Source organism: Panicum virgatum, chromosome 7N (genome assembly GCF_016808335.1).
Source record: "Panicum virgatum strain AP13 chromosome 7N, P.virgatum_v5, whole genome shotgun sequence".
Taxonomy (NCBI): domain Eukaryota; kingdom Viridiplantae; phylum Streptophyta; class Magnoliopsida; order Poales; family Poaceae; genus Panicum; species Panicum virgatum.
The window spans coordinates 40,851,132-41,062,407 of NC_053151.1; the positions used below are offsets into that span (position 1 = coordinate 40,851,132).

At 48.3% G+C, this 211,276-nt stretch overlaps 25 protein-coding genes, 4 long non-coding RNA genes and 1 pseudogene across 54 annotated transcripts; 12 read left to right on the plus strand and 18 right to left on the minus strand.

The window, feature by feature from the left end:
* Positions 1-1,019: 1,019 nt before the first annotated feature.
* LOC120681452 (acyl-coenzyme A thioesterase 8-like) lies at positions 1,020-8,682 on the plus strand. Of its 4 annotated transcripts, none has more exons than XM_039962950.1 (17): positions 1,021-1,234; positions 1,316-1,408; positions 1,895-1,962; positions 2,608-2,689; positions 2,821-2,867; positions 2,986-3,126; positions 5,238-5,315; positions 5,947-6,034; positions 6,325-6,437; positions 7,013-7,075; positions 7,152-7,207; positions 7,482-7,574; positions 7,753-7,809; positions 7,882-7,983; positions 8,087-8,135; positions 8,228-8,296; positions 8,391-8,682. In XM_039962950.1, the coding sequence occupies exons 1-17, from the start codon at positions 1,219-1,221 to the stop codon at positions 8,466-8,468; spliced, it is 1,293 nt and encodes a 430-aa protein (XP_039818884.1). In that variant the 5' UTR covers positions 1,021-1,218; the 3' UTR covers positions 8,469-8,682. The 4 variants fall into 4 exon arrangements, with proteins under 4 accessions (XP_039818881.1, XP_039818884.1, XP_039818885.1 ...); XM_039962951.1 differs by having other exon boundaries at positions 1,022-1,234; positions 3,004-3,126; XM_039962947.1 differs by having other exon boundaries at positions 1,020-1,408.
* Positions 8,683-9,409: 727 nt separating this feature from the next.
* LOC120681453 lies at positions 9,410-11,336 on the minus strand. Its single transcript, XM_039962952.1, has 2 exons — positions 10,968-11,336; positions 9,410-9,955 (listed from the first exon to the last, which is right to left on the minus strand). Exons 1-2 carry the CDS (start codon positions 11,206-11,208, stop codon positions 9,747-9,749), a joined length of 450 nt encoding a protein of 149 aa, XP_039818886.1. The 5' UTR covers positions 11,209-11,336; the 3' UTR covers positions 9,410-9,746.
* Positions 11,337-14,115: 2,779 nt separating this feature from the next.
* On the minus strand, positions 14,116-14,921 carry LOC120683573. Its single transcript, XM_039965662.1, has one exon. It carries the CDS (start codon positions 14,803-14,805, stop codon positions 14,446-14,448), a length of 360 nt encoding a protein of 119 aa, XP_039821596.1. The 5' UTR covers positions 14,806-14,921; the 3' UTR covers positions 14,116-14,445.
* Positions 14,922-21,824: 6,903 nt separating this feature from the next.
* Positions 21,825-24,483, plus strand: LOC120683217 (subtilisin-like protease 1). Its single transcript, XM_039965244.1, has one exon. The coding sequence runs from the start codon at positions 21,882-21,884 to the stop codon at positions 24,234-24,236; it is 2,355 nt and encodes a 784-aa protein (XP_039821178.1). The 5' UTR covers positions 21,825-21,881; the 3' UTR covers positions 24,237-24,483.
* Positions 24,484-25,902: 1,419 nt separating this feature from the next.
* LOC120680762 (subtilisin-like protease 4) lies at positions 25,903-28,116 on the minus strand. The gene has a single exon (XM_039962287.1). The coding sequence runs from the start codon at positions 28,114-28,116 to the stop codon at positions 25,903-25,905; it is 2,214 nt and encodes a 737-aa protein (XP_039818221.1).
* Positions 28,117-35,346: 7,230 nt separating this feature from the next.
* On the minus strand, positions 35,347-36,912 carry LOC120680763. Of its 2 annotated transcripts, XM_039962289.1 has the most exons (3): positions 36,131-36,912; positions 35,852-36,037; positions 35,347-35,731 (listed from the first exon to the last, which is right to left on the minus strand). In XM_039962289.1, exons 1-3 carry the CDS (start codon positions 36,709-36,711, stop codon positions 35,506-35,508), a joined length of 993 nt encoding a protein of 330 aa, XP_039818223.1. In that variant the 5' UTR covers positions 36,712-36,912; the 3' UTR covers positions 35,347-35,505. The 2 variants fall into 2 exon arrangements, with proteins under 2 accessions (XP_039818223.1, XP_039818222.1); XM_039962288.1 differs by having other exon boundaries at positions 35,852-36,912.
* Positions 36,913-44,817: 7,905 nt separating this feature from the next.
* LOC120683909 lies at positions 44,818-49,752 on the minus strand. 2 transcript variants are annotated; one of them, XM_039966010.1, is made up of 3 exons: positions 47,677-49,752; positions 45,736-46,335; positions 44,818-45,591 (listed from the first exon to the last, which is right to left on the minus strand). In XM_039966010.1, exon 1 carries the CDS (start codon positions 49,214-49,216, stop codon positions 48,185-48,187), a length of 1,032 nt encoding a protein of 343 aa, XP_039821944.1. In that variant the 5' UTR covers positions 49,217-49,752; the 3' UTR covers positions 44,818-45,591; positions 45,736-46,335; positions 47,677-48,184. The 2 variants fall into 2 exon arrangements, with proteins under 2 accessions (XP_039821944.1, XP_039821943.1); XM_039966009.1 differs by having other exon boundaries at positions 47,021-49,752.
* Positions 49,753-52,960: 3,208 nt separating this feature from the next.
* LOC120681262 (subtilisin-like protease) lies at positions 52,961-55,258 on the minus strand. Its single transcript, XM_039962774.1, has one exon. It carries the CDS (start codon positions 55,256-55,258, stop codon positions 52,961-52,963), a length of 2,298 nt encoding a protein of 765 aa, XP_039818708.1.
* A 12,266-nt stretch (positions 55,259-67,524) lies between these two features.
* On the plus strand, positions 67,525-69,874 carry LOC120680696 (rop guanine nucleotide exchange factor 3-like). Its single transcript, XM_039962205.1, has 7 exons — positions 67,525-68,090; positions 68,179-68,295; positions 68,396-68,550; positions 68,625-68,699; positions 68,798-69,091; positions 69,171-69,503; positions 69,599-69,874. Exons 1-7 carry the CDS (start codon positions 67,784-67,786, stop codon positions 69,716-69,718), a joined length of 1,401 nt encoding a protein of 466 aa, XP_039818139.1. The 5' UTR covers positions 67,525-67,783; the 3' UTR covers positions 69,719-69,874.
* A 286-nt stretch (positions 69,875-70,160) lies between these two features.
* On the minus strand, positions 70,161-77,430 carry LOC120680695. Its single transcript, XM_039962203.1, has 7 exons — positions 74,695-77,430; positions 73,907-74,090; positions 73,716-73,768; positions 71,671-73,138; positions 71,474-71,568; positions 71,158-71,386; positions 70,161-71,074 (listed from the first exon to the last, which is right to left on the minus strand). The coding sequence occupies exons 2-7, from the start codon at positions 74,040-74,042 to the stop codon at positions 70,497-70,499; spliced, it is 2,559 nt and encodes an 852-aa protein (XP_039818137.1). The 5' UTR covers positions 74,043-74,090; positions 74,695-77,430; the 3' UTR covers positions 70,161-70,496.
* Positions 77,431-77,461: 31 nt separating this feature from the next.
* Positions 77,462-85,273, minus strand: LOC120680697 (branched-chain-amino-acid aminotransferase 5, chloroplastic-like). Of its 3 annotated transcripts, none has more exons than XM_039962206.1 (10): positions 84,830-85,114; positions 84,624-84,721; positions 83,995-84,172; positions 83,705-83,881; positions 83,492-83,623; positions 83,323-83,421; positions 82,679-82,795; positions 82,235-82,330; positions 82,002-82,114; positions 77,462-77,813 (listed from the first exon to the last, which is right to left on the minus strand). In XM_039962206.1, exons 1-10 carry the CDS (start codon positions 85,085-85,087, stop codon positions 77,687-77,689), a joined length of 1,395 nt encoding a protein of 464 aa, XP_039818140.1. In that variant the 5' UTR covers positions 85,088-85,114; the 3' UTR covers positions 77,462-77,686. The 3 variants fall into 3 exon arrangements, with proteins under 3 accessions (XP_039818140.1, XP_039818142.1, XP_039818141.1); XM_039962208.1 differs by lacking the exon at positions 77,462-77,813 and adding an exon at positions 77,821-78,738 and having other exon boundaries at positions 84,830-85,113; XM_039962207.1 differs by lacking the exon at positions 77,462-77,813 and adding an exon at positions 78,777-79,204 and having other exon boundaries at positions 84,830-85,273.
* Positions 85,274-85,519: 246 nt separating this feature from the next.
* On the minus strand, positions 85,520-88,022 carry LOC120682671. The gene is made up of 4 exons (XR_005678526.1): positions 87,730-88,022; positions 87,568-87,643; positions 86,183-86,256; positions 85,520-86,118 (listed from the first exon to the last, which is right to left on the minus strand). It is a non-coding gene; the product is annotated as an uncharacterized LOC120682671 (long non-coding RNA).
* A 6,758-nt stretch (positions 88,023-94,780) lies between these two features.
* Positions 94,781-102,606, plus strand: LOC120681263 (U-box domain-containing protein 70-like). The gene is made up of 3 exons (XM_039962775.1): positions 94,781-95,545; positions 100,998-101,793; positions 102,015-102,606. Exons 1-3 carry the CDS (start codon positions 94,994-94,996, stop codon positions 102,230-102,232), a joined length of 1,566 nt encoding a protein of 521 aa, XP_039818709.1. The 5' UTR covers positions 94,781-94,993; the 3' UTR covers positions 102,233-102,606.
* Positions 102,607-103,573: 967 nt separating this feature from the next.
* On the minus strand, positions 103,574-104,697 carry LOC120682672. Its single transcript, XR_005678528.1, has 2 exons — positions 104,098-104,697; positions 103,574-104,015 (listed from the first exon to the last, which is right to left on the minus strand). It is a non-coding gene; the product is annotated as an uncharacterized LOC120682672 (long non-coding RNA).
* Positions 104,698-108,853: 4,156 nt separating this feature from the next.
* Positions 108,854-109,712, plus strand: LOC120682705. The gene is made up of 2 exons (XR_005678555.1): positions 108,854-108,933; positions 109,257-109,712. It is a non-coding gene; the product is annotated as an uncharacterized LOC120682705 (long non-coding RNA).
* A 44-nt stretch (positions 109,713-109,756) lies between these two features.
* LOC120682704 (protein ALTERED XYLOGLUCAN 4-like) lies at positions 109,757-112,241 on the minus strand. The gene is made up of 3 exons (XM_039964703.1): positions 112,042-112,241; positions 111,201-111,487; positions 109,757-110,562 (listed from the first exon to the last, which is right to left on the minus strand). Exons 1-3 carry the CDS (start codon positions 112,238-112,240, stop codon positions 109,777-109,779), a joined length of 1,272 nt encoding a protein of 423 aa, XP_039820637.1. The 5' UTR covers position 112,241; the 3' UTR covers positions 109,757-109,776.
* A 3,697-nt stretch (positions 112,242-115,938) lies between these two features.
* On the plus strand, positions 115,939-117,928 carry LOC120681943 (aquaporin PIP1-2-like). Its single transcript, XM_039963633.1, has 4 exons — positions 115,939-116,470; positions 116,573-116,868; positions 116,981-117,121; positions 117,571-117,928. The coding sequence occupies exons 1-4, from the start codon at positions 116,137-116,139 to the stop codon at positions 117,664-117,666; spliced, it is 867 nt and encodes a 288-aa protein (XP_039819567.1). The 5' UTR covers positions 115,939-116,136; the 3' UTR covers positions 117,667-117,928.
* A 1,411-nt stretch (positions 117,929-119,339) lies between these two features.
* LOC120681942 (mitogen-activated protein kinase kinase kinase YODA-like) lies at positions 119,340-129,604 on the minus strand. The gene is made up of 13 exons (XM_039963632.1): positions 129,345-129,604; positions 127,462-128,229; positions 126,593-127,336; positions 125,488-125,575; positions 125,312-125,374; positions 124,709-124,869; positions 124,531-124,606; positions 123,534-123,593; positions 123,327-123,434; positions 122,104-122,340; positions 121,287-121,375; positions 120,309-121,018; positions 119,340-119,802 (listed from the first exon to the last, which is right to left on the minus strand). The coding sequence occupies exons 2-12, from the start codon at positions 128,004-128,006 to the stop codon at positions 120,505-120,507; spliced, it is 2,685 nt and encodes an 894-aa protein (XP_039819566.1). The 5' UTR covers positions 128,007-128,229; positions 129,345-129,604; the 3' UTR covers positions 119,340-119,802; positions 120,309-120,504.
* A 2,990-nt stretch (positions 129,605-132,594) lies between these two features.
* LOC120682636 lies at positions 132,595-134,050 on the plus strand. The gene is made up of 2 exons (XR_005678507.1): positions 132,595-132,972; positions 133,082-134,050. It is a non-coding gene; the product is annotated as an uncharacterized LOC120682636 (long non-coding RNA).
* Positions 134,051-135,698: 1,648 nt separating this feature from the next.
* LOC120680709 lies at positions 135,699-137,297 on the minus strand. Of its 2 annotated transcripts, XM_039962225.1 has the most exons (3): positions 137,026-137,297; positions 136,165-136,335; positions 135,699-136,045 (listed from the first exon to the last, which is right to left on the minus strand). In XM_039962225.1, exons 1-3 carry the CDS (start codon positions 137,245-137,247, stop codon positions 135,725-135,727), a joined length of 714 nt encoding a protein of 237 aa, XP_039818159.1. In that variant the 5' UTR covers positions 137,248-137,297; the 3' UTR covers positions 135,699-135,724. The 2 variants fall into 2 exon arrangements, with proteins under 2 accessions (XP_039818159.1, XP_039818160.1); XM_039962226.1 differs by having other exon boundaries at positions 135,846-136,335.
* A 982-nt stretch (positions 137,298-138,279) lies between these two features.
* On the minus strand, positions 138,280-140,456 carry LOC120682543 (cytochrome P450 86A2-like). The gene has a single exon (XM_039964498.1). The coding sequence runs from the start codon at positions 140,338-140,340 to the stop codon at positions 138,724-138,726; it is 1,617 nt and encodes a 538-aa protein (XP_039820432.1). The 5' UTR covers positions 140,341-140,456; the 3' UTR covers positions 138,280-138,723.
* Positions 140,457-149,468: 9,012 nt separating this feature from the next.
* On the plus strand, positions 149,469-151,644 carry LOC120683316 (thioredoxin-like 3-3). Of its 2 annotated transcripts, none has more exons than XM_039965388.1 (4): positions 149,469-149,699; positions 150,302-150,501; positions 150,732-150,757; positions 151,251-151,644. In XM_039965388.1, the coding sequence occupies exons 2-4, from the start codon at positions 150,343-150,345 to the stop codon at positions 151,468-151,470; spliced, it is 405 nt and encodes a 134-aa protein (XP_039821322.1). In that variant the 5' UTR covers positions 149,469-149,699; positions 150,302-150,342; the 3' UTR covers positions 151,471-151,644. The 2 variants fall into 2 exon arrangements, with proteins under 2 accessions (XP_039821322.1, XP_039821323.1); XM_039965389.1 differs by lacking the exon at positions 149,469-149,699 and adding an exon at positions 149,758-150,234.
* Positions 151,645-152,022: 378 nt separating this feature from the next.
* On the minus strand, positions 152,023-159,100 carry LOC120680819 (lysine-specific histone demethylase 1 homolog 3). Of its 3 annotated transcripts, none has more exons than XM_039962373.1 (4): positions 158,451-159,100; positions 157,694-157,927; positions 153,480-156,556; positions 152,023-153,218 (listed from the first exon to the last, which is right to left on the minus strand). In XM_039962373.1, exons 3-4 carry the CDS (start codon positions 155,110-155,112, stop codon positions 152,425-152,427), a joined length of 2,427 nt encoding a protein of 808 aa, XP_039818307.1. In that variant the 5' UTR covers positions 155,113-156,556; positions 157,694-157,927; positions 158,451-159,100; the 3' UTR covers positions 152,023-152,424. The 3 variants fall into 3 exon arrangements, with proteins under 3 accessions (XP_039818307.1, XP_039818308.1, XP_039818309.1); XM_039962374.1 differs by having other exon boundaries at positions 152,069-153,218; positions 157,694-158,383; positions 158,451-159,096; XM_039962375.1 differs by having other exon boundaries at positions 152,084-153,218; positions 153,480-157,927; positions 158,451-159,056.
* LOC120680820 (putative alpha-L-fucosidase 1) lies at positions 152,147-159,086 on the minus strand. Its single transcript, XM_039962376.1, has 4 exons — positions 158,451-159,086; positions 157,694-157,927; positions 153,480-156,556; positions 152,147-153,218 (listed from the first exon to the last, which is right to left on the minus strand). Exons 1-3 carry the CDS (start codon positions 159,065-159,067, stop codon positions 155,791-155,793), a joined length of 1,617 nt encoding a protein of 538 aa, XP_039818310.1. The 5' UTR covers positions 159,068-159,086; the 3' UTR covers positions 152,147-153,218; positions 153,480-155,790.
* Positions 159,101-160,231: 1,131 nt separating the features above from the next.
* Positions 160,232-171,306, plus strand: LOC120680649 (phytoene dehydrogenase-like). 13 transcript variants are annotated; one of them, XM_039962158.1, is made up of 18 exons: positions 160,234-160,494; positions 160,612-160,672; positions 160,775-160,881; positions 161,205-161,273; positions 161,358-161,412; positions 161,488-161,535; positions 161,620-161,777; positions 161,905-162,143; positions 162,321-162,331; positions 167,473-167,552; positions 167,626-167,754; positions 167,843-167,996; positions 168,331-168,425; positions 168,514-168,764; positions 169,642-169,811; positions 170,551-170,631; positions 170,704-170,866; positions 170,945-171,306. In XM_039962158.1, exons 1-14 carry the CDS (start codon positions 160,303-160,305, stop codon positions 168,697-168,699), a joined length of 1,584 nt encoding a protein of 527 aa, XP_039818092.1. In that variant the 5' UTR covers positions 160,234-160,302; the 3' UTR covers positions 168,700-168,764; positions 169,642-169,811; positions 170,551-170,631; positions 170,704-170,866; positions 170,945-171,306. The 13 variants fall into 13 exon arrangements, with proteins under 13 accessions (XP_039818102.1, XP_039818101.1, XP_039818092.1 ...); XM_039962157.1 differs by having other exon boundaries at positions 170,551-170,616; XM_039962161.1 differs by having other exon boundaries at positions 169,642-169,708.
* On the minus strand, positions 169,591-172,473 carry LOC120680648 (calcium-dependent protein kinase 12-like). Of its 3 annotated transcripts, none has more exons than XM_039962153.1 (8): positions 171,474-172,473; positions 171,113-171,256; positions 170,867-171,019; positions 170,647-170,753; positions 170,398-170,565; positions 170,187-170,314; positions 169,835-169,934; positions 169,591-169,764 (listed from the first exon to the last, which is right to left on the minus strand). In XM_039962153.1, exons 1-8 carry the CDS (start codon positions 172,255-172,257, stop codon positions 169,705-169,707), a joined length of 1,644 nt encoding a protein of 547 aa, XP_039818087.1. In that variant the 5' UTR covers positions 172,258-172,473; the 3' UTR covers positions 169,591-169,704. The 3 variants fall into 3 exon arrangements, with proteins under 3 accessions (XP_039818087.1, XP_039818088.1, XP_039818086.1); XM_039962154.1 differs by having other exon boundaries at positions 170,867-171,007; positions 171,080-171,256; positions 171,474-172,405; XM_039962152.1 differs by having other exon boundaries at positions 169,591-169,934; positions 171,474-172,380.
* An 11-nt stretch (positions 172,474-172,484) lies between these two features.
* LOC120680651 lies at positions 172,485-175,311 on the plus strand. The gene is made up of 3 exons (XM_039962169.1): positions 172,485-174,031; positions 174,271-174,404; positions 174,911-175,311. Exons 1-3 carry the CDS (start codon positions 173,897-173,899, stop codon positions 175,071-175,073), a joined length of 432 nt encoding a protein of 143 aa, XP_039818103.1. The 5' UTR covers positions 172,485-173,896; the 3' UTR covers positions 175,074-175,311.
* Positions 175,312-186,956: 11,645 nt separating this feature from the next.
* LOC120681264 (protein IQ-DOMAIN 14-like) lies at positions 186,957-188,310 on the plus strand. Its single transcript, XM_039962777.1, has 3 exons — positions 186,957-187,534; positions 187,635-187,719; positions 188,234-188,310. Exons 1-3 carry the CDS (start codon positions 187,109-187,111, stop codon positions 188,308-188,310), a joined length of 588 nt encoding a protein of 195 aa, XP_039818711.1. The 5' UTR covers positions 186,957-187,108.
* A 473-nt stretch (positions 188,311-188,783) lies between these two features.
* On the minus strand, positions 188,784-192,816 carry LOC120683986 (mechanosensitive ion channel protein 6-like). Its single transcript, XM_039966071.1, has 5 exons — positions 190,448-192,816; positions 190,198-190,321; positions 189,800-190,093; positions 189,502-189,704; positions 188,784-189,363 (listed from the first exon to the last, which is right to left on the minus strand). The coding sequence occupies exons 1-5, from the start codon at positions 192,319-192,321 to the stop codon at positions 189,078-189,080; spliced, it is 2,781 nt and encodes a 926-aa protein (XP_039822005.1). The 5' UTR covers positions 192,322-192,816; the 3' UTR covers positions 188,784-189,077.
* A 4,316-nt stretch (positions 192,817-197,132) lies between these two features.
* LOC120683271 lies at positions 197,133-200,385 on the plus strand (annotated as a pseudogene).
* The last annotated feature ends 10,891 nt before the right edge of the window (positions 200,386-211,276 follow it).

A 211,276-nucleotide genomic window follows, 5' to 3' on the forward strand; every position in this document is an offset into this window, starting at 1 on the left:
TAGTATTACCGAAAGAGAAAAACAAAAAGAACAGTGATCCGACGGCTGTAGAAACACCCGCGGAGATCGAAGGGCTAAGAGAAACTCCAGTGTAGTGACTAAATTTGAGTGACTAAAACTCATTTTAATCACACACTTTCCAAGTTTAGTCACTTAAAATATAGTCTTTACTCCAGCAGCACCGACTAAATAGACTTCTAAATATATTAAAAGGAAAAAAGTGATGGGCTCTACTTTTGGTAGCCTAAGCAGAGGGTGACCAAATTGAGGAGGTAGGAGAGGAAATTTAGTCACCCTCTTATTTTAGTCACCCAAGTAAGAGCTCTGCTAAAGATAGAAATTTGAGCAAAATAATTAAAATATGAATTTAGTCACTCCAATAAAAACACTGCTCGAGTTGCTCGAAAGCTCCGGGATGGACACATGATACACTGCTACACGCTGCCCAGACTCCGGTTTATTTATGCGCGTGGGGCCGCGACCCAACTGTACTAGCACTTGGCTCCACGCGAGGGTGATCCTACACTCTGTCACGTGCAATAATAACATGGGCTGTGTTTAGATTTTTGAATAGTGTTAGAAAAAGTTATATCGGACACTGTAATATATTATAGTATTTTTTGTTTGTTTGTAGTAAATATTGTCCTATCATGATCTAACTAGGCTCAAAAGATTCGTCTCGCAACGTACATCAAAACTATGCAATTAGTTTTTTTATTTAACTACATTTAGTACTACATGCATAAGTCATTTGCTATATTTAATGTTTCGATGTGATTTTGATGTGATGGAAAATTTGGAAAGTTTGAAGATCTAAACACACCCATGATGACTTTACCTCAGAAATCCCACTGACAATACGGTCCATCCGACCATCCCATCCCAGCCCCACTAGTCATCTACGCAGATCCACGAACCAAGGGCCCCAGGTCTCCAACTATCCCAGCCTGACACGCAGGGCCCACACGCCATCGCGTCCACATCGGGCCATCGGCAAACTACCACGCGCACAAATTGGAGTCTCTCCTCATCACTCCTCCCCCGCGTCTCGTCTTCGTCTCCACCTTCCCCACGGGTCGCAGGCCAACCAACCAATCTCCCGTCTCGCTTCGCCGCGCTTTAAAGTCGAGAGATCTTTTTTTTTTGTCCGCGTCCTCCTCCGCCCCTCGATCGCTGCTCCAGTGCTCCCCCTGCCACCGGCCGCTACTGCCGCCAGCGATGGATCGTGAAGAAGGTAAAGCAGCGCCAGCGCAGAGCCCACCGAATTTGGGAGCGATTCTGGCTAACCTGGGGCCTGGTTGCCATTGGTGTGCAGTGACTGAATTCCTGGGGCAGGTGCCCCTCCTGCAGTGCCTCCCGGGCTCCTCCATCCGCAGGATCGCCGAGGTCGTCCAGATCAAGCGCTACGGTACGTACCTTGCGTGGCCGCGACCGCGACCGCTGCTGGTTGTTGGCCTGCTGGATTGATTCATAGTCTATTTTTCATCAAAGGTGAATTGACGGCGGATTTTGTTTCCATTGGGGTTACTTTGTTTGTGTTTTCGAAATTTGATGTGCTCTCCAATTCCGTACCTAATATTCTGCACAGCTCACAGTATTTGCGAATGTTTAATGTTGGGTCTCGTAGACTACCGCCAAACTCAAGTTTCGAAACAAGCGAATACGAACGTAGCTCTGCGAGAAACAGGATAACGGTTTTTTAGTCAAGTGCTAACCAGTAGTCTGTACTCTGTAGTCCATAGTGACCTGATTATGTTTATAACTGGGTTGACCACTTGACCCTTGGCGCCTGTTCAGTCTAGCCCCAATCTAGGAGCCTCTGCTGTTTAAGATTTTGTGGACAATAAATTTGGTTTGGCTTCAAGGTATATTATTTTGGGTTTCTGCCTTGCAGAACCTGGTGACTATGTTGCCCGCGAAGGTGAACCTGTAGATGGCCTTTACATCATATTGGATGGTCAGGTAAAAATTTGTGCAAATTCTTGCTTATGTTGGTTCTATGAGTACACATACAGTTTATATGGTGTATAAACTGTCGATCAGTAAGCTAAAAGGGTATATTCGTGTATGAACTAAATATTTCCGGTAATCCTTAAGCGATTCATGGTTGCCATCCATCTTCAGCATTGATGATTATTTGATTATCATGTAGTATCAGGGAAAAAGGCCCCTACAAGGGGAAATCATATCAGTAGCTTAGTAATCAATTCAAATATGTGGATCATATCATTTTGACCTGAACCATCTTTTCTTTCTAAATTAATTCCTTGTAGATTGTAGAAGAACTATCACTTGTCAATTTTTTATAACATGATAATTTGTACTGTTGTTTGTGCGCAAGACTCACTCAAGTTCCATCATTTCAGAGTATTTTATGGTCCTATTCTTCTGTAGCTTATTTCCTTCCCTAACTGTATTAAACTATCTTGTTGCTGTTTCATGCCTTTCACTCAGTTATTTTTCTTCCATATTTCTTATCTCCAAGAAAGTATGATGGAATGACATGTACATCTGCTATTTACCATAACGGAAGAGGGGGGAAGAGATTGACGCTATTATTAGTGGATTACTTTTTGATACTTGAATGAAACTCTCTTTGTCTTGAAGGCTGAAGTTTCCGCATCTGCGAATGCAGAAGAAGCAAACCGCCCAGACTATGTGTTAAATAAGTATGACTACTTTGGTTACGGTAAGTTCTTTCCTATCATGTTTTTTAAATTTTAATAATCTAGTTCAAATGCATTATGTGTAGAAAAGATATATAGTAGTTATGTTGTACATATGTTATTTCATTCTTTAATTTTTTACATTATTTTGTAGGCACGAATAGTTCCGATCATCAAGTAAATGTTGTTGCACTATCGAAGGTCATTATTTCTAACATTCCCACATTTGATTTTTCATTCTTTTTGCTGTAGGATTCCCTTTTCCCAGTGATACTATGCTGATGGCATTTCCAAATGTGTGTAACAATATCTAGCTTAGTGCTTTCATCCATTGCAGCTGACCTGCTTCATATTGCCCAATCAATATGGACATTTGTTACAACCAAAAACAATTTGGAATGCGGAGGAGACACCTGAACATTCTTTACTGGAACGAATTTTGCATTTAGAACCACTAGAGGTAAGTGTAAGGTGGTGTCTATGATGTTTTTGTTCTGTTATGGGTGTTATGGGTGTATAGTTTGGGTACTGTACTTGAAACATATGTGCTATCAGATGCAACACCTCAATTTTATTTTTGAGTTAAATACACCAATGGTCTTTAAACTTGTCTTGAGATGCCACTTAGGTCCACGAACTTGCAAAATCGAAATCTGGCTCCCTGAACTTGTTAAGTTGTGCCACTTAGGTCCATACCTCTTGAGATGGCGCCACGTGGCATGAATATATGCAAAAAAACCCTCCAAAATTGCTATCTTCTACCTTCACCCCTTCCCTCCCATTCTGTCTCTTTCTCTCTCCCCACACCTCCTCTGCTTCCTCCGCCAGTGGGTGGAGCTCGCCGTCGCCCCCTGCCTCCTCGCCTTCCACTGGAGCTCGCGGCCGCCGCGGCCGCCCCCGCCCCCTGAAGCTTGTGGCTGCCGCCCCTGGAGCTCGCGGATTCCGCGCTCGCCGCCCCCACCTAGAGTTCGCGACCTTCGCGGCACGCCGCCCCTGGCTCGCCGCTCCCTCTGCTCCACCTTGGCCGCCGCGCACGCCGAAGGAAGGAGCTCGCGCCGGGTCGAGGAAGACGAGAGGCGGGACGGCGGCCCGCGCGAGGCTCCGCCGCCGGAGCCAGTGAGGAGGCACGACGGAGGGAGCAGGGCGCTCGAGCAGAGCAGAGCAGCCCCCCCCCCCCCCGCCTCGCGCAGGCCAGCCCCGGCGCTGCCCGCCCGCCGTAGGAAGAGGGAGAGCAGGGGCGGGGGGCGCCACCGCGAGATCCACCGGGGAGGCGCTGACGCCGGGGTGCAGGGGGCGGGGAAGTATGCGCGCGGCCCTGCTCGCCGCCGGAGAGGAGGGAGGCGCTGGCGGAGGAGGCAAGGGGAGGCGCTGGCGTGCGGAGCAAGAGGGCTCGCTGCCGGAGAGGAGGGAGGCGCTGGCAGAGGAGGCAAGGAGAGGCGCTGGCGTGCGGAGCAAGAGGGCGGCGGCCGCGGCGAGGCGAGCTCGAGCCGGAGCAGGGGCGCCGCCGCGGCGGCGAGCCCGTGCGCCACCCACGTCCGCCCGCCCGCTCGGCCCACGCTGCCCACCGCGCCCGCCCGCGCAGACGCCTGTGCGTGCGCCTCCGGCCGCCGCGATCGCTCCTCGGCCCGGCACGCGCAGCCGAAGGCCCGTCGCCATGGCGGGGCCCTGCTCGCCTCATCCCCGTCGTAGCCGAAGGCGCCGCGGCCATGGCAGGGCTCTGCCCGCGACGATGCCCGTCGGCCGCCCCTGCTTCGCGCCTCGCCCCTAAGCGAGTTAGGATGGATGGGGCGGCCGAGGAGGGGCCTGGCCGGAGGAGCTGGCGTGGCAGATCCGGCCGGCGGAGATGCGCACCGCCATGGCCGCCGCTGCGAGGAGGCAAAAGGAGGGCGCCGCCGGCCACCACGGGAGGAGGTGCGCAGGCCGCCGCGGTCTCTGGCGCGCACCAGCCACCGTGCGTCAGCCGTCGCCCGCGCGAGAGGGAAGGGAGAGGGAAGGGAAGGGAGCGGCACGACGATGAGGGGCGGCGCCGGCTGGAGGAGCTTGCCGAGGGACACCTGCATGGCTGTGGACGCGGGGGCCGGAGTGGTCGCCGGCGGTGAGAGAGTTGAAAGAGACAAGGAGGATGTAGATATAGAAGATGATAAAATTTAAGGGTTTTTTTGCATATATTCATACCTCTTGACGGGTTATGGACCTAAATGGCACAACTTTACAAGTTCAGGGTGTCAGATTTTGATTTTGCAAGTTCGTGGACCTAAGTGGCACCTCAGGACAAGTTCGAGGGCCGCTGGTGTATTTAACTCTTTATTTTTTAAAAAAAATCACTCGTTTACCATATCCAGTGTGCACCAAATGGATTTAAGACAGACAGTGGAATTTTTGTGTTCCCATTTGAAGGCTAACGAATTCTTGCCTGAAAGAAACAAAGGATATTCTCTAACAGATTTGAACGGTTGCATTTCCTCATTAAGTTAAAAGTACAAACTTGATAAATGCAGTCTTAATGTGTCATAACATTTTGAAGTGAGGTCCTTTGTCTTGCTTACCACAATGATTATCCCTGTTTCTTAGGTTGATATCTTCCGTGGGTTTACTTTGCCAGAAGCTCCAACTTTTAGGCAAGTTTTTGGAGGACAATTGATTGGACAGGCATGTTTTCTACTGCCCTCTGTTACTTCTGCAATCTAGATCCTTAATACAAAGATACGCAGCTCTCCTGCGTATTCGAGAAAAAAAAGATCTTGTGAATATATTGGACCACTTCCTTTCCCTGGTCTGAATTCTTATTCAACCTTTTATGTTTCGGCGGAAATTTGTGATTCATTAAGTCAATAGCAAAAGGCAAACTTCTTTAGACATGCTTCCTCTACTTCCCATAAACTTGTGGTTTGCATATAAGAACATATCCGTTCTACCTTATTTTGCTAGTCTTTTTTTTTATCATATGATTTTCTTGAATGATATATTCACTTGATAGACATCTCAGTTATCAAAGAAGTAGCTAAGCATCTCTAAGTTATAAATATGTTGCTAAGCACCTCTGGGACACAAAATTGACTGCTTAGATGCCTTTCGAATACCTGCAGCTATTAGTTTGAATTCAGAAAAAGCCCCTTTTGATTCAGTTATGCAGCTCCCTTGCTGCTGACCATTTGTATTCTTTTGGACAAATGTCTTTCTGTCTCCTACTATTAACTCTATGATTCGTTTTAGTAAAAGCTGGGGATCCTTTTAAAAGATTTTAAGCATGTAATAAGCTTTTCTATTTGATCCTGTGCAGGCACTTGCAGCTGCATCCAAGACTGTTGATTGTCTTAAAATGGTTCATAGTTTGCATGCGATTTTTCTTGTTGCTGGAGACAATAACAGTAAGGCTCTCAAAACCTATGTGATCTTTTGCTATTTGGCCGACCTAATATAATCTGAGAACCACTAATATACCAGTTCATAAATACTTATAAGCAGAAGCTTCTAGTTTGGGCTCACCTGGGGCTCCAATTTATTATTCTTATTTATGATCAATAGAATAACAGTCATTAGATTTAACTCTTGCATCTTCTCCATAAGTGGTAGTAAGCTGAGGATCAGGTGTACTTACCTTTAATCCAACAAAGAAATTTGATGCTCATGGCTGTCTTTGATTTGTCCTCTCTGGTAGTGCCAATAATATATCAAGTTCATCGGGCGCGTGATGGATCCAGTTTTGCAACCAGAAAAGTGGAGGCAAAGCAGAAAGGCCTAGTTATATTCACTTTGATTGCTTCTTTCCAGGTGATTATCCTTCTGGGTCTTTTGCCTTTGTAAATGATAATATAGGAAACTTAACTGGGCAGATTAAGTATCTTATCTTATACAACTTGATTGATACAAGTGATGATCATCATTTGTCAATCTATTGCATTCGACTGAGAATCTGTTAGGTGTCAAATGAAGGTTAACCTTATACATTCCAAAACAGCTATTTTAATTAGTACGTCAGTCCAAACTGTTATCAAATTTAACTTGAGATGTAACTGAAAGGAAAATATGAACAGTTGGAAAGAAAAATGGCTCCTTTTAGCACTTGCACACTTTACTAAATTATGTTCTTAAAACCAGTAACTGGTATATCCTCAGCAGTTGCCAATCAAAATCAACCTTATCGCAGTAGCTACCAAACAATATCATTCTTAGTCTCAAATTTGATTAGTAAATTTATTTATGGTCCATAGATAATTTTTTTGCGGTGTAACTGCAAGAAATTTATTCATAGTTTGAGATTTCTGAATAGCAAAGGCCAATCTCCTGAAATCTGTCAGCGTGAATTTGATCTGGCTATTTATTTTATTTAATTGATTCTATTGCAGAAGGAAGAAGTAGGTTTTGACCATCAGGCTGCAATCATGCCTAATGTTCCTCCTCCTGAACAGGCAAGGATTGCTCTCTTTCCTTCCATTTGGTATATGTGGGAGGACAAACAGACAACTAATAAGCAATAAAATGCAGCTCCTTAATCTGGAGGAGATACGAGAAAGACGGCTTACTGACCCGCGCTTCCCAACGTAAGTTTTCTGACTTCCTATCAATATCTTTTGATAGTTTTCTAAATTAACATTGCTCTCAGGTTGTTCATCATTTTAGTCATCAAAACCATAGCCTTCAGTATTTGCTTCTTTGTGCTGTTGAAAATATATGATTGTTGATGAGTGTCATTTTTGTAGTGGACCTACCTTTCTGTCAATACACATTTATAATATTAATATTCTTTCTTAGCGAGTTTCAATATTGTTCATCTGAGCGTCATTTCTGAGTGGATTTTTACTGTGTTGGCTGCAGGCAATATAGGAACTTGGCAGCTAAAAAGAAGTTCACGCCTTGGCCTATAGAAATGAGATTCTGTGAAGATTCAGCATCTCAACATAAACCAAGGTTAGGCCTGCATTTAGGCAAGTTAGGCCTCAAATACCTACGCCGACCTTATTAATTCTGAAATTCAGTATATAGATCCCAGTTTCTGTTGCAACGAGATTTTCCATATTCTTTCAATATAGATCCTTTTATTAGTAGAAATAATTATGATTCAGTATTGCCTCTGATTCTTTTTCAGCTTAAACTATTGGTTTAGAGCTCGAGGAAAGCTTTCAGATGATCAAGCTCTGCATAGGTTTGTAATTTGATCACATACACTTATCATTGTTTATATACTTGTGCATAATGTTATTCTGTGATATTACAGATGTGTCGTAGCATATGCTTCAGATCTACTGTATTCTGGTGTCAGCCTGAATCCTCATCGGGAGAAGGGTTTAAAGACATACTCACTCAGTCTCGACCACTCGTACGTTTTCTATTACATTCGCTATAGTGATTCCAATCATCATTTGTTCATTACTTCAGCAAAATTTTGTTTATTCTTATTGTTGCTTGTCATTGTTCTGCAGGATCTGGTTCCACAAGCCTGTGAAGGCTGATGACTGGTTGCTGTATGTGGTAAGCAATTGTCCATCTCTTCATCTGATACAGATACAAAGTAACATGTCTATGTCAGATACTGAGGTTCATGTTGCTTCCCATGAGAATAGATCGAGAGCCCATCTGCGCATGGTGGCCGGGGTTTCGTCACCGGACGCATGTTCAACAGGCAAGGAGAGGTATGCACTCATTGCTTCAGAGCTCTAGACTCTTGCTTGTGCACACACTGTTGTGACCCAAATAATTAATACTGTTCTCTGCTCGAATGCTCAGCTTATCATGTCGCTGACCCAAGAGGCGCTGATTAGGAGGGAGAAGACACGAGAACCAAACCCGAGGCCAAAGCTTTGAAAGGTGCAGAAGAGTCTGTACTAGGCTCTCTTTTCAATTTGTTTCGCATATGTACGATTCAGCGCAAAAATGTACAGTATCGATATATTGAAGGAAAAGGTGGTATCAATTGTTCTGAGCTGGGTATATTTGTAACTCGAAGTGTGAACAGGGTAATGGAATATGAATGAGAGTTGGGAAAATAAACAGGCAATTGGCATCATTTCAGTCTTAACACATTGTCAATGTCAACATTGGCCGCAGCTTCGGCTGTTCGCGACTATTGGGCTCGTGTTTGCACCAGGAGTCTAATAGTGGTTACATCTGAAACACTAATAAGAAAAAAAAACAGTAACGAAATTTAGTTGTGCAACGCTCAGGAAATGTGCCCCTCCCAATTTTAACTTTTATAAGCTGCCAGTGAACAGAAGTCTCTTTTTGAGCTGCTTTCGGTGAATCACAACGCCAAAAACGTCTCTTTTTAGGCACCCTTCGCTTAAAGACTGTTCTCAGAATTCAAAGCTGGGAGCTTGAAACAAAGAGTCCATTTATGATTTTTCGTTTCTTATTTAACCCAAAACCACCTCAGCAACTTGAATCTGGTATAGAGGTAGTTGTGTGTAACAGATAATGATGTAGTGCAGTCACTGGATTATAAAGATTACACGCTTATCTCCAGAATACAATTCAAAAAAGCTAATTCAACGCTTTGTTAATCATCCTCTCCAAAGCTACAATCCAAAATCAACAAAAACAAACAGGCTTTTAAGAGAGGAATAAACTGATACACACAGTAGGCCTTGAATGAATAGACACCTGTGACAAACCTAATTGTGGTTGTCCTGTCACTCTAATAATCATTCAATCTTAATGTAGGAACACCATTACCGAAAGACCTTTATCCAAAAAAAATACAATGAGGGTCATGTTAAATACTTTGGAAATGATGAGATATTAAGAGATGTTGCTAGGAAATGCTGTTTTATTAATTTCGAAGCTGATAAGGTAAGGAGAAGGTTAATAGAACTGAGAGATCCTCCAATAATACATATGCCACGAGTCTATCCAAATACATCGGCCAAATCCATCTTTCTGTTCTAGTTTCAACTTGCAGGTAGGTTCCGTTCAATGGCACAGTGACATTTCCCACAACAAAATGGTCAGCACCAAAACTACAGATCTTACATCCAACAAAGTTGTGCTTTCTGATCAAATAAACCTACGAAAGAAATGAAATCCAACATCCACTTGTGGCTGTCCTGTCAGTAATCAATCCCTGTTTACTGATATATCAACCAGTCAGGAACTCTTTTTTCTTCGAAAAATAGGATGGATATTCACATTCAAACTCTCCAATTTCTCACACTGGGCAATTGATTCATTCATTCTCTCAAGAACCTTGGGCAATGTAGCGATATTAGCCTCCACTTTTAATTTGAGGAGCTTCAGCTTTTCAAGCTGCTCTTGGTCATCTTCAACATTTGAAGTTTCAGAAACTGTTGGAACTTCTGCAATACCCATGGATATATTACTGTTATTTGTTATTAACTGTTAGGAGAAAATTGTGTAAAAATTGCTATGAAAAATTATTGAGTTTAGCACTTAGTGTGCAAGCTAAGGGAGGCAAGCTATAAAGGGAGGGAACAAGAGACAATCAATTTATTAACTAAAAGCGATGCAAGGCTAGTTAAATATGCAGAAGAAATTGTCGACAAGCAATGTCCACTATAATAGGTTCGACATTACAGAATGAAAGACTTCCGTGGGAGGGGGCATGGAACGGGATAATTCTAACCCTCAATAAGAAACAAAGGAGGGAGCATGTACTAGCTCACCCCCTTATGCCCTAACACTTGCTAAATCTGCACTGAGTTAAAAATATAATGTAACAAATCAAAGCACACCGAGTTTGCTTAAATCGCTTCTGGGAATCATGCAATGATTTGCATGCAACAAGTTTCAAGTTCTGAAATTAACAGCCCCCCTCATACAGCGGATTGTGCAACAACAGATGTAAAATATTATGGGCGTTTGATATACTTGAACTAAGTGACTATAACTCATCATTACATTCAGATCATAAACATCGAAAATAGTTACTATTGTCACCAGGCAGCGGAAATTGGCCATTATCATTTAACAACTGGACCCCTATACAAGCTAAATTGTAAGCATGCATAGATACTGAATATAGGTCATCGATTTGCAGTGAAAAGTAAACAAAATCTCCCCCGCGTTTCCCTTGCTAAAAGCCACAATTTAGAAAAAATATTTTTGTGAATGATCCACGACTTAAATTATTAGCGAGAGAAGGCCTCGACTTTTCCCATCCTTACCCGAATTTAACCACGCCACACTTGGTGGCCTTGCCTATCCACAAGAATCCCCATGTGGGGTCATTTCTACACATATACCATGAGAACGAACCTGCTGACGCACAAATGACATAAACGCCACCCAAGGTGGACCGGACCAGTCAAAACCCTAGGTACTAGAACAAGGCAATAAGAGGGGTGTTACCAATGCGGGCGGAAGGGAGGAGAGCGGCGAGGCGGGAGGCGACCGCGTCGGGAACGCGCTTGGCCGTGCCGCGGAGGTGCTCGAGGACGCGTCGGTCCAGATCGGCTAGCTCGCTCTCCAGCTCCTCCACCTCCCTCTCCAGCTCCTCCGCTTCGTCCTCTGCGGCGGGGGGCGGAGCCTTGCGCTTCCGGGGTTTGAGCACGGCTCCAGCTTGGCCTGGTGCGGGCGCGGCGCCGGCCATGGTGGGCAAGAGCGCGCGGAGCCGAGGCGAGTGGAGAGCAAAGTAACCGCCGGAGAGGGACAGCTAAGCCGACGAGGCGACGAGGGGAGCGGAGCTGTTTCAATTTGGGAGCGGGGTCACGCGTGGGTAACTTGGCTCGGCCGTTGGGTTCCGATCTGGGGTCTGGCTGTCTCTCTGCTCGCGCGGGACCGGCTGGAGGATTTCTTTTTTCCGAGATCGGCTCCGATTTTTCTCCACCACCTAAAATTTCTGGATGTTGAATAATTGAATTGTTGACACCCCCTTAACTTTTCGATATCATTTATTTTTCACATTGAAGTTAAGAAAATGGTTTTAGCACCCGTAGAAGGCACACGTAGTAAATTGTGGATTTTATCAAAACAAAAGCTATGAAATATTCTTCTCAGAAAAAAATTCTAAATCTGGTTTAATCTTAATTAATGCATAAAATTTTGTTAGGGCATCAGGAGTGGTAAGCCGGTGTCGACCTTAGACTGGGACCCATGAGATCTCCTCTCTCATTGTCTCCCGTATTGCTTCCGGGATATTTAACTTTTTATCATATAGTTACAAACTGTATCTTTTAAAAACCATCTTTACGAAAGGTTCTTAAGAAAACTTTCTGCAAATTTTACATTGAAGAGAGTACTTCTTAATCGTGTGTGAAAGGATCATGACATCCTAAGGCGGGATGAATTAGGTGTTAAAAAGCTAAGGCTCCAAACATATACAAAAATCTATCCAAATTCTATCTAGACCTAGACGTGGAATAGGTTTGCCTACGTACTTTTATCTCTACCGCAAAAGAGTTTTGTATCTTTCAATCATATAAACTACACAAGGTAATTTAGGAGAGGCAAATGCGGGAGTAAATGAGGTAGAGAATGTGTGACGACACTATGACTTTTTGCCGAGGTATCGGAAAGATCTTACTTTTCACTAATCCTTGTTGGAGCCTCTCACGAGGGAATGCCCGCGCAAAGGGCCAAGCTTCCAGTCGAGTAACTCCGTGGATAGACAATGGGCCTTCCCCATGCTGCCTTGCCTCTTCCGGATGCTCCTTGCCGTCTTCACTAGGTAGAGCTTCGGCAAATCATTGAGGGTCTCTCCTCCCTCTCACAAGCATCGGCGGCCATTCCACAAACTCGGTTGGAGGATATCTCAAGACTTACAAGCTCCGGATTAACGACTGTTGTTGCACGCAAGCACTGATAGCGAAGAGGTGTGCAAACTTCGTCTAACTCCAGACTAAAACCCAAAGCAATGCACTAAGCGGTCTAAAAAAGCACTATTCAAGCTGCATTGCATGTCAGGAAAGGGGAAAAAACACTTGGTTAATTACTAGATAGCCTTGTATCACGAATTCTAACAATCATTGATGTTCATGGAGTGGCGCTCTATTGCAGGGCAAAGTCATGGAGGATATAACAGTGATATATAACTCCAGTGCCATCTATAATGTAAACACAAACCTGCAAATAGGTAGCTGAAAATATGCCAAAAGAGAGAATTCTACGGTACGTACTTACCAATGAAAAACTTTCTAGATCTGGCATACAGTTCATAGGAGTGATCGAGCAAGTAAGCTTGGGAAGGAAAAATTATTGGGCACGTCAGCATGTTCTTCCGTTCACTTTTTTCTTTAAACGGAACGGCCATTTGCTTTTTATTCACAGATTTATAGAACTTGTTGCAGTTCCTAACTCTAGTACCTGTGACGTAATAGACTCTAGTAGTTGAAGTAAACTACAGTTGAGTTTATTAGGGCTGGAGCCGACCTTACGGACGTTTACTTTCAACCGTGGTTGTCAAAACTCCTTTAAACTCGAGAGACTTTGATATTAATATAGTTCTCCTATTAGTACATATTGACGCAAAGCTTCCGAAATAAGTTTTCGAGGCCCACAAACTAGTAGTAATTCAGTTCAGTAAAATTAACACAAATCTAAGAGAACGACTGGTGTAGGAGTTTTTTTTTTTTTGGAACAAAGACGTACTAGACATAAGTGATGTGCGCAACACAGTGTCGCCGGTCAATTTGTGGCCGGACCACATAAACCACCAGCGAGCTTTTTGTCTGTTTAGTGCCTTCGGCGAGCAAGATATTTTGCTTCCTCAAGTTGTATGTGACGTGCCAGCAGAACTAATCCGGGCTCAGATATAAAGCTATAAACTGCAACCATGGATTTTTGCAAGAATATTCTAACCTGAAGCTAGTATGCTACTCCCTCCGTTTAAAATTATAAGTCATTTTAAGAATTTTGGAGAGTCAAACATCTCAAAATTTGACCAAAATTATATAGAGAAATACAAAAAATTATGAAATCAAATAGGTATATTATGAAAATATAACTAACAAGGAATCTAATGATACCTAATTGGTATCATAATTATTATTATCTTATTATATAAATTTATTCAAATTTGAAAAATTTTGACTTTCCAAGATTTTTGGAATGACTTATAATTTGGAACGGATGGAGTACAATTTGCAGCAAACACTCTGCCCCCAGTAAGTGGGCATATCCCTCTCGATCTGGCTACCTTTGCTTTTGCAAACAGAAGCAGGCACCCAAATCTTAAATTCGCTCTCTAATAATTCGACTAAGACTGGAGAAGAAGTAATCCCATGATAGCACCAGTGGCATAACTTTTCAGGCACCATGCGTGGTGGAGCCGTGGAGGAACTAGCTGCGTATAGTTCCAGCTGCAGACCTGCAGTGTCATCTGCAGAGGCTGCATCACATTTTTCCACCATGCAAAACTGAAGCTCTGGTTTTGTTTTCTATTGTTGAATATGGATGTGATCTGAGAGGAAAATATGAACGAAACGTGAATTCTCTCGACTCCAAGAACGAGTTAGACTTTTCTGAAGAACGATTGCTGTGCCGAAGCTTGGATCTCAAGTGGACATAAACACTAGCAAAAGAAAAACTTCAAGAATCCCTGCAACTTCTGCAAGAACGCTGCAGAACAAGCAAACCGGCAAGAATGCTGCAGAAACCAGCAAATTGGCAAGAGTTTTTTTTTGTCTCTGATGAGATGAGCTCGATTAAAGCTATATCGACTCTACTTACATATTTCATGCGAGCCTGCGACAGACATGTATCATGTACATTCAACTGAAGACGTGTTGGAGGGGCAGTTACCAGCAGTCTGCCACTCTGCGTAGGCGCACGAGGAGTGCTAAAAGCTCCGATCCGTATGCACGGCGGCAAGAGCGGACCCGGGGCGGCGTCAAGCGGCGGCGACGTCCCGATCCGCGCCCACGGTCGGCCTCGGCGAGTGCCGCGCGGGCGCGAACCTGGCGCTGAAGTCCGGCTCCCGCTCCTCGAGGCAGCCGTCGTCGAAGTTCTGCGCGTAGCTGAGCGGGTCGTAGTTGAGGCCGCCGGCGCCGAGGGTGGAGGAGCGGCCGAGCCGCCGCCTGCGCCGCGCCAGGCTGAGGTGCTGCCGCAGCCTGCGCCACAGCGCGGCGACGCCGAAGCGGCCCCAGCAGGAGGCCATCGCGCCGCGCGCCCGGTGGCTGAACGGGTCCGCGTCCTCCTCGTCGCGCTCCTCCATCGTCGGCAGCCTCCCCGGCGAGCCAAGCGCCCACATCGGAGCAGCTCCTCCCTCCCCCCCTCTCTGTACGGTGGGGGAGAGCGAGCGAGCGCCGAGCGAGCAACTAGCTTGGCGAAGCGATGATGCGTGCGTAGCTGGTTGGTTGGTTGGTCGGTCTCGGCAGATGAGGCGGATAGGAGAGCGCGGGGGGGAGGCGGGGGCCGTGGGATGCGAGGCGGACGGCGGAGATGGGAGGGGGCCCTGCGGGCGCTGCGCGTGGATCGTGATGAGGTGTCCCCCGGCCTCGTCGGCACATTCCGTCGTGCCAGCGGGATCTCGGCTGACGTGGGGCTCACCCGGTCCCACAGCGGGGGCACGTCTTTTCAGATCCGGAGTGCAAGCAAAAGAGTGTGGAATGTTGATTGCTTTTGTTGTTGGCGTCTGCATTTCTACGTGGTGTTGGTTTGGGTTTTTAGAGAACTGGAATACAATTTGAATTTTCTGTATTCAAACTGTATTCCAATATTTTTGTTTGGTATGATCTGAGGCTCTGAGCATTGCAGATCACTCCTTGAATTGGTTTAGGTTGGCCGTTTGGTATGATCTGAGGCTCTGAGCATTGCAGATTGCATTGCTATATGCTTCGGTAGGTTAGTTGCAGAAGATCCCCGTTTGGAGTCGGGACAAATGTGACATGCTGGTCCCATTTGGTTGCCAAAATTTGGCTCGGTATCATGTGGCCCGTACAAATTTGAACAGGTTGAGATTGGTTCGTTGTCAGTCGGATCACAGATCTGTTAGTATTGATCTCCACTAGTTGGCCCAACGGCGAACTGGGCCCTTGACTCGCATCCTGATCGGGGACGCCTAGCCCAATAGATGGCTGGTGGGCCCCTGTCGCGCAGTGCTATATATAGAGGGGGTGGGGACTGCGGCACTTGTCACGAGGTTCGCCGCCGCTACAGTTCCCACCGTCCTAAACCCTAACCCGATCTAGAGGCAAGCGCTGCTGCGGCGGGAAGCGCCACAAGCGACGCACCATCGCCGTCGACCATGCCACTGTCCTCGCAGGACGTCACCACCACCAGCACCGGCACTGCAACTTCTACATCGCCCATCGCTGCCTGTGCGCAGCCTCCATCGACGAACGAGGTCGTGCCGGAACCCTCAACGGCAACAACAGTGACAAGGTATGTCTCACAGTATAGAAAAAACCCACTCGATCTGTCACTAGGAGATCCAAAGATCCTAACAATGGTACCAGAGCCGATCTAGTGAGTAGATCGAGATGGGAAAAGAGTCAAAGAAAGGATTCGGTCATGAATCGAAAGAGGAAGAAAGAAATTTCGATCTCGGATCGAAAGAGGAAAAGAATATAGCTCAAATCCTAACCCTAAGAGAAAGGACGGGAGGAGCAAGGATGCACCTGGCTCCATACCGCCGCCGCCGCCGCCGGCGGCCAAAGACGTGCGCGATAGAACTCCCGAGACGCCGGCTTGCCGGCGCTCCACCGCCTCCGTGCGGGAAAGAACGGGCCGACGCCGCGCACACCACTCGGCGCCCCTCTAAGCACGCACGCACAGGCCCCAAAGGACACCACCAAGGTGCCGCTCGACGGCGCCGCGCGCGGCTCCGGCCGCACGCGTGCACCGGCAAAGGGTGCCACAGTGGCGCCGCCGGCCATCTTCCTACGTCGCCTCCGTGCGGTGCTGAGAGAGAATAGAAAGGGGGAGGACCGCGGCCACGTGCGGTCAGGACCGCTCCTCACCGGCTCCGGCGAAAGGGGGGAGGGCCACGGCGATGCGGCGTCCCTCCGGCCGCCATGGCCGCTGCCGCTCGGCGCTGCGAAAAGAAAGGAGGGGAAAGAAGCAAGTGAGGCAAGGGCTCAAGGTCCCGCGGCCATGGCGCGGCGGCCGGACAGGGCGGCGCGGGGGCCGGTGGCCGCCGGCGGCGCCGCCAGACACGAGCTGAGAGAGAGGAGGAGGGAGAATGGAGATAGGGTTACGGGGGAGCGGGCTGCCGCGGTTTTGATCCGCGAAAAGCAAGGCCAGCCGTCGGATTCGATCCGACGGCCCGGGAGCGGCCGAATGCTTTTGGGCCGGGATGCAGCCTGTGAAAGGGGGACGAGCCGCGCCGGGCCGGTTTGGCGGCCCGGTCATCTGCTGTCGGGCCAAAGGCCCAGGCGGGCGTCGCGAGCAGGCCGCGGGCCAAAATCTCAAGCGGGCTGCTTCAACAGAAAAGAAAAATTCAAGTTTCTCGATTTCAGAAGCACTCCTTTGAAATTTTTTGCATAGTTTCGATCTCTATACAAATTTGAACCAATGGGATAATTTGTTTTAGAGAATATTAAAGTTTACAGTACTATTGCTAATGAATAAGTATTTTTGTCATGTTTCCACTGCAAAGTAAAGGTTTCATCCTCTATTTAAATTAGAACCAACGGGACAATTTAAATAGAGAAGTAGAAAGATGTTGCTTTAAAGTTAAATTATGGTATTGTTATTTTCTGACCAACGTTGATGATAGCAATATTATGATTTTATTATGAGTTTAAAGTTCAAGATTAAATCTCTGACAAATTTTGCATCAATGTGATCAATTTTCAGAGAAAAGAGAAAAACAAAGAATTGATTCTGAAAAGAAAGAAAAGTCTTCCGCTGCAATAAAGAAAGATAGACTCAGATGAGTTTTTCCCTGTGGGAAAAAGGAGCCTTTAACTTTAAGGTTAAGAAAAACTTCCGCTATTGTATGTCAAAGAAAGGATGTTTTGGCACTATTTTGCCATTATAAGTGTCAAGTTGAGCGTTAGTTTGCTCTTAAAAGAAAGAAATTTAAAGTTTATTATGATGTTGTCATTTTCTGACCAAAGTTGATGATGACAATATTTTTTTTTTATTCTAGTGATGTGTTCTATTTCTGCCCAACGGTGATATAGAATTGAAAGTAAAGGAAAGTTGTATATTTTAATTTTGACCAACGTTAAATTAAGACATACAATTCTTCCCAAGTAGAGAGAAATTAACAAACAAAAGTTGATTCCGATCAACGTTACAGATAAAGTTTTAAGATTACTCAGCTATATAGTTGAGGTTAAGAAAGAAAAGTGCTTGTTCAATTCTGATTTTTAGTTGATATGGAAAAGAGATGCAACTTATTCGGAAAAGTTTTTGGTTTTTCTCTCACTAAAGTTTTTGTAATATAGAGATTTGTTAAATTTTCTGATTAAATTGGAACCAACAGGAAGATTTAATCAGAAAATAAAGTATATATGCATGTTTTAGTCATTGTGACCAAAGTTTCTTCGTCCTTCAACAACAGTAAAGATAATGGTTGAAATGAGTTTGACGCATGTTCAATTTGATCAACGTTGAATTAAACATGTGTTACCAATGCATTTAAAGTTTATTATCGCAAGTCGGAAAAGTTTTGGCACTTGTGCCATTCATATCCTGCATGACAGGGAAAGTTTTTGTGATGACTCACGTGCGACATGAGTATCACATAAAAGTGAAGAAATCTAAGGGACCTTTTAAAGTTATCCCAACAATTCTCATGCACTACTATAGTGGCATGTTGGATAGTGACTTGAAAAGAATCGAAGGACAAAAAGAAAGTTGTATGCGAACCAAGATTGCAAGCATGACTTGCAAAAGTATAGCAAAATGAATAACTTGATGAGTTCTTGAAAGTGCAACAAATCAAGAACTCTGAGGAGCTCTTGAAAAGGAACGAGGAAATGGTACTCCCATTATTTTGTATGACTCGGTCATATGAATAAAGTTCTAGTAATGAAATGCTCCTCGTTCACAAGTGTTAAAAATAGTTTCGAAATTATGGCAGTAAAGTTTGTGCCATATTTCGAGGGGGAGAAAGATTAGAAAGACAAGAAAAATTAAAATTTAGAGAGAATTTCCCCACAAAGTTAAATGCGATGCATTTTTTAAAAGCAAAGATGATCTATTAAAGTGAATATGACCGACCGAAAAGGGAGTACAACGGTCATAATGTTGATATCCCAACCATAAAAATAAGCAAGATTCTTAGAGTTTTTCAGCTCTAAATAGGAAGAAAAGAAAGTTGAGCCTCAAAACACCCGAAAAAAAGGGTGGTGCTTAAAGCACCCTTTGAGGCTTGTAAAGAACAAACTCAAACAAAAGTTTGAAGATATTCAATCTTTGCAATAGATGGGATAATCTGGGGGAGTAAAGTATGTCGAGAACTAAGGCTTGAAGAGAAGTGGGATTGTATGTTCACTCCTATGATTTAAGCACTGAAATTGTTTTCACGTTGTATGAATGTCATAAATTGAGTTGTCTCATTCATCGACGTGGTGAGAAGCCATGAAAGATATAATGAGACCTAAAAGTTCCAAATTTATTTTGGAACATAGAATAAGTTCCTAATGGAGGCAAGACAGTAGGCTATAATGGGTCTATAAGATTGAAACGAGACTCTGGAGGGAACATGGAAAGTTGCTAAGCGCGACTTGTGGCAAAAGTTTTTATGCAAATAATGAGACATTTTATGCAGTCTCATGAAAGGATTCTTTTAGAATCATAATGACATTGGTGCATACTACTTTTAGGATCGTATTAGATGGATGTTTGAACAATATCTCCTAACAGAGATTTGTGCGAGAAAGTATATACATGACATAACCAAATGGTTTTGTTGTGGAAAGAAAAAAACATTGGAATACCACCTGATGAAATCAGATCACGGAACAGTGGCCTCTAAAGTTTTGTGAGAATAAAATTTTTGAGTTTTAAGTAAAGGTCAAGATGACAAATTGCAAATATGCAAAGTTTAAAGATGGGAAATTCTTTTTTCCCGCAAAGTTCAAAGAAGGTTATTATGACCTCTAGTTTTGATAAGAATAATCTCGGTGAAGAGCCATTCACTCTAGGAAAAGGAAATTCACCGGGATAAAAGAAAAGGGGGTATCAAGACTATCGCAGAAAGCATACTTAGAAAAGAGTTCTAAAGATATATAGTATGCATGCGAGTAAGCCTACGCCTGTCCTATTGTCAAGGGTAATAGTTTTGGAATTTTTCAGAATTCCAGGAACCGTTATATGATCGATCAAAAGAAAAAGGTTCAATGTGCTTCAGCTGTTGGAAGTAAAATTAGTGCTCAAAAGAATTTACCCTGACATAGTGCAAGTATCCGGGACATTTTGGCAGAAGTCCAGTCCAGCAATAGATCACTGGAATGGAGTTATAGAATGTTTTGCAATTTTGCAAAATATTGTCAGCCTCATGCTAAGTAAGAAATGAACATATACTCTCAAAAGGATGTGAGTAAAAGGAATTAAGTTTTGGCGAGATGTTTAGTGAAGCCCACAGTAGTAGCTAACACTCGCGCTTGGAGTTTTATTGTGGAAAAGCTCCAAAGCAAAATAGTTGTGATTCATGGGTTGTGTACCCAAAGTTTGGCATTATATGAGGCTACAGGACAGGCAAAATGGTTAAGAAAACCATTACCCGGAATTGATAATGGTAGACAACAGCAATATACCATTCGAATGTTTTTATTCCTATGGCAACATGTTAAGTGTGCTGCCAAACACATTGACAATGGCTTATATGTTGCAAAGGAGAAAATCCAGAATCATATGAAATCATGGAGCACCAAAGTATCAAAAAAGTGTTTGCGGATCCGCTTACCAAAAGGCCTACCGCCCAAGTCGACATGGGTTTTACGGGAGGCCTATGATTTCTAGATTACTAAAGGGCCCAAAGAAAGGTTAAGGTCTTGTTTCAATACAGAAAGGTGCATTGTGGCTGTTAATCTGATGGTAAGTGATAACTGTCATGACGAAGCACGCCCTATGTATCGATCTGCAATGAGATGAGGACCGAAAGCAAAGCAAGTAAAGAAAAGTAAAGAGTTAAGTTCAAGTTGAGAAGTTTAAAAGAGTAAGGTGAGATCAAGGGGGGACAATGTTAGTATTGATCTCCACCAGTTGGCCCAACGGCGAACTAGGCCCTTGACTCGCGTCCTGATCGGGGACGCCCAGCCCAATAGATGGCTGGTGGGCCCCTGTCGCGCAGTGCTATATATAGAGGGGGTGGGGACTGCGGCACTTGTCACGATGTTCGCCGCCGCTACAGTTCCCACCGTCCTAAACCCTAACCCGATCTAGAGGGAAGCGCTGCTGCGGCGGGAAGCGCCACAAGCGACGCACCATCGCCGTCGACCATGCCACTATCCTCGCAGGACGTCACCACCACCGGCACCGGCACCGGCACTGCAACTTCTACATCGCCCGTCGCTGTCTGTGCGCAGCCTCCATCGACGAACGAGGTCGTGCCGGAACCCTCAACGGCAACAACAGTGACAAGGTATGTCTCACAGTATAGAAAAAACACATTCGATCTGTCACTAGGAGATCCAAAGATCCTAACAAGATCTAATTATGACATTGTAAGTTGTAACATGTTCTGTGCTAGAACGCTTAAGAGTCTACCTGTCCATGCGAGCATACATCCCAACTCTTAGCCTGTTCAACTAAACTTTAGCTAGCTTAATTTTCAAAGCCAAACTTTAGCCAACTAAAAATTCTCTCAGCTAAACTGGGGTGTTTGGATCCTCTAGCTAATAAACCCAGCTAAAATTTAGCTAACTTCAGCTGTCTTGAAATGGCTAAACTTTAGCTAATTTAGCCAGCTAAAATTTAGTTGGTGGATCCAAACAAGAAATCCGTCCGGAAATTAGACAATTCAAACATGCACTTAGTTCTGGGTCATTTTTAATTTTGAAATCCACAACCCACACTATGATTATTTCCCTTTTTTCTTGCACAAGTTTTTTATCCGGGCTTAAATTTGACATGCATATAGATTGCATTCTGTCCTACTACTGTCCTGTTCGACGCATGCAACACAAAAAGGGTAGTAGGCGCCGATCTCTCACCTCCTTCATTTCCTCCACAAGGAAGCCTCGAACGGGAGTCTAGATGAACTTGTGTGGTCACGACCAAGCTTTTGCATCCATTCCCTATTTTAAGCCATCTCAGCATTTGACCACAGAACGCTTAGCCATTTTCAGGTCACAGGAAGAAAAACTAACCTCCCCTACGCATGTAGCGCCACCTCGTGCTACCGTCCCTCATTTCATTCCGGCGTTCCACATGGACAATCCAAAAATCCACAGGAGGTGCACGCTACGGGGTCTCGTCCTCCGCGTCGCCGCGGCCGTCGTCCTCCTCCTGCTGTCTCCGGCGGCGGTCACCCCGGTCGCCAGCCACAATGACCACGGCGTGCACAACAACTACCTCATCCTCGTGCGCAGCGCGTACGAGTACGACAAGAAGCTGCACCAGAACGTGTCGAGCTGGCACGCGTCGCTCCTGGCGTCGGTGTGCGACTCCGCCAAGGAGGCGCTGGAGGCGGACCCGTCCGCCATGACCCGGCTCATCTACTCCTACCGCAACGTCGTCAACGGGTTCGCCGCCCGCATGACGCCGGAGGAGCTGGAGAAGATGTCCAAGATGGAGTGGTTCGACCGCTCCCTCCCCGAGCAGACGTACCACCTCCTGACCACGCACACGCCGGAGATGCTCGGGCTCACGGGCGGCGACCCCCGCCGCGGCGGCCTGTGGAACACCAGCAACATGGGCGAGGGCATCATCATCGGGATCCTCGACGACGGCATCTACGGCGGCCACCCTTCGTTCGACGGGGCCGGGATGAAGCCGCCGCCGCCCAAGTGGAAGGGCCGCTGCGATTTCAACAAGACGGTCTGCAACAACAAGCTCATCGGCGCGCGCTCCTACTTCGAGTCGGCCAAGTGGAAGTGGAAGGGCCTCCAAGACCCGGTGCTCCCCATCAGCGAGGGGCAGCACGGCACGCACACGTCCAGCACGGCGGCCGGCGCGTTCGTGCCCAACGCCAGCGTCTTCGGCAACGGGCTCGGCACGGCCGCCGGCATGGCCCCCCGCGCGCACATCGCCTTCTACCAGGTGTGCTACGAGCAGAAGGGCTGCGACCGGGACGACATCCTGGCGGCGGTGGATGACGCCATCGAGGACGGCGTCGACATCCTCTCCCTCTCGCTCGGCCACGAGGATGCCATCGACTTCTCGGATGACCCCGTCTCGCTCGGCGGGTACACGGCCATCCTGAACGGCGTGTTCATCTGCGCGGCGGCGGGCAACACCGGGCCGAGCCCCGCGACCCTCGTCAACGAGGCGCCGTGGCTGCTCACCGTGGGGGCGAGCACCAGCGACAGGAGATTCGCGGCCTCCGTGAAGCTCGGGGACAAGGTTGAGGTGGAGGGCCAGTCGCTCAACGACCCCAACACCACCGTGGGCGATCCGCGCCCGCTGGTTCACGACGTGGACGGCAAGTGCGCCAGCGAGAGCGTGCTGATGGCGCAAAACATCACCGGCAAGATCATCATCTGCGACGCCGGCGGCGTCGTGAGCACCGAGAAGGCCAAGATGGCGAAGCGCGCCGGCGCGGCCGGGATGATCGTCGTCGTCCCGGAGGTGTTCGGCGCGGTGGTCATGCCGAGGGCGCACGCCATCCCGACGGTGCAGGTCGCCTTCGCGGCGGGGCAGAAGATCAAGGAGTTCATGCAGACCTCGCGGGGCGCGACGGCTGCGTTCGTCTTCAAAGGGTCAGTGTTCAAGACCCCGCAGTCGCCGATGGTGGCACCCTTCTCCTCGCGGGGCCCCAACAGGCGGAGCCGTGGGATCCTGAAGCCCGACCTCATCGGCCCCGGGGTGAACATCCTCGCCGGCGTCCCCTCGATCGAGGACGTGGAGCTGCCGCCCGACGCGGCGGTGCCCAGGTTCGACATCAAGTCTGGGACGTCCATGGCGGCGCCGCACCTGAGCGGGATCGCCGCGCTGATCAAGCACGCGCACCCGAACTGGTCGCCCGCGGCCATCAAGTCGGCGCTGATGACGACGGCGGAGCCCACCGACAACCTCCGGCAGCCGATCGCGGACGTGGACGGCAAGCCGGCGACCTTCCTCGCGTTGGGCGCCGGCCACGTGAACCCTCAGAGGGCCATAGACCCGGGGCTCGTGTACAACATGACGGCCGCGGGCTACGTGCCGTACCTGTGCGGGCTCAACTACACGGACCAGAAGGTGAGCACGATCATCTACCCGGAGCCGGCGGTGTCGTGCGCCAAGCTGTCGCGGCTGGAGCAGGACGACCTCAACTACCCGTCCATCATCGCCATCCTCGACCAGCCGCCGTTCACCGCGACGGCCAACCGCTCCGTGACGAACGTCGGCGCCGCCAGCTCGACGTACGTCGTGGAGGTGGAGGTGCCGGCGTCGGTGAAGGTGGAGGTGAACCCGCCGAAGCTGACGTTCAAGGCGGTGGACGAGGTCCTCAACTACTCGGTCACCATCAAGTCGGCGGACGGCCGGGCGCCGGCAAGCCCGGTCGAGGGGCAGCTCAAGTGGGTCTGCGGCAAGTACGTCGTGCGCAGCCCGCTGCTGGTCGTCGCCGGGGCACGTCAAGCCTAACCCTCGATCGGTAGCAGCTCGTGAGCTTAGCTTTTGATTGAGATCGATGTGATGCGATTAATTCCTTCGCTTTTGATTTGGTAGGCTTACTTAATTAGACGTACAGAGCAAATCCTTCCCTTGGGGAAAGTGAGACTGTGAGAGATAATTTTCTTCCTCTATTTGTTTGTTTATTAAAATTTCTCTAAAAGTTTACTCTCAAGTGTAAATTATATCGGCGACTGATTTTGTAATGGTAATGACTTAATTATGGTCAGCCGTACTTTTATGCTATTGCACGGCAGGCTAAAACTACTATCCACCGCCACGAGCCGTAGCACATGTAACTAATTTTAAAATTTTAAAAAGTTATAATTCTTAAATCATCAATCAGATTCAAATTTCGATTGACACAGTTATATCTCTTTCGAAGAGACCTTCAAAACAAGACCCCACTTGTATATGTTTCGATAATACTTTTCGAAGACACCTAAATTGCTTTATGTATAATAGAAAAATATCATAATAAATTAGATAAAATGCTCAATTAATCTACTAAAGTTGCCTATTATTAATCATGTTATATATCTTAATCTACTACCCAACAAAGTTGTTTACCCACGTGTACTAATAACACCAAACAATATATCTTCACGATATGAACATCAATATCCACTTAATTGAAATAAGATGAGTGAAGCCATTTTTTAAAAACATCATGAGCAACGGTTTTAAAAGTCATGAGCAGATTAGAATATAATAAAAACCATTTTCTTAGCAAAAAATATCACTAAAACATATTGATGTGGGGTCTAGTTTTGAAGCTCTTGTTTGACATGAACGTTATGGTGCAATCAGATTTTGATTTGGACGCTCGATTGTGAGGGCTATGGCTTTTAAAATTTTTAAAATTGCTTACGTGCGCTGATGTCATCCAAAATTCGTTTCTTCCTCTCACATGCCTGTTTTGTTTATTTCTATCCGGTGTCACATGCAAGTGCATCGGAATCCGAGGAAAAACCAATTTCTTTGCTAAGAAAGGAAAAATAGCCCCATAAAACTGGTTCTCTTTCTATGAAGGGTAGGCCGTATAGGTGGACTAAATTACGGCCTGCGGTAAGCTAACTATGTCTTTTTGTAATTACCGGCAAAATTATGTGCTTTCGTCACTCCCACTTTTATCAGACAAACCAAAGTGGAACTTTATTGGGCCCGTGGGCTAGGCCCGAGCTATGTTGAGTAAGCCACCAGATTGGCTTATTGGGCCACAATGACGTATGTTTCTTTTTCCTTGTTTGTGCTGGCCTGGTCTGGCTTTGACTGGTGGGTCAAGAAGGCTCGCTCAGCTGAACAAAACCTCTATCTCAAAAAAAAAAAAACTGAACAAAACCTTTAACCCCTCAAAAAAAAACTGAACAAAACCTTTCAAAAGAAGATCTTGGAGGCTTCAGAAATTCTAGTAATCAATCTCATAAACCAGTTGCAGGATGTCACACACCACGGCTATAATCAAGCAAAAAAGTGTCTGGCCATGGTTTATCAGGAAGTGGTAGCGCGTGTGACTACCATATTTTATCAAGAGATCAACTGAAACATGCAGGATTATTACCAACTAAGAACCCAAATAAACGGTGTGCACGACGAAGGAAAAAATCAAGGAGGAAGACGAACGAGCTGGTCACATCGATCAGGCGAAGGAGATGGAGACGGGGCTCCTCACGGTGTGCCTGTCGGACACCCACTGGAGCGAGCCCTGCACAAACTTGGCGTCCGTGCTCTGCCCCCGCCACACCGACACCGTGAAGTTTAGCACCTGGTTCGCGGCGGTGAACCGCAGCTCGCTCGGCGCGAACTTCACCTGCACGGTGCCCGGCAGGTTCACGCGGGGGTAGTACACCGCCGCCGCCTCGCCGACGTTCTTCACCGCGCGGCTCACCACCACCGGGGTCGTGGGGTTCGTCGTCGCCGGGAGCGTCAGGGAGATGGACGGGTAGTTCAGCATGCGGTCCGGGATCACCGTGGTGCCCGAGCAGTCGACGGAGCGCCGCGCGATCACGGAGACCTCCCGGCTCGTGTACAGGCCGCAGAGGAAGCCGACGTACTCGGCGGGGGCGATGTCGTAGACCAGGCCGGGGTCGATGGCCTTGTCCGGGTTCACCTGCCCGGCGCCTGTGGCGAACAAACTGGCCGGCTCGTGCTGCTCGTCGACTATTGGCTTCCCGGACATGTCGGTGGGGTCGGCGGTGGTCATGATGGCGGACTTGATCGCCGCCGGCGACCAGTCGGGGTGCTTGCTCTTGATCAGCGCCGCGATGCCGCTGAGGTGCGGCGTCGACATGGACGTGCCGGATTCGAAGTTGAAGGTCGGCCGCCGAAACGGCGACGGCAACGACGGAGGGCCGACCTGGAATGGCCACGCCGCGAGCACGCTCACGCCGGGGCCTGTGATGTCGGGCTTCAGGATGCCGGGGTTCTGGACGCTGGGCCCACGCGAGGAGAACGAAGTGATTGCCGGGGCCGGCGACGTGCCAAGGACGGTGCCCCTGAAGATGATCTGCGCCACCGGGCTCGCCGTCGAGTTGATGTACTTCTTGATGTTAACTCCGGCGTCGTAGCTGACGTGCGAGGCTGGGAGGACGTGCGCGTCGGCGATGGTGCTGTACCCGTCGGCGAACTGGTTGGCCAGAATCATGCCGAAGCCACCGGCTCTCTTCACCTCGGCGCCTTTGTCGAGCCTCGCGACGCCGTTGCCACGGTCGCAGAGCACGATCTTGCCCTTGACGTCGAAGCCGTCCAGCGAGCCGTTGCCGCAGAAGTTGGCGTCGGGCGTTGAGCTGGCGCCCGCGTAGACCAACGGGTAGGTGACGGCCGTCGAGATGTTTGGCTGGTAAACGGACTCGCCATCGAACGTGGCGCCGTTCCCGAGGCGCACCTGGGCGACGATCAGGCGGTCCATGGTGCCCGCCGCGACGGTGAGCATCCACGGCGCATCGTTGGACAGCGTGCTGGCACCTGGGCCGTCGTTGCCGGCCGCCATGCTGACGAACACGCCCTTCTCTACGGCGCCGAACGTGCCGATGGCCATGCCGTCGTTGTAGAACGGCACCGTCGGCCCGCCGAGGGACAAGGAGAGAACGTCACAGCCGTCGCCGACGGCCGCGTCGATGCCGGCGAGGATGTCGGCGGTGGTGCACTCGTCACCGCACACCTTATACATGGCGACGTGCGCGCGGGGCGCGATACCTGAGGCGGTGCCGGAGCCCTGGCCAAGAACCTGGGCGCCCGGCACGACCGCTCCCGCCGCGGTGCTCGACGTGTGCGTGCCGTGCCCGTCCTTGTCGAGCGGGGACCGGTCCGACGACTCGAAGGCGCGTGCGCCAATGAGCTTGTTGTTGCACGCCGAGGCGTTGAACTCGCAGCGGCCCTTCCACTTGGCCGGCGGCGGCGGCATGCCATCGCCGCTGAAGGAGGGGTGGAAGGGGTAGACGCCGCTGTCGAGCACGCCGATGATGACGCCCTCGCCGAACCCGGAGGTGTAGTTCCTGCCGCTCTGCGGCAGGTCCAGCCCGAGGAACTGCGGCGTGTGCGTCGTCAGCCGCCTGTACACCTGGTTCGGCACCGCCGCGACGAACCCGGGCATGCCGGACAGCGCGTCCAGCTCCCGCTCCGTCAGCCGAGCGGCGAAGCCGCTCGCGACGTGGTGGTACGAGTGGACGAGCCGCCCCTCCTCCGGGAGGAACGTCCTGTACCACGCCGTCCGGTCGTCGGCCGTGCCGAACACGTGGCTCTCGTGCGGATGCACGTGGACGATGAACGTGCGGAGCTCATCGCCGGCCACCGCCGCCGCGGCGACCGCGACGAGAAGGACGGCCAGCAGCAAGCTTAGCTTGAAGCTTCCCATGGCTGGATTTGCGGCTCTGAGCTAGTGTGCGAGCGTGCATGGCCTTTTAAAAAGACCTAGCTACCTGCCGAAATGCTCCATTGTTGAAAGGTTTCAGGGATTAGATCCGCGTTCCAGTCGCTGTTGGCAAAGCCGCCGCAGAAGGCCGGCATTGTTCTGGCCGTGGCACGGAGCTCTGGAGCCGTGCCAATGTTGGGAGATGTTTGCAAGGACTGGAGGATCGAGTTTACGATGTGGACATGGATCGGGTGCTTGGGAATTGCCGTGTCGTGTTAGGGAGGACGAGGACGCCTGCTCGCGGCTGCCGCCGGGGGTGTCCGTGACAATCACAACCGTACAGAGCTAGATGGCAGCAGGTAAGAGTCCAGGGGTATCATGACTCTTGACCCCGTTCCGCGAGTAAGCATCTAGACCGTATCACAGCTTGTGTCCTGGCATTTCGTCCATTGCAAGGACGAGCGATGGAATCGGTACGGAATTGCATCCGCATTGCAAGACCAAATGGTAGTGTTGTTTTACTGGTTTTGTCGGATAGACCGGTTGGATGGTGGCCGGATCTATGTCTTTGGTACATGTACATATCTTCCAGCTGAAAATTTAGTTTGGTTATTAAATTGGACTGATACCCCTTTCGTATTTTTTTTTGATCTAGATGAATTATTTATGAATTTTGTAGTTTAAATTTGAATATTATTAATTCTCACAAAATACAAAACCATCTTGGAAACCACCCCAAGGTCCAAACTTGCACGGTTTTGACAGTTTGATAGTCTATGTTATCCGGTTTTGTAGTTAAAGGTTGAAATCGGACTTACGCGATAGTTCGAGAGTATAAAGTAGACTTTTCCCTTATATTTATCAAACTCTATCATATCGGTTGTTGCTTAATTTTCCCCAAGTTCTTATATATCTGTTCTCGTTTTTCTTGTGAGGACAATCACCCCCCCCCCCCCCCCCCCCCCCCCCCCCCCCGAGCCTGTTTGGATAGAGGTGGATTAGAGGGGAATGAAGGGGATTGAGTCTAAAATGCACTAATTTCCCCCTTCATTCCCTCCCACTCCACTTCAATCCACTGGTATTCAAACAAGACTTGTGTATATTCTTGCTCTTTAATCGTGTGATTCCTTTTGCTAAAAATAGTGTGTGATATCTTTCGGCCCTAATCGTTTCGTTTGTGTAGAATATCGCTCACTTAATATGGTATGGTAGTAATGTTTTTTAGATTTCTCTTCCAAAAGGACGTGCACACGATCTGTGAATCGGAGTGATTTTCACATAGTATTCATGCACATATGCACAAACAAATTACAACAGCCAGGGTGGACGTGTGGATGAAAATCTACCGGCTCAATATCTTAGAGATATCTATTATCTTATTATTTGGCCAACAAACGGAGCCTCCACGTTTGCTCTCAAGACCTAGAAATTCTCACGTTAATCGGAGAAAAATTAACCTAAAATACCCCTGTGCCTAATTAAAAATCACCCACTAATGCCATTATAAAAAATTAAATATAAAATATCATTTAGCTAAGTATCAGTTTCAAACATATACTATTAATAAAAACTGAAGCTAACAACAATCAATCAAAATAAAACAAAAATAAAAATAAGATTATATGCATAATATTATTAAAGCTCAACAAATGAAATTGTTATTATAGGTAGATCATATTTGAATTGTTTTAACCAACAATAAGACATAATTTACGATAATGAACTTGGTGATGTATGGTAAAAAAATAGTATAATTTTTAAGTAAGGATACAATGACAAGCAATTTTTTTAATTTTCAATACTAGCCGCGCAAATGCGCGGGCTATATGCCTAGTTAATATCCTATAATATTGATGTGAGATTTTCCGTATGTTTTCTATGTTTTTTAAAGGGAAAAGTCTAGTTTACACTATTGAACTATCACAAAAATCTGATTTTTAATCTTAAACTTTAAAATCGGATAAGATAGACCATCCAACTATCGAAACTGGGCAAATTTGACCTTTTAGATGGTTTTGAAGGTGATTTTTCATTTTATGAAAATTAAAAATATTCAAATTTAAACTAAAAATTCATAAGTAATTTATTTTAAATCAAAAAATACGAAATGTGTATCAAAATTTTCCTTAAAATGTAACATATCTATTGGCACTGTACTTGTCATTTATTTGAATCCATTTTTTTATGTTCATAATATTTGATTGCTTGTAGTTATGCCTATTATTTTTAAATAAATGAGATTCAAATAGAGCAATAATAGATAGATTATATATTTTTTTAAAAAAATGATACTAGTTTCATATTTTTCTTTTTTTAAAATGAATTAGTTTTGACTTTTTAGATCTCATTAGATTTTTTAAATTTTTCTTTAAAATACAAAACCATCCTAAGAGCCAAATTTGCCCGGTTTCGATAGTTGAATGGCCTATCTTATCTGATTTTGTAGTTTAAGATTGAAAATTAGACTTTTGCGATAGTTAATGAGTGCAAACCGGACTTTTCCCTTTTTTAAAACAATAGAAATGCACTTGTAGGGTCAGCATTGTGTTTAACTTCTAGCACTCTAGCCAAAATCTACCTGGCCGGCTGGCCGTGTGATCAAGTTTGTCCTTTGTATGACCAAGAGCAAGAAATTGCAGCTCATTTATGCCTTGATTGTGTATTTGCGCAGGAAGTTTGGTACCTGATGCAGGTCTGGTCAAATGGCTTAGTGAAGAAGCCTGTGAGAGGTGTGGACATTGAGACTTGGAGATCAGCAGCGACACGTAGCTGCTCTACTCATTACTCATGTACTCGGCAAGGAACATTGGAAAGAACGGAATAGAAGAGTTTTCAAAGTAAAAACAATGACAGATCCACTTGTTTTCAACTGTATTTTGGAAGAGATGGGTTTGCGGCAAGCAACTTTGAGAGCGCCGAGCACCAGTAGTTCTTATGTTACTCTTGTTTCTCTTTGAGTTTGTGTGCTCCTTGTTTCTCTTTGAGTCTGTCCCCGTTTAGTTAGCAAAATTTTTTGGGCAAAAAAATTTGGCATCTTTTCCAACACTAATCACGAGTATAAAATATAGGTTAATTATAAAACTAATTACACGGATGGACGGAAAATCACGAGGCGAATTTATTAAGCCTAATTAATCATCATTAGAGATTGTTTATTGTAGCACGACATTGTCTAATTATCGCATAACTAGGTTCATTAAATTCGTCTCGCGATTTCACCGGGGGGGTAGAATGGGTTGTTATCTGCATTTAATATTCCTAATTAGTGGTCAAACGTTTGAAGTTACTGTAGCATGTGAAAATTTTGGAAAAGTAACGGGTAGTTTTCTTTTTTTTTAAAACAAACGGGCACGAGATTGTGCATATTTCATTGATAAAGAAGGAGAGTACAGCCGGCTAACCGGAAGTTGTTACATAAGGATTACTCTCTAAGTATGAGTGACTCTAAATCCTTGGCTCCCGCCATAGCCCAAACGGCCGCCTCGTTCTTTATTTTGGAGAGTAGGCCGGGAACTAACGTCTCCTGCTTCCTGAAGACTCTAGCATTTCGCTCACTTGAGATGATGTTAGACCACCATTGCAGAGTGTCCTCACTTGGCCTTCATTGTTGTGGGTGAATGGTGAGTTGTGCTATCCAAGACGTGATTAGGCTCCAGAGTCTTCTAGTGAATCGGCAGTCTACCAGTAGATGAAGTGCGGTTTCCGAGGCGCTCCGGCAGAGAGGGCAGAAGGGGTTGTGCGGCCATCCCCTACGCTGTAGACTGTCTGAAGTCCATACTCGGTTTCGGGTGACCAACCAGGCAAAGAATTTACATTTAGGAGGTGCCCAAGTCTTCCAGAAAGCTTGTGGTTTTTTAACTTTTATATTGCCTAGGAATTGTGTTCTATAAGCAGAGGCCGCTGTGTACATCCCAGTCGACGTGAGTTTCCACTTGATTTGATCCTCCTGGTTTGGAATTAGCTGGGTGTTCCGAAGCATCTCCCAGATCTTGAGCTTGGACATGGCTGAACGTAAGGCCCCCCGCTCGGCGTATGTCACGTATCCAAGTGTTCCGTTCCAGTGCTGCTGCGACAGTTCGATTCTTGGGGCGGCTGATTTTGAAGAGATTTGGCGCTATGTCTTTGGGCATGCGGCCTTGTAGCCATCCTGAGTGCCAGAAGCTCGTCCTCTTGCCATCTCCCAAAGTGATTGTCGTACAAGCAGTGAAGAGAAGGCTGTCGGTGTCATCGCACGGGGTTTTTGTTCCTACCCAAACTTTTCCAAGAGACACCCATTCGTGCCATAGCCACCGCAACCTGAGAGCTCTGGCGAATCTTTCAAAGTTCAGAACACCCAAGCCACCATTTTCTTTGGGCATGGCGCACATTGTCCCGTTGAATTTATATTTTCCTCCTGTGAGTGTGTTGTCGCCTGCCCATAGGAACTTTTTTCTCACTTTGTCGAGATCATCTAGGATTTCCTTGGGCGCTTTCAGGACCGATAGGAGGTATACGGGTAGAGAAGAAAGTACCGATTTTGTCAAGTAGATCCGACCAGCTTGTGTGAGATACCGCCCTTGCCAGCCCGCAAGCTTTGAAGTTGCCTTATCCAGTAGAGGTTGGAAATCCACTTTCCGTAACCTTCTCACCGTGAGAGGAAGCCCCAGATATTTTATGGGGAAGTTGGTGCACTGAACGGGGAAACCGGACAAAGTGTCATCCAAGCTCACAGCCTCGCAACTGATCGGCACAACGCTTGTTTTCAGCAGGTTTGTCGTAAGGCCAGTGACCTCGCCAAAGTTCCTTAGGATAAGCGCCAAATTTGTAATGTCATTGCGGGTTGGTTTAACGAAGATTACCGCATCATCAGCGTACATGGAAATCCTGAAGCGAGCGGTTCTGCCTCTTAACTTGTGTAGCAATTTTAGCTCTGTAGCCTTCATAAGGAGTCGGTGAAGCGGGTCAAAAGCGAGGATGAAGAGTAGTGGGGAGAGAGGGTCCCCCTGTCTCAACCCGCGACCGTGCTGAACTGGTTCGGTTGGCGTTCCGTTGATCAGAATTGTTGAAGTGGAGGTGGAAAGTATTGCAGCGATCCAGTTTGTCCAGCGCTGGGGGAAACCTCTATGCTGCATCAAGGAGAGTAAATAATCCCATCGGACTGAGTCGAAGGCTTTGGAAATGTCGAGCTTCAAAAGCAGCGATGGCGTCCTGTTACGGTGGAAGGTTTGCGCAATGTTCCTGACATAGAGGAAGTTATCATGGATACTTCTTCCTTTGACGAAGGCACTTTGGCACGTGGATATGAGTTCCTGCATTTTCGGTGCGAGTCGGAGGGCAAGGATCTTGCTGACGATTTTCGCGAAGGCATGTATGAGACTGATCGGCCTGAAGTCCGAGGTCGAATCTGCCTCCTTCTTTTTTTGGGATTAGGACGATGTTTGCTTTGTTTAGAAGGTTTAGGTTTGTGCAACGTCCCATGTAGAAGTAATTGATAGCCACTAAAAGGTCATGTTTGATGAGGTTCCAGCACTCTTTAAAGAAACAACCGGTGAACCCATCCGGCCCCGAAACTTTGTCGTGCGGGAGCTGTTTTATAGCCGTCAGAACCTCGTGCTCGGAGAAAGGGTCATCCAGGTCAGCAAGGTTGACCACAGACAGGTCAAGGGCGTCCCAATTGAAGTCTCGTGTACGTGCTGGAGGGTCCGCCATGATAGAGGAGAAGTAGTCATAAATGACCTGTTGTTTCTCTTGGTGTGAAAAAGCCCACCCCTGGCCATTCCGCAGACGTTGGATGAAGTTCTTTTGCCTTCTTGAGTTCTCCTTAAGGTGGAAAATTTTGGTATTTGCATCGCCTTCCCTAAGGTAGGTGACACACGAACTTTGTCGTTTCCTAGCCTTCTCAATTATCGCCCAGCCAAGGATGCGCTTCTTGAGCTTACAACGCAGGCGGTGCTCTGTATCTGTTAACTCTCTAGATTCTTGAGCGATGTCGAGCCTCAGAATGACTTCTTGGCCCATGTGTAGCTTGAGCTTGGCGTCGGAAATTAAAGAATTGCTCCATTTGCGTAGGGCTTTTCCTGTCTCGTGCAGTTTGTGACCGAATCTATGGAATGGCTCCGTATGCGACGTTGGCTGCGCCCAGACACTGGACACGACGTCCTGGAAGCGAGGGAGCTTTGCCCAAAAATTCTCGAACTTGAAAGGTGTTGGCTTGCGGGGACCTTCCTGATGTGCTAAAAGCAAGGGGCAGTGGTCTCAGTGCGACGAGGATAAGGCGTGTAGGGAATGACTCTCAAAAGTTAGGTCCCAGCTCGCATTGCAGAACACCTGGTCTAAGCGGACGAGTGTTGGTCGCCGCCTCTCGTTGCTCCACGTATATTTTCGATTTTGTAGATGTATTTCTTTTAGCTGGCAATGGTTCAACGCAGCCCGGAATCTCCTCATCAGTCGCGGATTGAGATTGTTGTTGTTTTTGTCTCTAGCTCAGAAAATGATGTTGAAATCACCAAGGATGAGCCATTTAGTTCCCGTATGTGGCTTAAGGCGCCTCAAATGCTGCAGGAACGCCTTTTTTGCCGTCGCTCTACATGGACCGTAAACTGTAGAAAACAAGAAGGATTCGGACGCATTTTGCCGCAGTCGTACTATCGCCGACACTGAGAATCGCCCGATAGTGACGTCCGAAAGAGAGACGAACGCGTCACTCCATAGAACTAAAATTCCACCTCTAGTTCCCACCGCCGGCTTGTAGGTGAAGCAATTTTACTTGTAGGCACCTAGGAAGCGTGCGAGGCCGTCATCGATGTGCTGAAGTTTAGTCTCCTGCAAGCAGGCAATATGACAGGTAGTCGCCGCAATTGTCACGTGCACCGCCAAACATCTTGCCGGCATGTTTAGGCCTCGGACATTCCAGCATAATATATCAAAATCATTTTGACTCATGAGGGCCATGAGGAGCTCTTGGGATGTGGTAGTAGGAGCGCAGGGAGCTCAAGTTGGCCCGGGAAAAGAAACTCAACGGTCTCGACAAATAGGTTCTCGCAGCGCAGTGAAGGAACGGTTGTCGGAAGTGCATGAAGTGCAGTACTTTGTTAGTGACCGAAGGTCGCAGCCAGTAGGGCAGTCGTGCAACAGGTACGGGAGGTTCTCTAGTGCCCGAAGATCACAGCCAGCAGGGCACGAAAGCACGAAGTAAAACAAGTTCTTGGACATGATCAACGGCGAAACCAGAAAATATTTGAAGGGGGGGCCAAGAGGCTAAGTCAACATATATTCATTGGATATGGAGAATACAATGATTAGGTGTACTTACAGTTGACACCAAATTTTCATTGTTCATTCATGCAGCCAGGAACCATATTACAAAAGCTAGCTACACTTTACAAAAAGGTGGGTTAGTGAAAACAAACGATTTCATTTTAGTCGAACTTTACGGTTCTTCTTCGCATAGAGATCATCAATAATTGCATTTGTCGTGAACTTAATAGCAATCTCCCTCTCAATATAGATTAACATGCAATCCCTTAGAAATTCATCTTCCATTTTGTTGCGAAGTCTTGTCTTGAGAAGTTTCATTGCTGAAAATGCACGCTCTGTCGTTGCAGTAGAAACAGGTAGAGTAAGAACAAGACGAATCAATCTACAAAAATGACGATGAATGAGAAAGATTAGTACAGATTAGTGCTTCTATTGGATCAAAGGGACCACTGAACTTAAACAAAGTAGAACTGTAGGAGTAGAAATGTAGAATGGATAATACCTATCAATCAAATAATAATCTTCTGCCTTCTTAGTTTCTATAAGTCGCCGACAGAGATCAGATATACTTGTCAAATTCTGAAACTTTGGATTAGTAGGTACATCATGCTCATAATGCCGTAACTGACATCTCAAGGTTCTTCTTTCTTGCTCCGAAAAGTCAGCGGGATAGAGCTTTGAAGCTAGACTGCACACATTATCAATGTTGAATAAACTGAATGAATCCCTAGGATCCAAAGAAGTACACAACATGAGAAGCTCTGTTGCTTGTTCGCTAAACCTGCAATTCAATTCTTGTGCCTGTTGATCAATTACAACTGTAAAAACATCATATCTATAGTGATGCTCAACTGTAGTCTCATTAGCTGCACGAGATCGAATGAAGTCTGCATAGAAGTCTTCCATGTTTGGATAAGCAATTCCATGTTTCATGCAAAAAGATATCACATCACTAATTAGATTGTCCCAACCATGCTCTCTCAAGTTTTGAAGCAACTTCTTTGTGGTGGCGACATCATCCATAGCATTCACAATATCTTGAGACTTGTGCTGTAACTTCTTGCAAAGCAAATCTGTGATTCCCATCAGTTCTTTCATAAGATGCAAAATAAATACAAAGTCAAATGACATCATCAATGTAACAGCACCAGCAGCCTTCCCTCTTACTGTTTGTGAAGTTCCTGGACCTTTAGTATTAGCAATGTCCTTGAGGACCAAGAATGTGGGTTTATACAATTTTATTAGGCTGCACACAGAATCATAATGTGAGCTCCATCTAGTATCACCAGACCGCTTTAAAGTCCCAATTTGATTAGCTCCCCTTCCAGTTTCAAGCTCATTAAGTTCAGCCAAAAGTTCCATTTCAGCTACTTGATTGGCATGAAGGTCATCATTTCTCTTACTAGAAGACACAACAGTATTGACAACAAAAGAAAGATGTTCAAAAAAATTCTGAACCTCAGGTACTTCTTTGGATGCAGCAACCAGAGCCAATTGTAATTGGTGAGCAAAACAATGGACATAGTATGCATAAGGGCAGTCTGCAGCAAATTTTGCTTGTAGTCCATTCCTGTCACACCCTGAAATTTTTGAATTTCAGGATGTGATTAAAATTAAAAATAAAACAACAATTTTCTCAAAATTTTAAAATTTTCTCAACATTTATTTTTCTTCACAGAGAATTTAGTGTAAAAGAAAATAAATATTGGTTGTTTTTCAAATTAAATGATGTTGTTCTTCTGGTGATGCATTCATGTCATATGCATAGTGTTGTTGAGTGTGAAAACCTTTCAAAACGTGTTCTATCATCAAAAAATTCTTCCCGGGAAATTTCCGGATTTTTCTGGATTCTTTTCCCATTTTCCCTAGAGCAAACTCTAATTTTTAGAGGCTCTTCCAAATCTTCTCATGAGCTCCAAATATTTTATTTGAGTTCGTTAGGTCCCAATATATTTCTAGGATTTTTCCTAGAATTTTCGGGCCATTTGGAATATTTTTCGGACTTTAAATATGAATTCTAGATTTTTCTAGAATTGTTTTAATTTCGAAAATAATTAATTCCGAGATTTTAAATGGGCTAAGTCTATCAAAAGTGCATAAATCCCTAATGGACCTCAAGGGCCCATTCATGTGTTCCCTAATGGGCTAAAGGCACGTAAAGCCCATTAGCATGGGAGGGAGGTTTAGTACCACATTGCTAATTGATGTGGGATGGCGAGACTTTTCTCTCTATATATTAAACCAACCTCTCATGGCAACTCCACACAAAAATATAGACTACCCGTAGGGAGGCTCCTTGTTTGGGAATCTCTAAAATAATCTTTTCCCCAGAATCCCACCATCCTCCGCATCCGTGCATCTCCGGTGAAATCCGACGCCACCCCAGTGCTCAGCTCGTTGTCCTCTTCGTCGTGGTGTCTTCCTTCTCGTGAGTCGTCGCCATTTCGCCGTCGACCCCATGCCTTCTTCCTCGACTCCGACGATTTCCTTCTTCTCCGGTGAGCAACTTCCTCCGTCTTTTCTTCCCTCTCTCTCGCTCTGCTCCGCTCGGTCTTGTTCGCCGTCGCCGCCATGCGCCATGCGCCGCCGCGAGCTCCGCTCCGCCCGCTCTAGCTCTGCGCCGCCGCCAGCCCACCCCAATCCACTCCCGCCGTCCGATTTAGATCCAGCAGCCCAGATCTAATATGACCCGAGTCAACTAAACCAAATACCGTTCAACCGTGGTCATTTTTTGCAAATAAACCCCTCCGTTTTTTCAAAATCAACCCTCCGTCCATCGCAGTTCAAAACTATTTCTGTTTTAGTCCAAATCTTTACGGAAAACACCCTGAGCTTTTCCAAAATAGAACCCACCATCCTTAGTGCGTTGTTTTGCAAGCTAGCCCCTGTATCTTAGGTTAAATCTCGTTTTAGTCCCTAGTTTCTTTAGAGCTAGCCCCTGAAAGTTTAAATCTATTGCAAACAAGTCCCTAGAATCTTGTTTTAGCCATATCTTTCACGTTTCAACTCCGTTTTCAGCGATTCTTGCTCTCACGTGATCCTTGTGACGTGTGCAATAGCTTTGTAACCTTTTTATCCTCTGTGAGCACACTTTGTTGTGTCTTACAAATCTTTTCTGTTAGCTCTTAACTCTATAGTTAATCGCGACTAGATCCCTGAAGCATCGTTTATCCCATAGAATCGCCGTTTTAGTTCCGTTTTCCGCGTTTCTTGCGCTCCCATAACCATAGCAGTGAGCCTTATCCTTTAGTACGCTCTTTTAAAGCTTTTCTTTTGTTTTGGTGTATTGTTCTTAGTTGTATCTTGTTGTTTGCTTTGTATGTTTGCCCGATGATTGTTCCGAGTAGAAGGATCGCCGTTCGAAGATTAAAGATCAAGAGTTCCAAGTGAGCAAGAGCTGAAGAACAATAAGAGTAGCTTTTTGTTGGAGAAAGGCAAGTGACCCTAACCATCTTTCTGTCTATGCTTATTTATAAGAGTATTATGATGATTTAATTGGAACATGGAGAACCACCCAAGAAAACAGTACAACCACAATACTATATGGCTCTGGTCTTGGCTGATTAATTAGAGACTCTAGCTTGTGACAATCTTACCGAAAGGGCAAGAGGGGATGCATCGACGGGGTATAGCTCGGTCCTCTTGGGGCAATTGGTATTGTTTAATGGTCTTTTGGCAAGGTACCACCTCATTAGGACAGTGTTATGACCGCTTTGACTTGAAACCTTAGCGGATTGTCATAGGTTAGGGAATTTTTGTAAAGGCCTCGTAGCGTCCCTATGCAATCACACCTCGGAAGTGTGGTATTGTGCCTAGCTAGCACATTGCGTGGTTGGGTTCAAAGTTCTTCAGAACTTTTACGCGAATTGTGGTGAAAGTGTACAACCTCTGCAGAGTTAAAACTAACCGGTTAGCCGTGCTCACGGTCAAGAGCGGATTGGACCCTCACATGATTAATAAATTTAAAGATGGATATAAATCATTTTCTGGTTATTTCTTGTGGCCTTGCTGAGTACCAACCATAAGTGTACTCACCCTTGCATACTTGCTGCTCAGACCGTAATAACAACTGCCCGTAGTTTCCAGAAGACTTCGAGGATTTCTAGGCGTATGTCTCCCAGTCATCTGCCTGTGCTGAAGAAGATTCCGCTGCTACTCTATAGACGTTCATTTATTCGCCTAAGACATTTGGTTTTGTAATAAAGTCTTTAATACTCTCTTTACGCTTGCACTAGTTGTGATATTCACTTTATGTTTAATCATATGTGTGTAAACTGATCCTGGCGCACATATGAGATGCATTCGGTTTTCTTTTAAAAACCGGGTGTGACAGAAGTGGTATCAGAGCTGTATCGACTGTAGGACGTAAGCCTAGGTAGCAATGGTCGTTTTCTAAGGTTTGTTTTGATATAAAATCCATTCATACTTAGTCCTTGACCCCCTCCATTGAATACTCTCACTCCTTAGCTTTTTCTTCTCTCAATCCGCTTTGATAACTAACCTTTCTCGTCTGACCCCTTCTCATTTGCACTTTATTATTTCGCAAATGTTAGACCCTCAATTCTGGTCGGTCTAATTTCCCCTTCTGGATCACTCCTTGATTTTAATTCCTCCTTGATGTATGATTATACAAATTCCATCGTTAAATTTCTTTTAACTTATCTTTCTTGAGCCTATTTTCTTTAATTTTTTTTTACAATGTGCTCAGTTTTCACATTGTGCCTCTTCTTTCCAAAATAATAATAATAACAACAATACCGCTCTGGAATCATCCCTTGATTTTTGATTCCAAAGTATCTTTTCTGATTCAAGAAAAATTAGATGATCCGTGCCATGTATACTAATGCCTGTCCAAGTCATCTGAAGAATAGAGCTGCTAGTTCATCATAAGGAGTCAAGTTGAATTGGAAATAATACCACCTGCTCACCTTCCTGCTCATGTTGAATGGAAAATTCAAAGCACTACCAAAGAATCAAGCTTGAGCCACATGGTGACACTATCACTACTACTGCAATCACGATGGTGAAGCCAACGCTGGACAAGTTGAAGGAGGCACGTGTCATCCATGATGAAGCTGGAAGATATAATCAAGTTTAGGAGTACCCCTTCTAACTCTATTAACAACGTTTAGCATCGTTTTGACTATGTTGACTGGTGGAATTCAGTGTTTGCATGATGATGTTGTCTTTATGACCTTGTCTGTTTCGTTTCTTTGTAATGATTGTCGGTGTATTGTGGGTCTTCTACCTACAATAACATCGGTTGCCTAGATGGGTTCTTATGTACCTCCCACCTCCTTGTTACCTTATATCTTTCTACCTAATCATTTAGAGGATGTCAAGAAAGAAGTTCATGGCAACACTCGTCTACAATGATCAACAAATGAAAGAAACTGAAGACAAGAATGCTCTCTTTCCCTTTTTTGTTACCCCCATGTCTTTCCCCCCTCTACCTTGATTTATTTAAGTTGCGACCACCAAGAGTTGGTGAAAAGGAGGATGATGATCAACCCAAGAACCGAAGCTCCAATAGCCATACACTCGGTTAGACATCATCAGTTGATCCCCTTGCCAAGACGGATGATCAGGATATCTCTGCCAAATGAGAATGTCGTTAGTCTCCAATTCTCATGCCACCACGAGTCGCCAAGATACTAAACCAAGAAAATCATGTTTCTACAACGCAGTGGCTGTCTGAGGATGTATGAAAAGATCTGAACTGTATGGTTGGCTTATCTTCGCCACTTTACTTGAAGGTTATGAGATGTGTTTGTGGACTTGAGAAGTGATACCATATACTCAATGTAATTTTTTTTGAATTTGCAAAGAGGTCCCTGGCCGGGGGATGGGGGGCCTGTCGCCCCCCCGGGCGACAGGGGGTCTCCCACCCTATATAAGCCCTGGCCCCCATTCCGTTCTCATTTGAGTCCAAAAATTGCACAAAAAATTCAGAATAAAAGAGAGGGGTGAGGAGAAGAAAAGCGGCGAAGCTCTGCCGAATTCCGCACTTGTGATCTACCGGTAACTTCCGTATGAATCCGTTGATATTGTATAACAATTTAATTTAATTAGTGGATTAGCTGAATTAGATTTGGTGCTTTAGAACACTCGTTTAGTATTACAATTTTAGTACTATTACAGACTTGTTTTTAAATTAATTATGAATTAGAATAGAATTATGGCAGTACCTTATTGATATTGCAGCATAATGCAATGGCTGCCTCCAATTGTGGCGGATTTTCATGGACCGAAGAAAAATCTAGTATAATACTTGATATCATGACCCATCTTGTTATCAGTAAGAAGTTGGATCTGTTAGCGGATGGTACGATAGAGATGGTGTTGTCCAAAGTAGTAGAGTTTAAAGATTTCACATTATTTCGAGGTATTACAACGCAAGATGTAAAGGGACACCTGCTAGAACGTCGGAAGATATACATGAGAGTATGTGAACTAGGGAATCATCCTAATATTATTGAATTCTTACAAAGTTCTTGTAAGATATGGATGCGGCCAGAGGTGTATGAGATGCACATTAAGGTAACTCTCATTCAGTTCTAATCCTGTCTGTCATTTGGAATCCATATGTTTGAAACAGTAACATTGTTGTTTAATTATATGCTAGGATTACCCCGAGGACACGGAGTTGATTAACAAATCGATACCAAATTTCCGTAAATTAGTATGTATCTTCGGTGGACTTATGCCGCAAACTAGGCGAAGGAGGTGGAGAAGATCTTCGGATGATAGTACTTGGCCTCCACAAGAACAGATGACCGGAGGTTCGTCAAGTCATGCTGCAGTACCTCAAGCACCAAGTTGTGTTAACTTGGATGACGACATGGATGACTTCATGCCCCCCAAACCATGGCCTCCAACACATGATGTTCCTTCCCCTGTACATGAACCTAGATCCAGAAAAGAGAGAAAGGGAAAGGGAAGAGGTTCGTCAAGTCATGCTGCAGCACCTCAAGCACCAACTTGTGTTAACTGGGATGACGACATGGATGACTTTATGCCCCCCAAACCATGGCCTCCAACACATGATGTTCCTCCCCCTGTACATGAACGTAGATCCAGAAAAGAAAGAAAGGGAAAGGCAAAGAGGTTCGTTGAGCCATACTACACCACCTGCAGCACCACCATCTGTCAACTGGGATGACGATCTAGATGATTTCATGCCATGATCTATAACATATGATGTTCATCGGTTCAAGATGTATTCGCATTTAGTATTGTTAATGTTGTATTATGCTTGTATGTATGTCTCGTACCTAACTTGCATTCACTGGACATGTACATAATATCGAGTTTGAATCGTAGTTAGTCCTAATGGAGCATCGAAGCATAAACATACCATCTATCGTATGTAATGGAAAATACGAGTGATCAGAGGCGAACGTTGAAGTGTACAAATAAGCGGTCCACAGCTATCTCATTACAAATAAACATCAGAGATACAAACATCGGATATATCTAACCACCCCTAGGGCGTCGGACCCTCTTAGCCCTCTACTGGGCACATACATGGCCCTCAGAGTAGGTGTGACGATCCGGAGACCTCACCTGTCGCTCAGGACGCAAAAGGGGCTGCAGAGTCTGCTGCTGAGAGATCCCAAATGGTGCTCCTCCTAGCTGTGAATACCCCAAGACATCGGGGTCACCATACGCGCCAGGTGAGTCTGGAGTCAAGCTGTCGAGTTCGTCTAAGGTGAAGCCCTCGTTATCTGGAACGAACGTACTCCTGATTTCGTACGTCTTCTGCGATATGATTGCCAAAATCATGCTCCTTCCACTCTTTTGGCAATGAGTACTGCTCGTCATCAGATGAGCCCTCATATTCTTTCATCTCTATTGTGGTTTAGTCTTCTGCCTCCATCTCGTCCACAATGCTATGTATCCTCTCTCCCTCATCAGCAAGGCCCTGTGGTCCGATGTTTTGGTTCTCTATCTCTTCTGACTCATCTTCTCATCATAGTTGGTCTCTCTTCGAATACTCGGAGTTGCTTGATCTGCACAATGTTGGATTTCATTTTGTGTCTTCTCCCGAATTTGAACAAGAATGGCCAGAGGTCACCCACGCTCTAGAGCTGCTTGCATGTACTTCTGCCAGTCATCAGTGCTGTCTATCATCATCAATTCTCATAAATCACTTTCTACCTCCCAATTAACAAGAGACTGGACGATCATCACATGTGTCAACGGATCAACATGGAACCCACGCTGTAGCCACTTACATATGAAACCAAAACTCCTTTCCAGAGGTTTATCTACCTTATTCAATAATTCGTAAAACTAAGTATGGATTTCAACTACAATATATAAGTATTCATAACTACGTGATGACACTCAAATTCTATACTGCATATGCCAAATTCTATTCTAAATCGTAATTAATTTATAAACACGTCTCTAATAGTACTGCAATTGTAATAATAAACGCGTAGTACTAATTTTCTAAACTAATTTACTACTACGTAACTAAAGTATCATTAAACTCCTACTTAAATGGTTCTACTATAGCACTAATTAAATTAAATTACTCTACAATACCAATGGAAAAATATATAAGTTAAATGTACTAATCTGCAGATCACAAGTGCGAAATCCGGCAGAGCTTCGCCGCTTCCCTTCTCCTCACCCCTCTTTTTTTTTGGATTTTTGGTGGAATTTTTGGGCTCAAATGAGGAGGGAATGAGGGTAGAATGGTTATATAGGAGGGGAAGGGCCGGTCGCCCGAGGGGGGGGGGGCGACAGGCCCCACCTGTCGCCGGAGGGGGGCGACAAGCCCCCTGTCGCGCCTGTGGGTGGGGCCCCCGGTCGCCCGAGGGGGGCGACATGCCCCCCTGTCGCCCGTGGGGGGGCGACAGGCCGCCTTGCACCCACGCGCCCCCGGCCAGGGACCTCGTTGCAAATTTGAAAAAAAAAATTACATTTAGGGCCTGTCGCCCCCATAGGGCGACCGGGGTATATTTTTGAAATTTTTCGAAACGGACATATATTTTTGAAATTTTGATTTTTTTAAATATAAAAAAGAAAAAATCGCCAGATCAGCCAGCCCAGTGTCCAGGGACGGAATTTTTTAAAAATTTTAATCCTTTTTAATCTAAAATTTTAAAAATAACCTAAGTGGATCTAAATTTCCAAGAACTAGCCATTTTGGTCATGCCAAAACTCGTGGCGCGACTCACTGAAGGGTCGCGCTACATGCTTTGGCGCGACCAACCTGCCACGCTGGCAACTCAGCTGACCTAGTAAGGCTGAGTCGCGCCACATGCTTTGGCGTGACTCCTCAGCGAGTTGGGCCATGCGGCGTGGCGTGACTCTTAAAGGAGTCGTGCCATCTGGCGTGGCGCGACTCTTCAGGGAGTCGCGCCGTGTGGCGTGGCGCGACTCATCTTAATAAACCATCACCTCTTCTTCCTCCCTCCCGGCCCTCCCACCCAACTTCTCCATGGCACCGCCCCTCCCCCTCTAAATCTACTCTATCCTCCACCTCCATGGCATGATCATTGGCATCATAAACTTTTCAACATAAAGAAGAATTATGTGCCTTGTTTGGTTTGGGGTGAAAAAATTTCGCGAAAACTTTTTGCACATTTGACCACCAATTTAGAGTATTAAATAAAGTCTAATTACAAAACCGCCTTCAGGACTCCTGGTAAATTCGCGAGACCAATCTAATAAGGCATTTGACCGCACGATTAGAGTATGGTTACTGTAGCATCACTGTAGCAAATCATGAATTAATTACCGTCATTAGATTCATCGCGAATAGTTACACCCTGTCAGACCCGGGACAGTGAAACTGCCCACGGGCACGGAATATTCTAGAGTAGGTAGTAGCACATGGGTATGTCCTACCTTTTTTGTATCTACATGAATAGGAGTAGAACTAGTCGACGTACTCGGAAACTAGCCAAACCCCTCGGACTAGAATCCTAACAGAACTCGACTAGGACTTTCCATGTAACCCTGTTCCCCCGGATTATATAAGGGCGATCAGGGACTCCCTCAAAAGGGGACGAGACACATCGAACAACACCTAAGGAAATACAAATCACCACACACGACATAGGGTATTACGCTCCGGCGGCCTGAACCTGTCTAAATTCTTGTGTTCCTTGCATCATCGCGTTCTGATCTCAGCAAGTCCCTACTCATAATCACTCTCCTCGGGATACCCCTCGGAGAACCTGACGGTAAAACACCGACAGCTGGGCACCAAGGCAGTGTTCGTTGCTGCCAAATGATCAAAGATATTGGAGAATTAGAGACTCAAACTTAGAGCCGCAACAATCACAGGATCTAAAAACTACTGACATATAACAAGCAAGCTCATGATAAATTGATGCGATGCGCAGTGGAGGTCCTGGTCAGGCTTACGTTGAAATCGCATGTGTAGCGGCGCGTAGACCGTAGGTCGTGACCTCTTTTTCTTTCCCTTTCTGCAAACTTCATGTTCATTATCAAATCATAAATTTCTCTGGTAACCAATAGAATCGCCAAAACAAAATTTTATGACCAAAACACACTTGACATGTTAAAGATAATCATGATGCCCAAATTCATTTGGCTAATCACATTGAAGAAAAACTGCTAGTGGCTCTCAGCCTACATGCTGGAAGGGGAAACTAAGAAAAATGATAACTGGCTCTAGTTTTCTATCTATAGCGGACATTTTTGCAAGCATATTAAACCATCACTTTACATAATTTATGGTGAAAAATCTAATTCAACCTGCTCATGAACACCACTTTTTAGAAGAGAAACTTTCTAAGAAAAAAATCATTCAATTGTGTCGAAGTACCACATGAATTTCTGCATTTCTTAAGAACAATTACCTTCATTGTACAGATGGCAAAATATCTTGAAAAATATTGAATGCGTAATATGCTTTTCGCTTATTGGAGATGTCGTAATGTTACATTACCGACTGAGTTAGCAGGCCATCGTGGTCATTTGAACCTTCGCCTCCATTGGTAACTGAGATATGGAGAAAATGTTTGTTGTTAGACGGATTTAAAGATAATTAAAATTTTAAGTCCACATATTTTGTCCACTCGTACTGGCTTCTGTAGAGCAGTTTGCTAACATCTTTACCACTAAATCTATACATGTAATTTGTGCAGATCAAATCATGAACAAAAATTGAATGTACAAAGCAGTTCTCGATGTCAAAGAAATCTACCCTGTGTATGAGACATGAACTAAAATGCACACTAAGCAATACACAGAAATGAAGACGAAATTTGACAAATATTAGAAAATCTCACACTCAAATTGTATACTAGTTATACTTGATCCTCGATTCAAGTATGGATTTGTTGAGTTTCGATTAAACAAGGCTTTTGGAGACATAGCTAGTTTTCATATTGATTAAGTAGGTACAACTATAAGAAGTTTGTACAATGGATACTCATCTCATTTGAAATGGTAGTCTTTTAATTCTTCTACTCAAGAAGGTGAGATTGCAAGTCGACAAAAAGTTCATTCGTATGGCAATATATTCCTGTGTGATAATGATAACTTTGATATGTTACACTTATAGAAGATGCATGCACCAAAATATCCAATTCTAGCTGGTATGACCTGTGATATATTGCCTGTAACAGCATCTAATGTTGCAGCCGAGTCTGCATTCAGTGCGGGTGGGCGAATCGTCACTGACCATTAGTTGAGTCGCGCCACGCCGCACGGCGCGACTCCCTGAAGAGTCGCGCCACGCCAGACGGCACGACTCCTTCAAGAGTCGCGCCACGCCGCATGCCACGACTCGCTGAAGAGTCACTTCAAAGCATGTGGCACGACTCAGCCTTGCCAGGTCCGCGGAGCTGCCAGCGTGGCAGGTTGGTCGCGCCAAAACATGTGGGGCGACCCTTCAGTGAGTTGCGCCACGAGTTTTGGTGTGACCAAAAAGGCTAGTTTTTGAAAATTTAGATCCAGACAGATTATTATTAAAATTTTAGTTTAAAAAAATTAAAATTAAAAAAATCCCCCCTGGGACGACACGCTGCCGCCGCTCACGACTTGAGGAGCGCCAGCGCCGTCAGGGGGTGCGGCCAACCCCTCGCCGTCAGTAATCGCGTGAGATGCCGCTCCGACCGCGGCACCCGTCGCCGCGTCAGAAGGCGGCCGCGCGTCTGCTGCAGTGGCCGCAGCATCCGTCCCCACGGAGCCCGTCGGCGCGCCGGTCACCGCGACGGCGGGCGCAACCGCCAGGGCCGTCATCTTGTCAAGCGCATGCTCAACGTCGGCGACGGATGGGGCAGTTGTTGTCTGAATCCTGTTGCAGACACGAGCAGTAGGAATTAGTTGCTCACTTACTTGCACATTGGACCAGGCTGCATTCCCATTGGCAAGCAGTTGTTGTGCCGGCAGATCGTGGAGGCCAAGCCTGCTGGCGAAGAAGCAGGCTTTGTTGATGTTGTCCATGCCGTTGCGTACCCAGGAAGAGGGGTTGTCGCCAGGTCCCTCCCTGGCCAAGGTCAGCAGTAGCTGGGCTTGCTGCTTGAAAGCCGCCTGCAACTGAGCCGTCGACCTGCTCCTCAAATCTTCAGTGCTCGGCAGCGCCGTGGCAAGAGAGCGCATACAGAAATGCTGTATCGGGCGCCCCTCGTCAGCCCGGCACCGACCTCCCTTGAATTCACTGTCTCGGCGTCGCGGCGACCTGGTACGCTCACGGTGCTCCCCGCGGCCAGAGGGGCGCACCTGGTTCCTGCGGCCGCACTCCATTCCCCGTCCTGGATGTTCGTAGTCGTCGTCGGGGCTAGAGAACCTTGGCCAAGTGAAGCCCTCGTCTCTGCACGTGCATGCCTCCCTGCGGCGCGCGTCGTCAGTTCGGACGTGGTCCGGCCCCGCTCGGTCGTGTTCCTATCGCGCCCATCGTGTTCCGCCGTGTCGCGACCGCGCCCGCCGCATTCCGGAGCAGCAGCCCCCCGCCCGTCACAGTCAACGGCAGTGCGGTCCTGGACATTGCTAGGCTCGGCCCGTTCCCGGGCGCCCTGAGCCAGCTGGTCAGCCCAGGACGCAGGGCGCCCCGCATCGGGGGCGGCCTGATCATGTGGAGGCTTGGGAAGGCGCGCGGCCGCCGGAGCACCATCCATGAAGCCATAGCGCCAGATGTAGGGGCGCTTGGTTGGCTTGAAGGCCGCCGGGTTGGAGGTTGCCCCGTGGAGGTCATGCGCCGCCGCCGTGTAGTCCTCAACAAGCCCACGTGCAGGAAGACTTCGTAGCGGACTCCCTGGAGCCAGCGGTCCGGCTGTTCGCGCAGGACGAGCACCGCCGAGGACCTGTCGCAAGGCCGGTGGGTGAAGACGAGCCACACCCGCTTGGGGATGGCACCCGGGTCCGCAGTCCAGGCCCACAAGTCGACATGCCTCGTGTCCTGCGGCTGCACGAGGTCGGTGTTGATGCACTGCAGGGCGCAACGTCGGCCGATGACGCGCTCCACAATGTCCGGCGTCCAAGCATGGCCGGGAATGCCGTCGAGGTACAGCCTGACGCGGTAGAAGAGCCGAAGTCCCATCGCGTGCGTGAGGCTTCGCCAACGCCGCAGGCAAATGTCGATGCCGCGGCGCTGGAACCTTCCTTGGCTTCTTGCCTTGTCGCAGTCCTCCTTTCGCTCGAACCGGATCAGGAATGGCTCCGGCTGGTGGACCGTGACGTTGAGGTCGCCACGGTGCAGGTTCAGCTCGCCAAGCAGGAGTTCTTCGATGTCGCTTGCCCCAGCACCGCGCGGCAGATGCATCGCCCACGACACCAAGGTGCAGGATTCCCAATCACGGGCATCACGCTCCAAATCGAAAGAATTTGGGACAAAGATTGTCTCCTCGTCAGGGCGAGTGTCAGGGTCTCCGAGCGCCATGGGGACTACTCCGGGGCGCAGGGGAGGAGGTGGTGGAGGGGTGCGCAGCGGTGAAGGTGGTGGCGGCGGTGGTGGCCGGGCGTTGGGTGGGCGATTGTTTTGCTGGCGACACTCGCGCGCTCGGTGCCCCAGCCGGAAGCAGCGGAAGCACCGGAAAGGATCCCTGCAGGCAGCGGCACGGTGGTCTTTTGCCAGGCACTTGAAACACCGGCCAGCCGTACTGCCGTAGCCCGAGTGAAGGCAGCGAATGCACTGGTTGTTGGGCGCCTTGAAGGTTTGCTTGCATCTCCGCGGCGGCTTGAATGGGCGTCGTGTCGTCCGTCACGTCGTCGCGAGCTGGCGGCCCCTCCGCGAGCAGACCTCCGGCGGCCGGTAGCTGTCTCCCACCCGTTGCAGAGGTCAGCGGCATCACTGCGTGGAGACGTGCGGCCGGAGGCCGTCCTTGCGCCGCGACTGGATTGAAAGCGGTCCCGCTGCAGGGGGCGACGCGGCGGAGTAAATGTCTGCTGCCTGTGCAGCCTCGGAGAGGGGGGGGGGGGGGGTGCGCGCCGAAGGGCTGGGCGGGCGAGAGAGGAGTTTTGGACGCGCGGCGCCGGTGAGCCGGATATGTGTACGGACAGGATGGCGTCAAGATTCGTGGGGTGCAGGTACGGGTTGTGTATTCGAAGTGTATTTCGGAACAGTGCTGAACAGCAGGACCATTTAAAAATGAAGAGCGCACTGGCGGCACATGTATCAAGGAGACCGTGGGAGGAGTGTTCCAGAAAAAGAATCTGTAACAGTAGATCTCCGTCGGGGTGCTTCGCCTTCTTTCTGACACATGCGCACCATTCATATATTTGTGTGCTTAGTTATTTTTTTCACCAGAAATGTACAATAGTCTTGCTGGTGGGCATGAAGCACTAATCTTCCTACATCACAAGATTTAAGGCAAAATGTTCATCATCACCAACTCAACATGCCACTGCATAAATTATAAAAAATATTGCCTATGAACAATTGGTTACTCACAAAATTGTGCAAATCACAAATTTCTAAACACAAATATTATAGAAAAATGTAAAAAAAGAATACGAGAAAAAGGTGCAGATATCTTTTTACAACAGGTGCAACTATTTAAATGTAGGTTTGAGGGTGCAAATACTTTTGTACAAATGAAACTAAAAAAGTTCATCGAGGGACAAAAGCACATGATTCGGCCACATGCACATATTCACAAGATTAACTAAACCCATCTGGAGTTGCACAAAAAATTTTGGATGCACATTTCCTGACACATCTTTTGTGCACGGATAGACCGATAGAGTTTCCACTTCCATTTGCAAGGTGATGCAAATAGTTCCACAACAAAAAAAAAGAAAATATTAATATAAAGGTGCACATATTTTGGTGCATGAATAAAATCAGAAATGTTAAATGTAAAGATGCACATAACTTAGTGCATGAAAAAACCGAATTCAAAGTCATGCGCACGATTTTTTCCATTAGGGGGGAAATCATATCAACTAGATTTAAATTCAAAGATGTTAAATCTAGAGCTGCACGTATTTTTGTTCATCAGTAAATTTAAATTCGAAGTCATGCACTAGATTGCACAGAGTCCAGAATGCACATATTTTATCCACAGAAAGAATCAAACTCAAATTGGTGCACACAGTTTTCAATGGAATAAAAAGTTCTTAACGTTCTTTGATTTACAAGATGAACATATTTCAATTTGAAATGGGAAATTCATGCAATACAAGCAACCGGCTCAAATGGACCAATAAATATCAGAAGACACAAATGGATCACTAAACTGCAATTCTCGTATGGCAAAAGACTAGGAAAGAAATCAATCAAGAACAGAAAAAAGATACGTGGCTTGCAAGTGAGGTGGTGGTGTTTAGGCGTAGGACAGAACATGAACGAATCAGTAATTGCAAATGTGTACTAGCACCTGCGGCGGCATGCCTGCATGCCCACCACTTCTCTCCTCGCCTCCACGCCCCGCACCACGGTGACCACCATGGCCTGCACGCCTGCTGGCTGCTGCTGCTCCCGCCTAGCCTCTACCGGAGCCTGCGCTGACACAACCTCAGTTGGGGCCTCCAGCTTGGCGTGCTCGGTGCTCCTCGCCCTCCTCATCAAAAGTCGCCGAGCCTAGCGGAGGGAGGGATTGGAGGCGGAGTCGAGGAGGGGCCCGCGATTCTCCCGACGACTCGGGCGGCGGCGGCGGCGCTCGCTTCTTGGGTGGCGCGGGTGGGCCACGGCGGCGATGGCGGGCCAGCTCGGGACCAGGGGCGGTGATGGTGTGGTCGGCGTCGGAGGCCGTGCCATCGGAGTCGGATTCGGCCACCGTGGAATCCTCGAGGCATGGGGGGACGAGGAGCTTGAGCCAACTCATGGCGAGGAGCCAACGACCTTGAGGTATGGGGCGACGAGGAGCTTCACGATGGGCCGCGATGTCCTCCATGGCTGTTGCCTCCTGGTGCTTGTCCGCGTACGGGCGCACTCTCAGGCGCCGCAGCGCCGGCACCGGCGGCCCCCACCGGGCTGCGCCAAGCGGGCGCCAGCACGGTGGCCGCACGCCGCGGCGCCGGCGGTGTCTCCCTGGAACAGGACCTCCTCCATTGCCAGGGAAGATTGGTCCAAGCGGAGAAGACGAGACGGCTGAAGCACGCGGAGGAGAACACGTGCTTTTCTGAAGATTCCAGAACACCTCTTTCTATATTTACGACTGTGGGTCTGTAAGCGCAGGGTATTATAAATTGTATTTGGACCGTATGACTCTAAAAATGAAAAAACAGCTGGTCGGTTCACGTATCTCGAAGCCTCCGGCCCTCCGCGTTAGCTCATCCACGCCGTTGATATATCCGGCTCACCGGAGCCGGGCGGCCGTTTCGATGAGGATCTGGGCGGAGTGGAGGTTGCGAATCCCGCAGCAGATCCGCCCCGCTTGACCACGTCGGCGTAGGACGGAGACAGATCCGCCGTGGCAGGCTCCGGATCCGGCGTGGCCAGGACCCAATCCACAGCATCAGAGGCAGGACGGCCATGGCGCGGTGGTGGTGGGGGGAGTCACAGAAGGACTTCTCCCAATCGGACAGGGGCTGCGCAGGCTGCTGGGGGAGGGCTTGGGTGGGGGGTTGATGCGGGGGTGGGTCTTGGCAGGTGGAGGCGGCATTGGCCCCGCCGGCGGGGAGCGGCGGCGGAACCGCGGGGTTCGGCGGGAGGAGGGACGGCTTCTTAACGGGTAGTTTTCTGTAAAATTTTGTTTCTTCTTCTTAAATAATTTGACAGTGCTCGTGGCAGTTTGTTCAAAAATTTGTCATTTTATTATAAGTTTATAAAGAATGCAAGGGAACACTCTATTTGCATGGAAAATAAACAAAGACCTTGTTTAGTTGCATCGTGTAAAGTTTTTGAAAGAGAATCTTCCTACATTTGAAGTACTAAATATAGACTAATCATAAAATTAATTACAGAACTCGTCTGTAAATCGCGAGACGAATCTAATGAGCCTAATTAACCCATCATTAGAGATTGTTTACTGTAGCATTACTGTAACAATTTAGCGTCTAATTGCGATCTAATTAGGTTCATTAGATTCGTCTCGCGATTTACAGGCAAACTGTGCAATTTATTTTTTATTTCGTCTAGATTTAAGTCTCTATGCAGGTGTTGGAAAAAAATTGGAATTTTGAATTATGCAACTAAACAAAGGGAAAGAGTACATTTGGCTTGACAGAGCAATATATAGTATCAGGAGAAGGAAATGGAGATGGGGCTCCTGACGGTGTACGTGTCTGACACCCACCGGAGCGAGCCTTCCACCACCGGAGCACCATTCCGCCTCGGCAGCACGATCACTTTGAAGCTCTGCTCCTGGTTCACCTGCGTGAACACCAGTTCCCGCGGATACACGTCGACGGTCACGGCGTCGTCGAATACGTCGACCGCCGCGTGGTACGCCGCCGGCACCTTCCCGACGTTCTTCACCGTGCGCTCGACGACCATAGGCGTGCTCCAGTTCCACGTCCGCTGGAACGCGACCGAGATCGACGGGTAGTTCAGCCTGCTCTCCGGGATCACCGTGATGGCCGAGCAGTCGATCGGCCTCCGCGCGATCACCGAGACGTTCCGGCTGCTGTACAGGCCGCAGAGGTAGCCGATGTAGTCGCTGGCCGCGATGTCGTAGACCAGGCCGGGGTCCATGGCCTTCTCGGGGTTGACATGGCCGGCGCCGGTGGCGAACAGGCCGGCCGGCACGCGCTGCTCGTTGAGGATTGGGTTGCCGGCGCGGTCGGTGGCGTCGGCGGTGGTCATGATCGCCGACTTGATCGCCGCCGGCGACCAGTGAGGGTGCCTGCTCTTGATGAGCGCCGCGACGCCGCTGAGGTGAGGCGCCGACATGGACGTGCCGGAGCGAAAGTTGAAGGTCGGTCCGGGTGGTGGAGATGCTGACGGCGGACCCACCTGGGACGCCCACGCGGCGAGCACGTTCACGCCGGGTCCCGTGACGTCGGGCTTCAGGATGCCGGGGCTCTGGAGGCTAGGCCCACGGGAGGAGAGGGCGGCGATCGACGGAGCCGGCGACGTGCCGAGGATCGTACCGTAGAAGAGGATCTGCGCCGTGGCGTTCGCCGTGGAGCTGACGTAGGACTTGATGGCCGAGGCGGCGGCATAGTCGACGTGCGACGCCGGGAGGACGTGCGCTGCGGCGTTCGTGGTGTAGCCGTGGGGAAATGTGTTCAGCAATACCATGCCGGCGCCGCCGGCGCGCTTTACCACCTTGCCTTTCCCGATCCTCGAGATGCGGAGCTCCGGCTCGTCGCTCCCGACCTCGCAGAGCACTATCTTGCCCCTGACGTCCAGGCCGTCCAGCGAGCCCTTGCCGCAGAGCTCGGCGTACGGCTTCCCGCTTGCGCCAGCGTAGACCAGCGGGTAGAAGGTGGAGGCCGAGACATTGGCAGGCTGGTACGCCGACTCGCCGTGGAAGAAGAGGCCGTTCCCCAACCGGACCGTCGAGCGGATGGACCGGTCCATCGTGCTTGCGGCGACGGTGAGCATCCAGGGCGCCTCGTTGTGGACGGAGGTGACGTTCGGGCCAGAGTTGCCAGCCGACGCGGTGACAAAGACCCCCTTCTCGATCGCGCCGAACGTCGCGATGGCCTTGTTGTCTCGGTAGAACGGCGTCGACGCTCGACCGAGAGACATGGAGATGATGTCGCAGCCGTCGGCCACAGCGGTGTCAACGCCGGCGAGTACGTCAGAGCCGCGGCACTTGCCCTGGCACACCTTGTACATGGCCACATGCGCGCGGGGCGCGATTCCGGTGGCGACACCCCAGCCCTGGCCAAGAACCTGAGCGCCTGGCACGACGGCTCCCGCGGCCGTGCTGGCGGTGTGCGTGCCGTGCCCGGAGCCATCGACCGGCGGCGCCGCCCGCCAGTCGTTGGAGGAGGAGTTGCTCCTGTCCTTGTTGGGACGGGAGATGAAAGAGCGGGCGCCGATGAGCTTGTTGTTGCACACCGGGCGGCCGTTGAAGTCGCAGCGGCCCTTCCACTTGGTCGGCGGTGGCGGCATGCCGTCGCCGCTGAAGGAGGGGTGGGTCGGGAGGATGCCGCTGTCGAGCACGCCGATGATGACCCCAGCGCCGCGTTCTGAGACAGCAGGGTAGGATGACCTGTTGGCGTCCGGGGAGTAGTCCAGCCCGAGGAACCGAGGCGTGTGCGTCGTGTGCAGCTCGTACGTCTGGTCCGGCACCGCGGCCACGAACCCGGGCATCGCGGACAGCGCGTCGAGCTCCCGCCGCGTCAGCCGGGCCGCGAAGCCGCTGGCGACGTGGTGGTACGCGTGGACGAGCCGGCCGTCCTCGGGCAGGAACGACCTGTACCACGCGTTCCGGTCGTCGGCGGTGGCGAGGACGACGTGGCTCTCCTGCGGGTGCACGTGGACGATGAACGTGGCGAGCTCGTCGCCGGTGGCCACGGCAGCGGCCGCGAGGAGGAGGAACGGAACGAGGACGAGCGAGGGGAGCTTCAAGCTTTTGTCCTCCATGGCTCCTTTTCCTGACTTCGCCGTGAGGTTTCCCTGCGTTTCCATGCAATGCATCATCGACTTTTATACATATAGCGAGCGTGCGTCCTTGTCGCCAAATCCAATCGCAAAAATCTACCATCCTAGTGTCTGGTTGCAAAGGGCCATGCCAAACAGAACGCCATAGCTGCTGGGCAGCTGGGAGCAGTTGCAATACGCCAGAAGACCGGCTTTAGCCGGAGAGAGAGGCGGACAAATGGCGGTTGCTTGCGAATTGCTGGACTAGGTTCCAGTTCATTCGGTTATATTTATTTTTCATTATTTATTCTACACAATCATATGTTCACGATGTTTAATTTTTGTTCATTGTACATTATTGTTTGTTCATTATGTCTGATTGTTTTAAATGCTTATTTATTCATATTGTTAAAATATTTATTTACAGTAGATGAAACTAATTATTAGGTATTAAAAATACTTTTTAAAAAATACATACCATGCAAATATAGGCAAATATGATCTTTTTTTGAAGATTTTGTTATAAAAGATAATGTTGCAATTTAAAATTAATTTGAACACACCATTTAAGATCTATAGTTTTTAAAATTCTAAATTTTCTTACATGTGGGATGATATCATCACTTTTGTCTCAGCATGCATGCACTGGCTCTTTACTTTACAGTTGTAGGCGTGGTTTACACAGTTAATTAATTAAACATCCTATGAACCTTAGCTAGTTGGACGGCCCCCGGCCCATCTATTATATTATTAAAAGAGTGTTAAAAGAAGCCACCACATTCGATAAGAGGGTCTAGAAATTCGCACGTTAATTTAAAAAAAATAAGAATTTGCACCGTTAGATTTTATGAAGATCTAATGGTTCAAACTAACTCAAGAGTTCATATAAAATACGATTAATAAATAGCTAATTTCGGATTAAAAAATTTTTGGAAAATTAAGACATGACAAAGAGTCCATGCCGAATACGATTAGTAAATAACTTAATTTGGAATTAAAGAAGTAAGGAAATTAGGACTTAATCAAAGAGTTAATGTTGAATACAATTACTAAATAGGCGAATTCGGAATTATAAAATTAAAAAAAAATTAACATTAGCACTCTACAAAAAAATTAATATTAGCCGAATAGCTAAATTAAAACATTTGTACTACTGAAAGAGATAATTGCTTTCAAAAAATTTCGGAACGCCCTGCACTACGGCACGACCATAGTCTTTGCCCGAGATTCCGAACCATAACTTTTCGAATATCAAGAACGTCCTGTAGTACATGTAGCTGCATGAAGCATACTGGATTCTACTCAAAATCATTACCGAAGTCAATCAATCCATTTCTTCTGGAGCAACCAAACGTCAAGATAGGGATAAAAAAAATAATGACGATGCACAGAGTTTCATATATTGCAATCTATTACAAGACCATCGGCATCATATGATTGTTAGTGTGGGCTAATGAATACGCAGGCCAGTCAATGTGACAGAAATATCCCCTAAAGAACCAAAGGTTTCTCCAAACAAGTATTATCATCATAAATGTTGCATATTCCTGAACAACTTCAGTTATAGAAACTAATCTGATGGTGGTCAACAAAGATTCATGTTTTGTGGGCATACAAATAATTCCATATAAGTAATAATCATTGGGATAAAGAGTAAAGCACTGGAACCTACAAATAAATGTGACTATTATTAACTCAATCTAAATAGATGCATTGGGGAAAAAATCAGGGAATTGATCGTGTGAGGAATCAAATAGCATAAATAATTTTTAACATTACTATCCCTGTCTAATCTTCTATGAAAAAAATAGGCACGGAACACAAATGTGATGTATACCTCTAAAGAAGTATAGAGAAAGAGAAGAGAATAGGATAAAGAAGCAGCAAGGATGAATGGGTAAGGAAAGTAGAAAAAGGATAATAGAAAAAGAAGGAAGAAAAAATGAGAAAATGAGGGCAAAAGAAAATAACAAAACTAAATTTATTGGTTTAGTTTATAAATAATATCATTAGTCACTACTATGTTATTTTATATGAAGTTATGTTCTTACAAAATCATAGATAGATTATGAAAAAAATATTAAATTATAGCCATGGCATGTTGGACATTTGACATCTTCCATATATTTATGAAAAAAAAATGAGAAGCAGTTCTACCGAACGATTTTCAAAATAGCTCTATATCCATCAAAGAAGCCACAATCGGAGTTATTTTAGCCACAACTATAGGCCTGGAGCCCTGCTAATCTATCCCAAAGTTGATTGGCTATAGTACAAAACAAATGAGTCAAACAAATGTAAGTTGTTGTTGCTCCTCTTCGCTAAGAAAAAACAAAAGCCCTGAGGCACAGTACTAAATAAGAAACTTCTCCATTAGATGCATCGGACGCGATACACACTACTCGATTTCAAATACACCGAGGAACAAATGGAAGACATAGAAATCAATAGAAATAGCTAGAGAAAATGAAAGATGAAGAAAAAAGTTAGAAACAACAGCAAAGATATATATGGAACTATCTATCACAGAGATGACAAAACTCTAAAGTAAGCCAATTTATGCAGGCATATGGGCTAAAAACTAATAAAGTGTGCAGTAACCAAAGTATTAAAAATAATAATAGGTTCGGTTAAATAAAAAAATTTAAAACATATATGCATTAATATATCACATATATATTAGTTTTGCATAATATTTATTTAACAAAGTCAGCAGGAGACCCCAACTTATTTTTTAACATAACTATTTTTTGTCTAATCTATGATCATTTTTATTTCACTCCCATGATAAGTCAGATCTAGATCTGCTAGATGCTACTTAAGTGCTCTAACAACTACACTAGCTATATTTTTATTAAATAATAATTAAAATATTACAAGATACAAATCAAACTCCAACATCTAAGTTACATATCGTTGGCAAACATAACTAACACATACATATAAATATATTTCATAACTACTTACAAAAACTTTATATAAATACAAATATGTACAGTAGGCATCTGTATTCAAGGTGACCCAAAACAAAATTGAATCCTTAAATTTATATTTTTTAGGTTAAAATACTAAAATATGCAACTATAATATAGAACAAAGCAACATAAAAATTGACGATTGATATAAACTCCTGTGCATATAAAGCTTGATATAAACTCCTATGCATATAAAACTGCTGGTAGTATTCAACAAGAGCAAACAAAAAGTAAATAAATTACGAAATACATCTCTTTTGTTAATGTAAATTTTTTAAAGAATTAAAAAAAACTAGCTACCCGCGCTGTTAGCGCAGGCCACCTTGCTAGTAAAAATTTTTACATGGATGGGCTGTAAATCGCGAGACGAATCTAATGAGTCTACTTAATCTATGATTTGCAACAATGGTGCTACAGTAACCATCTACTAATTATTGATTAATCATGGATTAATTTGCATCATTAGATTCGTCTCGCGATTTACAATCCATCTGTGCAAAAAGTTTTATAAATAGACTTCATTTAGTACTTCAAATTAGTAAAATTCCAATGCAAAAATTTTTTGCGCCGGAACTAAACACGGCCCTAGTATCATGATGTATCTTATCTGAACCGTTGGTACATGTTTTGAGATCTGAGCCGCAACAGTAGTGGTACATTTTATATTCCATCAATGTATCTATACAGTGGGAACCACAGTACATGTACAGAACCGTGTACATAATAAAAATATGTTCCCTTCTTGAACACACACCCCTCTCATCTCCCATCCGCCCTCCTCTTTCTGCTCCGGCCAAATCCGGCGATGGCCAGCCTAGATCCGGCGGTGGCGGTCTCAAATCCGGCTGTGGCGGGCCCAGATCCGGTGATGGCAGGCCCAGATCTGGCGATTTGCCGGCGGTGCGGAGGCCGGGACACGATGCTGCGGCCCCCGGCGGCGCGGGGGCCGGTGCACGGTGGCACGGCCCCCGGCGGCGCGGGGGCCGGTGCACGGTGGCACGGCCCCCGGCGGCGCGGCGGCCCCAGGGGCGCGCGGTCCGACGACGCCGACGTAAAGGGCGAGCGCGAGCCAGGCGTGCCCGTCGGCAGCGTCGCGGACTTCGGCCCGCGCTGCTCCTCGGCCGGGTGCCGCCATCGCTGCCCCGCGCCGTTCATGCCGAGCACCACGGCCGCGGAAGCCGGAGGCCCTGGCGCCGCCTCCTTCCGCCGTCGCCTCCACCCCTATGAGCCGGTCATCCGCAGCGGCGACGTTGCCGGTGCTTAGGAGAGCAGGACGTGGAGGGAGGCGTTCTTGGTGGTGGCGCAGACGGGGCACGCCGCGGCGGCGGGCTCGCACGCGCGGCATAGGCACAGGTGCCGGCTTGGGAGCAGCAGCACACGCGTCACCGCCGCCGCACGACCTGCAGGGCCGCGCCGGGCCCCGGGACGCCGCGTTGTCCGCGAGCGGGGAGGTCTCGAAGCAACAGGAATGTGCGTCCTCCGCGTCGCCATCGTCTGCGGTGGCGCCGGCCCCGGCGAAGGGGGTGCAGGCGGGCTGCTGGAGGAGCTGGTCCAGCGTGGCACGGAGCTCTGCGGCGACGGCCTCGTGGCTCCGGGCGACGCGGAGCCACGCTCGGCCCTCGGCGGCCAGCTGTTGTAGCCGCGTAGGTGGACGCGAGGCCCGGGGGCTTCTTGAAGCAGAAGAGCTGGAGCAGCTCGGGGGGGGGGGGGGGGTGGGGGGAGGCCGCGTCGGAGACGGCGCCTCCACCGCCCAGCGCACCCCGCCACGAGTGCCGCGGCCACTACCACCAGCACCCACACCGCGGCCGGCATCGGGGTCGACCGCTCAGGCGCCACGCCGCCAGGCACAACACAGTGATGTAGCGTCGCCATATGGTGCTAATGCTCCCCGGCGAGCGCAGCTGGTGCCACGCGAGTCCCGACGCGGCCATGATGTTGATGGTGAGCGCAGCACAGGGAGCAGGTTGTAGGTCTCCGCTCCGCCCCCTGCCCCCCTTCTGTTGTTGCCTTTGCAGCATTCACTCTGTTCGGCAGCTCCAGCAGCCTCCAGCCCAACAGTATTTTTCTTTCACACCGCTCCAGCACCAGCTTCCAGCCACCAGCCAGTCAATATTATTTTTCTCTCACACCACTCCAGCCACCAGCTCCAGCTCCAGCCCAGCGAACAGAGTGATTTTTTTTTGTTTGCTTTTCATTTTGTTTGAAAAAGGTGAGCTGTTCTTGCCAGGGAGGAGAAAATGAGATCCTGGCTTGTTGTACTGCTGCTTGGGCTGTGTTTTTTTTTTGAAACTTTGCTTGAGCTGGCTTGAAACTATAGTTTCTATGTGAGAAAATAGAGAAGCACGAGTAGAGAAGCTTTTGGTGATGAATCTTGAAACTGTAGTTCTTTCTTGTCGATTCTATGTAAAGAACTTCAATTGCCTTTTGCTAACATCATGCACACAATGTATCACAATTCTATTTGTATTCTCATGTAAATTAAAAATATGTACAAATCTAGGTGTACAACGCGAATGAGCTCTTGTGTAGTGTTGACTGCTGAGTAAATTGTGGTACATATATCATGGTACATGGTATAGTTGAGTAGTATCAAGTGGTGATTAATGTGTTTAATATTATATATTTGTGGCAATAAATCCTCATACATAGTTTAGGGTACCATGATGTACATTCAAATAAACAGTGGTACCTTATTTTTCTTTACTAATGTTCAACAAAATTGGGTGATAAATTTTTACAATTGGATGACAATTTTCTTAGAAAAAATCTGCAGATGCAAGCGACACTCTGTTCGCTGGGCTGGAGCTGGAGCTGGTGGCTGGAGTGGTGTGAGAGAAAAATACTGTTGGCTGGCTGGTGGCTGGAAGCTGGTGCTGGAGCTGTGTGAGAGGAAAACATTGTTGGGCTGGAGGCTGCTGGAGCTGCCGAACATAGTGAGTAATATTATCAAGTTTGAGTCTTATTGTACATGAGAGAGAAGATAATTGTATTTTGAAATGTGAATGGGTATACTTGGTTTATCGGTGTGAGCAATCGATGAGTATACTGTAGCACCTATGTTTATGACTTAATTTTAAATTTTTTTAAATTTTATTGTACTGTACAAGAAAGAAAGATGGTTATAGTCTACAAGTAGATATTATTTTAGTGTGTGGCTGTGAAGAACGTAACTTTTTTGAAATTTGAATGAGTGGCTCATGTTGATCGAGCATACAGATGTATCAGCCTTCCCTGTTTGCATGTGCAGCTTTATGTCAGTTCCTTTATACCCTGTACCTGCCATGTTTCAAGAAAAAATCGAATACTATCGGAATACATGTGAATAGGACAAGAATGCACATATCTCGAGACTGCTTCAACGTATGGGATAAGTTCACTCACAGCTGTCGGGTGTACCGACCACTTTCCCGTGGCGATTGGAGAGAGAGGGTGGCGGGCTGTGGCGAGGAGCCGAGGAAGAGGGCACGTGGGGTGGAGGAGGGTGTGAGAGGCTCAGATTGTACGGGATGAAACGAACGCTCGAGATTTGGCCGAGGCTGAACGAAGGGGGACGACGTGGGTTCGCACCCGGCGCACAACGGAAATTTCCATCCCTCTTACTCAATTTTAGTAGTATATATAAGGATAGGGATAGGGATGATTATAGATTTTGTGGGCTCTTGTAAGGCTGTGTTTAGTTCCAAAAAAAAAATTACGCAGTATCCGTCATATTAAATTTTCGGACACATGGATAGGGTATTAAATATAGTTAAAAATAGCTAATTATATAGTCTAACTGATTCTTACGAGATGAATCTAATGATGCTAATTAATCCATAATTAAATATTAATAATTAAATAATAATAAAATGTGCTACAGTAGTCAAATCCAAACTTTTTCACCAACTAAACACCCTCTAACCTAACCGTGCCGATACGCCAGGCCAGGTGATGCTGCCTGACATTTCGACCTTAGAGATGAAGCCATACGGCGTCGTTACAAATTGCGGTCCGCTTTATATTGGGTGGGCCGAAGCCGGACCGCCACCCATTTTTTTGGCCGGCTGGCAAATCAACAGTTCGAATGGGCTTGCTATGTCAAATTCATTTCGACAGAGCTAGTTTCCTGGCTGTGAAGAAATGGGGGGATTTATTACTTCCCCCATTTTCCTGATTTAGGATTGCTATAAAATCTATCTATCCAGTCGAAACTCAGGACGTCAGGTCAGCACAGCTTTAATTTGAACTGTTTTGAGAGGATATACGCCTATACTTGCCGTTCTGATTTCTGAATGTTAACTCTTGCTGTTCTGAATGTTTACTAAGTTGTATGTTTTCAGGGTCTCGAGTGAAACTGTTTCAGGTATGGTCGTATGGATAACGTTTAAAATTTCAAACAACTGCAATGGTCGAGGAAAACAAGATATCTTTAGTGAGTTCCCTTCCTGAAAGAGTTTTCTGAAATTACTGGGCGCTTCCACACTGCCTTCTTTGTCTACTGTTCTTTCCTCAAGCGACTGTACCCTTTACTCACGTGATGATCACAAGCACCGCAAGGGTGAGTGCTGTTCAATTTCTGCTATCTTTCATTAAAAAATATTGTCATGTTTGGCACTTGGGATTTCGGTTGTATCATTTGTTCCTGCGCATGGATCATTATCACTTGTCAGATATCTATGACACTAATCGACAAACGATCATATAATTAGCTAAAGCAGACACTAGAATGATGCCTTACCACCGTTCCGTGCTTGAAGGGGACTGCATTCTTTTGCCAGCTAGCTTCCGAAGAGCATTATACTAATGAGAAATGATTCATCTTCATTGCATGAGAGATTGAACTATTCAAACCGTGTTTAACACAAGCACTAGGAATCACATCCCAGGAATGGATTTTGCCTGAAAAAACTGATGATTTCAGCTGATTCAATAGTATTCTGTGAGAAGGAATAAGCTGGAACAAGCCGAAATAGTGCGAAAGAAGACAGGCTGAAATAAGCGACACATTATAGTAGCAACTGTGCCATCACGGTGTGTAAAGTTGGATTGTTGTGCATTTATCGGTAGGAAGCACATTTTCAAGACTTTGCAGGACTACATTGAAAAGTCATATGTCTTTTATGCGTGCTTCGACTTTCACTACACCACAGCCCCAAAATGACGATGGACAGCTGTGAGTTAGTCGGTATAAACCTATACCGATGGATAGATCCCGTCAGTAAAGTTCACTGAGTCACATGCAAAATAATTTCGATAAATAGGAAAAGATCATTTAAGTTCTAATAAAGAGGTCAATTATTTCATAAAAATTATAATTTTATTATTTCATAAAAAACATACTAAATCAATACTAGATTGAATGTTTGTAAAAGATAAAGTTATTTATTTATTTGTTTATTTATTATTGTCTTGTATCATTGTACTACAGTTGAGACTAGCCTATATGGTTCGATGCTGCAAATATAACTGCCGACAGACCGTTCATCTTTAAACATAAATATCTTTACCGATTGACGGTATCTCTACAAAACAAGAATCGTCGATTGACTGCATGTCGGGATCATTTAGCGACTGATGTCCGTCGCTGAATTGGTGTTGTGGTGTAGTGTTTGTTTTATTTTTCTCATTTTCCATTCTGAGAATTTCTAGCTTTCTTCTCTTTCAAACTGTCCTTGGTTCCGCTTTGTTTCCAGCAAGCTTCATAGTGTGTTTATTTGTACGCGCTAAACATCTGCACGTAACGAGAGGAAAGCGTGGAGACCTTATTAGATTATTAGTAAATATAGGCTTAGAAGGTGGTCATGGCGGCCACACCGGGCTCACTACTCAGGCACACGGTGGCTGCATAGGTGCATAATATCTGGCATGTCAACTACTGCTGATGGAGTGATGGGGCCCGCCCGGGTGCATGGAACTATTTGAGAGCACCCAACCTGATTACAATCTGGAAAGCAGATTCATGGATTGTTTGCACCCAAAAGGCTGTGATGGTACAAGTTGGATGCTTATGCGAATTGCTCTGCTTGGCACATTAAATTTCGAAATTCAGATATTCTACCAATTTTTAAGCTATCTACCTACAGGCAGCACCCAATACAACAATTTTGTTGCTCCATTTGATTCTTCGTCAAATTAACAACAGCTAAAACAATGCAATCCTATCTAATCCAGGATGCTTCCTTTTAAATCCATGAAGCATAAAAGAAAACTGCAAACAAAAGTTCTGCCCCTAATCCGCTGAGTTTTATAAACAGACAGCACTCTTCAGCAAGGAGCCAGGCTAACCCAAACAGTCAGCAGCACACGTTATGAGCACAAAACAGACCTAGCAGGACTAGGCACGTGGCGCTATCTCGTAGGCTATCATGAACCACACAACCCAATCAAAACGAGTTGGCTAAGCGTGCTTAGGATAAACCTTAAGAAATGGGGAAAAAAATTAGATGAGGACGGTCCGCAGGACACCTCCCGTGCGGACCTGTTCCTGATGATCGACGCGTGGCTGGGGATTTAATCTGACGCTCACGACCTGAGGCTCGTTCTCTCCATCGTGTGCTGCTGTTGGCTCGGCTCACGGCGCTCGGCTCCCGCAGCACGCTCCCTCGCGGTGCTTGGCTCGCGTCTGCATCTCAGGATCACAGCCGCCAGGAGCCCTAACGTTTGGCAGCCGCCGCAAGCAAGGCATCACCGCGCAGGAGGAAGAGGTCGTACACCGCGCGGACGAAGCGGGGGCGCACAGTGAGGGCGAGGTCCGAGCAGTGTACGTAGAGGTTGGAGGGGAACGGCAGCGGCGGCGGCCCGGGCACATGGCAAACGTTAGGGCAGGTGACTCCAGCGGCGAAGGCGAGGCTCCACCATCGATGTCGTCAAGCTGGGCTCCTTCGTGCTCAAGTCCGGCATCACCTCCCCATCTACCTCGACCTCCGGATGCTGGTCTCCCACCTGCGAGCCTCTCGATTGATTCCATCCCCAAGCGTCGGCTGAAACGAAGCCTAGTACCCAAGCGCCGCGAGCCGAGCAACACGTGCGAGCTGAGCGGCATGAGAGCCGAGCGAGCAAGGGACGTCGGATCTCTGGAGATGCCACGCGTCACCATCCGGGATGGGTCCTCACCGATATCAATTTGGGGACCGTCCCCACCGAATTTTCTTCCAAGAAATGTCCCGTCAGCTAAGCTCGCCAGGCACGGTTCATTATGGGGCTGTTTAGTTCATTTTGTAAAGGAATCTTGGTCATTTGAAGTACTAAATGAAGTCTATTTGTAAAATTTTTTACATAGATGGGTTGTAAATCGCGAGACGAATCTAATAATGCTAATTAATCCATAATTAATTAATAATTAGTGGATGGTTACTGTAGCATTACTGTTGCAAATCATGAATTAAATAGACTCATTAGAATCGTCTCGCGATTTACAGCCCATCCATATAAAAAATTTTATAAATAGACTTCATTTAGTACTTCAAATTAGCAATATTCCTTTTCACTTTAATGTGTTTACGATTTTTTTGCGTTTACATGTAAAGAACAGGGCCCATACTCATGGTTAACCTTACCGGTGGGAACCGGTCCGGTTTGACCGGTAACCGGTCAAACCGGTCCGGACCGGTTCCGGTTCCGACCGGTTCCCAACCGGTCCAAATTCAAATTTTGAATTTGAATTCAAAAAAATGAAAAATTCTCAAAAAATTCCTAAAAATATTTCAAGGTGTGATGAATCTAATGGTGTCAAATTTTCTCAAAAATTCGTTCATTTAGTATGGTTTGCGGAATTTATAAGTTAAATAAAAAAACGTGCATACGAAAGTATACAAATACAATGTAAAAGTAGTATAAAAAAGAGTTGGAGGGTTCATTTAGACTAAAATATGTTGTACAAACATTTATTTAGTATACTTTGTGGGCATTTGAATTTAAAAAAAAAAGAAAAAAATTTGAATTTGACCTGTACCAGTCAAACCGGCCGGTTACCATCCAAACCGGCCGGTATACCGGCCAAACCGGCCGGTATACCGGTCTAACCGACCGGCATACCGATCGGAACCGGTTGAACGGGGAAGTTTGAATTCAAATTTGAATTCCACTGGTTCCGACCGGTAACCGGCCAAACCGGACCGGTATACCGGAACCGGAGGCCGGCGGTTACCGGTCACCGGTCGGATACGTGAACCCTGCCCATACTACGCAGCCTCTCCTCTGCATGAACTCGCGACGGCGGCTGTGCTCTGCCCGTACGCTGTCACAGCTTGTCAGCTCTCAGCTGCGACTTGCGAGCTGTGTGGAAACCCAAAAATGCCCTGCTTTCTTGTGCTTTTTTAACGCTCGCACCAGACAGAGCGCCTTCGGATTAGGGCTCCTTTTCCTCTTTTCAGAATCAGCCCGGGTCCCTTTTTCGGGCAGAATTAGGAGTATCCGCAAAGGCTAATGAGCAGGGACGCGCCGAGAAAGCAACGTCTCCTTCCGTGCTCCGTCCATGGAGGACGACGAGGGGGAAGAAAGACGGTAGTGATTGCCCCTTTGCGGTGCCAATCCGGGGGTCCCGGCGCACGCAGGCCGCCGGTCATGATCGGGGACGGGGGACCTTTCGCCCTTTGCCGTCCGTAACGTAATGCCGCCATGATTCCGGCGACCGGCATGCTCGGCGACTTTGTGTCAGGGCGACGACACGGGCCCTCGGTGCCACATGGCCATCGGGGCGCTTCGGCGCTTCCTTTTCCTGTAGACTGTAGCTAGGCAGCTAGCTCGCCGGCACAGCGGCAGAGCGTCCGTCCAAGCCCGCCCTGCCGGGCCCGGAATGCCAGCTCGGGCAGCGCGCAGGGGCTATTCTACTGCTGCCGGATGCTGATGGATGATGGCTTTGTGGCTTGTTCACTGACGCGAGTTCGCAGAGATATGACATGATTAGCTCGGTGTGACAGTGCTGATCATGGCAGGCAGCAGCGAGAGCGAGAGCGATGGAGTGTGTCAGTGCGAGCCATTGGATCCTGCAGCCGCGTGCGCTGTTTAAGGAGACAGATGCTGCTGCTGATTAGCCATTAGTGTACTTAATCGCGGCAACGATGCTCATGATCGTATGTCGGCAGAGCGTGAGCGCTGTCGCTTTGCGACTGTTAATGGTGTGTTGGATTTGAGCCTGCCTGCCTCCCCTGCAGGCCTGCTGGTGTTTACTAGTACACATTTCAAAGAAAATTTTGGCGGGTAGACAGAGGTACGGGATGAGCCAGGGCAGGGGGGAGGGGCATCATCGGCATCGAGAAAAGCGAGGGAATCGCACGCTTCCCTTTCCACCGTAAAGTAGGGGCCGGGCGTACCTCATCGCCGTCACCGTGGGCCTCGGCACGGCACGGCGCGGCGACGCCACTGCTATTTCTCTGCCTGCTGCTCATTCCATTCCTCCCGGCCCCCCTCGCCCTGCCTGCCATTCCGGCCGCCTGGCAACAGCGTCCTCGGCGCCCCCTGCCCTGTCCGCCACTGTGCGAGCACAGCCGCGTGCGCCGGCCGCCACCGCGCCCTCGCCGCTCAGCGCGCGCGCGCACCAATTCGACCGACCAGAGCGAGGTGGAGCAGCGGTGGGATGGAGACCCCGTCGTCGACGTACGACGAGGGCTCCGAGCTCGACGCGCGCTCGCAGTCCGACTACGCCGACTTCGACGACCTGGACCGCCCGCCGCGGGGCCACCGCCGGGAGCCGTCCTCCGACGTGTCCTCCGAGTGCAGCGGGGAGCCCGGGAGCCCCTACGGCTCGTCGCCGTACCCGCGGTGGCCGGTGTGCGCGCTCCCCGCGCGGGTGCCGAGGCCGCCGCCACCGCCGCTGCTCAAGAGGCTCAGCACCACGCGGCGCGCCGGCGGCGGCGTGCGTGAGGGAAAGGCCGGCGACGGCGGTAGGTGGCACGCCGGAAGACCTCTCTGTCTCTGCCTTTCGGCAGCTTCTGGACGCTGGATCGCTGATTACTTGCCCTGGATTCGTAGAGCTGCAGCTGATCAAGGAGAGGTTCTCGAAGCTTCTGCTGGGCGAGGACATGTCCGGGAGCGGCAAGGGGGTTTCGACCTCCGTCGCCATCTCCAACGCCATCACCAACCTCTATGGTCAGCAGCACATGCTTATCAAGTCGCTTAGTCCAGCCCCGCGGGTGGTTAGGAATAGGAACAGAGCACGCTAATACTCGTGGCCTCCTGCTGCTCACAGCCACCGTTTTTGGGAGCTGCCACAGGCTGGAGCCCCTGCCGGCGGAGAAGAGGTCCATGTGGCGCCGCGAGATGGACTGCCTGCTCTCCGTCTGCGACTACATCGTCGAGTTCTTCCCTTCCAAGGAGATCCTGCCCGACGGCACCATCCGGGAGGTTAGAACTGAAGCCGCACGTCCTTGAGCGTTGATGCTAGTCTCGAAGACTAAGACGCATTTCGATGTTGTCAGGTGATGGCGACCAGGCCGAGGTCAGACATCTACGTCAACCTCCCCGCCCTCGAGAAACTCGACGACATGTTGCTTGTAAGATCCAAGATTCTTCGTCCTGGGCTACGAGATGGACCTGTTTGTTCAAATTAAGCAAGCGTGGCCTAAATTGTTGTTGTTCACCACTCGTGCAGGAGATTCTAGACAGCTTTCAGAAGACTGAATTCTGGTACGTTAATGACAAGGGGCAGAAAGACAAAGATGATTCCGTCGCGACGCCGTGCCGTCCGGCGAGCCAGCGCGGCGACGGCAAGTGGTGGCTGCCCGTGCCGTGCGTCACCAAGCCCGGGCTGACGGAGACGGCGCGGCGAGACCTCCAGCAGAAGCGGGACTGCGCGAGCCAGATCCACAAGGCTGCCATGGCCATCAACAATGGCGTTCTCGCCGAGATTCGGATCCCGGACCTGTACAAGCAAGCCCTTCCCAAGGTAACTTCAGATCTTCTGATACCAATTACCGAAGGATCGCGATTCATCAGCATCGCTGAATCTGAAATTCCGATTTCAGTGCGGGCGGGCGAGCGTGGGCGACCTGATCTACCGCCACATGTCGTTCCCGGGCAAGTTCTCGCCGGAGTACCTCCTGGACTGCCTGGAGATCTCGTCGGAGCACGAGGCCCTGGAGGCGGCGGACCGCGTGGAGGCGGCGATGCACGTGTGGCGGCGGAAGGCGAGCCAGAGCCACTCGAGGTCCCCCTGGAGCGCGGTCAAGGACCTGATGGAGTCCGACAAGAACGTGATGCTGGCGAGCCGCGCCGACGACGTGCTGCTCTGCCTCAAGCAGCGCTTCCCCGGCCTGTCCCAGACCACGCTCGACGCCAGCAAGATCCAGTACAACAAGGTGAGTGAGCAACTTCAACCACACCTCAATGCAGCAGCAGCAGCATCTGCATCTCAAGTTTCTGACAGAGCTTGTGATGTGAATGGATCTTGCAGGATGTTGGGCAGGCAATCCTGGAGAGCTACTCGAGGGTGCTGGAGAGCCTGGCGTACAACCTCGTAACCTGTATAGATGACGTTCTCTTCGCCGACGAGGCCGCCAGAAAGATAGCATGAGTGATCATTTGTTCATCCTTCCTGCCTGATCCGGGAAACCAAAAATAAGGGGTCCATGTCCCTGATCCATCCACAGAATGTACATTATGCCATAACTTGTAGCAGTAGTACCATCTATCAATGGAAGATAGCACGAGCAGTTAAGCACAGTACTCCGCTCACCTAGTCATAGGTAGCCATGTCTGGGGTTTCATCCCAGTGGTCCCTCAGGGCCTTTGCATCCTCTCTCATCACCATGGATAGATGCCAGATGTCACAGCTGTGGTCTGTGTGATTTGTGAGTCTTTTGATACAGGGCAGCTAGAGCTAGGCATGGGCATGGCCTCGCCACAAGTTCATAGTCGGTATGATTCACCAAAACATTCAAGTCCCTTTTTAATAGAGAAGCAATATAGTTTATCTCACTATCTCATAACAAATGAAGACAGTATTATGCTAAAAATGAAAACAAAGAAATTAACATTTTAAAAGAGGCAAGTTATATACAGCTGCTCTTATATTGATGTTGCCGCACCTCTACAGAGAATAAAATGGGTACATAGAAGTTGAATAATTCTGGTGTCAGGAGCCACATGCAATCAGGATTGTGACTTACAAGTTACAATAAGCACAAATTCATACAGAAATTGGAAACCAGTTATATTGATGAACTGCCTAACTCTACAATTGTTGGCAACCTGCTGAACTCACTTCCCTCTATCCTTTCAAAAAGGTTTCTGTATCCATTAGTTCTGTCAGTACTGATCGAGCATGCCTCCATGTACAAAGCACTACAGTATTAAAGCCACAAATCAAAAATCATTTCCTCCAGTAAGTCATCAAGCAAATCATCCCACAACTCAACTACAACGCTTTCAGAATCGTGTCGAAGATCCAGCCACGACCCACTGTCCAAGTCTTTCATCATCACCTGTTCTAAAGTGTTTGGAAACTCATTACCGACAAGAGAATCGATGCCCTTAGCCACCTCTTGAACAAGATGTCTACCTACTGGAGTCGGTCTCACATTGTGTTTCAGAAAAGCAACCCAAGGGCCGGTACCAAAAAACTTGCCCCTTATCTTGAGAAGAACCTCTTCCACACAATCGAACAGAAGTAATGCATCATCTGTCAGGCAGTACGAGTTTCCTACTTCAGCCAGTGCAGACACGTCAAGCAGTGTTTCTTCTGTATACCATATCTGCGAGTTTTCCTCCGACAACAGTTCTGAAGCTTCTAGCACGGCCTTAATAAAGGAAACCCTTGCATCTTTATCATCCAAAATAGCTACTTCTGGTTCACTCCACAAGGTTGGGGATATTGAAGAAGTGTCAAGCTCTTTGAACAGAACTCTAGAAATAGGCTTGGACAACTCATCTGCAAGCACAAAAGTTTTGTTCTATTACCGATCAGGTTATAAAAAGGTACCAAATGAGAAATTCTTGTTTTGAGTCCAATACCTCGCTTTTGAGTTTGATCTCCAGGACTGGTAAATTCTCCTATGGGAAGATCAAGAACAGATTGGGGACTCAGTTTCTCCTCTTTGTCATCAGTATTTTCCAGGGAGTAAGGAAATGTCAATACAGATGGCTTGACTAATTCAATAACTTCTGATGGACTATGGTTCTCTTGTTCATTAAGGGCCACTTGTGGTAACACATTCATGGATAGTGATTCCTCTGGTGAACACTTCAGCGGAGAAAGGAAAAGGAAAAAAATCGGTGATTAACACAGAAGTTATAAACTTTGTCTAATTTGCAACAAAGTATGTCTTACTTCGTCTGGATGTTTTCCTTCAACACTTTCCTGCAAAATTTCAGTCTTAGCAAAGAGTTGTGGATTCTCCACTGCATCCTGCATGATCTTAACCTCTGCATAAACATTATGAATATATTGGGCAGAACATTAAGCCAGAAAAAAGTGAAGGGCAAATAGAAGCTTATTCTACAGTACAAATATCATGAACAAATTACCTTCGCTGATCAACTCCTGTGAGATAGCGCTGTCATATTGTGGATGGTTTCCATGGTCTGTCTTGAGCTCAACCAAACTTTCCGTACCTAAGTTGCTAGTGTCATCTGATTCTGTCTCCTGGCACAGCCTTGATGGTTGGGGACTTGCTGAGCCATCCTCTTGCTCAATTGTATGCAAGTTCAACGGATTTGTAGCTTCAAGTGATATGCCAATATTCTCCTCTTGAAGGAAACGACTCGAAGAAAATGCAGCATTCTCTGGTAATGAAATTAATCTCTCAAATGATTCAGATTTCTGTGCAATCTCAGACTTGTCTTCTCCTTGATCATTTAGTCTCTCAACTATATGCATCTTAGCTTTTTCATAGGAGAAAGAGCCGACACCATGAGCAACATCATTTCTCGTTCCACTTCCACTATCTACTGGGACTGTTTCCTTGTCAACAATTGATGGTTCCTCAGCTACCTTGCTGTCAGAAGAATCTGTACTTGCCAAACTCTCCGACATACTTGTGACTGGAAGCTGTTTGCTAGAATCAGCTTCAACTTTTTGAAAAGTAATACTCATGGAGTTTAACTGGTGGTCCTTCCGATTTTCGCTAATAGCAATCCTTAGCCTCCTTTTGAGCTCTCTAAGGGAGAATTGGCGATCAGGTTTATCATTGGCTTCCTGAACTTGCAAATTATTATGACTTGATAGTGGTGACGAAGTTGCACTACTTGAGATAAGACTGCTGTGACTTCTAGCAGGACTTGGCTTCAAGATTACTATTCTGCTAAGGCCACGAGAGCTACCATTTAACTTTGGTTGTTTCCTCATTGCCAACTTATCCTCCATCAAGAAAGAATTATGCCTTCTTTGCACCTTACTTGGAGAAGTCACAGACTGCTCTAGATTATTTGTCATACCTTGAAACTCAGTTTCTTCGTCACATTCTTCACATTCTAACTTTGTACTTCCTAGTGACATGTAAAGGTTTTGGAGACATTCTAACAACCTGGAGCTTGGATCTTGCATAAGCATAAGAAACAACTCCTTGTTTGAGCTCAGTAGCTGTAGGGCATCAACAAGTTCTTTGGACCTAGCTTCACCACTGCTGGTTATGTAGTTTTTGTATGCAGATTGATGTCTTATAACTGCTTCGGCAACATCTTCCAGAGCTCTCTGAATACTAGAAGGGATCTGATGGAGCTGAGCAGGAGGATCAGTATTGTCATCTTTGTCAGTTGAAATGGAACTACGATCTGATTCAACAGAATTACTGATTTCTTGGCCTTCAGTATGACTTCTGTAGATTTCCATGAGACTTGCAGCCAAGTTTAGATCAATATCCTCACAACTCATACCAGTTACATTTCTTTGTGCTTGCTTCAAGGGCTCTGTGCTGCTGGCCATCTCTTCTTCCATCAAAGTCTTAATACTTGCCCTACCAGCAAAGATCAATCCAACCCTACGGTCTTTGTTATCCTGAGGAAATGCAATGAATTCGAGTTTAAATGATTGTATCTATCAAAAGTGTGGGAAACTTCTGTTATGCTCCACTCGATACTCAGATAATTATGACATCATTACTTTATAAGTTTCCATTGGAACTTAAAACTTTTAGATTCTGCTTAATTTTTTTCATGGAGATGTGTCTTCAAAAGAAAAGAAAAAAACTCTGAACTTTCATATCTTGTGGCTTGCAGTACTACTCTGTTGCTCACTAGGGGTATTTTTGTTTTGGGAAAGTGCATTGCAAAAATACTTTATAACCGAAGTTAAAAATTTAGACAACACCTAATATTAGTCAACATTATCTAAAAGTATTAAAAGACGAAATTGTGGCGACAGAAGCACATATTATACCATTCTGAATGTGTAGTACAAGCAGCATTGTGATGCTAACTAAACATGTCAAAAAAACCCTAGCAGGTTAGATTTGTAATGAACTTACAATTTATTTTTTTTCCATTTTATTAATTGTACGTTAGGGAGGGCACAAGAATTTCGTAGTTACTAAAAGAAAAACAGGATAAAGTAGTTTTTCATCTTGAAAACTTACGTTAGCAGATATGTTTTCATGGACGTCTTCAAAACCTTCTGGTTCTCTTTTGACTGCATGAAGCACATAAATTACTATTAGAAGAATCATGGATCTCATATTATTTTAGTTAAAATTAGCTCATACTGCTATATTGAAGCTATGGCCTTCATCTCATAATGTCAATACTGAATGTTGCTGAATGCCCTCACCTCTCCCATCTGAAAGAAGTTTTGGACTGCGACGGAAATCGAGCATGCGAATCAGCCCAGACATACAGCCCACCTGGATTTTCTCAGACTTGGAATGTTGTTTGTAACTCTTTTTTGCCATGATAGCTGAGGACATGGTCAGACAACTTTCCTTCTAAGGACTCGCTTTAGATAAGCTTAGAACCTGAACTCAAGAAACACATGCAGTGGCTCAGAATAAAGTCGTACGAATGATACAAAATTAGAAATACAAATGTAAAAAAGCTTCCATTTTTCTACATTTCCAAGTCCCGGCTACCCCTGTTTGCTCTCTTCCAAGTTCCAAGGATGGGTTTCAAGCTCCAGTACAGTTGTCTTTAAAGAAAACAAATACAGAAGAAACAAAAAACCACATTGGACCCCACCTATACATTATGTTGATTTTGATGTGCTCGATGTTGCATGGCTTTCTACCCGGATTATAGAGCCACAAGATTTCAAGGATCATTCATTTGTGTTCTAGTAGTGATACAAAGATGCTATAGGAATTCCAAACATTTTTTGCCTAATATTTTTTAAAACTAACCGTTATCAGATAAATGGAGTATCCAAATGACAAATTTGATGAAAACTAGCACCCCCACCCCCAAAAAAAAATCCTCAGATTAAGGGTCGTGCACTAAACTCTTTTAATACAGTATTAAACATAAACCGAATTATTTGCCTACAGCCCTATATTGGTAAAGTAAATACCAACCATTCAGCTGAATAAAACAACCAAATTGGCTACCTTTGATCAGTGAACTCACCAAGCAATTACAGGCGATGCAGTTCTGCCACGCTTCAAACACAGCACCCAAAACCCAATTCCAGGCCGGGACAGTTTAGGGTGCTTTGATAGCCCTCCGTGAAGGTCCTTGAAACTGCCGTGCTTCCTCGGTTTCCACGAGATGCCGAACCGAGCCCGGAACAGAGAAACTCTGAAGCGGCAGGAAGGGATATCTCAGGAGGATCAGAACACGCAGAAGAAAGGAAGCGGATCCCTTTATTCCAGCTATTAGTCTTCTTCACCAAAACAAGCACAAACATGCAGAGCAAACCAATCCCTCCATCTCCATTCTCAGCAATTGCAGAATCTAACGAGCAAGAACAATCTCAAAAGGCAGAACCAAAAGCCAAAGAAAACCGATGAGGAAGCCACTCTCCCTTCCCTTCCGATTCTCTGGTTCTTCACAGGAACCCCTCAAAACGACCAGCGTCAAGATCGAATTTTCCGCCCTCCAAAACTGAGAATCAACAGCAAATCAACGGATACTCGCAGCCAAAAAAAAAACTGCCCCTTTTACAGAACCCTATGAACGGGCCAGACGAATGCTAGTTTCCTTTTCTGATCCTCCCTTCCTTTTCTGGCTCCGTCTCCGGGCTCCGGCAACAACACATGCACCAGTTCTTGCAGCCGGAGAGAGGTTTCTTGGGGCGCCGGAGGCCTTGCCACTGTGGCCGCGTCAACCTCTGCCGCTACCGCTGCCGCTGCCGCTACCGTGTCTCTCGCATTCCCGCATTCTCCATCCCTTCTAATGGCGGTCGGAGAAGGTAGGATTTGGAGGGTGCTCCTGCTCTGTACTTTTGGCTTTGTAGATTAGTGTGCGGGCAGGGGATTTGGATTTGTCGTTTGTCTCTATTTTGGCCGCCTCCTCTTTTTCTACGTCAACAGGTGTGCGATCAAGATCAAGCTCAGCACGTAGTGGCTCTGCCAAGAAAAAGGGAAGATGAGAACAAGAACGGACACGCTATGTTATTCGCTCGGCAAATACACTTATACAACTTTTTTTTCGCGACCGTGCTTGGGCATGTTTTTTATTAAAAGAGAAGAAAAAGTTTACAACGACCTCTGGGTCGGTTACAGAGAAGAGAACCAACCCCTTATAATACACCCATTAACCATTTTGAAAAGTTTTTCATTATGTCGGCAAATCGACATATACAACCTTGAGTTTTACAACTAATAAATGTTTGTGCCAGCTGGGTGGTCTGAATTGGAAATACAGATTACAGGGAATACTTCGTGTCTTTGTCCTTTTGATCATATATTTTTTATTAAATGCCCCTCTATAAAACAAAATGGGCGCAAAATACTATTCTCTTTCCAAGAATGTAAGTTTGTATATGGACTATCACGTGTTGGCAAGAGTTTGGATATGCGAGATAGATCGAGTATCAAATGCGTTCATATATTTTTGAAGGTATGATATTTTATTAATGTGCCCTTTGATCTTCAGAGAAAGATAAGATTGTTTTAATTTTATATAGTAATATTTCTTCTGTTGAAAGATACTCCTTTGATCAGTTACTAGCGCAATGTCCTCCTAGAATTAAATATGGGTTTACCAAACAAGAATGAACAATCATTAGACAGTATACACTTCTCTTATTTGCATATAGAAATCCATACTGAATTAATTAGGACAAACGTTTCCCTCAATCTTTCTGACTTTTTTTTGAATTGGACAAACTCTAAAAGGCATTTGATAATATATAGGTTTGCTTGAAGTGAAATGGATTGCAAGACATCGATAAGGAAGTCCAAGTATTTTCCTTAGTCCAAATGTTAAGTACATAAATAATACATTTTATGCTAGGATTTCTAATGAAGCTGAAGAATAAGGTGCAAATTACCAAATTGTAATATCCCGCACTGCATACACTCAAAACCTCTCAAACAGCAACAATCCTCGTCCATTTCTTTAATTAAATTTCAGGATGCGACAGAGACAATCCAACTAATAAAAAAGATTCGCCAGAAAGCTGTTGGATTAAGATGCTTAACAAGCGACTAAAAAATTAGAATAGTCTTTCTGCTTTCGTCAAAAAATAATATCTGCAACAGTACCAAAGAATTCTTGAAGATTTCCTGTTACAAGTTGCCACGGCGCTTTGAGATGGTTTATACTCAGCTGTTTTGGAAGGAAGTGCATACGATTGCCTGCGGCAGCGTACACGTACGGACCAACTACGTAGACGCTACTTCCTGCGTACCAAAGACAGATCGCCTACACGTATAATTTTAGTAAAAGTAGAAGCTGAAGCCACAGGTAGGTACACGTGGTCGCTCTTAGAGCCGTCCGATCAGCAATCAAGGGACACGGTGTTCTCCAGGCACTGGCCATCAAGGAGCGGAGGGCGACGTCTCGGCTTGGGCGGCTGTCGGTCGCCGGTCGAAGCGTAAGGGAAAATGGTCGTTCTCGTGTGTGTCGGCTGGTGCTTCTTCTCAAGAGCAGGAGCCTTGTATGCTGGGTATTCTGTGACGGTTCAACCTCCCCTTTCTCAACTGCTTCGTTCGCTTTCATAATTCCGCAACAGATTTTGTCAGCGATGCGCGAGTGGCGCAATACTTTTCACACGAATTTTTATAGAATTGGCCAATTGGGTGATGATTTAATTTGTTTGGTTGTAACCGCAGGCTTTCGTGAAGGGCTACTAATTTCAGGCTTTCAGCTGCTGCAAGTTCAGGGGTCGTATGGACCACATCGTCTTCAGGTTCAGACCTGAATAAAAAACTCAAACAAAAGATGGTAAACAAGGGGAAAAAATGGTAGTGACAGAAGTAGCATGATAAAAGCTACGATATTCTACCGGCCATGATAGGGATACGCCATGAACCGTGAGCAGTGAGCTTCCGGATGAAGTATAGTCTCTCTGTTTATAAAAGAATGCAATTCTCGTTTTTAATAAATTAAACTGTTTGAATTTTCACTAAAACTGTATAAAAATTATAACATTTATGGTACAAAATAAATACCATTAAATTTGTAATAGAATATGTTTTGTGGACGGAGGAAGTAAGAGGAATGGCTGGGCACGCCGTCCACGTACCACGTCAGGTCGCATGTTCCCTCTCGCCGCTGCCTGCAGTCGCCACGCGCACCAACTGCAAATTCGGCCGGCATATGGATTAGATGGCCGCGCCGTCATATGCTGATAGATCGATGTGATGGACGACGCCGACGGCCGCGTCGGTCTAGGTGAGAGATGCACATCGCCCTTTCGCGCGCCCACCAACCACGCAGAAAAATTCCAACGGTTCATCGTCACCGAGATGGTATCTATCCCTTGGTTTGGTTTAGTGCTACTAGTAACCGTGTATTATTACTGGTCACTTCTCTGAACCACCGGCGTTCTTGTTTGGTTGTCAGAAGATTCCTGCGTGCTCCAACGTGCTCTCGAGGATAAAAAAACGGAGGAATCCGCCAGATGTCTGTCTGTCTGGGAGTAGGTTACACTGAAACCTCACCGGCTAGCAGCCACACACAGGACATGGATCGCCAGTTCTTGAGGTGAACACTTCACCGGCCACTACCGGAGAGAGAAAGAACTGTCTCCTTCAGTGCTTGGAAGAGCAAGAACTGGTTGTTAAGATGTTGATGTCGCACTAGTCCAATCTCCATGCAGCTGCCAATAGTCAGGAAATCAGAAGCAGGTAAGCAAAGCTTTGGCTCGTGGCTTGATGCGTCCTCGCGAGCAATCCGATGACAGGTGGTGCTGGTTCATCCGGACTCTCGGAAGCCCTGGAGCAAGATGGAGCTGCTTAAACCTCGTCTCATCCGCTGTTCATGGCCAAATAATGCAGCTGCTGATTTTTTAGGTTTCTGATGAACTGACAGTGCGTCACGGGCTGTAGTGCTGGAAGAGATCAGACGGCCCCAGGTGTACGTGCATCATCAAGTGCAGTCCTCTGTTCTGCCTGCTGTAGCCATTATTTGGCAACATGCTCCCATGTCTGCCCTGTCGTCACCTGACCAAATGTAACCAGGCACGGTCCTGAGGAAATGTAACCTTCCCAGCAGTCTGTCCAACTGTGTCAATAATTTACACCATCAGAGAGCCACATGTGTACAAAATGTTCATGACAAGAAATATGGTTTGGGACACAGGTAAGATCCACTTTATTTACAAAACGGTGTAGCCAATATCTCTGGTCCCAGGGTAATGATGTGTGTGTGCGCGCACGCGCGCGCTGCACGAGAAGTGGCTCTACTCGTCTTGTCAGGTACCATGGTGGACAAAAGTTCTGGGAACTGCAGTACTGCACTGTTGTTGCTGAAAGCAAGCAAGAAGCAACCTGACCGGAAATAAGACCGTTCTGTTTTGTTGATAAAACAGAAATAGGAGTCGTGGAGACCAGTCAGGTGATAAAGCTGCTAATTTAGCTTCAACGTCCATCCCATGCTGTCCTCCACAAGGCCTTTCTGGATAGCTGTGAATGCTGCATAGAGTTGCTGAGACACCACTCCGGCCTCTTGGCTCTTCCCATACTCCACTCTGAAATGGGCAATGGATCAATGAGTTTGATTGTTTCACTGCAAGTACATCGATTATTTGCTGACATTGAAGGGCACTCTTTCTGTTTTTTAGTATTGCACTAGGCTACCAAACTGAGATTTCAGAATACAAATAGATCAAGGATAAATTCATAGTGGGAGGCTACCGGAGCATGAATGTCATGACTAATGATCTACTGAAACTGCATATCCATACTGCTCTTGTGAAATGCTGCTCGTATGCATTTAACCAACTCAGAGTTCTAGTGGAGCGTCAGTCATTCCTCAGTGTAGGAGAGAATAGAGATGCGTAATTGATGGATTGTATTAGTCTGAGCCTTGGGGCTGATGGATTGTACATGACTTGGAGGGCAAGAAGCCTCTCCTACAGATATGGTAGGATATGGATACAATCCTAATCTACCTAATATAGAGATATCCCTAATATACTATAGCATCCCCCCGCAGTCACAGCGGGAGCGCCATAGACGGTGAGACTGGAGAGAAGTCGGTAAACTGACATCCCCCCGCAGTCACAACGGTCAGTGCACCGCAGATGCTGTGGCTGGAGTGGAAACCCACAAGGTTGCTCAAGCAGATGATAGCCCTTTGTGCCGATGTCGAGGTAGCCGAGCTGAGGACGAGTAGCCATGGTCGATGATGCCGTGCGTAGGGTAGCCGTGGTCGACATAGCTATGTCGAGGTTGCCGAAGACAAGGTAGCCGCACATGAAGCCGCGGGCGCACGAGGAGGCGCCATGGTGGTGGCGTAATGGAGAAGACGCGGGACACGAAGATGGCGACGCGTAGAGGGAGCGATGCCGAAGTCGATGCAGTCAGGCCATCGGGCGACACATACCCGAGTTTGCCAGGCTCGGGAACGCATCGGGGACGATGGGCACGCACCGGTGTTGCCAATACCGGACGTGCAAGGGAGGATGCACAACCAGACGCCGTCGCCGGGGGGACCAGCAGAGAAGGCCTCCATGGCGGTCGCAGGCGCAGAAGAAGGCGAGGTAGAAGGTGCCAACGCCTGCTGTTGCTGGAGTAGACGAAATAGTCGGGGACGAGATGGCGATGCTGGCGACGTGGTTGTGCTAGACGAAGCGAGGAGGGGAATCCAGACTTTCCAGCACAAGGCCGAGTGATCTGGATGACGCGGCGGCGGTGCTCGAAGGAGACGGCGAAGAACTCGTACAGCTTGACGAAGACCATGCGTGAAGCGCGCAGCGACGAGTCGACGATGAGGTCAGGGACGTGGTCGACGGTGGTGAGGAAGCAACGGCGGAGAAGACCACGGGGTGACGCCACTGTTGCCCAAAGAGGCGACACAGCGACAGCCCTCCGTGCTCGGTAAAAGGCGTGCTCGACGAGGACGGACGTCACGGGAGCTGGGTGGATCACGCACATCGGCTGATCAGACCGAGTAGCGTGAGGCGAGACGATGGTGGGCGAAGTCGATGAAGGCGTCCCGATCGGTGAAGGCGGCGACGAGCCGGCGAAGATCGACGTGCAGACGAGGCGGCGATGTAGACGGCGGCGCAAACGAGCGCCCCCTAGAGTGCCGGCCATCTCGCCATGCCGTAGGGTCGGAGAGGAAGAGGAGGCCGGTAAAGTCGATGCCGGCGTCAAGGTAGAGGCGCGAGGTCGACAGGCGATGGGCGACGCAATCCCGATCTCTGATCGGGCAAAAGAAAAATTGATGCAGCAGCTTCTCTGGTAGTACTTCTGGGGTGCCTGTAGCAGGAAGGGGCGCCCTCACCCTTATCTCTCTGTCCTTTCGGCCCGCAGCCCGCAGCAGAGCACGAGCGAGAAAAAAACAGAGGGGCGAGGGAGCAATCCGGCGGCGGCGTGGATGGGAGGGGGCGGAGCTGCAGATCCCACCGGATCGAGCGGCGAGCTCGGACCTGCGGCGGTGGAGGGCTGCCACAGGCGGATCCCCCTGCCAGTCGCGGATCCTACCGGATCGGGTGGATCCCCGCCTGGATCCGTGGAGCGGTGGCAGATCCCGCCCAGAGGCGGCGGCGGTGAATGGCGGATCCCGCCAGGGCGGGCGGCGATGGAGGGGAGAGCGGAGCTGTGGCGCCGCCACGCAACCCGCCGGCGACAAATCCCGCCGGGGTGGGCTGCACGACACGGGATCGAGCGATGAGGTCGACAGGGTGAAGCAGAGGTTCCGCTAGGGAGCGCATCGACGACGGGCGAAGCACCACGCGAGAGTCCCCGCTGCCACCATGGCAGTACAGGGAAGAACGCGGGGAGACCGCGACTGCCACCACGGCAGCGCGGGACGGGGTCATCGGCGACAGTTTCCGTGGCGGATGGTGAGGTACGCTCGATCTGCTGCTGCTTGACGCGGTACGGCGGTGGACTAGATGGGTTCGGCCGCGGAGGAGGGCGCTGCCCCCGGCGGAGGTCATGGAGGACCTCCCCGGGGGCGCACTAGGAGGCCGTCGAGGGGACGCCCTGGATGAGCGCCGTGGGAGACGGCCGGCGGCGCAGGAGGCAGGGGCGCGACGAGAGGCAGCGGAAGGTTTAGGTCAGGATCTGAAACCCTAATCTCGTGATACCATGTAGGAGAGAATAGAGATGCGTAATTGATGGATTGTATTAGCCTGAGCCTTGGGGCTGAATATATAGGGGTACATGACTTGGAGGGCAAGAAGCCTCTCCTACAGATATAGTAGGATACGGATACAATCCTAATCTACCTAATATAGAGATATCCCTAATATACTCTAACACTCAGACACTCAAATAGCACAAATAACAAAACAATTACTTGGCTCAAGTACTTACTTTCTTTGACGGTAAGTGATGCTACCGACAGGTGACAGTACAACAGCAGTTCTAGTACAGAAAACTTCATCTGCCCCGAGCAGCTCATCGATTGTAATATTACACTCTTCAACCTGAAAAAGTTTGGAAAAGAAAACATGATAAAAGGAAAAGAGTTTTACATATCTCCTGTCATTTATAGAAATTCAACATGAACAGAATTGCAGAAAGATGAATGTGCCAATTTGAGTTACCTGAAATCCAAGGTTTTGAGCAATTCCCATTACACTTTTTCTTGTGATTCCGGGAAGAATTGTTCCCGTTAACAGTGGAGTAGAAATAACATTATCCTGTCAGGAAAAGGTGAGATATCTCTAAGGCCATTTGTGGTTTTGTAGAATTCTAAACTTAACCTCTGATGTTTAACTAGTACTGGAAGATGAATAAATAGGATGCTAACTGGATGCTGATATTATGCATTCAATGTTTTCAGTTTGCTCACAAAATACAGCAAAATCTTCCAAAATCATTGCCAGAGACATGACTAGTAGATTACACAGATATACTAGCAAATGACCAGGCAGAGATCAAGTGGCAACTTCACTGGTAAGACTCGACGATGTATGATGTGATTAGTCAAATTTGCTTCATGCTGGTATTTCCTAGATGCAGTTGCAAAGGTGGTCAACATATCATACCTTCACCATGAATATATTGCAAGAAGAAACTTCCTCCACAAACTTGTTATGGATAGGGTCCAAGTATAGAACGTCGGAATGGCCTTTCTCCTTGGCTCTTCTCTGAGCACTAACAACCTGTACATGGGCATCAATTATCAAGAACCATGCATAAATGTGCTAATGTTCCTCAAGATTAAAGCTGCATACACGGTACATGTTCATTTTGTGATAGGTTTATCTTGTAACCAGGAAATATTGTAACATTGCTATAGATTGAGAGAGGTTGCATTAAAAAGCATAGAACTAGCATATAAGTTGAGGCCAACAATAAAAAGGGGAAAATAGCGAAAAGCCAAAATAATATATAGCAGCTCCAGAGCAATGATGGTTTACGATATCGTGTCATCTAGGACGTATGCTGGATCTTATTCGAGGTTCCAGTTTATTGCCAACAACTGAAATAAAACTGGATGAAAAGGGTCTCATAAATCCAATGTGCTTCAAATTCAGAAAACAACAATCTGATAGAATAATGTTCATTACCAGATTTCTTTTGTCCACAATTTTATTTTAAAAGACAGTGCTATTCTTAACCCTGTTCTAAAGTATTGAAACAAAGTAACTGAGGAACCATAAGAATGACGTGCAAAATTGCTCATTACCGAAGCAAAATTCCCAATAGTCTTTATATCACCGGTTCCACCAGGTGCAGCACGGTGGTATTCTTCCTCGGTTAACAAGCTGATTAGAGATAAACCATCCTGATAGTAAACGGGTCAGTTCTTCACAACATCAATTGTAAGAAGAAAAGAAACAAAGCAAATATCTGACCTTGAAATAATGCCCAACTGGGCAAACAAACACAATAAATGTATACTGTGGAGCAGGTGCTACACCAAGGATAGCCCCACTTCCAATTAGCTGTGGTCTGATATACAAAGAACCTTTACCAGTAGGAGGTACCTGCAGTAGAGCACATGATCCATCAGAAACAAGAGATGCATCGCATGTAATCATTCAACAAGAGATATCCCACATCCTTACCCAGCGTTTGTTTGCCAGAACAGTTAGCTTGACAGCTTCTAGGAATTGCTCTACGCTTGGTGCAGGCATGCATAACCGATCTGCACCAGTTCTCATCCGCAATGCATTTTCATGTGGGCGAAAAAGAAGGATTGATCCATCCTCTTTTCTATGAGCTCTTAGACCTTCAAGCAATCCCTGCCAAAGTTTTATATGCATGTCGGAGCATTCTCAACATCATGGTGCAAAAGCAGGCAGCAAGGCTATTTATGCAGAGCAAGGATGATCTTGGAATACACAAACGGACAGACCTGACCATAATTCAACACTGCAGCTGCTGGGTTCCGCTCAATTGGCCCATATGGTACCAATTCACCCTTTGTGAACACCCCATCTGAAGAACACCTCATTAAATACATGAAGTCTGTAGGGACCAGTTGAAACCCAAGAGCATCCCAATTGAAGTCAACTAGATCCGGGGTCCCTGTGCTGAAACAAGCACAGCTCACATAAACAATTGATTCCAATAATGAAGCTGAAACAGCAACGGGCAAGTAATAAGTTCTGTAGCTGTTTGTTCATAACTGTGAGTACTATAACAATTTCTTGGCACTAAGTTCATTCTTCATTTCCTTCCTTGATAAGTAGAACATGATCTTGATCCATGCTCTCAATTGTCTACCATTACTTAACAAAAAACAGAGTGTCAATTACCAGTTCCTTGGTACTTCAACAACTCCCCCAGCCCCAGGTTTGCCTTATGTAATGTAGCACGTTCTAATAACAATGAATCAATCTTCCTTACGATTACAAAACACAAATACTTAATCAGTGATTTTTGCTAGTTAGTATCAGGCCCAATACATCAACCCGAAGAAAAAGGTACACAAGCGCAGAACAAAACACCAAGGATATAAAGACTGAAGTTGTCGCCTCATACGTGTACGCAGTCATCATCAGAGTAGAAAACCGGCTCCTCCTCCTAGCAACGGGCCCTCCTAGGGAGGAAGCAGTACACTGTGTCGATCGGCTCCAAACCTGCAGGTCTAACAGCGTTGCGTCAGACGGCCAGAGCAAGCTGGCCACGCCACGAAGATGATCTGGGGGCGGGCCCGCGCAGCCAACAGACCAAGCAAAGGTACTCACGAGACCGGAGAGGAAGCGTGGGGATGGCACCGTGCCGCGGCCGGAAGCGGGGGACGAAAAGCCGCGGGCCGCGCTCGTGCGGAGCTCCGTTTGTAGTCTGGGTGGAGACCGGCGAGTCGGCGACCGGGGAGTAGGTTGGCTGGCTTCCTGGTTGGTGAAGGAGGCGCGCGCGCGCGCGCGCGGCGAGGGCGTCTGCGGCAGGGGAAGACTCGATCGCCGGAACGGGTCGACGCCGCCGAGCCGCCGGCTCGTTGCCATTGGTCACCTGCTCCGATTGCCGGGTCGCGGTCTCCGACTTCGAGACGTGCAGGTCCCTGCCTGGCCCGAGGAGGCGCCCGGTGCCAGTGAATGACGGGTGGGGCAGGAGATCTCGGGTCCACCTTGTCAGTGAGCGTGAGCGTGAGTGTGGTGTAACCTGAGCGGGAGCATTGCAAAACCTGAGGCGGCGACGACCGTTGTTTTGACTGGGACTAGGAGTACAAGTTCGTGCGCAAGCCACTACTGGGTCCCGCATCCAGCATGGGCTTGAGTTTCGCTCTAGGGCAGGCCCAGCAAGTGAGATGGGCCTAGGTAAGGTTCCATGGAACCTGATTCTCTGTGCAGTCTGCACGTCACCTTACAGACTGAATTTTAGCCACAACTCAAGTCACAACAGGGAAAAACTTTTCAGAAAAGGTAAAAAAGAACAAGTAGGCAAACCGTGATCAAACACACGACGAAGAATCTCGTGATTATTCAAGAGGAAAAGTTTCAGTCGCTGCAGAGGAAGATGCAGTCGGCGCAGATGTAATGTAACCTCAGAATATGCTGAAGCATGTACACACACGCGCATCGAAACGACCGTGTTGGACGACGACTGGAAGAAAAATACCCAGCAATGAGCAACGGACGATGCATACTATGGGCCTTCGCGATTCCACCTTCGCCACCAATCCACCATGAATATCCGACGATCAAGGAAGATGCGGTCTTGGAGATACCAAAGCGATCACTCTTGGAAGCAATTTTCTAATGACGCCGCAGACTCGCCATTGCTTGTAACGTTCGTGTCTTCAGAAAGAATTGCCCGGTTTCTTCATACATAGCTTATTATGAAGAGCTGCAGTACTCCATACTCCCGAACAGTTCACTGCTGCATGACACTACGGAAACCGTTCCTGGTCCAAGGAACAGCCAGTCTGGAATGGAGAGTGCCGGGAGGGGACAGACACCGGAGAGCGCACAGCACGGCTTCAGAACGGCAGCGAGCAGGTTTGCGGGCAACACCGGCGAGGTGGCAGAGAACCCGCCTGTCACAGTCGAGGATAAGATTTTCGTTGCCGTCCTGGAAAAGCTCAAGCATGGGAAGAGCACCTTGCTGTGGGCGCTGCAGAACTTGGCCAAGGACTCCTCCACGTCCAGGATCGTCATTGCCCATGTCCACATTCCTGCACAGATGATCACCAGTAAGTAACTGAGAACCAGGAGTGTCGCTCTTTATTATCTGCCTGGAAGTAAATGGTGAATTCTCCACACTTCATGGTCTCGTTATGATTTGTGAGCAACTACTTCCCGTCTAAACATATTTTGTATTTTTTCCAGTGGGGCTGGGGGCAAACGTTCATTACAGCACATCGAGACCACAAGAACTCCGTGCATATAGGGAGCATGAAAGAGAAAAGATGGAGAGGAAACTAAACGAATATGTTCTTATATGCAGGCGATTAGAGGTGTGTTCCTTTATTTTCTCTTATGTGTATTGGTTAATCGAAATTGAATTTTACTTTTTCCTTTTTCGAAGCAAGAAACTGACATCAATACTAAACAGCTGGAGGAACACATATGCCCCAATATTGCAGAATTCTCATTAACATTTTCCTTTGCCAGGTTAACTGCAGCAAAGAAGCTATTCAAAATGATGACATAGCTAAAGGGATCATCGAGCTTATTTCTTTGCATGGGATCACAAAGCTTGTCGTGGGAGCCGCCTCAGATAAAAACTACTCAAAGTATGGCAAAAAATATCTACTATTGTCTCAAATTTCTAGTCCCATCAACTCTACATCCACCATTTGTTCTGCGGTAGAGAACTAGCCATTGAAGGATCTGAGTATGACTATGGTGTTTATCCAGATTATGAATTTATGATTGACATCTTGAAATCTAGCAGCTGAGTAACCAAAGGCAGCTTCCCATTTGGTAGAACGATCTATCAAATTTGGATTCCGAGCAGTTCCCTAATAGCTCATTGTTCAAATTCTAGCATTTAACTGCCCAAAAGTTGCATGATGCTGCCACAATTACTTGATTAATGGCTAAGAAAACTAAAACTTAATGTGAAGCATCCTTTAAAAAAAACAACTTATGAACTTCGAGTGCCGAGAATAAGAAAAGTTCACTAGTAGTTCACAGTTTCTTTGATTACCAATGCCAACCTAACAAATGTTAACAAACCGTAGGACAATGAAAGCACCAACATCCAAGACAGCACTGAAGATAATGGAAGGAGCACCTTCATCATGCAAGATATGGTTTACTTGCAAAGGGTCTCTAATTTTTACCAGGTAAGGTTGAGATGAATTGGTAATTAGCCACCTGAATTAAGTTACTCTTTTCTCTGTTATGTTATCGGAAGCTAGCCATCTTTGATATCTACATCAGCATGTCACGGCATGTTCTCAACTCTTTTTCTCCGTTTTTTTTAAAACAGAAATACTGATAAGTATACCTCTTAAGATATAGCAGTAATTGTTATTTACCTGTCAAATTGACAGAGAGGCCAATGCAGAAGTTCCAGCAGTGCCGTCATCACCAGCAACCACAAATGCAGCACCGCTACCAGTATTCGACATTTCCAGCCAAATGAGATCAACGATGATCCACAAATTGGAGAACAAAGCATCAAGCTCAAATGTAAGTACCATGAACGATATGGGAAGATCAAGAAGAGATGTAACGTGCTCTCAATCCGAAAGAAATCGTGGTACACTGCTTCAACCATTTGAAGATGTTGAATCTACTTTCAATGGCAAGCCAAGGAGTCCATGGAGCTCAGAGGACTTCCTTGTCCACTCTGACAAATCACAGAGCTCTTGTTGCAGTTCTTCACCAAACGATGGGGCAGTCAGTATGTATAGAACAGAAGCGGTTGATAACAATGATATAAGTGAAATTGGATCAAATATGCATCTTTCAACTGACGACTCATGTGGCAATATTTTGTTAGATTGATCTCTTTCCTAATAGACCCAACGGTCTATTAGGCCCCTAATCTGCGCCCTGATCGGGGGCGCCCAACCCTTAATGGTTGGTGGGCCCCCGCTGCACAGCGCTAAAATAAAAGGGGTGAAGGGGCCGGGGCACGCACAACGAAGTTCGTCGTGCCGCCAGTACCCTCTCCCACATCTTAAACCCTAGCCGATCTAGAGAGAGCGTTGGAGCAGCGGGAAGCCCCACCTTCGCCTTCTTCACTGCAGCCGACTCCTTCCCGCCGTCGCCGCCACCGTCCTCGACACTGTTGGCTCGGCGTCGACCTCTCTGCTTCACTCGTCGCCGCCCTTGAGCGGATCTCCATCAACGAACCCGAGATGGCCGCCGGATCGAGCTCCACTGGTGGTACAGAAGGTCTCTCTCCCTCTCAGTGTACTTTTGTGTTCTCTACGTTCTAGATCTAGGAACATCTTGTGCTTGAACAAAGAAAAGAGAAAGAGATCCATCTTGGTTGTGCACTGTGTTGATCCTAGAGATTCTACATTGGTATCAGTTGCCTACACTCGTGCAGATCGAGATTGGTAAAGTTGGATTTGTCTGTGAATCGAAAGAAATCAAAGGAAAAGAAAGAATACGATGCAAATCGAAAAGAACAGAAAGAATCGATGGCAAATCGAGTTCAACAGTGAAACCCTAACCCTAACTCTAGGGGAAAGGGGACGCCGGACTTACTGGGTCTATGCGTCACCCATGGCCGCCCTCGTGCGGGACAGACCTGCGCAGCCCGTTTCATCGGGCCGCGGCACAGGATGCTCCGCCGCTCGCCGCCGGGACGCCGGGGCGCACGCGCGCGGGCTCGAAAGCGAGGCGCCGTCCATGGCGAGCTCGACGGCGGCGCGCTCACCCACAGGCGAGCGCGCGCGCCGTCGAGCAAGCCGCGGTGGCGCCGCCCTGCCCACTCCGCCGGGCCACCATGGCCAGCGGTCGTCGCCTCCTTTTCGTGGAGAGAGAAGACAGAGAGGAGAATGAGCCTAGGGTTTGCGGGCGACGCGGCGTCGCCGAGTTTTGTTCCCGCGAAAAGAGCGCTCGGCCGTCCGATCTTGATCGTCGGCGATGGACGGCTGGGAACGGCGGCCGGCGAACGGGCCAGTTTTGGCCCAAGAGGGGCGCGGCGCCGGGCCGGTTTGGCGGCCTGGCCATTGGCTGTTGGGCCGAAGGCCCGAGCGTCGCGCGCGTCGAGTGGGCTGGGCCGATTTCGTGACTGGGCTGCTTCAACAGTGAAATCTTTAAATTGTCTTTTCTATTTTCCAAAAGCATTTTAATAACAGTTTTTGAATAGTTTTGATTATAGTTTGATCTCTATTCAATTTTGCACCAATGTGTTTATTGTTTAGAGATAAAAGTTTATATTTTTGCTTCTGGAAATAGAAATTCCTACTTGTTTCCGCTGCTAAGATTATATAGTTGCTTTTATACTTTAATTCGAACCAACGAGACAATTAAAGTTTAAGAGCATGGTTAAAAGTTTTTTTTAAGGATTATGGTATTGTAAATTTTCTGACCAATGTTGTTAATTACAATACTGTAATTTCATAGTTTTTGTGCATTTATTTCTATTTCTGCCCAATGGTGATATAGATTTAATTGCATAAACAGTTGTATGTTCTATTTTTGACCAACGTTGGAATTATTACATACAATTGTTGTTATTATGTTCTCACTATTTTTGAAATTTTCAGCGGGGATGAACTTGATGGGATTCATCAGTCACATCCCGACTCTAAAAGGAGACAACTATGGCGAATGGATCAAGAAGATTGATCTTGCTTTCGTCTGTGGAGAAGTGGATGAGATAATCACCACTCCAAAGCCCACTGAGCCACTGGCTCCAGTGAGAGGAGATTCTGACACTGATACTGAGTGGCAGAAAAAGCAAAGGGACTATGCTCCCTTACAGATGGCTTATGATCTCGAAAAGACAAAGTGGAATAACGCCAACAAGAAATGTGTGGCAGTTATAAAGAACACAATTGATCCTAACATTTTGGGTTCAATTGGAGAGTGTGATTCAGCTGCTGAGTACCTTACAAAGATAAAGAATCAGTTTACTGGTTCTTCAAAGACTTATGCTACACAGATCATAGAGCAGTTGATCACAAAGAGGTACTATGGCAATGCCGGTATAATAAGAGATCATATCATGGGGATGTGCGCTTTGAACTCCAAGCTCAAACCAATGAACTTGGATCTCAAGGAAGAGTTTATGGTGCACCTAGTATTCGCTTCTCTGCCAAAAGAGTTTGCAACATTCGTTGTAAACTATAACTCACAGCCAGAGAAGTGGAACATGGAAAAGACAATTGTCATGTGTGCACAAGAGGAAGATAGACTCAAGAAACAGAATGGTGGGTCTGTCAATTTTGTGCATAATAACAAGAAAAGGCCTTTCCATGCTGCTTGTTCCTCTAAAGCTAAAGACAAAGCCCCTATGCCACAAAAGTATAAGCAACAGCGTCAGCAACAGCGCACTCCAGCTCAAGATGAGTGCTTCCACTGCTTTGACAAGGGGCATCGTAAAGCAGATTGTCCCGCCTATTTAAAGATGATAATGGCAAAGAATGGGATTCCGTTCGACAAGGACTACGCTAAGAAGCGAAAGACAAATTAAAGTCGCGAACGGAGTACAAGCAGATGTGGAAGCTGTTGGCGATGTCTCCCTCGAGCTAGTTAATGGTTTCATGCTTGTATTAAAAGATGTTTTATTTGTTCCTTCGCTTCAAAAAAACTTGATCAGTGTATCACGCTTAGACACAGATGGTTTTGGTTGTCATTTTGCGAATGGCAAATGTGAACTATGGTTTGATAATAATTGTATTGGTGATGCTGTCCTTTACAATGATCTTTATTTATTATCTATGCGTGATAAAGTGCATTCTGTATGTAATGTGAATGTGAATGAATCCTTGTCAGAGAAAGAAACAAAGAAAAGAAAGAGAACTCAAGATACTTCATCGAAATTATGGCACTGTCGTTTAGGCCATATTTCGAGGGGGAGAATTGAAAGATTAGTGAAAAGTGAAATTCTTCCACAGCTAGAGTTCTCTGATTTTGAACAATGCGTTGAATGCATTAAAGGAAAATTTGTAAAGCAAATTAAAAAGGGTGCCAAACGAAGTGCAGGAACGTTAGAAATAATTCACACTGATATATGTGGACCGTTTCCTGTGAAAAGTGTGGATGGCTATGATTCGTTCATAACATTCACAGACGATTACTCCCGCTATGGTTACATTTATCAAATTAAAGAAAGATCTGAAGCATTGGATAAATTTAAAATATTCAAAGCTGAGGTTGAAAATCAGCTTGACAAAAGAATTAAAATAGTAAGATCAGACCGTGGAGGGGAGTACTACGGTCGACATACCCCTTATGGACAAGTTTCTGGACCTTTTGCGAGGTTTTTACAGGAAAATGGTATAGTTGCCCAATACTCTACACCGGGGGAGCCTCAGCAAAATGGAGTAGCTGAAAGGCGCAACCGTACACTAATGGATATGGTGCGCAGTATGATGAGTTATTTCTCATTGCCATTGAGTCTGTGGATGGAGGCGTTGAAAACCGCCATCCATATTCTCAACAGAGTGCCAAGCAAATCGGTGCCCAAAACACCGTATGAGCTATGGACAGGAAGAGAACCCTCACTGACTCACCTACGGGTCTGGGGGAGCCCAGCTGAGGCTAAAGTGTTTAATCCAAATATTGGAAAACTGGATCCCAAAACTGTAAGCTGCCATTTTATAGGCTATCCTGAAAAGTCGAAAGGTTTTCGTTTCTACTGCCCAGACAGACATACAAAGTTTGTAGAAACGAGACATGCTGTCTTTCTAGAAAGTGAAATGATCAGGGGGAGCATGGTACCTAGAGAAATTGACCTTGAGGAGAAGCGGGTGTATGTGCCTACTCCTATGATTCAAGAGCCATTTTTCTCACTACCTGTTGATGCTGCACTAAAAGTTCCTGAAATAGTGACGTCAGTACCTTCTTCGGTTGTTGCTGCGCCAACTATTCCAGTTATTATGGTGTCAACACCTGTCGCAACTCCACCCATACCAACAGTGAGCGAAGGTTTGGAACCTGTCATCCAGGAACCGCCTGAACCCGCGGTTGGACATGAGGAGGAGGTGCTACAGCCCCCTATGGAAAATGTGCCAGAAGTTGAGGCACAAAATGTGCCACAAGCAGTGGCCCTTAGAAGGTCACAAAGAGAAAGAAGGTCGGCTATTTCTAGCGACTATGAAGTTTATAATATAGAAGAGGTTCATATGGAGGGTGATCCCGCTTCATATGAAGAAGCCATGAGAAATATTCACTCATCCAAATGGCTGGAAGCTATGAAAGATGAGATGAAATCAATGAGTTCCAATGGTGTTTGGGACTTAGAGGAAATTCCTAAAGAAACCAAAACAGTAGGCTGTAAATGGGTTTACAAGATAAAACATGACTCCAAAGGGAATGTAGAAAGGTTCAAAGCACGACTCGTGGCAAAAGGCTTTACGCAAAGAGAAGGGATAGACTATAACGAAACTTTTTCTCCAGTTTCGTGTAAAGATTCCTTCAGAATTATAATGGCATTGGTGGCACATTATGACTTAGAGTTACATCAGATGGATGTAAAGACGGCATTCCTTAACGGGAATTTGTATGAAAATGTTTACATGGCACAACCAAAAGGTTTTGTCGTGAAAGGAAAAGAACATATGGGGTGTCGCTTAAAGAAATCCATTTATGGATTAAAGCAAGCCTCTAGGCAGTGGTATTTAAAGTTTGATGAAACCATAAGAAAATTTGGTTTTAAAGAAAATGAGGAGGACGATTGCATTTATGCAAAGTTCAGAAGTGGAAAATTTATTTTCCTGATCCTATATGTGGATGACATTCTACTTGCTAGTAGTGATGTTGGTCTGCTACTGGAGACAAAGAAATTCTTGTCCTCAAATTTTGATATGAAAGATCTCGGTGAAGCTTCATTTGTTTTGGGAATTGAAATTCACCGAGATAGAACAAAGGGGGTATTAGGACTGTCACAAAAGACATACTTAGAAAAAAGTTCTAAAGAAATACAGTGTGCATATGTGCAAGCCTTCACCTGCTCCAATAGTCAAGGGCGATAGATTTGGGAAATTTCAATGTCCCAGGAACCAGTATGAGATCGATCAAATGAAAGCGGTTCCATATGCTTCAGCTGTAGGAAGCATACAGTATGCTCAAGTTTGTACACGTCCTGACTTAGCTTTTGTTACCGGGATACTTGGCAGATATCAAAGTAATCCAGGACAGGCACACTGGATTATGGTAAAGAAAGCATTACGTTATGTGCAAGGCACAAAAGGACTCATGCTAACATACAGAAAATCCGATTCCCTAGAGATAGAAGGGTACTCAGATGCGGATTTTGCGGGGGACATCGATGACCGAAAGTCCACGTCCGGTTATGTGTTCACACTCGCAGGGGGAGCTATATCGTGGAAAAGCTCCAAACAAAGCGTTACTGCGTCATCGACGATGTACGCTGAATTTGTAGCATGTTATGAGGCCTCAGGGCAGGTTGAATGGTTAAAGAAATTTATACCCGGTTTAAGAGTGGTAGACAGCATTCAAAGACCACTCAGAATGTACTGCGACAATGAACCAGCAGTGTTTTATGCTCACAACAATAAGTCAAGTGGTGCTGCCAAACACATTGACATAAAGTTTTATGTTGTGAAGGAGAAAATCCAGAATCACTCTATTACACTCGAGCATATAAGTACAAAGAAAATGCTTGCGGATCCGCTCACTAAAGGCTTACCACCCAATGTGTTCATGGAACACATAGCCGGCATGGGTTTAAGGGAAAGCCTGTGATTTCTGGAGAATAAAAAGGGCCCAAAAAATAAAGAATTTGTTTCAAAAACAGTGATGTGTGTGGTAGCTGTTGAGTCTATCGGCCTTGGACCGTGATGATAAAGCATGCTCTATTCATTAATCTGTGATGGAACAACTAAAGGAAAAGTTTCAAGTAAAAGTATAAAGTTAAAAGAACAAAGTGAGATCAAGGGGGAGAATGTTAGATTGATCTCTTTCCTAATAGACCCAACGGTCTATTAGGCCCCTAATCCGCGCCCTGATCGGGGGCGCCCAACCCTTAATGGTTGGTGGGCCCCCGCTGCACAGCGCTAAAATAAAAGGGGTGAAGGGGCCGGGGCACGCACAACGAAGTTCGTCGTGCCGCCAGTACCCTCTCCCACATCCTAAACCCTAGCCGATCTAGAGAGAGCGCTAGAGCAGCGGGAAGCCCCACCTTCGCCTTCTTCACTGCAGCCGACTCCTTCCCGCCGTCGCCGCCACCGTCCTCGACACCGTTGGCTCGGCGTCGACCTCTCTGCTTCACTCGTCGCCGCCCTTGAGCGGATCTCCATCAACGAACCCGAGATGGCCGCCGGATCGAGCTCCACTGGTGGTACAGAAGGTCTCTCTCCCTCTCAGTGTACTTTTGTGTTCTCTACGTTCTAGATCTAGGAACATCTTGTGCTTGAACAAAGAAAAGAGAAAGAGATCCATCTTGGTTGTGCACTGTGTTGATCCTAGAGATTCTACATATTTCACCAACACCATATGACCTGGTACGCACTATGTGCAATTGTTGAGATATAGAGGGGATTAACGCTCATACTTCTAGATGGCACATAGATTCTGACATATTAATTTAATGTTCCAGGATAAACTTAAGGAGGCTCTCAATGAAATTCAGTTTTTGAAAGAAGAAGTGCAAGAAGAATGCAACAAACGGCGAAATGCTGAAAGAGAACTGCATTCAGCTCTTCAAAAGGTATGTGCTGTGCTCATTCACTGTGCTAGTAAAAATCCAGATAGCATGTCTATTTATTAACGAAATCATAGGTACTTTTGTAGACCAAAGAACTGGAGAAATCTTATATGGATGGGTTAAGGCAGCAGAAGGTACTCCAGGAGATGCATGAAATAAAGAGGCAGGAGAATGATGCAATGAAAAGAGAGCAAGAAGAAGCATATGCTGCACTGTACAATGCAAATGAGCAGAAGGTCAGACTAGAACAACGAATAAATGAGATCGAGCTATATGTTAAAGACAATGAAGATAAATTAGCAACAAACAAACACCAACTGGAAGTGCTCCAAGCAGATTATGACAGGTTACAACATGAGAGAGATGCTGCCATAAGGGAAGTGGCTGAACTGCGGGAAAAGAACCAGCAGAGAGTTTTAGCACCATCTGAAGCACCAAACACCAAGTTCTCTCTTGTTGAGCTGCAGCAAGCAACACAAGACTTCGATCAAACACTTAAGATTGGTGAAGGTGGCTTTGGATGTGTTTATAAAGGTATCCTGCGCAATACAACAGTAGCTATAAAGTTGCTACATCCTCAAAGCATGCAGGGGCAATCAGAATTCCACCAAGAGGCAAGTAAATCATTTTTTAAGGAACCTACATTTTCTGTTACAGAAAGTGTGACTAGTATTGTTTTGGGATTAATTTCCTTGTATTCATCCAAACCCTAGAAGGGTGGGCTATATAGTAGCTATACATGGGCCTCTAGATGGGCCAAATACATGGGCTCACATATACACCAACACCCCCCCCCCGGCAGTCTGAACTACCGGCGCAGCAGAGTTTAAGATTGGACAACAAGAAAGCACACGCAGGGCAAATACCCCCCAGTCACAACTAGCCACCTACTACGTTGAGCCTGGAGCGAAACTTCAAGAAGGTCGAGGAGGGTAGTCCCTTGGTGAAGATGTTGGCAAATTGGGAGGTGGTCGGGACATGGAGTACCCGAATATCGCCGATGACAACCCTGTCGCGCACGAAGTGCAAGTCGATCTCCACATGCTTCGTCCGCTGATGCTGAACGGGGTGGTGGAGAGATACACGGCGCTGACGTTGTCGCAGTAGATGAGCGTGCTCTTGGCGAGCGGGCTGTGGAGCTCCGCCAAGAGCTGTCGTAGCCAGGACGTCTCCGCCACGCCGTTAGCGACAGCCCGGTACTCCGCCTCGACACTGGAGCGGGAGACAACCGGCTGCCGCTTGGACGACCAGGAGACCAGGTTGCCGCCCAGGAAGACAGCGTAGCCGGAAGTGGAGCGGCGAGTGTCCGGACAGCCAGCCCAGTCAGCATCGGTGTAAACAACCAGCTCAGCAAAGGACGAGCGGAGAAGGACCAGGCCGAGGTCCACAGTGCCACGGACGTAGCGGAGGAGACGCTTCAGCGCAGCAAGGTGTGACTCTAGGGGATCATGCATATGGAGACAGACCTGCTGAACAGCGTAGGTGAGATCTAGCCTAGTGAAGGTGAGGTACTGCAAGGCACCGGCCAGACTCCGGTAGGCAGTAGGATCAGCCACAGAATCACCCAGATCAGCTGACAGTTTCGCCTGAGTGTGGAGTGGAGCAGGGCTTGCAATCAGTCATCCCAGCGCGCTCCAGAATATCGAGGGCATACTGCCGCTGGTGAAGGAGGAGGCCAGACGGGTGAGGCTCAACAGTGACACCCAAGAAGGGGTGGAGCTGACTAAGATCCTTCATAGCAAACTCCTGTTGCAGAGAGGAGATGACGTGCTGAAGCAATTGCTCACTGGATATTGTGAGCACAATGTCATCGACATAGAGCAGCAGATAGGCAGTCTCATCCCCACGGCGGTAGATGAAGAGAGACGTGTCAGACTTGGCCCCGGTGAACCCCAATGTCAGCAAGAACGTGGCGAACCGAGAATACCAAGCCCGAGGAGCCTGCTTCAGACCATAGAGAGACTTGTTGAGCCGGCAGACCATGTCCGGACGACTGGAGTCTACAAATCCCACTGGCTGAGAGCAGTAGACTGTCTCTGACAGAGTGCCATGAAGAAACGTATTCTTCACATCCAACTGGTGCACAGGCCAAGAGCGAGAGAGCGCAAGTGAGAGGACCGTGCGCACAGTAGCAGGCTTCACCACTGAACTGAAGGTCTCATCATAGTCCACACCAGGCTGCTGGGTGAAACCCCGAAGAACCCAGCGAGCCTTGTAGCGCTCCAGTGTGCTGTCAGCCCGACGCTTATGCATCCAGATCCACTTGCCTGTGACCACATTGCAACCAGATGGATGCGGCACGAGGTCCCACGTCTGGTTAGCAAGAAAAGCCGCGTACTCCTCTTCCAAGGCGTCGCGGACAGAGGAGGGTACCGGAGAGACCCGCGGCCCCCCCTCGGTGGCGGAGAGAGTCGCGGCCTGAGACGCCATCCGCCGAGTCACCATGGGATGGATATGTTGAGGATCCCGATGGACGACTGGCGGGTGGTACACCGCCGACTCGACCCGAGAGCGAGCCGGCGGCGGCGACGGTGTAGGCGTCGCAGGAGCCTCCGTAGCCGGAGGCGGCGCCGGTGTCGGCACACAACAACGCCGGTACACCTGCACCGGCTGAGTGTACCACGCAGGTGCAGGGGGAGGCACCGGGGCCGCGCGTGGCACAGCAGGAGACCCCAAGGCCGCGCACGGCACGACAGGAGGTCCTGGGGCCGCGCGTGGTGCGACAGCGGGCACCGGGGCCGCGCTGGGCGCAGCAGGGATCACCGGAAGCGGTGCCGGTGCACCGGGAAAACCTGCAGGGAAAGGACAGACATGTAAAGGTGGCTGAACCACCGGGTCAGCCAAAAACAGCGACTCCAGCTCGGGGTCAGGAGAAGGTGTGGAGGAGGTGGAGTAGGGGAAATCCGACTCGTCAAACACGACGTGTCGGGAGATCAGGACGCGGCGAGAGGTGAGGTCAAAGCATCGGTACCCCTTGTGGTCAGGGGAGTAACCAAGAAACACACAACAAGTCAAGCGGGGCGCCAGCTTGTGAGAAGCAGTGGCGGAGATGTTAGGGTAACATGCACACCCGAAGACCCGAATGTGGTCATAGCGAGGAGGGGTACCGAAAAGAGCGTGGTGTGGAGTGGGAGCAGGAGAAGTAGTAGACGGAAGGCGGTTAACCAAGTAGGTGGCGGTGTGGAGGCTCTCAGCCCAGAAGTGCGGGGGCAGAGAGGCCTGGATCAGAAGGGTGCGCACGATGTCGTTTGTCGTGCGAATCATCCGCTCAGCCTTGCCATTCTGAGGAGAGGTATACGGACAAGACATACGCAGCTGAACACCCCGAGAGAGGAAGAAAGAACGGGAGGTGGAGTTATCGAACTCACGCCCGTTGTCACACTGGACGACCTTAATGGTGAGGCCGAACTGAGTGGACACCCAGGCAAAGAAGTGGAGGACGGTGGGGAAGGTCTCAGACTTGGCACGCAAAGGAAAAGTCCAAGAGTAATGAGAAAAATCATCAACCACCACCAGATAATATTTATAACCCGGCATGCTGAGTACAGAAGATGTCCACAGATCACAGTGAACAAGATCAAAGGCATGCGCAGCATACGAAGAAGAAGAAGAAAAATGAAGTCTGACATGATGACCTAACTGACACACATGACAAAGGTGCTCAGCAGGAGTCCGAGTACATGGAACATCGGTACTACAACCGAGCCGAGCCAAAACGTCGCGGCCGGGGTGACCAAGCCGGCGGTGCCAGGTGGTGGAAGACGGCGTCACGGCAAAAGCAGCAGACGAAGAAGAAGCCGAAGGCGAAGCAGCGGAAGCAGGAAGACGAAGGGTGTAAAGGGCCCCCGAGCTGTCACATCGGAGGAGCGGACGCCGGGAAGCCGAATTCGTAAGACCAGAAGAGTCAAATTCAATGGAACAAGAATTGTCAGCAGTAAACTGGCGAATGAAAAAAGGTTGTGAGCCATCTGAGGGGCAACAAGGACATTGGGAAGACAAAAAGAGCCAGGAGCAGAACCTACGGCGGTGACAGAAAGACAAGACTCTTCACCAACCATGATGGAAGAAGGACAAGAGGGGTGTGGGGGTCGGACAGAAGAGAGGATACCGGCATCTGGGGTGGTGTAGAAGGAGGCACCCGAGTCGGCGATCCACTCGGTGCTGACCGGCGGCGTCAGTCCCATAGTGCTGAAGGACTGCGCCAGAGCGGCCTGGTCCCACCCCCAGGCCAGGTCGGCTGCTGGCTGGGCTGAGCGGGCGGGGTCCAGGACGGCGCGAAGAGGGGAGCAGCACCGGTGAACATGGCCGCCGGCTGGAGCTGAGGACGAACCCCCCCGGACCCTGGAAGGGCCACATCGAGATGCGCCCTGACTTTGGATTGCTGAAGGATGGCCAGGGCGTACCTCTGGGGGCAGGAGCGGGAGTGAGTGCGCTCCGGCGGCCCCCACCGGTATCCCCAGAAGCAGGGCCACCAGTACCACCACCACCACGTCCCCCCGCCCGCCGACGACATCCACGCCCCCCACCCACCTCCGATCTGCCCGGCGGGAGCAGCACCAGGGAGGGAAGTGGCAGGAGTGGCGGAGGAAGCCGGTGGAGCAGCAACGAGCGCGGTGGGGGTGGACGAGGAAGGAGGGGAAGGGCCTCTGGTCGGTGATCCATGTCTTCAGATGGTCATAGGTGCTGCTCAGGCCTCGCACGACATTGAGAACCAAGACCCGATCAGACATCGGACACCCGAGGTCGTGAAGAGCATCAGTTATGCCCTTCATCCGCCGGCAGAACTCACCGACGGAGAGGTCCCCGTGCTCAAAGGTGCGGAAGCTGGCGTCGAGCTGGAGAGCGCGGAACTCGGCGTTGCCGAGGAACTGCCCCTCGAGCGCCAGCCAGGCCTGTCGCGCGGTGTCGCCGTGGGTCCTAATGAGTTCCTGAAGATCTAGGGAGATGGTCCCAAAGATCCAGGACATGACGACGCTGTCGAGACGCAGCCACACCCCGTCCCGCACCTCGATCGGCGAGTCGACGAGGACGTGGTCATCGAGGGCGTAGCGGCGTAGGGTGAGGAGGACCTGGTCCCGCCAGCGTCCATAGGAGGAGGACGTGGGGTCGAGGAGGATGGTGACCAGGGCCCGGATGTTCTGGACGCCGACGGCCTGGAGGTGGAGCTGGGCGACCATGGGGTCGGTCGGGTCGTGCCGAGGTCCAAATCCAGGGTCCGGGGCCTGGTGGGACAAGGAGGCGCCGTGCTCGGGGACGACGGGCTGCGGGCCGGAGGAGACGCAGAAGTAGTGCTCCGCCTCGGCGACCCGGAGGGCGAGGTCGTCGGCCGTGGTGCGCTCGCGCTCCCAAACAAGGGCAGCCACGCGGACCCGCTCCTAAGCCGCCGAAGCCTCCGACTTGGCGGCGAGGAGGGCCGCTGCGAGAGCAGCGTCGGCCGTAGCAGCTCCGGCGACGACGGGCGGCGTCCCGCGGAGAGCGGTGGCGGCGAACGGCGCGTCCATGGGGTGCATACCCAGTCCGTGCCAGGGAAGAGGAGGGGCCGGCGCCAGATCCGCGCCCCCAGGCGGCGGCGGCGGAGGCGGCGGCTGGCCGCCCGTAGGGACCAGAGGCGGCGGAGGGCCGCCCCCTGGCGGCGGCGGCGGATTCCCACCCACAGGGGCCGGCGGCGGTGGCGGGATCAGCAGACCCGTGGCGGCTGCAGGCGCACCCGTGGCGGCGGCGCCTCCGCCCGCCGGGAGGAGCTCGCCCCCCGCAGCAGCAAAAGCCGCAAGGGCGGCGGCCGACCCCCAGGGATGGTGCGCGCCGGCAGCGGCTGCAACAGCAGGGGAAGACGAGAGGGGAGGGGAGGAGGAGACGGGAGGGGGCGCCGGCGGCCGGCCGGCCATGGCGGCGGCGGGTGGTGCCGGCGGCGGCTAGAGGGAGGGAGGGAGAGGAAAGAGAAGGCTAGATACCATGTTTTGGGGATTAATTTCCTTGTATTCATCCATACCCTAGAAGGGTGGGCTATATAGTAGCTATACATGGGCCTCTAGATGGGCCAAATACATGGGCTCACATATACACCAACAAGTATAGTTGTATTGGTAAGATAATCTTCCAACACTGTCCTTGCAGGCTTCTGTTCTCAGCACAATAAGGCATCCAAACCTCGTCACACTGATTGGTACATGCCCAGAAGTTTTTGGTCTAGTATACGAATTCTTTCCGAATGGCAGCCTTGAAGATGGCCTAGCATGCAAGAACAACAAGCCACCGCTCACATGGCAGATCCGTACTCGAATTATTGGAGAGATGTGTTTAGCTCTCATTTTTCTTCATTCAAACAAACCTCACCCTGTGGTTCATGGTGATCTGAAGCCAGACAACATTCTTCTCGATGCCAATTATTCCAGCAAATTAGGAGACTTCGGAATTTGTAGACATTTGATACAAACAAACACCTGCAGCACAACCCTTTACCAGACAACGAACCCAAGAGGAACCTTCTCTTATATGGATCCTGAATTTCTGACCACTGGTGAACTCACACCACGTTCTGATGTATACTCCTATGGCATTATCATCCTGCGTCTTCTGACAGGGAAACCACCTCAAAGGATTGCTGAAATAGTGGAAGAAGCCATTGAGCAAGGAAACCTGCATTCTATCATTGATAACTCTGCAGGAAGCTGGCCTTTTATACAAGCCAACCAGCTTGCACATATTGGCTTGAGATGTGCTGAGTTAAGAAGGAGGCGTAGGCCAGATCTAGCAGTGGATGTGTGGAAAGTGGTTGAGCCACTGATGAAGGCAGCTTCAATGACAGCACGGCCACTGTCAGGCACAAATCTATCAGATGACACTTGCACCCCATCATACTTCATCTGTCCAATCTTGCAGGTAAACAATAGGAGCAATATTTCTTCAATTGGTAACAATCATTAGTATTAAATGCATGACCTATTGACCATATGATCTAGTAAAGCATAACACTGCATCACCCTATAGCCTATACTAATTTAGTCTTATAGAATAAAAGGAAACAAAAAATGATCAACTGAAAAGTGCTACTGCGACAGTTAATCTGTCATGTTTCATTCCTAGGCATGCAACAAAATTTGATACGATGAAGCAGAACACAGTAGGGGTAAACTTACCAGCTCTCATGCGATGATGAACAGGAGATCATGAACGATCCTTACATTGCCGCCGATGGATTCACATATGAAGGTGAGGCTATTAAAGGCTGGCTTGATAGTGGGCATAGTACATCACCTATGACAAATCTCAAGCTCGAACACAGCCAGCTTGTGCCAAACAGAGCACTCCGTTCAGCAATCCTAGAGTGGAAACAGCAGGAGCAGCACTGAGTCGTTGACAAATCAAAGACTCACTCTTTCACGCAGATGTAGTTTCCCATAATATAGTGAGCAACGTAATTAAAATGGTCCGCAGATCGAATAGAATGAATTAAAAGAATGCATGTACTGCGTCAAGATGTAAAGTGTTGAAGGAAAAAAGTATCATTTAAGCTTAAGCCCTATCCAGCTATCCCGCATGCCTATACCACTTCTCAAAGCTGAAACTCTAAACCTTCACAGAGTGTTCTCTGTAGACATGGGCACAGAGTGTTCCCCCATAATATTCAGAAAACAGAAAAGCACGCTGGTATCATGATTTTTTGAAACTGGCAAATAGACAGCGTGTGGCTAGTACTGTAGTACGAGAGCACTAGATATCGATGTCTTGCAATGGACATCTCAAATTCCCAAAGCGCGCATTTCATCAGGCTTATATGCCACGGCGCCTCGAAAAACATGGAATCATTCAGCTTGCTGCCATAACCCTAACTACCTAGCATGTCACAATCAAGCAGTGCACCCAAACAAAAAACTTAAGGGAAACAGGCTGACCGGCATAGAGACTAGAGAGGCAGCGCCGACACCGAAGCAGGCAGGGCAGCGAGTGCCGCCAAATGAGGAGACGCAGAGCTCAGCTCACGTGCAGACTGCCTCGCGCGATGGCATGGAGCTCGTGCGGTGGGCGCAATCCGTTGTGGTCAGTGGAACCTTTTATTTTTTGAAGATTACTCCATTTCCGCTGAGCACGGAGAAGAATGGCAAACTGGCAAAGCATACTGGACCGGGCGGCCCACATGGCAAAGGTCATTTCCTTGCAGGCTTCTATTCTCAGCACAGTACATGCCCAGAAGCTGTTGGTCTAGTGTACAAGTTCTTTCCAAATGGTAGCCTTGAAGATCTCCTAGCATGCAAGAACAACACCCATGGCAGACACGCACTCAAATTATTGGAGAGATTTGTGCAGCTCTCATTTTCATTCCTGGCTGTTTTAGCTTCTCACATGATTTCAAACCCAATATTGTTGGGCCTGTGATTGTATGGAAATGCAGAGCAAATAATTTTTGTTACTTGTTGGAATATAAGCGAATTGCCCACCTCTCTCCATCAGTTTAAGCTTTTGGGTTGAACTGGTCGGTGCATGCAACTCAATATGGTATCAGAGCCAGAGGTCTCGAGTTTGAATTCTGGTTATCACAATTAAATTAAATAATTTCTGCTCGCTCCTATTCCACGTCTGAGGCCTGAGGGAGCCTCCACGTGAGCGGGAGTGTTGGAATATAAGTGAATTGCCCACCTCTCCCCATCAACTTAAGCTTTTTGGTTGAACTGGTCGGTGCATGCAACTCAATATTACTGATGCTATTCATATGTAAATCAGTGTTATCTGAGGACAACTGTTACTCACTGTACTGCAGTGCCAATTAAAAAGGAGGCCATGATTCCACCATCTCGTGTGCAGTACTCGGCTACTCGCTGCAATTCAATTCCATTCTTCATCAGGTCCGACTCTGCTTTTGCCTGCTTACAGGAGTTCTGTAATGGCATCGTTGTATTAAATTCAGCAACCATATCTGCAATCGAACGAACAGGCAAGCTGCAGCCGCATTGAAGTTGTTGCTCATGTGGTTGCTCAGCTTTCTACCTCACGAGAAGGGGATTCAGGGGACAGTGGGAAGGAAGGCAGAGGCAGGCGATGAGACGAGATGAGATGCCCCGGTCGTTTCTTCAGAACTCCTGTCCATCCTTCAAACCACGTCAGTTTGCGCAGTTTTTTCTTGTTCTGCATAGATCACTACAAAAGGAAATTTCTCCCGTGAGTTTTGTCACTGCGAGAGCGAGAGTATCCTATGTAGCGCACATACTTCTTTACTAACCGTGGTATGTGCACCCTGGTCGCAGGTACGTGTGGGTGGAAAAGATTTGCCCCCATGCAGGCAAAGCGTCGAGCACTTAGCGGGCAGACGCCGGAACCCCCCACCAACCGGCACGCAGGCCGTGTAGTGAGGAGCCACATCTTCGTCGTCGTTCCCGTCTGGCCGTCTCCATGCGAACCGCGGCTGACCGGCGGTCGTGGTTGCAGCGCTGGGCACCACGAAGCAGCGAATGGCCGTCGCTTAACCGTTCCCGCGCCGTCTTGCAGAGGAACTTTGCCGGCTCGCGGCGCGGGGTGGGGGGTCATGGCGGCTGCCATCTGTCCGCCCTATCATTTGGATCACAATCGAATGTTCTACATTTACATACAGACCCCTAATTCGAATCTCGGCCCGAATATTTCATATACTAGACCCCTATAATTTTTCATTAAACACCCTGGATTGGTTTGGCTCCTGTTCTCGCCAGTTCGGCGCCGCCGGAGCCATCCCGCCGGAAGCGCAAAGCCCCACTCAGCTTTCGACCATCTGCTCCCGCGGCTATGAGCGGACGCCGGAGGCCAGCGGCACCATTCGCCACGCGATGGAGCTGAACCGGCAGCGGCGGGGCATGGTGGCCTGGCCCTCACCTCGCCTCCGTCTCCTCCCGCATCAACGCGGCATGGCAAGCGACGGCATTGGCGATGGGCCACCGGAGTGGAACCGGCGGATGCTGCGGTCGCTGACCAATGCTCCTTCCTTGCGAGCTTCCGTTTCAGATTTCGCCGGACGAAAAGTTGCTGCCACTGTTTCTGCAACCACTGTTTTCTGATCACCGGGAACTGCAGAGTGCCCCAAAACTCTGATAAAAAATAGTTTCACTGAACACTGATCCTTGATTTCCTGATGCCTCCCTTTGTTACTGGTTCTTTGATTCCCTTGTTACTGAAAACTCATTTCTGCAGGAACTGAAGGCCACTTTCCCAAAAAAAAAAGAGAGAGAGCCACCAATCGGAACGCTCATTAGCCGAGGCGATGGTGATGCCTCATGATGCAGAGCAGTGACGTGTTGCCATGAGCGTGTGTTGTGCAACTCTAAGGGTAAAAAGACATGCTTGTACTTCTCCTAGCGCTGGGCAACTATGCAGGCATCGTTCTGTTCCTCTGGTGCTTGCCAAGAGGGGGAAAGAGATTTGAGAATTGAGATTGTGCTGAGTTAAGTAGGAGGGGTAGGGCAGATCTAACCGTGGATGTGTGGGAAGTGGCCACTGTTGAAGGCAGCTTCAATGACAGCACGGCCATTGTCAGGCACAAATCTACTATCAGATGACTCTTGCATCCCATCATACTTCATCTGGTTGTCCAAATCTTGCAGGTAAACATAGGGATAATATTTCTTCAATTGGTATTGTCGGTACCCTGCAGCTGGGGTACCCACTCCTACTGTGCCAAGACTCGCGTAGTTATCCGTAACTACGCCCTAAGGAGCTGAGCAGCCGGACCCCTGGGGTCCAACCCCATCTCACCGGACCAACGGTCCCGGACCCGCTTCCCGCTCGGGGACGGGTCCGGTGTCACCACGTGTCCTAGAGGTGGAAATGCTCAGCACCTGTGGCAGCGGACCCGGACCCCGCAGGTGGGTCCGGGACCTCCACGTGCCTATCCGGACCCCCGTGAGCTCTCGGCTCAGCTAGCTGCTCGGGAGGGGTCCGGAGCCGCCACGTGTCACGCAGACGCGGGCGCAAGCCTTCCGCTGGAAGCTCCCTCACCCACCCGCATTAAGTGCGAGTGGTTGAGGCGGGCTCTGCTGCCTCTGGGCACGGGGCAGCTTTTGTCAGTCCACACTGTGGATCGTCAGTTACCGAGGCGGCTCGTCAGTTACCAAGACAAGCATTAAAGACTCAGCGCCGTGCGCATGGGCGACGAGTCATGATGACCAGCTACTGACTGGAGCAACAGTGCACGCTGCTACAGTGACTGAGTCAATAGTTCGGCGCTTCATCATGACCTCGACGCGCGGCTGCAGAGGCTAGACTCTACTTTGACAGGACAGCTCAAGACCATCCCTGGTCAGAAACTACGCACGGAAGCCGACGACAAGATCTCCGGATCTGAGGCATTGAAGGCCAAAGTGTAGTTTATAATACATCGTCGGGTCCACATGTCGGGGCCCCGCTCAGTGTACGTGCTCCCCTTGGACATATAAAAGGGAGAGCACGCCCGCTAGAACACAGGTTGACACGGACACGAGGTTCCACAAATTCTTTCCAAGCTCACCCAGGCTCGGCAATACAGCACACAGTGGGCGTAGGGTATTACGCTCCGGCGGCCCGAACCACTCTAAACTGGCTGTGTTCATCGTGTTCTTCCAAGAGATCGAACTTGTCCTAGCTAACCCCCGAGTACTCACCTTCTGGGCTTAGGCGGGTGCATTCCGCCACCCGGCTGTGGTTTGCCACACCACGACATTTGGCGCGCCAGGTAGGGGGAGCTTTAGGTAGTTTTAGCTCATATCTTGCCCATCTCCATGGCTCGGGTGGTTGAGCACTCCCACCACGACGACGACGTGAAGATGACGGAGGGTGTGGCGTCATCCGCGCCACACGCCTATCGTCTTCCTGCGCCTGGGGCAACCGTGCCCGTGGAGCACCCACCGTTGGCAGCGGCGCGCTGCACGTCGGCAAGAGTCAGGGCGCCCGTCAAGGGCCCCCTCACAAGCTGCGAACGGTGGAGCGACAAATCCCAGCTCGCAGCATACCTCACTCATGTGAGGAAGTCCGCTCCGGCGGAAAGCCAACTCCGGTCGCACCAAGCCCGCTCCGGCGGAAAGCCGACTCCAGTCGCACCAAGCCCGCTCCGGCGGAAAGCCCACTCCGGTCGCACTAAGCCGACTCTGGTGGCTCTCTCCGGCGGAAAGCCGACTCCGGTCGCACCCCCGACTCTACATCTCTGTAAGTCCTACCCTTAGAGGTCCAGCAGGGAATAAAACATTTTTCTTTGTAACTAGGTAGTACTTCCGTGTGGTCCAATCCGGTGAGCCTCCCCCGTGGAGGGGTCCGGACCTCTGCGAACCAGGTTCAGGGAAGCGTACTCACCCTCCGGGGAGGTCCGGAGCCGTGTAGCCGCTTAGCCTGGTTCCGTACCCTAAGCATGCATGCTCTACCTCCCTAGTGCGAGTACCGTAGTACCTAAGACTGGAGGCCCGGAGGTCCGGACAGCTCCGGCCTCATAAACCCGTGTTCTGGCTTACATCGCACATCTCATGTACATCTAGTTATAAAGGAAAAATTTATTCTCAGTTCGCCTCTAAGGATGTTACATTTCAATTTCAATCTACGCATTCTGTTTGCCCTAACCCCCACGTGGCTTCTTACTCTTGTGCGGTGATTGTGGTCCGAATTGAGTTGTCTAGTTAGTGACTTAGCTCGAGACCCCTCATAGAAGAGAGGGGTTCGGACCCCTGGGAACCTGCAGGTTCAGGGAAGCGCACTCATTCTCCGGGGAGGTCCGGAGCCGTGTAGCCGCTTAGCCTGATTCCGTACCCTAAGCCTGCACGCACCACCTCCTGTGAATGAGTGCCATAGTACCTAGGACTGGGAACCTGGAGGCTCGGACTTTCTCTTAACCTAAAGGCCGGCCCCTTGAGCTCCGTTCACTGAACCTAGCTGTTTATCTCAAAGGATTACAGCCAACAGGATTTGGGACCCGTGGGCACGCTACTAAGCATCTACTTTGAGTCATGTGCAGGTCCAAACGTGATGATGCAGCAGGTGACCCAAAGGATGTACGACGCAGGACAAGACCCTTGCGGCGCGCACCGCTGGGCGCCAGAAGCAGCCAAGTTGCTCACAGTAGTGGCCCCACCTGCGGGTTCGTTGCCTCTCCCGAGGCGGGCCCGGGGGCCTCTGTCGGTACCCTACAGCTGGGGTACCTACTCCTACTGTGCCAAGACTCGCGTAATTATCCGTAACTACGCCCTAAGGAGTTGAGCAGCCGGGCCCCTGGGGTCCAACCCCATCTCACCGGACCAACGGTCCCGGACCCGCTTCCCGCTCGGGGACGGGTCCCGTGTCACCACGTGTCCCAGAGGTGGAAATGCTCAGCACCTGTGGCCGCGGACCCGGACCCCCGCAGGTGGGTCCGGGACCTCCACGTGCCTATCCGGACCCCCGTGAGCTCTCGGCTTAGCTAGCTGTTCGGGAGGGGTCCGGAGCCGCCACGTGTCACGCAGACGCGGGCGCGGGCGCAAGCCTTCTGCTACAAGCTCCCTCACCCACCCGCATTAAGTGCGAGTGGTTGAGGCGAGCTCTGCTGCCTCAGGGCACGAGGCAGCTTTTGTCAGTCCACACTGTGGATCGCCAGTTACCGAGGCGGCTCGTCAGTTACCAAGACAAGCATTAAAGACTCAGCGCCGTGCGCATGGGCGACGAGTCATGATGACCAGCTACTGACTGGAGCAACAGTGCACGCTGCTACAGTGACTGAGTCAGTAGTTTGGCGCTTCATCATGACCTCGACGCACGGCTGCAGAGGCTAGACTCTACTTTGACAGGACAGCTCAAGACCATCCCTGGTCAGAATCTACGCACGGAAGCCGACGACAAGATCTCCGGATCTGAGACATTGAAGGCCAAAGTGTAGTTCATAATACATCGCCGGGTCCACATGTCGGGGCCCCGCTCAGTGTACGTGCTCCTCTTGGACATATAAAAGGGAGAGCACGCCCGCTAGAACACAGGTTGACATGGACACGAGGTTCCACAAATTCTTTCCAAGCTCACCCGGGGGCCCGCCCACGCCCACCCCGCCGCTCGACTTCCCGTATATCTGTAACATGACTGTGAAGACGGCATTGAGGAGGTAATGGAGAGCATTACGATTTATAGTACGCTTGACCGGGCAACCAATTTCCCTATTTCTTCTGGAAAATAAGTTTTGATCCAAGAATTGATTGCAAACGGTGCTTCCTTGTTAGTTGTAACTTCTATAATGTGCTGTAAGAAATATCTTGTCAAGTGTGACAGAAGCAACAGAAGAAACCTTCAGGTGCATGACGCAGATTGTTTGTACCAGTTAGATAATCTGTTGGTTGAAATGCCATATCAAGTTGTTTGTTCATCTATGTTTGTTTAAATTTTGTTGATTGTAGTACTTTCTAAAGTCTGCCTTGTTTTTCCCCATAGGAGAGGAATCGGAAAACAACTTCTTAAGGCATGTGAGGATTTGGTCATCAAAATGGATGCAAAAAAGACGTGTATATCTTCATTGTCGAATTATCGATCAAGTGCCATTCAACATGTGCAGGAAAGCTGGATATAACATTGTCGAGACTGACAATATTTTGGTTTGGCTGAGCCTTCAAAAGCGGAAGTATTTGATGAGCAAGGAATTACCCCAAGCTTCTGTTGTTGAGTCTTCAACCAAAGACTTCGATGATAATATTTTGACACGCTAAACGTTCAACAGGATCAACAGGTACACATGAGGTTGAATTTTGTGTATAAATGTATGGTTCTGTTCGTCACATATTTTCACAACTGCCGTTCATTAATTGGCTATCACAAAATTATTTAGTTAAAAATGAGTTGACAATGCTTGTAACAATGTTGATTCAATAATATGGCACTTACGCTCACTAATCTCATGAGCATGAGTTCACAGTTTAAGCACAGAGAGTAATGTATTTCAATTTATCATTTTGCATCATTGATGATTCTGCAACTCTTTCCCATATTTGTTAAGCACAGAGAGTAATAGCTCGTTCCACATATCTACCGGTCCTGGCAAACACCAATGGATGCAGTCACTGTAACCCCTCATCCACTTGTTATTCCAATGAATCCCTGGGTGTGCATCAGATCTCATAGACATAGCTTCGGTAATATCTAGAATCTCTAGGTTCATCTGTCCCTTGTGGCTTCTTTCATTTTGTGCTCTGTTAGCTTCCTCAACCTGCGCATTTCTTATTGCCCACTCAACTGTCCTGGTCATTGCTTCTCCTTTTTCCACTGGTTCAGTTCTATTGCAATATCCTCCAGTATTCCAGAAACCATTTTCAAAGTGTGCTGGTGTTATTGTTGTTACTAATGTTAACTGCAGTCCACATTCTTGGCAGTTGGTCAAGTTACGGAGGGCCGTTCTAAGCGCCCTCTGAATAGCTGTAGTGACATCAATGCTTGTGATGTTATCCTCTGAGCAGTATATGCATCCAATGAGTTTTCCACCTTCATAGAGATAATTCTTCCTGAAGAACCATTGGGAACTCGATATGACTAAAACATTGATCTCACGTAAGTTTGCAGCTAATCTCACATCAAGTTTGTCCAGGTGTATGTCATGCATTTCAACCTCTGTGCCATTGATCTCTCTTTCTGATGCTTCTACAAGAAATTTGGTCCACAGTGCCATGAGTGTAAAATTGTGGGATTTGAAGTGCCATGTGACAAATTTATCTTTAAGGTCACTATGAACTTTGGTTGGGGTTTCCACCTGCAGTGTTTTATAGGGTTTGAGTTAGATTCTCTTATCATAAATTCTGAATTTCACAATAATAGGAGATGAAGTTTGCTACATATGTAAGGTAAATAAAGTAGAGTTCCGCTGAGAGTTCATTTGATATTTCCTTAGAAGAAATTGTTCGATAATACATAGCCGATCATAAATTTTCTGCAGCAAGGTAAGGTCCCACACTAAATCAATGACACCATGGGAGTTAATGTCATGCGATTTTAGGTTATCACATAAGCAAAATCAGGCCTCGAGATACTTTGGCCTATTTGTATCATCTAGCTCACTCAACCATATGAGTGAGGGCATGAGGATATGTAAAGGTCTATAGATGTTAGGATTGCCCAATTGATATGGTGGAACTGAATTTTCACCCAAACGGATTTCTTGTGCTTGTTTGTTTAATGTTTCCTAGAAGAAGGGAGGGAAGGAAATCTGTAGCAAACTAGGAAACAAACTGGGGAAACTTTTTATTGAGGGTCCCACTGCTAGTTGTGTCCAAGAACATTGGGTCTATCATATATACTGTGCAAATCTGTCACTGGTGATAAGGGTAGATGTTATATAAAAACTAAAACATGTTATCAACATCTTGCAGAACTAAAACAAAGGTTGCTCACCTGAGATAGTAAACAAAGTAGTGACTCCATCTGGTTCCGTCCAATTGAATCTGCAGCGAACCCCATAGTCTTCCCTCGGACAATATTCAAGAACAGCTGAGGCTCAAACCTTACCATGTCACAACCATGGGGCACCCACTTCCAGTTTACATAATCCATTTGCTTTCCATACTTTCCGCAGTTTTTTGAGTCTGGCATCGTTGGGCATGTAAAGTTGGTGTAAATGGGGCCTCTGAAATCCCTGACCCATGTGCCATTGAACAGATTGCAGACTTTGTCTTCAGAACCTAAAAAGCAGAGCAAAATTACCTTGGGTACAAAATTCTTTGGCAGAGACGCTGTTTGTGAAACTTTAAGGAAACGTTAGTTGTTGCCAGCCTACTACATTTTATTATGACGCACTGGTCGAATTTTGGGAGGCAAAGGGATCTATTTTACTTTGTTTGTTCATGTTTTTACCTGTGTTTTTATAATGTCTTGATTTTTTTTTTTGCACATGCTCCATTGTCATCAACTAATCTGACACGCAGAACATTGGTCCAAATGCCTCTGAACATTATAACAGATTATGTAGGCAAAAGAAGCCATTCGGATATGCAGACATAGCCAGGCTTTATATGCTTTTGAAATCACAGGCACTGTAAACATATTATCTGATGTTTGATAAATCTTAACTCGATGTACAATATTGAGCTGGGATCTCATGCACAGCTATATCATATTGGAAACGAAGAAAGATCCAGTAAGCTTCAGAAAAAAGAAAAGGGGGAAAAAAAGAAAGGAACACTTCTGCATGAAGAAGAAAGAGCAGATAAATTTATGCTAGTCAGTAGAGGCTTACCGATTTTCGTCTCCTGAGGAGAGATATCTGTTGGCATAGGATACTGGTAGAAAGTCGCGGGATGAAGTGTCGAGAGGACGAGAAATAACCCTGTTGTGAGCATCATCAGCGCTAGTGTGATTCTTCCACTAGGAAATACATGGGTGGGTGTTCTGATGTGGAGATTTGGTAGAGGTGGCCTTTCCTTGTCCATGGCCATGGTTAGGGGCTAAGGTTCTAGTCTCTAAGTCGCATCATGGTAAAGAAGTCGCCATCTTATAGTAGGTTCCAAGCTTGCTGGAGCCATCGACGATTCTCGTAAAGTGTGCTTTTCTTCATTTATTTTCTTTGTTCATGGTAAATAATTCATTGCAAGCTTGCTGGGACCTCCTGAACCGGAATCGAACCGTCGATCCACATAACATGTGTAGTGGGGCACCACTCAATCCATTTTAAAATATTTGATGGATCCATAAGCTCTATTTTAAATTCTTTGTGTAATTATGGCTGCACATCCTGGCATATCCTAACGGGGATGGTTGACCCATGGTGCGAACCGGAATCGAACCATCATATATATTTCATAGGAGTATAACATGTAGGAGAAAATTCGCTATTTGGCCCTTTTAAGTCTTTTTTTTTTCAAATCTTCCCTATATGGCGGCTATTTGGCCCTTGTAAATCTTCCCTTTTAAATATTTGACGGAACGCCGACGAGCCGCGCGCCGCCTGACGGGCAGTGCGGAGCAGCCGCCGACGCCAGGACTGCTGCAGCGAATATATATCACGTGATGGCCGAAAACAAAACAAAAAAAAGCTGCTGTTGTTTTCGGCCATCAAAATAGGCTTTGCTCTAAAAAAACAAAAAAGGACTGCTTATGTACTAGGATTGCAGAAAATAGCAAGTGATTTTTTTTCAAAAGGTCTTCATTCGATAGGATTTTTTTTTTTTTTGAAAAGCTTGGATTGTTCTTGTGATGTTGATCCAAATACGCAACGTTTCCAAATATACCGCCACCAAGTGTAAGGCGAGCTCCTCCAAGTTGGAGGCCTTGCCTTGCCCATTCGCCGGCAAGCGCACCCGGTTTTGCGTCGTGAATCGCGTGCCTCGCTCTCGAAGAGAACTAGAGAAGGGAAGGGGGGAAAAAAAGTAAGAGAAGAAGGCTGGAGACTTCGAGAGGCAAGGAGGCAGGCGCGGCAAACACGTCCAGGAACACCGTTGCATGGGCGGCTACGTGTACACGTGTCGCCCGGGCTGTGGGCGGGCTCACCCTTGCATGGTTGCTGAGTTCTTGGCGGCGGCGGGACGGGGCATATGCGTCCGTGGCTCTCGTGTGTCGCGAGCGACAGGGAGAGCCGGAGAGGGACAGAGGCCGAGACGTGGGGCCGGGGGGCAGGCAGCGCTGAGTTGTCCGGCACATGCTTCATGATTCGCGCTATCCGGATAAGGACGACGACGTGCCATATCAAATTCATGGTATATCACCAGGATGCTGAATTGCTGATCCTGCATCACCAGACGCCTCCGTTTCATTACTAGTAGTACGCAGGAAGGAAAAAAAACATTCCTTTCACCAGCCATGAATTATCGAAGGCTGCTTGCCGCGACCAGCAACAGCAACGAGATCGATATTCGATACAATAAACAAGCTCATCCTCCCAGCTTAAAAAAAAAGGAAAACAAAACAGCAGCACCAAAACAAAAAAGAAGAAGATGGTCTTCGACTTCGACCTTACGGTGGTTGAGTTGAGGCGAAGCTCAACTGCTCAATGCTCAATGCTCAACAATCTTTTCGGATAGCTTTGTTTACGAGCGAGCTCGCAATCCTCCGCTTTTGTTAACGAGCTGGCTCGCCATCCTCTGCTAAGCTCTAGCTCCCTGGACTAACCGACCAATCATTGCGCGATTAGGTCACGCAGGGCCGGATTATAGCCAGGAGCTTAGAAAAAAAAAAACCCCGAACCGTCCGAAAGCAACGTCCGCTTGCCGCCAGCTGCAACGTACGAGCGCCACACACGCGGCTCGCGTAGCAGGCCGCGCCGCCGCCCCCTGATTGGACCTGGCCGGTAGAATGATGAGCTGGCGCGGCAACTTGTGGCGCGGGTGCGACGGCCGGCGCGGGGGGTGACGCCACGAGGAGGAGGAGGAGGATACGGCCAGCCCGGACGAACGTTGGGGGAGAAGACGGGGGAGGAGGGGGTGATGGTGGCCTGCCTGATGGCCTCATGGCATGGACTCACTGGACCAGCCAATCCGCCGTGCCCCGGCGTGGAAACACTGCGGCCTGTGTCACTGTGCAAGGGAAGGCAGCAGGCCGCGCGGCTCTCTTCGTCCAACGGTCTCTGCTCAGGCTCTTGACACATGGAGATTCTGGAGGGCGAGAGCTTTACTGGACGCTCCAATGACATGGATGAGGTCACCTTTTCTTTCTTCCGAGACCCTGTTATGCTCCAGCGGCCTCCAGCCAGCCAGCAGTATTTTCCTCTCACACCACTCCAGCAGCAACAGTCTCCAGTACCAGCCAGTCAACAGTGTTTTTCTCTCATACCACTCCAGCGGCAGCCTCCGGCACCAGCCAAACGAACAGGGCCCAAGTGGTTTTTCTCCTCGCCACGTTCTGTCCAATGTGTAGGAAAGATTCTGCCATCTTCACACTCAGCCAACCCCCCCCCCCCCCCCACCCCACCCAACCCCAACTCCCCGTGGATACCATCGCTGCAGACCCTGAACGGAGGAGCTGCACGGTTTGCAGGCCGAGAGGCTCTTGTTCTTTTCTTAAGGTACAGTAAATTTTTTCTTCAAAAAAATAGGTAGAGTAAATTTTTACACAGCTTTTATCAGAGTTACAACTGACCAAGTACTTTGCAATGTGTACTGATGTACAGCCAACAAGTAGTAGCAAGGACGTTTGGGTTGCTCTGCCTTTTTACACTCTGCCGGTGGATACTGGCTCTCCAACACCTGAGATGCACATGATTTTTGCCCGTAGGGAACAAAATTATTGGCCAAGCCTAGCGATTAGGTTCACGTTACATCACCGCCCCAAATTCAGAGTCACGATTAGTCCTTACCTTAGAAAGAAAATTGTGTTCAGTACTGAGAACAGCCGAACACAATGACGTCCACAACAGCAATTGTGTTGTGGAGCCGTCCCTCGTGGTGGAGAAAAATACGCCATTAGCTTAAAGTAATTGTGTCTTATTTTATTTGCCCCCTCCTTTTCGCTTAATCTTTTGTATAGAAAATGCGATAGGCCGATAACAGCATACCAAGGGCGGCAAAAAGAAAAAAAGGACTGTTGAGAGAAATAGCTTCATAGAGGTAGTGACAAAAAGGACAGGAAAGCGCTAATCGCAGAACTGAGCAAACGAACCCTCCTGGTGCCCTTTCTAATAGTGCGTGTACGTCCTGCTTTATTCTCCTCCTCATCGTACCCTTTGTACGTGCTTGGCGAGATAAAAGGGCTATAAAGATTGCAGCCAAAGGTCATCAAGCAAGAATCTAAATAAGATTATTTTGACTAAGGAGGCAAGGGGGAAAATATATTTACTTCGTTTCTCATTCAAGTGAAGCATAAGCAGATTCACGTAGTTCACAAAAAAAAAACTAAAGCTTTTGTGTAAAAAATTACCTTGCAAACTCACAACTAAGTACAGTGTCAGAGCCACAAGCAGAATGGTTTAGCTAGTGGTACTTGATAATAAGTTCACATAATCCTGGTTGTGGCTCAATGATTGGGATCTCCATTGACTTGACTAGTGCGCAACTGCTGAGTAGTGTTTCTGAATTATCTCTAAGCCCAGCGTTTCTGATTTCCAGAAATGTTAATTGAGCCTCAACTATTTGCAGATAACACCAGGCGAGCGGCGATGCCGCAAGCCAACAACCATCCCGCTCCTCCTCCCTGTCACCGTCCCCACCGCCGTCCTCGTCGTCACCACACCTCACCCGATGCTCCCACTCCTTCCAGAACCACCTTCTCGCCACCATTGCCGCCCGCTATAAGACTCTTCACTCTCGCTGCAGCTCAGCCCTCACAGAGCACCAGACCATCTCAGCTTTGCTTCTCAGCTAACTATCTTTAGGCTCCGGTTGCTGCGAGAAGCAAGGCAGGCATGGAGGGGAAGGAGGAGGACGTCCGCCTGGGCGCCAACAAGTTCTCCGAGCGCCAGCCCATCGGCACGGCGGCGCAAGGCACCGATGACAAGGACTACAAGGAGCCCCCGCCGGCGCCGCTCTTCGAGCCCGGGGAGCTCAAGTCCTGGTCCTTCTACCGCGCCGGCATCGCCGAGTTCGTCGCCACCTTCCTCTTCCTCTACATCAGCATCCTCACCGTGATGGGCGTCAGCAAGTCCCAATCCAAGTGCGCCACCGTCGGCATCCAGGGCATCGCCTGGTCCTTCGGCGGCATGATCTTCGCCCTCGTCTACTGCACCGCCGGCATCTCCGGTACCGTACCACCCGACTCTGCTTCTCTGTTTCCTCCTCTGCTTCTCGCCGGCGCCGTCGTGCTAGCTGCTGACGGGTTCTTTTCTGCTCTCGAATCCGCAGGCGGCCACATCAACCCGGCGGTGACCTTCGGCCTGTTCCTGGCGAGGAAGCTGTCGCTCACCAGGGCCATCTTCTACATGGTCATGCAGTGCCTGGGCGCCATCTGCGGCGCCGGCGTCGTCAAGGGCTTCCAGCAGGGGCTGTACATGGGCAACGGCGGCGGCGCCAACGTCGTCGCGCCCGGCTACACCAAGGGCGACGGCCTCGGCGCTGAGATCGTCGGCACCTTCATCCTCGTCTACACCGTCTTCTCCGCCACCGACGCCAAGAGGAACGCCAGGGACTCCCACGTCCCGGTGAGTGTTCATCCAAGCTAGCAACACTTTACCTATTTGCTTGTCCGTGGTGTCAAAGATAAGATTCGAAGCCTGGCATGCTGACCGATGGTTTCTTTGTGGGATGAAACAGATCCTTGCTCCCCTCCCAATTGGGTTCGCCGTGTTCCTGGTCCACCTGGCCACCATCCCCATCACCGGCACCGGCATCAACCCGGCAAGGAGCCTTGGCGCTGCCATCATCTACAACAGGGACCATGCCTGGGATGACCACGTAAGTGAAGTCGATCTGCAAAGTTATTTAGCTCTTTTTTTGTTTTGGCTTGAAGTAAGATGAAGGGTCTGATCTGACAAACTGATGAAGACTTGTGAACTCTAGAAATTAAATTGTCAAGTCAGTCTGATTACATCAGCTAATCAGACTGAACTTTACAAAACTCCAGATGAAGTATGTTTACAGTAGCCAACTGCCACTAGAAATCATTCAGTAGTTGATTTCAAAAGGTTCAAAAACAATTGGATAAGCTCACAGACATCTGTTCATTATTTAAACCTGCCCCTGTCCGGTGGGAAATGCCGAGAGGCCTGCTTAATTGCAGCAAGCAACCACTACCTGCTAGGACAACGACCTGCATCATCCACACCTCGCATGCTAAGCTTCTTTCATTTAGCCTGAAAAAATTCAGAGCGCTGACCCCCCAACCCTTCCTTCCTGCCTTGCAGTGGATCTTCTGGGTCGGCCCCTTCATCGGCGCCGCCCTGGCGGCCATCTACCACCAGGTGATCATCAGGGCGATCCCGTTCAAGAGCAGGTCCTAAGCTGCTGCTGCTGCTGCTGCTGTGTTCTGCTGTGAGGTGCCAGTCCTGACAGGCAAAGCTTGCTTCGGATGGGGTGGTCGTCTCCATTCTCCAATCCCTACTGTGTCGCTGTGGAGTTTCATTTCTCTTCAAGTTTGATGTACTGCACTATGTTTATCTGAACCCCGGACTTAATTTCAGTACCCAATTGTGTAATACGCCGCTAGTGTCATGTGAAGATTTAAGTTATGAGATGGCCAAGGGTTCCATGTTCCAAGTCCCATCCATCCGTTCTGCAATGTGGCTGGCCGTGTTTGGTTTGAGTGTGAAAAAAATTTGGTGAAATTTTTCGCAACTTTGACCACTAGTTAGAGGTATTAAATAAAGTCTAACAACAAAATCACCTCCGCAACCATGGTACTGTAGCATTTACTGCATCTAATGAGACATTTGATCGTACGATTAGAGAATGATTAGATCATAGTACTGTAGCATTACTGTATCTAATCATGGACTAATTAGACTCATTAGATTCGGCTCGTAAGACTCGTAAATTTATATTTATCTGTGAAATTTTTTTGCAAATAGACTTTGTTTAATACGTCATGTATAAAAGATTGCTCGGTGAAAAAAATGATGGTTTCTAACCAAACACGACTGAGCAGATTGTGGTTGAAGCGAACTGGGTTGGTGCCGGTGAAAAGGACAACGACGAGTCATCCCCACATCGGCGGCATCCGTGCCAGCGAGGGGTGTGGGACTGTAGGTGCCTGCCGTGCCCTGGCTGGTCCTTCCCGTCCCGGCGCAACGCTACAAAACCCAGCGCGGCTACACCGTGGCACCTGTCGTGCTGATTGTTTCTCTCAGCCGCCTAGGGTTGGTGTCGTTCATGAGCGGGGAGGCGACGGACGGAGCAACGGCCAACGGGGCAAGGCGGCTCGAGCCAGGTTACCGGATCGAGAGGGCATGGAGCAGGTGCCTGTGAGCAGGCCGTTCTGCTTCAGCTGTGCCCTGTGCCTCGACGCAGGCAGAGTGAGCGAAGTGTCCTCAACTCCTCATGGCTGATGGAAGTTTCACAGGCCACGCCAAGCCGCTACGGCTGTTTGTTTTATACCTCTCGTGGTCCTCAAGAGTACCGAGGCGACCGGGTCAGATTGGCCCCAGCTCCGGAGCATCCAAGGTAGGAGTGGAGCGGCGCCATGGCTACAGAGCCGGCGTGCCGGCACCAGCCACGGACCACCGTCCGCGAAGAGGGGACCAGGGCCAGGGCGGGCGATCGGGACCAGATCGCCAGGGGGGAGGGGGTGGGACCATCGCCTTGGTAGCAACCTAGGGTATGCCAGGTACACGATTGGATTTATTTATTTATTTATTTCCTTTTTGATTGAGCGGGATTTATTTATTTATTTCCTTTTTGATTGAACGAACAAGGGCATACATGATTGGATTTCATGCAACGGGCAGAAATTCTGACGAATATCTACGGATTCCAAACACAAATAACAGTTGACCGCAAATCACTTGATACCTTTTATAGGACGAGATAACTTCGTTTCTGCGGTCAAGCAGCAGAAAAATGTGCATAACGCAGTGCTCAAAGGCAACTTTCAGAACCACAACACCAACATAAATGAAGAAAGCTCATGTGAGAGCAATAGAGCATTGACGGCATGCATTGCATATGACTACATGCATTTAGTTCGGGAACGGATTCCTTGTATACATTAACATTACGAGTAGATTGTACAGGCGTGCAGTCAATGAAATGGCTCATTAGTTAAGTACCGCTACAAAATACATTTATCAGTGCTAAGTCAGACTAGCTGCATCAGCTCCAGCCACGGGTGAGATATGTAACTGTGAAGGACCAAAGGATGGGGGGAAGACTGATTGCTGAATAGCTCAACTGTTTTTCCTGTGCAAAATCTAGGCTCTTCGTTGAGATTTCTATACATTGGCATCAGGATGCCAAGGGAAAAAATAGAAAAAATAGGGTACATATTAGGGTGAGGGGTATACAAATGGTGAGTTACTGCTTTGGGTCCTTCAGTGATTCAGTCTGGGAATCTAATATACAGTCCCATCATTGACACTTGTTAGCATGCTGGTTGTAGTATGCTAAGGCAAGTTGTTTGGCCTGATAGGAATGGGCGGAATCTGCGATCCAATGAACAATATTAGAAAGGAGTATAATAAAAAACAAGTTCAGGTGTAAAATATTATCATATTCAATCAGCTAAGGCTGAAATGCAAAGCAGGTTCAAAGCTATAGAGGCTAAAAACTAGGGATAAAGATGAACAGGTGCAAGGCCATAAGGAACCATGCATAAAACGATGGCAAACAAATACAAGCATCTACTTCAACTGTCAGATCTGAAATAGTTTTTCGTTTCATTCACACAGTGAAAATGTTCAAAGGATTCTGCAAGGCAAGGGCCAAACATTTAGAATTATGTTGTTCTGACACCAGACATGGCCCTAGCAACTAGCAAGGACTTACAAGCCAAGGAGAAAACGTTTATAATTATGTTGCTTTGGCACCAGACATGGCCCCAGCAGCTAGCATGGAATAATACTGAAATTGCAAGTATGGTAGAACAGTTTGACTCTATCTAACTGAATGCAATAATAAAACAGCTGTGAGATTCACAGAAGGGGCATACCTTTGTTGACTTGAATTGCATTGATGTCAACAACGATCCCATCCATTGCAACCATTGGCTTCTAAAGAAATTGTCAATCTTTCTGAATTCTGATACTATGATACAATTCCAGCAATTGAATGGTCATAGCAGCCAAAAACCACCTGTTACGGTAACAAACTCCAAAAAATGCCACCCTGCTTTTTACACTCGATAGTTATTTACCATGCTTGAGTCCAAGGTTTAGAGAGCCAGACGTTAGGTTAAATGAAGGATTTAGCTCCACATGATCCATAAAGGCATGACGAGTAAAATGTTCAGAAGGGGATAGCCTTTCACGCAAATCAAAAACATTTCCAAGTCTCTTTCCAAATTGAGGGCTCAGAATATCAGCTTCAGATACTACTCTTTCCCGAGGTCCCTGTGAGACTTGATGTGACTGAGTGAATTGCCCAAGGATAGGATCTTTATGCCGGTTGGGGAAGAGATCATCTGGGCCTCTAGATGTGGTCCCAAATCCCTCACTGCAGTAGGTTGCATACCTTAGGTGGTTGAATGGAATAGCACCATTACCACCAGATAGGGGTGTGGAAGTGCCTGAAGTAGTTCTAGGGCTTGAAATAGGAGAGGGTGACATTCTGCCACTTGTGTGTTGGGGAGACCTCGACTTTAGCAGGGGGCTTCCACATGGAGAAACTGGACAGGATATATTGCTTCTTATATGGATATCACTGCAAGCAGATAAGAATCAGAGGACAGGTCACAGGTGTGTGCATGCATACATAGTTTTTCTTTTCTTTTTTGACTGGATTCATGCATAAACATAAGTTGAGTAGCTGCAATTCGCTTATGGAACACTTTTACAGCTAACTTGGTTCTAGTTGGATATCTAATGTTGTGATTCTTGGTTACCACATAGTAACTATCTTGCTGAAACACTGTTTGGACACATTATTGATATGTGCATATCTACTTAACTGAGCAGGATGTAGGATATACCTGTGTTTTGACGATAGTTTTACACCCCTTCTCTGGTAAATAGTCTGACCCTCCAAGCCTAAGGAGGTATTTCTTGTCTGCATGGACACCTGGCAATCAAGTGGAAAAAGGTGATCAGGCCACAAGAGTGTTAAATGAAACAAAATCTAACTGTCCATGGTAGGTAAGTTTCGAATAAATTTAAGACTCAGGAATTCAACAAAGGTAGTACTTGAGTTGACCTAAGTTAACAAGGAACTTTTTCTAAATGTCCTTGTAACATTTCATATCCCTAAAATGACACTGTCATATGAATTATCCTCTGCCATATATCCCCATTATATCCTGTGGTAGCATATTTCCAGTGGTAACAGATACTCAACAAGAAAAATGCCAAAACTCAGCAAAGCATCACCAAACTGAGCTCCAATCTGCACTCCAATGCGCTATAAATATCAGCACCTGTTACCCTACTACCTTTATCAACTGTGTCGTTCTCAGTAAGTTGGGTCATGTTTCTCCTCCCCTTCATTTTCTCTAATCCAACTCCCTGCTACCATTGAGACTTGCCGGGTACCAAGGATATTCACCATCTTGATTAGAATTTAATTGCTTCTTGATGCCCAAAAAAATAAAGAATAGGAGTACAGTTCGATAGCAATTGATACAGCAGAAAAAATCAAAAAGTTCTAAAGAGACTAACATATCAATTTCTGACGTGCGTAATTGCAGAAACATATGAAATTCGCTGAAGGTAAATACATAATTTTTTTAGTCTGAGTAGATACGCAGTTCTCAGATGAAGAATAAAATGAGAATAGTAGTATTCAGGTGGTACCTTGGGTTTTGGTCTACAGGATATGGCAGCCAAATGTTCCAAAGGATTAAGAGCAACAGATTTCTCAAGTGAAATTCCATTTTGTATGAATGGATGTTGCAAAAGCTCAGCTGATGTTGGACGTTGAGATGGGTCACGCTGCAGACACTTCCTAATGAAGTCCTTGCAATGCTCTGAAAGGTGATCTGGTATTGATGGAAGTTCCTTGCTGTTCCCAATCTTGAACACTGCAGCAATCTGTTGGCAAATAGAACTGAAATATTCACTGAATTGCATTTATGATTTCTTCAATTCTAGTTACCAATCAGTAGAAGTCTAATAGTACATATAAACATCATAAAGGTAGATGAGCTTGGATGTTCCACTTTCAGGTGAGAAATTCTTTTTTTTTTCTTTGGGGGGAGGGGGGCTGTTGGCGGGCCAGTGGTGCTTCTGGATGAAGTCAGAATTTTCCTGATTATGATTTCCATTTCCAATCAAAACATTGGGAATCGCACATTACCTTGAACCAATATGGTTATTAAGCAGCAGGAAATGCATGCAAGAGTATGGCTTATCTAGCATAATACACTTGTTCACAGCACATAAGTTGTCCATACTTTTTTTCAAGAATACGGAAACTTTCCATATCAACTGAGTGCTTGAACTACATGAAATGCACTAGAAGCTGCAGTTCTAAACAGGTCATGCTATACCATGTTAGGGCCTGATTGCCAAAGCTCACAAAGCTACTCCCAGGCTGATTGTGTGAAGTGATTCTAGAATGATTCTGCGATGAGATGAATTAAGGGGCTGGGAACTGTATTAAAAAAAACTAGCTTCTTCTGATTCACTTCCTGCAGACAATCACTTTCTCCTTAAAATTTAACTTAGAAAATCATTTTCAGTCACAGAATGACTTCTAAGAGAATCACTTTCTACAAGGAAGCAGAACCAAACAGGTCCTTAGGCTTTTGTCCTAAACAAACAGTAGATAGTGAGCAAGTAAATCTTACTCTGTTGTGACTATCTTTTGAAGCAAATAAAGGTATCAATGAAACTCAAAAGTAAAGACTACAGATATGCCCAGAAGGAAGCAGCTACGTCCTAACAAACATGGGCTAATACTGATGTAGTGATGTACTGCAGTAGTGAAGTGAGACAGTAAATGCGGTAATCATACTGATTACTAGCCATCCATAATATAGAACAAATAACAATTGTATTTTCGAAGTCATACTGACCCCTTCATACTGGCTCCACGGTGGCTTCGAGGTAGCCATTTCTAGGACAGTGCATCCTAAACTCCATATGTCAACCGCAAGGTTGCATCCATTAGAATTTTTTATAACCTGCATTTGTGTTACATATGAATTTTGTTTACAGAAACTACAATAAGATACACATGGAATTCACAAAATACAAACAAAGAGATAGATTTTCAGCAATACCTCTGGAGCCATCCAGTATGGACTACCCTTAAATGAGAAAGGACAATGCTGCCCGTTGATCTGGGAGAAAAAAATGTAAAAAAAAGAAGAAGCATGAGATAAAAAATAAAATAAGTTGGGGAGTAAGGATTTGTTATGTTTCAAAAAGGCCACTAGCAAGTAAATATTCGTATTATCTTTCTCCCTCTTCCGAAAGAAAGCCACTACCAATTGGGTGGGGGAGGCGGGTTCCAACTATTTTATTGGTTAAATTTCCATATCTCAAAATACTCCTCCTTCTCACACATTCCAATCATTGGATCCTTATTGTTTCCCAACTTCCTGCCACTCAACCAAATATCCACCACCATACCAGGTTGTATCAGAATTCAGAACCCACTCCCTATCCTGGTCCAAACAGTGCCAACTTTGCCAGAGTGGTGTGTCACATACTCATAGCACTATACCATACTAGCACAGAGATGCAACGTATACTGCAGCGGAGCTTGGACATGCTATCAGTGGCACTGAGGGCATGGTGTACATAATCAGAACCTAACATCTTAGACTGGGGCTGAACTTTTTTTTAGAGTGGGAGCTGAACATTACAGTGGTAAAATGATGTCTTTTCTGTAGCAGAGAATGAGCATTCAACTAATATTACACCAGAAATTGGTTTCCCATGTTTGGTTTCGAATAGCAGTTCAATGTCAAAAATGTCATTTATCTTGGCCAAAGCAGTATGCTTGTGGCACCCGAACCACAGATCAGAGCAGAAATGATGTTAACGGCAGCAAAAATTACTTTCATATGGATATATATTTTCGAAGCGGTTGATCTATTTGAAGTGGCCATGACTTACGTGTACAGATAAAAAAAAGTAAAAGGAAAAATAAATATATGGATTGCAAATCCATCTTTCTATCTGAAAAAAAAAAACATCAGACTGGTTAACTTATGTTTCTCTAGAATCTTGGTTAACTCACTTTTACCATAGCAAAATGGCTTGGAAACTTACATGTTTCGCCATCCCAAAGTCTGCAAGCTTAACACGGCCACTTGGATCTACTAGTATGTTTGCACCTTTGATGTCCCTACAAATTGTAAAGAGCAGCCATAAAAGCAAAAGTCAAAATACATGACACTTACGGATATGTGCAACCCAAAAAAAAATGACAATCAAACAGAAATGATACCTGTGGACTGTGTTCTTAGCATGCAAATATGCTAAGCCTGAAAGTATCTGATGAGTGTAGCTGCGTATTGCTGGTTCACCAAGCTGTCCATACTCTTGTAGAAGTTTATGTATGGATCCACCAGACACATACTCCAAGTATATGTAAAGTTTATCATCAACCTGATCTTGGACAAACATAAGATATAAATTCATGCCCAAAATTGAAACTAATGCATGCACAACCCTATTAATGAAATTCGACATGCTGTCGTGAACTTTCTTAGGCTCTTAGCACCCTTGCTAAGGATGCAAGTGGGTACCCAATGGTATTTTTTGGGTCAGCTAATTAATTATGATGGCATGCCACTCTAGTTCATTTCTCCCCCCAAATTATTTACACATAATGCCATTCTAGTTCATTTTATCAACTTTTTGGGTCGACCCAATGACCCAGAAATTATCTAACTTGCATCCCTAACCCTTGACGAAGGAAAGAGTACAAAATTGAGAAACACTATATTACAGACAGAACTTCTGAAATTACAGGAACAGTAGAGGCATTTTAAGAAAGCAAGCAAATACCAAGTGTAAATAGAAAGTAATTGAAGAAAACAGTTTGTACCGTTTCTGATCCATAATATTGTACAATATTTGGATGCTGCAAGCGGCTCAAGAGTGATATTTCCTGTTAAACAAAGAAGGGGGAAAACAGATAAAAATAATTTAGGAAATTAAACACAACAACATACAAACTAATTTTTTAGTAGTCGGTGCAAAACACATTTGAAAACACAATACCTGCCCCAATTGTTTTGCACTCTCCTTCGATTTAGGATCATCCAAGAATAGGGTAACCTCTTTCATCGCACACATTTCGCCGCTATCACTGATACAGACAATTATATCAAAATAGGGCAAACAAAACAAAGGTTATGCAAACTGAAGCATGATTTGAAAACACTCAAATGGAAATTGTATAATATCAATGGACACATAGACAGTATCCTAAATAATGATCAATAATTCCAGAACACTAACTTCTCTTGGCCTTATTTGGACCATAAGGTCTTCTTTAACACAACAATAGGACCTATAATTTTCAATGGCCTATGATCATATGGAAAGTTACCATCAACATGAGTACTCATTTAGTTCTCGACTCGCATTGCTAAGAGTGTTAATAATGCCAACAATTATGATTAGCACCCACAAGTTTTATGCAGGCAATATAGTGACACGGTTCTTTTATATTTGATGGTTAATTTTGGGAATTACGAGATGGCTACATGCCACTGTTTGCTGTTGCTGCCTCAATAAAGTTACTGGTGCTTTGCACGATGATCAAAGAGCACAACATGAACACCCTCTCTTAAACTTAGAGAACAAGGTGCATAGCCCTTCGGGATTTGTAAAGTGCAGCATACACTAGATGAGGCAGGGATACCCTGTCTCCTCTAGGAATCCTATAACATGGAAGAAAAACAAATTTCTACTCCTCAAACATAAACCAATAATAGAAGGGTAGTTTCCAGCTCATCAAGGGAAAAAAACAGGGCACATTAAGATCAATTATATAACTCCATTCATAAGAAGAAATTTCAGAGTAGTTGGATATTACAACAACAACAACAACAACAACAACAAAGCCTTTTGTCCCAAGCGAGTTGGGGTAGGCTAGAGATGAAACCCAAAAGACACAAAAGTCATGGTTCAGGCACGTTGATAGCTAGTCTCCAAGTGCTCCTATCCAAAGCTAGCTCCTCAGAGATATCCCAGGAGCTAGCTTAGAATAGAGTAAATTGTGTCTAACACAAGGATCCTAAAGAACTTGTAAATATGTCTAAAACATACTTATAGAAAGTCAAACTGCACACTTGGGGTTCATACATTGCGAAACACATACCTGTTGAAGCCAACATATACATGACCAAATGTCCCACGACCAATCAGCTTGCCCTTCTTCCATCGTGATGCTGGACTTGATGGATTCTCTGTTCTTCCAGGGCTCCGGGGTACTGAAATAGGACTAGTTGGTGTGGAGTTGTTGGGAAAAAACGAACTGTTCGAGATGCTCAATGGTGGAAGGGGCAATTTATGGGTTTGCTTCTTCTTTCCATCATCATGCCGACTTGTAGGAGATTCAGGTGCCACTCCTCCAGACCTTGGATGCAATGGGGAAACACTTCCACTATGCACACGAGAACTAGGGCCAGGACTCGTCATTCTTGGGCTAGGAATTGGAGAACACTCTGGACTACCCCTGCTGGGCAGCCAAAACAGCTGGGCAAGCACATCGCCGCCAACTGAATTATGTCCAGATGTTTGCCCTGAACCTGGACTGGAGCACTGACCAGATCCAAGGAAAGTTACATCTGCATGTGGCTTCACTGCCCAAAAGGCTGCAGTTGGAATATGATCAGGACATATCCGTCTTGGACTTCTTGAAGGACTTGACATCAAACTATTGGGAGCACTCTCCAAAACCATCGGACGGAGGTTTTGTACATTTGGTTGATTATTTTCAGCAGCAATACCTCTTGGTGATGTGGACATTGTATGGTTACTGAGGAAAGCATTAGCAACTGGCTTGGACGTTTCCTTCTTGATCTTGGTAGTAATGGTACCAGGGTGCTCCTTGCGAACATTACTTCAGAAAGAGAAAAGGAAATTTTAGAACATGGTTAGATTAGGAGGCAAACAAATAATGTGGCATGGCCTGGTTTGTGGGAATTGCAAATCGATGAAGTGGTACTTTTGGCCTCAGGAGCATACCTTGACTTGTTTTTTGAAGAAATCCTTGTATTTTCAATATCATTCCCAACAGGACTCTGAAGCTGAGAATCTGCATGATCCTCACTATCAGCAGAACAGTTGCTCGAGACAGAAGCAACCACTATTTCTGAAGCAATCTCACTGTTTCCAGGCCTTCTGTGAAGCAGATCAGGTTTAGGAAGCGGCAGAAACAGTGGTGGTTTGCCGCGCTTTTCCAATATGGGCTTTGATTCAATGACATCAGAAACTGTGCGCGTTGCTCGAGGGCATCCTCCAGGAATAGGAAGAGGCTGAGCATGTAGCCTATCCACCGAAAAACTTTGGCAGCGAGAAACTTCTTTTGATGGTGAAGTTGGACGTGACACTGTTGTTGATTTGCAAACTTTCTCAACAGCTGTATTATTTCCACGTCTGCAATTCCGTTTTGATTTTGTGCTTCCCTTTTGCTCATTAGGACTTATCAAGCGATGAAATGTATCAAGCAGGTTTTCTTTGGTGGTTTTCTTAACATCTTTTGAGGATGACTTACCCCACCATGGCGGCATATTGAATATGAAAAAACTGTGGTATATCTGACCAGCTACTTATTACAATGCTATCCAAACTGATCAATTACCATATTATGAATATAGACGGAAGGCATATGCATGGGACTTTCATGTGACCTCGTATAGTACCATCGACTCCCACAATGCACTGGCAATGAACAGTACTTGAAGGAGTTCGATCAATGGAAAATATATATGTGAACCTTCTCTGGCTCAAAGGCTGAAATAGACAAACAGATATCATTAAAACCACAATTGCCAATCCAGCATTAACTAGCATAGCATTTTCTTAGAGAAAGGACAGTAAAGCAATAAGGTACATATAAATGCTAACAATAATCAGTTGAAGTATCTGTATAGAGCATAGCTTGTTTCTCTCAGTTCCACATTTTGTGTTATATGATTCAGCATTATGATCAGACGTATCATAATATGTACTACTTGTGATGTTCATAGCAAAATGCACCGGGAGTCTGAAGCATTTTGGAGTTTGGATTACTTGCCGCACTGAATGCTTATTCCAGAAGAAAAGTTATAAATTATTTTTGTTTCGTGATCAATGGCACTCGGGTGAAACTGTTGAAAATAGCAAGTATATTTTGATTGAACAACAGAAAACAGTACAAGAAAATCAATAACTCATGATTCTGCAAGGCCACAATTAATGGCCACGTCGCTCCCACAGAACCAAAAGGTACCCCAAGAGACTAACAACTGAACTAACCTGAAGTGCTATGTTTAGTTGTTGTTATTTTTTACTTTGTGGCGTTACACTTGACGCTACAGCACTAACTTCGCAGTACAAAAAACAAATACATCACACGTGATAGAGCTGCCCACTCTTTCCTAACCTGTGCTGAGAAAACTCTACTTAGCGCAACTGAATTCTAAAAAAGCATGCAGCGAGGCAAGGTCAACCTCGCTAGCGTATGTCCAAAAAATACAATCCAGAGGAAAAGTCTCGAGCTAAGGGTCAACCTCTCTGGTGTATCAGTCCTCTGCACTCAAGTTCGATACTCAGCAGTCACTAGTTCACCCTGACTTCAATACGCTCCCAAAGGAAATTCACCATGACTTCAACCACCAAGCCAGCTGGAGCTACACCGAACACAGCACGCACTATTTCGCGAGCGAGCAAGCGATTCCCTCTACAAGCGAGCCCGCGCAGATCTCAGCACAACCCGCGCGCTCCAGATCCACCGGTCGCCCCGCCCCCGCGGCATTACTAGCCCAAACCTGCGCAAGCAGCAGCATCTAGCGGTGGCAGGCTGGCTAGCAGCAGGCCAAACTTAGAGATTGCAGCAGCGTGAGTGACAGGAGGGAGGGGGAGCTTACCAGGGCGCAGCTGCGGCGAGATCCAACCGCCGGAGCAGAAGCCGGAGGGAATCCGGAGGCGGTGCCGCGGGGCTCGGGCAGCAAAAGGAGCGGAGCAGAGTGGAAGCCGGGACGCGGAAAGGGATGGGAGCCCGGGAAAAAAAAAGGGAGAGAGAGAGAGAGAGAGAGAGGAACCGAAGCGGAATGCGAGCGCTTTTTTTTTTTTTTGAGAATAATGCGAGCGCTTTTGTTCGCTCTGCGAGAGGAGGCGGCGCAGCACCAGCGCGAGGCGTGTGCGCTAGCCCCCCGGAGGAGGGAGAGGAGAAAGGAGGCGGACGGTGGTGGCTGGATCTTCTGCGGCTCGGAGTCCCTGCGGCAGGGCTCGCCCGTGCGCTGCTCTCGCTTGGACCCCGCTGTCTTACATGACGCACACGGCACACGGCACACGCCTGTTGAGGTGGTGCATAGGATCCGAGGGTTCGGGGATTTGTTCCTTTTCGGAAAACTTTCGAGGATTTATTCCGCGCAATGATACTGTAGCGTGTGCAGAGGCGTGAGAGCAACGGTCCTTTTATTATTTTAAAAATTTGGTAGCTTGCGTGCATATCCATTATCCAACCTCTCCTGTCTTCCCGCTCTAGAGTTAAGACCCTCGAGGATCCAAAAGGGCCTATTGGGCCTCTCTTCCACTAAAATAAGCATGATGTTTAGATTCTTTTTAACAGATTTTTTGCCATTTAAATGGTGAAATTATAGTAGAATTAACAAATTTCATTGCATCCCCTTGCATGGCTTTCTAGGCCATCACGACGAAGCAGGTTTCTGCCCGGGTAGCATGTCAAGTCAAGCAGTAAAATTCGCCCACGCCCTGTTCATGGTCCGGTTTGGCTGGTTTCTGGTCCAGCCCGAGATTAATTTCCTGGTCCGGGGCGGGCTGGTGTTTCACGGTTTGCTGGCAGCTTTTGGTAGTAGGCCGGTGCGGGCTGGGCTGGCTGGTTTGTCGGTTTAGCAGGTTTGGTGGAGTAATCACTATGCGACACTGCTACTGCTAACATACAACGTGTGCAAAACTAATCAAGAAGACTAACAAAGGGGTATCAACAGTCACGATCTAAAACTCCGAACTTTAAGTAAATCAGCATATCAGATCATTGCCAAATACAGTACAATTTCTATAGAAATCCTCCAAGATATAGTAAGATTTGCACAAAAAAGAAGCGCAAAAAAGAACAAAAGCAGCCGTGCTCATGTACACGACCTGGAACTTATAGAAGGAGAGAAACAGGAGATCTGGAACTTATGGAAGGAGAGAAACAGGAGAGTTTTTGAAGGGAAGGAAGCTGAACCCTCAACGGTGCTGCACTTCGTCAAAGAGGAGGTCAACCTGCGTTTTAGGGCGTGTGGTGCCCCTGATGTTTCCGATGTATCTTAGTTAGCTATGCATTTGTCTTTCATGCGTGCGGAGGTTTTAAAGCTTTTATGTAATCACAACTATGTAAGACTCGGCCTTCTTCTTCTTCTAACATGATCTGCCAGTGCTCCTGCCCTAATTTTCAAAAAAAAATAGTAAGATTTGCCATGGGAAGCTCTCGCTCTCTGCAGCAATATAATATTTGGCCGCATGCTTTACAGCCGAGGCACTACAGTAGTCCTATTCAAGAAAACTTTGAGTTGTGTTCAATCACCAGATCAACTGCAATAACACACTGTCAGTCTTTACAAAATATAATTTAAGTTTTTATTTGAGGTCCAAGTGTCTATTGTTAGGCTGATTCTATTATTCTTCAAAATCTTTTTCAGTTTGGGCTTTTCTTCAATATATCGTTGCATGCAATCCCTTACTACTGTGATTCTAGAAGGTGGGTCAAACCTTGGTTGTAGCACTTTGGAATACCTTTTGAATCCTTCACCTTCAACAGATCTAAATGTCATCTCATCAATTATTACCATCTCAGCGAGCGCTCTGCGGCAGTCTTCAATAATGTAAGTGTCGTGGAGTGGAAAACCACCACAGTCGGGTGGCGTAGTGCACCCGGCTAATCCTAAGTGTAGGATGAGCTTGGGGGCAGTCAAGGAATGCTCGATCTAGAGGCGTAAGAACACGGAAGCACACAAGGATTTAGAGTGGTTCGGGCCGCCGGAGCGTAATACCCTACGTCCACTGTGTGATGTATTGCCTGAGCTTGTGTGCAACCTGGGGGAGGAGCTATGCCTGTCTCCGCATGTGTGAAAACTTGTGGAGCCTCGTGTTTGTGTGAACCTATTATCCTACCATGCGTGCTCTCCCTTTTATATGACCAAAGGGAGCACGTACACTGAGCGGGGGCCCGACATGTGGACCCGGCGATATATTATCTTACAACGTACGAATCTTCTGACCAGGCATGGTCTTGAGCTGTCCTGTCGGAGTAGAGTCTAGCCTCTGCAGCTGGGCGTCGAGGTCATGATGAAGCGCCGAACTACTGACTCAGTCCGCTGTAGCAGCGTGCACTGTTGCTCCAGTTAGTAGCTGGTCATCATGACTCTTCGCCCACGCACGCGGCGCTGAGACACTGCTGCGTGCCTCGGTAACAGACGAGCCGCCTTGGAAATAGGCGGGCTTACCGTGTTGTCATGTCACGCCTGTCCCACCCGTGAGTGGGTATCCGATGCCCTGCTCTGGCAGTGCACGCCCCAACCACCAGCATTTAATGTGGCAGGAGGGCTGGCTTCAGGCAGAAGACTCGTGCCTGTGGGACACGTGGTGGCACCGGACCCGGGGGTCGGCGGCTGCGCCCACAGGGGCACGTGGCGGTTCCGGACCCCTGCCCAAGCGGGGAGCGGAGGTCCGGAGGTCGGCCCTGTGGGACACGTGGCGGCGCCGGACCCTGGGGTCGGCGGCCGCGCCCACAGGGGCTTGCGAGGGCTCCGGACTCCTACCCGAATAGGGTGCTGGGTCCGGGTCCCTTGGCTGGCTCGATGACTCAAGCCTCCTGGAGGTCCGGCTTCCACTTGTAGAGGCCCAGGTCCGGCCCGCGGAGGTTCGGGACTTGTCCGCGGGGGTCCGGATCCGTGGTCCGTGGTTGCTGCTCCTGAGCGCCTTCGTTCTTGTCTTGTAGGAGAGGGTACTCCTGTCTGAGTGTGTAACACCCCTCAATTAGCCCTCAATTAGGAGTCTTAAACGAGATTTGAAGATTCAAATTGGGTCAAAAATATCAAGCACACGTGTTCCCTTCTCCCTCTCTCCCATGCGTGGTCACCGTGGCCAAATTGGCCACGGCGCACGCTCGCGACGCGCGTCCTCGCCATGCCGTGCCGCCTCCTCTTTCCTCTGCTGCTGCTGCTCGCCCGCTACGCACGCACCGGCACCGCCCGGCCGTGCCGTTGCTTGCCCCCGCCTCCCAGCGTCGCGCCATGGCCGTCGTGGCCACGAGCAAAGCAGAGCCATGGTTGCCGCCCGACCTCCACGCCGAGCCGTCAACTGAGCTCATCCCTCCCTCCACCAACCCCCAAAACTGCTTGACCTCGGCTCCCGGAAGCTCCTTGGCCTCTCCTCCGCCCGCCCCGGCCACCGGAGTTCATCGGAGTGAGCACAGTACCGCTACCGGCCGCCGCCCGCCGTGGAACCGCCGCCACGGACCACCTCCTCGCGCTCCAAGGCCACCTACAGGTCCGCGCCGATCTCCTCTCGCTCCTCCACCCCTCCCTCACCGCCAGCAAGCCCTCCCATGGCCGGAATCACCGTTCCCCTTTCACCCCTCCCCTGTTTTCGCGACCAGGGACTCCAGACAGCAATAGAAAGAACCCCAGGGTGTTTTCTGCGAAGTCCATGACTCAGGTGAATAGTGCTGCGAAGGGTTGTTTTGCAATAATTGGCTGAAACTTTGAAAAATCATAGTAAATCATAGAAAAATCAGAAAAATGCAAACTAAAATTTGTTGGATTCCTTGTCCTAAGATCTACAACTTTCCTTACAGGTTGATCTTCAGTTTCTAAATAGTTTTTGCTCTAGTTTAAATGATAGTTTAAGTGGTTGCAAGCTTTGAAAATGCATAGTAAATAGTAGAAAAATGGTAAAAATGTAAAACCAGTTGGATTAGCTTTGATTTGGCATGTAGAACTTAGGAAAAATATTTAACCTGCTGTTTGTTTAATATTTTCATGATGTATTGATTTAATCATAGATAATGCTAGTTTCAACTTATTTATTTAATATCTACAGTTCTAGATGTTGAAAAATTATAACATTTATGCAGTAGCTTATTCTTTGCATGTTTAGTTCACTGTAAAAATTTCATGTCCGAAAGCTATGTACATGTGTGTAAATCTATTTTTGTTCAGTTTGTCTTGTTGAGGATAAAATAAATACTTTATGTTATCAAAAAAATGTTGGTTAATTATTTTTACACTCCTTCTCAGTAGCATATCATGTTGGTAAATTTTGGTTACAAGTTTAAAGCTGTAAGTCATGTTTCTGCTTTTGATTAGTTGCTAGCCAATCTTTTTCTGCAGGATTAATTTCAATAATTCATATTGATCTTGCATAATTGAAGTTAATTCCTAAGATCAGATTGTGGGTTACTTTCATGTCACTTGGTTTTATGTGCTTTTTAGTTGAATAAAAATCTCTAGTTATCCGTCTTGCTCTGTGTATTTGCTTTGTCGTTCTAAGCAAGTTTAGTAATACTTTTTGAAGGAAACACTTCAGGCTAAAATAAATTGAATGAATTCTTGTATTGCAACCCCAACCCATTTGCCTTGTAAGCTCGTTTGTTATGTTTACTCGGTAAATAATTATCCAGTCATATCTTTTCTATTAGTCACATTGCATTGCATCATGTGTTGTTTTTCTTATATTCATGCACTCGTATCATTGCATATCATTTAGATACGCTAGATATACAACGCATGGATGTGAGGCACGTGCTGACGGAATCGAACCACAAGAAGGTGAATGGTGGATACATCTAGAAGATGGATGGATGGATCCCAATGTGCATGACCGAAGGCAGATGATCGCCAAGCGAGTATCATCTAACTAACACTGACTTAGTGTTAATCCCAGACAAGCCCCGGTGCACTTCCTATTATTTCAAATTTATGACACATATATATGTTCTATTACTTGTGCATTAGGTTTAGGAATTGTTTGGAACTCTAGTTGCATGATCCCTAGGTTCCCTGGAGTTATACTAGTATGTATAGGATGATATAAATGCTATGCTTAATAAGATCTCGGTAGAAGTCGAGTGATTTCTGGTTACTCGCGAGATATAGGATATCTCGTTATTTTGAGTATATGGAATATTGGAATAGGTTGGAGAAGGAAAAGAAAATGGAGACCGGGCGGGGAAAGGCTAGCCCCGTCTGTGTCAATTAAGGACCGTTCGTTGTCTGGCCCTGTGATCGAGTTTGAATTGTACTAGCCGTATACCGGGAGTAGGAGGTAGTCGAAACCGGTAAGCCGAATACTACTTTGTTTCGAAAGTACAGAACTTCTACCCACCCCTTAGGGCAGTCAAGTGGCCGCGGAGAATTGTGATGCATATGTTTACTTTTGGTGGTCTCTCGTAGGGCTCGGTTGACTATATGAAGGTGGGGCGGTTCTGTAGTTCGAGGCGGGGAGGGGAATGGTTGGTTCGTATTGTCCGACGGGGCAAATACATGCCGTGTTGGTTAGGTCCACCTTGCAAAGGTTAAATCGGATCGATTCGCCGTCAGTCGCTCTCGGATATGACACCTTGATCGCAGCACCGCATCGTAGTAATGAGATGGAATATTAATGTATATGTTGAAGGAAATGTTGAGATTACTAATTGATCTTCTATTATGTTTGTTTTAGAAAGGGTTCTGCAAATGCCTAGAGGATATTAATTTATATAGAATGTGAGCTAAAATATGGAAAGTAAGGATCCACCCTTAGACGCTTTTCTGCAAATAATCCACAGCCAGAAAACCTTGCATGTCTAGATAATGGGCTATGTATACCCTTAGTCGGGTAAGTCTTGCTGAGTATTAGTATACTCAGGGTTTGTTGTTTACCCTGTTTCAGGTATAGGAACTAACCCGGATTCACATCGGTGGGCTCGATGTGACATCTTCACGTCTCCGTAGTTATTGTTTTATTTCAATTTATTTCAGTTGGTTTCTAATGAAAATCTTCCTCAGGTTAGACTCTCTCTACCGCTGCTGTTATCTATTATATGAACTTTAATTTGTAAAAGTCATTTTGTAAATACCTTAATATTGTTTACTATCTTGTAAAATTGTATCATGCTGGTACCGTCTGTGCTCGCCGTCGCGCGAGACTTCTGGTGTGTTTCGATCGGTCTGTGGGTTGGAAACAGGCTGTCAGGTTACACTTAATTAAGCTAATGCGCCTGATGCATTCAAATGATGGCCATTACGCTTAATTAAGCCATTTAACTTGGCGGTTCTGTCACAGAGTGTACCGACAGTAAGATTGTTTGGGTGTCGCTTGGCCCTTCCTTTTGCATGTCCTGACCCTTGAGTGGCTCTTTTGGGCATAAGGATCTTAGATGGTACCATAAGGTGCTAGTTCCATGAGTGGATCTATCACATGCATATATTTGTCCACAATATTTGCACACTGCAACAGGATCTTGTCCCCTCAATCCTATACCAAAATGCTTCCAAACTAGTGATTTTTTAGAACCAACTCTTTTAGTTCTTTTCTGAACTGGAGAGATTCGAGTGGGAGAGCTAGTTAACTGAGTATCCAACTGCAGGAATAATAGGAGTAATAAATAAGATATTGTAGTAAACTGATTATCCAGCTGCAATACTAATCTAACTGAATGTTTGTGCTACTCTAAATTCAGATTGGTATAAAAAAGCTTACATGTACAGAATTTGATGTGTGAACCGATGAAATTGATCTCTTTCGCTTCTGTGCTTCCAATAACCTTTTTTGCATAACAATTAACCTATTCATTCTGTCGCTGCTATCTTCTAGGGGATTTGCAGCAGCAGGTACTTCCAAAGAATGTTCTTCTTCACCATCCAATATAACCTGAAATAATTATAATCAGCATTATAATTATAAAGCTATGGTTCAACTAAATATGGACTGAGACAGTTATAAATTATAAAGCTCACTATGAACTCTGTATATTTTGATTGTCTGATAAGTACATATAAGTTACCTCACTATAAGTTACCTCATCACAGATTCCATGGTTTGGTGCTGTAAATGTAAGAAATGTGGTTGCGAATTGAAGCGCTCAGAGATGTTGCTATAGGTAGCATGCATATAACACCTACTTGACCACCAAAAGATCATGCGCTACAGTTGTTGTTATAATAAGCTCTAATAATTCCTGAGTTTCACTCCCAGTAAATGTCATAATGATTTTTTGCTTGCTTGGTCAGGTTATTGGGAAAACATCAGTACTTGACGAGATAATTCCCATGCGAGCAATGGAGTTGAAGCATTTCCATCCAAAGATGTAAGTCAACTTTTAAAATTGTTGTGAAGTACCAAGATCTGCCTATCGATTCTTCAAAGATACAGTTCTGGAATTTCCACACCCCAATTCCAAACAAGAACTGAGAACAGATTATTATTTCTATGGATGAATCTTGCACCCATCCCTTTCTTGGCAAACTAAACCTAATCTCAATCTAAGCTAGGGTTCATGGCTGAATACAATCTAGGAAAAGAATAATGGAACAACCGATAGAAGAAGGATAGAAGGGAAACCTGATTAGCAAGGGTCTCTATGGAAAGATGTGGTGGCGAATCCACATCCATGTCCAATGACCCAGCAGCCATGGATGCGACAGCTTCCCTCAGTTTCCATGCTACCTCGGCCGCGAGCGTAGCCTCCGCCTCGAGACCTTGAGCAAGGCTGTCGCGTGGCATCTTCGTCCTGGCCGCCGGCCGTCGCCGCCGGCCGCCCGTCTCAGCGGCCACCGCCCCCATCCGTCTCAGCGGCTGCCGCCGCCCTTCGTTTTTGTTTCGATCTATACTGGTCTCGGTGGTTTTCACGGCCTGGACCTGTAACTGTAAACCAGCAGACCGGTTTTCCGTCGCATGGGTCCACGGTGGTCCGGGCTCCAACCCGGGCTGGAGACCGAAACGATGGGTCCGCACGGATTTGGTGCGGGCTGGTAACCGATGTTACCGCACCGACGAACAGGGCTGAGTAAAATGGGAATGGGACAATATGTCTTTTATGCTAGCCTCTCAACTTATTTGCTCGTTCGTGAGAAATTTGTTGATGCAATTAAATTCCTACGGGATGGCAAAGGCCAAGGGGGCCATGTTACTGTAGTTGCTCTCACATAGGAATGATAAATAAGCATGCTTGACATTTGAATTTCACTCGATATATCATTTGCTGCACTTGAAATTTTTCATATCGGAGATTTCGGTTTCCCTTCCAAGTTTGAAAATCAGGATGGAAGAAAATTCCAAGTCATCGAAGGAAAGTCGATCGGTAGATTCGCCTTTTTTGCGTGGACCTTGCCACGGAGGTCGTTTGTTGAGCGCACAAATTTAGGTAGGGAGGGCGTCCAACTCCAAATGCACCATTACCAGATGCTTGTAACTTAGGGAAAACACGGCAAACTATATCTAGCAATACCTTATGTAGTACACCAATGATTATCAATGGTCACGTAGTGCACAAAACGGTGGGTGATAATTCATAGCTTGACTGCTCGAGTACCAGTACACACTCCCTACTGTCCTAGGAGAGTCGGCATCATCATCATCATCACCACCGGCTTTCCGCGAGCCAGTAGCCGTTGGAGGCGCGCGCACGCAGAGACAGCTCCTTCTCATCAGAGAAAACGGCGCAACCAGCAGAGCATTGAAGCGCCGATCCGTTCCGATTCAGACGATCAAATGGGGATGGACGAGCAGTCTGTCCGCGATGGAAATGTATAATTCTTAAACGATCCTCTGATGGAAAGAAACAGGTGCGCTCCATTCATTCATGAGGCAGTCGGGAGGACACACGGCACATCCCACTTCAGTTGCTATCAACAAGACAAACGCTGGAGCCAAGTGCCCGTCGCATCTCATTAGGAAGTATAGGAACTGGTCGATTAACAAGCAACACCAGTTTTGGCGGCCCATTAACACGAACCGCCCAAACGAATTTGGCGCATCCGCCGCCGCTTCAGATTACATCAGAGATTATTGCTCTCCGGGCTTCTTCTTCTTCTTTTTTTGTTTCTTCAATCCAAATCAAAATGATATGGACTTTTTTACACAATCATTTTTGTTCCAAATGGACTAATATAGCTCACCAACCCATTAATTACTTGCTGTCTATCTACATAACTTTTGATTTGTCTTTTTTCCCTTCCCAACTGTTCCTTCCTTCTCAGCCCGCGGGCACGATCATCGGCGCATGCGGTCGCCGGCGGGGTGATCCGTCGACCGATCTTTCTACGCGCAGGCCGCGGTGGCCCTGGCCGCCGCGTCGTACTCCGCCCCCGCGCCGCGGAGCTCGTCGACGAAGGGTGCGAGGTCGCGCGGGCGCACCTCCATCCGGAGCCCGTGCTTCATGAACAGGGTGAGCGACATCTTCTGCTCCACGCGGTGGCCCGGTGCGACGGCGAGGCGGTGGCGGAGGAGCACGCTCCCGGCGATGTTCTTCATCTGCAAGTACGCGAGGTCCTTGCCCAGGCATATCCGCGGGCCGGCGTTGAAGGCCACGAACCTGTACGAGTCGTGCGGCTCGAACCTGGTGCCGTCGGCCGACAGCCAGCGCTCAGGGCGGAACTCGAGGCAGTCCTCGCCCCACACCGTCTTCATGCGCCCCGCGGAGTAGATGGAGTAGGTGACCGACGAACCGGCCGGCACGAAGGTGCCGTCCGGGAGGACGTCGTCGGCGACCACGTGCTTGGAGTCCTCGGGCACGGACGGGTACAGGCGAAGTGTCTCCGAGAGCGCGGCCTTGAGGTAGACGAGGCGGTCGAGCTCCTCGAAGTCAAAGGGCGCGGCGAGCCACAATGCCGGGTCGTCGACGCCGCGGGACGCGGCCAGGACGGCGCAGAGCTCGCGCACGACCTTGCGCTCCACGGCGGGGTGCGTGGAGACGAGCCAGAAGAACCAGGAGAGCGCCACCGAGGAGGTGTCGCGGCCGGCGAGGATGAAGTTGAGCGCCACGTGCTGCAGCGACTCGTCGGAGTAGGTCCCCTTGCGCATGAAGCGCGAGAGGAGGTCGTCGTGTGGCGTGTCGTCGCCCTTCCTGCCGGCGGTGAGCTCGAGCTTGCGCGCCTTGATGACGGCGGAGAGGTAGCGGTCGACGTGGCGGACGCTGCGCGCCAGCGTGGTCTCCATGCCGAGGCCCAGCCACTTCTTGCAGCGCCACACGCACTCGGGGAAGATGAAGCGGTTGAGCGTGGCCTCCGTGGCGCGGTCGAAGGCCGAGGCGAAGTCGTTCTCCGGCAGGCCCCTGGCGAGCGTCTCGGGGTCCTTGCCGAACGCGAGGCCGCAGATGTTGTCGAAGGTGAGGCGGAGCAGGAGGTCCTGGAGGTCGACGGCCGCGCCGTCGGCGGCGGCGTCGCCCAGGATGGGCAGCAGGCGGCCGTGGATGGAGCGCGAGACCCAGCGCGACATGGCGGTGCGCAGGGTGCGGGTGGTGAACTCGAGCGCGGCCGTCTTGCGCTGCGCCACCCACGTCTCCCCGTCGGAGTTGAAGATGCCGTCGCCCAGCAGGTCCCCGAACACGGCGTGCCAGAAGGGGCCCTTGGGGTAGTTGTCGAAGCGCGCCTTGAGGACGTGCTCCAGGTTCCGGGGGTCGCAGGTGACGGTGACCAGGCCGCCCCGGCGCGCCACCCCGGGCACGGCGAAGATGCAGGTCCGGTACGTGCCCCCGGCCCGGCGCAGGTTGGCGGCGATCCACTCGTGCATGTCCTCCGCGTGCCGCACCAGCCCCGGGAGGCTGCCGACCAGCGGCCACACCCGCGGCCCGCTGAGCCCGCGCGACATCCGCCAGAACCACGCCATGTACACGGCCACGGCTGCCGCGGCCGCCGCCCACCACGCCGCCGCCTCCATCTCCGATCCCGGCAGGGGTAGGCAAAGCAAAAGCTATAGCTGGTCTGACAGGTGAGGTAAGTGAGGTCACATGGACCGCAGCGAGTGGGAGTGCCGGGTCTGCGACGACGTGCTGGGGGGGCGCGAGGTTATATAGCCGTCGCAGGTCGCGGCGCCGGAACGGGCAGCGATTCAAGCCGGCGGGCGGGCAATGAATACGTGGCTGCCCCCGCTCGAATTGAAAACGCCTCTCCAGCTAGCTAGCGCCCCTTGTCAGAGCCCGTGGACGGTGGTAGATCCCGCCCCGTGCGCCGGAGTGGCCTGGCCCGGAGTTGGGCCCTGCGTGGCAGGAGCGTACTGTACGTGTAGAGGAAGGGAAAGGCTCGGGTTGCGCTGCGGCTGGCTGGCTGGCTGCCGGGTCGAGTCGGGCCGGGGTGGCGGTGGCGGTGGCGACCGGAACGGAAAACCCCCCATAAATTGCCGTCAGGGGCCGTTGGTTGGTCGAGCGGGCCCGCGGCGAACCCAACGCAACGCGAGCGCGCCGCGTGCGGCCGGCGGGCAGCTGGAGCTCCCCGCCCGGCGCGCCTCCGCACCCACCTACTTGTGGGCAGGGTTTACAAAACCGGTGGGAACCGGTCCGGTTCCGATTTGGGCCGGTACCAAACCGGCCCAATTCAAATTTGAATTCAAAAAAATGAAAATTTCTTAAAAAATTCCTAAAAATACTTAAAGGTGCGACGAACCTAATGGTGGCAAATTTTCTCAAAAATTCGTTCGTTTAACATACTTTTCGGACATTTAAAGTTAAACCAAAAAAGAAAAGGAAAAAAATGAGATGGCCCATTAAGGCCCACTTGGTAAACCGGTCAAACCGGCCGGTATACCGTTCCAAAACGGTTACACATGCGATTTTAAATTAGAATTTGAATTCAAACCGGTCAAACCGGCCGGTATACCGGTACGAACCAGTTGAACTGAGTTTTTTGAATTTAAATTTGAGTTCGACCGGTACCGACCGGTTTCCGGCCAAACTGGACCGGTATATCGGTACCGGACCCCGGCGGTTTGGCCGGTCCGTTCGGTAAATGAAACCCTGCTTGTGGGGGAGCCCCTTCAATGCAATGCCCGCGACGGGCGCCATTGAATACCAGCGCGAATCCCGTAGCAGCACCGGGGACGCCATCGCCGCGCTGGTCGTCGCCCGTCGGCACGCTACCCGCCGCCCGCTCCTACCAAATGCGTCCAGGACGGCGCCGCGGACCCTGTCCGTCTTTGCCCGAACCGTGCAATGTCACGAGCCCGGAAGCCATCGGAAACGTGCGAGACGGGGGGAAGATGCCATGCGATGCGACCCGCCGCCTATCTAAATTTGGTGAAGGCGTACGTGCGTACGCGCGGCGCGGCCGCCGCGGCGGGCGACCGGCGAGGCCGCGAAACGGGACGAGACGTTGCCAGGGGGGTGACGCCGGCACAGATGTCAAGCGGCAGGTAGAGAAGGGTGGCGGGCGCCCGCGTGGGGAGTGAAAGCTGGCCAACTGTTTTTCCGGACGGTCTGCGCTCCGTCGGATCAGATGGAGGTGGGTTTGACGAAGCGGCGGGAGGAGCGCTGCCGCCGCCGCCGGGCTGCCGTTGCCGTGCCGGAGACGGGCGCGTGAGCGAAACAGGGTGCGCCTTGGTTCACCGCGGGTTTGGACTTTGGAGGGGTTGGGTTGGGTCACCCAACCTTGCCCGCCCGCCGAGCTTGCGGATTAAAAAGGGCAGGGCCGGTGTTTGTTGGGTGACTGGGGTCTTTCCGAGCACCAAACCTTGCTTGGAATGGATCTCGGTTGTGCTCCGCCCTGCTGTGCTGCATGTGTACGTCCTAGCCCTTGCTGTTGTCTGAGCCATGGACAGCTCCGTTCGCGGCTTCCGCGATCCAACGAAGTCCACGGGGGCTACCGTTGCGGCAAGGCGGTTACTTCTTTCACGTGCCCCTGTCTCGACCGGGAGCGGGTACAGAAGAAAACCTCCGCGTCATCGCCGAGTAACGAGTCATAGTCCACTTTACAGGACCGGAGTCCGGAGTACCGGTCTAGCAACAGACATGTGATTGTTTTCGTCGAATTTTTATCTGACGATCTCTGATCTGTTTTGACAGCCGCTGAATCGGTAGCATCTAACCAAAAAGTCTAAAGAATCAGCAATGTGTCTATAGGTAATATCTTTGACGTTTGTTTCAAAAAAAAAATATATATCTTTGACGTTGCCAATAGTACTCATATAGTAGTAACACGTGACGTTGGATGGTGCAGAATGACGTGTACCTTTATTTAACTCCTCCAAACCAGGAGTTTTTTTTTTTGCGATGCCAATAGGAGTATATAAATTGGTAGCGTATAACAAGGAAACACATAACGCGTTTGGATTGAAGAGAAAAAAAAAACGGAAGAAAAGTGTAGGAATCGCGTTCCATGGAAAGCCTTTTATTTCTCACCGTTTGGATTGGAAGTTCTGCTGTACTACTTTGGACGAATCTGAAAGTCACCGCTGGGGTTCCGCCTGCCGCTCGCTGCGTCTGGACTCTTGGAGCTAACCCGCTTTGCTAATCGCCATGGCGCCGGCCATGGATCCATGGTGGTTCTCTAGCCACCTGCCGCCAAGGCGCCAACGAGCTCGTCGTTCTACCGCGGGAGCGCACCATCGCAGCCGCAACGTGACTCCCGTCGCAAACGGTTACATCGACGAACAGTGATTTGATGAGAATTCTTCGGGATTCGTTGCTCACTTAGCCATCTCCATTTATTCGGATTCCGGACAGATCGAATGACATGGTGGCCATGTAGAGAGAAAGGAAGCGACTAGCTCAACTGTGTGCTTATGTCGACAGGAACATGAACGATATTTTTTTTCGGGTAAAAGAGAGCTTTATTGATTAGGACGGAGAATTACATTCGTTTTTTATAAGATCATGTACGCACGCAGGTGCTTGACCTATCCACACTGTTGTGTGAGTATTTCTCCGAGCTAAATGAGCTAACTCATGAGCAACTAAATTACACTCTCTCTTTACCTTGGCAACACGCCAATCAACTAGCAACCGGGCTTGGGACATGGCCTCAGCTATGACGAAGCTGAGTGTGGAATGATCCTCTTGGGCTTCCATTGCTTGAACAATTCTAGCACAGTCCGTCTCTACGATGATGGGCTCTTGGGCCCACTGTGCAGCAAGTCGAATACCCTCCAAGCATGCCTGCGCTTCCGCTTCCGCTCCCTCCAAACATGAACGATATTGACTGAGGAAATTAGGAAAATGGCAAAATGCTGTTGTTTTTTTCCTCCATCTTTTCGCCCTTGTTAGAAAACTTGACATATATATATATATATTTTTGAACGAACAACACTCGACGAGTGCGTTTCTATTGATATAGCAGAGAAATACAAGGTTATGTCACTGGGAGGTCATAACCAGGCACAAAGAAAAAAGAGAAAGGAAACAAATAACACACCGGCTGGTTGGACTGAGACATCAACACGCGCCAAACTCAACTCTACTCAATAACTCAGGCTGGTCGGATTGGGACATCGACGCAAGCCGCACAACTCATCTGCACGAGACAACTGAGGCCGATCGAAAAAGCACCGCACGACAAATGCAGCAAAACCGAAGTTTTTCCCGACACCCACCAAACATCCACACTCGTGTAGTTGCCGAGAACCTTCAGATGTGACCATGCATTGACAGGGAACCGAAAGTGGCAGACGGTATTGCACCAGGAAGACCACCGCCATACGAGAACCTCTGCCGCCATACCGCTGCAACAGCACCCTCCACCTGACGGAGTGAAACCACCGAAACCGGGCCTCTCATAGGCTGCCTCGCAGCCGCTACCACGAAACACAACGCGCGGGGGCCTCGCCGCATCCGCCGTTGGACCTCACTCTCATCGCCTCGAAGAATCACCACGCGTGGGGGCCTCGCCACACCCGCCACAATACTCCACGCCACGGTTCCGTTTCTTTTGTCACCATCAGAGGCGAAGAGCAAAATTGCCCCACATCCCCGGGTCTCCAACAACGCCGAGCCGCCACCACAGGCCGACCTCATCTCCTTGCTTTACCTGCGAAACATAATTTCCATCACCATGGCCGCAAGCCGAAGATGTCGCTTGCGCCGTCTTCCGACGATGTAACGCACCGGATAGCTCAGCCAAGCTAAACAACCCGTCGCGGTCCGCTGCAAGCCAAGTCGTCCCCTGGTGTCGATGCCGCAAGCGCCGTCCTTTGACGTCGTCCCATGCCACACTGACAGTTGCCACGCAATGCCAGCCGCCGCGATCCGTTGCATGCAGCCACAACGACAACCATCGACTGCCACTAAAGCTGCGAACACCACCACGAGGGCTCAGCAACACCCATTCACCTTGCCACGCAGCAGAGATGCCAACCCCATCTGTTGCCGCCCAAGCAATGGACCAGGAATGCCACTAGCCTAAATGGGTCTCTAGAGACAATGCCTCCAAGGAGGTCACGACGCCAAGGCGCTGTCGTCGCTCGTCCAGAATCTGGACAGGGTTTTCACCCAGAGCCCCGTGCAGACAAGGGGTAGCTCCAAGATGACGCCCCCAACAGGGAAAACGACGCCCAGAGGCGCCGCCGTCATCTGTGCCAGCAGGAACGCCGGCAAAGACTTTCGCCCGGAGCATCAACCCCTCGCTACACGCTCATGGCTTGGCACTCCCGGACCATAGCCACAGCAACATATCCGAGGCGCCGCCGCCGCCGCGCCTCCACGCACCATACCGTTGCCAAACCTCCGCCTCTGCTGCGCCATCCAGGAGCCTTGTGAGCAACACGGCCACCGCCGCCTCCTCGCGCCGCGCAGCAACATGACGGCGCCACGCGACGCTGCGCACAGCGGCGACACGAGGGATCCCGCAACATCCTCCTCCCCGATCACGCGCTGCTGTCCTCCACCACCGCAGCAGGGGCTCCGCACACCCCGCCGTAACGGGCCGTGCGCGCGAGGGAGACCCCGAGGCCGCCAAGCGCTCCCTCCCCGCCGGGCGGGAGCTCAACCTCCAGCACCCAAACAAGCGCCGACGTCGTCCGTCGTTGCCGCCGCCACGCGTGAGCCACCATTGGTCAGTGCCGCCGCCGCGCATGGGCACCTCGCCCCACGCCGAGGCCGTTGCCGTGTAGCCGAGAGCCGCCGGATCTGCACCTGCTGCAGCCGTAAGCCGACCCCGCGCGCGCCAGGGCGCTCGGCCGGCCCACGCCGCGCGGCCTCAGGCTACCATCGTCTTGCGGCCCCCAGGCCTTCGGCGCCACGCACGGCCGGATCCCGCCCACGGAAGGCCCGCACCACGCCACCACCGCCGCCGCACACCGCTCCCGCTCAGATTCGGTGAATGCAGTGGCTGCCTCAGCGATTGGCCCCGCCGCCGCCGTCCTAGGGGCCGCGCGGACATCTGGCGAGCCCCTCCGGCGATGGCGAGGGTGGGGTGTAACATCCCAGTTTTCATCACTATTGAGGGGGAGTGTTGAAATATACAATGCAAACTTCTAGAAAGTTCTATTAAAATAACAATAAGGGTAAACCATGGCATAATTTTGTTCACCATGACAAGGTTCTAGAATGTTCCACAAGAATCATAAGAAGATATGAAGCTTGGATATTTTCTTGTCATGGTAAATTTTAGAATTTTCTAGAAATAGATATTTGTAGGGAACTTCCTAGAGTGTGACATGTGTCACTCATCCAAGAGGGTATGTGTGCCTATATAAGGAGGGTGTCACCCCTTGCCATGCCATACTACTCCACTCCATCCCACACATATGTAGGGTCGAGATGGCGGACTAGAGGGGGTGAATAGTCCTTTCTAAAATTAATTGCGCCGGCTAACCGAAACTTATGCGGAATTAAAACTATTCGCTTAGCCAAGACTTCACCCCTCTAACTATGACTCTAAGGCACCTCCAAAAAGATCCTACACAAAGCAAATGAAGTGCCAAGCTAGCAAGAGCTCTCCTAACAATTCTAATGCCAAGCTACACAAGTCTAAGCACTAGTACTTCACAAATCGGGGGAGCTCCTACACAATTCTAATGAGCAAAAGCACAAAGCCAAACCTAAGCTCACTAGATGCTCAAGGACAAGGATACACAATCCAAATCCAAGAGCTCAACTTGCTTAGCTACACAATCTAAGCAAGAGCAACTAATTAAGCTACACAAGCTAACTAGTTACACTAGAGAGCAACTACACAAGCACAAGATATAGATGAGTGTAAATACAAGGCTTGTGATTTGGAGAATGCAAACCACCGAGAAGAGTAGACAAAATTGACACGGTGATTTTTATCCCGAGGTTCACTTGGTTGCCACCAAGCTAATCCCTGTTGAGACAAGCTCCAAAGTTACCGCCGATCGTCTTGCTAGTGGTGCTCAGATGGATCTCGAACTTAGTCCTGGTTGCATTGTTCAACGAGCTAGAATGTTAGGTGTCCTAGCCATTGTTGTGGCTATTATCCAGTGGCGTCGACATAGGTGTCGTCGCCATAGAAGGTTGTCAAGAAAATATGGGCCATTTGTGAGCAGAGATTTGGTGAGACAAACACGTCTCGATGAGTTGTGTAATGGAACTGATACAAATTGCATAAGTCAACTGCAAATGAGGAAAGATGTATTCTGGAAGCTTTCCTCTCATTTACGTGATGCTGGACTACTACGAGATACAATTCATGTCTCGGTTGAAGAGCAATTAGCTATGTTCCTGCACACACACAGTCGGACACAACTTGAGAAATTGTGTGATTGGATTTTATTTCAAGAGATCTGGTGAGACTGTTAGTCGGTATTTCAGTGAGGTCTTGAGGGCTCTGTGTTATCTTGCCAAAGATATATGATTAGTCTTAGGTCAATAGAGACTCATGCAAAGATAACAAATAACCCCGGTCGGTTCTACCCATACTTTCAGGTATATATTGAAACATGCATTCAACATTTTTATTTATCATGACAAGTTTATTGGACTAATTAAAATCCCCTTACATTATAGGACTGCATTGGGGCTATTGACGGCACCCACATCCCTGCATTTGTCCCTGAAAATATAAGTAACAGGTTTAGAGGTCGTAAGTCCTATCCGACTCAAAATGTGCTTGCAGCTATAGACTTCGATTTGCGGTTTACCTATGTCCTTGCTGGATGGGAGGGCTCAACACATGACTCTGTAGTACTAAAGGCTGACCTTAAGAGATCAAATGGAATCCCGATGCCTGAAGGTTAGCATCACGTCCTAGTGGCTGGTTAAAATGCAACAATTTAGAAAAAAAATTCTAAATTGGCTAACAAAATTGGCTAAGAAGAAGTCAAAAGCAAATGTTGTATCAGCTGACAACAATGATGATATGGATGTGGTGCTTACCAGCACTTTGAAGGGAATCCAAAGGACCCTTGAAAACCCCGTGCAAGTTTCTGCTCCACAAGACCCAAATAAACCTCTCTGGGACATGCTGAAAAACATTGCACTAGCACCAAATGACAGGATCGCAGTAGGGATGCACCTTTGCAAGCCAGAGTTTCAAGTTAATCGTAGTTTCCTTATCAGTATGGGCCAAGAATATCTTGAGCGTTGGGTGTACAAGTATTTATCTGGTGATGATCCTGCAGGGAACCACTAAATTGCTATGTGAATTACAAGACTTTTGACTAGATGATGGGGTCTGTTTGTTGCACCCTTTTGGTCATGCAATTGCTACACTCCTAGTGTTTAAACAATTACTAACTACCAGTTAGGTAACTGGTATAATCATGCATGGTACCACAAACTTATTTGTGCTTGAAGCTGGATAGGAAACTTCTAACTTTTGGGGGCATGTTCTTTGGCCTCGTAGAGTTATCTATTTGTAATATATTCTCAAAATGTGGACTGAGACATCTAGTGTAATGTAATTATAAACTTCTTATTAGCCTATGAAATGGATGCTCTGTTTCGATCACCACTTGAATATTCATTTTGGCCTTTTTGTCAAACTTGTGAATTAAAATGATTCAAATATTAGCTAGAACTATCTTGCAACAGATATCCTTCATCTCAGGGTAACCTCACCACACCTCTAATGAAATGGTGATTGTAATCTCAGGCAACTCATAAACCAAATGCTGCCTGGCACTTTTATCTACTCAGGCTTTTCTTCAGGGCCTCAACCAAACATCACCTGGAATCAAGGTCTGCCTGACCAGGCAATATTGCAATCGATCACAGGGAGGTCTCAGGCAGCTTGACTGCCCAGGCAAATCACCCAGGGTCCTATCCAAACAGACCCAGCGCAGCGCCCCAGCCCCAGCAGGCGAGTACCACAGCCAGGCATCCAGGGGCAGCAAGCGCCCTTGCAGGCGGCAGCCTGCACCAGGCACTAGCGCGGCAGCGCAGCGCCCCGGCCCCAGCGGTGCCGAGTACTGCTCCAGTGACCAGTGCTCCACGCCTCCGCCTCAGCCCTTCAATTCAAGCAAGTCAGCAGCCCAGCAAGGTAAGATGAACACCCTAGATCCACATCCATTCACTCATTAGTGAACTATACAAGATTTCCTTTTCTAATTCTTTCGATTGTGTTCTTAATTTTTCTAATGTAGATGAAGAAGAATGATCGTAGGGTTATATTGTAGTATCCTTTACTATTTTGTAATATTTTTTAATTACTCATATTCAGAACTTGTACTTCGGTTATTATTATGGATTTGCTATGACCCTTATAATTTATGATCCATTATATTGTGTATTAGCTTCGATTTTTTTATATTTGACATAATCAGCCACAAATTCTTAACTCCGTCACTGTGCTCGGCATGTTAAGCCCGATCCATCTGGTCCGAGAAGAACGGGAGGGAGAAGAATGGAAGGATGGAAAGGGTGTCCGATCCGCCTGATCTTTAACATTATCGCTAATATTTTTCTGTGTAAGCTCAAATTTTACATACGATTGGAAAGCCGGTTCTTGCCTGCTGGCTGCTTGACTGCCCACATAGGCCCGCCTGGAGGATAGTCTCGGACTCCCAGTAGGCCTATATCTACATTGGATTCGGGGAATATTTTACTAGTCCGGCCCAAGAGAAGGCCCAGACTTGCCATCCTCCTACCTTCTCCGCGCGCCGTCATCCACGCCCGACACCGTTACCATTCTCGAGCTCCACCCACGGCACGCCATCATCTCCAGTCTCCAGGCTGCGCGAAGCCGCCCCCGGCCCCAGCCCCACAGCGCCCCAGGCCCGAGCGCAGTCGTTGTGCCAACGGCGGCCGAGCGGGCTGCCGCCGACCCGTGGCCGAGCGGGCTGCCGCCCTCCGGTGGCCCCCCCCCCCTCTGTGCGCCTGGGCCACCCGGCGCCCCGCGCGGCTACCGCTGGTACTACTGCTATACTCGTACTCCTTCCGTATTACAATTTTTTGGTTGGCTTCGTTTGATTCCCTTAATTTGGCGCCTGTATACGATTTAGCTTCATCTGTTCATCGGTACGTTGTGCTCTAGTTGGACTTATTGGGATCGGCACTATTCTGTGTCGAAGAAATGGTAGCTCCGATTGATATTTATAGCTTAGCTAGAAATAAGGGCTTAATATGCCATTTTTTCTACTGTTGTCAGAAAGTTGATGCATCAAAATTTAAGACATCACATTGCCTTTCAAACTTATTTGTTGAATTTAAGGTATTATTAGACCTTTTACATATATTATAGTACTATTGTTTATTTTCTATACCAAATTGCTGGGAAATTTCTAATTGTGTTACCGAATTGTGTATTGGATTATAACGAATTGCATATTGGAGAGTAGGCTAGGCATACGCTAGGTTAAAAATCTTGGTCCACCACCTGCCCGGCTCCGTTCGCTGGCTGCCGGTTCCCCTTCTCTGACCTCTCATCTCCACTTGTATCTGTCTAGGTCAGTTCCATTCTACTTTCCTCCGAATCTAAAGATGGATCTATCTTCATGTTGCCTTGGGTTGCAGTTGCAGGGTTTCAGGAGGAATAAGCAACGGTGAGCCGGAATATGGCGGAGGGAGCGAACGGGAAGCATGATGCCAAGAGGACAGGACTGGAAGGAACGGGCCTGCCACTACAAGGCGGTTCCCACGGCAACCTTCACAGTGCTGGCAACGACCAACAGCTGAGGCAGATGCTCGATTCGCTCAAATCCTCCAAGTCCCCTGTAAGTTCAATTGCTCCTTTACAATCACGACTGAATCACCAGATGGACCAAACGGTCTCCAGATCCATTTTATTGTAAAATTCACTTCTAATCGACAAGGGAATAAAGAGTGAAAGGGAAAACAGTGTGTGCAGTGTTCTTAGAACACAGATGAACTATCAGTTAGTCCATGAAATTTTATTCTTAAGTAGTTAATTTTGATTAAATCTCTTTGTCATTTTATTTTGCAGGCTGTGATCAACTATGGTGCCTCATGGTATGTTTCTGCTCTTGCTATGTTTTTTTTCCCATAGGACTTAACTCAGGAATTGAAGATGCATACACTGCAGACGCATACCATTTGGCATTTGTTATTATCATTCTTCTTTTCTCGAATTTGATTGTGTTATAAATGGTAGTACTATGCCCATGTGAGTTGATTGTAGGACACCACACCTCTCACTGGTTTGCTGTCAATCTTCGTGCATTGAAGTTATTTGGTGTTGTAATTTCAGGATGTATATAGTATATAACATCTTCAGAGCTGATTACTTTGGTGGATACAATTTAAATATGTCAAATGCTTGATTTGTTCCTAAACTTCTGCCATCCCCTATGCTATCTACCAAGTCAAATAAGAATTGTTTAACTATTTGGCTCTATCAACACAAACTTACAAAGCTAATTATATACCAGTAACCGTATATACCATTTGCTTGCTCACCCTTGCTCTGTGTGACTAACCAAACTGATTTCTGCCTTGTATGTAGGTGTCGTGTCTGCAGTCAGATTCTTCCAACCTTCTGCAAGTTCAGCAATGAGTTCAAGAATCTGAAGTTCATCTATGCAGATATTGATGAGTGCCCTGAAACAACACAAAGCATACGCTACACCCCAACCTTCCATTTTTATCGAGATGGAGAAAGGGTCGATGAGATGCTTGGCACAGGAGAAGAGAGATTACATGATCGGCTATGGTTGCATTCTTGATGGTTATTTGCACTGGCTTCTGTTGCCACTGTTTTCATGAACCGTTTATGCTGAATGTTACTTGTATTTTTCCTATTCCTGTAACTAGTAACATAGTTCTATTGCCAAACACAGTTGGAGAGCTTTGTCTTAATATTTATGCTATGCTGCATATATGACTGCTGTTCCTGTCTAGCTCTCATGCTTTTGCTGGAGTTCAACTGTTCAAGTGAACAATCAAGAAACGAGCTTCTAAAAAAACAAACATATTTCGATGCGTTGAATGATGACTGATGTCTGACGGTAATGCGCAGATAACTCAGCTTGTCGTGGAGACTGGATTGATCAGGTGTCTGAGACACATGCAGTTCAATTATTTACCAGGGCGCTACGGCTTAAATTAATCAGTCACCACTTTTTCCATTTCAGAACGAACTTAACTCATCACTCGGTCAAATGTTGCGAAGTAACTGCATGATTCATGAAGCAGTAAACATACAAGAAAGAAACGACCTCAACTAATTGTTTCCATGGTATCTCATTTGAGCATAGAGAAAAATATAGGGGCAAAAATTCCAAGAAAAGTCACATTTCTCATCCATTTTTCTTAAAAAAAACATTTACACCAGCTACATTTCTCTTCCAATTTGAGATTACAGAAGGACATCCACATACAAGCTCCTTCAACAATTAGAGGTTACACCACCAACAAATAAGCTTTGCAGAATCCGCAGATTTCAGATGCAACATCACAACAGCCTCTCTGAAAAAAAAAATGGAAAATCACTGGAATCTAAGAGGTATCGTTCAAAATTACTTTAACCTCAAGCAATTGCCAAATATTCGATGCAAGTTGGCTTGAGACAAATTCAGCAGGAGCGGATGCTCCATCCAAATGAACACATTCGTTGCCTGGTAAATATCAAGTTATCAACTATTGGCAGTCAGGCCCCACAAGAAATCAGCAGTCAGTGATCATGACGCAACAACATTAGGCTTCATTGATTTCTTCAGCTTTGACGGGCCAGGTTTAGCTCGACTCCTGTTACGTTCTGCCTTAATGGATGCAATCACTGCATCGGCACCAGGACCGAGGCCTTTCCTGCCAACTAATTTCACCCCCATTTTTTCACAGAGGTAATGCAACCTCATGTCATCACCTCCTCTAACTTCTCTTAACTCCATAGCTTGCTGTCGTGATAGCAATGTGTAAACATAAAGTTGTTGTTGCTGGTTAAAATGTGACTGGAGCTGCTGGAACAACAATTTGTTTGAGTGGTTCTGTTCTGTCTTCGCACCTTCAGTTGCATTCTTCTTTCGCTGGCCACCTAATTCCACCTTTAGAATAGCTGGGGATTTTGGGTTGGAAGCTTTTCCTCCGAAAATAACAGAGAAGCTCCCAAACTCCAAATCCGGTTGCCTAAACAAGTCCGTTAGTATAGTAGCACAAGCCTGTGTGTTTGTTGACGAGCTTCTGTCCACTTTTGTCTTCGCTACTCGGGCATTGGCATGGAGTGTGATATTAGCAGCCTCCCGCAAACCACTGATAAAAGCACCATGCATTGTTGCTGGGTAACGTCTCGTGGTAGCCTCGCCAGCAAAGAAAAGTCGTCCATCACCAACACTTTCAGCTAATATGTCATAGTCATCTCCAGATGCTCCGACAGCAACATGAGAATATGAACCTAGACTGAAGGAGTCAGTGCCCCATCTAGTGCAAACACTCTGTAGAGGATCTGGAACCTCAATCCCTTGTGGTTCATAGATACCTGTGGACACAAGGTGCATATTTTAGAGGAAAATCCAGGAGTTTAAGCAGTCTATCCAGTTATATGACACGGACATAACTGTATATACTTCAGGATACTGGAACTGAATAGAATAAAGACCAAGTTTTGAAAGTAACTCCTGGTTTAGTGAGAGGTGTTAAAATACTACATTATGCAGAGTCGCTTCTATAATGACGCAAGGTTTGATTTTATTTATTTTTTTGGAAAATCAAACTTTGATTGTAGAAATTATATTCTCACCTCGTAGTATCTGAAGAACTGAGCTGACAGCATCAGTTGGCGGTGTGGTTTCAAAATTGTGAGCAGCTTCACCAGCAACCAAGGCCATCAACAATGGGCCACTAGCCACTGTCGCATAGCTATAGAACAGAAAGAACTCCCCACGTCGCCTTGGATCTTCAACCAGATGCCCAAATGTATCAAGGTCAGTGCTCCAGAAAACATGCGGAAACAGCATGGCTACCTTGTTCAATAACCCGAATCCAAGCCTCTTAATACTATCAAGCTTCCTCTGTGGCAACTCAGGTACAAACTTGATGCCTCCATTTTTCAGAACCCCAAGTGGAACTGTGCACAGCGCCATGTCCCCTTCATACACCTGCCCTCCATTGACAACCACCTGCACCCCATCCCCTCCATATCGTACAGTGTGCACCGTCCTCTCGTAAACAATCGGCACATTCTCTGCCAGGGCTTGCACAAGTCTCCCATTGCCACCAGGCAAGAAGCAGTGATCCCCACCCATGTCATAGGGATCATCCTGGTCCCAGAACGCAAGGCTCAACTTCGACAACAATCCCGCATTGGCATACTCGAGATTTGCTAGATGCCAATTGAACAAGTTCTTCTCCTCCTGTGTGGATATGCCTCCGTCTGTCTGGCGTAATGTCTCAAGAGCAGCCCCGAGCGAAACATCTACTGCCACCTCCCCCATGGATGACCGCAGGTTGCTTGACTTATCAAGAAGCTTGTTAAATGTAATCTCTACTTTCTTATCCACCTCCGGGTCGACTGGTGATCCATCCGGACGGTAGAGTGGGCACTTGTCCCTAATCTTGTGCATTGGCAAGCCGAGCTGCTTCGCCACAATTCCCAGTGGGTTGCCAAACGTCCCGGTAAGCACGCTGCCCCCAAGATCACCAGCAGCTGAACGCCCACTGCCTTCCATCTTCTTCGTGTACACACGGCCACCGCAGCGCTTGCGGCCCTCCAAGACTATAACCTTAAACCCGAACGCCACAAGCTGCCGTGCCGCGGCGAGCCCGGCAAGGCCTGCTCCAATGACGACGATGGTGGTAGGCCTCGTGGGCTCCTTGGGGATGCGCTCCTTGATGGCCGGCGCGACACCGAAGTTAACGTAGCTGTGGGACACAAGGAAGGAGTAGGCGGCGTTCAGGAGGTGCTCGCAATGGGGAGGGATGAGCGTCGCGAAGGGCTCCTTGGCGAGCCAGGAGTTGTAGGTCTCGCGCCACCGGCAGAGGAGGTGGTTGCGGATGAGGATGTAGTTGACCTGCTCGATGCCGCCCACGTCGGAGACCACGCCAGCCTCGATCTCCTCGTCGGTGAGAGAGTCCGCCGGGAAGCCCGCGGTGAGCGCGGTGACGGCCTCCGCGGTAGGCTCCCGGTTGATCACTATGATGTCGTCGGCAGCGGAAGCAGGGGGTGGCGGCTGGGAGGGCGCCGCGGGAGAGGCCGCGGGGGCGGCCGGGGACCCAGAGGGGACCTTGCGGCGGAATCCGGTGCGCTTGCGCTTGTTGGGGAAGGCAGGATTGGGGAGGACAAGGGTGGGGTTCGGCGTCGGGGTGGAGTTAGGATCTGCGGGAAGGGAGGAGACGAGGGGGAGAGGCGCGTAAGGTGGCGCCTGGTCCGACATGGTCGCCGGCAGAGTGCGGCGAGGGGCGGCGGCGGCGGCAGAGTGCTCGACCGCGGTGCCTGCAGGCTGCAGGTGGAGCACGGGTGGGGGGCCACAGGCTCATAGCGTTTCCTTTTCCGCCTTCAGCCCAAGGATACGTAAAGGACCAGTTACGCCTTACAAGAAGGTTCATCTATCTATCTATTTTTCTATTCATCGCGTCCTCCTCCTTGCCTGCTTACCTGCGCGGCACTGGGCGCACGCCGGCCACGCTGCCTCCCTCCGCCCGACCGTCGCTCGTCTCGGCTGACCCGCGCCTCACCTCCCTCCGCCGCGTTGCTGCTCAGGTCCTGGTTCCTGGTAGCATCATTCATGTCATTGGAGTACCTGGTTCCGGCTAGCATCATTCAAACAGAAACTGGTGCAGAAGAAGTTTCTGATCACATGTTTCAATCACAGTTTACAACAACCAGTTTGGGGGAATAAAACCATGTATGGTTGGAGAAAGTGGAGCTCTTATTCCAAGTTGCTTTGGGAAGGCAAACTAGAGAAGTAGAGATATGTACACATTGCTCACTATTAAATGGCCTTCTTCAGTCCAATGAACATATAGAATTATAAAGAACAAATCAACATGCAAGTGATTCTAGCATGGTGAATGGACCGGGGATTTTTACATGGCAGCAGTACACCCGGCAACTACATGGTGGCAGTACTCCTGTTGCCAGCTGCATCGCCTGTCGTCAGCATTATAACTTCACTGCTATTTGTTCGCTTGTAGTGACTCTCTAAGTTATAACTGTCTGAAAAAGAATCCATGAAGACACCGAAGAATGAGATCAGTGGATCTGCGCGTGCACTAATGATACATAGCTTCAGGTATTGAGATTCAGTAACTGGGAATTTCAGCAGCCGCTTGTACCCAATTGTCGTGGCTGCAACAATTGTTTGCCACAGTTCATCTATGAGGATATCCACATGAAACTTGATAACACGCTGTCCCAGCTGTATAGGCTCCTGGAGCTGGAGCACATTGAAGGAAGTAGATTTCCCAAGGTCGAAGAACATTTCCCAACTGGATTGCCCTTCCTGTGGAGCCCAATAGGAGTATATGCTGTTTTCGAGCACATTGGAGGGTGCAAACTGCAGATTATCCTGCCCACCACGAACACTGTTTGCTGTGACAGTGGCATTGGCAGCAAAGTTCTGAGAGAAAATTTTATGCCGAATCTCGGTGAATTCCTGAAGGACTTGCATGTCTTCATCGGAAATGAGGCCAGATGAATTGGGAGGGACATTCAAAATGAGGAGACAATTTCTACCAACTGATTTGTAGTATATGTCAAGCAGACTTGTTGCATTTTTTGGTTTCTCTGAGGCATGCCAGAACCAACCTGGCCTGATGGAGACATCACATTCTGCAGGAACCCAGTCTTGCCCAAAAGGATCCCCACTGCGTTGGTATCTGGCAACGCAGTTAGCATTTTTTAGTAAGTCTACTGAATAAACAGCAGGACGCTCATTAATAACAAACCATCTCCGAATCGTTTCAGTTTTATCGGATATCTCTGGAGAGATATTAACAGATGACCTTCGCTTTCATCAATCATGAGCAAATGTAGAATACTGTGAAGTTTCTGAGTTATTGTATGAGATGTCAATGGTATCAATTCTAGAAATATGCACATTAATACAGGTTGTCAAGCCCAATTTTGCTATACCGAACTATACTAATGAAGGGTTTTAAGTAAAGTTTCAATGAGGACCAATATTCTACGACTAAATTAATCCATACAATTATACTTCTTCCATCCCAAATTATAAGTCATTTTGCCTTTTTTTTAATTACATAGGTTTTGTGATGCACCTGGATATATGCTATGTCTAGATACATAGTAAAAATTATGCATTTAGAGAAGCCAAAACGGCCTATAATTTGGTACAGACATTGGAGTAGAAAGTTTCTGACACACAGCCATCTCTAAATACTGCTCTATAAAAGTGCACACTATAAAGTAATGATGGCCATAAGCATCATCCTTCCTTCAAATAGAAGAATACTACAATTTTATTTACACATAATATTGTGATTACCTACTTCTGCAAGGATACTTGCTCGAAAAAGTCATCATTTGCAATCGGAGAAGACAGAATTGTAACCATGCTTCAAAGTGAAGGTTAGAGGTCTGATCCCATCCAAAATGTAATATTGTAGTTTACCTTTGGAGTGGGTTCAAAGCAACAGCTTGTTATAAAAAAAAAACTGAAAAGCTGTCCCACTCCAAATAAATATGCTGTTATAACTGAAATATTCACTGTGTCAAACTAAAATGCCATGTCTTCTAAACACATAAAGATCATCTCCTAGTGAATAGGAGCATCATATAGGCCCTATTTATCCTTCTTAATACCAATTCACAAATATGCAAAGAAATCCAAAATCCACAAATGAGATAAAATTATTTTGAAATTCCTAGTACAGCTTTTAGCTAGGGATCTCATCCATGCTAGAATCTCGACAGAGGTTGATAGTATAGCTTGCGTGATGCTAATCTTAGAAATAACATCACACAAAAAAGTAACCAGTCATTGTATTACTTACTCGTCAATGGTGTGCCCAATTGTCACGGAGCTCTTGTTAAAGGGAGACCAGCAAGTATAACCTGCAACCCCAGCCTCATCTCCAACCCATCTAGTGTCTGGCCCAGCATCTGAGAAGATAACTACCCTTTGTTGTAGCTGATGTATAAGTGCAAACCAGGCATTAAACATGTAATTCATCTTCTTTGCGTCACCCTTTGCACCATCCAGCCAAACTTCCTCAACATCTCCATACCTGCATATTTAAAAGCACAATCTTTACACTATCCTGATACATAACTGAGTGTCCAGTTCTGCATTATGATTAGTAGAAAACACATGAATGCTACCTAAATACTGTGGAATCTGCAATGTACTCGAATTTTACTTTTATATCTCCCATAATTCGAAGTGATGCATTCAGTTAAGAACTAAACAGGAAGGACTATGTATTCTATCATAGAAATAAAGCGCAACAGACTTTAGCCACAAGAAATTGACACAAAATTGAAGTCTCATCTTAGCATCTGGCACGATAATTAATCACTGATAATTCCTGAATCGAAGATGCCATCAAGTAAACTAGTCAGCTGCCATTGCAAAGTTATGCAGCCGAAAATGGACCGCTGGTTTTAGTTTATTTTTGGTTTCCAGTCCACAACCATAACCATCAAGCTTTACGCCACCTGCTTCGCAAAATTCAGACCTTTACCTGCAAAAGCCCCAATGACAACCATAACAGCAATCATCTCGCTGTTCAAAGGCAAGAATTAGCACACCTGGTAAGCAGTTCCGTCATCTGGCCCATGTAGTGCTCATTGTACGCGATGGTGTCCCCGTACACCGGCTCGTGGCGGTCCCACGGCGAGAGGTACAGCCCCATCCCGATCCCCTCGGCGCGCGTAGCGGCGGCGAGCTCGGCGACGACGTCCCCGGCGCCGGCCCGCCACGGCGAGGCGGCCACCGAGTAATTGGTCAGCGCGGACGGCCAGAGGCAGAAGCCGTCGTGGTGCTTGGCCGTGAGCACGAGGCGGCCGAACCCGCCCCGTGCCGCGACGCGCGCCCACTGGCCCGCGTCGAGCGCCGAGGGGGCGAATACGGAGGGGTCGGCGTGGCCGCTGCCCCACTCGGAGTCCGTGAAGGTGTTGGGCCCGAAGTGGAGGAAGAGCGCCATCTCCGAGAGCTGCCACCGGAGCTGCGCGTAGGACGGGACCGGCAGGATCGGTAGGGGCGGCGGCGTCGCGGCCGCTGAGGCCGTGGCGCCATGGGCGCAGAGGAGGAGCAGGTGGGCGAGCAGCACAGGAAGAAGTGCTGCCATTTTCGTTAGAAAGGAAGGGGCGTGCCGTGTGGCTTCAGAGCTGAGCAGTTGACTCAAGGAGTTTGGTGGCTCTGCCATTTTCTGTCGTGTCTCTTGCCATCGCCGTTGTTCGCCTGGGAGCCTCTCGACTCTGGAGTAGATATAGGCAAACGTCGGGTCGGGTCGGGTTCGGGTCGGGTCGGGTTTGGATCGTATAGGACGGCTCGCGCCCGACCCGTACCTATCACCGGGTCGGGTCGGGTTGGCCCGTGCACTCTGCGCGGGCGTGTCGGGTCGGGTTTTTTTCGGGTTGGGTCGGGTTTTTTGGCATTTGGGTCGGGTTTTTGGTCAAAAATCCCGGCCCGTTGATTGTTGCGGGTCAAAAAATACGGCCCGCGCCCACCCGCCACGTAGCTCGGGTCGGGTTTTTTTCGGGCGGGTTGGGTCGGGTCGTTCGGGTCGGGTGACCCATGCCCAGGTCTACTCTCGAGTGCAGCGGCTGCCTTGCTAAATTTACATTGAACATTTAAAATTTAATTAAATTTTTATATAAATTAGTATGATTGGTCCCCTCTAATAATAAAAAAATAAATTTCTGGCTCCGCTCCTGCTCGAGTGCTACTGGAGTAGAAGCCGGGTGGTTCTTGTCTTCTTGAGGTCCCGTTTGGAGGGTTTTTTCTAGCTTCCTTATTTTATTTCGTATAAATCGAGACACTGTAGTGTAAAGATGTTTCGCACCGAGGAACTAATTTTTTTTTGACTTTACCGTGGCTTTAACTTCACAGATGAAATTGTTTTGGAAGAAGCCCTTCCCAACGAAATCTAATTGAAGTGTACATCAAGCAGCCAAAAGTTAACAACTTCCTTACAGTAACCGAAGGAGGTGATAACAGCGAGAGCGCCCTCCGAATTTTGGGTAAGTGAAAATGTGTTTATACAATTTTCAAACAAAAAAACCTAAATTTACCCAATGGGCTCTTCAACAATTACATGTGTGCTCGTCAACGATTAGTCAACCGAAACAGATTTGCTTGCCCTTAATATCGTTGTTTAGTTAAGAACAGAGGGGCTTACCTGGTTCTGTACTAAGAACCTTTCGGTTTGGGAATTGGTTTAGACGATCTTCGTTTGCTTATAGGCCTATAGCTTTCAAATTCGAGATCTCAGGGGACAAAAGTGTAAAGTTTCATATAAGGTGAGGTTGTTCTCGAAGACGTGAACGTTCGACTCCGCTCGTGTGTGGGGTATACAGACGAACACCTCGCGCCTCGCGGGGACAAACCAGCCACTCGTCGCCGCGCGCTCCTCGATTCCGGAACCTTCCTGCGGACGGAATGTGTGGATGCTCGGCCCTCGTCGCCGGAGGCCGGGCGCCTCCGTCCTCCATCCCTCGCCGGCTCCGCCGCCGCCGAGGGAGCTCCGTGCGGGCAGAGGTCTCGCCAGGCGCCGAGTCCGAGCGGAAGAAGGTCGCCGTCGCGGGCGCCGGCTGGGCCGGCCTTGCCGCCGCGCACCACCTCGTCAAACAGGTTCGCCTTGCCCTTGAGCTCTACTGTGAATCGCCGTAGCTCGTGGGTTCGTGCACGCATAAGAAATGTGGTAATTCTGTTCATTACTGCCAATTCGCAACTTGTTTTGGTGATCAGGGGTACGATGTCACGCTTCTCGCCGCAGAGGACGGCCCAACCGAGGAGGTTGGCCTCAGAGGTATTTCAATCTCCAGTGTACTGTATCAGGTTGTACATTTCGATTTGGTGCCGGTTTTGTTTCAGTAATTCATTCATTCATTCATCGTGGCGTTGGGCATAGGATTCTGGTATCCGTACCGCAACATCTTCGCTTTAGTCGATGAGCTGGGGATCTCGCCTTTCACGGACTGGAAGAAAGCAGCCTACTATTCTGCAGAGGGACTTGCGGTAATTTCTCTGCTTCATTTTGGTTTTCACTCGTTCACTGAATTATCGCAATAGATTATAGCCAATGAATTTATAGTAATAAACCCAACGATAAATAAGTCGTGAATGTCTCTACACTTTTTCGAATTATTTCATTGGTGGATTTATTACATATATTAGATTAGATATTAGTAGGAAAATTCTCAGAAATTTCTTTCAGACTACAGCAAGTCTCATTATTTTATACTGACTGCACTGTAGTCTGGATTTAAATGGTCTATTATACGCTAACGTCCCTCCTGCATAGGATATAACTTAAATCCTTATGATCATCGATCATGTAGGTTGAATTCCCCATATTTCATAACCAGCCACGGTTACCAGCTCCCTTTGGAGTCTTTGCATATCCAGAGGTACGTTTTCTTTATATCTTGTTCTGGTTATCTTTTTATCTTATTCTAAATTAGACGTAACATCCTGAATTTTCTTGGTTGCAGTTCCCTAACCTTACTTTGATTGATAGGTTGACATCAATTCCTGTCATAGCTGCAGGTACGGTGTCCAACTGTTCAGCTTCTGTTATACATCAGCTCACCTCCTAACCAATTATGTGTTGCTTTGGTCCAGTCATTGACTTTGACAACACAGACACTGCTTGGAGGAAATATGACTCAAGTGAGGAAGTCTCATTTCTATTATCTTTTGAATCTGTCAGCTAGCTCAGAGTTGACCACTTGTACGACGTGTCTTCGTCTGCAGTGACTGCAAGAGAGCTTTTTAAGATGTATGGTTGCTCTCAAAGGCTCTACAGGGAAGTCTTTGAGCCAGCTATTCAGGCAGCCCTGTTTGCTCCTGGTGAGCAGTGCAGTGCAGCTGCAACACTGGGGATGTTGTACTATTATATGCTGTCTCATCAGGTTCTATGCTCTTCAACATTATCAATGATCGTTTCAATCTAGATGATACTTTGATAAATGAAACTTTATCATCTTATTGTCTCTTTGTAGGTCTAGTTTTCTTATGAGTGAATTCCCTAATTTTCAGGAAAATTCTGACTTCTTGCTGTGCCGTGGTGACGTAGAAGAAAAAATTTTCTCTCCCTGGCTTCAATCATTAGAGATGGAAGGCTTAAAATTTGTACCAAACAAAGTTCCATCAAGCTTGACTATAGATACGGATAGTGGATGCATCTCTGCTATTATCTGTGGTGACGAGATATATAAGGCAGATGCATTTGTTTCAGCCATGGGACTCTCTTCTCTACAGTCCATTGTCAAAAACAGGTAATACCTTTTGTGGTAACTCCGTAACTGCATGAGTCCTGGTCAGTTTTGCCTTAGCTTCCTACATTCAGTAATTTTGGAAGCTAAACATGGTAAGAAACTATAGTCTTGTAAGGAGTCATAAGTTTCACAACTTGGAATCTGAAATTAATTTGCATGCTTTTCTGACAAGTAAAGTCCATTCCTATGTGTAGAAGAGAGGATAGGATAGAATAGTGGCTTGTATTCCTCCAACCCTAGAAGGGTGGGTATATATAGAACCTATACACGGGCCTCTAGATGGGCCTCTAACACATGGGCTCAATATACTCCAACACCCCCCCGCAGTCTGAACTACCGGCGCAGCGGTGTTCAAGACTGGACAACAAGAAAGCTAACACCCCCCCCCCCCGCAGTCTGAACTACCGACGCAGCGGTGTTCAAGACTGGACAAGAAGAGAGTACAAATAGAGTACAAAGGGCAAATACCCCCCCGCAGCCACAACTAGCCACCGGCTACGTTGAGGCTGGATCGAAACTCCGAGAAGGTCGACGAGGGCAGCCCCTTGGTGAAGATGTCAGCAAACTGGGAGGTAGTCGGGACATGGAGTACCCGAACATCGCCGATGGCGACTCTGTCGCGCACGAAGTGTAGGTCGATCTCCACGTGCTTCGTCCGCTGATGCTGGACGGGGTTGGTGGAGAGGTACACAGCGCTGACGTTGTCGCAGTAGACGAGCGTACTCTTCGCGAGCGGGCTGTGAAGCTCCGCCAAGAGCTGTCGTAGCCAGGACGCCTTCGCCACGCCGTTGGCGACAGCCCGGTACTCCGCCTCGGCACTGGAGCGGGAGACAACCGGCTGCCGCTTGGACGACCAGGAGACCAGGTTGCCGCCCAGGAAGACGGCGTAGCCAGAGGTGGAGCGACGAGTGTCCGGGCAGCCAGCCCAGTCAGCGTCGGTGTAGACCACCAGCTCAGTAGAGGACGAGCGGTGAAGTACCAGGCCGAGGTCCACAGTACCACGGACGTACCGGAGGAGACGCTTCAGCGCAGCAAGGTGTGACTCCCGGGGATCATGCATATGGAGACAGACCTGCTGAACAGCGTAGGTGAGGTCCGGCCTGGTGAAGGTGAGGTACTGCAAAGCGCCGGCCAAACTCCGGTAGGCAGTAGGATCAGCCACCGGATCACCCAGAGCAGCAGACAACTTCGCCTGAGTGTCGACTGGAGTGGAGTAGGGCTTGCAATTAGTCATCCCAGCCCGCTCCAGAATATCGAGGGCGTACTGCCGCTGGTGAAGGAGAAGACCAGACGGGCGAGGCTCAACAGTGACGCCCAAGAAGTGGTGGAGCTGACCGAGATCCTTCATAGCGAACTCCTGCTGCAGAGAGGAGATGACACTCTGAAGCAACTGCGGACTGGAAGCTGTGAGCACAATATCATCGACATATAGCAGCAGATAGGCAGTCTCATCCCCACAGCGGTAGACGAAGAGAGACGTGTCAGACTTGGCCTCGGTGAACCCCAGTGTCAGCAAGAACGTGGCGAACCGAGAGTACCAAGCCCGAGGAGCCTGCTTCAGACCATAGAGAGACTTGTTGAGCCGGCAGACCATATCCGGACGACTCGAGTCCACAAATCCCGCAGGCTGAGAGCAGTAGACAGTCTCTGACAAGGTGCCGTGAAGAAACGCATTCTTCACGTCCAGCTGGTGCACAGGCCAAGTGCGCGAGAGCGCAAGCGAGAGGACCGTGCGCACCGTAGCGGGCTTCACGACCGGGCTGAAGGTCTCATCATAGTCCACACCAGGCCGCTGAGTGAACCCCCGGAGAACCCAGCGAGCCTTGTAGCGCTCTAGTGTGCCGTCAGCCCGACGCTTGTGCGTCCAGATCCACTTGCCAGTCACCACATTGCAACCAGACGGACGCGGCACGAGGTCCCACGTCTGGTTGGCAAGAAGAGCCGCGTACTCCTCTTCCATCGCGCGACGCCAGTGAGGATCCGCCAAGGCGTCGCGGACAGAGGAGGGTACCGGAGAGACCCGCGGCTCTCCCTCGGTGGCGGAGAGAGTCGCGGCCGGGGACGTCATCCGCCGAGTCACCATGGGATGTATGTGCCGAGGGTCCCGATGGATGACCGGCGGGTGGTACACCGCCGGCTCGGCTCGAGAGGGAGCCGGAGGTGTCGGCGGCGGCGACGGCTCCGGTGTCGGCGTCGCAGGAGCCTCTGGAGCAGGAGGCGGCGCCGGTGTCGACGCCGAACGACGCCGGTATACCTGCACCGGCTCAGCGTACCGCTGCGGTGTCGGGTTCGGCGCCGAGCGGCGCCGGTACACCTGCACCGGCTGAGCGTACCGCGCAGGTGCAGGGGAAGGCACCAGGGACGCGCGTGGCGCAGCGGGTGACACCGGGTCCGCGCGCGGCACGACCGGAGGTCCGGGGACCGCGCGTGGCGCGACCGCGGGCACCGGGGCCGCGCTCGGCGCAGCAGGGATCACCGGAAACGGTGCCGGCGTGCCAGGAAAACCTGCAGGAAAAGGACAGACAGGTAACAGTGGCTGAACCACCGGGTCAGTCGGAAATAGAGACTCCAGCTCGGGGTCAGGAGAAGGTGTAGAGGAGGTGGAGTAGGGGAAATCCGACTCGTCGAAGACGACGTGTCGGGAGATCAGGACGCGGCGAGTGGTGAGGTCAAAGCATCGGTACCCCTTGTGGTCAGGGGAGTAACCGAGGAACACACAACGAGTCGAGCGGGGCGCCAGCTTGTGAGGAGCTGTGGCGGAGGTGTTAGGGTAACACGCACACCCGAAGACCCGAAGGTGGTCGTAGCGAGGAGGGGTACCGAAGAGAGCGTGGTGTGGAGTGGGAGCAGGAGAAGCAGTGGACGGAAGGCAGTTTAGTAGGTAGGTGGCGGTGTGGAGGCTCTCAGCCCAGAAGCGCGGGGGCAGGGAAGCCTGGATCAGAAGGGTGCGCACGACGTCGTTCGTCGTGCGAATCATCCGCTCAGCCTTGCCGTTCTGAGGAGAGGTATACGGACAAGACATACGCAGCTGAACACCCCGAGACAGGAAGAAGGAGCGGGAGGTGGAGTTGTCAAACTCCCGCCCGTTGTCACACTGGACGGCCTTAACGGTGAGGCCGAACTGAGTGGACACCCAGGCAAAGAAGTGGAGGAGGGTGGAGAAGGTCTCGGACTTGGCGCGCAAAGGAAACGTCCAAGAGTAGTGCGAGAAGTCGTCGACCACCACCAGATAGTACTTATAACCAGAAAGGCTAAGTACAGGAGAGGTCCACAGGTCACAGTGAATAAGATCGAATGCACGCATCGCATGCGAAGAAGAAGAGGAGAAAGGGAGCCGAACATGACGACCGAGCTGGCACGCATGGCAGAGGGGCTGAGCAGGAGTCCTTGTACCAGGAACCTCGGTACTACGACCGAGCTGAGCCAGAACGTCGCGGCCAGGGTGACCAAGACGACGGTGCCAAGTGGTGTAAGACGGCGTCGCGGCAAAGGCGGCAGACCAAGACGGCCAGGGCGAAGAAGAAGACGAGAGTGGTGCAGCGGAAGAAGGAAGGCGAATGGTGTAAAGGGGCCCCGTGCTGTCACACCGGAGTAGCGGACGCCGGGAGGCCGAATCCTTTACAGTGAGGCCAGAAGAATCAAACTCAATGGAACAAGAATTGTCAGCTGTAAACTGACGAATGGACAGAAGGTTATGAACCATCTGAGGAGCAACAAGGACATTGTGAAGGCGAAAGGAGCTAGGAGCAGAACCCACGGCGGTGACAGGAAGGCAAGATCCGTCACCAACCATGATGGAAGAAGGACAAGAGGGGTGTGGGGGTCGGACAGAAGAGAGGAGATCGGCATGTGGGGTGGTGTGGAAGGAGGCACCCGAGTCAGCGATCCACTCGGTGCTGACCGGCGGCGTCCGCCCCATGGCGCTGAAGGACTGCGCGAAAAGGGGAGCAGCTCCGGCAGTAACAGCACCGGCGGCGATCGGCCGGCCGCTGAAGGCGTTGGCGGCGAACGGCGCGGCCGCAGGGGGCATCCCGAACGCAGGCCACGCAGCGGCGAGGTAGGCAGTGGCCCGCGCGCAGTCCCTGGGCGCAACGGCCTGCGCGGCGCGCGCGACGGCCTGTGAGGCGGGCGCGGCGGCCTGCGAGGCGGGCGCGGCGGCGAGGGAGGCGGCGGCCCGCGCGGCCTGCGCAGCGTGCGCGGCGGGCGCGACGGCGGCCACAAAGGCGGCGGCGGCGGCCAGGTCTTCGGGCGCGACGGCCTGAGCCTGCGCGGCGGGCGCGATAGCGGCCGCCGGGGCAGGCGCGCGCCAGGCCGAGACGGTGGCGCCGGCGGCAATGCTCGCGGCGCGCGCAGCACCCGCAGTGCCTGCGGTCTGCATAGGCAGAGCGGTGGTAAGTAGAGGAGCAGCGTCCGGGGGCCACACACACGCCGCGCCTTGCCCAGGGAGGGCGGCGGGGGCAGCCGAGGCCACGGGGGCCGCGAGCCACGGGCCAGGCGCGCACCAGGCGGCGGCATCCGCGCCCAGCGCGGCGCCGGCGGGCATCCACGGGCTCGGTGTGCGCCAGGCGTCTCCGGCGGCGGCGGCAGAGGGGCCTGCAGGGGTGGCACCCGCGGCAGCGCCCCCCGCGCCAGCTGCCAGGGCGGCGGCCGCGCCCCTCGCGCCCAGGTCGAGAAGAGGGGCGGCGGGGCCGACCAGAGGCGGCGGGGGCTGCCGGTTGGCGGCGTTGGCGGCGGCCGGCAGGGGCCCCTGCACTGGCAGCGGGCCCTGTCCGGGCGGCTGCAGCGGCCCCTGCGGCTCGGGAGGAGGAGGGCCGCCAGCATCCCCGGCCGCTGCGCCCGCAATGGCGGCGGCGGCGGCTGGATGGAGCTGGGCCCGCGCCACTAGGGCGGACGCAGCAGATCCGCGCTCCGCGGCGGCCGGGAGAGAGGGTCCCGCGGCGGCAGCGGCCCCTGCAGCCCCCGCGACGGCGGCGCAGGGCGGCCGAGCGGACTGCAGAGCAGGGGAGGAGGAAACCCAGGCACCGGCGGGCGGCAGGGCAGGGGAGGAGGAGGCCCAGGCGCCGGCGGGCTGCAGAGCAGGGGAGGAGGAGAGGTAGGGGAAGGAGGAGAGGGGAGGAAAGGGAGGCGACGCCGGCTGCCGGCCAGCCATGGTGGCGGCGGCGGCGGCTACAGTAGCCAGGTAACCCTAACTGATACCATGTAGAAGAGAGGATAGGATAGAATAGTGGCTTGTATTCCTCCAACCCTAAAAGGGTGGGTATATATAGAACCTATACACGGGCCTCTAGATGGGCCTCTAACACATGGGCTCAATATACTCCAACACTATGGTCTCATCAAGAATTCACCAATCTTCTTCACCTGTCTACAGTCGACGTGATCTCTATAAAATTATGGCTTGATAAAAAGGTAAGCACATTATGCACTTCATCTGCGAACTGTTCACACGTTGTGCCCCCAATAATTTTATGAAATTTTACAGATCACAATTCCAAATGTTGCGAATGTATGTCCCGGTTTTGATGATTCATCCGGCTGGACGTTCTTTGACCTTACCTCAATATATGATGATTATTATGAAGAACCAATGACAGTAGTGGAGATTGAGTTTGTATGTTCAAGGCCACCTTTATTCAATTAAAAAATATACAGCATTTCGGCCAGGATGTATCATACACTTGCAAATTTTCTTTCTGCAGTATAATGCTAGCTGGCTAGTAACTCTAAGTGATGATGATATTGTCTCTGAAGCTTCATTGCATCTTATCAAGTGCATACCAGATTTTGAGGGTGCTACTGTGATCCAAAAATCAGTCAGAAGATCTCCTAAATCTGTAATCAACTTTCTTCCAGGTGAATTGATATCATGATCTCATTTAATGCAAACATTTGAAAGTCCACTATTCTTGATAATTTTCTGTATATAAGTAATCAAGCTATGATTGACCATCATTCACGATCTGTAATGCTATCCTCTAGATCTTTTCAGTGCTAGTGTCCAACTGTCCAAGCAAATTGAACGTTAATTGTACATTCATGCTGTGATAAGGACCAAGAATCACAATAAAAAAATCCTACTTTTGCGGTATAAACACATCTCAAGTTCTGGTTTAGAATGTTGTTTCAAATTATACTATGATATGAGGAATATTTAATTTTGATACACGGAAAAATACATTTCTTGCAGGTTCCTACAAGTACACACCAAGAGGATCAACTTCATTTCCGAATTTGTTTATTGCTGGTGATTGGATTGTCAACCGACATGGGTCCTTTTCAAAAGTGAGATATAATATTTCACGAAATGATTAGAGTGACAATGAATGAATGAAAGGTTATGTTTATGGGCTGATACTTTGTTTTGTGGTAGGAAAAAGCATATGTGACTGGACTTGAGGCCGCTAATAGGGTGGTAGACTATTTTGGCACTGGAGACTTTGCCAAAATAATTGCAGTTGAAGGAGAAGAGCCTCATATAGAGACATTGCGTAGTCTCAGCAGAAGAGCCAATGAACTGAAGTCACAGATTCCACTCTCGGAGTTCTTTCTCCAATAATGTGGTTCGGGGTTTTCCATATGACTGTTGACCAATGCCCATTGTTGTAGGCCCATATGTAAAAGGTCAGCCAGTTCTCATTTTATTTGCTTTATTTTTCTATTTTAAGAGAAAAAAATTTCTTCAGTTATGTAGAAGGTCAGCCAGTTATCTTTTTTCCCCTTTTTTTTGGTTTTAGGAGAAAAACATTTCTTCTGTTTTGTACATTTGCCTGGCAACCTTTGGTCTAGGATCATGTGTTCCTCATTACTTTTTTTTGAAAGCCTTGATACATAGTCTTTAAAACAGGCTAAATAAAAATCTGTTAAAAAGAATAAAAATGGGGGTTGAGGAACTATAACTTTTTTCTCCATGTGCAATATCATAGGTTAGTTTGCACTTCACATTGGAAAAATAAATCATCACCTAATATCTCCCCAGCAGTGCAGCTTACATGGATTAGATGGTGTGGACACACAAGCTTATGTATGCACTATTAATAAAGTTAGCTACTTTCCTGATGAATTCCAGCTGCTTTGGATGAACAAACACCTAATAGAAATTATGTTGTCGTCCCCCTTGTATTTTTCATTCTTTGCTGGCAAATGGCAATGCAATAGCATTTCCCAGTTCGTATGCTGCACAAATTATGGTTTACCATGAAGTATATAATTTTGTTTAAGCGTATTTTTTCCTTCTCCTGGCCTCAATTTTGAACATGCTTAATTTAAACAAAGCCTCACAAAAATGTATTTTGTTAGTGAAAGTGGCTTGCACAGGATTAGCTCCTGGTTTCAGGTAGGCTGCATATCTCTCTGCGTGTGTATGATGTCAATATTTAAGTCTAAACATTTTCTCTCTTGTTGCATATTCAGTTATAAACAAATTTAAATAGTAGTGCTGGACCATAAATGCATAAGCAACTTGTTCTGATTAAACTTGCATTGTTGCTTGTACTTGCAGTATTTGTTGAAACACACACACATATATATACAACCTCTTCCATCGTTAGACCAGAGAGTTGCCTCAGGTGTAACTTCCCTTCCTCATCATTTCCACAAACTCTTCATAGTCGATATTCCCATCCTGTGAATTCAGTGGGGGTGATGATTAAATCTATGCAAATGGAATTGGTTAGTCGGAAGAATATTCTTACCTTGTCTTTATCAACTTCGTCTAGTACTTGTTTAATGCTTGCTTCATCACCCATTCCATACTCTGCCATGGCTTGTTCCAGTTCGTCTCTTGTTATGTACCTGCAGTTGTTATGTATGTTGTCTCGGGTTAATCATACTAAACCTTTTTTGTTTTATTAATAATGATTTCGACCAATTGAAACGACAAAGTGATGGTAGCATGTATTGAGCATTGTTAATTTTTTATATGAAAAAAATGAGTGGCATGTAATTTGCCTTTACAAGTTCTAGCATTTTTCAATTGTATAGCTCTTCATCAAGGTGGTGCATGGAAAATAAATTATTTTCCTGGTTGGGCAGAATTAATTTTACCCGCTGTTATCTTTGTCAAAGTATTGAAATGCACGGATTAAATCCTCCTCCTTTTCCAATTTATGTTTATTCATCATGGCAGTAAGGAACTCTGTGTAATCAATGCTGCCACTCTTGTCCACGTCAACCTGCACCAACGTATGATTATTGAAGCATTTCATATACTTAACTTAGTGAAAGACTGGAAATGAAACGAAATAAGCAATCTTACTGCTTCCATAAGCTTCTGAACTTCTGCTTCACTAATCTTCGATCCAAGCTTTGTCAGTCCTTCCTTCAGTTCTTCAACTGTGATCGTGCCACTCTTGTCTGTATCCATGTTATTGAACATCTGCTTCAATCCCTTTATCTCCTCTGGCGATAGGTTCTCCGCGATTACCTTACCATGGAAGGAGACAATCTGTCAACTCAATTTGACACAGGCGAAGAAGTAGTTATTCTTCTTGTTAAGTATATTCACCTTGAGCGCTAGTTGCTTTAGCTTGTTCATTGCCTTGAATTGCTTCATTCTTGACAGGACCGCGCTATGGATAGGTCTGTCTGGTGCATCTTTGAGCCACGGATGCTCTGCACAGAGTACTCATTCATTTGTTTGGGATGAAATATGAACCATACAGATGCAGATGAAGTCTGCATTCATAGCTGAAGTGATATATGAACAGGCAGTTGAAGAGTGATACGTAGGGCCTGTGCTGCAGTAATTCGCTTCTGAGGATCTCTGTTCAACATTTTCCAAATGAGATCCTTTGCACTTTCAGATATGGAGGGCCACGGGGTGGAGCTCAAATCAAGCTGGCCGACCAGTATAGCGTCAAATATGCCCTTCTCTGTTTCTGCTCGGATATGTGCAAATACTGACAATTAGCCTCTAATATTGCTGAGGTAATGTAGTAAGTATGTTAGGATGCAGATGTCTGAACACTCACCTGCCCAGAAAGGCGGTGACCCACACAGAAGAATGTATAAGATCACTCCGGCGCTCCACACATCAATTTCTTTGCCGTAATTCCGGCGCAGTACCTCTGGCGCCACGTAGTATGCACTCCCCACAATGTCCTTGTAAACTTTACCTGCATTGGTTGTCTATATGATTAGGTTTATTGCTAAGGCCTGTGAACTACACCTTGTGCTCGGTTTGTTCTTGTTTGACATCGTCCTCCTTAATTTTCAGCTGCAACTTCTAAGGAGAGCCCAGCTTAAGCTTAGTGGAGTCTTTTGTTTGGGATTGGTATCGTTAAGAGAGAACTGTGCAGTATGTTAGTTGTTAGTGATGAAGCTAATAATAACCTTCCTCGATGAAGACGGAGAGGCCGAAGTCGATGGCCTTGAGCGGCGCGTCGTCGGCGGGGCTGGCGAGCAGGAAGTTCTCGGGCTTGAGGTCGCGGTGCATGACCCCCATGAAGTGGCAGACGTGGACGACGGTGAGGACGTCGCGGCAGACGGCGGCGGCCTGGCGCTCGGAGTAGCTGCCCTTGGCCGTGATGCGGTCGAAGAGCTCGCCGCCGGTGCAGAGCTCCATGACGAGGTGCACGGCGTCGGCGTCCTCGAAGGCGCCCTTGAACTCCGCCACGTTGGGCTGCCCGCTGAGGTGCTGCAGGATGGTGATCTCCCGGCGCATGTCCTCCACGTCGGCGCGGCGCACCAGCTTGCGCTTGGACACGGACTTGCACGCGTACTTGAGCCCCGTCGCGCGCTCCGTGCACAGGTACGTCGTCCCGAACTGCCCGCTCCCCAGCTTCCGCTCCAGGTGGAACAGCGTCCGCACGTCCACCATCGGCCGCTGCAGCACCGGGCCCACCTCGCGGCCGGAGGACGCCCGCCGGCCCATCATCGACCCCGCGCCCGACGACGGGAAGGCCGGCCGGGACGGCGGCGGCCGCGGCCGCGGCAGCGTCTGCCCCCGGGCGTCGGACGGCCAGCGCGAGCCCGAGGACAGCGGCACGTCCCGCGTCTTGTGCTCATGGGGCGGCCGGTACTGCGGCTGCGACGACGGCCGCCACCGCGGCGGCGGCGGCGGCTCCACGGTGATGGGTATCTCGTGCTCGTACGTCTTGGTGAAGCAGTTGCCCATTGCTCCCCGTTTCTTTCTGTGTTCGTTTGGACAGGATCGACGGCGGCGGCAACGTCGAGCTGCCGTCGAGGTGGCAGCTACGGGGAGAGGACTTGTGGGGGGTTTTCCCAATCCCAAGTGCTCCTTTCGCGAATCGCGAGCAAAAGTATGGACGAGAATATGAAGGCTGGCAGGAAAAAAAAAAAGCTTTGACGTGATGCTCAGCTGCTGAATCCCTTTGCTAGCTGTTTTGCTTTTGGGCCGGGGTTTTGTTCGAGCTTTATGCCTTGTTTGGTTGCCTCCAGACGGAAAAGAAGATTCAGAGATGAGAGAATGCCTGGGAATCACGCTATCCTATTCCTATGTATGTATGCAGACAGTGCGGGGCGGGCCACTTTTATTTATTCGTTGTCGGTGATGGAGAAACAGCTGGTGCGCCCACAAGAGCCAAGCCATTCCACTTTTTGGTTAATCCGACGAGACTTGAGAGTTTTTTTTTTCTTTTGACAGGTGAGACTTGAGAGACTTCAGCGTCACCTGAAAAAGAAAGGAAACTTGGAAATTCGGGGCACAAGTTTTTCTCTCTTTTTTTGAGAAGAAGAAAAAATTTAGGGTGCAAGTACAACTGGGTAACGATTCGGCCCATGGGCTGAATGGCCTCCCATCCCAGCCTGGGCCCGTGAGCCCGCCGCCGCCGCAAACTGGCCTTGGCAAAACGGCAAACCGCTCGCGAGACGGACTGTCGTTTAGTGAACGGCACACAAGCCTTGCTGGAATCACAACTTCACACTTGCCAATCATCTTGGTAGCTAAGTACCACTTAACTGGAAACCATCGCAATCCGAGCTAGTTAGCAGTTACAAGTATTTCGTTGTGACTGTGATGGGCCATCCTCGCTCTACCTTTTTCAGCTTTGACATTAACAGCTACGTTTGAGAAGAGAAACAATGGTATCCGGAGCAGTAAAGTGATGGTAACAGCCTAACAGGTTTCACCTTGATCCTTGACGCATGCTCAAACCACCTTTGATTCCTACTGTTCCTTTTGACGAAAGCGAACGACCCCATGGTGGCTCCTACCAAAGTCAAGGATAGAATCACATGTATTTACTATGACCTGCTTTGGTCCTCCTAACAAAGTAACAAGCTTCCTAATAGTTGAGGTGACGTGAGACTGGGGGGTAGACGCGCACACACTCCTAGTCTTTTTAGTCCTTTTATTTTACCACCCAATGCCCCCCAACCACCTTTCTCCCCACTTTGTTCATTCGTCTTCATTTTTAAGTCATTGGCTCTCTACCAACGACAAGCAAACAAACAAAAGTTGCAAAATCGATGGTTGAGATGAGTAGACGGAACGGGACCCCAAACCCAACCCATCGTTCTCCACTGGAAGTTCATGGTCTGTGGCTGTAAATTGTGCCAAGGTTTTATCAGCAGCAAGATAGGTGGGTGATGCATGATCCAGCAGATAAAGATGTAGCAGTGTGTGTATATATATATGAGGTCACCTGGCTACACCTCAACCTAGCCGGAAACAAATACTCAGGGCGATAACAGGAGAGGTTGAGTGCTAGACCGGCCGTGCCGCCCCTCTTTCTAGTTGTCTCCTCTGCAGCCAACAAAGACCCTGCTTCCCAGAGGCCGGAGCTGCAACGATCATGGCGGCAGTCCCGGTGTACAGCATCACAAGGGCCGAGATCGACGAGTTCTGGAGGAGGAAGGAGGTGGAGGCTGAGGAGCGTCGCCTCGCTGCCGAGAAGGAAGCTGCAAGAATCATGGCCAAGACACTCAAGGTCAGTCCTTGCAGTTGACCAACGAACTGTATCTTTGCGTTATCCATCAGTGCAGCCTACTTATTAGATTTCAGCATCATGTCTAACATGTCAGAAAAATCATCAGAGGCAGCCAAAAAAGATATGATGCATCTTACCACGATCATGCTTTTCAAGTCTTTTTACGACTTACGATCATATTTATCGACTCTTGTACTGTTATGATCGTGTGACTTGGTGAACCGATTATTTGAAAGCAGATGGAAGACTATGCGCTCTTTGAACAAATGATGAGGGAGATTCTCGAGGGGAACACAGGAGATGGGGAAACAGCATCCATGGTCCCAGCTGCCACCGGTGGCACCGAGGCACGGATTATTGGCATCAAACACTGGTAAACTCTTCGCAGGATCATATGCCATCCAATCTCTCCCTTTTTGAACGAAAGCTATCTTTTCTTTATGCTGCTTTCTGTAGTTGTGCTGTTGGTGGTGCGCACCTTTCTAAATGCCAAGGTCCATCACCCTTTAGAAGTTGATAAGTGGCCCAGTGTGTGGATAACAATCTGTATCCCACTCCATCCAATTCCTTAGTTGGATTCCCTGTCACAATGGACCAATGGTTATGAGCAATATCCTATCAAAAATATGAGAAATATATGCTAATTGACTAGACTAAGGAACCAAGAGTCAATAACGTAGATCGTACATTAGGTATATTTGTTATAAAAATGTTTCTGATGATGCATTACCAGCATGATTATTTTCAGACGTGTATAACAATAAATTTGCAACACGGTTCCATACTTATATTCTGGTGCTTATGTCCTAGTAGAAGAATCTTAAATATCCAAATGCGTATGGGATATGACAGACCACCTTCTTCTCCCACTTGGTGCAGGTGGACAAGAAGTACTTATGCTTATCTGAATGCACCTGCACTGTCCATGGATGAGAAGGGTGGAAGCAAGCATGCCATCACATATGTTCCGCAGGAGAGATGCACCATGTTCTTCTCATCAACTCCATGCCAGCCATATTCCACTGCTTTTGTGATCTTTTAGGTGTCCATGCCAAGGATAAGCTGGGACATTGGTAATTAAATCAGAAAAAATGGATGTGATTCATGTGTCAGTACTTTGGGTCGCATATGCTGCACCACATTGTTTCTAATTTGGTATTTTGATTGTATATCTTCCAGTACTGCTTACTAAACCAAGTAATAAGTATGGATAACCATGTTGCTTCATGTACAAAGCAAGACCGCTACTAATGAGAATTTGTCAACAACATTGCCTGCCACTACAGTCTATCATCTGAAATTCTGAATCCTTGGCTGCTTGAAGTATGTAGGTTGCAACATTGCTTGTATTCAATTTTCAAAGTATATACGTGTTGGAAATCCCAAAAAGTGATTACACAGTCCTCATGTGTATTCTCAAAAAATTGTGTTAACAAAATTGCTAAGTTCAACAAGTTCGTGAACCTGAGGGATCAATAATAATACCCTAAAAAAAGGGATCAATAATAATAATAATAATAAAAGAAATAGACTTGCTGCATGTATGCTAACTTGCACTTGCCAATGATTCTATTGCAACTTTTTTTCTTAAAGAAAAAGATCAACTAGCGGAAGTGGATATATCTGCAACCAAGGACATTTCTTCACGTTAGCAAATCCTAAATTAATATGCTGTCTCGATGTACAAGGTACATGGAGAAGTCAATGAAACGTCAGATTTTTAATCTGCTTGTTATATCAAATTTCCAAACACATCATCTCCCTTTGTTTCTTGCAATGCCCCTATCTATCCAAGGCAGCATTTAAAATTTAGAAGAGTCAGAAAGCACTCTATCTATCCAAGACGGCATAATTTAAAACAATACATAAAAGTATAAACCAGCCTCTATATCCTTCTGGTGGATATATACAGCCATGGGTTATAAAGACTTCTTAGCCTCTACACCTCAAATGACGGCCTCAAAACACAAGAAAGAAAACTATAAAACAAAGAAAGAAAATTAGAAAGATACTAAAAGCAAGCAGTCTGCCTAGCTACAGAACTGCAGGAAAAACACAATCAAATTTCATTAGGATGAAAAGTAATCTCTAGCACAAAACATGATGTTACGCATACAGCATAACTGTGTATTGTGAGAGAGAAAGCGTATTGTAACGTGGTATGTAATCTTGCTGACATGTGGGCCGGTGTGGCCAGTGTCTGGGTCGTGTGTGCGCTCGGCTTAAAGGTGCCAGCGTGTGAGAAGAGACGTGTGTAAATTTTCTGATCTGAAACAGAATCGAAGGAGAGGGAATCTGCCCTCGTTCCTCTGGGTGATCTCCTCTGCGTTTGTTCTTGTGTGTGATTCTCACGTCTGTGTCTCGCACGGGCTACGGGTGTTACATCTGGTATCAGATTCAGGCATTATCCTCGGCGATTTGCTCTACCGATCAATCGCCCGTATCGGTTCGTCCTCTTCCCTGTTGAATTCGCGTTCCTCGCTACCAATTTGCTCACCGTATCTCGGTCGCCTTGTTTCCCTCCCACTCTCGATCCCGACTGGTTTGGTGCGTCGCAGTGACGATCCAACCCCGCTCCGCCCCCGTCGTCCCGACATCGGCGTCCCCGCATAACGCCGGTTAGCCGTTCCGGCGCCGTCGTCCACCCTTGTTCGCCGCTCAGGTCTAGATTCGGGATCCCAGGCATTCTTCGGTTCCGATCCCCTCTGTTCCGTAGCCTTTTCCCCACTTCCATCACGGCTCCACCGAAACCATCTGCACAAACGACGTTCATCCTGAACGCCATGGCGGAAGAGGCTGAGAAGGAAGGCAACAAACTGGACCAGATCTTGGAGAGTATTGATTTGCTGTTCACACAGGTCACTGACATTGGCCTCACCCAACAAAGGATGCGTACTCAATTGGAGCTCACTACTCAAGCGGTGGATCTGCAGACAGCTGAGCAGAAGCTGATGGCGCGCCAGATCGCCGAAACCGGGCAGGTGGTCGCGCAGATGCGTCTCAATCAGAGGACTCGCCCCTCATCCCCATCATCCGACAGTGATTCAATTCCTTTTGAAGAAGTTGATAACCACCAGCACGAAGAACTTCACGGTGAGCGTACTCGTGGCCCTGTTCCGCGTCATGTTTTACCAAAAATGTCTTGTCCTCGTTTCAATGGCGAGAATCCAGTGATTTGGCGTGATAAGTGTATGGATTATTTCCAATTGTTTGATGTCCCTCAGAATTTGTGGGTTCGAGTGGCTTCTCTGAATTTTGATGAACCGGCTGCCCAGTGGTTACAAGTGTATAAGAAGAAGAACAAGTCAAATTCCTGGTTGCAGTTTGTCCTAGTGTCACAGAACAGTCCAAATAATACCGATCAAGTGCACTAATTAACCATTTAACTTAATCCTCCAATAATGCACTTCACCAGTACACTCAGACTGCCTGCTTTAACCAGGATCGATTGCACAGGAACTCTCGCCAAAAGACGAGCACAGGCGATTACAAGCAACCAAGGTTTTCAAACTTAACTTACAACCAGAGTTAAACAAAAGTCTCCAGATTAAATTACAATTAAGTTTTACAAGCCAAGGTTACATTTCGAATACAGAGTTCAAACGCAGCGGAAAATACAAACAGATTAAAACAAGTTCGAAATACCGCACGGTAGATAACGTCGATGACAAAAGACAAGCTTCACATCTTGCCCACTGATGTGAGGCTCACCTGCCTGCACTTCACGGAGAAGGCGGAACCCACTCGAACGTCCAACCTGGAGGATGAGGCTGACCACTCCAGGACGCACTGATTTCCTCGAAGTCTTCCGGAAGATAGCCTGCTCAGAAGGGTTACAACCAAACCCTGAGTATTCTAATACTCAGCAAGGCTTACCCGTCTATGGGTATACTTAGCCCAATACCTAGACATGCACAGCTCTTTGGCTCTGGGTTATTTTGCTGAAAAGCTACTAACACTGGATCCTTACTTTCCATATTTTAGCTCCAATTGTGTTGATAGCTAGAAACTAGGTTTGCCTAATTCTCTAGAGCACACATGGTTAATCATATTATCTTTTCAAGAATATCAACAAAAGTCCAACTTTTCTCTTTCTGTCCTTTCAATTCTTACTACGATGCGACGCATTGACCAAGGCTCTCATATCCGCGAGTCACGGCGAATCGATCCGATTTAACCTTGCAAGGTGGACCTAACTCACACGACACGCGTAAACCCCGTCGGGCTACACACGTCAACTGTTCCCATAATTACCCCGAAGTCTGAATCAAGCCCGCAAGCACCCGGATGATGAGCCCCGCACGTGCGAACACCCAGTGAACCCGTGGGCTACTTCACCATCCGTCAACCCTACCCAGCACCGCAGGTCGAGACCCAGATTCCGACGCAATTAAGGTAATTAGCTTACCGGTTTCGACTACCTCCTACTTCCGGCATGTGGTTAGTACTGTTCAATCCTCAGTCAAAGGGCCAACAACGGAACGGTCCTCAATCGACGCAGGCGGAGACTCAACTTTCCTTAATCAATAATCATGTCCAACTTTACCTCCGCCCGGTCTCCAATTTCCCTTCTCATTGCATTATTTCTCATAACACTGCTGAAGCAACAACCCTATATCTCGCGGGTGACAGGAAATCACCCGTCTTCTACCGGTTTACTTAAGCATAGCAGTGCTAGCGATACCTACACTAGTAATGACACTGGGTAAACAAGATTATGCATCTATGGTTCCAATCAATTCCTTGAATGTAAATGCACAATACTTAATTATAACATGGAGTAATTAAAATAAGGGATATGCTCCGGGGCTTGCCTTGCAAGTCAGTGGGGTTAGCGATTTCTTCGGGAGCGTGCTCGACTGCGTCCTCCTGCTGTTCTCCCGCTTGCGGCTCCTGGATCGGCTCGGCAACCAGCGCGTAGGCGATGTCGGTTTCAGCGTCTACACGAATAAAATATGCCATGCATGAAACTTATGAAAAGATACAAAGCACTACTCACAACGAAGGACATGGACCAAACTCCAAAAGCGTCTACAGAGCAAACCTTACAACTAGGGTTACGATAGCAATGGTTTAGAACGGATGTGCAGCTTTTGGTTCTAAGGCCTTTTTAGCCTGAAGTGTTTCCTATCAAGCAAAAGTTACGAACTTGCTTCGAAGGATTAACATAACTCTAGAGCAGCATGGATCAAAACAGGAGCTTGCTTTGATGAGGTTACACAAGCATGGAACAATTAACTAATAACATCTAAAGACGATCGAGAGCAGTCATTTTAACCCTAGAAAAGAAATTAAACAACAATAGATCCACGAACATGCACACAGGTTAAGCACCTGAAACTTTTTCAGTGGACTACACATGCAAAGAGTAAGCTACCCTAAAATTTTCAGGATTTTTAGACAAACCAAACAACCGATACAAAAATAATCTAGCTTAAACGCAAACCCTAAACTCAGCAGGGGTAAAAGTGTCATTTCACCTGCACCAGTATTTTTCTTCTAAAGATCTGGATTTAAGAAGACTAACAAAATTTAGTTTGCATTTTTAGGATTTTTGTGCATTTTTCTAGCAATTATCAAACTTTCAGCCGAAACAACAAAAAAAGAAAACAAAACTGGAGCCGTGGGCCCCACTCGTCATCCAAATAAGGGAGGGAGGGGAGCTCCCCTGCTCTGCTTGGCCTGCCCGGCCACGCACGCCGGCGGCGCATGGCGCGCGCGCGGCGGGCGAGAACCAGCCGGCCGGCGGGCTCGCGCGCAGGGAGGCCCGCGCGGCGGCCGAGCAGGGGGCGCGCGGGGAGGCAGCCCAGGGCGCACGCGCGGCGGGGCGGGAAGCGCGCGGGCGGCGGCGGCGGCAAGGGCAGGGCGGCGGCTTGCGGCGGCGCGCGGTGTCCTCGCCGGCAGGGCTTAGGGCGGCGGCAAGGAAGGGCGGGGAGGTGCCAGAGGAGGCAAGCGGCCCCCGTGCGCGCGGCCTTGGCGCAAGAGGCCATCACAGGGAGGCGGGCGACGGGCAGGCGGCGGCGACGCGGCAACCGCGGCGGCGCGACGTGTTCCCGGCGGTGGTGGCGCACAAGCTCAAAGGGGAAGAGGTCAGGGAGATGGAGTAAGACATGGGGAAGCTCACCACGGCATCCAATCGAACGGAGAAGGGCCGGGAGGTGAGGTTCGACGGAGGGGCGGAGCTCGGCGGCCAACAATGGCGGCCGGCGGTCTGCAGCTCCGATTCAGCCGGGAAGGGAGTCGGTCGGGCTCGGGGACGGGATGGCGTGCGTGCTGGGCAAGGCGAGGAAGGTCGAGGGAGGTCGAGGCGCGAGGAAATGGCGGCGAGACGGCGGTGGGCGGCCAGCACAGCTCCGGCGACGACTAGCAGCGGGGCTAGGTTGCTCGGCTCTGCTCGCGGCGCGAGGAAGGGAAACGAAAGGGGAAAACGGACACGGCTCTGGGAGAGGGGATAAGGACGGCGTACGAGCGCGACAGGCGAGGATCGTCGATGGCCGACGCGTGGCGTCGCCGGCGACGACGCAGAGCCACGGCATGGGCGCGCGTACGGTTCACTGGAGAGCACAGTAACCGGGTTTAATTCATTTGAAAAGAATTTGATCAAAGTTTGACCGCCCAAAACTCAAATTTTCACATTGAAACCCGAAATTTGACCAAAATAGAAGTTGTAGAGGACAAGATGATCTACAACTTTTGTTTTGGGCACAACTTGATTTGAAGCTCAGATCATTAAGAAAAACTGGGTCGAACTTGGCTAAACCGATGTTTACCGCGCGAACGCGATTAACGCTAATGACAAGATTAAACTCCTAATTAGCGACTCTAAACTCATGATTAGCAACCAGTAACACTGGGGTGTTACAGCCTTCCCCCCTTAAAGGAATCTCGTCCCGAGATTCACGCATGAGAGAATGTAAAAGGCGAGGTGGTTTGTAGATGTAGCACCTGGATGAGCGCTTAAAAAGTCCGGATAGTTGGATTTCAGAAATTCTTCTTTCTCCCAAGTCGCTTCTTCTTCGGAGTGATTACTCCATTGAACTTTGTAGAATCGATTAGTTGTGCGACGAGTAATCCGATCCTTGCGATCAATAATCTTGATAGGATGCTCCGGATAAGTGAGATCAGACTCTAATTGAACTGAGTCACTATCAATAGCTTCAGTTGGAATTCTCAAACACTTCTTCAGTTGTGACACATGAAAGATGTTATGAATTGCCGAAAATTTTGCTGGAAGATTCAACCGATAAGCTACAGGGCCACATCTCTCCACGATTGGGTATGGACCAATGTAGCGGGGAGCTAGTTTTCCTTTTACTCCAAATCTTTGAACGCCTTTCCAAGGTGATACTTTTAAGTATACCTGGTCACCAACTTTAAAGACAAGTGGATCAGTCCTTTTGTCAGCGTAGCTCTTTTGCCGAGACTGCGCGATTTTCAAATTTTCTTGAATAAGACGGACTTGTTCTTCGGCTTCTTGAACCATGTCCGGTCCGAAAATAGTTCTTTCCCCTGCTTCAGACCAATTCAAAGGGGTTCGACATCGACGACCATATAATGCTTCAAATGGTGCCATTTTGATACTCTCTTGATAGCTATTGTTATAAGAAAATTCAGCTAATGGCAGACATTGATCCCATTTCTGTGGATAGGCTAAGACACAAGCACGAAGCATATCTTCTAAAATCTGATTGATTCTTTCTGTTTGGCCATCTGTTTGAGGGTGGTAAGCAGAGCTGCGAATCACACGAGTTCCTAAGCAAGTATGCAATTGTTCCCAAAAGCGAGCTGTGAATTGGCTTCCACGATCAGAGATGATAGTCTTGGGTATACCATGCAGGCATAAGATACGCTCAATATATAACTCAGCATATCTTTTTGTGGAATAACGAGTACTGACTGGAATAAAATGTGCTGACTTGGTTAGTCTATCAACCACAACCCAAATCGAGTCATAACCTTTTTGGGTCCGAGGTAACCCAACTATAAAGTCCATACTAATATCTTCCCATTTCCATTCAGGAATACTCAAGGGCTGCAGGGTTCCTGCTGGCTTGAGATGACTAGCTTTAACTCTGCGACAGATGTCACATTCGGACACATATTTAGCGACCTCTCTTTTCATCCGAGTCCACCAAAATTGTTGTTTCAGGTCCTGGTACATCTTGTTGCTACCAGGATGGATAGACAGTCGGGAAGTATGAGCTTCATCAAGAATTTGCTTTCGGAGTTCAAAATTCTTAGGTACCACTATTCGGTTCTTAAACCATAACACATTCTCACTATCTTGGTGGAAACAGTTTACTTTCGGATCTCCTTCTGATAATCTTCTTTGAATTTCCTTTATTCCTTTATCCTTCTTTTGTGCTTCAATGATCAGATCACGAAGGGTAGGAGTAAGTTCTAGATGGGCCAATGTGCCATGGGGTACAATGCTCAAGTTTAGCTTTTCCATTTCAAAATAGAGAGACTCACTCAAGGGTATAGCAGAGAGGCAATGACAGTGAGCCTTGCGGCTTAACGCATCAGCAACCACATTTGCTTTTCCTGGATGGTAGTGCACTTCGAGCTCATAATCTTTAATCAACTCGAGCCATCGTCTTTGACGCATGTTCAGATCAGATTGGGTGAAAAGATATTTTAGGCTCTTGTGATCTGTATAAATGTTACACTTCGTGCCCAGAAGATAATGTCGCCAGATCTTCAAAGCATGGACTACAGCTGCTAATTCCAGATCATGTGTGGGATAGTTCTCTTCGTGACGCTTGAGTGATCGAGAAGCATAAGCAATGACCCGGTTCTCTTGCATCAGAACACAGCCAATTCCGGTGCCCGAGGCATCACAATAAACATCGAATGGCTTTGTAGTATCTGGTTGAGCTAAGATTGGTGCTGAAGTAAGTAGAGTTCTTAGCTTCCGGAAAGCTGTCTCACATTGGTCACTCCAATAGAATTTGGTACCTTTCTTGAGAAGTTCAGTCATAGGTTTAGCAATTCTAGAAAATTCTGGTATGAACCGACGATAATAACCCGCTAACCCTAAGAAACTTCGGATTTCAGCCACTGAGGTTGGAGCCTTCCAGTTCAGTACATCCTGTACTTTACTGGGATCAACAGAAATACCCTCAGTCGTGATAACATGACCTAGAAATGGAACTTCCTTTAGCCAAAATTCGCACTTGCTGAGCTTAGCATATAACTGATGTTCCCTGAGACGCTGGAGTACTATATGAAGATGCTGAGCATGCTTTTCCTCCGTCTTGGAATAGATTAGGATGTCATCAATGAATACCACGACGAATTTATCCAACTCTGGCATGAACACTGAATTCATGAGATACATGAAGTAGGCTGGAGCATTGGTTAATCCAAAGGACATGACTAAATACTCATAAAGACCATAACGAGTGGAGAATGCTGTTTTTGGTATATCTGATGGCCGGATTTTGATTTGATGATAACCAGATCGAAGATCTATCTTCGAGAAGAACTTGGCACCGGCCAATTGATCAAAGAGAATATCAATACGAGGAAGAGGATATTTGTTTTTGATGGTGACCGCATTCAAAGGTCGATAGTCCACACACAATCTTAACCCATGATCTTTCTTTTTCACGAACAAGGCTGGACAACCCCATGGTGAAGCACTGGGTCGGATAAAACCCTTATCTAATAACTCTTGCAACTGAACTTTCAATTCAGCTAACTCACTTGGAGTCATTCTATATGGTCTTCGAGATATGGGCGCTGTGCCGGGCTGTAACTCAATGACAAACTCAATATCCCGATCGGGAGGCATGCCTGGCAAGTCCTCCGGAAACACATCGGGGTATTCACAAACCACCGGAATTATTTCTAGAATCTTCCCCTCAAGATGGTATATGATAGTGGTTGGAATTTCACGCTGGGAAAGGTGAATATTCAAAATGCCATGTGTGGAAGAATTGATTCGGACAATGCGAGATGAAGTATCAAGGATAACACGATGTTCCTCCATCCAATTCATTCCAAGAATGATATCTATTCCTTGGTTTGGAAGAACAATGAGATCGGTCTGGAAAACTTTCCCACCTAGGTCAAGGGATACACTCGGAACAGATTGACCGGCTTTTAACGGTGCACCCGGTGCATGAATAATATATGGTCTCTTCATGTGTGTTACTTGCAAGTTGAGCCGTGCTACGCACGCTTCGCTGATAAATGTATGAGATGCTCCGGAATCAAACATCCTTACACTGCATCTGTAGTAGCTCGGTTATTCTTGGACACAGTGGTCAAGTTACATGGGTTTCCCCGTTCTATAGTCTCTGACAGAGACAAGATATTCTTGGGTGGCTTTTGGAAAGAGTTGTTCAGACTTTATGGAGTGCAGTTAGCATTCAGTACTGCCTATCACCCCCAAACAGATGGGCAAACGGAGAGGATCAATCAGTGTCTGGAGATGTACCTCAGGTGTGCTGTGCATGAGTCCCCACAGAAATGGAAAATGTGGCTGCCCTTAGCTGAGCTCTGGTATAATTCTTCTTTCCATACTGCTATAGGGTGCTCCCCATTTAAAGCTCTATATGCTTATGAGCCCAACTTGAGTTTGGTTCCCAAGTCTGTCCAGGCCACCTCTCAGGAGGTTCAGTCAGTGATTGAGGACAGAGACATACACTTGCAGACCCTGAAACATCATCTGCTTCGTGCTCAGGCCAAAATGAAATTCCAGGCTGATAAGAAGCGTTCTGATCTACAATTCCATCCTGGAGAACAAGTTCTACTGAAACTTCAGCCTTATGTGCAAACGTCTGTGGCTAACAGACCATGTCCAAAGCTTGCTTTCAAGTATTATGGACCATATACAGTGCTGGCAAGAGTGGGACAAGTGGCTTATAAGTTGCAGTTGCCACCGGACAGTTTGATCCACCCAGTGTTCCACATCTCGCAACTCAAACCGTTTCACCCCAATTACACTCCTGTTTATGCAGACCTTCCTAAAGTCAAGGATCTTTCGGTGATGAACACAGTTCCTGAAGCTATCCTGGACCTGGAGAGGCGTTTGGTGAAGAAGGGCAACTTGGTCGTCCCACAAGTGAAGGTGAAATGGCTTCATCTGCAGTCAACGCAGCGACATGGGAAGACTACAACGTGCTGCGGGTGAGGTTTCCTAATGCTCTTGCTCGCGGTCAAGTAAGTTCTTCGGCCGGGGGAGATGTTACGCATACTGACTGTGTATTGTGAGAGAGAAAGCGTATTGTAATGTGGTATGTAATCTTGCTGACATGTGGGCCGGTGTGGCCAGTGTCTGGATCGTGTGTGCGCTCGGCTTAAAGGTGCCAGCGCGTGAGAAGAGACGTGTGTAAATTTTCTGATCTGAAACAGAATCGAAGGAGAGGGAATCTGCCCTCGTTCCTCTCGGTGATCTCCTCTGCGTCTGTTCTTGTGTGTGATTCTCACGTCTGTGTCTCGCACGGGCTACGGGTGTTACACATAATTGGCCTTACATTTATTAGCTTTGTTCCTCATACTAGATCTGGTTTGCCCAGGAAGCTAACTAGCTAGTGAATGAGTCGATTAAACAATAGTAACTATACCAGAGAGTCAATTTTTTTGAAAGCTACCAGACAGTCAATTGATTGTCTCAAAAGATATAGACATGGTACAAGCGAAGGCAAACAATGAAAATCTAGAAGACGGGGAGTTTACTTTACTCTGCAGTCAGCCCCGACCAAAAAACCACCCGCGACGGCTGAGAAGGAATCGTTCCACCGGAGCTTCACGGGGAGCGCAAAATTGTGCAGAGAAAAATAAGGGAACGCAAAATTGAGCAGACAAAGAAAATGAAGGGGTGGTGATCCAGACAGCAAACCTAGCTGCGGTTTGCAAAGCCAAAGCCATCGCGCGTCGCTCCTCCGAGCGAGTCGATGCGCGGCGCTGCGCGTAGCCCTCGTCTCCGGCGACCCGACGGTCGCCGAGGCCCCCGGCGGCTCGGCTCCGTGAGTTACGGCGTCCGGCGGCGATGGGGAATTTCCGCTTGTCCGCGACAGCCGAACGTTTTGTGTACATGGGCTGGGTCGTAGTTGTTTGGGCCTATAGGCCGAGGTTGTCCAAGCGCAACGAAGAAGTAGGCCCGGCCCAAGGCTTATTTCCAGGGGCATTTGTGGCAAGTTTTTCCGCTGGGCCGGCTCAAAGCTCTCCTTCCTCCTTTCTATAGAATTCCAAACGGGCCGCCCGGCCTTAGCCCGATGTGGCCCGGCCCGAAGCGGCCCGGCACTATCAGACCATCGGGCCTGATAGTGCCGTGCCCATCGGGCCGTCGGACTGAACTGGCAGCCCAGGCCCGACACAAGCATTTTTATAGGGCCGGGCCGGCACGGCGGCCCGACTTGCTCATCGGGCTCTAGCGGCCCATCGGGCTCTGGTGGCCCATCTGGCGCGCGGAGGCCAGAGGGCAGAGGTGTCGCCGGGCAGTTGTGCGCCGCGCTTGGCCGCGCCCGAGCGGGGATTGGGGTCGGCGGCGGCCGGGGCGGAGGCAGCCGTCGCGGGTGGGTCGGCGGCGGCGGGGGCGGAGGCAGCTGTCGCGGGTGGGTCGGCGGCGGCGGGGGCGCAGGCGGCGGGGGCGGAGGCCGGGTTGGCGACGGCGGGGGCGGGCGGCGGCCGGGGAGGATGCGGTCGGGGTCGGAGGTAGCCGGCGTGGTCGCGTGGAGGGGTGGAGGAGTGAGGGAGGGGCGGCTGGTGTGGGGTGGAGAAATTAGGATTTGATGATTTTATATATGGGAAGTGAGGAGGAAGGGGAATGTGGGCTGTTAGGCTATGAAATCACACGGGCCGCTATCGTGCTTGTGCTTCAGGCCGGCACTATAGGCCGGAGTGGCGGCCCAAGCACTAAAAGGCTGTCGGGCCTGGCTAGGGCCGTGCCTCGGGCCGCAGATCGTGCGTGGCTCATTTGGAATTCTATACTCCTTTCCTCTCGATACCCCAAAAAAGAAAAAGAAAATATCCAACTCAACTCTAAAATCCTGGCACGTTCTTCCTTCCCTCTGTTGCGCCCACGACGCACCGCCTGGGCACCACCACCAGAACGAGAACCCCGCCCGCATGGACGCCCTCCTCCGGCGACTGCTTCGCTGCTTCGGCGCGCGCCGTCGCCGAGAGCGACCTCGGCGACGCCATGGCGGCCGCGGCGGCGGTGGTAGGGACGACGACGCCGACGACGCCACGAAGAAGAGCTTCCTAAGACGCGTCGCCCGGTTCGGACGTCGCGGCGCAGGCGCCGAGCGGCTCGAGACGCCGAGGCCTTGCCGTCGCCGGTGGCCGCGGCCGCGCGGGGTGAACCGCGTCTTCGCGCGGTCGCCCCCCTGCGGAACGGCTGCCAGGGGCGTCGAACCCAGGCCTGCTGCCACAGACGCCGTCGCCGCGGCGGCGACGGCCGTGCAGGCGGAGGGCGGAGGAGCTGGCAGCCAGGAGTTTTCCGTCGAGCACGCCGCGGCCGCCACCATCCAGGCCCACTTCCGCGGCCACCTGGTACGCGCGTGACGCCACGACTGATCTGCGTAAACTTCAGTAGGGTCTCCTGTGCTTCAGGCTCTGAACTCTGAAGTTGTCAATTTCGATTGATCGCCAGGCGAGGAAGGCGTTCCGCGCCCTGAGGAGCCTGGTGAAGCTGCAGGCGTTCGCGCGAGGCGCGTACGTGCGGAAGCAGGCCAGCGTCGCCTGTTGGAACCGAGGATCGACGAACGATCACAAGAACAGAGGAACACAATAGGATTTCCAGCGACGAACGCCCCGGCCGCTGAACGGCCTGTATGTTGGCTGTTATTTCATTGGACTCGGCTCACATTACACAGCGATTACATGCCGGCTTTATAGCCCAGGCCACGCAGCGTCGAGCAACTACTTCGACCGATTCTTGCGCGCTCCGGCTCCATCTCCTGGCGACGCGGCTGCAACTCGTACGTGAGCCACTCCTGCTCATGCGCACGTCCTAGCCTTTCACCGAGCCTTCCGGGAGCCACGCCCGCGACTAGTTCCTGCAGCTAACTAACTGATGGAGACGAACTCCACCAGGGACACACGCACTCGGCTATGACACGCTCCAATCTACGAGCAAACACACACAAACTCGCAGCTATAGCATGCGCTAACATTCTGGATGAACACAACTCAATGCGACGCACGCACAAACTGACACGAAACAAACTCCAAGTCATGATTATCCTAACATCGCCATCTGGTGCATGAAGGTGCTCGTCAGGCTGCAGGTGCGCGTGCGCTCCCGGCAGCTGCTGCTCCTGGACTGACGCGGCCAAGGTAGCAGCAAGTGGCAGCATTCGCTGTGTTCGCTTGGTTTTTCGGCCAACCAGCCAGCAGTACTGCTCTCTCATACTAAATCAGCACAAGTCACCAGCTACTAGCCAGTCAACGGTACTGTTCTCTCGTAACAAATCAGCACCAGCCATTAGCTACAGCCAAGCAAACACAGCGATTGCCGATCCGATTGCTGCCAGGTTTGTTTCAGTGCATGACACTAAGACTTAGGTGACAAGATTTGTACTGCCTCCATGTGTAAATGCAAACGCCAGCCTTCTCATACTTAGTCCAGAGAATGCAGGTCCCATTCAAAATAAAGATTTACATACTATTTTGCTTCGAGATTTTGGATGATGATATGTTGTAATGTATAAATTCATAAATTCCTTCAGCTCTGTCAATTGAAATTTTGAAATAGACGCCCGTGTGTAAAATTAAAGACAGATAATTCAGAACTCCAATCTTTTAGATGAGCTAAATAATCACATTTATTCTGCAGCACAAGGTGTTTACTTACCAACAAAGTAGGCACAAAAGTACGGATCAACAACACAAAAACTACAAGAAAACACTAGTGATGGCTGCAAGGACAGCAAGACCTGTTGCCTCTCGTCAGCAGGCTGTCACAGCTCAAAGCACACGTACTCAAGGGAACACTCGACTCAGGACTGGTCAGGAAAACTTACTCTACCTCTCTCTAGCAACTCCAGAGCACTGTCTCGTATAGCAAGGCTGAAGGCATCCGTGCATCAAGATCTCAATAGCTAAACGTCCATGTCGACGGCATCCTCGCGGACTGGATGGTCGGCGCGTTCCGGACGTTGATGTCGAGCGGCAGCATCCGGTACTCGATCTCGAGGTCCCTCAGGATCTTGATCATCTCCTGCAGCAGGAGCTCTCGCCGCTCGAACCGCATCCCCATGTCGTGGAAGTTGATCGTGTGGCGGCACCAGATGGAGACCTTGAGCTTGTTGGTGTCGTCCACGTCGCGCAGGACCACCATCGAGCCGGGGTACCAGTGTTCCTTCTTGTTGTCAAGGTAACTGAATTGTTTTTTTTTTTTTGAGAAAAAATGGGTTAGCTAGTAACCTTAATCAAGAAGCTAGTCAAAGAGCATAAAAAGCTATAGTATGTAACCTTTGAAAACAGTGACAAACTGAGGTTAAGGCATGAGAGCTTACTGCATTAGTCTCTCCTTCATGAGGGTCAGTTTCTCCACTGGTGTTCCGACATGAACAGCGAAGTCGACAGCGTCTCCCATGTCAGGGCTCCTGTAGTAGTTCATGATCGGTAATTGGGCCAGCTGACTGTTTGGATAATACACCTTGAGGTTGTCGTATCGGAGGAAGATCGTCGTCATGATGTTCATCTCTTCCACAACCACCTGACCCACAATTTAGCAGTGTGTAACAAAGCTAGGTCAGCTGGTGCGAAGCAAATTTGTTCACTGTCGACAGAGCACCAAGGAGCATCTGCTACCTGCATTCCATCAACCTCGCATCGATCGCCGACATCGAAAGGATGCATCACGAACAGGAACACGATCGCCTCGAAGATGGTCCTGAGAGTGTTCCCGAACATGAAGACCGCGACGAGGAGCTGCGAGCTGAGCAGGACGAAGAACTTTGACGTTGCGATCCCTAGGATGAGAAGCCAGAGAGCGAGCACGATCAACGCGACCACGACGTTGGCCATCTGGTGGAGCTTGTTCACTGCGGTCTTGGTGTCGTTGAGCGTTAGGGCAAGTGCCTTGCGCTCTCTGAACGCGTTTACCTACAGAATCCACACGTACGACAGCGAGAGACAGCAGCGGTGATCAGGAAAATTCTCACTGAGATGGATGATAGGAGGAGGAGGAGCCGTGTCAAGATCATTACCACCCAGTTCTTGAGCGCCCTCTTGCTGACCCTGTTTTGCTCCTGCGCTCCTTCAAAAAGATCCATCGCTTTCAAAGCTTCTTCCTGCCTCATGAAGCGCATCAGATCTGACAGGTAGATGTGCCTGCAGTGGGTTGGGTTCAGATTCAGAAATCAGTCAAGGACGCTGCCATGATGACAATTCAAAGAAGAAAGTGTTCAACACGGACTGGGAATTAAGTTTTGCAGAGATGTATGTACTAGCACTCACTTGGACCCAGGCTTGGCGACGTTCTGGAAGATCCTCTTTGCCGCAACCTTTGCCTCATACTCGCTGTGTATCTCCGTGGCCAGCTCGTCCTCGCCCGTCGCATGCTTGAGCTGCTCGTCCATGGTTGTCAGGGCCCCGTACCGGACGATCTTCATGAGCCTCTTCATGCTCCACGCGGAGATGTTCTTCTGGCTGAGCCGGTGGAGCTGGTCGATCGGGATGCTATCGTCCAGATGCCGCTCGGTCTTCTGCCTCTGCAGCTGCTTGCTGGTCCCTCCTCCTCGCCTGGACGCGGCCGTCGTGAGGCGCCCGCTCTTGGGCGCGGGCCCGGGCTTGCTCGGCATGGCCGTGGCCTCGAGCTCGCTGGGGATGGCTGCCCCCGCGCTCTGGAGCCTCTGCACCTCGGCCATCATGCGGCTCTCGTCCACCAGCGGCGGGCCGGAGAGGGTCTCGATGACGTACTGGTTGAAGAGCGCCTCCTGGATCCTGTCGAAGTAGGTGGAGACGTGGAAGGAGGACGCGAGCACCTTGAGCAGCAGCGTCTTGACGAGGCGGATGACGGTGGCGACCAGCAGGCAGCACAGCACCTTGGTGACGTAGGGCAGCACCGGCGTGCGCGTCTCCCGCTTGGCGTCCTTGTCGAAGAGCAGGTGCCAGGACACGAGCGCGATGCCCAGCCAGAGCACGTTGCGCACGGCCCGGCGCACGCCGTAGACGAAGTAGAGCACCTTCTTCCGCAGCAGGAAGTTGCGCTCCACGAAGAAGACGGCGATGCGGATGACCCAGCCGGAGACGAGGCGGCCGCAGATGAGCACGAACACGAGGAGCTCCCATTTCCAGAGGTGGAGCCCCGAGAGCTTCTTCCTGGACAGGCTGGGTATGGTGATGCTGCAGATCAGCGCGGCCACGATGACCACCAGGCTGACCCACTCCATGATGAGAAGGCAGTCCATGGTGTCGCGCTTCAAGTCCGAGGTCATGCCCTCGTCGACGAACGGGTCGTCGTCCTCGTCGTCGAAGCCGCCGGACTTGCCGATGAGCCCCGACTTGCCGATGAGCCCCGACCGGAGCTGCCCGGACTTGGGCGGCAGCCCCTTGGAGACGAACGATTTGCGGGGGTCCGGCTCGCCGGTGGGGGCGCTCGACGGCGGCGGGGGATCCATTAGCCGGGAGCGCGTCTTGCTGCGCGCCAGCAGGGAGGCGGTGGACGTCGACGTGCAGCGCAGCACCTCGGCGGTGTCCGCGTCGGTGCCACTCTGGTTCCGGGTGTCGATGCCGTCGTAGGAGGAGGACGACGCCGACGACGTGGACGGGGAGAAGCGTTTGTGGGGGTTTTGGAACGAGACGCGCAGCTCCCTGGAGGCGCTGACGGACGTGGGCGCGCGCGGCGGCCTCCTCATCTCATCCACGTCGAAGTCGGGGTCGATCGACACCTCGCCGCCGGCCGCCGCTTGCTTCCGGAGGAAGCTGCCGATGAGGCGGCTGGGCGGGTCCTCGCTGGACTCCCCCGGCGACTGCGGCGGGCGGTTCTTGAAGCTGAAGGAGTCGCCGGAGCGGGACGCGTCGCCCCCAACGCTGGGCGAGGTCGAGGCGCTCGACCCCGACGCGGAGGGCGCGAGCATGGTGACCTTGGCGCCGGCCCGCGGCGTGCTGACCGCGGAGTTGTGCCCGGACGCGCCGCCGGCCGCGTGGAGGGAGACCGGCGAGTGCGGCTCGGCGTCGATCTTGACGACGACCTCCCGGCGGTCGCCGTCGCTGTGCTGGCCGCCGCGCTCCTTGTCCTGGTCGTGGTCGAAGTCGAAGGACCCCGACTTGGACCTGGGCGAGGCGTTGGACCCGACCGACCTGAGGCTGCCCTTCCGCTGCTGATCCATGGCTGGGCCGGAAGCGCGGCGCGGCGCGGCACCCCCACGGCAATCCAATCCGATCGTCAGCTACGAGCGGGGAGACTCACCGGCTCGGAACGCGGGGCGGCGGGCAGCAGGCATGCCTGGACGCTCACGCACGCGCGCCGCGGGGGCGGGGCGTTGGTGGTTGGTTGGTTGGTGCTCGCAGCAAGCCAGCCGAGGGAGGCCTCACGGCGGGACACGCACGCATGCACCTGCGGCGAGCGCGCTGTCCCGGCCGCGACCGCGAGCAAAAGGCAGAGGAGGCTCCTGGCTCGCCGGGGAGCGCGGCGCGCGCGTCGGGGAGCGGGCCAGGGCGGGCGGTGTGGGGCGTGGTCTGCTTGGCGAGCGGGTGCGTCGTCTACGGGCCGGGAGCGCCGGGGCGCGGGGCAGTATATACCGCGGGCGCGGCGGGGCATGCAGCCGGGGCCGTGGCTGGCTGGCAGGCATGCAGGCGCGGTGCTCCCCGCAACCGCCGGTGGGGCTGTGCGATCCTGGTGCTGAGCTCCGGTGGGCTAGCACGCAGTGGCTATTTTTGGGCGCTGCTGATGCGCGTCCCTGTCCCTCACGTGCGGTCGGTTCGACCGTTGGTCGCTGGCGTCAGTGGCGTGCGGCTGCCTTCGCCTTTGCCCCGGCGATCCTCCGGATACCCGTTGCTGCCTTTGATGCATCATGTCATCTCATGCGACGTGGCTTGTCCCGTGAAGCTTTGCTACTTTTGTGCTCACCCCATGGCTGTTTATTTTGACACGCCTCCACATAGACGCCTCAAATTTGAGTATGAACAAGTGTGGATATGATTGTTCACAGTGATCATCCGAAGTCAACAACCATGGCTTTGGGGTTTTTTTTTTGATGGGTGGCTTTGGGGGTTTTTAGGCGTGGAGGTTGCAGCCTATGAGTCGCTCTACTTGCAATTTTCCCCCTATGTCACCGACCTTTCTTCCAACGGTTGCTAAAGTAATTGGATTGCGTATGTCAAACTTGCCTTGCAACTATCTCATCACGTATTCGATGATCCGCTCTCAGCATAATGAGTTAAGATCGTGCAAAACTATGTGCTTAAACATAACAGGCTAGCTACTTCGGGAAATTGCATGGCCTAATAAGAACAAGATGCAAATTAGATCGATTCCAATAGCTTAATATTTTACATTATGCTACATAATTTTTATTTTTATAGCATCAGCCACACGCCGTATTTTTGGCAGCTTATCTGGCTCGGTGGCTCCCACACTTCAGAGGTGGGCACGATAAGGCACTCCACGTGCTTTCGGTGCCTCGTCTGACTTCCAAGCTTAGGAGAGCTGGGCGCGACAAGGCGCTTAGCATGCTTTCAGCAGCATGTCCCACTCCCATACTACTGGGGGCTGGATGCAACAAGATACTTAGCGTGCTTTTAATTTGGCAGCTCGTGTGGCTTCCACGCACGAGAGCTTGGCGTGAGAAACGACTCGACGAGTGATATGATAACTCCGCTGGCTGAGTACTAAATGTACATGGCTACTCCTACACTTCATGAGAATCGTCGTCGAGTGATTTTAGTTCTTAGCCATCGCTATCTCGAACTGATTATTTTATTAATCCAAGACTCGAAGGCTAGGGTCCCTCGTGACGTCCTCCATGCCGGTTCTTTCAAGACAAAGAAGATAAGACTCAAGATTATTAGAGTCCTATGTAGATTGTAACAATTTTTCCAATGCTGGGGGTTTTAAGTAGTGAACCCAAAGCCGGTGAAGCTAAAAAAAATTGCTTCGTGTGGCTTCTAAGAGTGGCGGAGCTTGAACACTAAATCGGAGGGGGGAGGGGGGCAGACGTGGTAATTAAGTTGCTAATCCGATGAATAATATCAAAATTACTGTTCACCTGGTGGAAAATTTGCATAGCCAGGGGGCCATGGCCCCCTTTGGCCACAACGTAGCTCCGCCAGTGGCTTCTAATTCATTTTAGCATGGTCTCATAAAATGGCTTCATACTACATATCTCGATTTATGTGAAATAAGCGTAGTTGAAACTAAAATAAGCTATGCCAAACGGCCCCTAAGCTAGATTGTTAAGGAAAGCTAGATCGGTGATTAGAAGCTGATCAAGCAAGGCCAAGCAAAAATATGTTTAAAACTGAAAAACCTGTTGATGCGGTAGTAACTAAATTTTGGAGTAAATATTGGGAATGGCTTGCGTAAGATGTTTTTTCCTCCCAATAATTTTTAGCAAGATCCTAAAACTAATTTTTAAGAGTATATTCTTAAAAGAATGCAATTCTCACTTCTCGAGAAGTCTTTTAAAGTTTAAATTTTAATTAAATTTATATAAAAAATATTTATATCTCCAAATGGATTTATTATGAAAATAATTACGTAATTACTAATAACACTTAGTTTATAATATATACATATATATTAATACTCTTTTGTATAATTTGATCAAATTAAATTACAACTCGTGAATTGAGAGTTTCATCTATTATATTAATAAGTAAGTGTTAAAAGAAGCCACCACGTTCGCCTGGAAGGTCTAGAACTTTTCACGTTAATTTATTAAAAAAAGAAGAATTTAAATTATTTGATTTTATGAAGATCTAATGGTCTAAACTAATCTAATGAGTCCATACCAACTAATAATATATAAAGTTGGAATTAAAAGTTTTTAAACAATAGAACATGACAAAGAGTTTTTGCCCAATACAATTAGCAAGTAACTAAAATTCAGAATTAGAAAAATAAGGAAATTAGCAGATGACTAGAGAGTCCATATCAATTACAATGAACAAGTAGCTAAATTTAGGTTTATAAAAATAAAAAAGCTAGAACTTGACAGAAAGTTACAAATTAAATTGCAAGAAAATTAGCAGTTGATTGAAGAGTCCATATCAAATATGATTAATAAATAGATTAATTTAAAAACTATAAAATAGAAAAAAATACTAGTAGTTTTGTATAGCGACTACGAAGCAAATTAGGTAGAAAAATAGTATTTTTTGTAAAGTTCCACAAAATACTTAAAGTATCAGGGTCCGTTTGATGGGGGCTTCTTCTACATTTTTTTTTTAAAGTTACACCAAATACGTAAAAAAAAACATTATCGCCCAAGATGCCCAAATAAAATCCCGGAACGGTTTACCACATTACCACAATCTTGAATAGCTTCATCGGCTTCTCCTTCTTCCTTAAGTTCTAAGGTGTTTTGAGGATTACCACATTACCAGTAAGAAGTTGCTTTGTTAAAAAGATTTTTAAAAAATAATTTTGACCTCATCAAAAATATGATTTCAACATTAAAATTAAAACTAAAGCAATTTTAGAAGGAGATGGGGTCCAACCGAACAGCTCATTAGTGTGGAATTTAGGAAGTGGGTTTACAACCAGAAAAAAATATTAGAATAATGATGTAGAAGCACAATTGTATTGCATTAACTTACAGGAACAAGTATGGGTAAAAGAAAATAGAGAAAAAAATTAACATGAGTCAGATTTCCAGATAATGATGACAATCACAGAAGATGGGGAGAATAAAGAAGATGATTGTACCTTAGCAATAGTTAACCATAATACGTGATAGGGAAAGATGTAGCAATTGTACCATAACATAGATGTATGTATGCATTATTTTAGAATTAAGATAGTAGAATCTCTTATAACTAAATCTGGTGCATTTCCCTGCATTAGAAGATGGCCACGTAGGCCAGAATTCCTCGGCCGCCGATCGGATAGCCAGGAACAGTTGGGGACATAAATTTTGCAAAAAAAATTCCTTGAACTTTGATGAAATCAACCCGCAGTCCATAGATGACAATTTTGTAAAAGAGCACCTAGACTTTGTAAATATCAATTTTTGCAAAATACCTCCTGAACTTTAACGAGATCGACACGCACTCTACTAATGGCAATTTTACAACCCCCCCACCCCTGAACTTTGGCGAAACCAAACAGACCCCTTACGAAAAAAAACCCTAAACTTTGGCGAAACCAATCTGCACTAAACGAACATCAAATTCACAGAAAATCGATGTATCGGTGACGGGTTGAATCACCTCGCATATTTACACACTGCATATACTACATTATTGACACCTATGATGACTGCCACATACAAGTTTTTTTGTTATGGACGCATGAACGATCCATAGACATATTTCAACTGTCCACACCTCACCCACGTATATTTAAGAACCCAAATCAAATTTGATTGAGCTCACAACAAAACTTTATAAATACGTGCTATTTACGTAGTATATCTAGTTATTTAGCAATGGAGGCAGTAGTTTTTTGAGCAGCGGCAATGTGAGAAAAAAATCGATGCTCTAACATGAGAGAGAAGGGTGTGTTTAGTTGGTGAAAAAGTTTGAGTTTTAGTACTGTAGCACATTTTGTTGTTACTTGACAAATAATGTCTAATTATGGACTAATTAGACTTAAAAGATTCAGCTCGTGCTAATTAGTTAGATTGTGTAATTAGTTATTTTTCTAATTTTATTTAATACTTTATGTGTGTTCCAAAATTCGATGTGATGGATATTGTGCAAAAAAATTTGAACCCAACAGAGCCGAAGTTTTGAATTTTGAGCCTCGATTTTGCCATTGTGCTGTCTATTTTGCCGGCATTGATGACAGTTGAAGCCTCGGTGCTTGGTGACTGCTCTGCAGCAGGCCAGATACCACATTATTTTGGGCATCGTTGTCTCACACTGCAGCAAAATAAAAAATTGAAGCATCGTTGTCTCAAGATTATTCGCACCTCAAGATGCTCTGACCACGCCATTCTGTCCTCCAGTACCAGAGATCACGGGGAATCGGACGCACCTTGCCAAGCCACCCACCTCATGGAGTCGCCGGTCGCCGTCGCCGTCGTCCCGTTCCCTGCGCAGGGCCACCTGAACCAGCTGCTCCACCTAGCGCTGCACCTCGCCTCGCGCGGCCTGCCCGTGCACTTCGCGGCGCCCGCGGAGCACGTCCGCCAGGGCAAGGCGCGCCTCCACGGCTGGGGCGCCGGCGCCCTCCGCGGCATCGAGTTCCACGAGCTCGCCATCTCCGAGTACGACTCCCCGCCTCCCGACCCTACCGCAGACTCGCCCTACCCCTCCCACCTCCTGCCCCTGTTCGAGGCGTTCATCGCCGACGCGCCCGCCGCGGTGGCGGCCCTCCTCCGCAGGATCTCCGCCTCCCACCGCCGTGTCGTCGTCCTGTACGACATCATGAACGCCTTCGCCGCGGAGGAGGCCACGCGGCTGCCCAACGCCGAGGGGTTCGCGTTCCACTGCACAGCCGCGTCTATCCTCGCCAGGGGGTTGGATTTGGATGGAGGGCTCCAGCTGCGGATGGGCAATGCGCACGGCTTCGCCGACATCCCACCCCAAGGCTTCGTGACCGACAAGCACCTGGAGTTCATCGTCAAGCAGGCCAGATGCCACCAGACGGTCCCGTCCAGCGCCGGCGTCATCATGAACACGTCCCGCGCGCTAGAGGGTGAGTTCATCGACTTCGTGACCGAGCGGCTCGGCGCCGCCGGCAAGAAGGTCTTCTCGATCGGGCCGCTGAACCCGGTGCTGGACGCGAACGCGCCCGAACAGGACAACAGGTAGCAGAGCGGCACGGGTGCCTCGACTGGCTCGACAAGCAGCCGGCCGCGTCCGTGCTCTACGTGTCGTTCGGCTCGGTATCCTCGCTGCGCGGCGAGCAGATCGAGGAGCTCGCGGCGGCGCTGCGCGACAGCAAGCAGCGGTTCATCTGGGTTCTGCGCGACGCCGACCGCGGCAACGTGTTCGCGGCCTCCGGCGAGAGCCGGCACGCCAAGTTCCTGTCCGAGTTCACCAAGCAAACAGAGGGAACAGGGCTGCTGATCACCGACTGGGCGCCGCAGCTGGAGATCCTCGCCCACCCCGCCACGGCAGCGTTCCTGAGCCACTGCGGCTGGAACTCCACGATGGAGAGCATGAGCTACGGGAAGCCCATCCTGGCGTGGCCCATGCACTCCGACCAGCCGTGGGACGCGGAGCTGGTGTGCAAGTACCTCAAGACCGGCTTCCTGGTGAGGCCATGTGAGAAGCACGCCGAGGTGATTCCGGCGGCAGCCATACGGGAGGTGATCGAGATGATGGTCTCTGAGGAAGGGCTCGCGGTGCGGCAGCGTGCAGTGGCGCTCCGCGAGGCCGTCCGCGCGTCCGCGGCTGCGGGCGGGTCATCCCAAAAGGACCTCGAGGACTTCATCATTGCTCACCTCACAAGGTAAGAGGTCCAACTTGCAAGGGTTGCTTGTGTCCGGGGTAGGGTTTACCTTTTCGTTTTTTTTCCGAATCCCGCCATTTGCCGGAAACAAAATTTCGGCCGAAATTTCGCCGAATTTCGCTAATTCCGAACGGAAAGAGAATTCAAATTCAAAAAACGAAATTTCGGTGATTTCGACCGGAAAATGATGTCCGTTGTGATTTTCGTACTGTTCCTGAGGTCAAATGAAAAACTTTTGAATACCAACTTTGTTCAGTTTTTCGAGATCTACAACTTTTGTTTCAGGAACTTTTTCATTTGAGCAATGGTTTGAAAGTTATTTAATTATTTCAAAAACTACCAATTAAAAGTCTTGTCATTTCATGTGACAACTTTCATTTTCTCTCTTAGGCCTCAACTGGACTTTTATTATTCTTGTTATGGCGGATATTCCTATAAATTTTTAGGGACATTAGTTGATCCAATTGAAAGTTGTTTTAAATCCAGGACAAACATGATTTGAATTGGTTATCAATTCATGTGACAGTGTTTGAATTTTTTGTTTGATTCAATTTGTATAGAGAATTGTTAAAGCATTCTGAAAGGTGTGTTTTCCGGCAGTTTTCCAACGGAAAGTTTTTCCCTGCTCTATAGATGGTGACAATTCTCTTGTGGCCTAAGATTTTGGTCACATGCATGCTGTGGATGCAAGAATTTGACTTTCTCTTTAACACGTATCAGCAATGGCCACAACTTCAAAGCTTTAACACGTATATTGCAATGCAAAGCTTTCTTCCACGAAGTGGGGGCAGATCAAAGGCCACAACTGACTTAATCTGCAGTTGCCAATGGAATTTAACACGTATCAGCAATGGCCACAACTTCAAAAAAAAAACTCCCAAGTCTCCACAGTTACCGGCTACAAAGCTAGAAGAAGAGCCAGATCGAAGGCCTAGTTAAGAATAATAGACTACAGCAGACAGAGGGCTTTAGTTGCCATCTCATTCGATCTCACCGCTACATACAAAAGAAAAGAGCTGCTAGATGATAATATAAAAGCAGATGCAAAAGGCAAAAGCGAAGCAAGATTGACGACGAGCCTAATTGGACAGCACGAGGAAACCAGATCTACTAGTCTACTGATGAGAGTATAGTCCACCCGGGCCGGCGATGGATCATCATCCTAGTTGTAGGTATGCATATGAAATTGAATAGGTACCTCACCAATATCATGATAAACCAAAGTCTAGTTGAAGTCGAGGGGGGAAAACAAATTTTTGCACATGAAATGACGAGTCATTCAAATTACGGTTTCAAATGTTAATTTTAGCCTAGCAAATGATCTTAGATTTGAGTGTGTTCTAGTCCTATTTGCTTAGAAAAACACCTAGTTTTTTATCATATTTTTTACATATTTTTTTACAAATTTTTTTGAATTTTTGAATTTTGAAACGAAATTTACCGAAATTTACCGAAATTTCACTTCCCGGTAACTACCGAAAACGAAAAAAATACCGAAATTTCGCCGAAATTTCACCGAAATTTTGAACCCTGGTCCGGGGTCATGGCTGGAAATTGGTGCTAGTGGGCTAGCGTTCTTAGGAAAGCAATTCCAGCGCCGCAAGAAGACCCGGAAGCCTACGGGTGGCTAGAGGTTTAATTAATTCCAAGTTCGTTTCAATTGATTAATGGAGATTACCTGACACAGACACATATTTAATTTTTTTCATTAAACAATTATGTTATTTATTTTTCTTCCAAAAATAATATACTCTTTCTTTTTTACTTTCCTAGTACAATGATGTCAAATGTTATCCTCCCAAAACAAATAATGACTTAAATTATGGGTGAATGCATGATGTCATTTATTTTCTTCAAAAAATAATATATATTTTTCTTTTTCTTCTATAAAACAATGATATCAATTATTATCCTTCCAATTAAAATAATGACACAAACTATGGGTCCTTCCATAAAACAATGATGTCAATTACTATCCATCCAGAATAAATAATAATACGAATTATGGGTGAGTGGTGCAAAGAAAAGTAAATTATGTGCCAAAGAAAAGTAATGTGCGGGTACAAGATGTGGGTAGATGAATGATTGGTGTAAAAAGAATTATGATTTTGGTGGAATATTTTCCTTCTATCAATTTTGTAGGTCTACACCATTTTTTGTCAAACCTTTGGCTTGACAAGTGAGATCTCCGTGAGAGATATAGTGGGTCTAATCTTGGTGAAAAATGATTTCAATTATTTCAATTTGTATACTATAGATAGATAAAGTGTGTCACGAACTCCAGGTAGATGTTTCCTTAAGTTTGTTAGGGAGTCTTCTATATATGTACTAAAGATTGTGATCAATAAAGATAAGTGGAGATTAACCATAAACTTAGAGCCTCCTTGGAGGGCGAGTTGGTTCTATCTCCTGCCGAGTTCATTAGCCCAATTATCTAGCCATATCATGAATAAAAGGCTTGCTTATAAAAGACTAAACCATTGTGCATAGTAGAGCAGTGTGAAGAGGCTGTTTTCGTATACTCCCTGCGCCCGTACCTAAGTGCTCGTTTAGAAAATTTTAAACATATTGGTAGTAGTAAAAAATAATCATATTACCTCTGATTAACTATAGCAGTTATGATTGAAAATCGTGTTCTTTCTTTAGTTCTCTAGATTCTCAATAAATACAAATGCAATAAACTAGAAAATGAACATATACTTAAGTATTTGATTAGCTCCATATCCTTCTCTGCACAATTTTTTTTCTTAGTATTTCATATTATTTTAATTAGATGAATTGTACTACAATCTAAAAACACTCTTTATGGGATAAAAATTAGAACTAAACAAACACTTATTTTATTATTTTAGGATGGAGGGAGTATATGTCGAGCATTTTACTTTACTCATTGGAAAGCAAGTTGCCTGGATTCAGTAGTCTGATTGCTGACATTAATATATCTTTGAGCAATTAATACAAATCTCTCTACCAAAAGAAAAGCTCGCTTATGCTAGGAGACGAACGGATGGCGTCAGATTCCAAAAGAATCTACACCATCTTGATTTCATTCAAGACATCTCCTCCATAGACCGCGAAATCTTATGCTTGAACCATTCTTTCTCTTTGTTTCGATTATACAGTACAATTCAAATAATTTATAATGTATGCACACTCACTCCTATGAGCACAATGCTGTTAAATCTAAAAAATTTGCTTTTACAGAAAGTCAAACCCACGATCTAGATGCTACTGGAACTTTTATAATAACCATTAATTAGACTACATATCCTTTCACGCATCATCGTGCCGGACCATGATATCTTTCTTCCAAGTCCCAACATTGCCCACTTGGTAGTCCTTTGGTAGCGTAGATGATGGTGTCTAGGCTCTTAATGGTGTCGTTGCTACTTGTCTAACATAGCTTGCCCCCACCTCCACTTATAGGCTAGTGATGGTTGGAGAGTTCCAATAATACGTGATGTTTAGGGCAGTCCCAACCCAAACTCTACCATGGAGTCTAAGCCTTCTACTTATTGTGTTTTGCTGATGTGGTAATATATTTATGGAAGAGAGAGGGAGAGAAATCAAGACTCCAAGTCTTCACACAAATCAAGAATGAACGTGAGAGAGACAAATAGACCATATAAACTAAAGTAACACACTTTGCATTAGAAAGTATAATTTCTTGTGATGGAGTCTTTGAGACTTAGACTTTATGAGTGGATGTAAGGATCGATGGACCAAGAGGGGGGGTGAATTGGGCCTTTTTCAAAATTCTAAGATAGATAAAACAACCTTAACCTATGCAATGCTAGTAAGGCTCAATTCACCAACCGGCTAAACAAAGCAAGCTACTCAAGCTAACAAAGATATGAAACTAAGCAAGGTAGAGCTAAGCTATGATCTCTAAGGTCAAGCACATGAAAGATTGCATGAAAGTAAGTGCTTGAAAAGAGAGAGAGAGTCCAAGAGACAACCGGATTTTTTCCCGTGGTGTCGATGTGTTGGCACACACCCCTAATCCACGTTGTGACACTCACTAAGAGTCTTGTCACCTCCCATGTCACCGAGACTTGGGCGCTCACTAAGAGTCTCCGTTCACCATCCCGGCGTGGTGGAGCTCAAGCCACGTACAATCTTCTTCTCCGGGCTCCCACAATCCTTGGCAAGCTTCGCGAGAAACACCTCGATCACCAAGATCGCCTAGGTGATGTCAATCACCAAGAGTAACAAGCTAAGGCCTTCACTTGAGCAAGAACCGATCACCAAGAACGGATGCACACAAGCTTCTCTCTACTCAAGTCCTTAATCTTGCTTCTTGATTGATTGAATGAACAAGTATGTGAAAGATGAAGCTCAAAGTGGCTCTTGACTATAGTATGAGTGTTTGGATGTTGCCTGGTGTCAAGAGTAGCAAAATGACCCATTGGAGGGGTATATATAGGCAGCTCACACGAATAGAGTCGTTGGAGAAAAGCTGCCAGAAAACTGCGTAGCGCCGGTTAATCCGACGTACCTCCAATAGTCAACGTCGGTTTAACCGATGAATGTAAACTGTCCCTTCTGAAAACTAGCCGTTACAACTTGGGCAGATTAACCGACGTATCATCGGTTTAACCGGTGAGTGTAGTTGTCCACTGATCAACTGAAAAACCAAGTCTCTGGACAACTGCACCGACGTTATCTCAAACCTATCGTCGGTTTAACCGGTGAGTACAACTTCTGAAGTCCTTGAAAAAACCATCTCACTGGTCAATTGCACCGACGTCCCATTTCAAGCCTCGTCGGTTTAACCGGTGTATAGAACTTGAAATACCCTGGAAAAACCAACTCTGGACTAATGCACCGACGTTAAATTCAAACACGTCGGTTTAACCGGTGTATTGACTTGTCCAGACTCTGCTGACTACGTTTAACCGATGTATAGAAAATTGAGGTCGTCGGTTAAACCGGTGTTAAAGACTTTTTCTGATTTTGCCTTTTCTGATTTGAGTCTTGAATGAAATCCAAATATTCTTGAGATATCAGTTGAGAACCACTTATTTGAACTTCTAGAAACCTGAGTGACCATAGTGTGCATCCATTTTCAAATGACCATGTCCATGCTCAAGTTACTTAGCCTTAACCCTCTTAATAGTGCGATCACTATAAAACTAAAAAAACCTATACTAACCTAAGTGTCCTTCTCAACCTTATAACACTTACGACTAGAAAGATCCTTAGTCTTGACATAATCTTGAGTTGAATACCGAGATCGCCTTTTTGAATAACCGAAATTGAGGGGCCTCTTTTGACATATGACCAAATGAGCGATAATGATCTATTAAGCTGCACAAACTCATTAGTCACAATAATGGTTGTTATTAATCACCGAAACATACCTTGAGGGCCTAGATGCTTACAATCTCCCCCTTTTTGGTGATTGATGACAACACAAACATAAATAACGAGAGAGCGAGAAATATAAAGCAAGATAAACACAAGCAAACTGGAAAAGAAGGACCAAAGAGCTCAACGGCTCAAGCGAAATCCATAGATATGTCTCAAAGCACGGCATAATCAAGCGACAAATGTACATATCCATGAACTAACACCAAATGTGATACAAAGAATCAAAGTCCTGATTACTACGAGCTCTCTCTCTAACTCTACCCATCCCCTGACTCCAACTCCCCCTGACTCTCTCCCTCTTTGGCAACAAAGCACCAAAAAGGCGAGCTACTGATCTGGCTGTCGTGGTACGGCGAGGAAACGGTCCGGGTCATCGTCGTCATCGTCGTCGGACGGTGTACCCTCGGTGACAGACGGGAGCTGCTGGTCTAAACTGCCTGCTGGATCTGAAGTGACCGGGGGTGTAGCTGTGGTAGAAGCTCTCGTGCTAGCACTGCCTAGGAGAGGATCCGTAGAAGTCGTAACCGGGTCAGCAGAAGAAGTGTCAACATCTGAAGTCGTGACTGCTGAAGCTGCCGGCTGCGTCGACTGTGGAAGCAGGGACTCCTCTCGTGCTCCCCCTGAAAGTAGTGTCTGTGGAATGACGGGGAGAGCGACTGTCGACGGTGAGTCCTGGAAGAGTGTAGTCGCTGGCAGTGGCGAGAACAGTGGACGACCGGCAGACCCAAGTAGTGCAGACATCGAGAACGTGGTCTCCGGTGTCGCTGTAGTAGCTGGAGCTACAGTAGGAGCTGGAACTGGAGTAGCTGCAAGCTGAGGTGCTCCAACGCCCTGAAGGCCTGGCTGTCCTGGCTGCTGTGGGGCGAGTCCGGTGTGAGAGTAAAGCTGTGAGATCATCCCGAACATCGCCATCATCCCCTGCTGCATCTGCTGAAACTGAGCGTTTGTCCTCTGTGAAACTCTGTCGATAAGCCCGACAAAACGCTCCTCGGTCGCAGCACGCTCTCGGGCGGCCTCTCTCTGTATAGCAGCAAGCTGAGCCTCATGGGCTCTCCTGGCCTCCTCCTGTGCAAGCCTGTCCTCTCTCTGCTGAGTCACGAGCTGCTGTAGAAGTGCGGTGAGCTCGGACGACTGAGACACCTGGGACTCAGAGACTGTAGCAGGTGCTGGTGACTCTGGAGCTGGCTCTCTAGACCCCCCTGCCTCGTGGTCGTGACTAGCTGGGGCTGCTGCAGGGAAGTACTCTACGTCCTCGGAGGAGTTTGACTCAAGCTCAGACCAGTGTATCTCATCCTCTCCTCCGGGAAGCTGTGCCTCGGCGGCTAGCAGTGCCTCGTCCTCCTGTGCCACTCAGGCCTGTGCCTCTGGTGACAACTGTGCCATGGCAGCTCTCTCTGCCTGTCTGCCCCTCCTCCGGTCCTATGGTGCTGTCGGACGGTAAACTGGGAACCGGGGAGCCTCGTCCTGACGGTACACACTGCTGACGGGTGACTCTACTGGTACAATCATCGAGCAGATATAGCTGATCCAGTGTGCATAGGGGAACTGCCTCACGACCCCCATCCCGTCAGTGATCACATCCTCGATCTCAGCCAGAATAAAGTCAACAATATCGAACGGCTCGTGAGTGAGAATGTGAAGTAGTAGCAGCTGCTGCAAACCTGTAAACCCCTCTGGGTAGCCACTCCTCGGTAGCAAAGTCCTCCGGAGGGCCATGTGTACTGCGTATGCCTCTGGGGTCAGCTGGCTGGGAACTCTGGCGTAGGAGGCAGGGAACGGCTGGCGGAAACACTGAGAGATTGCCTCGTGAGAAGGTGCAATCCCGCCAATCATCGCTCTGCGCGGTGGATCTGCATCTCCGTAAACCATCTCGTGCAGGGATACGTCAACCAAGTCAACTCCAAGTATCCCTGCTATCGTCGCTCTCGACAAACCAAAGACCTGGCCTCCAAAAACAAAATGTACTGCTCGACGCTCGGGAGCAATCCAGGCCGTGGCATAGAAGACTCTGACCCAGTCCTCGATATATCTGTTCTACTCAATCTGGAGTAACCTGGGCAGGCCCCTGAAGTGAGCGAAGTGCTCTCTGACATCTGCTCCCCCTGCGGCTGTCCTCAGAGACACCCAATCAAGCACTCTGTGCGGGAAGATCCTGTGGCCCCGCCTCTGGTAGGTCTCGTAGAAACTGGCCTGAAGAAGCGTCCAGAACCTACGGTCGACCCGGCTGTCACGGGTCACGGGGAACCAGTCCTCCTCCTGAACACTCCACCTGAGCCTCTTGACCTTCGCCGCATTGGCCTTGGTCAAGTTCTGGAGCAACACACCCGGCTCCAGACGCACAACAGTGTCCATACGGAACACTGCGCGCTCGGCCTCTAGGGCCTCGGCTCTACGAGCTGCTGCTGCTGCGGACCTGCGAGGCTCCTGTGGCTGGTGACCTCCTCGCGTCCTCGGTCCAGTGCGACGCTCGGTCGCTGGCGAAGTCTCTGCTGCTGGGGACGTCTGCCGTGTACGGCCTGACCGTCGTAGAGTCGGTGACTCATGTGTGCTCTGCCCCTGAGACTGCTCAGACTGCTCTGCCTCTGAATCTGAATCTGCAGCTGTATCTGACTGATCTGACTCTGCTGCTGCTGCCTCTGTCGTGGCTCTGGTGGCCCTGGCACCTCTGATTCGGCCCATACCTCGGCCTCTGGCTCTGCCCCTGGCTGGCGGATCCCTGATCGCGAACGGGCGAGCACGGCCTGACGCCTGCTCCTCGGCGGCCTTGGCCACCATCTCGGCCCTCTCGGCCTCTCTCTCTGCGCGAGTCCGCTTGCGGACTGGCTTCTCGGCAACGAATTCCTTCCCCTTTCTCTTCTCGCGACCCATCTCTACTGGCGAAGGCAAGAACGTGGCGCGCGAGCGGTGCAAAAAGTGGCACGGGCAAACCCTCGAACAGTTTGCGTGCGTGAAGCGGCGGTGGCTGCGGCGTGAGAAAGCGAAGGCGGCGCGGCTGCGTAGGTTGCTCGACGTGTGGGAGTTGCGGCTCTGAGCGCGTGGGGGGCAGCGCGCGCGGGCGGCGCAGGTGGGCGGCGCACGCGGGCGGCGCTGCGGTGAGGGCGCGTGGCGGCGGCTCGGGCCGGCGGCAAGTGGAGCGGGCGACGGCGGCGGCGTGGAACGGGCGGCTGCGGTGGCGTGGATGAGTGGCGGCGGCTTGACTCGGGTGTGAGGCGGCGGCGAGGGAGAGGCGGATCGAGCAGCGGCGGTGTGGAGTCGGGAAAAAAACAAGAAGAAGTGAAGCCGGCGGCGCGGGGGCAAGAGAGATATATGACAGGTGGACCCCGCAGATTTTCTTAACGCCGGTCGATCCGATGCATAGGGTTTGAACGTCGGTTGATTGCGTCGGTTTAGTTGACCCGAGACTCCTGCAGAAATCCATCTGAACGCCGGTTGATCCGATGATATGCAATATGAACTCGCCGGTTGATTGCTGCTAACACCGGTTGACTGACAGGTCAAATCTGTGTTACGCTCACCGGTTGATCCGATGCTGTCACTTTTGTATACGCCGGTTGAACGCCTGAAACTGACTCAGCTGTGACACAACTTAGTAACGCCGGTTAAACCGATGGGTATTGATCCGTTGAGCGTCGGTTTAACCGGTGAAGCCAAAAACCCTCACTCAGCTCACACTTCTATGCTAAGTCCAATAAACTTATAAGATTCAAATAAACTCAAGTTAATGGACTTGCATAGGCGACTTTACCCCTCAAAATAAATAGGATAGCACACTAGCTTAAATAATTTTCTTTTCAAACACAAGAAAAAGCCGCAAGAGAGCCAAAGCGCCAAATAAAATGTATGAGCCATGTCATAGGAATATTGAAGATAGAAAGCTTCAAACTCATCATGACATTGCTCACTAGGCAATAACGCACCTAACACTTTGCTCTTTTCACTTTTCATGAATTAAGATCTTGTAAATGAAACAAGTCTCATTTTCATCAAGTGATCTCCTTTGTGACCCTTACGCATGCAATGATAATGCAAGCTACAACCACATGCGAAAGTAAGGTAAACATGAAGTGCACATCTATATGACAAGTAATGCATAGCATGAATTTAAATTCTACTTGTCAAGTTTGAACCCACGGGAAGCTTCTTCATGATGAGCCTTTCTACAAGCCTAGAGGAAAACAAGTGGACCACCACCTCTAGCTAAACCCTTGCTCATCACTATCTTACCATGGTTAGACAAGTGTCCTATATGTATGTATTTTTCTATATGACATGGCAACTTACATGACGTTTGCCGCATCAAACACATTAAGCTCATTCCTTAGCCTAACAAAGGTACTCTCGTCTAATGATTTTGTGAATATATCCGCCAATTGCTCCTCGGATCTCACACCTTGAAGGGAAATGTCCCCCTTGGCTTCGTGATCATGCAAGAAGTGATGGCGAATATCAATGTGCTTTGTGCGAGAGTGTTGAACCGGATTCTTGGCAATTTTTACGGCACTTTCATTGTCACAAAGGAGTGGTATCCTATCTAGTTTCACACCAAAGTCTAAAAGGGTTTGCTTCATATATAGAATTTGGGCACAACATGCACCGGCCGCTATATATTCCGCTTCCGCGGTGGACAAAGCCACGGAATTTTGCTTCTTACTTGACCAAGAAACTAGAGAACGCCCAAGCAAGTGGCAACCCCCGGAGGTACTCTTGCAATCTACACGGCTTCCGGCAAAATCCGAATCCGAGTATCCCAAGAGATCTAAGCTAGCGCCTTTGGGGTACCACAAGCCTATGCTATGGGTGTGCTTGAGATACCGAAGGATCCTATTCACAGCCGAAAGGTGTGATTCCTTTGGGTTAGCTTGAAAGCGGGCACACAAGCACACACTAAACATTATATCGGGCCTAGATGCGGTAAGGTAAAGCAAAGACCCTATCATAGAACGATAGAGGGATTGATCAACTGGTTTACCGTCCACATCCAAGTCGAGATGCCCATTGGTAGCCATGGGTGTCTTGATTGGCTTGCACTCATCCATCTTGAACTTCTTCAAGATATCTTTAGTATACTTTTCTTGATGGATGAATGTCCCTTCCTTCATTTGTTTGACTTGAAACCAAGGAAGAAGGTCAATTCGCCAATCATGGACATCTCGAATTCCCTAGACATCATGGTAGCAAACTCATGGCTTAGTAAATCATTAGTTGAGCCAAAGATAATATCGTCAACATAAATTTGACAAATGAAAAGATCCCCGTTGACGTCTTTTGTGAACAAAGTGGTGTCCACCCTCCCGATCTTGAAGCCTTGCATGATTAGGAAGTCACGAAGCCTCTCATACCTCCCTTGGAGCTTGTTTGAGTCCATAGAGTGCCTTGTGCAACCTATAAACATGATTAGGATTCCTCGGATCTTCAAACCCGGGAGGTTGCTCAACATAAACAAGTTCGTTAATAACGTCATTTAAGAATGCACTTTTCACATCCATTTGATATAACTTAATGTTGTGATGTGAAGAGTAAGCAAGAAGGATACGGATAGCTTCAAGTCTTGCGACCGGAGCAAAAGTTTCACCAAAATCCAAACCTTCGACTTGAGAAAACCCTTTTGCCACAAGTCTTGCTTTGTTGTGTATCACCACCCCATGTTCATCTTGCTTGTTTCGAAAGACCCACTTAGTACCAATGATATTCTTGTCTTTCGGAGGAGCTTCGAGGACCCAAACTTCATTGCGGGTGAAGTTGTTCAATTCTTCTTGCATGGCCATCACCCAATCCGAGTCCTCAAGCGCTTCCTCTATGCTAGTGGGTTCAATACAAGAAACAAACGAGTAATATTCGCAAAATGAAGCATGCTTGGAGCGAGTTCTTACTCCCTTGGAAGGACTACCAATGATTTGACCAATTGGATGATCCTTGGAGATGCGACCATGCTTCACTAGCGGTGCTTGCGTGGATGCTTGTTGGGGTGGATCATGGGTGACTTGCGCTTGTGGTGGAACACTTTGCTCCTCTTGTTCTTGGACTTGGGGTGTTGGCATTGGCACATCTTCTTGAGGTTGTGTATCATCTTTGTCTTGATCTTCATCCACTTGGGGTGCCATGGAGGTGCTTGGTGTAGATGAGGAAGGTCCTCCCCCTTGATCATTGCCTTCATGCACCTCTTCCGGCTTGATATCCCCAATGGACATCTTCTTCAAAGCTTCGTCAATCTCCTCATCACCTACACTTTCATAGCCAACAACCTCCTCTTGGGAGCCATTAGATTCATCAAACTCCACATCACATGTTTCTTCAACTAACCCGGAGGTTTGATTGAATACTCTATATGCTTTGGAGTTTGATGCATAACCAAGAAAGAAACCCTCATCACATCTACTTTCAAACTTACCGAGCCTTTTCTTCTTATAGATGAAGCATTTGCAACCAAAGACTCGAAAGTAGGATATATTTGGTTTCTTCCCGGTGATGAGCTCATATGGAGTTTTCTTGAGGAGTCGGTGGGGATACACTCGGTTGGATGCATGACACGCCGTGTTGATTGCTTCCGCCCAAAACTTCTCAGACGTGCCATAATCATCCAACATTGCTCTTGCTAGGGTGATGAGTGTCTTGTTCTTTCTTTCCACCACTACATTTTGTTGAGGCGTGTAGGTGGCGGAGAACTCATGCTTGATGCCCTCTTCATCGCACCATTCTTGAATCTTCATATTCTTGAACTCGGTGCCGTTGTCACTCCGGATCTTCACTATTGGGGAGTTGTAGTCCCTTTGAGCTCTTCTTGCAAAAGTCTTGAAGATTTCCTAAGTTTCACCCTTATCGCCTAGAAACATGACCCAAGTGTAACGTGAAAAATTATCAACGATTACTAGGCAATAAAGGTTACCACCAATGCTCTTGTATGTAGTTGGACCAAAGAGATCCATGTGTAGTAGCTCGAGCGGTTTGGAGGTAGACAACATCGTCTTGATGGGATGATGTGTTGCAACTTGCTTCCCGGCTTGACATGCTTTGCATAATTTGTTTTTGTCAAAGGTAACGTCCTTCAAGCCGGTAATCATCCCTCTCTTGTGGGCTTTCTTGAGGTTGCTCATGCCGATATGAGCAATTCTTCTATGCCAAAGCCACACGTTAGTCCAAGATCACACAATTGAGCAATTGAAATAAGATTAAAACTAAGTGCTTCTACAAACAAAACATTAGAAATAAATAAATCTTTAGAAATTGCTATTCTACTCAAACCTAAAACTTTTCCCCTTGAATTATCACCATAGGTGACATGTTCATGATCTCCGGGGTCTTCAAGAGTGGTGAACATGCTATCATTGCCGGTCATGTGTTGAGAGCAACCG

What these genes read in the sequence shown, in the direction of transcription:
- LOC120681452 (XM_039962947.1), top strand. Translation starts at nt 1,219, where the DNA reads ATGGATCGTGAAGAAGGTAAAGCAGCGCCAGCGCAGAGCCCACCGAAT. An exon ending in GAGGACAATTGATTGGACAG is followed by an intron (nt 5,316 to 5,946) that starts GCATGTTTTCTA and finishes GATCCTGTGCAG; the next exon opens with GCACTTGCAGCTGCATCCAA. An exon ending in GCATCTCAACATAAACCAAG is followed by an intron (nt 7,575 to 7,752) that starts GTTAGGCCTGCA and finishes ATTCTTTTTCAG; the next exon opens with CTTAAACTATTGGTTTAGAG.
- LOC120681453 (XM_039962952.1), bottom strand. Translation starts at nt 11,208, where the DNA reads ATGGCCGGCGCCGCGCCCGCACCAGGCCAAGCTGGAGCCGTGCTCAAA. An exon ending in CCTCCCTTCCGCCCGCATTG is followed by an intron (nt 9,956 to 10,967) that starts GTAACACCCCTC and finishes TGGGTATTGCAG; the next exon opens with AAGTTCCAACAGTTTCTGAA.
- LOC120683573 (XM_039965662.1), bottom strand. Translation starts at nt 14,805, where the DNA reads ATGTGGGCGCTTGGCTCGCCGGGGAGGCTGCCGACGATGGAGGAGCGC.
- LOC120683217 (XM_039965244.1), top strand. Translation starts at nt 21,882, where the DNA reads ATGGACAATCCAAAAATCCACAGGAGGTGCACGCTACGGGGTCTCGTC.
- LOC120680762 (XM_039962287.1), bottom strand. Translation starts at nt 28,116, where the DNA reads ATGGGAAGCTTCAAGCTAAGCTTGCTGCTGGCCGTCCTTCTCGTCGCG.
- LOC120680763 (XM_039962288.1), bottom strand. Translation starts at nt 36,711, where the DNA reads ATGGAACTTTTGGCTGAACTTAATGAGCTTGAAACTGGAAGGGGAGCT. An exon ending in GATTATTATTTGATTGATAG is followed by an intron (nt 35,732 to 35,851) that starts GTATTATCCATT and finishes TCATTTTTGTAG; the next exon opens with ATTGATTCGTCTTGTTCTTA.
- LOC120683909 (XM_039966010.1), bottom strand. Translation starts at nt 49,216, where the DNA reads ATGGCGCTCGGAGACCCTGACACTCGCCCTGACGAGGAGACAATCTTT.
- LOC120681262 (XM_039962774.1), bottom strand. Translation starts at nt 55,258, where the DNA reads ATGGAGGACAAAAGCTTGAAGCTCCCCTCGCTCGTCCTCGTTCCGTTC.
- LOC120680696 (XM_039962205.1), top strand. Translation starts at nt 67,784, where the DNA reads ATGGAGACCCCGTCGTCGACGTACGACGAGGGCTCCGAGCTCGACGCG. An exon ending in GGGAAAGGCCGGCGACGGCG is followed by an intron (nt 68,091 to 68,178) that starts GTAGGTGGCACG and finishes CTGGATTCGTAG; the next exon opens with AGCTGCAGCTGATCAAGGAG. An exon ending in CGCCATCACCAACCTCTATG is followed by an intron (nt 68,296 to 68,395) that starts GTCAGCAGCACA and finishes TGCTGCTCACAG; the next exon opens with CCACCGTTTTTGGGAGCTGC.
- LOC120680695 (XM_039962203.1), bottom strand. Translation starts at nt 74,042, where the DNA reads ATGTCCTCAGCTATCATGGCAAAAAAGAGTTACAAACAACATTCCAAG. An exon ending in ACTTCTTTCAGATGGGAGAG is followed by an intron (nt 73,769 to 73,906) that starts GTGAGGGCATTC and finishes TGCTTCATGCAG; the next exon opens with TCAAAAGAGAACCAGAAGGT. An exon ending in AGATCAAACTCAAAAGCGAG is followed by an intron (nt 71,075 to 71,157) that starts GTATTGGACTCA and finishes TTGTGCTTGCAG; the next exon opens with ATGAGTTGTCCAAGCCTATT.
- LOC120680697 (XM_039962206.1), bottom strand. Translation starts at nt 85,087, where the DNA reads ATGGCAACGAGCCGGCGGCTCGGCGGCGTCGACCCGTTCCGGCGATCG. An exon ending in CACGCTTCCTCTCCGGTCTC is followed by an intron (nt 84,722 to 84,829) that starts GTGAGTACCTTT and finishes TTAGACCTGCAG; the next exon opens with GTTTGGAGCCGATCGACACA. An exon ending in CTGATGATGACTGCGTACAC is followed by an intron (nt 84,173 to 84,623) that starts GTATGAGGCGAC and finishes TGCTTGTTTCAG; the next exon opens with CACAGGGACCCCGGATCTAG.
- LOC120681263 (XM_039962775.1), top strand. Translation starts at nt 94,994, where the DNA reads ATGGATGGGTTAAGGCAGCAGAAGGTACTCCAGGAGATGCATGAAATA. An exon ending in CATTTTCTGTTACAGAAAGT is followed by an intron (nt 95,546 to 100,997) that starts GTGACTAGTATT and finishes CTGTCCTTGCAG; the next exon opens with GCTTCTGTTCTCAGCACAAT. An exon ending in GAGCAATATTTCTTCAATTG is followed by an intron (nt 101,794 to 102,014) that starts GTAACAATCATT and finishes AGTAGGGGTAAA; the next exon opens with CTTACCAGCTCTCATGCGAT.
- LOC120682704 (XM_039964703.1), bottom strand. Translation starts at nt 112,240, where the DNA reads ATGGCCATGGACAAGGAAAGGCCACCTCTACCAAATCTCCACATCAGA. An exon ending in TCCTCAGGAGACGAAAATCG is followed by an intron (nt 111,488 to 112,041) that starts GTAAGCCTCTAC and finishes TCTGCTTTTTAG; the next exon opens with GTTCTGAAGACAAAGTCTGC. An exon ending in TACTTTGTTTACTATCTCAG is followed by an intron (nt 110,563 to 111,200) that starts GTGAGCAACCTT and finishes AAAACACTGCAG; the next exon opens with GTGGAAACCCCAACCAAAGT.
- LOC120681943 (XM_039963633.1), top strand. Translation starts at nt 116,137, where the DNA reads ATGGAGGGGAAGGAGGAGGACGTCCGCCTGGGCGCCAACAAGTTCTCC. An exon ending in CCAGGGACTCCCACGTCCCG is followed by an intron (nt 116,869 to 116,980) that starts GTGAGTGTTCAT and finishes GGGATGAAACAG; the next exon opens with ATCCTTGCTCCCCTCCCAAT. An exon ending in ACCATGCCTGGGATGACCAC is followed by an intron (nt 117,122 to 117,570) that starts GTAAGTGAAGTC and finishes CCTGCCTTGCAG; the next exon opens with TGGATCTTCTGGGTCGGCCC.
- LOC120681942 (XM_039963632.1), bottom strand. Translation starts at nt 128,006, where the DNA reads ATGCCGCCATGGTGGGGTAAGTCATCCTCAAAAGATGTTAAGAAAACC. An exon ending in GTGCAAAACAATTGGGGCAG is followed by an intron (nt 125,375 to 125,487) that starts GTATTGTGTTTT and finishes TTTGTTTAACAG; the next exon opens with GAAATATCACTCTTGAGCCG. An exon ending in CCTGTAGACCAAAACCCAAG is followed by an intron (nt 121,376 to 122,103) that starts GTACCACCTGAA and finishes CTTGATTGCCAG; the next exon opens with GTGTCCATGCAGACAAGAAA.
- LOC120680709 (XM_039962225.1), bottom strand. Translation starts at nt 137,247, where the DNA reads ATGGGGGCGGTGGCCGCTGAGACGGGCGGCCGGCGGCGACGGCCGGCG. An exon ending in TAGAGACCCTTGCTAATCAG is followed by an intron (nt 136,336 to 137,025) that starts GTTTCCCTTCTA and finishes TAATTATTTCAG; the next exon opens with GTTATATTGGATGGTGAAGA. An exon ending in ACACATCAAATTCTGTACAT is followed by an intron (nt 136,046 to 136,164) that starts GTAAGCTTTTTT and finishes TTATTCCTGCAG; the next exon opens with TTGGATACTCAGTTAACTAG.
- LOC120682543 (XM_039964498.1), bottom strand. Translation starts at nt 140,340, where the DNA reads ATGGAGGCGGCGGCGTGGTGGGCGGCGGCCGCGGCAGCCGTGGCCGTG.
- LOC120683316 (XM_039965388.1), top strand. Translation starts at nt 150,343, where the DNA reads ATGGCGGAGGGAGCGAACGGGAAGCATGATGCCAAGAGGACAGGACTG. An exon ending in TCAAATCCTCCAAGTCCCCT is followed by an intron (nt 150,502 to 150,731) that starts GTAAGTTCAATT and finishes TTTATTTTGCAG; the next exon opens with GCTGTGATCAACTATGGTGC. An exon ending in ATCAACTATGGTGCCTCATG is followed by an intron (nt 150,758 to 151,250) that starts GTATGTTTCTGC and finishes CCTTGTATGTAG; the next exon opens with GTGTCGTGTCTGCAGTCAGA.
- LOC120680819 (XM_039962373.1), bottom strand. Translation starts at nt 155,112, where the DNA reads ATGTCGGACCAGGCGCCACCTTACGCGCCTCTCCCCCTCGTCTCCTCC. An exon ending in AGTTCTTCAGATACTACGAG is followed by an intron (nt 153,219 to 153,479) that starts GTGAGAATATAA and finishes TTGTGTCCACAG; the next exon opens with GTATCTATGAACCACAAGGG.
- LOC120680820 (XM_039962376.1), bottom strand. Translation starts at nt 159,067, where the DNA reads ATGGCAGAGCCACCAAACTCCTTGAGTCAACTGCTCAGCTCTGAAGCC. An exon ending in ATGACGGAACTGCTTACCAG is followed by an intron (nt 157,928 to 158,450) that starts GTGTGCTAATTC and finishes TTAAATATGCAG; the next exon opens with GTATGGAGATGTTGAGGAAG. An exon ending in ATTGGGCACACCATTGACGA is followed by an intron (nt 156,557 to 157,693) that starts GTAAGTAATACA and finishes CTGCGTTGCCAG; the next exon opens with ATACCAACGCAGTGGGGATC.
- LOC120680649 (XM_039962163.1), top strand. Translation starts at nt 160,303, where the DNA reads ATGTGTGGATGCTCGGCCCTCGTCGCCGGAGGCCGGGCGCCTCCGTCC. An exon ending in CGCACCACCTCGTCAAACAG is followed by an intron (nt 160,495 to 160,611) that starts GTTCGCCTTGCC and finishes TTTGGTGATCAG; the next exon opens with GGGTACGATGTCACGCTTCT. An exon ending in TTGGAGGAAATATGACTCAA is followed by an intron (nt 161,536 to 161,619) that starts GTGAGGAAGTCT and finishes CTTCGTCTGCAG; the next exon opens with TGACTGCAAGAGAGCTTTTT.
- LOC120680648 (XM_039962152.1), bottom strand. Translation starts at nt 172,257, where the DNA reads ATGGGCAACTGCTTCACCAAGACGTACGAGCACGAGATACCCATCACC. An exon ending in TACTGCAGCACAGGCCCTAC is followed by an intron (nt 170,754 to 170,866) that starts GTATCACTCTTC and finishes TACTCTGTGCAG; the next exon opens with AGCATCCGTGGCTCAAAGAT. An exon ending in TTTGACAAAGATAACAGCGG is followed by an intron (nt 169,935 to 170,186) that starts GTAAAATTAATT and finishes TAACAACTGCAG; the next exon opens with GTACATAACAAGAGACGAAC.
- LOC120680651 (XM_039962169.1), top strand. Translation starts at nt 173,897, where the DNA reads ATGGCGGCAGTCCCGGTGTACAGCATCACAAGGGCCGAGATCGACGAG. An exon ending in TCATGGCCAAGACACTCAAG is followed by an intron (nt 174,032 to 174,270) that starts GTCAGTCCTTGC and finishes ATTTGAAAGCAG; the next exon opens with ATGGAAGACTATGCGCTCTT. An exon ending in ATTATTGGCATCAAACACTG is followed by an intron (nt 174,405 to 174,910) that starts GTAAACTCTTCG and finishes CACTTGGTGCAG; the next exon opens with GTGGACAAGAAGTACTTATG.
- LOC120681264 (XM_039962777.1), top strand. Translation starts at nt 187,109, where the DNA reads ATGGACGCCCTCCTCCGGCGACTGCTTCGCTGCTTCGGCGCGCGCCGT. An exon ending in CCCACTTCCGCGGCCACCTG is followed by an intron (nt 187,535 to 187,634) that starts GTACGCGCGTGA and finishes ATTGATCGCCAG; the next exon opens with GCGAGGAAGGCGTTCCGCGC. An exon ending in CGTGCGGAAGCAGGCCAGCG is followed by an intron (nt 187,720 to 188,233) that starts TCGCCTGTTGGA and finishes ATTATCCTAACA; the next exon opens with TCGCCATCTGGTGCATGAAG.
- LOC120683986 (XM_039966071.1), bottom strand. Translation starts at nt 192,321, where the DNA reads ATGGATCAGCAGCGGAAGGGCAGCCTCAGGTCGGTCGGGTCCAACGCC. An exon ending in GTCGCCAAGCCTGGGTCCAA is followed by an intron (nt 190,322 to 190,447) that starts GTGAGTGCTAGT and finishes AACCCACTGCAG; the next exon opens with GCACATCTACCTGTCAGATC. An exon ending in GCGAGGTTGATGGAATGCAG is followed by an intron (nt 189,705 to 189,799) that starts GTAGCAGATGCT and finishes ATTGTGGGTCAG; the next exon opens with GTGGTTGTGGAAGAGATGAA.